The sequence below is a fragment of the Oncorhynchus nerka genome, linkage group LG6 (assembly GCF_034236695.1).
Source record: "Oncorhynchus nerka isolate Pitt River linkage group LG6, Oner_Uvic_2.0, whole genome shotgun sequence".
NCBI lineage: Eukaryota > Metazoa > Chordata > Actinopteri > Salmoniformes > Salmonidae > Oncorhynchus > Oncorhynchus nerka.
This window is the reverse complement of record NC_088401.1, coordinates 23,599,270-23,887,627: the sequence shown is the minus strand read 5'-3', so window position 1 is coordinate 23,887,627 and position 288,358 is coordinate 23,599,270. Positions and strand designations below refer to the sequence as shown.

At 42.3% G+C, this 288,358-nt stretch overlaps 3 protein-coding genes and 1 non-coding gene across 8 annotated transcripts in view; 1 reads left to right on the top strand and 3 right to left on the bottom strand.

The window, feature by feature from the left end:
* LOC115130197 (lethal(3)malignant brain tumor-like protein 4) overlaps nucleotides 1-125,579 on the bottom strand; it is a 137,468-nt gene extending 11,889 nt beyond the window's left edge. For 2 of the 5 annotated variants that reach the window (XR_003863743.2, XM_029661078.2), the window contains exons 1-18: nucleotides 125,472-125,579; nucleotides 117,516-117,623; nucleotides 102,915-103,000; nucleotides 102,739-102,793; nucleotides 102,370-102,458; nucleotides 95,947-96,051; nucleotides 95,299-95,434; nucleotides 94,626-94,717; nucleotides 89,435-89,586; nucleotides 85,571-85,647; nucleotides 78,524-78,609; nucleotides 77,745-77,855; nucleotides 75,534-75,648; nucleotides 70,900-71,011; nucleotides 55,902-56,081; nucleotides 54,057-54,203; nucleotides 46,934-47,007; nucleotides 4,866-5,035 (exon numbers count right to left, since the gene is read on the bottom strand). Coding sequence is in view for 4 of the 5 variants with exons in the window: in XM_029661078.2 (XP_029516938.1) it covers nucleotides 4,866-5,035; nucleotides 46,934-47,007; nucleotides 54,057-54,203; nucleotides 55,902-56,081; nucleotides 70,900-71,011; nucleotides 75,534-75,648; nucleotides 77,745-77,855; nucleotides 78,524-78,609; nucleotides 85,571-85,647; nucleotides 89,435-89,586; nucleotides 94,626-94,717; nucleotides 95,299-95,434; nucleotides 95,947-96,051; nucleotides 102,370-102,458; nucleotides 102,739-102,793; nucleotides 102,915-102,983 (1,770 nt within the window). In the remaining variant the exon portion in view is untranslated. The remainder of the gene's footprint in view (nucleotides 1-4,865; nucleotides 5,036-46,933; nucleotides 47,008-54,056; nucleotides 54,204-55,901; nucleotides 56,082-70,899; nucleotides 71,012-75,533; nucleotides 75,649-77,744; nucleotides 77,856-78,523; nucleotides 78,610-85,570; nucleotides 85,648-89,434; nucleotides 89,587-94,625; nucleotides 94,718-95,298; nucleotides 95,435-95,946; nucleotides 96,052-102,369; nucleotides 102,459-102,738; nucleotides 102,794-102,914; nucleotides 103,001-117,515; nucleotides 117,624-125,471) is intronic. The other 3 variants (XM_029661079.2, XM_029661080.2, XM_029661081.2) reach the window with 3 other exon arrangements.
* Nucleotides 125,580-149,230: 23,651 nt separating this feature from the next.
* Nucleotides 149,231-201,595, top strand: LOC115130196 (rho GTPase-activating protein 28-like). The gene is given in 15 exon segments (XM_029661077.2): nucleotides 149,231-149,373; nucleotides 184,021-184,214; nucleotides 184,342-184,562; nucleotides 187,953-188,037; nucleotides 188,326-188,513; nucleotides 188,801-188,966; nucleotides 189,195-189,286; nucleotides 191,694-191,771; nucleotides 192,264-192,423; nucleotides 196,871-196,953; nucleotides 197,699-197,896; nucleotides 198,527-198,658; nucleotides 198,887-199,014; nucleotides 199,131-199,195; nucleotides 199,299-201,595. Coding segments are annotated over 15 exon segments (2,025 nt in total). The 3' UTR covers nucleotides 199,391-201,595.
* Nucleotides 201,596-201,868: 273 nt separating this feature from the next.
* Nucleotides 201,869-287,879, bottom strand: lama1 (laminin, alpha 1). The gene is made up of 57 exons (XM_029661076.2): nucleotides 287,673-287,879; nucleotides 272,797-272,967; nucleotides 272,479-272,591; nucleotides 259,154-259,396; nucleotides 258,362-258,541; nucleotides 257,975-258,064; nucleotides 256,941-257,058; nucleotides 255,298-255,476; nucleotides 253,514-253,619; nucleotides 252,934-253,091; nucleotides 252,589-252,729; nucleotides 252,191-252,355; nucleotides 249,078-249,179; nucleotides 248,507-248,833; nucleotides 247,618-247,728; nucleotides 246,031-246,158; nucleotides 244,496-244,582; nucleotides 244,021-244,232; nucleotides 242,391-242,497; nucleotides 239,134-239,314; nucleotides 238,300-238,436; nucleotides 237,899-238,132; nucleotides 237,600-237,743; nucleotides 236,135-236,314; nucleotides 235,866-236,051; nucleotides 235,568-235,695; nucleotides 235,335-235,455; nucleotides 234,957-235,213; nucleotides 234,541-234,630; nucleotides 232,212-232,405; nucleotides 229,516-229,658; nucleotides 229,160-229,370; nucleotides 228,775-228,931; nucleotides 222,015-222,225; nucleotides 221,165-221,281; nucleotides 217,118-217,281; nucleotides 216,788-216,926; nucleotides 216,428-216,530; nucleotides 216,141-216,257; nucleotides 215,784-215,966; nucleotides 215,353-215,507; nucleotides 215,092-215,235; nucleotides 214,568-214,849; nucleotides 214,115-214,387; nucleotides 213,799-213,943; nucleotides 213,469-213,610; nucleotides 213,134-213,248; nucleotides 210,737-210,904; nucleotides 210,441-210,592; nucleotides 209,872-210,051; nucleotides 209,474-209,648; nucleotides 209,232-209,338; nucleotides 206,323-206,512; nucleotides 205,535-205,687; nucleotides 203,161-203,314; nucleotides 202,522-202,872; nucleotides 201,869-202,342 (listed from the first exon to the last, which is right to left on the bottom strand). Exons 1-57 carry the CDS (start codon nucleotides 287,734-287,736, stop codon nucleotides 202,182-202,184), a joined length of 9,246 nt encoding a protein of 3,081 aa, XP_029516936.2. The 5' UTR covers nucleotides 287,737-287,879; the 3' UTR covers nucleotides 201,869-202,181.
* On the bottom strand, nucleotides 237,262-237,404 carry LOC115131221 (small nucleolar RNA SNORA29). Its single transcript, XR_003863921.1, has one exon. It is a non-coding gene; the product is annotated as a small nucleolar RNA SNORA29 (small nucleolar RNA).
* Nucleotides 287,880-288,358: the final 479 nt, after the last annotated feature.

Sequence of the window (288,358 nt, the reverse complement as noted above, 5' to 3'; positions counted from 1 at the left end):
ATTGGTCAGACAACAGAGATGATGACTTGGAATGAAATAATAACAATCAAATAAAACAAATGTTATATACACACCAAATGCATAGTGCATTTAATGTCTAAAAATATAATCGAAACCGTATTTGAAAACTGTGATTTTTTATGATCGAACCGACCTCAAAAGGCACTAATCGCTCAGCACTACTATTCAGTCTTAACTCATAACATCTTAACATTCCCCATCCCTTCTCTCGCTCTCTTTCTTTCCTTAGGGGTACCTTGTTGACCCCCCTCTTTTCTCAACACTGCCGTGGTGTTTGGAAATAACTCCAACCCGTTACAAATGGTGGGTGACCTATTTGTCGTTACCATTGGAGATTAGGATTGGGCGGTATCCCGACTTTCATATCATCATACCATCCTTCTCTCACCCTGGGATTTACGGTATTACCGGCTTAGTACACAAGGGAGCCCCAAAAACGCAAAAAAAGTCCTTTGAACCTCTATTACTAGAATGCTAACACAATTAGCACAAGTAATTGATCATTTCCATGAAGGCTGCTAGCTAAATATGCTAACAATTGCCAAGTCAGGGAATCCAGCTCCTAAAGTTATACATATATAGGTAGGAGCTACCGAATGTCATTTCTGGTGAGTTTAGACATTTCCAAGCGAATGTGAACGAGAGACATTGTACAAATGAACAAAGTTTTGACGCATGCTTGTCTGAAGGAAGAGCAGTACTGGATCTCTAACAGTATGTCTACACACCGTCTCTGTGTGGAGTCTGGAGTCGCTAGGGCAATGGGCCTGCCTGCTCTGCTCAGAGAAGATAGGGGAGGAGCAGATCGGCCGAGAACAGAGAGGAGAAAAAACGCAGGAAATCAAGATATCAGTGGCAGCTGTACAAATAACTCATCCAAAAGGGCTTTGACTTCTCAAACTTGGCAAAAAGCTAACACAATATGATGCCCCGTCACCTTATTAATTCAGCCACTTACTTAGATAGCAAGTTAAACTTAGGGGTTGTGTTAATGCAGAATTCTGCATTTTCACGCAGGAAAAAAATATAAAAACGCATAAGAAATATCTTGCTGCGTTTCGTAAACGCAGATCTAAAATGCTTCTTATTGTAATTGTTGATCTGCATCAGACTAATTTTGTGCTTCAGTTGTACTTCTAAACTCGGATAAGAATTCACAAAAGGGTATTCTATCAGCAGACAGTGCTCTGACTGATGTGTTGCTACTTTTCTCTGTACTTATCTCCTGTAGCCAGGCTATTTTCTCCGGTCAATGCAAGATAAACTTTAATATTTATATTTTACCCCATTTTTCTGCCCAATTCATGATATCCAATTGCAATTTTGTCTCATTTCTGCAACTCCCCAAAGGGCTGGGGAGATGTGAAGGTCGAGTCATGCGTTCTCTGAAACATGGATGGATTATCTTGGCAAAGGAGAAATGCTCACTAACAGTGATGTAGACACATTTTTGAGAAATACAATTTAATGCATACTGGACCTTTCTGTCAGCTTTTATTTCAGCTCAGGAAACATGGGACCAACACTTTACATGTTGGTTTATATTTTTTGTTCAGTGTTCAGTGTAGTTTCAACGGCTATTTTCAAAAGTTTCTCAATACTTTTAATATACTCTTTGTTGGCAATGACAGAGGTCAAACGTTTTCTGTAAGTCTTCACAAGGTTTTCACACACTGGTATTTTGGCCCATTCCTCCATGTAGATCTCCTCTAGAGCAGTGATGTTTTGGGGCTGTTGCTGGGCAACACGGACTTTCAACTCCCTCCAAAGATTCTCTATGGGGTTGAGATCTGGAGACTGGCTAGGCCACTCCAGGACCTTGAAATGCTTCTTACGAAGCCCCTCCTTCGTTGCCTGGGCGGTGTGTTTGGGATCATTGTCATGCTGAAAGACCCAGCCACGTTTCATCTTCAATGCCCTTGCTGATGGAAGGAGGTTTTCACTCAAAATCTCACGATACATGGCCCCATTCATTCTTTCCTTTCCACGGATCAGTCGTCCTGGTCCCTGTGCAGAAAAACAGCCCCAAAGCATGATGTTTCCACCCCCATGCTTCATAGTAGGTATGGTGTTCTTTGGATGAAACTCAGCATTCTATGTCCTCCAAACACGATGAGTTGAGTTTTTACCAAAAAGTTCTATTTTGGTTTCATCTGACCATATGACATTCTCCCAATCTTCTTCTGGATCATCCAAATGCTCTCTAGCAAACTTCAGACGGGCCTGGACATGTACTGGCTTAAGCAGGGGGACACGTCTGGCACTGCAGGATTTGAGTCCCTGGCGGCGTAGTGTGTTACTGATGGTAGGCGTTGTTACTTTGGTCCCAGCTCTCTGCAGGTCATTCACTAGGTCCCCCCGTGTGGTTCTGGGATTTTTGCTCACCGTTCTTGTGATCATTTTGACCCCACGGGGTGAGATCTTGCGTGGAGCCCCAGATCGAGGGAGATTATCAGTGGTCTTGTATGTCTTCCATTTCCTAATAATTGCTCCCACAGTTGATTTCTTCAAACCAAGCTGCTTACCTATTGCAGATTTAGTCTTCCCAGCCTGGTGCAGGTCTACAAATTTGTTTCTGGTGTCCTTTGACAGCTCTTTGGTCTTGGCCATGGTGGAGTTTGGAGTGTGACTGTTTGAGGTTGTGGACAGGTGTCTTTTGTACTGATAACAAGTTCAAACAGGTGCCATTAATACAGGTAACGAGTGGAGGACAGAGGAGCCTCTTAAAGAAGAAGGTTACAGGTCTGTGAGAGCCAGAAATCTTGCTTGTTTGTAGGTGACCAAATACTTATTTTTCACCATAATTTGCAAATAAATTCATGAAAAATCCTACAATGTGATTTTCGGGATTTTCTTCCCTCATTTTGTCTGTCATAGTTGAAGTGTACCTATGATGAAAATTACAGGCCTCTCTCATCTTTTTAAGTGGGAGAACTTGCACAATTGGTGGCTGATTAAATAATTTTTTGCCCCACTGTATACTTTATGCTGTCCAAGCCTATTGGAGATGCTCAATAGCGGCGAGGACTGGAGAAGGTGTGGTGTGTATGTAGCGAAAGTTGAAAAATCACTTTGGGTCCGGTAGCCGTCCTCGTCTCATCAATCAAAGTCACCCGTAGATGGAGAGAGTGCTTAGCAACCACAGGAGGATCATGGCATGGGGCACGGCAGACCTTGGCATTGGCTACATCGCACATGCCATTTAGACCGGGACGTTGTGCATGTAAATTCATTCTTAGAGTGGAGCGGTGCCCGCTGAGGGATCCTGACATTTAATTTGTGTCTCGTATTCTAACCAGAGAGGGAAACATCCAAGGTTGTTTTTTTTCTCTCGAGTGACAGCTGACATTTCAATTGATTTGGACTGATATCAATTTGGCTTGACAGAGGAGGTTTGAAACAATATGAGAGGACTGACAGACTATCAATGGAGTAGACATACGATAAATTATGAAGCACAATGCATTGAACCACATAAATAAAATGGTTAAAAACATTATGATTCATAGACCTACACATTAGCGTCATTGCATTACTCCTTATGTTCATAATTCATCAACTGTAAATAAACAGTTGATCATATCTGGTATGATTAGACACAGCGACCCCAAGATTGCTTATTTATTCTGTCCACACACACACACACACACACACACACACACACACACACACACACACACACACACACACACACACACACACACACAGTCTATTTACAATTAGGCTCTCTAGCTGCAAGGGTCAAAGTTTATTGTCACACCTGGTTGCTATGGTGTCAAGCTCTCTCTGGAGCGTGAAGACTGACATCAGCAGTAGAAGAGAAATGACAAAGTGGAAACAGACAGGACAGTACTGTATGTGAGGAGACTCTGGTTCACTATAAACCCAACTGACAGACGACTGGGTTAAGGTTTTCTATAAGTGAAGTCAGAGGCAATAGAATCCCAGCACATTGCAAAGCCACATGTAGAGCAATCTCAACAATACAGGGATCTATACCAGATGATGAAATAAACTAAGGTGAAACAAACAAAGGTGAGACATCCTCAAGCATATGTCAACAGGTCTGTGTGTGTGTATGTGTGTGAGTGTGTATGTGTGAACTGTATGAGTTTATACAACGGGTGGGTCTAATCCTGAATGCTGATGGGTTAAAACCGCATTCCAGCTGGTGTCTATTCCACAAGTTACCACCGGCTAAATCTATGACGTTAAAATGCCTATTTACTCTGTTCCATCTGACTGCGCAATCCACTGTCTCATCAGCCCAGCCAGTCTCATCAAGCCCAAACATGATCTCTACTATAAAAAGCATATAGACATTATCTCACGTTTCTTTGAGACTAACATTTAGTTTTCAAAAGCAGAGATTTTTATAAACCTTGCCGCCTGGCTCTCTGACATTTTCAACATTGCTTCAATATTCAAATTCGATCTCCAGCTGTCCCATTGTAATGAACATATCGGGAGTTGGGACGAGACAAATAGGCAGGCAGCGTTTCTCAGCCAGTCAAAATCATGAGTCAGCTGGCATAATTTTATGGATATATACAAAGAAATGTCAATTGAAAAAAGGTCAAATGAAACAAAGTGCAGTTAGTTTGCAGTCTTTCCAGCTTCAGTTTGAAGTGAATGTGTTAGCTAGCTCCTTTGAACAGCAGTGTACTGACAAGTGATCCCATTTTCTTTGCCAGGTGAAATTGCGCCTCATTAGCTCAAAGTTATGGATGTACCCAAATAAATGTCACTAGGAAACAGCTTCAACAAACGCAAATGCAGCTACTAACCATCAATTCACAGATCCATGTGTGTATGTACGCAAGTGGATGTTTGTGTGCTCTCACCTCCTCTGCGGTCCAATGGGCCACACGGCTGGCCTGTACTCCGGCCACTCCAGGCAGCAGCTTGCAGTGCTGCTCCCAGCATAGGGGCAGGTCCCGGCCAGGGTGGGCCGACATTGCTGACAGGAACACTGACTGGTGGAGGGCCTGCTGCAGGCTGTCCACGCTGTGCTCTGGAGGGGGAAGGGTGTACATGTCATTAGTGGGTTGCCAATGTGAATTTGTTAATGAGTGAGAAAGTGAGAGAGAAAGGGAATAAGAGGGTGGGGAAAGAAAGAGAAAGTGAGCTAGTGAGAGAGTGAGGAGAGAGTGCCTTCAGAAAGTATTCACACCCCTTGACTTTTCCCACATTTTGTTGTGTTACAGCCTGAAATTAAATGGATTAAATTGAGCTTTTGTGTCACTGGCCTACACACAATACCCCATAATGCCAGTGAAATTATGTTTTTACAAATTAATAACGTAAATCTGAAATGTCTTGAGTAAATAAGTATTCAACCCCTTTGTTATTGTCAGCCTAAATAATGTCAAGAGTAAAGATTTGCTTAACATGTCACATAATAAATTCCATGGGCAATAATAGTGTTGAACATGATTTTAGAATGACTACCTCCTCTCTGTATACCATACATACAATTATCTGTAAGGTCCCTCGTTTGAGCAGTGAATTTCAAACACAGATTCAACCACAAAGACCAGGGAGGTTTTCCAATGCCTCACAACGATGGTCGATGGGTAAAAACATTGAATATCCCTTTGAGCATGGTGAAGTTACTAATTACACTTTGGATGGTGTATCAATAAACCCAGTCACTACAAACATACAGGCGTCCTTACTAACTCAGTTACCAAAGAGGAAGAACACCACTCAGGGATTTCACTTTGAGGCCAATGGTGACTTTAAAACAGTTAAAGAGTTTAATGGCTGTGAAAGGAGAAAACTGAGGATGGATCAACAACATTGTAGTTACTCCGCAATACTAACATAAATGACAGAGTGAAAAGAAGGAAGTCTGTACAGAATACAAATATTCCAAATCATTCATCCTGTTTGCCACAAGGCACTAAAGTAATACTGCAAAAATGTAGCATAGAAATAAATGTTATGTCCTGAATACAAAGCGTTATGTTTGGAGCAAATCCAACAACACATCACTGAGTACCACTCATCATATTTTCAAGCATGGTGGTGGCTGCACCCCGTTATGGGTATGCTTGCCATCAGCAAGTATGAGGGAGTTTTTAGGAAAAAAAACGGAATAGAGCTAAGCACAGGCAAAATCCTAGAGAAAAACCTGCTTCAGTCTACTTTCCAACAGACACTGGGAGACAAATTCACCTTTCAGCAAGAAAATAACCTAAAACACAATGCCAAATATATACTGGAATTGCTTACCAAGACAATATTGAATGCTCCTGAGTGGCCTAGTTACGGTTTTGACTTGGATCAGCTTTAAAATCTTGGGTAAAACTTGAAAATGGCTGTCTAGCAATGACCAACCACCAACTTGGCAAAGCTTGAAGAATAAAAAAAAAACAATATGTCCAAATATTGTACAATCCAGGTATGCAAAGCTCTTACAGACATACCCAGAAATAAACAGTAATCACTGCTAAATGTGATTATAACATGTATTGACTAAGGGGTGTGAATACTTATGTAAATGAGATATTTCTATATTTCATTTAAAATTAGCAAAAATGTAAAAACAACATGTTTTTACATTATCATTATGGTGTTATTGTGTGTAGATGGGTGAGAAAAAACATGTATTTTTTTAAATTAAGGCTGTCAGAACAAAATGTGAAATACGTCAAGGGGTATGAATTGTTTCTGAAGGCACGGTAGAGGTAAATGTACAGTACAGCAAAGGCCTGCTGGGAAGATTAAAATAGTCTGCTAAGCAAAAGTTACAATGACCTGCATAGTAGAGTGGGATCACTGCAGGGGGTAGGGCTGCAGGGGGTAGGGCTGCAGGGGGTAGGTTGATAAGCAATGGTACAGGCTTTGTCCACAGAATTCAACAAAAAATGACAGGCGACCGACCTTGACTTTAGTTCCATTTCTTCTTCCTTTTTTAAATTTTACTGTGCATCAACAAACAAACCGTTTTGCTTTCAACTTCGCCAGGTTCCTTTCCTTTCTTTCATTATTGTCTTTCTTTTCTAATCCTTCATTTTCTAATGGAAGGATCCACTAGCTAGTCCCTCTTGACAGCAGATGCATCTCTCTCCCGTAGATAAGAAGAATCAAATGTTCCTGAGCTCTTAGTAGGCTGATGGACTAGGGGAGATACCAAATGGTTATGTAATGACTGATGCCCTACTATACCCCAGATGCACCCTCTGTCTTGGCAGGCAGCAAAGCAAGCTTTGGGGGGGTGGTGTGTGTGTGTATGTGTATGTGTGTGTGTGTGGGAGAGAGCGAGAGAGAGTGTGTGTGTGTGTGTGTGTGTGTGTGTGTGTGTGTGTGTGTGTGTGTACACAGACAGCAGGAACAGGGTCAGCTACAGGACATGTGGTTTTTCTTCCAGTTGTCTCCCAGCTATGTCTCGAAGGAGTAGAGCTGGGTTTGACATGCTTGTTAACCGTGACATTTGTCTACGTTTGCTGCTCCGATGGCCAAACATGGCTAACATCTGTAACCCAAGCAACGCTACGATGAGTCCCCAAAGGGTTTTTAGTAGTTATTAAGAGGATTATGATTAATAGGATTCAAATCAGTGTTATATTACACACAATCATACTGTATAATGCAAGTGGATTTCTGTGAGAACTTAAAACATACAGATAGACTACCCTTTCGAGTGCCTTGTTTGATATTGCCTTTCTATTGCACTTCTACTCTCACCTTTGAAGCATTGATCCTATTACATTTTGTGGTGTACTCTATTATTATTAAGAACAATCAAATAACTTGCAGAGACAGACAACTCAGTAGCTTTGAAGTGCGGCCTAATCAAGATGTTTTTTTGTTGTTTTTTTTGCTAAATAAAAGAAGCAGCATATGATGTCTGACATCTGCAATGTAGATCTTTATCTCTTTGTTGGTCCATCGTATCAGAGCATTCTTAGCAAGACGTTAAAAGGATTATGAGTACAGTGTGAGCCAAGAAAACGCCGCAAAATCGAGCAGACTCTTCTTAAGAAAGCACTTTCTTTTGGAACGCCATAATTCTTCAACATCTTTCAGGTCTCCCTCGAAAAAGAAGCAGGTAAGCGTTTTTCGTCATGTATCTTCTTCTGGAGGCAGCTCTGCAGTGTAATCACTAGCTGGCACAGCCACAAAGTCACAAAATCCTATTTTAAGCCTAATCCTAACCTTAATCCTAACCTTTGTCACATGACAAACCCTAATGCCTAACCTTAACTTTAAATTAATACCAAAAAGCAGATGCTTGTATTTATGAATTTTGACAATATAATCAATTTTGACTTTCTAAGGGGAAATCACTCAGTTCCGCCTTCAGCACAAGATTCATAACAATTAAGGTCAACCTGCGAAAAAGAACCTCAAGGGATTTGATCCTGGTTAAATAAGGGCTACATGACAGTATAATGTCACCAACATGAATGTGGATTTTGAGATGCTAAGACCTAGTACAATACAAAACATCAACAACAACAACAAAAAAAGCTAAAAAAGTATTCAACTTTAGGGCTCCCTCCATTTAGCTGACTTCCTGCTAACAGCAGCCACAGCCACAAACCCCACCACAGCCTCAATGTGACATGGGAAAACCCAGTCACCTCCTTCCTGTTTGTAGAAAAAGGGCACGACACAAAAAGCTTTAATGTCACTACACGAACACAGGCCCACTTTGATCATAAAACTTTGATGATGGGGCCGTGGCACAGCACCCCCAGAGACAGGAAGTACACAGCACAGCTCCATAATGTGAAGCGCACAATTACACCACAAAAACATAGAGGGCCAAAAAACTAGACAGGGATCACGGATTGGATCCCTGATTGGATCCCTCTAGCATTTTACCCTCCTGTTCTTGAACCAACATCCTCCTCCTGTGTTTTCTATTAATAGAATAGTCACAAGGTGTACCGTCACTTTGCTATTTGATTTGACAACAAAAGAGATTGATCAAATGGAAAAGGTATTAAGCTATGAAAAATATACTATCAATAATGGGAACATCTGGCATCTGTATATTTAGACAAACAAATTCAATTAACCTGACCTATTTTGCTCCATCAAAAAAAAAACAAGCTCGGGAGAAAAAAAGACTACGTACAATACTGTAGTTACCATGGCAATGTTTCCTTCAAAAGCAGCGACTTTGCTGTGTTGCGGATCTGTCTGCTGCGCCTCAATGACTAAAGTACACACACACACCACTCTGAATGAAACGGCGATTTCCCAGCTTGTAGGCTCTAGAGGCAGAGATAGAGAGAGCGCAAGAGAAAGAGAGAGAGGTGGAGCGACGGGGAGAGAAAAAGAGAGAGGTGGAGAGAGAGTGAGAGATTGAGAAAGAGAGAGAGAAACAGGGAGAGCTGGGGAAAACAGAAATGACCTTTCACAGTATTTGGGCATAGCCCGGGAAGCATCTTGCTAAAATGTTACTGTCGAGCAGAGCTGAAATTCAAAAGTGTGGAGAACCAAGAGACAGTGGGACTGGGGATGTGTTGGCTGCCATTTTCTGGGGCAGTATAGGAGTCAGTCAGTGAGCTGCAGGGGGGACAGAGTGGACATGGTGTGTCACACTAGAGAGACAGCCTGGCTCCAGGGAAGGCTTCTCCCTCAAGACTAAACATCTCGACTTGTGTGCGTGTGTCCGTTTGTCTGTGTGTGACTATGTAAGAAATACCAGACAGTTTTGTCAGGAGACTCAAACTCTGCTGGTGTCCCGTGCAGTATGACATAATGGTTCGACCATGAAGCCTCGTCAAACACACATTTGTCACTTCAGTGACGTCTTTAAATTGATTGAATGTTCCAGACCGATTTCCATTCACCTACAGTTGAAGTGGGAAGTTTAAATGTATTTGGCTAAGGTGTATGTAAACTCAGTTTTTCACAATTCCTGACATTTAATCCTAGAAAAAATTCCCTGTCTTAGGTCAGTTAGGATCACCACTTTATTTTCAGAATGTGAAATGTCAGAATAATAGTAGAGAGAATTATTTGTTTCAACTTTTATTTCTTTCATCACATTCCCAGTGGGTCAGAAGTTTCCATACACTCAATTAATATTTGGTAGCATTGCCTTTAAATTGTTAACCTGGGTCAAACGTTTCGGGTAGCCTTCCAAAAGCTTCCCAAAATAAATTGGGTGAATTTTTGCCCATTCCTCCTGACAGAGCTGGTGTAACTGTGTCAGGTTTGTAGGCCTCCTTGCTCGCACATGCTTTTTCAGTTCTGCCCACACATTTTCTATAGGATTGAGGTCAGGGCTTTGTGATGGCCACTCCAATACCTTGACTTTGTTGTCCTTAAGTCATTTTGCCACAACTTTGGAAGTATGCTTGGGGTCATTGTCCATTTGAAAGACATATTTGCAACCAAACTTTAAATTCCTGACTGATGTCTTGAGATGTTGCTTCAATATATCCACATAATTTCCCCTCCTCATGATGCCATCTATTTTGTGGAGTGCAGCAATCCCTCCTGCAGCACAGCACCCCCACAACATGGGTTGGGATGGTATTATTTGGCTTGCAAGCCTCCTCCTTTTTCCTCCATACAAAACAATGGTCATTTTGGCCAAATAGTTATATTTTTGTTTCATCAGACCAGATGACATTTCTCCAAAAAGTACGATTTCTGTCCCCATGTGCAGTTGAAAACCGTAGTCTGGCTTTTTATGGTGGTTTTGGAGCAGGGGCTTCTCCCTTGCTGAGCGGCCTTTCAGGTTATGTCGATATAGGACTCATCTTACTGTGGATATAGATACTTTTGTACCCGTTTCCTCCAGCATCTTCACAAGGTCCTTTGCTTTTGTTCTGGAATTGATTTGCACATTTCGCACCAAAGAACGCGTCTCCTTCCTGAGCGATATGATGGCTGCGTAGTCCCATGGTGTTTATACTTGCGTATTGTTGTTTGTATATATGAACGTGGTACCTTCAGGCATTTGGAAATTGCTCCCAAGAATGAACCAGGTCTTGGCTGATTTCTTTTGATGTCAAGCAAAAAGGCACTGAGTTTGAAGGTAGGCCTTGAAATACATCCACAGGTACACCTCCAATTGACTCAAATTATGTCAATTAGCCTATCAGAAGCTTCTAAAGTAATGACATAATTTTCTGGAATTTTCCAAGCTGTTTAAAGGCACAGTTAACTTAGTGTATGTAAACTTCTTACCCACTGGAATTGTGATACAGTGAATTATAAGTGAAATAATCTGTCTGTAAACAATTGTTGGAAAAATGACTTGTGTCATGCACAAAGTAGATGTCCTAACTGACTTGCCATAACTATAGTTTGTGAACAAGGAATGTGTGGAGTGGTTGAAAAACGAGTTGTAATGCCTCCAACCTAAGTGTATGTAAACTTCCCACTTCAACTGTAAATCCGAAAATGATGGAGTCCTGTGAAGTCAGGACAGTTTGTTTGTTTAATGCTGCGAGCCCCGCAGACTTCAAACACTTCACGAACACAAAAGAAAAGCGCTAAACATTTATTCCTGGCAAACACGTCTTCATTCAAAGAATCCCCTGTGGTGGTGAAACATGTATTTTTCATCCCCCAGTGAGCGTGAAACTTCTCTCAATCCAAAACAGACTGCTGCTACCAAAGCCTCTGCATGAGCTTTAACAGTATACTGACTACCTGTACCGCCACCGAGAAAACAATTACTTACTGCCGGGCTAGAGCTAATGAAAGCTAATCTCGTGACGCTTCGCTCACTCGTGAATGTGGAAAAATCTATAAGCCGCTGACCCCTGGTTTCAAATTGGAGCCCACAACTCAACCTACACCCATTATCATTCCCCCGGTGATGGAAGCAGTCTGTTGTCACTGGACTGATGTATTGATAGCAGCACCGCCAGGCAGAAACCAGAACAATGTGTTTCGTAGCGTTAATTACACGATAGCGCCGACCTCACGCTGCGTATTTGAGTGTAACTATTAATCGTGATCAGTGAAACAAGATATTTGTTTTAAAAATGCTTTGATGTTACTTACGCTAAATGAGATAGATGCCTATGGTTATTAGTAAGCCTAATCAATCGTGATGAAGTTAATAATAAAATGCATTAAATCATCAGACTGCTTGAGGAGAGGTTTATCTAAGTGGAGAAGCTTAAAGAGGCTTTGCATCCTCAACTAACACAGTGCAGCTCACACCGTTTCAAAATATTCACAGAGAGATGTGAACAGAGGGGTTGAAATGCGTGTGAGAGGGGGCCAGGAGAGAGTGAGAGAGGGCCAGGAGAGAGTGAGAGAGAGCCAGGAGAGAGTGAGAGAGAGCCAGGAGAGAGTGAGAGAGAGCCAGGAGAGAGTGAGAGAGAGCCAGGAGAGAGTGAGAGAGAGCCAGGAGAGAGTGAGTGAGAGCCAGGAGAGAGTGAGTGAGAGCCAGGAGAGAGTGAGTGAGAGCCAGGAGAGAGTGAGTGAGGGCCAGGAGAGAGTGAGAGAGAGCCAGGAGAGAGAGCCAAGAGAGAGCCAGGAGAGAGTGAGAGAGAGCCAGGAGAGAGTGAGAGGGGGCCAGGAGAGAGTGAGAGAGGGCCAGGAGAGAGTGAGAGAGAGTCAGGAGAGAGTGAGAGAGAGCCAGGAGAGAGTGAGAGAGAGTCAGGAGAGAGTGAGTGAGAGTCAGGAGAGAGTGAGTGAGAGTCAGGAGAGAGTGAGTGAGAGTCAGGAGAGAGTGAGTGAGAGTCAGGAGAGAGTGAGTGAGAGTCAGGAGAGAGTGAGAGAGAGCCAGGAGAGAGTGAGTGAGGGCCAGGAGAGAGTGAGAGGGGGCCAGGAGAGAGTGAGAGAGAGTCAGGAGAGAGTGAGAGGGAGTCAGGAGAGAGTGAGAGAGAGCCAGGAGAGAGTGAGAGAGAGTCAGGAGAGAGTGAGAGGGAGTCAGGAGAGAGTGAGAAAGAGCCAGGAGAGAGTGAGTGAGAGCCAGGAGAGAGTGAGAGAGAGCCAGCAGAGAGTGAGAGAGAGCCAGGAGAGAGTGAGAGGGGGCCAGGAGAGAGTGAGAGAGGGCCAGGAGAGAGTGAGAGAGTCAGGAGAGAGTGAGAGAGAGCCAGGAGAGAGTGAGAGTCAGGAGAGTGAGTGAGAGCCAGGAGAGAGTGAGAGAGAGCCAGGAGAGAGTGAGAGAGAGCCAGGAGAGAGTGAGAGAGAGCCAGGAGAGAGTGAGTGAGAGCCAGGAGAGAGTGAGAGAGAGCCAGGAGAGAGTGAGAGAGAGCCAGGAGAGAGTGAGAGAGAGCCAGGAGAGAGTGAGAGAGTCAGGAGAGAGTGAGAGAGAGCCAGGACAGCAGAAAGGCCCATCCATGGTCTCAGAGAGAAATAACCTCTAAAAGGTTCATTAACATTCAACAACTTCAAAATGACATACACTAGTTATATAAAAAGGTATGGACATACGGGTGCAATTCCACAAAAATATACAATGCCGCAATATGTTGTATGGATATCCAATTAAAGTCCTGCATGGAGGGCTGAAACATGGTTTTTGCTTCTGTCTGGTAGTTAATTGCACTCACCTGGTGTCCAAGGTCTGAATCAGTACCTGTGGCGAGAATGAAAACCAGATGTTTGGGCAAACCCGGTTACTCAACCTGGCATCTTAGAGGCTGCTGCCCTACATACATAGACATGGAATCACTGGCCACATTAATAATGGAACACTATCACTATAATAATGTTTACATACTGATTTACTCATCTCAAATGTATATACTGTATTCTATTCTATTGTATTATAGTCAATGCCACTCCAACATTGCTCGTCCTAATATTTATATACAGTACCAGTCAAAGGTTTGGACAACCTTACAGTGATTCCTCCTTTAAAAGCTGTGAGCTTACACCGCGGGACTTAGAGGTACCCAGCATCACGGCTTCATTGCTCCAGAACACCACAAGTGGGAGTTAGAGCACTCATTATGCATTTAGGTCCCAAAGTTTTTATTAGAGATTGACCAATTATGATTTTTCAATGCCGATACCGATACCGATTATTGGAGGACCAAAAAATCCGATACCGATTAATCGGACGATTTTTTAAAATTAATTTGAAATAATGACAATTACAAAAATACTGAATGAACACTTATTTTAACTTAATATAATACATCAATACAAATCTATTTAGCCTCAAATAAATAATGAAACATGTTCCATTTGGTTTAAATAATGCAAAAACAAAGTGTTGGAGAAGAAAGTAAAAATGCAATATGTGCCATTTAAAAAAGCTAATGTTTAAGTTCCTTGCTCAGAACATGAGAACATATGAAAGCTGGTGGTTCCTTTTAACATGAGACTACAATATTCCAAGGTAATGGGTTTTCGGTTGTAGTTAATATAGTATTTATAAGACTATTTCTCTCTATACCATTTGTATTTCATATACCTATACCTTCTTATAGGCACTTTAGTATTGCCAGTGTAACAGTATAGCTTCCTTCCCTCTCCTCGCCCCTACCTGGGCTCGAACCAGGAACACATCAACAACAGCCATCCTCGAAGCATCATTACCCATCGCTCCACAAAATCCGCAGCCCTTGCAGAGCAAGGGGAACAACTACTCCAAGTCTCAGAGCGAGTGATGTTTGAAATGCTATTAGCGCGCACCCCGCTAACTAGCTAGCCATTTCACATCGGTTACACCAGCCTAATTTCGGGAGTTGATAGGCTTGAAGTCACCTACAGCTCAATACTTGAAGCACAGGGAAGAGCTGCTGTCAAAAGGCACAAAAGTGCTGTTTGAATGAATGCTTACGAGCCTGCTGCTGCCTACAACCGCTCAGTCAGACTGCTCTATCAAATATCAAATCATAGACTTAATTATAACATAATAACACACAGAAATATGAGCCTTTGGTCATTAATATGGTCAAATCCGGAAACTATCATTTCAAAAACAAAACTTTTATAATTTCACTGAAATACGGAACCGTTTGGTATTTTATCTAACGGGTGGCATCCCTAAGTCTAAATATTGCTGTTACATTGTACAACCTTCAATGTTATGTCATAATTACGTAAAATTCTGGCAAATTAGTTCGTACCGAGCCAGGCGGCCCAAACTGTTGCATATACCCTGACTTTGCGTGCAATGAACGCAAGAGAATTGACACAATTTCACCTGCTTAAAATTGCATGCTAACCTGGATTTCTTTTAGCTAAATATGCAGGTTTAAAATATATACTTCTGTGTATTGATTTTAAGAAATGCATTGGTATTTATGTTTAGGCACAGTCGTGCAACGATTGTGCTTTTTTCGCAAATGCTCTTTTGTTTAATCATCCCCCTGCGTTGCATCGATTATATGCAGGACACGCTAGATAAACTAGTAATATCATCAACCATGTGTAGTTAACTAGTAATTATGATTGATTGTTTTTTTATAAGACAAGTTTAATGCTAGCTAGCAACTTAGCGTGGCTTCTTACTGCATTCGTGTAACAGGCAGACTCCTCGTGGAGTGCAATGAGAGGCAGGTGGTTAGAGCGTTGGACTAGTTAACTGTAAGGTTGCAAGATTGAATCCCGGAGCTGACCAGGTAAAAATCTGTCGTTCTGCCCTCGATCAAGGCAGTTAACCCACCGTTCCTAGGCCGTCATTGAAAATAAGAATGTGTTCTTAACTGACTTGCCTAGTTAAATAAAAGGTGTAAAAAAAATGGGCCAAATCGGTGCCCAAAAATACCGATTTCCGATTGTTATGAAAACTTGAAATTGTCCCTAATTAATTGGCCATTCCGATTAATCGGTTGACCTCTAGTTTTTATATGACCAATCATATCGAGTGGTTCCAATGACGAATTTGACGCGGGCCACCCGTCCCTGGTGACTTCAGCAAAGATGGCTGACAAAACATTACGGGGAAGCAAATGTATTTATTTATAACGTCATAATGAGTCAAGTAAAACATGTACAATTGAGAGGAATATGTTAGTTAACGTAGAGACAAACGATTGTGCATATTTTTTGTCATAAAGTTAATTTACAAAAATCGCTATTTAGCAAGTTTTTGTCAGCCATATCCAATACCAGGTGTATCAAACTCATTCATTATAGAAAGCAGGGAGCAGGTTTCGAACCCTCAACATTCTAGTCCAGCATGCTATCGACTGTGCCCAAATGTATTAATTGGGGTTGGGGCCGATTGTGGCCAAAAACACATTATTAATTGGAATCATTAACATGTGGAAAGGGGGAAAAGTATTATTAGTTTTTCACAAGCATAGCAGGATGGTCTATTAGCTGAACAATAAACTATTTAACCTTTACTAAAGAACTGTCTAATAGCCAAGCTAGTTGTGAACCCCCCCCCCCCCTACTTGCAACAAATCATTGTCAGGACTTTCTAGAGAAAGCAGCAGAGATGCGCAATAGGTTTCTAAGAAGAAGCTATTCTCCACAATGTGTGGATGAAGCTCTTAATTTGGCATTGGGAAAAACACGAGATGAACTGCTACAAAAAAAGACCCACTAAAGCTAAAGAACACTCTGTATTGTTCACAACTACATATACTTTGAACTCGCAAAAAGTGGGAGATGCAGTCAGGAAACACTGGCATATTTTATTTACGCGATAAATTGGTCTGTCAGCCACAAAAGAAAATCAGCCAGAATGTTTTGGGATTTTCACCCTCCAAACATTATTTCCTAAAAGGTCTTAATGATGAAATGCCTATGTATGTTATGTTGTAAATTTGAACAGGAATTATGCCCCTATTTCAGATTACTCGTTTTTCTTACACTGTACACAATGATTTCTGAAAATTTGCTTGGTAGGTCAATGTCCTCATTGGGGTTTTACAGACGTGTTTAATACGTTTTATGTACACACTTTATTTGAATATTTATGAAATGCATATTGTTATATTTGGTAGCACTTCTTTTTTTCCCCTTCACCTCCAACCCCTTTAGATGCGTGGAACGGGTGTGGGTGCGGCTAGGTCTACATAAGGGTGCCAATAAAAATAAAAAAAACTCAAAAGCTCTGACGAAGGTCATAAGGACGATACGTAAAGCTTATTAAAGATCAGTAATACGATCAAGAGCAGTGTGCGGGTTCCTTCTTTTTCCTCATCTTATCCGGCAGTTGCCATGCACCTTTTGGTTTTATTAATTTATTGACACCAGTGTAACTGCTAAACTGGGTTCTGATTGTACACTGTACTGCATTATTGTAGCGGGTTTACTAATGTGTTGGTTGAAGTAGTTCTAGTTGACTATGATGAGACAACAATGTACCCTGTGTGTTAGCGGTCATGATATAAAGGTTTGGCTTGGAAAGGTTTTTTCGTCTGGTCACAGACAGCTGATGTGTTGTGCACTGATGTTCAGAAGCGAAGGGAAAAGGTAAGAGGAGAGGCTGTAGATAGTAGCGAGAAGGAATTATATGTACAACCAGAAAAGTGAGCATGCTGTTTTTATGTGGCTGCTATGAAAGTGACCTGTTTGCGTGTGATCAGAGGTGTATTCATTCCGCCGATTCTGTTGGAAACGGGGATAAAGACACCTGAATTTGTCCAATAGAAACTCTCATTTGCAACTGTTGGACTAATGATTACACCCTAGATCAGCTAGATGCAGGCAAGAGTGTGCAAGGCAGTACTAAATGTGTCACTGCTTGTCACCTTGATTACTCAAAATTCTCTCAACCCATCTACCTACGTTGTAAACTTTCATTCATAGGCTAGGTTGTAGCAACCTCATGTTGGGTACAGGGAGAATGTGAGTATCATGTGGTAGCCTAAACCTATCGATGTTACATTGAGCTGGGGGAATGAAATATGAATGACAGTCATCAAACTTGCTGTAATAGAAATAAGGCCATGCTCATTAAAAAAAAGAATCATCCTCCCTCATGTTAAACGGCAGTGACTGCCACTGGTATGTACTATGTTTTATTAACCACGGCGCTGGATGCTCATTTCCTCAAACAAAAACACATACGTCTGGGGCGGATAGTGACGCCGTTTGGCCTACCGTGGTTCTCAGCTTTAAGGATCATTTTTTGATGTACAGCAGCACGTCCTGCAAAGCGAGGCACAGTAATTAAATTACACTCCCGCTGTGGAGATGGCTACCAGTCAGCTCTGTTAAATCTATCTCCGCTCCTCCTCCCTCTCGATCACAAAACAGGCCTGATCTGCTATTACAAGAGAAGAGGGAAAAGAGAGGGAAGAAGAATCCAGTGCTTCAGCCGATTTACTGCAGAGTCCGTGGCTTTAAATAGTCACTCCAAATTCAACGGAACCTCAATCCCAGTTCGGAAAGGTTGCATCACCAAAGTCAAATGTGCTGACGTAAATTAATTATGTGAAGGCAATATAACAGAATAAGGGTGAATTCAAGTTGAATTAAGGTTTGGAACAGTCTTGACATGGCACAAAGGGAAGACCTCCAAACCACAACCTTACTCGTGTTGTCTCCTTGAAATATGAATCTAATGATGCAACAATAAATAAGAAATGATGGGAGCAGCCAGAAAATCACTTTGAAGCTCAATCTCTGCTGAGGCATGATACGCCTTTCGCGTAGAGGAGGCAATTTAAAGTTATACTTGTCAATGCCTTTTCTGGAGGATAGGTATTATTTTTTCTCATATATAGAGAGACAATGCACATGATTTAAAGCACAATGAATACTTTATCATTATGTTGGAACCAAAAATGACATATTTTCACATATCATGGCCATCTTTTTTGTTTTACAAAAGATAACCTGTTCTTGTTTTTTTTCCACAGTATGTATGCTCCAAGGGATCTGCATCAACTGTTTAGCACCGATCTTTATTATTGTCTACAAAGAAACAACAAAGACAGTACAGTATAAAGATAGAACCAGCTTCTCCAATAGAAATCCCCAATCACACTCGTAGGCGATGTCATAGCATCGCTGGCTAGCTACGCTCATGTGCAGAAACACGTGATCGGGTCTAACGGTCGTCTCGCGCATGTGCAAGCCGTCAAATCAAAGGCACTCCTTCGATTTATGTTTTTGACGAAAATGAAAACGTGTCAGTTTGTTACTTTCACGAGGTTGGAGTAATAACATGTTTGACTACTTAAGGCATTGGCTCGAATGTAGGCTGTGTTTTTAGATATCAAGAAAATTAACAACTAAGGAATCATCATGGGAATTCAGATATGCATCTGTTGGTCACAGACACCCTCCCCAAAAATAAGGGGAGTGGATCAGAAAAACAGCCACTATCTGGTGTGCCCACCATTTTCCTCATTGCTGCACGACACATCTTCACAGACTTCATCAGGCTGTTGATTGTGGCTATTATCATGCTGAAACATGAGGTGATGGCGGCTGATGAATGGCATGAAAATGGTCCTCAGGACCTCGTCACGTTATCTATATGCATTAAAATTACCATCAATAAAATGCAATTGTGTTCGTTGTCTGTAGTTTATACCTGCACATACCATAACCCCACCGCCACCATGGGGCACTCTGTTCACAACATTGACATCAGCAAACCATTCACCCACACAAAGCCATACACACTGTCTGCCATCTGCCCGGTACGGTTGAAAGCAGGATTCACCCAAAAAGAGCACACTTCTCCAGCCATCGAAGGTGAGTATTTGCCCACTGAAGTCAATTACAATGCCGAACTGCAGTCAACTCAAGACCCTGGTGAGGACAATGTGCACTCAGATGAGCTTCCCTGAGATGGTTTCTGACCGTTGGTGCAGAAATTCTTTGGTTGTGAAAACCTACAGTTTCATCAGCTGTCCGGGTGGCTGGTCTCAGACGATCCTGCAGGTGAAGAAGCCGGATGTGGAGGTCCTGGGCTGGCGTGGCTACACATGGTCTGCGGTTGTGAGGCCGGTTGGACGTACTGCCAAATTCTCTTAAACGACATTGGAGGCGGCTTATTCTAGAGAAATCAACATACAATTATTTGGCAACAGCTCTGGTGGACATTTCTGCAGTCAGCAGCCTCAATACTTGAGACATCTGCGGTATTGTGTTGTGTGACAAAACTACACATTTTAGAGTGGCCTTTTACTGTCCCTAGCACAAGGTGCACCTGTGTAATGATCATGCTGTTTAATCATCTTCATGATATGCCACACCTGTCAGGTGGATGTATTATCTTGGGAAAGTAGAAATGCTCACTAACATGGATGTAAACAAATGTGTGCACAACATTTGAGCTAAATAAGCTTTTTGTGCATATAGAACATTTCTGTGATCTTTTATTTCAGCTCATGAAACATGGAACCAACACTTTACATTTTGCATTTATATTTTTGTTCAGAATTGCTTGTCTGATAAGCTTGCATCACTGGGCAGCTCATGGCTAGATTTCCCTTTGTAATCATTGATAGCTTGCAAGTCCTGCCACATCTGACAAGCGTCAGAGCTGGCGTAATAGGTTATATTAAAAAAAATTATTACGATCTTGCTGCAACTCCCCAACGGGCTCGGGAGAGGCAAAGGTCGAGTCATGCGCCCTCTGAAACATGACCCACCAAACCGCAATCCTTAACACCCGCCGGCTTAACCCGGAAGCCAGCTGCACCAATGTGTCGAGGGAAACACCTTTCAACTGATGACCGGTCAGCCTGCAAGCGCCCAGCCTGCCACAAGGAGTCGCTAGAGTGCGACGAGCCACACTCCTTGCCCGGACGGCACTGGGCGAATTGTGCGTTGCCTTATGGGACTCCCGATCATGGCCAGTTGTGATACAGCCTGGGATCAAACCGTAGCGGGATAGCCCCGAAACGGGATTTCTTATAAACATCTGGATTAGTGTTCTGCTCTTTGAAAGTGTCAGCTCTAACCTTTAGCTCAGTGCGGATGTTTCCTGTAATCCATGGCTTCTGGTTGGGATACAGTATGTACGTACGGACATCGTCGATGCGCATCCCAGAATATCTTCTTGTCTGTGCTAGCGAAACAGTTATTGACTGTTACAGGAGATTAATCATTGGTAGTTCGCAATGCTTTTCTTAGAAAATATTATAGAAGACAACAAAGTGGACTGTACTGTGAATCTTAAGGAGCTATTCTACATCTAGATAAGTTACTTCTCTTCACCTGAACACAAGCACACTACAAACAAACAAAAAACATATTTCAATCGTCGTCCAGAATATTCACAGGGCAATGAGATAATAGCCACATCTGAAAATAAAAGATCTGCTCATCGCGCTGAGCCAGTCTGTATGTGCGTGTGTGTTCACTGTGGCGCCAGCTGGGATTGTGTGACCCCAGCATACTCATCTGTGGTAGCAGCACAGACGTGTATGTTACATGAAGACGCCCTGGGTCCTCTCAGCTGAGCACTGGGGTACCTTGGGACGAACATGTCACATATTACACACTCTACACACTCTCTGGCACTGGCTGAGGCCTTCCGCCTCCAGCTAAACTCTAGCTGCTTGTGCCTGGGCGGAGAGAGAGTAGACACGAGAAGAGAGTCGTACATGTCAGCCTGCCAGACAGTGCCAGTGACAGTGGTATCCCAGGTAAGCTACCACTGCACTGCTAGCAGGCACACACAGAAAGGCCCTGGATATGATTGCCATGGCAACGGTCACAATGTATTACCTGGGCGACTACAGGAGGCTGGCGGCTTGTCATGGCTGTTTTTTTGGTGCATAGATCTGTACCTCCCCAGGTAATGGGAATGCATCACGCTGTTGCCTGAGTGGCTATAACAAAGATGAATGGGTATGTATTATCATGGTAAATCACACACAAACAGATGACATTGATCATAGCACATCAATAATCATCATTCTGATTGTACACACAAAGAAGCACTTTAAAACCAATGTAATGATGACTGAAGAACTGTGTGACTGACAAACTATTTTTCTTGAGCTTCTCTTCAAGAATAAAAGCATCAATGGACCCCTCTGCTACAGCATCAATAATGTATAATGAAAAAGAAGAAACACCCCAGCTTTCCAACCAACTGCTGCGTAACCTCAAAACGCTGTCCTCAAGGATGGGGGACTTTTAACGCAATCAGCCAAGTGCCATCTTTAGAAGTGGCCTCTGCTTAAAAGGGGGAATGACTTGATGAATTGGACCCAGGGCCTCTGTCCAGGTCTGAATACATTTAAGGTAGGGAAAATGAAGGTTGAATCTCTCCCCCAGAGGAGACTGGCGAGAGTCCTGCAGATCTGCCCCTTTGGGTGGAAGACTAATAAAAGGAGCACACCCCTGCGAAAAACCTCAATTCAGTTTTCCCAGAGAGAACCTAGTTCATCATTAGAATTACTCCCAAATACATGATTGCCAAAGTTGGATGTGTAGCATATTCAAAACTTCATAGTCTATCGTTGTATTGGTTTTTACTTCCTAAAACAATAATTGTCTAACTCACGGTTCAGCCGTCAGAGATTTGAGAGCTAAATGTATCAGGGCATTGCATGCATATAGACCTACAGGCCTAGGCATCCACTACATGATATTCATATTTTTTAAATAAAATATTAAGGGAGACAAGCTTAGGCCAAGCCCTAGAGAGACAGAGACAAAGATGGAGATAGGCCGGCACCATGATCCCGATATCAACATGGATTTCTTCATAGTTGTCAGATAGCAGCTACTACTGCTATACAGATATAGGTCCACTCATTCAGACTGGTCTTACTCCCTCATTTTTCAGAATACAAGCCTGAAACAATTTCTAAAGACAGTTGACATCTAGTGGAAGGCAAAGGAACTGCAATTTGAGTCCTAATTCAATGGATACTATAATGGCATTGAACAGAAAAGTACAAAACCAAAAAAAATCCTACTTCCTAGATGGATGTTTCTCAGGTTTTCGCCTGCCAAATCAGTTCTGTTATACTCACAGACACTATTTTAACAGTTTTGGTAACTTTAGAGTGTTTTCCATCCAAATCTACCAATGATATGCATATAATATCTTCTGGGCCTGAGTAGCAGGCGGTTTAATTTGGGCACGCTTTTAATCCAAAATTCCGAATGCTGCCCCCTACCCTAGAGAAGTTAAAGGCAATGCCACCAAATACTAATTGAGTGTATGTAAACTTCTGACCCACTGGGAATGTGATGAAAGAAATAAAAAGTTGAAATAAATAATTCTCTCTACTATTATTCTGACATTTCACATTCTTAAAATAAAATGGTGATCCTAACTGACCTAAGACAGGGAATTCTTACTAGGATTAAATGTCAGGAATAGTGAAAAACTGAGTATAAATGTATTTGGCTAAGGTGTATGTCAACTTCCGACTTCAACTGTACCTGCTGGAGCGCGTGCCATGGGTGGGTGTTGTTATGGGGACCAGTGAGCTGAGATAAGGTGGAGCTTTACCTAGCAAAGACTTATAGATGACCTGGAGTCAGTGGGCATACAGGTTGCAGTGGTGGGTGGTATATGGGGCTTTGGTGACAAAATGGATGGCACTGTGATAGACTGCATCCAGTTTGCTGAGTAGAGTGTTGGAGGCTATTTTGTAAATGTCATCGCCGAAGTAGAGGATCGGTAGGATAGTCAGTTTTACGAGGGTATGTTTGGTAGTGTGAGTGAAGGAGGCTTTGTTGCGAAATTGGAAGCCGATTCTAGATTTTATTTTGAATGGGAGATGCTTAATATGAGTCTGGAAGGAGAGCCCACAGTCTAGCCAGAAACCTAGGTATTTGTAGTTGTCCACATATTCTAAGTCAGAACCGTCCAGAGTAGTGATGCTAGTCGGGTGGGCGGGTGCGGGCAGCGATCGGCATTTAGTTTTACTCGCATTTAAGAGCAGTTGGAGGCCACGGAGGCGAGTTGGATGGCAATGAAGCTCGTTTGGAGGTTTGTTAACACAGTGTCCAAAGAAGGGCCAGATGTATAAAGAATGGTGTCGTCTGCGTGGAGGTGAATCAAGGAATCACTCGCAGCAAGAGCGACATCATTGATATATACAGAGAAAAGAGTTGGCCCGAGAATTGAAGCCTGTGGTACGGTACCCCCATGACGGCCTACCACGGCCAAACCCGGATGACGCTGGGTCAATTACAGTGGGGAGAACAAGTATTTGATACACTGCCGATTTTGCAGGTTTTCCTACTTACAAAGCATGTAGAGGTCTGTAATTTTTATCATAGGTAGTACACTTCAACTGTGCGAGACGGAATCAAAAATCCATAAAAATCACATTGTATGATTTTAAGTAATTAATTTGCATTTTATTGCATGACATAAGTATTTGATCACCTACCATCCAGTAAGAATTCCGGCTCTCACAGACCTGTTAGTTTTTCTTTAAGAAGCCCTCCTGTTCTCCACTCATTACCTGTATTAACTGCACCTGTTTGAACTCGTTACCTGTATAAAAGACAACTGTCCACACACTCAATCAATCAAACAGACTCCAACCTCTGCACAATGGCCAAGACTAGAGAGCTGTGTAAGGACATAAGGAATAAAATTGTAGACCTGCAAAAAGCTGGGATGGGCTACAGGACAATAGGCAAGCAGCTTGGTGAGAAGGCAACAACTGTTGGCGCAATTATTAGAAAATGGAAGAAGTTCAATCACTCTCGGTCTGGGGCTCCATGCAAGATCTCACCTCGTGGGGCAGCAATGATCAAGAGGAAGGTGAGGGATCAGCCCAGAACTACACGGCAGGACCTGGGCTATGACCTGAAGAGACCTGGGACCACAGTCTCAAAGAAAACCATTAGTAACACACTCCGCCGTCATGGATTAAAATCCTGCAGCGCATGCAAGGTCCTCCTGCTCAAGCCAGCGCATGTCCAGGCCCGTCTGAAGTTTGCCAATGACCATCTGGATGATCCAGAGGAGGAATGGGAGAAGGTCATGTGGTCTGATGAGACAAAAATATAGGTTTTTGGTCTAAACTCCACTCGCCGTGTTTGGAGGAAGAAGAATGAGTACAACCCCAAGAACACCATCCCAACCGTGAAGCATGGAGGTGGAAACATCATTCTTTGGGGATGCTTTTCTGCAAAGGGAAGAGGACGACTGCACCGTATTGAGGGGAGGATGGATGGGGCCATGTATCGCGAGATCTTGGCCAACAACCTCTTTCCCTCAGTAAGAGCATTGAAGATGGGTCTTCCAGCATGACAACGACCCAAAACACACAGCCAGGGCAACTAAGGAGTGGCTCCGTAAGAAGCATCTCAAGGTCCTGGAGTGGCCTAGCCAGTCTCCAGACCTGAACCCAATAGAAAATCTTTGGAGGGAGCTGAAAGTCCGTATTGCCCAGCGACAGCCCCGAAACCTGAAGGATCTGGAGAAGGTCTGTATGGATGAGTGGGCCAAAATCCCTGCTGCAGTGTGTGCAAACCTGGTCAAGAACTACAGGAAACCTATGATCTCTGTAATTGCAAACAAAGGTTTCTGTACCAAATATTGGCTTCTGCTTTTCTGATGTATCAAATACTTATGTCATGCAATAAGATGCAAATTAATTACTTAAAAATCATACAATGTGATTTTCTGGATTTTTGTTTTAGATTCCGTCTCTCACAGTTGAAGTGTACCTATGATAAAAATTACAGACCTCTACATGCTTTGTAAGTAGAAAAACCTGAAAAATCGGCAGTGTATCAAATACTTGTTCTCCCCACTGTATGTGCCGCCCTATGGGACGCCCAATCACGGCTGGGTGTTATACAGCCTGGAATCGAACCAGGGACTATAGTGACGCCTCTTGCACTGAAATGCAGTGGCTTAGACCGCTGCGCCACTTGGGAGCATATAAACCCCCATGCTGGTGAATACAATGCAGGCTGTGGGTTTGAAAAGCCAACTTATCTTGTCAAACAGAGATATTTATCTTCTGCCTGCCGACAGTCTCTCTGTTTGTTGAGCCGAATGATTAATAGTCTTTTCTCAGAACTGCTCATGCATTTTGGAAGCCTTCAGGCCCTCAGGCAAGTATTTCTATAATGATTCTCGGGACCTAGAATAACTTTTATTTCATATTTTATGTCATCCTTAGTACTTTGATTTTAAATCAAGGGTTTATTCATTTAACATCTATATGGACAGCAATGAAAAGGAATGTGGAGAAAGCCTTTAATCTCCTACTTTAGGTTTTTCATGATGAATAAGATGACAAAGACTGACAGTGACAGGTCGAAGACAGTGACAAAGAACAGACACGAAAGATCGATTGAGACAAGGGGACATGACAAAGCTTTTCAGAGAAACTCTGCTGAAAAATGTGTAGTGACGCAATCCTGAAATAATCAATGCTCCCTAGATATTTGTTGACTCCAAAGTGTGAGTGCTTTAAAGGGCATTTATGTAGCATGAGATTCCTGGGGACATGCTGTGCTAAGGGGAATGCATATGTCTCACGACTCACTAAGAGTCTCACTAACCCAACACCATGACTACAGAGAATTTCCAAAAAGCAAGTGGCTAATTGGATAAGTAACGTCAGTATGGCTGCAACTTAGACATTTTGTCTATTGTCTTTTTGTTTTATGTAGACGTCTGTTTCCCAAGCTGATCTAAGTTATTTTTGTAGGCTATTTAAATGGATCTGAGCCTGGTACACAAATGTCTCATTACTCCGACTCAGATACAGACTTGGTATGGCTTGTTGAGTGTACATAAACTCACTTTAGTCAGCATTGTTGTATAGTCAGTCAGCCGACAGCCTCATTCAGTCAGACTAGTGTAGCTAACTTTCTGTACAAATCGTCTCTGTAAAGCCAGATGCAACTTCAAATAGCCCAACGGTTTGAGTCAACGTATTTGCTTGGGGGGAAAAGTCAGTGCAAACGTTGACTATAAACTAGAGGTCTTAATGGGTCCAACAGACTCGAAATTCGAGATCTGACCCGGGACCCAAGGGGGTAACCAATAAGCATACTACATACTCAATTTACATCACAAATAGTGCGTTTAGTATGAGTATTCGAACACAGCTCTACATTTGCACGAGGGCCAGGTAGCCTAGGCCTACCTGTACTTCTATGCATAATCTGGTTTGAGTCCTTACTCAAGATTGACAGAAGTGCTCCAAACAAAAGTCAATGCATGAATTGACAACTCATAAATGGAATGAAATAAACCAAAGCGTTTTTCTCACAAGTGTAGCCTAGGTTGTGCGCTCCGTAAACAACATGTCTACTCCGAATATGACAACAGTAACTGCAATAATAATATATTGAGTGCATGAACAGAAATGACATAATCAACAAACATTGTTGATTAGAAATGATGGATACTGGTGTGCCATCCCCGCAGCCTCCGCAATGGATTAGTCCACTCAGACAGGCGTGAATCAGACAGGTGCCATCATTTTTTTATTTAAAAAAAATATATATTTTCCACTGATGGACTAAAATAAATCTTTGTTGACCAACAGCCCATTGACCAAACAATCCACCAGCCCTAGTGCAATGAAAATGTATTTATCGACCGGACCCGATTGGACTTGTCCTCTGTTAATTTAGTGTTTGTGGGAAGAAAACTGCACGAGCTTGTTATGTGTCAGCCAATTGCAACTGGTTGCTCACCTCACATGCATCTGCTGCTGAGGACCAGTTGCAAGTGAGTGAGTAAAAGGAGCCTTGGTCTAGGCTAGCCTACTTTTGATTGCGAAGATGGAGTTATTTTTTATTGAAGTAAAACGAAAGTTCAAGGAGAAAGAGTATGGTGAAAAGAAGCCGACAAGAGGAATGTACTCAGGGACAAGTTTAAATATTGTAGTTGACAAGATGAGAAGAACGTTGGCGCGGCCAAATGGACTGTGTGCAACTCGCTATTCAGGTTCGATGTAATTTTCGACCTTTCCCTAATTTATTTTTGTATTTATTATCAGTTGTTTAGTCGTTATTATTATTGTAAATCATGATGATTACTGTAGGCCTATTTAATAATCTAAACCAGTTCTTTAACCTGTTAGTCCTATAGAGGCAGTATTTCATTTTTGGATAAAAAGACGTGCCCGTTTTAAGCGCAATATTTTGTCACGAAAAGATGCTCGAATATGCTTGGAATTGATAGTTTTGGAAAGAAGACACTCTTACGTTTCCAGAACTGCAAAGATTTTCACTGTGAGTCCCCTAGAACAAATGCTTCGGGCAAAGCCAAGATGTTTGACCGACCAGGAAATGAACATGATTTCTGAGGCTACGTTTTCCATGATCGCCTTATATGGCTGTGAATGCGACAGGAATGAACGGACACTTTATCTTGTTTCCCCAAGGTCTCTGCAGCATTGTGACGTATTTGTAGGCATATCATTGGAAGATTGACCATAAGATTCTACATTTGCCAAGTGTCCCGCTTGGTGTCTGCGTGGCAATTGGTGCGCAAAAGTCAGGTCCCAGTATTTTTCCATTCGAATCAGAGAACAAAGCTTGCTTCAAGGACTGGGCTTTCAATGGAGAGATATATGCCAAACCACCTTCAGGATTGATTCAAACAACGTTTTCCATGTTTCAGTCGATATTATGGAGTTATTTCGGAAAAAAGTTTGACGTGTAGGTGACTGAATTTTCGGTTAGTTTCGGTAGCCAAATGCATAGTAACAAAACGGAACGATGTGTCCTACACAAGAATCTTTCAGGAAAAACTGGACATCTGCTATGTAACTGAGAGTCTCCTCATTGAAACATCTGAAGTTCTTCAAAGGTAAATTATTTTATTTGATTCCTTGGCTGGTTTTTGTGAATATGTTGCGTGCTAAATGCTAACGCTAAATGCTAAGCTAGCTATCACCACTCTTACACAAATTATTGATTTTCTCTGGTTCAAAAACATATTTTGAAAATCTGAGACGACAGGATTGTTAAGAAAAGGATAAGCTTGAGAGCAGACATATTTATTTCATTTCATTTGCGATTTTTAGAAATCGCTAACGTTGCGTTATGGTAATGAGCTTGAGGCTGTAGTAACGATACCGCATGCGGGATGGGGCGGACTATGAGGTTAAATTGTTTAACTTGGGTCTGTCATGTTCTTACCTTTATTTCCTTTGTTTTGTCTTTATTTAGTATGGTCAGGGCGTGAGTTGGGGTGGGCAGTCTATGTTTTGTGTTTCTATGTTTGGTTTCTGTTTCGGCCTAGTATGGTTCTCAATCAGAGGCAGGTGTCGTTAGTTGTCTCTGATTGAGAATCATACTTAGGTAGCCTTTTTCAGTTCTGCCCACAAATTTTCTATAGGATTGAGGTCAGGGCTTTGTGACAGCCACTCCAATACTTTGTTGTCCTTAAGCAATTTTGCGACGACTTTGGAAGTATGCTAGGGGTCATTGTCCATTTGGAAGACCCATTTGCGACCAAGCTTAAACTTCCTGATTGATGTTGCTTCAATATATCCACATAATTTCCCCTCATCATGCCATCTATTTTGTGAAGTGCACCAGTCCCTCCTGCAGCAAAGCACCCCCACAACATGATGCTGCCACCCCGGTGCTTCACGGTTGGGATGGTGTTCTTCGGCTTGCAAGCCTCCCCCTTTTTCCTCCAAAGAGGCACTGAGTTTGAAGGTAGGCCTACAATTGATGTCAATTAGCCTATCCTCCAGCATCTTCACAAGGTCCTTTGCTGTTGTTCTGGATGGATTTGCACTTTTTGCACCATAGTAGGTTCATATCTAGGAGACAGAACGCGTCTCTTTCCTGAGCGGTATGATGGCTGCGTGGTCCCATGGTGTTTATACTTGCGTACTATTGTTTGTACAGATAAACGTGGTACCTTCAGGCGTTTGGAAATTGTGGAGGTCTACTTGTGGAGGTCTACAATTTTTTTCTGAGGCCTTGGCTGATTTCTTTTGATTTTCAAATGATGTCAAGCAAAGAGGCCCTGAGTTTGAAGGTAGGCTTTGAAATACATCCACAGGTACACCTCCAATTGACTCAAATAATGTCAATTAGCCTATCAGAAGCTTCTAAAGCCATGACATTATTTTCTGGAATTTTCCAAGCTGTTTAAAGGTACAGCCAACTTCTGAGCCTCTGAAATTGTGATACAGTGAATTATAAGTGAAATAATCTGTCTGTAAACAATTGTTGGAAAAAATTACTTGTGTCATGCACAAGGTAGATGTCCAAACAGACTTGCAAAAAAAATTGTTTGTTAACAAGAAATTTGTGGAGTGGTTGAAAAACAAGTTTTAATGACTCCAACCTAAGTGTAGTAAACTTCCGACTTCAACTCTATATCTCACTGGTCATCCCCAAAGCCAACACCTCATTTGGCTGCCTTTCCTTCCAGTTCTCTGCTGCCAATGACTGAAACAAATTGTAAAAATCACTGAAGTTAGAGACTTATATCTCCCTCACTAACTTTAAGCATCAGGTATCTGACCAGCTTACCGATCGCTGCAGCTGTACATAGCCCATCTGTAAATAGCCCACCCAATTTACCTACCTCATCCCCATATGGGATTTATTTACTTTTTTTGCACACCAGTATTTCTACTTGCACATCATGATCTGCACATCTATCACTTCAGTGTTAATTTGCTAAATTGTAATTACTTTGCTACTATGGCCTATTTATTGCCTTACCTCCTTACTCCATTTACACACACTGTACATAGCTTTTTCTATTGTGTTATTGACTGTACTTTTGTTTATCCCACGTGTAACTCTGTGTTGTTTTTTGTCGCACTGCTTTGCTTTATCTTGGCCAGGTCGCAGTTGTAAATGAGAACTTGTTCTCAACTGGCCTACCTAGTTAAATAAGGTTGAAATAATGTTTTTTTTTTATAAAAAAAAAATAGGCGGACGACACTGATTAATATTGACGGACGACACACTGATTAATATTGACGGACGACACACTGATTCATATTGACGGACGACACACTGATTCATATTGACGGACGACACACTGATTAATATTGACGGAGGGCACACTGATTAATATTGACGGAGGGCACACGGATGAATATTGACGGAGGGCACACTGATTAATATTGACGGAGGGCACACTGATTAATATTGACGGAGGGCACACGGATTAATATTGACGGAGGGCACACGGATTAATATTGACGGAGGGCACACGGATTAATATTGACGGAGGGCACACGGATTAACATTGACGGAGGGCACACGGATTAATATTGACGGAGGGCACACAGATTAATATTGTCGGAGGGCACACTGATTAATATTGACGGACGGCACACTGATTAATGGAACCAGCTCATGAACTAAAACCATCTGTTGGGTGTTTTATCAAATTACATTCACTTAAGAATAACTTTTATCTTTGTCAATGACGATGCTTTTGATATTCCTTTCGATCCTAGAGTCCTAGAACAACTGATATGAGTTGTCGTGAGTGTCATCACATTCAAGTAAAATCCTTCTGTCTATCTAGATCAAAGGGCTTATAAGGCTTAATTTGGCCAAGTTTTCTCCCCCCCACAGAGCTAAACCTTGGAGAACTGTACTTTGAAGAGGGGCCAGACGCAATTCATCTTAAAGAGGTCTCATTATTATCCCATAGTGGTATCAGAATTCAAACACATTCCCCTTTCTGCTGATAGTTCCTCATCAATTAACTGGATTCAACAGTTATCATCATGCCATGTATTTTTTAAAAGGTGTTTATCATCAGGTGTTTGGTTGTTTTTGCTATCAGACTGACAGTTTCAGACTTAGGTGGAGTCAGATGAGAACAGTATGAGACACTCCGTTCCAATCTACACATTCACTCCATTTCCTGTCCCATTTCTTTCAAAAGCAACCCAGGTTCCTCCTCCCTCAGCTCAGAGCACTTCAAAAACAAGATTAAATTAAAGACAGCCTCTCGACCCATGGAGACGATGACGACAATGATGATGATGTGTTTCATAAAAACGTGCCCCCGTAGACATCAAGGTGGCTTTATTACTGAGGCAGCTCTGAGGCTCTGGTGTTGTAGATTAGCATAATGTATTCCTGTGGTTTCTACATGAGGGCTCAGCTCCGGGCTTTGATGCAGGAGATAGATAGGATCGCCGTCTCCACCTTTTATCTAGGCTAAACGCAGGCTAAACGCAGGCTAAACAGGAGAATAGAGAAGAATGGAGGATACAGCCGCTTCAAAGAGGTGAGATAAGCGAGATGTCTAGATTTATAATTACTGAGAACAACAATATTGTCACCCAAGTTAGCAAATGCAGGGTGAAAGGGTATATATAAACAATTTTTTAAACCTTTATTTAATTAGGCAAGTCAGTTAATAAAAAAATCATATTTACAATGATGGCCTAGGAACAGTAGGTTTACTGCCTTGTTCAGGGGCAGAACGACAGATTTGTACCTTGTCAGCTCAGGGATTCGATAAAGCAACCTTTTGGTTACTAACCCAATGCTCTAACCACTAGGCTACCTATCGCCCTAGGCTACAGTTCTTCATGGAAGCCTCAGTGTACAAATTAGATGTGCTGTAAATGCCAACACAGAATATGTCAGATATTTGTCTTCTCTGGGGCTGAAGAGAAAAGTATAAAACAGTACCAAAAACACAAATCAGCGTGTTACATTTGTTCAGTGACAAAGAAGACCGTACATTTCTGCTTGTGCCAACAAAATATGCCCAGTCTACTTTTTGCCACATGAAAACAAATAGCAACTTTGGAGAAGTTTGAAACATTTTCTCAGCCCATAAGACACTATCCTAATACAAACAAAGACTACATCCATTTAATAATTGTCAAATATTCTCTCCAACTGACAGCCTTTCGCACAGAGAAAACAGAGGACCAATTATGTAAAAACCAAAAAGTAGCCATTGTTACCACATAATTTCCTAGTCAATACCAGGGAAATACCAGGGGAAACAGTACTTGTAAAACTAAGTGCTACCCACAAAGTTTAACTTGAATTGTACAAAAATACAAGTGATAAAAATCATTTATCTTTCGTCTCTCTCTCCGTGTTTTCATCATTTTCAGTCAATTCGCACGGGAGAAATAATTCGAGCAAGGGAAACAGCTCTGTCTCAGTATGTGTAGCCCATGTATCTGATGCTGTCTGGACCAAATTGATGATGTAGAGGTTAACCCAGGCCCTGCAGCACCAAGCATCACTCCCATTCCCCAGGCGCTCTCATTTGTTGACTTCTGGAACCATAAAAGCATTGGTTTCATGCATGTTAACATTAGAAGCCTTCTCCCTAAGTTTGTTTAATTCACTGCTTTAGCACACTCCGTCAACCCAGATGTCGTAGCCGTGTCTGAATTCTGGCTTAGGAAGCAACCAAAACTCCTGAAATTTCCATCCCTAACTATAACATTTTCTGACAAAATAGAACTGCCAAAGGGGGGTTGTAATCTACTATAGAGATAGCCTGCAGAGTTCTGTCACACTATCCAGGTCTGTGCGAAACAATTTGAGCTTCTACTTTTAAAAATCCACCTTTCCAGAAACAAGTCTCTCACCGTTGCTGCTTGTTATAGCCCCCCGTCAGCCCCCAGCTGTGCCCTGGACACCATATGTGAATTGATCGTCCACCATCTATCTTCAGAGTTCGTACTGTTAGGTGACCTAAACTGGGACATGCTTAACACCCTGGCCATCCTACAAGCTAAGCTAGATGCCCTCAATCTCACACAAATTATCAAGGAACCTACCAGGTACAACCTTAAATCCGTAACTATGGGCACCCTCTTAGATATCATCCTGACGAACTAGCCCTCTAAATACACCTCTGCTGTCTTCAACCAGGATCTCAGCGATCATTGACTCATTGCCTGCGTGCGTAATGGGTCCGAGGTCAAACCGTCCCTCATCACTGGTCAAACTCTCCCTAAAACACTTTAGGGAGAGTTTAGAAAGGCAGCGAACAGGCCTCTCTAATCGACCTGGTCCGGGCATCCTGAAAGGATATTGACCTCATCCCGTCAGTAAAGGATGCCTGGTTGCTCTTCAAAAGTGCTTTCCTCTCCATCTTAAATAACCATGCCCCATTCAAAAAATGTAGAACTGAGAACAGATTTGACTGCCCTTGACCAGCACAAAAACATAATGTGTTCTGCATTATCATCCAATAGCCCCCACGATATGCAACTTTTCAGGGAAGACAGGAACCAATATACTCAGTCAGTTAGGAAAGCTAAGGCTAGCTTGTTCAAACAGAAATGTGCATCCTGTAGCTCTAATTCCAAAAAGTTTTGGGACACTAAAGTCCATGGAGAATAAGAGCACCTCCTCCCAGCTGCCCACTGCACTGAGGCTAGGAAACACTGTCAACACCGATAAATCTACGATAATCGATAAATTCAATAAGCATTTTTCCACGGCTGGCCATGCGTTCCACCTGGATACCCCTAACCCGGCAAACAGCTCAGCACCCCCTGCAGACACTTGCACCCCATCCCACCCATCCACTTCTCCTTCACCCAAATCAAGACAGCTGATGTCCTGAAAGAACTGCAAAATCTGGATCCCTACAAATCAGCTGGGCTAGACAATCTGGACCCTCCCTTTCTAAAATTATCCGCAGAAATTGTTGCAACCCCTATTACTAGCCTATTCGACCTCTCTTTCATACCGTCTGAGATGCCCAAAGATTGGAAAGCTGCCACGGTCACCCCCCTCTTCAAAGGAGGAGACACTCTAGACACAAACTGTTACAGACCTACATCATTCCTGTCCTGCCTTCCTAAAATCTTTGAAAGCCAAGTGAACCAACAGATCACCGACCATTTCGATTCCCACGGTACTTCTCCACTATGCAATCAGGTTTCCGAGCTGGTCATGGGTGCACCTCAGTCACACTCAAGGTCCTAAACAATATTGTAACCATCATCGACCTGGCCAAGGCTTTCGACTGTCAATCACTGCATTCTTATCGGCAGACTCAACAGCCTTTGCTTCTCAAATGACTGCCTCGCATGGTTCACCAACTAATTCTCAGATAGAGTTCAGTGTGTCAAATCGGAGGGCCTGTTGTCCGGACCTCTGGCAGTCTCTATGGGGGTACCACAGGGTTAAATTCTCGGGCCGACTCTTTTCTCTGTGTATATCAATGATGTCGCTCTTGCTGCTGGTGATTCTCTGATCGACCTCTACGCAGACAACACCATTCTGTATACATCCGGCACTTCTTTGGACACTGTGCTAACAAACCATCCAAATGAGCTTCACTTGGCCTCCAACTGCTTTTAAATGCTAGTAAAACTAAGTGCATGATCTTCAACCAATTGCTGCCTGCACCCTCACGCCCGACTAGCATCACTACCCTGGACAGTTCCGACTTAGAATATGTGGACAACTACAAATACCTAGGTGTCTGGTTAGACTGTAAACTCTCCTTCCAGACTCACATTAAGCATCTCCAATCCAAAAGTAAATCTAGAATTGGCATCCTATTTCGGAACAAAGCCTCCTTCACTCATGACGCCAAACATACCCTCGTAAAACTGACTATCCTACCGATCCTTGACTTCGGCGATGTAATTTACAAAATAGCCCCCAACAATCTACTCAGCAAATTGGATGTAGTCTATCACAGTGCCATCCGTTTTATCACCAAAGCCCCATATACTACCTACCACTGCGACCTGCGCTTCATATTTGTCACCAAACCCACAAGGCTCCAGGTCATCTATAAGTCTTTGCTAGGTAAAGCTCCGCCTTATCTCAGCTAACTGGTCACCATAGCAACACCCACCCGTAGCACGCGCTCCAGCAGGTATATTGCACTGGTCATCCCAAAAGCCAACTCTTCCTTTGGCCGCCTTACCTTCCAGTTCTCTGCTGCCAATGACTGGAATGAATTGCAAAAATCTCTGAAGCTTGAGTCTTATATCTCCCTTTCTAACTTTAAGCATCAGCTGTCAGAGCAGCTTACCGATCACTGTACCTGTACACAGCCAATCTGTAATTAGCACACCAGACTACCTCATCCCCATATTATTACTTACCCTCTTGCTCTTTTGCACCCCAGTATCTCTACTTGCACATAATCTTCTACACATGTGTCACTCCAGTGTTAATGCTAAATTGTAATTATTTTTGCCCCTAGGGCCTATTTATTGCCTACCTCCCTACTCTCCTACATTTGCAAACACTGTACATACATTTTTCTCTTTTTCTTTTCTTTTGTGTTATTGACTGTACGTCTATGTGTAACTCTGTTGTTTGTGTTGCACTGCTTTGCTTTATCTTGGCCAGGTCACAGTTGTAAATGAGAAATTGTTCTCAACTGGCCTACCTGGTTAAATAAAGGTGAAAAAAATAAAAAATAACTTTGTTATATGCCATATTTGCTTTGTGGACTTCACTGAACAGATTTTACTCTTCGGTTTTGTAATGAAACAAACGTACGTGTAGTTGAATTTATTCCACCACTGTGTGATTGTTGTCTTTTTGTTGTCACTGCCTTATTGTATTTCATGGTGGCGTATGAACTAATGGGTTATAGAGCAAACAACACCATCATCACAACAGGTTGTAATATGTCTGTTTTACTGGCTTGGCTTCCTCAATGATTTTACCCACACACCACTACTGGTTGTTAATCAAGTGAAACCTCCCCTCAGACACTCTTTATAAGAGCCATCAGTCATGTCAGACAGAAGTCAGATAGTGGACCCCTGATAGGGGCCCTCTGCTCCACCAGAGGCCCATGGACAATCATCCAATCACCTCTAGTGCGCCACTACAAACAAGAGGGGAGCTAATCTGATTGGTTTACACAACAGCCCTCTCACCCTCTGCAGTGTGAGAAAGAGGGGGTAGGGGGGAGATAAAATCGAAGAAAATAAATGATGAACATGTTCCTTCAGAGATGGCACTGGGCGAGATGGTGAGATAGGGAATGGGAAAAGGGGATACCTAGTCAGTTGTACAACTTCCGCATTTAACCCAACCTAACCTCTGAATCAAAGAGGTGTGGGGGGGCTGCCTTAATACACATCCACGTCATCAGCACCCGGGTTAACTGTCTTTCAGGGGCAGAACGACAGATTTTTTACCTTGTCAGCTCGGGGATTTGATCCTGCTACCTTTCGGTTATTGGCCCGCCAGGGTAGGTGCGTCTCAATGAGGTTAAGGAGTTTTTGAATTTGGTTTAGCATAAAAAATGATGTCAAGAATTACCATATGTGTACCATAACAACAACCACAGTATACCCTCTACCAGACTCAAGATAATATGACAAAGGCTACTGGGTACATAAGACTAGCTACACACATATAAAGCACTCAAATCAAGTCGGCAGTGTCACGTTGTATAAATGATTGAAGACAGGTGCAGGAATACGTAATGGGGAGTTTTAATACTCAACCCCAAAATACAACCAGCCATGAAAAGGCACGGGGACGAAGCCCAAAACAAACACGTATAGAAAAACACAGGAATGTAACCCAAACAAAAGAGCGAGGTTAAACCCCTAACAAATACACGGGACGAGACCCGTAATAACAAGTACACAACAATACACGAGACACATTATAACGAGAACGCAATACAGGCAGAACGAAAGCTGAAACAACAAAGCACAGGTACTCACAAGACCAACAGACATGGGAACAATAACCGACAAGACAATGGGGAACAGAGGGCACATATATACAATTACTAATCAGGGGATATGGGAACCATCAAGTGCGTAATTAGAAACTTCAGTGAAGCCTAGAGGCCGGTGATGTAGACCTCTGGAACTGGTGCACGGAAAGAGCAGCAGTACCAGGGGAATCCGTGACAGGCAGAGTCTACAAACTGCATTGCAATTACAGTTTTTTTAATTCACTAAGTCAAAATAAACAACTGTTCTGAACCCTGCTCATGCACACTAACTCCCCACGCAAACACAAAGTGCTTGAGCAATCATTAATGCATGGCACGCAGGCACACACCCGCAGCACTACTGCATTGACACAGACAGCTCAGCAAAGAGACTAGTCATTACTAAGCATAACCAGTTCATGACCGCCTCCCTCCTTCTCCCCTCCTCAACCCGAAAGTAGCAGCTGGTAAGACATGCAGACCCTGTTTACCAGACCCTGTTTAGGTGGTGACTGGGTGGCGGTGGTCTCGCCCTAGTTATTGTTCGAGTTGGCCATACAATTCCCCCTCTGCTGCTATGGTAACAGACAGATTACACGCCGCTAGGGCTGCCTACTGCCACCTAAAGCCAAAATAATGGTAATTAAAAATGGCATTGCTTATCCCCCTGTCCTCACAACAGTGACTGGCAATGCTGTCTATACCAACTTGGTATCAAAACTAGGATTTTCGTAGATGGCATTGCACTAGGGCTGACCCCATTTAGCCGACTGGTCGATTGTTTGGTCGATAGGCTGTTGGTTGACCAAGATTTATTTAGTCGAGCAGTCAAATATACATTTTTTTCTTCATGGTGTACAAGACACCTGTCTGATTTGCGTCTGTCTCTGTGGACTAATCCATTGCGGAGGCCACGGGAATGGCACAGTCCATCACTGTAAGACATGTGATACTGACATTGTATATGGTTATATTATGTAAAAATAATACATCTAATATTCTAACCAATGCACTTCTTCCCGCATTGGATACAGTCGCTGTCTGCGGTTCTGAAACAATCTTCAGTGCGCCATAGAATTGCCACATTTCCCTATGTTGATGTGTGCTTAATAGCAAAGTTAACCAACATATTGGGAATGAGACCAATCCGGCGGAGGCAGCAGCAGCAGACGAGGAAACAGTCCTTGCCTTACATGCTGACCACACCACTCGCATCACGTGCGATGCAAAATTAATGTACACATACATGTTATTTGTTATTCAATCATTGCGCGCGCCAACAAGCGTCTACGTAGCCAGGTTCTATTTGTGACCCATGACACGCTGCAAGTCCTGCCTCTCCAATCTCCTCATTGGTTTTTAGGAGCACATACCCATGTGGGTGATTGAAAGATTAACTCCATACCAGTTGGTATTGGTAATGCACCTTAAAGTTGGTTCCCAACCGCTATATAAAATCTAAAGAAGAAGCCTGAAGGAGGAGAGATTACTAGAAACAAACTCGATTTACCCATTTATCTGTGGATTCATTGTCAGAGTAGATGACCTCGTGCATTTCAGGTAAAATAACAACCCGATGTTTATATCACAGGACAAATTAGCTAGCAACAGCAAGCCAGCTGGATAAATTGCCATAATTCTTTATGCTTTTCGACCTGTCCCCAAATTAATAGTTTGTTTTGATATTTCAACCTGCATGTCCTGATCACGTCTGGTGTGGGTGGACAAAATCAACACGTGCGCAATGGCGGACCCACGCGCGCGACCAGTGTGGTCAGCATGTTAGCCTTATTGTCTAAGAATATTGAGGAGAGAGGAAACCCCCGACTTAATTAGGTCTATAATCAATAGCCTAACTGTTAAGATGTGCCTGGCTTTATAAATCATCCATATATATATATATCAACAAAAATAAGACAGATCTTGCTTCTGTTGCCTGTTTGACTGTTTAGTCTACTGATTCCATGAGTACCAAGCATTTAAGCCTCATGCAACAGCAAAATGTTGGATAAAGCAATTTCACAGATTTGTCTGTTTTTAATCTTTGCTATGCTGTAATAAAGGCTTTACAATGTTTTGGGTTAGAACAGACTGGTATTACGTATAATTGATTTAGTGTTGTTTACACTGTTCCAAACAGACAGAAAAATAATACTGTAATCTAACAGCACCTCTTTGTCACACATAATATGTACACAGCTCTCGCTCCTATACCCTACTTTTTCTTTATCTTCTTATAGTTATTATTACAATTATTATTATGATCATCATTAAAATAATAAGTAATGTATTTGTCATTAGTAGACTTTGTATAATAGTCTTGTATAACCACCATCGAGCTATAGGCCTAAGAGCACATCCTGTTTAGTCTTAATACCGTAACTTACTTAGGCCTATATTTCAATATATAGGCTACTGTATCAATCAATCATTCACTCATGCCATGAGCTTTTATGTGATTATGATAGGCTGTAGGTCAGGCCATATTGGTCACATGCATGAGATGTTTCACGTAAAGAGAAGAAGGATGAAAGGAATAGGGAATGTTTTTCCGATACAAATTATGGATTTCGGTAACAGAACTTTTCAGACAGCAACAAGTAAGAAACCAAATGGCTGAAATGATTTTGCAGCTTCAGCACGGACAGCACAATAAACACTTGCTGTGCTGTGGTGCATTTTCGCTGCAGTAGGGAGGACAGCAAGACAACGTGCGCCAGTTACACAGGTACTCACTGTCATTTTTTTCAACACAGTGTGACCATCGGGCTCGAGTTATTTGTGTGTCTTAATTATTTAATCAAACAGTGTGCTTAAAGCATCAGACAAGCTCAGTGCATATGTAGTTTATTTTATTCAAACAGTGTGTCTGTCTATATATGGAAAAATAAGTTTAAACATTTCGACCAATCGATTGAACAGGACAAATCTTGGTCGACCACCATTTTCTTTTTTTAGTCGGGGACAGTCCTAACTAGCACTATGCCAACCAAAACATCCCTTCAGACATGGATTTCACCTCAACCCTGAAATTCCAACTCCCTCAGAAGCTCAACAATCGCAAAGGCCTCCACTGTTCCAAATCAGCTTGGTATGTAAACAAAGAGTCCCAGATACTTTTCATGTGAGACTAGACATTGAGGATCCCAGCAGCATTAGCCCATATTGAACAGCAGCAGGGAAATGTGAGCAGGCCACAGTAGGTGGGGGCCACTGGCGCGCTAGAAAATGATTGTGTATGGGGTGGCTCTCTCCCCAGCAAGTGTCAGATAGGGACCATCTGTTTCCCTGCACAGTTATGAGACTGCGAGACCACTTGCTCTTCACGATTGGGTGGAGAAAGAGAAAGAGAGCGAGGGAAAGAGAAAGAGAGAGAAAGAAGAGAGCAGCACATCACTTGGTGAATCTTCAAAATGGTGTAGAGTAGTGAGCATGATAGAGTGCAGTGTCATTCTGCATGCGTGGAAGGCCCAATCAGACACATTATTTTTTAATATGTTCTGAACTTTTGTGAAACAGCACTGTTAAAAATATATGGCAAATAGAAATCAAACTGGATGGTCTTCAGAAATAGATGGGAGGAGTTGAGGGTAAAGGAAGGATAGAACTAAAAACTAAAAAGTTAACCAATGTAAAATAGATTGCGTCTGTAAAATTGATATAGTATGTTTGAGCTGTAAGTAGAAGCGTTTTTGTTCATTAGTTTACTCCAATTAGGGGAGGGTTAGTGAAAAATAATAAAGGAATAAATATTTTTAAAAGATGTGTATATACAGTGCATTCAGAAAGTATTCAGACCCCTTGACTTTTTCCACATTTTGTTACGTTACAGCCTTATTCTGAAATGGATTAAAACCTTTTTTCTTCTTCTCATCAATCTATACATAATACCGCAAAATGACAAAGCAAAACCTGGATTTTAAAAATGTTTGCAAATGTATACAAAATAAAAAACTGAAATATATCATTTACATAAGTATTCAGACCCTTTACTCAGCACATTGTTGAAGCACCTTTGGCAGTGATTACAGCCTCAGGGCGGCAGGTAGCCTAGTGGTTAGAGAGTTTGTTGCTAGACCGAATCCCTGAGGTAAAAATCTGTCGTTCTGCCCCTTAACAAGGCAGTTAAATCAATGTAAATAAGAATTTGTTCTAAACTGACTTGTCTAGTTAAATAAAGGTTATATAAAAAATATATATAAATAAGGACTCTTCTTGGGTATGACGCTACAAGCTTGGCACACTTGTATTTGGAGAGTTTCTCCCATTCTTCTCTGCAGATCCTCTCAAGCTCTGTCAGGTTGGATGGGGAGCATTGCTGCACAGCTATTTTCAGGTCTCTCCAGAGATGTTCGATCGATCGGGTTCAAGTATGGGCTCTGGCTGGGCCACTCAAGGACATTCAGAGACTTGTCCTGAAGCCACTCCTGCATTGTCTTGGCTGTGTGCTTAGGGTTGTTGTCCTGTTGGAAGGTGAACCTTCACCCTAGTCTGAGGTTCTGGAGCAGGCTTTCATCAAGGATGTCTCTGTACTTCGCTCTGTTCATCTTTCCCTTGATCCAGACTAAGAGTTCAATCTTGGTTTCATCAGGCCAGATAATCTTGTTTCTCATGGTCTGAGAGTCTTTAGGCAAACTCCAAGCGGGCTATCATGTGCCTTTTCCTGAGGAGTGGCTTCCGGTTGGCCACTCTACCATAAAGGCAGATTGGTGGAGTACTGCCGAGATGGTTGTCCTTCTGGAAGGTTATCCCATCTCCACAGAGGAGCTCTAGAATGCTGTCAGAGTGACCATCGGGTTCCCTTCCTTGCTGAGCAGCCTTTCAGGTTATGTCGATATAGGACTCGTTTTACTGTGGATATTGATACTTTTGTACCTGTTTCCTCCAGCATCTTCACAAGGTCCTTTGCTGTTGTTCTGGGAATGATTTGCACTTTTCACACCAAAGTACGTTCATCTCTAAGAGACACAACGCATCTCCTTCCTGAGCGGTATGACAGCTGCATGGTCCCATGGTGTTTATACTTGTGTACTATTGTTTGTACAGATGAACGTGGTACCTTTTTTGTTCTTTTGGAAATTGCTCCCAAGGATGAACCAGACTTTTTTTTCCTGATGTATTGGCTGTTTTCTTTGAATTTTCCCATGATGTCAAGAGAAGAGGCACTGAGTTTGAAGGTAGGCCTTGAAATACATTCACAGGTACACCTCCAATTGACTGAAATGATTTCAATCTGTCACGCCCTGGTCTAAGTATTTTGTGTTTTTCTTCATGTATTGGGTCAGGCCAGGGTGTGGCATGGAGTTTTTGTATTGTGGTGTGTTTTGTCTTGGGGTTTTGGTGTGTATGTATTTGGGATTGTAGCTAGTGGGGTTATCTAGCAAAGTCTATGGCTGTCTGGAGTGGTTCTCAATCAGAGGCAGGTGCTTATCGTTGTCTCTGATTGGGAACCATATTTAGGCAGCCATATTCTTTGAGTTTGTCGTGGGTGATTGTCCTTAGTGTCTTTGTTCCTGTCTCTGTGTTTGCACCAGATAGGACTGTTTAGGTTTTCACTTTTCTTGTTTTGTATAGTCTGTTCATGTATAGTCGTCTTTATTAAAAACATGAATAACCACCACGCTGCATTTTGGTCCGCCTCTCTTTCACCAGAAGAAAACCCTTACACAATCAGCCTTCTATCAGAAGCTTCTAAAGCCATGACATCATGTTCTGAAATTTTCCAAGCTGTTTAACGGCACAGTCAACTTAGAGTATCTAAACTTCTGACCCACTGGAATTGTGATACAGTGAATTATAAGTGAAATAATCTGTCTGTAAACAATTGTTGGAAAAACGACTTATGTCATGCGCAAAGTAGATGTCCTAACCGACTTGCCAAAACTATACTTTGTTAAACAAGAAATTTGTGGATATATACAGTGGGGCAAAAAAATATTTAGTCAGCCACCAATTGTGCAAGTTATCCCACTTAAAAAGATGAGAGCCCTGTAATTTTCATCATAGGTACACTTCAACTGTGACAGATAAAATGAGAAAAAAAATCTAGAAAATCACATTGTAGGATTTTTAATGAATTTATTTGCAAATTATGGTGGAAAATAAGTATTTGGTCAATAACAAAAGTTTATCTCAATACTTTTAATATACCCTTTGTTGGCAATGACAGAGGTCAAACGTTTTCTGTAAGTCTTCACAAGGTTTTCACACACTGTTGCTGGTATTTTGGCCCATTCCTCCATGCAGATCTCCTCTAGAGCAGTGATGTTCTGGGGCTGTTGCTGGGCAACACGGACTTTCAACTCCCTCCAAAGATTCTCTATGGGGTTGAGATCTGGAGACTGGCTAGGCCACTCCAGGACCTTGAAATGCTTCTTACGAAGCCCCTCCTTCGTTGCCCGGGCGGTGTGTTTGGGATCATTGTCATGCTGAAAGACCCAGCCACATTTCATCTTCAATGCCCTTGCTGATGGAAGGAGGTTTTCACTCAAAATCTCACGATACATGGCCCCATTCATTCTTTCCTTTACACGGATCAGTCGTCCTGGTCCCTGTGCAGAAAAACAGCCCCAAAGCATGATGTTTCCACCCCCATGCTTCACAGTAGGTATGGTGTTCTTTGGATGAAACTCAGCATTCTTTGTCCTCCAAACACGACGAGTTGAGTTTTTACCAAAAAGTAATATTTTGGTTTCATCTGACCATATGACATTCTCCCAATCTTCTTCTGGATCATCCAAATGCTCTCTAGCAAACTTCAGACGGGCCTGGACATGTACTGGCATAAGCAGGGGGACACGTCTGGCACTGCAGGATTTGAGTCCCTGGCTGCGTAGTGTGTTACTGATGGTAGGCTTTGTTACTTTGGTCCCGGCTCTCTGCAGGTCATTCACTAGGTCCCCCCCGTGTGGTTCTGGGATTTTTGCTCACCGTTCTTGTAATAATTTTGACCCCATGGGGTGAGATCTTGCGTGGAGCCCCAGATCGAGGGAGATTATCAGTGGTCTTGTATGTCTTCCATTTCCTAATAATTGCTCCCACAGTTGATTTCTTCAAACCAAGCTGCTTACCTATTGCAGATTCAGTCTTCCCAGCCTGGTGCAGGTCTACAACTTTGTTTCTGGTGTCCTTTGACAGCTCTTTGGTCTTGGCCATAGTGGAGTTTGGAGTGTGACTGTTTGAGGTTGTGGACAGGTGTCTTTTGTACTGATAACAAGTTCAAACAGGTGCCATTAAACAGGTAACGAGTGGAGTTCAGAGCAGCCTCTTAAAGAAGAAGTTACAGGTCTGTGAGAGCCAGAAATCTTGCTTCTTTGTAGGTGACCAAATACTTATTTTTCACCATAATTTGCAAATAAATTCATGAAAAATCCTACAATGTGATTTTCTGGATTTTTTTCTTCTCATTTTGTCTGTCATAGTTGAAGTGTACCTATGATGACAATTACAGGCCTCATCTTTTTAAGTGGGAGAACTTGCACAATTGGTGGCTGACTGAATACTTTTTTGCCCCACTGTATATATGAACGCAAGTCATGAGTCAAGATCTTCAATGGATATTATTGCAATCATATCACTCACTAACACAATCATTCAGTATATTAACATAGTTCATAGAGATGGATTGTCATGACACTCAGAAGCGTATTCAACTCTACGACAGTTATGAATGAATCAAGACCAGAATATGATTATCTGCTAGTGTGGGACAAGAAATGTAAACTACAGCTCAGTAATGAACATTGCAGTACCACTTACACAAATGCTTTAACTATAGTATAACTACCATATAAACTCATAGTGAGTAATAACTATATGCTATAGCAACAATATTTGTTATAACTACAAAAAAAGTCCAGTTTGAAAAGTATGCTGTAGCCAAGGCCATGGGTGGACTGTCTCTTCCTGTACCAGGAAGATAGAGGAGGGGATGGAGGAGAGGAAAGAAGAAGAGAGAGGTAAGGAGAGAGAAGACAAGGGATAGAAAAGAGGTGAATCTCTCTCTCTCTCTCTCATCTGTCCCTTTCAGAAGGGATTTCAGCTGTAAAGGAGTCCAAGGGTGGGGTGACCTGACAAGTCTCTTCTGATCACTTGCCATCCCACAGTTACCGAAAAAGTCCCACAAAACAAAGGAGGAAAGAATGACAAGAATGGACATTCCTGCATGGAGTGAGAAGAAAAAGATTCTTGAGTGTTCAGTTTAATTTCTCATTGTGTGGTGTTCTCTAACTATCTTATCACATTGCCGGGATAGAATGTACTGAATGAAATCCAGGTCCCAGAATCATCCTTCACAGTAGAGTACGGATCAGTTTGGTTAGTTCGTTGAGGCAGCAAAGAACAAACTCATGGCAGAAGCAATTGGGTCCTTGTGGCCTGGAGGTAAGGCGAGTGTGGTTGGTTTGTGTGCACAAGTATGTGTTTGGGTATGTGTGTGTGGTGTGTGTGTGTGGCCTGCCTGACTGGCTACTCCGGCTGTAGCAGTAATGCATTCTGTCGTCACAACTAGAGCTCTTTCACCTCCTCTTATCATCCTCACGGAGTTGGAAGAGCTGTCGTCGAGGGTAGTGGAGCTCAAATTTGTTATTTCACTCCGATACACAGCCGGTGAAATGCACTCGGCCTGAAAGGATACGAAACAGGGCTCCTTCGACTACGTTGTCTCTTTTTCCTTGGGAAAAACTGACAGCTTAACGGAAAAAATACACGCACGCGCACACACACTCCCTGTGCCCCCCCCACCTCTCGCCTGCTGACTGGGCCAGGTTGCCATGGAAACCACCCACCAAATCATAGCAATCAATGCAGCTATCCGAATAGATAGAGGAATCTAGATGTTATTGGGCCTCGCCAATGTAGTAAAAAGAAAAACTAAACTAAAAGATCTGTGTTTTTCCCCTCTAGGTTTTGAACCAGTCTCAAAACTCCATTACACCTGTGCTCACTGAAATCAAAATGAGTGACTGCGAGGCCAGGTGATCCAGTCACTTAGGACTAATACTTCCTTGCTACTTGAAAATGCCCAATCACCCCAGTAGCAACTGTGATTGACATCAATTACCTCAGGTGAAAATTGGGTATCCAACTCTCCAGTGATTGCTCGCTCACACAACCAGCCATCTTTGTGGAGAGTAACTACCTGTCAGATGCTAAGCAGCCGGCAAGCCACTTACACAATTTAAAAATAAAAACCTGTCACTAGCTGAATAGCTTTGGGTGAAGAGACTCGACTATAAAAGGGCATTACAGTGTCATCATTTGTGAGTCTCTCTCTCTCTCTCTCTCTCTCAAAAACAACTAAAAAGGTGCCACAGGAACATAGATAGGTCTATGCTCTCGTTGCCTTGAGTCACTTGGGGTGCCGGCTGCCAGAAGGTACGGGGGGAAATGACTGGAGGTAATGTAGTATCTCCAGCCCATACGACACTCCAAAGAGCAAGCAGAGCGAGGGAAAGCATCCAGGATGTCAATAATACCATTAACGACAACCTTTGAACCATCTACCCCAGCTGTTTCCATTACCTGTGATCATGCTATTCAAGTCAATCTCTTCCTCCTCCTCTTTGACTCGCAGATATTTTGTTGACTGGGAGAGCCTGAGGAGATAAAGAAAGAGAGAGAGAAAGATGATCTTACAGCGAGAAAGCGATTCACTATTGGGGCTAGAAGATTACCAAGCAAACAAGCCTTGAGGTGGAACTGCTTTTAAGTCCTAACAACAGAGCGAATATAAACCTGAGATGGCATACATAAAATCTATATATCGTCATGGTATAAAAATATATCCTATTATAAAGCAACTTATAAAGGCTTCATAAAGCATACATAAAACACTTCATAAGCACTACAAAGGCTTGATAAATCATCTATAAGTGTATCCAATACTTTATAAATGGTGTATAAAGGATGACATCCATTACCACTGTAGGGTGATTTGCCAAACGTGACATAAAATACTATGTATTCTTGTACACCATTTATAGAGTATGACATACGATTATAGATGATTTGTGAAGCATTTATGTAGGGCTTATGAAGCCTTTATAAGTTGCACCTCATTTAAAGTGGGACTGTGTTCTCTATGAGAAATCAATCAATCAAACATTATTTGTAGAGTAACATCTCTTACAGGGGATGCATTTTAAAATGCTTAACAAATCAAATAATAAAAAGGTGAGAAATATAAAACCCCAAAACATATTCTAAATGACCTGGACCAGGTGTCTATGGGGACAAACTACAGCAGTGCACAATACTTTGGCAATGCAGATTTTAAAAAGGTATGGCTATGGTAATATGGATGGCTACAGAATTCTTCTTGTAATAACTGCGAGACATCTTCTAGTACGTGCTTAGAGGCAATGAAATGAATGCATGTCCCGAATATGCCTTGGGGAACAATTGAGCTCAGGGGGGGCGCATTAGAGTAGCATAACTGGAAAGGACATGGCTATATACATAAATTAAATTTACTTAAATGGGAATGTATGTTCAACAGAAGTAATTCTACGGCACCACAACTTTTAATGCGTCTCCTCCAAAGGCATAAGACCTGTCTGCTCCATTTGGGAGAAGTAATCTCATTGTTATGTTCTATCAGACAGGGATTTAAAGGAGACTACAGTGAGCCTCTGCCCTTCCCCCTGGATGATGCTACCTCTACAGGAAGATATTGACAGAAGTCTAAGCAGTCAGAGACCATACCCGAATCGCCAATCAAATCTACTGCACAATGCAAATCCCATCCACAGATACGGAAATGCTAGGCCCTACCGTTAAAGAGAATATAGTGACTGATGAGAGGAACAAGAACAGTTAGAATTCTATCTACTATGTAAACATGTGGCGAGATGCTATCTGTCATGATTATTGTATGTACAGTTGAAGTCGGAAGTTTACATACACCTTAGCCAAATATATTTAAACTCAATTTTTCATAATTCCTGACATTTAATCCTAGTAAAAATTCCCTGTCTTAGGTCAGTTAGGATCACCACTTTATTTTAAGAATGTGAAATATCAGAATAATAGTAGAGAGAATTATTTATTTAAACTTTTATTTCTTTCATCACAGTCCCAGTGGGTCAGAAGCTTACATACATTACATTACTGTTTGGTAGCATTGCCTTTAAATTGTTTAACTTGGGTCAAACATTTTGGGTAGCCTTCCACAAGCTTCCTACGATAAATTGGGTGAATTTTTGCCCATTCCTCCTGACAGAGCTGGTGTAACTGAGTCAGGTTTGTAGGCCTCCTTGCTCGCACACGCATTTTCAGTTCTGCCCACAAATTCTCTATAGGATTGAGGTCAGGGCTTTGTGATGGCCACTCCAATACCTCGACTCTGTTGTCCTTACGCCATTTTGCCACAACTTTGGAAGTATGCTTGGGGTCATTGTCCATTTGGAAGACCCATTTGTGACCATGTTTTAACTTCCTGACTGATGTCTTGAGATGTTGCTTCAATATATCCACATAATGTTCCTGTCTCATGATGCCATCTATTTTGTGAAGTGCACCAGTCCCCCCTGCAGCAAAGTACCCCAACAACATGATGCTGCCAGCCCCCGTGCTTCACGGTTAGGATGGTGTTCTTCAGCTTGCAAGCCTCCCCCTTTTTCCTCCAAACATAACGATGGTCATTTTGGCCAAACAGTTCTATTTTTGTTTCATCAGACGAGAGGACATTTCTCCAAAAAGCACAATCTTTGTCCCCATTTACAGTTCCAAACCGTAGTCTGGCTTTTTTATGGCAGGTTTGGAGCAGTGGCTTCTTTCTTGCTGAGCGGCCTTTCAGGTTATGTCGATATAGGACTCGTTTTACTGTGGATATAGATTTTATTTAACCAGGTAGGCTAGTTGAGAAGAAGTTCTCATTTACAACTGCGACCTGGCCAAGATAAAGCAAAGCAGTGCAACACGGAGTTACACATGGTATAAACAAACATACAGTCAATAATACAATAGAAAAAGTCTATATACAGTGTGTGCAAATGAGGTAGGATAAGGGAGGTAAGGCAATAAATAGGCCATAGTGATGAAATAATTACAATATAGCAATTAAACACTGGAGTGATAGATGTGCAGAAGATGAATGTGCAAGTAGAGATACTGGGGTGCAAAGGAGCAAAATAAATAACAGTATGGGGATGATGTAGTTGGATGGGCTATTTACAGATGGACTATGTACAGGTGCAATGATCTGTGAGCTGGTCTGACAGCTGGTGATTAAAGTTAGTGAGGGAGATATGAGTCTCCAGCTTCAGAGATTTTTGGAGTTCGTTCCAGTCATTGGCAGCAGAGATCTGGAAGGAAAGGCGGCCAAAGCAGGAATTGGCTTTGGAGGTGAACAGTGAAATATACCTGTTAGAGTGTGTGCTACGTGTGGTGCTGCTATGGTGACCAGTGCTATACTTTTGTACCCGTTTCCTCCAGCATCTTCACAAGGTTCTTTGCTGTTGTTCTAGGATTGATTTGCACTTTTCACACCAAAGTACATTCATCTCTAGGAGACAGAACGCGTCTCCTTCCTGAGAGGTATGACGGCTACATGGTTCCATGGTGTTTATACTTGTGTACTATTGTTTGTACAGATGAACGTGGTACCTTCAGACGTTTGGAAATTGCTCCCAAGGATGAACCAGACTTGTGGAGGTCTACAATTTTTCTGATTTCTTTTGATTTTCCCATGATGTCAAGTAAAGAGGCCCTGAGTTTGAAGGCAGGCCATGAAATGCATCCACAGGTACACCTCCAATTGACTCAAATGATATCAATTAGCCTATCAGCCTATCTAAAGCCATGACATCATGTTCTGGAATTTTCCAAGATGTTTAAAGGCACAGTCAACTTAGTGCATGTAAACTTCTGACCCACTGGAATTGTGATACAGTGAATTATAAGTGAAAAAGTCTTGTCTGTAAACAATTGTTGGAAAAATGACTTGTGTCATGTACAAAGTAGATGTCCTATCCGACTTGCCAAAACTATAGTTTGTTTAGAAGACATTTGTGGAGTGGTTGAAAAACAAGTTATTGACTCCAACCTAAGTGTATGTAAACTTCCAACTTTAACTGGATATCATTTGTTAAATGTTATTTTGTTGAGTACAAGGAAAATGGAACTGTGTTTACTAGTGTCTTGTAAGACCACTTACTTCAGACCATGACACTACATACATTGTGTAAAGTGAAAGCCATGCTTTTGAATTGATTGTGACAGTGAATAGGAGATAAATAAATTGAGGCACTAAAGGAAGTTCCCATGGAAAAGTCCTGACAGTATTTCCAAGACTGGCCACAGACAGAAATAACCTTGAGGATCAGCCAAGTTGAAGCCAAAGCTATCTCAGAGGACTACGTTGTTGATGTTTCATAATACACAAACCAGCTCAAAGAGTATCAAGTTCATTATTTCAAAACTCTCAAGGGGTCTTGTCTCCCCGGTTGAAAGTCGAGCCGACAAACATTGAATGATTAATGAGTCTCAACTTCTCAACGTCAACAGTGAAGAGGCGACTCCGGGATGCTGGCCTTCTAGGCAGAGTTGCAAAGAAAAAGCCATATCTTAGACTGGTCAATAAAAAGAAAAGATTAAGATGGACAAAAGAACACAGACACTGGACAGATGAACTCTGCCTAGAAGGCCAGCATCTCGGAGTCGCCTCTTCACTGTTGACGTTGAGACTGGTGTTTTGCAGGTATATTTAATGAAGCTGCCAGTTGAGGACTTGTGAGGCGTCTGTTTCTCAAACTAGACACTAATGTACTTGTCCTCTTGCTCAGTTGTGCACCGAGGTCTCCCACTCATTCTATTCTGGTTAGAGCCAGTTTGCGCTGTTCTGTTCAATTTCTCACATGGAATAGCCTTCATTTCGCAGAACAAGAGTAGATTGACGAGTCTCAGAAGAAAGTGCTTTGTTTCTGGACATTTTGAGCCTGAACCCTCAAATGCTGATGCTCCAGATACTCAACTAGTCTAAAGAAGGCCAGTTTTATTGCTTCTTTAAATCAGCACAACAGTTTTCAGCTGTGCTAACATAATTGCAAAAGGGTTTTCTAATGATCAATTAGCCTTTTAAAATTATACACTTGGATTAGCTAACACTGGAACACAGGAGTGATGGTTGCTGATAATGGGCCTCTGTACGCTTATGTAGATATTCCATTAAAAAATAATTTCCAGCAACAATAGTCATTTACAACGATAACAATGTCCACACTATTTCTGATCAATTTGATGTTATTTTAATGGACTTTTTTTGTTGCTTTTCTTTCAAAAACAAGGACATTTTTAAGTGACCCCAAACTTTTGAATGGTAGTGTACATCTCTGCTGCATTGCTGCACTCAAACAATGGACTAGAGCATAACGCAATACTGGGTTTTATTTTCACTGCATCAAGGAGGCATGCCAGATCAGGAAATATTGATACAAATATCTTATATAACAAGCTCCAATGTATTTTGGTAAAATATAGCCGGATCAACCACGATGGTTATGTCAGGTAACTGTTCCTAATTTTAGGCTTGTGACACTTTTTATTTTCATTTTTTATATAACAGCAGCCTTACATAATGTTCAAGGCATGCGGTAAATGTTTCACAGGGTTTAATAATCAGCTCCTCGTCGTAAACGTACACACAGGAGAACCTGGCTAGAGCGGGCCGTATGAGGGAAAACAAATTCAATCACACTGGGATGTAGGGTTTTCTAATCTGCTCGTTCTATACGGCATTACTGTACACACACACACACTCTGTCTCTCTCTCCTTCTCTCTCTCTCCGTCTCTCCTTCTCTCTCTGCCCCCGTCTCTCCTTCTCTCCCGTCTCTCTCAACCGTCTGTCAACCATCTCTTCCCCTCTCAACCATCTCTTCCCCTCTCAACCATCTCTTCCCCTCTCAACCATCTCTTCCTCTCCCTCTCTTTCTCAGGAGCCATCTGCGACAGTATGGCTCTTTAATGACAGAGCATTTGTATTTCCATGAGCTTTGGACGGTGTGGGTGTGTGGGTCGTTGACATCAGTATGGTGACAGTATGGTGACAGGGAAGTGAAATCACAGTGGCTGAGTTATGCTAGGGGTTAAAACACAATTTGAAGGGATCTGTAGCCATTTTATGGCTGAATTAGTGATAAATCAGACTGTGGCTATAAATATTTTGTGGCAGTATTTGTTTTGACTTGAATCGATACAGTAGAGATCTGTTCTTTTTAAATAGCTTTTGTGGGCTTATGGAGATTGGGGGTTCAATTGAAACAATCCAGCGTTATGGGTGAGTGTAAACTCCTGCCTCGTGTCTCTGTGATCTGCACTGCATCTGAGTGCTCTAAACACAGTAACCACAGAGACAGACAGAGCGAGCGTGGCCCATGGACGGTTCTGGATCAGTGCCCTTGCATTAACACCATGTCAACCCGACCGAGAGGAACCCCAGGGGGGCCTCGCTAAGAGCCGGGTGGCAGAGCAAGCGCCTGTCTCAAAACGCCCTGTTAGAGAGTACAGAGAGTTGTGACGATGACACAGAGCTCTGAGACGCTGAGAGAGGAAATGCAGGTGGTGCTATATGAAGAGATGACTAACACTTTTATAAATTATTGACAGAACAGGAAATTGGATTTGGAGGTGAAACCAATTCACAAAAAGTAAGATTCGGAAATCTCTATCTCAGAAATTTCTATGACAAGATGGCTGCCGTTTGGAAGATGTACAGTACAAATGACCAGGACCTGGTTTCCCAAAAACATCTAAAGGTTAAAGTTTATTTTTAAAACCATTGAGCCTTAAGATGCTTAAGATGCAGGCCCTGACCTTCTGAACTACTGCTAACTATTTTAAAACAAAAAGAAAGCATGCTGATTTCATTTAAAGAAATTGAGATCAGCAATGAGCTTCTCTCACTCAAAAACACATCACCTGCCACACGTATCCTAACAGCATGGTCAACAAATGCTATTGTATGGTTAACCAGAGAAACCGGTTTAATCTGAAGATGCAGAGTGGTGAAACACTAGCCAAAGATTTGCGTTACCCACATCCACACAATTACAGGTCATATTATGGAAGCAGGTAGCCTAGTACTTAGAGTGTTCGGCCAGTAACTGAAAGGTCGCTGGTTCGAATGCACAAGCCGACAAGGTGAAAAATGTGTCGATGTGCCTTTGAGCAAGGTATTTAACCCTAATTTGCTCCAGGGGCACTGTACTACTATGGCTGACCCTGTAAAACAACACTTTTCACTGCACCTATCCGGTGTAAGGGACAATAAAACATATTTTTTCTATTCTCCCAGCATGGTGGTGATAGTAAGTAGGGAGATAGGAAGGCCAAGAGTGCGCAAAAGCTGTCATCAAGGCAAAGGCTGGTTACTTTGAAAAATCTCAAATCTCAAATATATTTTGATTTGTTTAACACTTTTTTGGTTACTACATGATTCCATATGTGTTATTTCATAGTTTATGGCTTCACTATTATTCTACAATGTTGAAAATAGTCAAAGTAAAGAAAAACTCTTGAATGAGTAGGTGTTCTAAAACTTTGGACCGGTAGTGTGTGTCTGTCTTTCAGAGGGGTTGGGTTAAAAGCGGAAGTCACATTTCGGTTGGACCTTGTGTACAATTTACAAATAAAGTCATCTTATCTTACCTGCTGGGTAGGCCTCTCTTCCCCAGAGAGAGGAGCTTCTGTCCCTGAGCTGTGGCTGGTTCCTCCCTTGGCTCTCTCTTCACCAGGGGGTTGGCTGGGGGTCGTCCTCTCAGACGACCAGCCTCCTCATACCCTGACAACATAGCCCTGAGAGCGACGGGGAGAGAGAGAGGGAGGGAGAGAAAGAGAGGGAGCGAGGGAGGGAGTGCGAGAGAGAGGGGAAGGAGAGATTGAGTAAAGGGAGAGAGTGAGTGAGGGAGGATAAAAATGAGAGAGAAAGAAAGAGAGCAAAAGGTAGAAACAGATAGAAAGATAGGGTGAGGGGCAGGGAGGAGAGAGGATAAAAGGGAGAGGTTAAGAGTGAGAGAGAAAAGGCATTGAACAGAGATGGTCACCACAGAGAATCAGGACACACATTTAATATCCCATCCGAAAGAGGGTATCCTACACAGGGCAAAGTCCCCAATCACTGCCCTGGGAAATTGAGATGTTTTTCTTTATCAGGGGAAAGAGTGCCTCCTACTGGCCCTCCAACATCAATTCCAGCAACATATGGTCACCCATCCAGGGACCGACCAGGACCGACACTGCTTAGCTTCAATGGCAAGCCAGTAGTGGGATGTACGGTGGTAAACATACTTTATCAGCAGTACAGTCCAATAAAATACTGTTTTAGATGCTGTAAGAAAACTATCTAGACACCCCTGACAGGTAGAAGGTATTTTTTTAAATTTTATTTAACCTTTATTTAACTAGGCAAGTCAGTTAAGAACAAATCATTATTTACAATGACGGCCATAGTCCATAGTTCATTGTAATACATGCATTTGCGTGTGCTTTGTTACTACCTGCCCAGACCAAAGATATATCTTGAAAGAAACATTTTCATGTACTGTAAGTGATCAATAGTCCCTTACACAAATGCTGACCTCGAACAAAACCTTTTCAGTATTTATTTATGAGTAGAGTACGGCCTACTCTAGCAGACTTCTTGGCAGGCTTCTGAAATCAACCTTCGGCAATGGCACGGCAAAGATTTATTAATAGAACAACGTACGATTACATCCGACACATTAAAGACTCCTCTGGCGGGAATTTAAAAAGTTGATAATCAAGTTAGTTTTATATTAAAACCGTTCATCACAGCTCGGCTCCCGCTCCGCTATTACACTTGACAAGCTTCCGACTGTAAACTCTGGCAGCCAGCCATCCACAGCCCAGCCAGGCCTAGACAAATAGAGCAAGCCCACTGCAATAGTAGAAAATCCTTCTGAGCAGTGCGTAAGTTAAGCCGATCGGCAGTGCTGAGTCGGCGTTTAACCCAACGCTTCTGATTCGAAACGCTTCTGATTCTGCTGTGGACATTGTGAAAAAATACAATTCGCCACCCTTAAACTTTCCTGCCGAGGAGCCAACGGCACGTCATCCGGCTCGTCTCAGACTCCAACACTGTAACCTTGGAAAAATTGAAATTTGCAGAGAGTAGTGTGCAGTCCTGTTATGACAGCTGTAATTGTTCTAGTTTGGAACAGTGTCAGGGCCTCTCAGCTGAAAGTGAAACAGAGGTTCAATGACATTGGGATTGCATTTAGCCAAGCCTCCTCTCCATCCAAGGCTGCAGGTCCAATTCGAAATATCTGTTGGGTGGCGACACTGACAATGTTTAAATAATTGGAAATTGCATTATTCCTTTCTTCACTCCCTGATCTGACATGTCTGGATGGGTAAAATCTATGAAGTTGAACCTTTGCTCTTACCTATCCAATCATTTTAGATCAGTGAGGATGGAAACAGAGCCAGCTGGCCATCTTGACACATCATCACAATGACATCACTTCCCCCCACCTGGTTTCCATGGGAGTGTCCTGGGGCGTGGCTTCCTCCTGTTCGTCGGCAGTGCACAGCCTCTTGGTCTTCTGGACAAAGTGCACAGGGACAAAGGTGATCTGCTTTTCGCCGCCCAGACGGTCAGGCAGCACGGCCTCCTTCTTCATGTTGATGTCGGAGTAGGGACAGCCGAAGGCACTGTGGAGAAATTAAATAAAATGAGGGGGAGGGGAGAGAGAGAGAGAGAGAGAGAAAGAGAAAGAAAGAGAGACCAAAGAAAGAAGTAGACAGATTGAAAGATTGAGCCAGTAAGAGAATAAAAAGCATGATTGAGAAAGAAAGAGAGAAAATAAATGGTGCTAGACCTGGCTGTTAAAACATGCACTTCTCATCCGGCCAGTCCATGCAGCAGCAGCAGGACATGTTTGTGTGTGAGAGTTCATTTGGCCCAGCATGTCACAGCGCATCAGTCAAACCATCCCTTCAAAATTACCATGTGGAGAAAGTCACAGTGTGAATCTGGCCACAATGTGTTGCTGAGGTCCGGTCAACCAGAAACAGTAAAGAGTAGAGACACATTGCTATTGTGCTCAAAGCAATTAATTATATACATCTCTAGGCTTTGCTGAGCCAGAGCACTTTTCCTGCAGCAAACCACTGTTTTAGAAATTCTCTCTCTCTCTCTCTCTCTATGCTTTTTTTGGTTCAGTTCAGCGAATTCTACTTTGGATCATGACTCACACGGAAGAGACGACAACAATATTCCACAAAACAACGTGACAAACCTTGAAATAAACAAGAAATATTCATTACAAACTTCAATGAAGAGGCCCAAAAAAAACATGATGAAGGAATGAGAAGATTAGGCAAATGAAGTGTGAAATGGAGTGAAAGAGAAAAAGAGAGAGCAAGAGAGAAATGCTTGGTGGTGCTTTTCTTGTCTCATACACAAAACACACAGATGATAGATTGCATGAGTAATACCTCAAAAATACTGCCCTTATAAACACAGAGGCATGCAGGACACTGTTACCTATCCACACAGGCCTGAGGGGACACGCACCCCCATCCGCAGAGTGTTTTTTTTTTTTTTAAATGTAGGGGTTGGATCAGCTTTAATATTGTGGATTGATTGTTGCTTCCATCAACGTAATTATCTGCATAATTTCCAATCCCCCATATATTTTTGGGGTATATATCTACACACACATACAAACCCACATAAACAGAAATACATAAATACATAAAAATACATTTGAAGTCAGAAGTTTACATACACCTTAGCCAAATACATTTAAACTCTGTTTTTCACAATTCCTGACATTTAATCCTAGTAAAAATTCCCTGTTGCAAGTCAGTTAGGATCACCACTTTATTTTCAGAATGTGAAATGTCAGAATAATAGCAGAGAGAATGATATATTTCAGCTTTTATTTCTTTCATCACATTCCCAGTGTGTCAGAAGTTCACATACACTCAATTAGTATTTGGTAGTATTGCAATTAAATTGTTTCTTGGGTCAAACGTTTTGAGTAGCCTTCCACAAGCTTCCCACAATAAGTTGCGTGAAATTTGGCCCATTCCTCCTGACAGATCTGGTGTATCTGAGTCAGGTTTGTAGGCTTCCTTGCTCGCACACGCATTTTCAGTTCTGCCCATACATTTTCTATAGGATTGAGGTCAGGGCTTTGTGACGGCCACTCCAATACCTTGACTTTGTCCTTAAGCCATTTTGCCACAACTTTGGAAGTATGCTTGGGGTCATTGTCCATTTGGAAGACCCATTTGTGACCAAGCTTTAACTTCCTGACTGATGCCTTGAGATGTTACTTCAATATATCCACATAATGGTTCCTGCCACCCATGATGCTGCCACCCCCGTGCTTCACGGTTAGGATGGTGTTCTTCGGCTTGCAAGCCTCCCCCTTTTTCCTCCAAACATAACAATGGTCATTTTGGCCAAACAGTTCTATTTTTGTTTCATCAGACGAGAGGACATTTCTCCAAAAGGTACGATCTTTGTCCCCATGAGCAGTTGCAAACCATAGTCAAGCTTTTTTATGGCGGTTTTGGAGCAGTGGCTTCTTCCTTGCTGAGCAGCCTTTCAGGTTATGTCGATATAGGACTCGTTTTAATGTGGATATTGATACTTTTGTACCGGTTTCCTCCTGCACCTTCACAAGGTCCTTTGCTGTTGTTCTGGGATTGATTTGCACCTTTCGCACCCAAAATACATTCATCTCTTGGAGACAGAACGCGTCTCCTTCCTGAGCTTCAGTCTTGACTGATTTATTTTGATTTTCTCATGATGTCAAGCAAAGAGGCACTGAGTTTTAAGGTAGGCCTTGAAATACATCCACAGGAACACCTCCAATTGACTCAAATGATGTCAATTAGCCTATCAGAAGCTTCTAAAGCCATGACATCATTTTCTGGAATTTTCCAAGCTGTTTAAAGGCACAGTCAACTTAGTATATGTAAACTTCTGACCCACTGGAATTGTGATACAGTCTGAATTGTGATACAGTCTGAAATAATCTGTCTGCAAACAATTGTTGGTAAAATTACTTGTCATGCACAAAGTAGATGTCCTAACAGACTTGCCAAAACTATAGTTTGTTAACAAGACATTTGTGAAGTGGATAAAAAATTAGTTAATGACACAATTAGGTTGGAATGTAAACTTCCAACTTCAACTGTACACACAAATTTGTATTTAATTTTTTAAATATACCTTTATTATTCTCTGTAAACCCTACCCCCCCTCCCCCAATTGGAGTAAACTAATAAACAATAACACTTAGGCTTCTACCTTCAGTTTATACAAACTATACACATTTTACAGACAATCTATTTTACAATAGTTATATTTTGTTTATTTTTAGTCCTGTCCTTCCTCTATTTCTGATGTCCATCTGATTTCTATTTGTAACTGTGCTATTTCACAAAAGTTCTGAACCTATATACATTTCACAGACCTCGTATGTTTTACATTTGTTACCTTGTTGTTATTAGTCCCACCTTTCAGCTCCATTAAACCCCTCCCATCTATCTCTTAACCTCTTGAACCTATGGGGGCGCTGTGTCATTATTGGATAAAAAGACGTGCCCGTTTTAAGCGCAATATTTTGTCACGAAAAGATGCTCGACTATGCATGGAATTGACAGCCTTGGAAAGACACAACTCTGACGTCTCCAAAACTGCAAAGATATTATCTGTGAGTGCCCCAGAACTAATGCAACAGGCGAAACCAAGATGAAGTTTCATACAGGAAATGCCCCAGATTCTTAAGGCGCTGTGTTCCAATGTCTCCTTATATGGCTGTGAATGCGCCAGGAATGAGCCCGCGCTTTCTGTCTATTCCCCGAGGTGTCTGCAGCATTGTGACGTGTTTGTAGGCATATCATTGGAAGATTGACCATAAGAGACTACATTTACCTGGTGTCCCGCCCGGTGTCCTGTGTGCGTAATCTGTAGGTCCATGCGCGTTCCATTTCTTCAGAACAGAAAGTAAAATGCCACGATGGATTTTATCGTCGATAGATATATTTTGTTTATTTATGACAAACACCTTGAGGATTGATTCTAAACATCGGTTTGCTATGTTTCTGTCGATATTATGGAGTTAATTTGGAAAAAGGTTCGCGTTTTAATGACTTATTTTCATTTATTTTTTCCTTACCCAAACGCGATGAACAAAATGGAGCGATTAGTCGACACAAATAATATTTTTTGTAAAAACGGAACATTTTCTATCTAACAGAGTCTCCTCACTGAAAACATCTGAAGTTCTTCAAAGGTAAATTATTTTATTTGAATGCTTTTATGGTTTTTGTGGAAAATGTTGCATGCTGAATGCTAACGCTAAATGGTACGTTAGCCATCAATACTGTTACACAAATGCTTGTTTTGCAATGGTTGAGAAGCATATTTTGAAAATCTGAGATGACAGTGTTGTTAACAAAAGGCTAAGCTTGAGAGCAAATAGATTAATTTCATTTCATTTGCGATTTTCATGAATAGTTAACGTTGTGTTATGCTAATGAGCTTGCGGATAGATTTACACAATCCTGGATACAGGTTTTTTTTCGTAGCTAAACGTGACGCAGAAAACGGAGCAATTTGTCCTAAACAAATAATCTTTCAGGAAAAATTGAACATTTGCTATCTGAGAGTATCCTCATTGAAAACATCTGAAGTTCTTCAAAGGTAAATGATTTTATTTGAATGCTTTTCAGTTTTTTTGTGTAAATGTTGCCTGCTGAATGCTAACGCTAAATGCTACGTTAGCCATCAATACTGTTACACAAATGCTTGTTTTGCAATGGTTGAGAAGCATATTTTGAAAATCTGAGATGACAGTGTTGTTAACAAAAGGCTAAGCTTGAGAGCAAATAGATTAATTTCATTTCATTTGCGATTTTCATGAATAGTTAACGTTGCGTTATGGTAATGAGCTTGAGGCTGTAGTCACGATACCGGATCCGGGATGGCTCGACGCAAGAAGTTAACACCATCCATTTTGGATTTCTATTTGCCATATATTTTTCAACTGTGCTGTGATGCTTCACAAAAGTACTGAATCTATCTATTCTCATAGTTTCTAAAGATTGTACATTAAAGATAAACATGTTTGCTAAAATAATTATTATATTATTGATCGATTGACTATGACTTTTCAAATCACTCAGTAGTGCTATCTGCAGCGTTAGTTCTAGGTAACTGTTGCAATTCTTCAGCCATTCCTGAACCTCTAACCAAAAACAAGCTACATATGGACAGTACCAAAATAAATGATCTATTGACTCTGCCTCCTCGCAGCAAAATCTGCAGAGCTGGGAAGATTGTATCCCCACATATAACATTCTATTGGTAGAAAGAATTTTGTATAATAATTCAAATTTCTTTAAAAGAAAACATGAAACATCAGCGTACAATGACACCTTAGTTTTTAATCCATGGACTTTTAATATTATTTTTGGATCTAATTTTAACAGCTAACATTCCGATGGCAATAATAAATAGAAACGTTGTTGACAGTTTAAAACTTTCTGAGATGTAGCCATTATTTAATATTTTACACCTAGGGTTACTATACATAACTTTAACCCATTTTATAAGAGATTCTCCAAAATTGAAATATTCCAGGCATAAACTCCAGTCGTACTTTATCAAAAGTATTTTCAAAGTCAGCTACGAAAACCAGGCCTGGTTTCCCCGATATTTCATAGTATTCTATTTCCAGTACTTGTCTTATATTATCTCCAATGTATCGTCCATGTAAAAAAAACAGTCTGATTAGAATGAATAATAACATTTTAATTCTATGCACCAAGCATTTAGCTAGAATTTTTGTGTGTAAGAGGCCTCAATTTATTCAATGGACTGGATCTTTATATATACACCACTTGGATCTTGTTTCAGTAATAATGAAATCAGACCTTGTTGTGTGTCCGATAATCTAGCGTTTATATAAGAGTGGCTAAAACATGCTTATAATGGTCCTCTGGTATACTTCCACTGGTATGCCATCCAGCCCTGGAGTTTTCCCAGACTTAAAGGCTTTAATTCCATCAAGAAGTTCCTCCTCTGTAATTTGGCTTTCATATGAGTCTTTCTGTACAGATGTTAATTTTACATTATTAATAGGGTAAAAGTCCATACAATTAGCTGAGGTTAGTGGAGATGGAGGAGACTGAAATGAAAACATATTCTTAAAGTACTTTACCTCTTCTTTCAAAATATCGTTCAGTGAATCATGAGTGACTCCATCATTTGTAACAAGTTTCAGTAAAATAAATAAATAATTGGTAGCATTTCTATGTTGAAAATTAAAAAAGAATTTGGTGCATTTTCCTCCATTTCGTTTTGTTTTTGCTCCAACTTACTCTGAGTCTTTATGGTACAGTTTTTATTGCCATCTGTCTGTTCTGTTAGTCCTTCAATTTCCTTTGATAATATGGACTCTAATCTGCAGAATTAGATGGCTCTATTTCTTTAAACTTGAGTCTATAGTTATCTCTTAAGGCCTTGGCTAACAGAGTGAGTGTATATATTTACAGATACAGTTTTGTATTTGCATTTATTAAGGATCCCCATTAGCTGCTTCCAAGGCAGGAGCTACTCTTCCTGGTGTCCAGCAACATTAAGTTAGTTATATACAATTTAAAATAATAAATGTCATAACATTTTTCACAAAACATTAAGTGTGTTCGCTTAGGCCATCACTCTACTACCACCACTTATCTACAATACAAAATCCATGTGTATGTGTGTAGAGTGTGTGTCTTATCATGTGTATGTGTGTCTGTGCCTATGTGTGTGTGTCTCTCTTCACAGTCCCTGCTGTTCCAAAAGGTGTATCTTTATCTGTTTTTTAAATCTGATTCTACTGCTTGCATCAGTTACCTGATGTGGAAGAAAGTTCCATGTAGCCATGGCTCTATGTAGTACTGTGCGCCTCCCATTGTCTGTTCTTGACTTGGGGATTGTGAAGAGACCTTTGGTGGCATGTATTGTGGGGTATGCATGTGTGTCCGAGCTGTGTGCTAGTAATTTAAAAACAGACACCTGGGTGCAGTCAGCATTTCAAAACTTCTTACAGAAACAAGTAGTGATGAAGTCAGTCACTCCTTCACTTTGAGCCATGAGAAATATGCATGCATATTAGCTCTCTGTGTCCATTTGAAAATTACAGGGCTGCACCGCTGGCCCTTAGAGGTACCTCTTTGTGGCACCTGACCACACGACTGAACAGTAGTCCAGGTGCAACAAAACTAGAGCCTGTAGGACCTGTCTTGTTAAAACCTCTCTCTACGTGGGATGGTAGCGTCCCACCTGACCAACATCCAGTGACATTGCAGAGCGCCAAATTCAAAAACAGAAATACTGATTATAAAAATTCAGAAAACATTACCCCCTTTTTTCTCCCCAATTTCGTGGTATCCAATTGTTAGTAGCTACTATCTTGTCTCATCGCTACAACTCCCGTACAGGCTCGGGAGAGACGAAGGTTGAAAGTCATGCGTCCTCCGATACACAACCCAACCAAGCCGCACGGCTTCTTAACACAGCGCGCATCCAACCCGGAAGCCAGCTGCACAAATGTGTCGGAGGAAACACCGTGCACATGGCAACCTTGGTTAGCGTGCACTGCGCCCGGCCCGCCACGGGAGTTGCTGGTGCGTGATGAGACAAGGATATTCCTACCGGCCAATCCCTCCCTAACCCGGACGACGCTATGCCAATTGTGCATCGCTCCACGGACCTCCCGGTCGCGGCCGGTTACGACAGAGCCTGGGCGCAAACCCAGAGTCTCTGGTGGCACAGACCTTAACCACTGCACCACCCGGGAGGCCCTTCAAGTAAGTGTTACACATAGGTTTAAAGTTTAACTTCTTGTGAATCCAAAACGGTGTCAGATTTCAAAAAGGCTTTACGGCAAAAGCATATCATGTGATTATTTGAGAACATCGCCCCGCAGACAAATCATTACAAACAGTAACCAGCCAAGTAGAAGAGTTACACAAGTCAGAAATAGAAATAAAATTAATCACTTACCTTTGATGATCTTCATATGGTTGCACTCAGAAGACATTCATTTACTCAATAAATGTTTGTTTTTTTCAATAAAGTCTCTTTATATCCAAAAAACCCTGTTTTGTTTGTGTGTTTTCCTCAGTAATCGACAAGCTCAAATGCAGTCACAACAGGCAGACAAAAGAAAATCTAATTGTATCCGTAAAGTTCAAAGAAACATGTCAAACGATGTTTATATCCAATCCTCAGGTTGTTTTTAGCCTAAATAATCAATAATGTTTCAACCGGACAATAACGTTGTCAATATAAAAGGTAAACAAGAAAGGCGCGCTCTCGGGATTGCGCATGAAAAAGCTCTGTGACACTTTAGGATCCAGTCATTCAGACTGGTCTTACTCCCTCATTTTTCAGAATACAAGCCTGAAACAATTTCTAAAGACTGTTGACATCTAGTGGAATGCATAGGAACTGCAATTTGAGTCCTAATTCAATGGATACTCTAATGGCATTGAATAGAAAACTACAAAAATAAAAAAATCCTACTTCCTGGATGGATTTTTCTCAGGTTTTCGCCTGCCAAATCAGTTCTGTTATACTCTGACATTATTTGAACAGTTTTGTAAACTTTAGAGTGTTTTCTATCCAAATCTACCAATTATATGCATATCCTAGCTTCTGGGCCTGAGTAGCAGGCAGTTTACTTTGGGCACGCCTTTCATCCGGAGGTGAAAATAGTGCACCCTACCCTAGAGAAGTTAAGGAGCCAGAGTAGCGCTTTATTATGGACAGACTTCTCCCCATCTTAGCTACTGTTGTATCAACATGTTTTGACCATGACAGTTTATAATCCAGGGTTACTTCAAGCAGTTTAGTCACCACAACTTGCTCAATTTCCACATTATGTATTAAGTTTTAGTTGAGGTTTAGGGTTTAGTGAATGATTTCTCCCAAATACAATGCTTTTCGTTTTTGAAATATTTAGAACTAACTTATTCATTGCCACCAAATCTGAAACTAACTGCAGCTCTTTGTTAAGTGCTGCAGTGATTTCACTCCCTGGTGTAGCTGACATGTATAGTGTTGAGTCATCCGCATACATACATAGACAAACTGGCTTTACTCAAGACCAGTGTCATGTCATTAGTAAAGATTGGAAATTAAGGGTCCTAGACAGCTGCCCTGGGGAATTCCTGATTCTACCTGGAGAGCACAGACTTTCTAGTAGGCTTAGATTGAAGATATGGCAAATATGGGTGGCAATATCTTCAGTAATTTTCCATCCAAGTTGTCAGAACCTGGTGGCTTGTCATTGTTGATAGGCAACAATAGTTGACAACTCTTACATTATTTTGGCTGCAAAGAAATATACAGCAACGAGTAAATGAGAGGTCACTATAAGTGTAACAGCAAGCAAGTCACTGGGGTGGTGAGGGCCAAGTGCTCTCATTTGTTGTACATGTTTCCCCCACCAAGATTACTTTCAAGGCTGGGCACCTCTTAAGTCCCCCAAAGAAACATCCAGGCCTGCTCTGACACGACAACTGTCAACCAATAGAGGCCAAACTCTCTTAGCTGGGGGCCAACGGAGCTAAATGGGGGGCCACATCCGCCTATACAATGCTAAAGGAAACCTTGGAACTTACAGCTGGTTTGGAGTGGGAGATCAGAGAACAAGAAAAGGTTCCTCTGACACATCACAAAAGCCTACTTCTTCACGCTCCATTACAGTCCATAAGCCCAGCTCCCTCGATGCATCTCAAGTCCGGCCATGAATTTTACTAAGAAAAAATGTCCACTGGAAACAGTGTTAACAGGCATAGATAAGGAGACAATTGATTGGACATGATTTGGAAAGGCACACACCTACAGTGGGGCAAAAAAGTATTTAGTCAGCCACCAATTGTGCAAGTTCTCCCACTTAAAAAGATGAGAGAGGCCTGTAATTTTCATCATAGGTACACTACAACTATGACAGACAAAATGAGACAAACGTCGAGAATTACAACCATATCTGCAGAACTCCACCAATAAGGCCTTTATGGTAGATTGGCCAGGCAGAAGCTACTCTTCAGTAAAAGGCACATGACAGGGCACTTGGAGTTTGCCAAAAGGCACTTGACCTCTCTGGGATCGTTCGGGACGCTAGCGTCCCACCTCGCCAACAGCCAGTGAAATTGCAGGGCGCCAAATTCAAAACAACGGAAATCTCATAATTAAAATTCCTCAACCATACAAGTATTTTACATCCTTTTAAAGATACACTTCTCTTTAATCTAACCACAGTGTCCGATTTCAAACCACAGTGTCCGATATCATTATGTTAGGTCAGCAACTAGTCACAGAAAGCATTCAGCCATTTTCTAACCAAAGAGAGGTGTCACAAAAAGCAGAAATATAGATGAAATTAATCACTAACCTTTGACCATCTTCATCAGATGACACTCCCAGGACTCAACGTTACACAATACATGTATGTTTTGTTCGATCATATTTATATCCAAAAACCTCAGTTTACATTGGCGCTATGTTCAGAAATGCCTCAAACATCCGGAGAAATTGCAGAGAGCCACATCAAATAACAGAAATACTCATCATAAACTTTGATGAAAGATACATGTTTTACATGGAGTTAAAGATAAACTTGTTCTTAATGCAACCGCTGTGTCAGATTTCAAAAAAGCTTTACGGCAAAAGCACAATATTCAATAATCAGAGAAAAGTGTTCAGCCACAAAAGCAAGTAATACAGTTACCAGCCAAGTTGTAGAGTCAACAAAAGTCATAAATAGCATTATAAATCTTCATCGGAATGCACTCCCAGGACTCCCACAAGAAATGTTTGTTTTGTTCGATTACGTCCATATTTATGTCCAAATACCTCCATTTGTTCGCGCGTTTAGTTCACTCTTCCAAAGGCACAATGCGCGAGGGCAAAATCCAGACGAAAAGTCAAAAGAGTTCCATTACAGTTTGTAGAAACATGTCAAACGATGTTTACAATCAATCATTAGGGTCTTTTTTATAATAAATCTTCAATAATATTCCAACCGGACAATAGCATATTCATTACAGAGAAAAAAGAAGGAATGGCATGCCCGTGTCGCTGCGCAGTAAACAACTGATTAGCCTCAGCCTAGTCCACTTGATGAAACAGCTCTTATTCGACACCCTTCCACAATAGAAGCTTCAAACAACTTTCTAAAGACTGTTGACATCTACTGGAAGCCTTGGGAAGTGCAATCTGGCAACATAGACACAGCATATTGGATAGGCAATCACTTAAATGAAACTACAAACCTCAGATTTCCCACTTCCTGGTTGGATTTGGTTTTTGCCTGCCATATGAGTACTTTTATACTCACAGACATCATTCAAACAGTTTTGGAAACTTCAGAGTGTTTTCTATCCAATAGTACTAATAATATGCATATATTAGCATCTGCGACAGAGTAGCAGGCAGTTTACTCTGGGCACCTTATTCATCCAAGCTACTCAATACTGCCTCCCTGTCACCAAGAAGTTAAACGTCTCTCAGATCATGAGAAACAAGATTCGCTGGTCTGATGAAATCTCGATTGAACTCTCTGGCCTGAATGTCAAGCGTCACGTCTGGAGGAAACCTGGTACCATCCCTACAGTGAAGTATGGTGGTGGCAGCATCATGCTGTGGGGATGTTTTTCAGCAGCAGGGGTTGGGAGATTAGCCAGCATCATATCCAAGAAGACTTGAGGCTGTATTCACTGCCAAAGGTGCTTCAACAAAGTACTGAGTAAAGGGTCTGAATACTTTCTTTATAAAATTGCAAACATGTCTAAAAACCTGTTTTTGCTTTGTCATTATGGGGTTTTGTGTGTAAATTGATGAGAAAAAATGTAATACATTTTAGAATAAGGCTGTAGCGTAACAAAATGTGTAAAATGTCAAGGGGTCTGAATACTTTCCGAATGCACTGTAGGCCTGCATCTGTTGCCATAAATTGAGCCGACACACATACAGACAGACACAGACACACTTCTACCTTGGAACCAACTAAACCGTAGCACAGGCCAAGGAAAAACACATACATCTGTGCATTTTGATAAGGGGATGAAACTGCGCTCTCAGCAGACCGGAGACTTTAAGTCTGGATGAGACTATTTATGTTGACGCCAGCTGTGGAAATCGACCATGCTTGCGTTCATTAAAACAAAATGCTGCATGATGGAACTACAGGCGACTGAAGCGGGAGGGTTGTAGTAGCTCAAAAATACATTGCAGCAGTAGTCCGAGTGTTGAGAAGCTAAAATTACGCTGTTCAGAGAGGGGTTGGTCGCCTCACTCTGTGCCCTTTCCTCCACTGCAGATGGTTTAGAGAGATAAGATCAATTTGTACTGCAGGAAAGAGCCGTGCTGGGCTCTTCTAACGCCCAGGCAGGGCGCTAAAGTGGGCACTTTCCATTCAAATGTTATCTCAATGGAAATGAACATGCCCTGTCTTTGTGCGGCGTCGTATTCTGTAAATGAGTTGACCCTTTGAGGTCAAAAGTTAAACCCATAATCATTGAAAGGTGAATTGTATAACACCCTGAAGGTCCCTCAACACATACAAATGTACATTTATTTTTCTTCAAAGTAAAGTAAGTCACCGTTTTATAAATATTCATGAGATTATTATAATGAGATTGCATAACGCTCGACTCGAGCAATAGATGAGCTCCCACACTCCCAAACCTTCAGGCTAATGCCAAAATTCAAACTTGGATAATATTACCTCTTCACCAATAACGCCTCTGGAATTAAAAATAATACATTCATCAAAATCATTGAGGGTGCCGGAGCATAATGTCGTGTGGGGGTATGAAATAGCTCTCAGCTTCCTGATTAGTTATTTTAATATGGATGTCGAATGATGTTTTTATTACCGTGCACTGCACAGATGACTGAATACAGCTGTGTGTGTTTGTGTTCCTGTGTGTTTGCGTGTGTGTTTTTGTGTGAGTCGTAATAATGTGAGCCTCAGTGTCTCTGCTCCCAACAGCCTCTGAGCAGTCACAACCGTTTACTCAGATGACGGGGACCATTAAAGAATGAAAACATGCCACAATAACATAAAAGAAGTGATGATATGTGACTCGTTTCAGGAAACTATGCGTATGTCGCGCATCACTACTTCATAGAAGAGCCATTTGAACTTTTTTTTAATAAAATATTTTTTTGGGGGGGGCAGAAATGCCTTCTGGAACATGTAAACTTTCATGTGCCTTAATAGCTCACTCTGAGCACACTCTGGCACTTCAGATTGAATTTACGAACACACCCGTAGTATAAACCAGCCTTTAGTCTTGAAATCTTTGGTTGTTTTGTACATGGCCTCACTTGTGAATCCTTGAAGAGATGGGTGGGGCTAAGGCTTAAGAGGGTGTGAATTATGCTGGATGGGTGTAGACAAAGAAGAGCTCTCCAGTAGGTGTACCAAAACATTCAAGGTCCATTTTCTAAAAAAGTGACGTTACAAGTTTATCAACATTTTCTAGCTCGGAGTCTCTACTTTTATCCAATGTAAAATACACAATTTGAAATTTTGCTACATAAGACCGAATCGAGCTAGTCGGTCACATATTCCTACCCACATGTTATTCTCCACATACAACTGAAGTTCTGAGTTTATGATAATTGATGCAGATGAAATTCAAATTAGTTGCTAATGAAGTTTGGTTAGAGCCACGTTTCTAGAGAGTTTTTATTTTGCTGCAGTAACAGGGCTTAAAGCATGGTACTGTGGTTGTGGAGGACTCCTGTGGTAGTGTCACTGAATGTCTTTCTGTTTCTTGATCAGAAGGATCCACCAGTGGGCTGTGGATAGGGGTGTGCTGGGGGGGGGGGGGATATGCACACGCCACCCTCATTCCATTCAGAGTTGATTATATCAAGGCACAAAAATAGCAGAGGGCGAGTTGAATCCTCAGACAGACACTCAGGGAGACGGAGAGAGGGAGAGAGGGAGGAGCAGAGGGGTGAATGTAAGGACTACTATTATCATTGTCATATAGTATTGATAACTACATTAAAAACAGAGAGAGATCTACAGTTTGTTTGTTGAAAAAGTCAACTTTGACACCTGGCATTGTCAAAATATACCGCGACTAAAATTAATATTAGTCGGCAAGATACCTAATTTTCTCACCTAAAGTGCCATATATTCAAAGACACATCCTCTTCCATAATCAAAAACTAAGAATTTCCACCAAGCACTCTGCAAAGCGGTGTGTTTTGTAAAACAAATGGGTTAGAGAGGGCCATAACCTCAGTGGTATGACAGCCGGTGATAGACTGTGCGCTGCTGCTCTGGCAGTTAGTCAGGCAGAGTCTTGGCAGGGAGAAGAGCATGGAGCAGGCCTGCAAGCTGCAGGGTTAACTTCTCTAGGCTACTCGTATGTGATCTCCGTGAGTGAACATGGTCCAGGAGTGCCTCTCCTCCATCATCCCTTTTTCTCCTCTCCTTTGTGGAGGCACCTCTGGCTCCCCTAGGAAAAACCTTAGAACCCGGCTGGCTGCAGCCCTATCTCCCCCACAGAGAAGCCCAGGTCAGCTAGATGCTAATGCTAGCAAGGATTCGTGCTCCAACGAGTTATGGATGGATGTTAATGCTAGCAACATACTCTCACTATTGTTGCATGGAGCCAACCAACAGGCCATGCAATGCTGCAGTTACAGCAGCATATATATTACCCACAGACAATGGCATCCACATCTCACCTTGCCAAAGCCAGCTGTTGGTGGATAATACCTTAATTTGTGTTATTAGTCCTTGTCACGCCCTGACTATAGAGAGCCCTTGGTTCTCTATGGTGTAGTAGGTCAGGGCGTGACTAGGGGGTGTTCTAGCTCAATATTTCTATGTTGGTGTTTTGTATGGTTCCCAATTAGAGGAAGCTGGTATTCGTTGCCTCTAATTGGAGATCATATTTAGGTAGCCATTTTTCCCACCTGTGTTTGTGGGATATTGTTTTGTGTTTGTGCACCACTACTTTCACGTTTCGTTGTTGGTTTATTGTTTTTGTTTAAAGTTTCAGCGTAATAAAGATGTGGAACTTCAATCATGCTGAGCCTTGGTCCGCTCATTACGACGATCGTGACAGTCCTTCCTGATCTGGGTGTCAATGGGCACACAAGAAGCAAATTGAGCAAATAAAATATGCCTCTAAACAATGGTGACATGCTATCAGAAAAAGCCAAGCTGGGGATAGGTCTGGCCCAGAAACAATTCTTAGCCGCTACCCTCTAAGCACTTGTAGGGATTGGAAAGGATGTGTTTGATTTGATGGGTATAAGCAACAAGGTGAACATGCTACCAAGCCTATCAGAGAGCAAGGTGGAACTACTATCATATTGCTGATACCTTTCTAATCCCTTCAGATCTACAGGGTTTAGGGGCTTGGCAATTTTTCTGGACCGGCAGATATTGTCAGACAATGTAGTCATCAACAGGTGTCTTACCTGTGGTGTCCTGTGTATTTGGCTCCTTTGATGTGGCCCACACCCCTGCAGCCCGGAGTGGGGCACACTCCCTGGGTCACGGAGCTCTTAAGGTCAGAAGGTCCTGCGTGTGCTGGATGGGGATGACAACCAACACACCAATCACAAGGCTTGCTTGAGGCTGGCAAAGAGTTTGAAGATAACTGTTGCTATTCATTGATTGATTTAGTCAACAGGCAAAGTAGGTAAAATTGGGTCAGCATATGTATTCAGTGGTATATTAACTACATTCAGTGCCTTTGGAAAGTATTCAGACCACTTAACTTTTTCAAAATTCTGTTACGTTACAACCTTATTCTAAAATGAATCAAATAGTATTTTTTCTCCTCATCAATCTACACACAATACCCCATACTGACAAAGCAAAAACAAGTTCTTAGAAGTGCAAATTAATATATTTTTGTTGTTGTTGATATATCACGTTTACACAAGTATCCACGCCTTTTACTAAGTACTTTGTTGTAGCATCTTTGTCAGCGATTACAGTATTGAGTCTTATTGGGTATGATGCTACAAGCTTGGCACACCTGTATTTAGGGAGTTTCTCCCATTCTTCTCTGCAGATCCTCTCAAGCTCTGTCAGGTTGGATGGGGAGTCAAATCAAATCAAATCAAATGTATTTGTCACATACACATGGTTAGCAGATGTTAATGCGAGTGTAGCGAAATGATTGTGCTTCTAGTTCCGACAATGCAGTAATATCCAACGAGTAATCTAACCTAGAGGGGGTGTTGCTGCACAGCTATTTTCAGGTCTAGGTCTCTCCAGAGATGTTCGATCGGGTTCAAGTCCGGGCTCTTGCTGAGCCACTCAAGGACATTCAGAGACCTGTCCCGAAGCCACTCCTGCATTGTCTTGGCTGTGTGCTTCGGGTCATTGTCCTGTTGGAAGGTGAACCTTCGCCCCAGTCTGAGGTCCTGAGCAGTCTGGAACAGGTTTTCATCAGGGATCTCACTGTACTTTGCTCCGTTCATCTTTGCCTCGATCCTGGCTAATCTCCCAGCCCCTGCTGCTGAAAAACATCCCCACAGCATGATGCTGCCACCACCATACTTCACCGTAGGGATGGTACCAGGTTTCCTCCAGATGTGACACTTGGCATTCAGGCCAAAGAGTTATTGGTTTCATCAGACCAGAGAATCTTGTTTCTCATGGTCTGACAGTCTTAAGTAGCCTTTTGGCAAACTCCAAGCTGGCCGTCATGTGCCTTTTACTGAAGAGTGGCTTCCGTCTGGCCAATCTACCATAAAGGCCAGCGTGCTGCAGAGATGGTTGTCCTTCTGGAAGTTTGACCAAGAACCAAGGCCCTTTTCCTCCGAGTGCTCAGTTTCGCTGGGCGGCCAGCTCTTGGAAGAGTCTTGGTGGTTCCAAACTTCTTCCATTTAAGAATGATGAAGGCCAATGTGTTCTTGGGGACCTTTAATGCTGCAGAAATGTTTTGTTACTCGTCCCCAGTTCTGTGCCTCGAAACAATTCTGTCTCTGAGCTTTACGGACAATTCCTTTGACCTCATGGCTTGGTTTTTGCTCTGACATGTACTGTCAACTGTGGGACCTTATATAGACAGGTGTGTGCCTTTTCAAATCATGTCCAATCAATTGAATTTACCACAGGTGGATTCCAATCAAGTTGTAGAAACATTTAAAGGATGATCAATGGAAACAGGATGCACCTGTTTTCGCTTTGTCATTATGGGTTAGTGTGTGTAGATTGCTAATTATTTAATCTATTTTAGAATAAGGTTGTAATGTTACAAAATGTGGAACAAGTCAAAGGGTCTGAATACTTTCCGAAGGCACTGTGCAGGCCATAAACCTAACTTGAATTCCCTAAATTGTCATTCATTGTAACTTAATTTCAGATGGATACTCATCATGCAAGGGTTTTCACTGTTGGATAACTTAAACCCATGTTTTAGCCTATATAGCATCATCGCCTATAACATGGGTTTTAGTTATCCAACTGTGCAAACCCTTGCATGAGGAGTATCCATCTGAAATTAAGTTACAATGAATGAGACCTTACAGAGGATTAGCTGGGGTAGACCAATAAGTATTTTGAGTGTCAGGGTAGACGAATAGCCCTTATGGTTCTGCTTATGTGTTAGATTAAGACATCTATAGCAACATCAAACATTTCTCTTGCCATAATATATCAAGCACCAAACTTCTGAACCAAATAAGACATAGAAGTCAAGTCAGGTTTATGGCCTGTGTTGCCGGTGCCAAGACAAAAAACTCTCACACACACACACACACACACACACACACACATACACACACACAGTCCCAAATGTGTTTACCAAAAGGGGAAATTGAAAAGATTTATTCCACTAGTCTCTGAAGGAGACAAGTCCTCCACTTGGAATAAGATTAGAGTTGTGTTTTTTATTTCTAATATGATTTCTGTTGCAGACATTTATATTGTATCCCTAAATCACTATGGAACTGTCAATGGTAATACATCAAGAAAAACAATCACAGCCATCATCGAAAATGAAGAAAAATTAAAGGCATTCTTCAAAGGTCAAGTGAATAGTCTGTGCAGACAAAAATACTTTTGTCGATTTCTCGCACTGTGCAAACTTGTCAATCACAATGACTACTTTGCTATAAATGTAAGTATCTGTCCAGTGTTCCAGATTTGAAAATGAAATACAATATGAATTAAATAGATTATCATTATTATCAAAAAATTATCATTTCGGATGTTATAAAAAGTATATTTCCCTGTGCCCTGAGTGGTTTGGGTGTATACTGGTACATTTATTTTTTTACTGATTTGACTGCTCAGCCAATGAGACATGTATACACTTGGATATTCACATCAGCTCCCACATGGGGGCACTGGGGCAGACTGCCCGAGCCTGTCTGCACCAAGTCAAATAGTATGGATGGATTCAGAATATGGAAATGCACAATGGAACTACTAGGGCACGTCACTATAACAGCAATAAATGCAGGCTGATTATTTCACAAGTGTGAGTCATTTCTGTTCTTTACTTCACTGTCACTATATTGCTGATATTTTTGTTGTTAGCTACGTAACTAGCTAACGTAAACTCACCCCAACCGCAACATTCAAACGAGGCTACAAAGAAAACTAATGGGACTGTAGCGACTGTGTTGACTTCAAAATCGGGGGTGTGAACTAGGTTTCTATTCAAGCGTTGATCGACATGGTAATGGCTCTATAGTATTGGAGAAAAGTTGAAAAAACGGACCCTCCATTACATCTAGACGTGTCATGTCGTAAAGTACAGCACGCATATAAAGCAACTATTTCTGTCTTACTATCTCTCTCCACCAGGTGTAGCACTTCTCTCATCCTTTAAAAACAAGAAACGGACAGTGATGGGGGTAAGGGGGGGAAACCTAGTCATTTTTTGCGTCATCATTGCATGCGATCATCATTCTCAAAGCCGCTGTTTACTTCTTAGATCACTTTAGCACCGCCCTAAAAACCCGATTCAAATTCGACACAAACCTTCAAATAGGTATCTAATGACACATTATATAAACTATTTATAGTGTTTTATTTACATTTTAGAGGCGATAGGGTGATAAGTTGGACAAATTGAGTGAAAAAAAAGCAATTTTCCCAAACACTCCTCTCACTATCACACATTAGTTTTGCTTCCCCATGTTAGTCATGAAGCTAGCTAGCTACTACTGCTATCTATATCAGTCAACAACAGCTAACACAACAGCGAAGTTCTCTTGACAATAACACTTTTAGCTACAAACCACAGGATTTAAAATAAAATGGAATGGCAAGATGGTTGTTGTGTGAAAGATCTGCTTTGACTTGCTTTCTTAGCTAATTATTGCTACCATTAGCATGCTAACCTTAGATAACTGCCAGCAGGCCAACTTTTACAAACCACATAACTTGAAATAAAAGTGACTGGCGAGATAGGCTTTGTCCTTTTTGCCAAGACCAGCTGTGGATTTCTTGGCTTGCTTGCTAGCTAACTACCTTGCCTGTGTGCAGTGAGCACGTTTTACCTAGTCTCGAGAAAGATCCTTCTCCCCACCGGAGAATTTGAAAAAAATGAAAAAGTTATTGGATTAGTGACACACGGGCCTGTCTCCGCCAAAGATAATGGTGTCATTATCCAAGCAAATTTCAAGTGTTTTTCTTTTTAATGTTTTGAGATAAACGTTTGAGGTGTGTTTTTATCTCCAATTTATGCTTTGGCCAGAAATATGATTATAAGACGAGTCAACTACATTATTTGGATAAGTAATAACAGAATATGAACATTTAAAAGTGAGATTTTCACTGGACAGTTACTTTAAAGTTGTTTTTAGGGCAGGGATACTGTGCTATTGGCTGTGGAGTTGTGGTTAGGATTTAGAGCGCAGTACAAAGCCTTGTGCCATAGAAAAGACTTTGCACCCATACATCACATAGCTGTGCTCTAATGTCAGTGAGATTCACCTCTGAAAGGGACAAAATCAATAGTGGGGATTTAATGGATGGAGAGGTCCTTGAGAAGCATGGACGAGTGCATTGATTTGTGTGTACATGTGAGCATTGAGTTGGAATGGTTAGTGAAGAGCACACACACACACAGGGGTGGTGAACTCACAGAGGGGGGGTTCCAGGGGATGACCTGTCCGGGCACACCAGCCCACAGGGTGAAGGTCCGGCAGGTCAGAGTCCACCCAGAAGTCAAACTTCTCATGCCAGCCGTCAAAATGGATCTGAGTAATACAGAGAGAGCGAGAGAGAGCAAAAGGGATAGACAGCAACATTAGTACTAAAAATAATATCTGACATTCATAAAGGGCTTTTCACTATACATAATAATCTCAAAGTACTGTACAGAAAATAAAAAATTTAAACCAAATAGAAAAACATGTATTATAATGGACAATTAAACAGGCCAACATACACAAAGAACACAGCTGACGCTACCGGAGACAAGGACACCAAAGAGCTCAGCTATCAACAGAAAGCCTTCCTAAAGACAGAGCGCTGAAATCATGTTTAAAATGCTCTTTCAATCGTATAAAGAGACAGTAACAAAAAATAATGTTTTGAGACACCAGGATTAACGATAATAGACTTAGTTCTAAATCCACAGTTGTTTCTGCTCCTAGTTGAGCACTGTTTGAAACTTTATTATTTTTTATTTATTTCACCTTTATTTAACCAGGAAGGTCAGTTGAGAACAAGTTCTCATTTACAACTGCGACCTGGTCAAGATAAAGCAAAGCAGTGTGACAAAAACAACAACACAGAGTTACACATGGGATAAACAAACATACAGTCAATAACACAACAGAAAAATCTGTATACAGTGTGTGCAAATAAAGTAAGGATGTAAGGCAATAATAGGCCAATAGTGGCCTATTAGCAATGGAGTGATAGATGTGCAGATGAGGATGTGCAAGTAGAAATACTGGTGTGCAAAAGAGCAGAAAAACAAAAACAAATATGGGGATGAGGTAAGTAGTTGGTTGGATGGGCTATTTACAGATGGGCTGTGTACAGCTGCAGTGATCGGTAAGCTGCTCTGACAGCTGACGCTAAAAGTTAGAGGGGGAGATATGGGTCTCCAGCTTCAGTTGCAGGAGAGGAAGGAAACCGCTCATGGATTTCATAATGAGGCCAATGATGACTTTAAAACATTTACAGAGTTAAATGGCTGTGGTATGAGAAAATCTGAGGGTGGACCAACAACATTATAGTTACTCCACAATATTAACAGAGTGAAAAGAAGGAAGCCTGTTCAGAATAAAAATATTCCAAAAACATGCATCCTGTCTGCAACAAGGCACTAAAGTAATACTGCAAAAAATGTGGCAAAGCAATTCACTTTTTGTCCTGAATAGAAAAAGTTATGTTTGGGGCAAATCCAATACAACACATTGCTGAGTATGCAGAGTGTGACAAAAATAACAATTAAATACATTTGAATCCCAGTTTGTAACACAACAAAATGTGGAAAAAGTCAAGGGGTGTGAATACTTTCTGAAGGCACTGTATAACCTGCTTTGACCCATGCTAAAGCCATGGTTGGTTAATGGCGCCTGTCTGATCACGTAATCATGAATTAATCAGTGGATTCCTCCTCTACTGATTGAGCAGTGTGATGTCATAGGACAAAAATGGTGAGATACAAGGCACTCTGCTCTGTCAATTATGACCTGCATGCACACATGCATATACACATCATGCATGCGCAAACATATAGGCATGCAGTACACACACACACTACAACCTATCAAGTCTCAGTACAAGGCTTGTTAAGCTTGTTAGTGGTTTAACAAGAGCAGCACCACCAAGTGGTTTCTGCAGACTGCCAGCCTGCTCATTTCACAGTACCAAACCCCAAAACCTCCATCTGCCATCTGCCAGGCCTCCTCACCCTGATTACCACCCCCCTCACTTCTTCCCACATGCACAACCTCCTCGCATCCCCTGCCTCACTCTTTCCTTTTTTCACTCTAAAAAGCTCTTCCTCTCATTTAATCTATTACTCATTTCCTCACTTCTCTCGCTCTCTCACTCCATTGTTCTCTCTCTAATCCCAACCCTTCACCGGCTTGGAGCGTTGGGTCAGTCACCGAAAGGTTGCTGGATCGAATCCCGTGCTGACAAGGTAAAAATCTGTCATGCTGCACCTGAGCAAGGCAGTTAACCCACTGTTCCCCGGGCGCCGATGACGTGGAAGTCAATTAAGGCAGCCCCCCACACTTCTCTGATTCGGTTGGGTTAAATGCGGAAGACACATTTCAATAGAATGCATTCAGTTGTACAACTGACTAGGTATCTCCCTTTCCTTTCCACTCACCTTGACCCTGTAGTCCTCAGTGTCTGAGACGGTGGCCACGCGGACCAGCATGGGGTTCCTCCTGTCCACCGCCTCCAGCTTCATGTTCACCTGGAAACTGTGAGACGCTCTCTGTGACGAGAGAGAGGAGGAAGAGAGGGGGCGGAGAGAAAGGGCGTTAGAGATGGCAGTCAAGCCTGTCGAGACTCCCAAAAAGGCCCATGCACTTCCCAGCCAAAAGAGAGGGAGAGAGAAAGAAGACAGGAGAGGACATGTGAAAGAGAGAGAGAGAGAAAGAGGAAGGGAGGAGGCAGAAGACAGGACACTGTACACATCTCAGAGAGAAGAGCAGAACATGCAGAGTGGAGGAGAGCAGAGGAGAGGACAGGCCCTGTCAGCCAGAAACTCAGCCAGAGGTGAGGATTTGAGGGTGTGAAATTGTGCTGTGCAGATGTCACAGGGGGAGAGGAGGCTGACGGTGGAGTTCTTTATGAGAAAGAACAATTTTGAAACAGAAGTTTCTGAATGAGAAAGACAGGTCCGGGAAAGAGACAAACTAATGTCAAACTGAGAAAAACATGACTTGTGTCATTATTGTGAAAAGGAACTGAACCACAACAGTTATTAAACTGCCTTCAATTACAATTGTTCGTAGTTATTTTTAGACAATAACAGGAATCATTATGAAACTAAATCAGCCGTTAGATTGCAGCAGAGGCTGGGAATAACAATGGTGCTGTGCAACACACACACAGTTGGCTGATACAAGGCTAGCCTGCTGTTCCATGCCTATTGCTTACCATACAGAAAGCCTGGCTTGGAATCGCCGTGGAACCGTTGTCTTGCAAGTACTCCTCCCACAGGAAATGTTCTGGATTGGGGTGTCCTTGAACACAATCCAAAACACAAATCGAATTAAATCACACACTTGCAAGCTTGCGCACGCACATGCACACACAAACACATGCAACAACTTCTGTGACTGTTAACGGCTGTGACAATTTCACCAAAATAAAAATGTGCTTGAAAACTTGAATGCGACACACACACAGATGGGTGCAACATATGCAGGGGAACCAAATGTACACATATCGCCTGGTTGCGGAGATAATTATGGTTAGCTATTGGAGATTGAGTTGTGGAGGCTCCAATTAGTAAGTGATTGGCTCTACAGGACACTGCCTCAGTAGTTTTTGTTGAACTAATATAGAAGAGAGGATAATGACTGTACAGAAATAACGCACTCCAGTCCCAAACCATAGAGGAGTAAGAGGAAGTTAGAGGCCTTGGGCATTTGAGCCAATTGCAAATGGTTCAATAATAAACTTGAATGGCTACTTGGGAACTGTTCATATATTGTGTCTTTTTGATGAAACTCAACTTTGAAACTTGATTTCATTCCAGTAAAACATCCAAGAGAAAACGCATTTGTGCATCTCAATAGGCTAAAGTGGCTCCTTCTCACAATTTGGCAGATGCTTCAGCCACAAGAAATGTATAAAACATTAAATGCATGTTAGACAAAATATGTTCTGTGCATAGAGGCAGCTGGAAGTAGTGGTAGTACATATGTTGGTAAAGTGCCTATAGATGCATATATTTCAAAGTAATGAGAACTTTCACCTTCCCAGATTCTCAGGGAAACAAAGCTAGGTGAAAGCTATGATCCCTTATTGTTAAAACCACTTCAAATCAGTGTAGATGAAGGGGAGGAGACAGGTTAAAGAAGGATTTTTAAGCCTCGAGACGATTGAGACATGGATTGTGTATGTGTGCCATTGTCGGTGAATGGGCAAGACAAAAGATGAAAATGCCTTTGAAAGGGCCATGGTAGTAGGTGTCAAGCGCATCGGTCTGTGTCAAGAATGCAATGCTGCTGGGTTTTTCACACTCAACAGTTTCCTGTGTGTATCAAGAATGGTCCACCACCCAAAGGACATCCAGCCATCTTGACACAACTGTGGGAGTCAACATGGGTCAGCATCCCTGTGGAACGCTTTCGACACCTTGTAGAGTCCATGCCTCGACGAATTGCGTCTGTTCTGAGGGCAAAAGGGCGTACAACTCAATATTTGGAAGGTGTTCTTAATGTTTGGTATACTCAGTGTATAACATAATATAAGTACACCAGAGCGGCAGTTGTTCACTTGATCTCAAATTACTTGAGGAAAAGGATATGACATCATACTGCACATGGCAGAAATGATGAGTCCATATTAAGTTAAAGCAAGGGATGTGGTTTCAACACATTCACTTCATATTGATGTTTGATGCAATCAGTTTATGTACAACATATATTTTACAAGAAAAAAAACATTTGGTCCAAACAGACAGATACCATCATGTTGGTGTTCACTAAAGCCAGCACCACTGTAACGGCTTTAGCTGAGCTAAGGTCTATCTGGTCTGATAGGAGTCTGGCGAGAGAGAGACAGCGAGAGTGTAAACCTATTCCAAATGGTCAATTAAATAAAATTTTCTCTCTCTCTCTCCTTTTTCTGTGGCTTCCCTAATGTGTCAACAGTCTTTAGACATAGTTTCAGGCTTTTATTTTGAAAAATGAGCGCAAAGGATCACATTGCGTAAGTGGAGAGGTGGGGGCTACACACTCGGTTGATACATTATCGAATATATATTTTAAAAACTACCGGAGGAATGTGGACATTATGAAGACTATTTGGAATTTCCGTTTGCGTTGTCGTGACCGCTCTTTCCTGTGGATTTCTGAACATAAGGCGACAAACAAATGTCGGTATTTTGGGGGGTAAAAATAATCTTTATGGAACAAACGGAACATTTGCTGTCTAACTGGGAGTCTCGTGAGTGAAAACATCCGAAGATCATCAAAGGTAAACGGTTAATTTGATTGCTTTTCTGATTTTCGTGACCAAGCTTCCTGATGCTAAGTGTACATAATGCTATGTTAGGCTATCGATATACTTACACAAATGCTTGGATTGCGTTCGCTGTAAAGCATAATTTCAAAATCTGAGACGACAGGGTGATTAACAAAATGCTAAGCTGTGTTTCAAAATATTGCACTTGTGATTTCATGAATATTTTCTAGTAATATTATTTGACTGTTGCGCTATGCTATTCAGCGGTTGCAGACTAAAATGATCCCGCTACAGGGATTGGTAGCGTCAAGAAGTTAACAGCTCCGCGTCACACTCGCTTTAAAGCACAAAAATGATGAACATTTCAGTTTTATGACATACAGTTCACGGCGAGAACGTTAGCCAAATGGCACAACTGAGCACCTTTGCATATTTTATTTATTTATTTAACCTTTATTTAACCAGGAAGGACTCATTGAGATTAAAATCTCATTTTCAAGAGCACCCTGGCCAAGATAGGCAGCACCAAATCATTACAAAAAAATTACAGACGGACAACATGAAAAACTACAAGTAATCTAGTAAAAACCATTGAATTAAAAAGAGTATAAAACAGCTAATTAAAAACATTGACAGAATCAGCCTCAAAATCCTTCATCAGTGATTTAAAAACACCAATCGGGACAAGTTCTTCCAGTTTAAAATGTATTTTTTAAGGTGTTCCAAGACGATGGCGCAGAGTACATAAAAGCCCTTTTACCAATTTCAATTCGGACATTTGGAACAGTTAGCAGGATAAAGTCCAGCGAACGAAGAGAGTACCGAACACATTTCTGAACAATAAAAATACACAAATTAAAAGGTAGTAAACCCAAAATGGCTTTGTAAATAAAAGTATACCAGTGACTGAGCCTACGAGTGACTAGAGAAGATCAGCCAACTCTGGTATACAAAGTGCAGTGGTGCGTAAGGGTTTTGCAGTTTAAAATGTTTTAAAAGTCTCTGATTGGAGAACAGGAGAACGAGCGAGGGAACGGGAGAGAGAGGGTTTCGAAATTCTCAAAAGCTTCTGAGCTGGATTCCTCACCATTGGGCGAGTTTCACTTCACAGCTCCCTGTATGTAATTCCTACCCCATTACCATGACCTGAGCCGTACTTAATGTTGAGTCAGACAACACAATTACGACTGGGTGGAGGGGCTCAGGAGTGGCCCACTACGGCAATAATATATACAGTGGGGCAAAAAACTATTTAGTCAGCCACCGATTGTGCAAGTTCTCCCACTTAAAAAGATGAGAGGGTGGGTACACTTCAACTATGACAGACAAAATGAGAAGGAAAAAAACCAGAAAATCACATTGTAAGATTTTTAATGAATTTATTTGCAAATTATGGTGGAAAATAAGTATTTGGTCACCTACAAACAAGCAAGATTTATGGCTCTCACAGACCTGTAACTTCTTCTTTAAGAGGCTTCTCTGTCCTCCACTCGTTACCTGTATTAATGGCACCTGTTTGAACTTGTATAAAAGACACCTGTCCACAACCTCAAACAGTCACACTCCAAACTCCAATATGGCCAAGACCAAAGAGCTGTCAAAGGACACCAGAAACAAAATTGTAGACCTGCACCAGGCTGGGAAGACTGAATCTGCAATAGGTAAGCAGCTTGGTTTGAAGAAATCAACTGTGGGAGCAATTATTAGGAAATGGAAGACATACAAGACCACTGATAATCTCCCTCAATCTGGGGCTCCACGCAAGATCTCACCCCGTGGGGTCAAAATGATCACAAGAACGGTGAGCAAAAATTCCAGAACCACACGGGGGGACCTAGTGAATGAACTGCAGAGAGCTGGGACCATAGTAACAAAGCCTACAATCAGTAACACACTACGCCGCCAGGGACTCAAATCCTGCAGTGCCAGACGTGTCCCCCTGCTTAAGCCAGTACATGTCCAGGCCCGTCTGAAGTTTGCTAGAGAGCATTTGGATGATCCAGAAGAAGATTGGGAGAATGTCATATGATGAAACCAAAATATAACTTTTTGGTAAAAACTCAACTCGTCGTTTTTGGAGGACAAAGAATGCTGAGTTGCATCCAAAGAACACCATACCTACTGTGAAGCATGGGGTGGAAACATCATGCTTTGGGGCTGTTTTTCTGCAAAGGGACCAGGACGACTGATCCGTGTAAAGGAAAGAATGAATGGGGCCATGTATCGTGAGATTTTGAGTGAAAACCTCCTTCCATCAGCAAGGGCATTGAAGATGAAACGTGGCTGGGTCTTTCAGCATGACAATGATCCAAAACACACCACCCGGGCAACGAAGGAGTGGATTCGTAAGAAGCATTTCAAGGTCCTGGAGTGGCCTAGCCAGTCTCCAGATCTCAACCCCATAGAAAATCTGTGGAGGGAGTTGAAAGTCCGTGTTGCCCAGCAACAGCCCCAAAACATCATTGCTCTAGAGGAGATTTGCATGGAGGAATGGGCCAAAATACCAGCAACAGTGTGTGAAAACCTTACAGAAAAGACTTACAGAAAACGTTTGACCTCTGTCATTGCCAACAAAGGGTATATAACAAAGTATTGAGATAAACTTTTGTTATTGACCAAATACTTTTTTTTTCTCTCATTTTGTCTGTCATAGTTGAAGTGTACCTATAATGAAAATTACAGGCCTCTCTCATCTTTTTAAGTGGGAGAACTTGCACAATTGGTGGCTGACTAAATACTTTTTTGCCCCACTGTATGTAACGTTTATGTCGGAAACACAAGGTGAAATTCTAGACACCTCCTGTTGCCTAGTCCCATTGAACGTTACACTGACAAACCCACCAACTTTACTTTATCATCGTAGCTACTGACTGCAGATCAGAAACTTTTAAATTATTGACAGAATCAGGACTGATGGGGTGCTGATATGAGATCCTTGGTTTTATGTAAGTGAAGAGAGAAATCTTAGAGCTGGGCTGTCAAAGGATCAACCGTTCCATATGATGAGATTAAAGCAGAGCTATGGGGCATGATGTAGCCTACAGTAACATCTACTGCGGAGGAGGAGGTGGAGGTGAATGCTGACAAGTGTGGTAAACATTACATTTGCTGATGTCTGGATTAAAACACAAGCTACACTTTGAATGGAAATGCTATTGACAACTAAGTCATTGTGATAACATTTTACATGATCTGATGTGTACCATCTTATTACCACTTTCTTCTGCGATGTCATGGTACAGTTGAAGTCGGAAGTTTACATACACTTAGGTTGGAGTCATTAAAACTTGTTTTTCAACCACTCCACAAATTTCTTGTTAACAAACTATAGTTTTGGCAAGTCGGTTAGGACATCTACTTTGTGCATGACACAAGTAAGTTTTCCAACAATTGTTTACAGACAGATTATTTCACTTAATCACAATTCCAGTGAGTCAGACGTTTACATACACTAAGTTGACTGTGCCTTTAAACAGCTTGGAAAATTCCAGAAAATTATGTCATGGCTTTAGAAGATTCTGTTAGGCTGATTGACATCATTTGAGTCAATTGGAGGTGTACCTGTGGATGTATTTCAAGGCCTACCTTCTCTTTGCTTGACATCATAGGAAAATCAAAAGAAATCAGCTAAGACCTCAGAAAAAAAATTGTGGACCTTCACAAGTCTGGTTCATCCTTGGGAGCAATTTCCAAATATATGCAAGTATAAACACCATGGGACCATGCAGCCGTCATACTGCTCATGAAGGAGAAGCATTCTGTCTCCTAGAGATGAAAGTACTTTGGTGCAAAAAGTGCAAATCAATCCCAGAACAACAGCAAAGGACCTTGTGAAGATGCTGGAGGAAACGGGTACAAAAGTATCTATAAAGGGAAATGATGTGGCTATATTGAAGCAACATCTCAAGACATCCGTCAGGAAGTTAAAGCTTAGTCGCAAATGGGTCTTCCAAATGGACAATGACCCCAAGCATACTTCCAAAGTTGTGGCTAAAGGACAACAAAGTCAAGATATTGGAGTGGCCATCACAACGCCCTGACCTCAATCCTATAGAAGATGTGTGGGCAGACCTGAAAAAGCGTGTGCGAGCAAGGACGCCTACAAACCTGACTCAGTTACACCAGCTCTGTCAGGAGGAATGGGCCAAATTCAACCAACTTATTATGGGAAGCTTGCGGAAAGCTACCCGAAATGATTAACCCAAGTTAAACAATTTAAAAGCAATGCTACCAAATACTAATCGAGAGTATGTAAACTTCTGACCCACTGGGAATGTGATGAAATAAATAAAAGCTGAAATAAATCATTCTCTCTTCTATTATTCTGACATTTCACATTCTTAAAATAAAGTGGTGATCCTAACTGACCCAAGACAGGGGATTTTTACGAGGATGAAATGTCAGGAATGGTGAAAAACTGAGTTAAAATGTATTTGACCAAGGTGTATGTAAACTTCCAACTTCAAATGTATATAAACAAAAACAATTGTCAAGTAAATAGTTAATGTTTAGATTTTTGTTATGCATTGAAGGGCATGCATTACTAAAGAACAGCTGTGATGAAGTCTCATTCAGGATGATCCACGTGTCATATTGTACATAGAAATGAATGTCCTACTGATGTCCTATCTCCATACAATATGAGTTATGATTCTTTCAAGGTTTTTTTATGTCCTATCTCCATACAATATGAGTTATGATTCTTTCAAGGTTTTTGATGTCCTATCTCCATACAATAGGAGTTCTTTCAAGGTCTTTAAAAAGTGTGTGGTGGAAGGGGGCAATTTACCAGCAAATTAGAGGGGAAATGAAATTAATAACTCATGATTTTACATGGAAGTTGAAGGGGGATTTAAGATAAAGGTTCATATCTTTGTACGAATATGGGGACTAAAGTGAGGAATAGCAAAACATGGCTGAAATGGGGAGGAGCCAAGGGAACTTTAGCAGACACTATTCAAACAGCTTCCTCAATGACAGTATACTGTGTGTGCTGGACTAGCTACCCACCCTGAGGTGCAGTGAGAGGTCTTCCGTGGTCCTGGCACCAGCCCACTGGGTGGATGTGAGGGCTGCTGGCGTCACACCTAAAACATACAGACACACACTACACTTTACCATAGCATACTTTACATTATCTTCCTACACACATACACTTCCTCATCTACACACCCACTTCTTCATCTACACACACACGTACAATTTGATTTCAATCGTCCTGAGGTAAGATATTACAACAACCTCTAAATGCAATTTACATGTACAATACCCGGTTTGTGACCGGGAGAATATTGCAATTTCACTTATTGTACAGGCCGGCTAGATTAACATGTACCTACAAACACAATCAATCAGACAATACAATAGGAATTCCATTCATCTTCTGTGTGCTTTGAAATGACACAGCAGCTGTATAATTTTGCAGAATAGCCAATCATGGGGCTTGCCATGTCCCGACAGCCATGGTATTTGACCAACAATTCCACACATGCTCCCTGGTGAGCCAGTGGAGTGTCTGAGAGAATGCAATTGTGTGCAAGATGTGCGCGAGTTTGTGAATGTGTGAGCATGCAAGTGTGTTTGAGCCTGTGTGTAAGATACACTGTGAGTGTGGGTGTACATGTTGAGTGTGTGCATGTGTGTGTGAATGTAATGAGCTGTGGGGAACCATGATTTCTGCATGTCTTTGTAGGCAGTTAGGAGGCTAGGAAGCTAGGAGCTTCTCCTACTGGAATGTCTCGGTATGACACAGGGAAAGAGGAAAAATACAGGAAAAAATGAAAAATAAAATACCCTGAAAATATCTCAGCCAGGCAACTCTTGAGAACAAACGTTTGTCTTTTCCCAGAGACAACTGTCAGTTCTCCTCTTCAACCATTACATTATATCTAATTACACAGCTTCTATTTTTCTCCCACATCAGATGAATTGGGCCATGTCACATGCTATGTAATCAATCAAACTCCTCTTAGCAATTAGCTGGTAAACTGTCACTGATTCACTGACGACAGAACTTCAGAGAGATCTTACATTGAAGATGATACATGTACACACACAAAGATTCTGTACACACAGGTACACATACGTGCGCACCCAGCCACACACACACACACACACACAATAAGGTAACAAAGCTAATTATACACAATGTAATATAAAGTTGAATGACACATGCACTACAGCTACAAAACAACATTAAAGTGTAACCTATCAGTTACTGGCAGCAAACATCAGTAAACAAATGTTGATCACATCTCCTCTGGCTCGAACACCTTAACTTCTTCGAGATTAGGGGGCGCTCTTTTAATTTTTGGATAAAAAACGTTCCCGTTTTTAACAAGATATTTTGTCACGAAAAGATGCTCGACTATGCATGTAATTGACAGCTTTGGAATGAAAAAACTCTGACGTTTCCAAAACTGCAAAGATATTATCTGTGTGTGCCCCAGAACTAATGCTACAGGCGAAACCAAGATGAAATTTCATACAGGAAATGGTCCAGATTTTGAATGCGCTGTGTTCCAATGTCTCCTTATATGGCTGTGAATGCGCCAGGAATGAGCCTGCACTTTCTGTCGTTTCCCCAAGGTGTCTGCAGCATTGTGACGTATTTGTAGGCATATCATTGGAAGATTGACCATAAGAGACTACATTTACCAGGTGTCCGCCCGGTGTCCTCCGTCGAAATTATTGCGTAATCTCCAGCTCCAAGCGCGTTCCATTTTCTTCAGAGGAGAAAGTCAACTGCCATGAATGATTTATCATCGATAGATATGTGAAAAACACCTTGAGGATTGATTCTAAACAACGTTTGTCATTTTTCTGTCGATATTATGGAGTTAATTTGGAAAAAAGTTTGCGTTGTAATGACTTAATTTTCATTTTTTTTCTTACCCAAACGTGATGAACAAAACGGAGCGATTTGTCCTACACAAATAATCTTTTTGGAAAAACTGAACATTTGCTATCTAACTGAGAGTCTCCTCATTGAAAACATCTGAAGTTCTTCAAAGGTAAATGATTTTATTTGAATGCTTTTCTTGTTTTTGTGAAAATGTTGCATGCTGAATGCTAGGCTTAATGCTATGCTAGCTATCAATATTCTTACACAAATGCTTGTTTAGCTATGGTTCAAAAGCATATTTTGAACATCTGAGATGACAGTGTTAACAAAAGGCTAAGATTGAGAGCTAATATATTTATTTCATTTGCGATTTTCATGAATAGTTAACGTTGCGTTATGCTAATTGAGCTTGCGGCTATAATTACACTCCTGGATACAGGTTTTTTTCGTAGCCAAACGTGATGAACAAAACGGAGCGATTTCTCCTACACAAATAATCTTTTTGGAAAAACGGAACATTTACTATCTAACTGAGAGTCTCCTCATTGAAAACATCTGAAGTTCTTCAAAGTTAAATTATTTTATTTGAATGCTTTTCTTGTTTTTGTGAAAATGTTGCATGCTGAATGCTAGGCTTAATGCTATGCTAGCTATCAATACTCTTACACAAATGCTTGTTTAGCTATGGTTCAAAAGCATATTTTGAAAATTTGAGATGACAGTGTTGTTAACCTCTGGTCTGATTTTGACAAATTCCTTCATTTAACATTCAAAGTAGCAACAAGATACCCAAAATGTAATGCTAGACAGAAACTTTTAAACTTTGAGAAGACAGAACCAGTTCCGCTGAAGTTTACTTCAGTTATATCAAAAATAGTGTATCATAACGTAGTCTGAGAAGTTAAACTGAAATGATGACCAATTTCACACACACACTTTTCCATATTCTCATCAACTTCTAACTCACAAAAAGCTGAATAAAAACTGTTTTAACCCTTTACACTCGTGCACGTGTTGAAAATGGCAGATTTGGGCATTAATAAGCGCCTAAATTGGAACACAGTGACTGAACAGTAACATGCTACAAATGACGTCAAAGCTCTGGGAAATGCTATAAACTAAGAGGACTCGATTAATTATGAAAGCTGAGACGTGGAGGATTTTAGTAAATGCTGCTTTGATGTCATACAAGCAAGCCAAATGTGCCCTTCACATTTCCATATCATAAAACTCACGTCATATACAGCGGCAAAGTTTATGATGGCCACATACCCTGGGTTGTTCTGAACAGAATGAGCCTGTTTGTCTATTGTGAAGAAGATTTACTGCGGAAAATGCACCCATGACACCTTTCTATGCGCACCAAAATTACGATCCATTTCTCTGAATTGCCTTGTGAAAGCCTGGCACTGTAAGATCCTATTTTATAATTTCGTTAGTGATGTAGGTAACAGAACAAGCTTTTAAAATGGGCAGTTTTTGGATTGCGTGATGGCAGGGACGGAGGGTTGTGTTCAACTCTAGTACTTCTACTGTAGTAGAGGTTATAAACATTTTTAGGTCCTTATAGTTTAATGCTTTTTTTGAGTCATAAGAAATTCCTTGAAATAACTTAGGAACTGCTAACACTTTGGAGAGGTGTGTGGCCACTTGAAGATACCAATTAGTCTTCTCACTCAAACCTTTGTCATTTTTATGTCTTATGTTGCACCTACCCCAACATTTTCCAGGAATGTTCTTATGTTACTGGATGTATCCAGAGTATTTTCAGATTTCGTTATCAACAAATGCGGCAAATTGTACAGAAAATGTCAAATGCACATAAAATCAACAGTGTCATGTTTGGATTCAGTCTTGTGTCAGGAGAACTGTTGTGTCCCCCTAATCTCCAAACTGTTCCCTTTTAAATGCTACCATATTTATGCATATGCATTTATTATTTCTTCTGTAAGAAACATTTAAATGTAGCCCTATCCTTATAGGCCAATTCCCACAAGTGTAAAGGGTTAACTAAATTGTAGGTGTCTCACCAGTAGTCGTAGGTGTCGTCCCAGTTGTCAAAGTGAACCAGGAAGTGATTGTCCACGATGTCGGCCACCGAGGCCACACACACCAGGCATGGATTCTTTCTGTCCACTGCCTCCAGTTTCATGCCCACCTGAAACTTAGAGGTGCTCGTAGTCTGTTGACACAGAGAGACAAATCACAAAAGGGCTTCATACTTTCTGACTTTAAACTTAAAAGAAGAAATCATGCATTCATGTCAATGGAGGATTTAAGTAAATATTGACATACCATACACAGATACTACCCTTAACCCTTAAGAAAAAACACATGAATTTCACACGTGATAACATGGTTTAATTTAAGGCAACATTTGATAACTCGAAACTACACGTGACAATATTTGAGCACTTATCATGAAAAAAATGTAAGCACGTGAAAACCCAGGTGTCAAATGTAATTGAGAATATTTCACTTTAACTGCAGGTTTTGTCTAGTTCCCGGTTTTTACAGAAACATTCTTAGAACGCTGTGTCATGCTCCCCTGTAGGTTTTTGTGTAGTTACAGTGAAAATACAGCAAATCTACAATAAGTTACTGTATTTGTACAGCTAAATTAAGGTGTTAATGTTAAAAGGACAGTAAGAGAGTAAAACCTCACTTGGGATTTGAACTCACAACTTCTTGGTTGCTACTGTAGCTTCCTCAAGTTCCTGATGTGCCACCACGTCTATGGGTATAATGGATTGTCTATACAATTCCCTCAGAAATAATTCACACCCCTTTCATTTTTCCACAATTTGTTGTGTTACAGCTTGAATTGAATATTTATACAATTTAGATTTTCTGTACAGTTGAAGTCAGAAGTTTACATACACCTTAGCCAAATACATTTAAACTCAGTTTTTCACAATTCCTGACATTTAATCCAAGTAAAAATTCCCTGTCTTAGGTCAGTTAGGATCACCGCTTTATTTTAAGAATGTGAAATGTCAAAATAATAGTAGAGAGAATTATTTATTTCAGCTCATTTCTTTCATCACATTCCCAGTGGGTCAGAGGTTAACATACACTCAATTAGTATTTGGTAGCATTGCCTTTAAATTGTTTAACTTGGGTCGAACGTTTTGGATAGCCTTCCACAAGCTCCCCACATTAAGTTGGGTGAATTTTGGCCCATTCCTCCAGACAGAGCTGGTGTAACTGAGTCAGGTTTGAAGGCCTCCTTGCTCGCACACGCTTTTTCAGTTTTGCCCGCACATTTTCTATAGGATTGAGGTTGGGGCATTGTGATGGCCACTCCAATACCTTGACTTTGTTGTACTTAAGCCATTTTGCCACAACTTTGGAAGTATGCTTGGGGTCATTGTCCATTTGGAAGACATATTTGCGACCAAGCTTTAACTTCCTGACTGATGTCTTGAGATGTTGCTTGAATAGATCTACAATTTTTCACCTCTTGTTTGTTTCACCTCTTGTTTGAGTGCATCAATGTTTCTGCAGTGCCACCATGTTCATAGTTATTGCTTGGAACATGTATTAACACACTAAGGTTATGATTGGGTTACAGTGTTGTTCTCTGGGGTACAAAAACGTCTAAGGTACACTTCACAGGCACACATATGAACTCAATTGATATAGTTCGGTACCTTGTAGGTATAATGTGACATTTTTCTACCCAATATTTCTAATATAAAAGGTACGATCATCACTGCGCTTTGATAAGTGAGGGCAATGTACTGGTGGGGCTCATTAGCATATTTTGTGGCATGGTCAAATACATACCAATACCAGTCAAAAGTTTGGACACACCTACTCATTCAAGGGTTTTTCTTTATTTTAACTATTTTCTACATTGTAGAATAATAGTGAAGACATCAACACTGTGAAATAACACATATGGAATCATGTAGTAACCAAAAAAGTGTTTATAGTAGCCAGCCTTTGCCTTGATGACAGCTTTGCACATTCTCTCAACCAGCTTCAAGAGGAATGCTTTTCCAACAGTCTTGAAGGAGTTCCCACATTAGCTAAGCACTTGTTGGCTGCTTCTCCTTCACTCTGCAGTTCAAATCATCCCAAACCATTTCAATTGGGTTGAGGTCGGATGATTGTGGAGGCCAGGTCATCTGATGCAGCACTCCATCACTCTCCATCTTGATCAAATAGCCCTTACACAACCTGGAGGTGTGTTGGGTCATTGTCCTGTTGAAAAACAAATGATAGTCCCACTAAGCCCAAACCAGATGGGATTGTGTATCGCTGCAGAATGATGTGGTAGCAATGCTGGTTAACTGTGCCTTGAATTCTAAATAAATCACCAACAGTGTCACCAGCAAAGTACCCCCACATCATCACACCTCCTTCTCCATGCTTCACGGTGTGAACCACACATGCGGAGATCATCCGTTCACCTACTCTGCGTCTCAAAGACGTGGTGGTTGGAACCAAAGATCTCAAATTTGGACTCAGACCAAAGGACATATTTTCACCGGTCTAATGTCCATTGCTCGTGTTTCTTGGCCAAAGTAAGTCTCTTCTTCTTTTGTGTCCTTTAGTAGTGGTTTCTTTGGAGCAATTCGACCATGAAGGCCTGACACACGCAGTCTCCTCTGAATAGTTGATGTTGAGATTTGTCTGTTACGTGACCGCTGTGAAGCATTTATTTGGGCTGCATTTTCTGAGGCTGGTAACTCTAATGAACTTATCCTCTGCAGCGAGGTAACCCTGGGTATTCCTTTCCTGTGAAGGTCCTCATGAGAGACAGTTTGTGCGACTGCACTTGAAGAAACTTTCAAAGTTTTTGAACTTTTCCGAATTGACTGTCCTTTTTGTCTTTAATTTACAATACCCTATCGTTTCTCTTTGAGCTGTTCTTGCCATAATATGGACCTGGTCTTTTACCAAATAGGGCTATCTTCAGTATACCACCCCTACCTTGTTCCAACGCATTAAGAAGGAAAGAAATTCCACAAATTAACAAGGCACCCCTGTTCATTGAAATGCATTCCAGCTGACTACCTCATGAAACTGGTTGAGAGAATGCCAAGAGTGTGCAAAGCTGTCATCAAGGCAAAGGCTGGCTACTTCAAAAAATCTCAAATATAAAATATATTTTGATTTGTTTAACACTTTTTTGGTTACTACATGATTCCATATGTGTTATTTCATAGTTTTGATGTCTTCACTATTATTCTACACTATTATGTAGAAAATAGTAAAGATAAAGAAAAACCCTTGATTGAGTAGGTGTTGTGACAGGCAGGCACTGTATGTATGTGTGTCAACCGGCAGTGTAAGTGTTTGATGGTTATACCGATGCAAATTGAGCACCTTCTTTGACATTGTCTGTTCTGCAACCTTTGTAAGAGCAGTTGTCTCTTATGAACAGCACTGTAAATAGGTTATTGTGCATTTTCCAGCAATGGAAACTAGTTGAACTGGAAACCATTTGTCAGTAAGTTGATGTAAAATTCACAATAACTTACTTGCAAAATTCACTGACTTATCTGTTGACAACATGCAACATTAATTGCTGATTGGCAGCATGGTGTCGCAGTGGCAGCCTATCAGAATATTGCAGGCGTGGTTTATTGGAGGTGTGTCTTTCCGCTAGTACTTTCTGGTCTCCCATGAGAGGGAATGTCATCCCAGTTAATGTGTTCTGTTGTATTCTGTTCATAAACACTAAGCTTGTACATTGTCAGTTCTCTAGGCTATGCAAATAACACAAAAGAGCCATACAATGTTCTGGTGACATAGCAAAAAATTCAGGTTGCTGGCATCCCCTTATGCGAAAAATGATTCACATGTGGAATTGTGTTTCTGGAACAATTCACGTGAAATTTCACATGTGAAATCATGTGCTTTTTGGAACACTTCACATGAGAATATGTTTTTACATGTTGTCACGTGTAATTTCATTTTATCACGTGTATACCCATGTCACATTTATTTTAACATGTGCTCACGTTGTCACGTTTCATTTCATCAAATTGTCAAGTTTCATTTAATCTTATCACGTTGCTTTACATAAGATCACATCATCACATGAAATTCATGTGTTTTTTCCTTAAGGGTGAGGATGTTCTCAAAACATTTATTTTACCAGTCGTCAGAATGTCACGCGATGGTCCCAGATGTCCCAAACAATCATAAGTAAAGTAATGGTATAGGGGTTTTGAAGTAAGTGGTATGCTGTTCAGATAAAATATGACCCCACCTGGGACTTGAACTCAGAATCTATGGATTTGAGGTGCACTGATCTTTCTGCTGCACCACAGTGTCTAACATACCCTACACATTCATTAACTATTATACATCTCTGCACTTAGTGCCAGTTAATCTCACTATTGTCTCTCTCATCATCGATGTACTTATTTCAGCAATATGAGGGTTTTCTGTATAGTTGTCTAATGTTGGTGGGGCATAGTATTCTGTTTCAATGTTACTTCTGAATCCTTATGATATATATAACAGGTTTTCTTGAGTGTATTTTTAAGGAAGCTGAGATTTACTTTGAAATCTAAAGTGTCGGGAATACAGGTGAAATCAGTCTTCTGTGTTTAAATCCCACTTTGAATAATAATTACTGTATCAATAAAACATACACAATGTAGTCATGTATGTCAAATATGTCATTTGAAAACACTGTTAAAAGTAATGTGTGTATCATAATGACACATTTTTCCAAAAACACATTTTCACATGTGAAGTGAAATGTGAAATGTTACATGTAAAGTGTTCCAAAAACACATTTTCACATGATTCCAGATGTGTGATTTCATTTCCATAAGGGAAAGGCTTGAGTGCACAAACGTTGAGTTTTAACACGAGATATGACCATATAATTTATAATTTCCCTTCATCAATTTCCTTTCATTAAAATGAAGCAGTATCTCACATGTCTTCAACCCTCAGGGTAATACTACTTTGTACATACGTATATATGACAATATAGTGGAAATATTGTGGCATGATTTGAAAATCATCTACTACTATGACAAGTCAATATAAATTTCAGCTTTTGTAACAAAAACTACAGGAAGTAAAGTGGTGCATCTCTGCCGCAGTGTGGAGGGAGCTTTACAACAGCCACTGGGACATATTGTTCTGTTCTGCTGTGTGAATGAATGTCAGCATTTGGCCCCAGCTGTCTTTACAGGTGAAAGTAGAACTAAGCCTCCATTGACTCCCGCACCCCAACCAAGCACTTACACCATTTTGGGATTTAAACAGATTCTTTGGTGCAGCTTCAGCATTGCAAGCCTCTTGGTATTTCTCCCAGTTAAACTCGCTTTCATTGTAGCCTGAAAATAAATGGTGCAGAGAGAGAGGGTGAGAGAAAGAAGGGGAGAAAAAAAATGGAGAGAGAGAGAAGGGTGGAGGAAGAGAACAAAAAAAATTAATGGGGATTAGGGTGGTGACAAATATTGTTGTGTCAGGCGCCCCGCCGCTGGTAAATCACCACTCCAGGAAATATCATTATTTATTTGTATTTATTGTATATTCATTTTTAGATATTTTTTAAAATACTGATTTCTAATATTTTACTGAGTTTCAGTTCATATAAGGAAATCAGAAAATTTAAATAAATGAATGAATTAGGCCCTAATCTATGGATTTCACATTACTGGGCAGGGCCACAACCATGATCCACTGGGGAACCAGGCCCAGCCAATCAGAATGAGTTTTTCCCCACAAAGGACAAATATAAATATTCCTCAGTTTTATCAGCTGTCCCGGTGGCTGGTCTCAGACGACAAGGACCATGTGAAAATAATATATCAGAGCCAGCATAGTTTGGTTTGGGTCAGCACGATAGTCACGAGTCACAGTGAAATGGGTAAAGACAAAAAGGGTAACAGTGTGCTGATCTGCTGTAGCTCACCTTTTGGTGGGTGGAGCTGGTGTCCTGTTGACTCGCACCATCCGGCTGGCCTGATATCCGGAGAGTCTGCGTTTACCCAGAAGTCATAGCATTCTGAGTAGCTGTCGATGTGGAGACGTAATCGGTAACCAATCACCTTTGAAAAACAAAACACAGTATTATGTATGGATGGACATGCAGTCACTATCCCAAACATCAATCCATGGCATGATGTAATTCTGCTTTGTATTCCCATGACCAATAGCGCAGGCTACTTGAAGGGCCTTGCCCTTAACAGCAATCATTTTCCCACTGCAAATTTTATGAGACTATGACGCAAAATAGTGTCTGCTAATGGAAATACAACAACAAACAGCTAATGTCAATCTTGTACATTTGTAAAGTGGTCAATGTCATACGTGCATGCCAGGTACTAACGTCTTGTACATTTAAACACAAAAGGGATGACATCAAAAACAGATCGACAACACAAAACTACCAAGGGCTTTGTTAGTGACAGTTAAGGGCGATCATTTCCTCCACCCAATACAGTGGCGCCTGGACTGCAATCACAGATCCAATTACAGTGTGACCTGCCCAGTGTGCTGGGAGAGCCCTTGGTTGAGGCTGGTCTGGAGCTGGGCCAGCTCGCTGACGGCTGCAGCTCACCTCTGCCACGGACAGGATGCAGAACATAGAGGGGTGCAGAGGGTCGATCCCCTCCAGCCTCATCCCCGCCTTGAAACCATTTCTGCTAAGGGGGAACGACTGGGCCTGGGATGGAGGGAGGGAGAAAGGGATGAAGACAAAGTGAGAGAGTGTGGGGAGGAGAAAAGAGAGCAAATGTGATGGAGACAACAAAGGACAGAGAGGGAAGGAAAGAGCAGAGAAAGCAAAAAAGGAGACCACAAAAATAAATTACAGGAAAGCAGGAGAATAAACCAAATATTGATGAATAAAATATCCTCTCCAGAAAAGCCATACATATAAGTCATGGCGGTTGGACCGCCACACTCAAGTGTCTCAACAGCACGGTTGCCATAGAAATGAGTGTTTGTGCCTCCGACGGAACAGATGTCCCGTCAAATCCCTTCATAGAAAATGTCTTCCACCACACCGCGCGTTTGTAGCGGAGGAATTAGTTCAGCATGATTCATTGTCAGGGAGAGAGGGGGGGGGGGGCTGATAAACAGTGGAGCATTGCACCAGGCAGCAACTCTCCTGTAAGGAACACACAACAAACGCAGTGCTGGTCCAAAGGCTGGATAAGTCCTACAATGGCATAGGAAAAACTGCCCTACAAGTCTTGCATAGCCAGATCACATATCCTTGCATTCCCTCTGTATCCTTGTTCTCTAGGAGAAGCTTGAAGCCTGGCAGGTGAAGCTACTCCCCTTTAGACTATACAGGCTCTGGGGCAGTGGCACACCTTGATACTTTAACTATTTTAGTGCCAATTGTCAAATCCTTGCTTAATCTTCCCTGCGGTCTAATAGGTGTGCTGCTACAGAGAAGTCCGACTGTCCTCAAAGGCAGTTATTAGAAACAATAGACACCCTGGTATCCACACACACACACACACACACACGCACTGGGATTTTCTTCTATTTGACAGGCCCCCGTCAGCCCATTAGAAATAAATGCTGTAGAAAAGCAGCAGGAAAGGCGAGGCTGGGTGTGGGATTTTTCTGCAGTTTTAGCACATTCTCCTCCCTCTCTCATCTGAAATCTGCCTGCGTGGCCTACAACTCCAGCTACTGAGATAGGGAAAGCCTTTAATAAAGGACAACGGCTTGCAATTCGATTTGTTTTGCTCAAAACAAAACAGATACATTGACATTAATCACGTGGAGAAGATTGCATTGCAGTTTAAAGTAAACCATGTACTGTCCTGCAGTTTAAGGTCCCCAACATCCTTCTTTTTAAATCAACAGACTATGTTTTTAACATCATGCAGCTGGCTTATGGCCTTAAAATGCAAATCATAACTTTATTGCCTGTATAGTTCAGTAAATGACATCTCGGACTGAAAACAGAGGGACTACTTGAACTTGCTACGATGGCTATAGTAGTAGATACAGTGCATTCGGAAAGTATTCAGACCCCTTCCCTTTTTCCACATTTTGTTATGTTACAACCTTATTGTAAAATGGATTAAATAACATTACAAATCTTCATCAATCTACACACAATGTCACGTAATGACAACGCAAAAACAGGTTTTTAGAAATGTTTGCACATTTATTACAAAAAAAAACAGAAATACCTTATTTAAATAAGTATTCAGACCCTTTGCTATGAGACTTGAAATTGAGCTCAGGTGCATTCTGTTTCCATTGATCATCCTTGACTTGATCACCCACCATACCCCTGTCTGCACATTACGCCCTGAATAAATTCTACCACGCCCAGAAATCTGCTCCTTTTATTCTTTGTCTCCAACGCTCTAGGCGACCAGTTTTGATAGCCTTTAGTCGCACCCTCATCCTACTCCTCCTCTGTTCCTCGGGTGATGTGGAGGTAAACCCAGGCCTTGCATGTCCCCAGACACCCTCATTTGTTGACTTCTGTGATCGAAAAAGCCTTGGTTTCATGCATGTCAACATCAGAAGCCTCCTCCCTAAGTTTGTTTTACTCACTGCTTTAGCACACCCTGATGTCCTTGCCGTGTCTGAATCCTGGCTTAGGAAGGCCACCAAAAATTTGGAGATTTCCATACCCAACTATAACATTTTCCGTCAAGATAGAACTGCCAAAGGGGGAGGAGATGCATTCTACTGCAGAGATAGCCTGCAAAGTAATGTCATACTTTCCAGGTCCATACCCAAACATTTCGAACTTCTAATTTTAAAAATGTATCTCTCCAGAAATAAGTCTCTCACGGTTGCCGCCTGCTACCGACCCCCCTCAGCTCCCAGCTGTGCCCTGGACACCATTTGTGAATTGATCGCCCCCCATCTAGCTTCAGAGTTTGTTCTGTTAGGTGACCTAAACTGGGATATGCTTAACACCCCGGCAGTCCTACAATCTAAGCTAGATGCCCTCAATCTCACACAAATCATCAAGGAACCCACCAGGTACAACCCTAAATCCGTAAACATGGGCACCCTCATAGACATTATCCTGACCATCTTGCCCTCCAAATACACCTCTGCTGTCTTCAATCAGGATCTCAGCGATCACTGACAAATTGCCTGTATCTGCTACGGGTCCGTGGTCAAACGACCATCACTGTCAAACACTCCCTAAAACATTTCTGCGAGCAGGCCTTTCTTTTTGTATTTTTTTTTATTTTACCCCCTTTTTCTCCCCAATTTCGTGGTATCCAATTGTTAGTAGCTACTATCTTGTCTCATCGCTACAACTCCCGTACGGGCTCGGGAGAGACGAAGGTTGAAAGTCATGCATCCTCCGATACACAACCCAACCAAGCCGCACTGCTTCTTAACACAGCGCGCATCCAACCCGGAAGCCAGCCACACCAATGTGTCGGAGGAAACACTGTGCACCTGGCAACCTTGGATAGCGTGCACAGCACCCGGCCCGCCACAGGAGTCTCTGGTGCGCGATGAGACAAGGATATCCCTACATGCCCAACCCTTCCTAACCCGGACGACGCTATGCCAATTGTGCGTCGCCCCACGGACCTCCCGGTCGCAGCCGGGTATGACAGAGCCTGGGCGCGAACCCAGAGTCTCTGGTGTCACAACTGGCGCTGCAGTAAAGCGCCCTTAACCACTGAGCCACCCGGGAGTCCTGAGCAGGCCTTTCTAATCGACCTGGCACGGGTATCCTGGAAGGATATTGACCTCATCCCGTCAGTTGAGGATGCCCGGTCATTCTTTAAAAGTAACTTCCTCACCATCTTAGATAAGCATGCTCCGTTCAAAAAAATGCAGAACTAAGAACAGATATAGCCCTTGGTTCACTCCAGACCAGACTGCCCTCGACCAGCACAAAAACATCCTGTGGCGGACTGCAATAGCATCGAATAGTCCCCGCGATATGCAACTGTTCAGGGAAGTCATGAATCAATACACGCAGTCAGTCAGGAAAGCAAAGGCCAGCTTTTTCAAGCAGAATTTCAAACTCTAAAAAGTTCTGGGACACTGTAAAGTCCATGGAGAACAAGAGCACCTCCTCCCAGCTGCCCACTGCACTGAGGCTACCGATAAATCCACCGATAAATCCATGATAATCGAAAACTTCAACAAGCATTTCTCAACGGCTGGCCATGCCTTCCTCCTGGCTACCCCAACCTCGGCCAACAGCTGCCCCCCCCGCAGCTACTCGCCCAGGCCTCCCCAGCTTCTCCTTTACCCAAATCCAGATAGCAGATGTTCTGAAAGAGCTGCAAAACCTGGACCCATACAAATCAGCTGGGCTTGACAATCTGGAACCTCTATTTCTGAAACTATCCGCCGCCATTGTCGCAACCCCTATTACCAGCCTGTTCAACCTCTCTTTCGTATCGTCTGAGATCCCCAAGGATTGGAAAGCTGCCGCGGTCATCCCCCTCTTCAAAGGGGGAGACACCCTAGACCCAAACTGTTACAGACCTATATCCATCCTGCCCTGCCTATCTAAGGTCTTCGAAAGCCAAGTTAACAAACAGATCACTGACTATCTCGAATCCCACAGTACCTTCTCCGCTGTGCAATCCGGTTTCCAAGGCGGTCACGGGTGCACCTCAGCCACACTCAAGGTACTAAACGATATCATAACCACCATCGATAAAAGACAGTACTGTGCAGCCGTCTTCGTCGACCTGGCCAAGGCTTTCGACTCTGTCAATCACCATATTCTTATCGGCAGACTCAGTAGCCTCTGTTTTTCTAATAACTGCCTTGCCTGGTTCACCAACTACTTTGTAGACAGAGTTCAGTGTGTCAAATCGGAGGGCATGTTGTCCGGTCCTCTGGCAGTCTTCTATGGGGGTACCACAGGGTTCAATTCTCGGGCCGACTCTTTTCTCTGTATATATCAATGATGTTGCTCTTGCTGCGGCCAATTCCCTGATCCACCTCTACGCAGACGACACCATTCTGTATACTTCTGTCCCTTCCTTGGACACTGTGCCATCTAACCTCAAAACAAGCTTCATTGCCATACAACACTCCTTCCGTGGCCTCCAACTGCTCTTAAATGCTAGTAATACCAAATGCATGCTTTTCAACCGTTCGCTGCCTGCACCCGCATGCCCGACTAGCATCACCACCCTGGATGGTTCCGACCTAGATATATGTGGACATCTATAAGTACCTAGGTGTCTGGCTAGACTGTAAACTCTCCTTCCAGACTCATATCAAACATCTCCAATCCAAAATCAAATCTAGAGTTGGCTTTCTATTTCGCAACAAAGCCTCCTTCACTCACGCTGCCAAACTTACCCTAGTAAAACTGACTATCCTACCGATCTTCGACTTTGGCGATGTCATCTACAAAATAGCTTCCAATACTCTACTCAGCAAACTAGATGCAGTTTATCACAGTGCCATCCGTTTTGTTACTAAAGCACCTTATACCACCCACCACTACGACCTGTATGCTCTAGTCGGCTGGCCCTCGCTACATATTCGTTGCCAGACCCACAGGCTCCAGGTCATCTACAAGTCCATGCTAGGTAAAGCTCCGCCTTATCTCAGTTCACTGGTCACGATGGCAACACCCACCCGTAGCACGCGCTCCAGCAGGTGTATCTCACTGATCATCCCTAAAGCCAACACCTCTTTTGGCCGCCTTTCCTTCCAGTTCTCTGCTGCCTGTGACTGGAACGAATTGCAAAAATTGCTGAAGTTGGAGACTTATTTCCCTCACCAACTTTAAACATCTGCTATCTGAGCAGCTAACCGATCGCTGCAGCTGTACATAGTCCATCTGTAAATATCCCACTCAATTTACCTACCTCATCCCCATACTGTTTTCATTTATTTACTTTCTGCTCTTTTGCACACCAGTATCTCTACTTGCACATGACCATCTGATCATTTATCACTCCAGTGTTAATCTGCTAAATTCTAATTATTCGCTCCTATGGCCTATTTATTGCCTACCTCCTCATGCCTTTTGCACACAATGTATATAGACTCTTTTTTTCCTACTCTGTTATTGACTTGTTTATTGTTTACTCCATGTGTAACTCTGTGTTGTTGTTTGTTCACACTGCTATGCTTTATCTTGGCCAGGTCGCAGTTGTAAATGAGAACCTGTTCTCAACTAGCCTACCTGGTTAAATAAATAAAATAAAAAATAAATAAACTCCTCAGTAAAAGGCACATGACAGCCCGCTTGGGGTTTGCCAAAAGGCACTTAAACGTCTCTCGGATCATGAGAAACAAGATTCTCTGGTCTGATGAAACCAAGATTGAACTCTTTAGCCTGAATGCCAAGTGTCACCTCTGGAGGAAACCTGACACCATCCCTACGGTGAGGCATGGTGGTGGCAGCATCATGCTGTGGGGATGTTTTTCAGCGGCAGGGACTGGGAGACTAGTCAGGATCGAGGGAAAGATGAACAGAGGAGAGTACAGAGAGATTATTGATGAAAACCTGCTTCAGAGCGCTCCGGACCTTCCAACAGGACAACGACCTGAAGCACACAGCCAAGACAATGCGGGAGTGGCTTCGGGGCAAGTCTCTGAATGTCTTTGAGTGACCAAGCCAGAGCCCGGACCCCGATCAAACATATCTGGAAAGACCTGAAAATAGCAGTGCAGCGACACTCCCCATCCAACCTGACAGAGCTTGAGAGGATCTGCAGAGAAGAATGGGAGAAACTCCCCAAATACAAGTGTGCCAAGCTTATAGCTTGATACCCAAGAAAATGATAACAGCCTCAAGTTGCCAAAGGTGCTTCAACAAAGTTCTGAGCAAAGGATCTAAATTCTTATGTAAAATGTGATATTTATTTATTTTTACTAGATTTTTGCTTTGTCATTATGAGGTATTGTGTGTAGATTGATGGGGGGAAAAAATCAATTGAATCAATTTTAGAATAAAGCTGTAACATAACAAAATGTGGAAAAAGTCAAGGGGTCTGAATACTTTCCGAATGCACTATATACCTACTGGTTGATGAAGGTTATTGCTTACCTCAGTGAAGAGTCTTAGGGGAGCTGCTATGACCTTCTTCTCTCCCAGGTATTGATCCCACGACCATGCCTTCTTCTTACCCCTCACTGCTGCACACCACATTGATCTGAATTAAACCTTTCCTTATAACACCATGGTTCAGATTCCCGGACCCAGATTAAGTCTAGTCCTAGTCTAAAAAGCATTCTCAATGGAGAATTCCTGTGTGTAAATTCATGTATGCATTCTAAATAGCATTTGACAGCGATAAATAATTTGATATGAATTTGACAAAATGGTCTGTGCATTCATATCAATAAGCACTAATACTGTAGCATTAAGTAATGCTCTAATTGTTTTGTTAGTAGTGTTCACATTTCAAGAGTTTACCTTGTGTGCTTGTCACTTTGTTCTTCATTTTTACGGTGTCGTCGTTTGGTCGCTCCTGAAATGACACAGTTGTTAGTTTGCTGACAGAAACTTGGGCAACACTTAACTTTTCAGCCAACAGGTATAATGTTGTCATGATAATGAGCTCAGGTGCGGTCAGGTCCAGGCCTACTCACTCTTAGACAATATTCCTCCGCCACGCCCTTGCTGAAACTCCTTTTCTTCCTATCCTCTGCCTGCATCATTTGAGACAGGATCGATTCTACAACATGATATACAAACGCAGGCCATTTGAATGCAAAAACAAATCAATTACTATTTAAGTTCCACGGTGTGAGTCCCTTTAAGTTGAGACATCGCAATTTACTCCTATTTGTAAGAACATCTCTTGCATTCTATTTTCACTCTGAACAGACTCAATGAAAGCCACCACCATTCCTTTTATAAAAACATAAAAGTCCTCTGAAGTTTACCCATATATTGCAAAGCAAATTATATTTTACTTGAATTGTTCACTGGGCGCATACGCAGCTTGGCTGTCTTATTGCCTGTTGTAAGAGACAAAGTGAAATGTTTTTTCTCAAGTCCTAGTACAGTAACAACCCCATTACTGTATAAAGAGGAAATTAATGCATCTCTCATATCTTTCTGCAGTATATGATATAAATTGGATTGAGTTCCTGGTAAGAGATAAGGACTGCTTCCCATGAAAGTCAAATTAAGTAAGAGTTGGGTCTGTGGCGGAGGGGGCGGCCGCAGCTGGGGGGGCCCGGATTTCCCAGAAGGCAGTGGGAAGCAGCAACTGTTTGCCTTCCAATGCAGATTAATCGATTGTACTGTAGCTGGCCGGAAACAAAATGGATTCACTGCACTCCGACTCCTGTATATTAATTAAGTATACAATAGTACACTCTCAAATAGGGTTTTGAATGGATTTACAGTGAGTGTAGAAACATTAAGGACACCTGCTCTTTCCATGACAGACTGACCAGTTAACTCCAGGTGAAAGCTATGATCCCTTATTGATATCACTTGTTAAATCAACTTCAAATCAGTGTAGATGAAGGGGAGGAGACAGGTAAAAGAAGGATTTTTTTTAGTCTTGAGACACTTGAGACATGGTTTGTATATGTGTGCCATTCAGAGGGGGAATGGGCAAGACACAAGATTTAAGTGCCTTTGAACGCGGTATGGTATTAGCTACCAGGCGCACCAGTTTAACTGTGTCAAGAACTGCAACGCTGCTGGGGTTTTCATGCTCAACAGTTTCCCATGTGTATCAAGAATGGTCCACCACCTAAAGGACATCCAGCCAACTTGACACAACTGTGGGAAGCATTGGAGTCAACATGGGTCAGCATCCCTGTGAAACGCTTTCGACACCTTGTAGAGTCCATGTCCCGACGAATTGAGGCTGTTCTGAGAGCAAAAGGGGGTCAACTCAATATTAGGAAAGTGCTGTTAATGTTTTGTGCACTCAGTGTATATGGTTTGCAGTTGCTCTGACAAAATAATTGTTGCTTTCTGGCCTTTTTGCAATGCGTCATGGGTGTCCATTTTCGTCTGGCGCTAAGGAGGCGCAAACGCCAGACACATGTTAGTTTTCAATTTCGTTAAAATTGTTAGGGCATTTTCCAGCCCTAACACCAGGTTCTGCAATTTACCTGTCTAACATTAGAGTGCATGAGACAGTTTAAGACCAACAAAAAGCAGGTCTTAAAAGGTAACGCAGTTTATAATCGAATGAATTTTGAGAGCGGAAGCACAGCCTATTCAGCCATGACAGACAGTGACCATGGGGAGAGAAATACATTTTCTGCTGGTAAATCTCATATTTAGAAACATCATTTTTTGGGGGTGGGGGGGGGGGCATCCCCCCCATTTAATTGAATTAATAATCAAGCATAACTTAACCACACATTAATCAAGGCTGGTTTAGCAACATCACGTGTCTTTTTTTCCTGGCCATTAGCCAAAAGAAGCCTTAAATAAAGGGGTTTTAAATTATCTATGGCGAGTGCTTTGTAATATTTTAGGTTTTGCCCTCACACTTTTTCACTATTCACATACCTGCATTTTGCTTGTGCAAGTAGGCTATGCATACCCATTTTCAAGGAGCACCCCTCGTCCGATTACCAAAAACACACTCCACCAAACTACGCAGTTCTTATATAATGCTATATTAACCGCAATTGTTTTTATGAATCTGCTTCGCACAGGCAACGATACAATTGACAAGAGCCTAGTATTTTGTATAGACGTGTGAATGTTATGCGTAAAGGCATTTTAGGCCTGTGCACACAGTGCCATGTAGTTAGAGAAGAGATGTATGATAACATGCTTCTGATCCAATCCTATTTAGAAATATATATATATATATATTTTTAAATAAAATAATAATTTGATTAAAAACCAAACTTATTAGAAAGATTCACCATCCATTGGTTTATGCTGAGAAAGTGCATGGCTGAATGTAATGGAATTTCGTCTGTTGTTTCTGGAGAAGTGCCAGTATGATCTTATAAGATGGTTCCATGATGTTTATAGAGCATTACATTTCCGAGCAGTATAAGGGTATAACCATCCATAGACTAAGTTACCTTTTCTGTATTATACGCCCATGGGAAGCAATTATGGTGCCTGTAACTGTAGACAGCATATTTAAAAACAAGTCATTGTTTCATTTTTGATTAGAATTTGATTAGAACCGCAGCTTTTACCCCCAAGCCACAAGACTGCTAAATAGCTAATCAAGTGGCTACCCGGACTACCCACATAGACTCTTTGTTTCACTAACTCTCTTGCACGGACAATGCGCACGGACTATGCACACACACTGGACTGTACCCACACACTTATGTAACAGGTGTAAAATATACTATGTATTTCACCGATAATCCCTCATATTTATTTTTAATTTATTTTGAGATGGATTACACAACTTTCAAGAGTGAATTATTTGATTGTATTTATTCTAAATTGTGTTAATGCTGTGATGTCATCAACAGGAGCCATGCTTTTTCTCCTCAGTTTGCTCAGAGCGTGAACAGGAGAGGTATGTACATGTTCGCAAATGCACAAGAAATGACAAGCAAAAGTTATATTGTCACTGATTTAGTGTTTGCATTACTGTTTATAGGAAAATATATTAAAGGTGAATGGGAATAATGTTGGAGTGCAACTTTACAAGGCTAGCCCAGCTACTGTTAGCTTTGTTGTGGGGGAGGCTCTCTTTCAGGTGCAGACAGCATGAGTTATCTGATGATTTTCTAACGGGTATTCTGCACTATCTTTTGTCTTTTTGACTCCAAGATGGCGTAGCAGTCAGACGTCTTTGTCCTGTCGTGTCCCTTGTATAGATCTTTTTTACATATTTTTCTTTGCATATCTTTTAAAATATTTTGCTAAACCTCAATATCTAAATACTCTCCTGCAACCTGCCTCACTCAATGTAGCGTGAATCTGCTTTTTTTCTTTCTTCTAAAGTATCTATATTTACTTCGGATCTGGAATCCCTCAACTGAAGCTAGCCAGCTAACTACCAGTTATCAGTCAGCAAACCATTGCCAGCGGTCATCAGCTAACCTTCAGCTCGAATAGCTCTCACCAGTTCGAACAACGTGACTCTAACCAGAGCATAACGGACCTATTATTTTTATCCCCGGATTCCCACCGCAAACTGAACATTTTCATCTGGATCTTCACAACTAGCTAACCGCAACCCCGGATGACTACTCCTGGCTAGCGTTTCCATCCACTTAGCTTGAAGCTAGCGTGGACAGAGCTCCTGTACTACCACCGAAGCATATTCCTGGGCTACAATATCCGGACCCCTTCTACAGCCGGTATGGGGCATGGAACCCCGCAGATCCCCTACGACTGGAATACCGACATAATCTGCCCGAAGACTCCAACAGGCCCCTCAGGCGCGACGCCCGCTGAAGGCCTATTATGCTAACCAGCTAGGCCTGCTAGCTCCCTAGAGCTACTTGGAACCCTACTAATTCCACGACCGGTCTATCGACGTCACCGCATGAAGAGCCAAAAACAGACTTAACCCAATCGCGACGTCCCCCAAAGGCAAAATTTCTAGCCCCTGCTATCGGCTTGCTTGCTAACCTGGCCTGCTAACTGCTAGCCTGCCCCGGTCTACTAACTGCTAGCTTGTTTAGCCCCGGCCTACTAACTGTTAGCTTGTTAGCACAGGCCTGCTAACTGTCTGAATCGCCGTGTCCCCAGCCAGCCCAACCACTCACTGGACCCATATTTATTTTCAATCAATTTTAGATTTTTAATTCGATTATACCTTCCGGTAACCTGCCTCCCCCAATGTGATACGGAATTGCTATTATTTTTAATTTTAGAATACATTCAAGAACCTCCAGAAGCTAACCAGCTAATTAGCTACAAGCTGTTTAGTCATTGTTAGCCACTGCTAGCGGCTTTTATCTTCTGCACAGCCAGCCCTCTTTTTAGCCTGGATAATACTCTCCAGTCTACCAGTATCGAACTGTCTCTCCACAACAACGCCGGATTCCTACCGTAATCCCTGGACCACTACTTCTGATCTTCACAGCTAGCTTGCACCCAGTACCGAAGCTATCCCTGAGGCCCACGTCCCGGCCTACTCAGCTGTTCACCCGAACCCCACTCATACACGGCTAGAGCCCAATACTTCACCGGATCCTTGCTGTAAACTCTGGACCTTGGCACCGGATCACCGCTGCTACCGATTGGATATATTGGCTAACGTCACTGCCACGAAGCTAGCACCAGTCATCCGTGAGCCAGGCAAATCTCCCTGCTAGCAAACTAAAATATACAACACCTCTTTCGCCATCTGGCTTGGATTCTCTGTCGACACGGCCCCCCCGCCGCACCACCACGACTGGTCTGCCGAAGAATACTCCATCCGCTGTGCCTTCAACCGGCCTCCGTCTGAGCAGACCTCCCCCCCCTACCAACCCCCGGGCTACAAATTTTAAACGCTGTGTCGTAAGGCGTGCTAGCGTAGTGGCAGCTTCCCTGTTCCATCTACTGCTGCCCACTGGACACTATGATCATTTGGCTACATAGCTGATGCCTGCTGGACAGTCCATTAATCACGATACTCCATTATGTTTATTTATGTTTTATCTGTCAGCCCCAACCGCGAACTTAGGCTCTGTGTGTAGTTAATCGGACCCTCTCTGCCTAGTCATCACCATTTTACCTGCTGTTGTTCTGTTAGCTGACAAGCTGTTGTTGTCTCACCTGTTGTTATAGCAAGCTCTCCCAATCAAGACCTGCGATTACTTTATGCCTTGCTGTATGTCTCTCTCAAATACCAATATGCCTTGAATACTGTTGTTCAGGTTAGTTATTGTTGTTTTAGTTTACAATAGAGCTAGTTCCACTCCTCACACCTCTGATACCTCCTTTGTCCCACCTCCCACACATGCGGTGACCTCACCCATTATAACCAGCATGTCCAGAGATACAACCTCTCTTATCATCACCCAGTGCCTGGGCTTACCTCCACCACACCCCACCATACCCGTCTGCACATTAGGCCCTGAATATATTCTACCACACTCATAAATCTGCTCCTTTTATTCCTTGTCCCCAACGCTCTAGGCGACCAGTTTTGATAGCCTTTAGCCGCACCCTCATCCTACTCCTCCTCTGTTTCTCGGGTGATGTGGAGGTAAACCAAGGCCCTGCATGTCCCCAGGCTCCCTCATTTGTTGACTTCTGTGATCGAAAAAGCCTTGGTTTCATGCATGTCAACATCATAAGCCTCCTCCCTAAGTTTGTTTTACTCGCTGCTTTAGCACACTCTGCCAACCCTGATGTCTTTGCCGTGTCTGAATCCTGGCTTAGGAAGGCCACAAAAAATTCTGAGATTTCCATACCCAACAATAACACTTTCCATCAAGATAGAACTGCCAAAGGGGGAGGAGTTGCAATCTACTGCAGAGATAGCTGGCAAAGTTCTGTCATACTTTCCAGGTCTATGCCCAAACATTTCGAACTTCTCCTAATTTTAAAAATGAATCTCTCCAGAAATAAGTCTCTCACGGTTGCCGCCTGCTACCGACCCCCCTCAGCTCCCAGCTGTGCCCTGGACACCATCTGTGAATTGATCGCCCCCATCTAGCTTCAGAGTTTGTTCTGTTAGGTGACCTAAACTAGGATATGCTTAACACCCCGGCAGTCCTACAATCTAAGCTAGATGCCCTCAATCTCACACAAATCATCAAGGAACCCACCAGGTACAACCCTAAATCCATAAACATGGGCACCCTAATTGACATTATCCTGACCAACTTGCCCTCCAAATACACCTCTGCTGTCTTCAATCAGGATCTCAGCGATCACTGCCTCATTGTCTGTATCCGCTACGGGTCCGCGGTCAAACAACCACCCCTCATCACTGTCAAACGCTCCCTAAAACACTTCTGCGAGCAGGCCTTTCTAATCGACCTGGCCCGGGTATCCTGGAAGGATATTGACCTCATCCCGTCAGTTGAGGATGCCCGGTCATTCTTTAAAAGTAACTTCCTCACCATCTTAGACAAGCATGCTCCGTTAAAAAAAATGCAGAACTAAGAACAGATTGGTTCACTCCAGACCAGACTGCCCTCGACCAGCACAAAAATATCCTGTGGCGGACTGCAATAGAATCAAATTGTCCCCGCGATATGCAACTGTTCAGGGAAGTCAGGAACCAATACACGCAGTCAGTCAGGAAAGAAAAGGCCAGCTTTTTCAAGCAGAAATTTGCATCCAAACTCCAAAAAGTTCTGGGACACTGTAAAGTCCATGGAGAACAAGAGCACCTCCTCCCAGCTGCCCACTGCACTGAGGCTAGGTAACATGGTCACCACCGATAAATCCATGATAATCGAAAACTTCAACAAGCATTTCTCAATGGCTGGCCATGCCTTCCTCCTGGCTACCCCAACCTCGGCCAACAGCTCCACCCCCCCGCAGCTACTCGCCCACTCCTCCCCAGCTTCTCCTTTACCCAAAACCAGATAGCAGATGTTCTGAAAGAGCTGCAAAACCTGGACCCATACAAATCAGCTGGGCTTGACAATCTGGACCCTCTATTTCTGAAACTGTCTTCCGCCATTGTCACAACCCCTCTGAGATCCCAAAGGATTGGAAAGCTGCCGCGGTCATCCCCCTCTTCAAAAGGGGGAGACACCCTAGACCCAAACTGTTACAGACCTATATCCATCCTGCCCTGCCTATCTAAGGTCTTCGAAAGCCAAGTCAACAAACAGATCACTGACAATCTCGAATCCCACCGTACATTCTCCGCTGTGCAATCCGGTATCCGAGCCGGTCACGGGTGCACCTCAGCCACGCTCAAAGTACTAAACGATATCATAACCACCATCGATAAAAGACAGTACTGTGCAGCCGTCTTCGTTGACCTGGCCAAGGCTTTCGACTCTGTCAATCACCATATTCTTATCGGCAGACTCAGTAGCCTCGGTTTTTCTAATGACTGCCTTGCCTGGTTCACCAACTACTTTCCAGACAGAGTTTAGTGTCAAATCGGAGGGCATGTTGTCCAGTCCTCTGGCAGTCTCTATGGGGGTACCACAGGGTTCAATTCTCGGGCCGACTCTTTTCTCTGTATATATCAATGATGTTGCTCTTGCTGCGGGCGATTCCCTGATCCACCTCTACGCAGACGACACCATTCTGTATACTTCTGGCCCTTCCTTGGACACTGTGCTATCTAACCTCCAAACGAGCTTCAATGCCATACAACACTCCTTCCGTGGCCTCCAACTGCTCTTAAACGCTAGTAAAACCAAATGCATGCTTTTCAACCGTTCGCTGCCTGAACCCGCACGCCGACTAGCATCACCACCCTGGATGGTTCCGACCTAGAATATGTGGACATCTATAAGTACCTAGGTGTCTGGCTAGACTGCAAACTCTCCTTCCAGATATCAAACATCTCCAATCCAAAATCAAATCTAGAGTCGGCTTTCTATTTCGCAACAAAGCCTCCTTCACTCACGCCGCAAAACTTACCCTAGTAAAACTGACTATCCTACCGATCCTCGACTTCGGCGATGTCATCTACAAAATAGCTTCCAATACTCTACTCAGCAAACTGGATGCAGTTTATCACAGTGCCATCTGTTTTGTTACTAAAGCACCTTATACCACCCACCACTGCGACATGTATGCTCTAGTCGGCTGGCCCTCGCTACATGTTCTATGCCAGACCCACTGGCTCCAGGTCATCTACAAGTCTATGCTAGGTAAAGCTCCGCCTTAGTTCACTGGTCACAATGGCAACACCCACCCGTAGCACGCGCTTCAGCAGGTGTATCTCACTGATCATCCCAAAGGCCAAAACCTCATTTGGCCGCCTCTCCTTCCAGTTCTCTGCTGCCTGCGACTGGAACGAATTGCAAAAATTGCTGAAATTGGAGACTTATTTCCCTCACCAACTTTAAACATCTGCTATCTGAGCAGCTAACAGATCGCTGCAGCTGTACATATTCCATCGGTATATAGCCCACCCAATTCACCTACCTCATCCCCATACTGTTTTTATTTATTTACTTTTCTGATCTTTTGCACACCAGTATCTCTACCTGCACATGACCATCTGATCATTTATCACTCCAGTGTTAATCTGCTAAATTGTAATTATTCACTCCTATGGCCTATTTATTGCCTACCTCCTCATACCTTTTGCACAAAATGTATATAGCTAATTTTTTTCTATGTTATTGACTTGTTTTTTTATTTATTTATTGTTTTGTTTATTGTTTATTCCCTGTAAACTCTGTGTTGTTGTCTGTTCACACTGCTATGCTTTATCTTGGCCAGGTCGCAGTTGCAAATGAGAACTTGTTCTCAACTAGCCTACCTGGTTAAATAAAGGTGAAATAAATAAATAAATAAAATATACTTGTATGGGAGTCCAGACGGCAGCATTAACTTTTGCCTTGTATTTGTACCCATTCCATGCAGGTATGTTGTGAAATGTGACGATTTTGTATTTCATGTTTAATGTGCCTAGTTACCTTTCGTTCATTTTGTTACCTGTCCGGTCATTTCAAAAATGGCATGTTGGGCGAGTTTAAACCAGTGTATATCTGAATCAAACGCACCAAATAAATTGACATTTTTGGGACATAAAGGACATTATCGAACAAAAGGACCATTTGTGATGTTTCTGGGACATTTTGGAGTGCCAACAGAAGAAGATCTTCAAAAGGTAAGGCATTAATTATATCACTATTTCTGACTTTTGTGGCGCACCTGCCTGGTTGAAATATGATTTTCATGTGTTTGTATGCAGGGCGCTGTCCTCAGATAATCACATGGTTTGCTTTCGCCGTAAAACCTTTTTGAAATCTGACACAGCGGCTGGATTAACAAGAAGTTAAGCTTTATTTTGATGCATAACACATATATTTTCAAGAATGTTTAATATTTGAATTTGGTATTTTTGAATTTCGCGGTCTGCAATTTCACCGGATGTTGGCCAGGTGGGACGGTAGCCTCCCACCAGCAACATAAGAAGTTAATAAATTAATGATCAAAATACTCTTTCAAAATGCCCATGTTTATTTAGGTATGGATCCATAACAAATTACTATGGGAATAAATATCACTGAATTACATATATATCCTCCAATCCTGTATATGCAATTATTGGCGGAGAGTCACGTCATATTTTCCAATATACTGTAGGCTTACCGTAGGCGACCTGAGTCTGACTAGTTTTGAGTAATGTACTGTTAAAAGTGGTGTAGGTCTTACTTAAAGATCATATTGAAGTTAGTGTAACCTTTATTTAACTAGGCAAGTCAAGTAAGAACAAATGCTTATTTACAAGGACAGCCTATTCCTTCCTCCATGTCGGGGAATTTAACCCCAGTCTCCTCCGGCCGGCACGAAACAGGGATTCATTAGCTAAATAGTCCAGTACTGTACTCCCGACTGTCACGTTGTACAGCACCATATTTTCCATTCCATCCTTACGGAAACCCAGAGGGTTTTTAATTTTTCTTAGAATAGAAACACCATAATATTCATGAAATTAATCCCAAACTCTAAAAGTAATTGGAAAGGTAGATACAAATTATTTGTGACATTGTGGTTACAATAAAGAATGTAAACAAGATGTAAACAAGATGCTGTGTTTTTATTTACAGTAGTGATGGACAGCTGGTGGAATTTTGAAAGCAGGTTTTCAAACACTTGTCGCCCGATTAGCAGGACAAACGACTCTTTATAGCCCAGCTACTGTAGGTGTGAACATCCCCCTACCTGCAATGTATTCGATGCTTAAGTACTCTGAAGTTTTACATTTCTAACTAAAAACAGCAGTACAGTATTTCTTCCTCAACATATTTATGCTTCGTTAATAAAATAACTAGAAACAAACAGCTTTCTAGGCAAACAGGCAGAGACACGGGCGACAGCTGATGCATTGGTCCAGAGCCAGGCGGCATTGGTGGAGAGTCAGGCGGAGAATGACGCGTTGAAGAGGGCGAGGAATGAGATGGAGTCACAATCCATACCAGGCACACCTATGAGCTCTGGAACTCCACCTCCGACAGGCAGAGTCAACATACCTGCCGGGTTCGTCAGGTTGTCAGTTCACCCTGATATTTCAATTCCTCCCTCTTCTGACAAAAATAACTTGACCAACTGCTCACCAGGCACAGCAAAGGCCGTCCAGACAGTTATGCTGCTCCGTTATTCCAAGGATGTGTAACCGAAGAGAAATACCACAAGTGGGCACAGAATACCAACTGGGATAGATCCCGAGGCAAATGTGGCTTACCAGTGAACCTCCGGGTGTTCATCATTAACACTGTGTCTCAGAAGTTTCTGTCCATGACTGATGCAACCCGAAAAAGAGTTAATGAGTACTTGATGTCACGAGAAAGTCTGGACATGGCCTGCTCTCCCTTATGTAAGGAATTTGGCACTTTCCCATGTTTACTACAGTATGTACTGTAGGCTATGTTTACTTGTCAGACTGCACAGTAGCCTAATAAACAAATGCAGGTGGCTTATATCTTCAAAACATATGCCAGTCCACGTGATCAAAGCAATCTTGAAGAGTGGAATCCGATTGGTCAGACCAGCATTGGGTAGACCTAAGCATGGGTGCTTCCTGTTTTAGTTTCTGCCTATAGGAGGGGAGCAACAAGATGGAGTCATGGTCAGATTTGCCAAAAGGAGGGTGGGGGAGGGCCTTGTATGCATCGCGGAAGTTAGAGTAGTCGAGTGTGCTAATCGCTCATGTACTGCAATCGATATGCTGACAGAATTTAGGTAGCCTTGTTCTCAGATTAGCATTGTTAAAATTACCAGCTACAATAAATGCAGCCTCGGGATATATGGTTCCCAGTTTGCATAAAGTCCAATGAAGTTCCATGATGGCATCTTGCGGGGGGACTATACACGGCTGTGACGATAACCGAGGCGGGATATAATACGGTCGGCATTTGATTGTGAGAAATTCAACGTCAGGTGAACAAAAGGACTTGAGTTCATGCATGTTGTTACAATTACACCATGAGTTGTTAATCATGAAACATACACTCCCGCCCTTCTTCTTACCAGAGAGATGTTTGTTCCTGTCGGCGCGATGGACTGAAAATCCTGTTGGCTGTACAGACTCCAACAGCATGTCCCCAGCTAGCCATGTCTCCGTGAAACAGAGTATGTTACAATCCCGGATATCTCTTTGTAAAGAAAGCAACTCTTTCCCTAATTTCGTCAACTTTGTTAACTTCTTTGGGATAGGGGGCAGCATTTTCACTTTTAAATGAATAGCGTGCCCAGAGTAAACTGCCTCCTACTCAGTACCAGATGCTAATATATGCATATTATTATTAGTATTGGATAGAAAACACTGAAGCTTCTAAAACTGTTTGAATGATGTCTGTGAGTATAACAGAACTCATATGGCAGGCAAAAACCTGAGAAAAAATCCAAACAGGAAGTGGGAAATCTGAGGTTTGTAGTTTCTGAACTCAGCCCCTATCGAATACACAGTGGGATATGGGTAATTTTGCACTTCCTACGGCTTCCACTAGATGTCAACAGTCTTTAGAACGTGGTTTCAGGCTTCTACTGTGAAGGGGGGCCGGATGAGAGCTGTTTGACTAAGGGGTCTGGCAGCAGCCTCATTCTCAGTCAAGCGCATTTCACATGAGAGGTAGCTTTCGTTACATTGCTTTTCTACAGACAATGGAATTCTCCGGCTGGAACATTATAGAACATTTATGATAAAAACATCCTAAAGATTGATTCTATACTCAGTTTGACAAGTTTCTACAACCTGTAATATAACTTTTTGAACTTTTCGTCCGACGTTCGGTTGGACCTGAACGCGTGTTTCGATTGGTTTACCAAACGCCCAAACAAAAGAAGCTATTTGGACATAATTGATGGACTTTATGGAACAAATCAAACATTTATTGTCGAACTGGGATTCCTGGTAGTGCATTCTGATGAAGATCATCAAAGGTAAGTGAATATTTATAATGCTCTTTCTGACCAATGTTGACTGCCCAACATGGCGGATACTTCTTTTGGCTGTTTTGGGCTCTGAGCGCCATACTCAGATTATGCTTTTTCCGTTAAATTTTTTTTAAATCTGACACAGCGGTTGCATTAAGGAGAAATGTATCTATATTTCCATGTATAACAAATGTATTTTCATCAACATTTATAATGAGTATATCTGTAAATTCCTGTGGCTCTCTGAAAAATCACTGCATGTTTTGGAACTACTAAACATAACACGCCAATGTAAAATGAGATTTTTGGATATAAATATGCACTTTATCGAACAAAACATACATGTATTGTGTAACATGTAGTCCTATGAGTGTCATCAGATGTAGATCATCAAAGCTTAGTGATTCATTTTATCTCTTTGTGCTTTTTGTGACTCCTATCTTTGGCTGGAAAATAGGCTGGGTTTTTCTGTGACTTGGTGGTGACCTAACAATCGTTTGTGGAGCTTTCGCTGTAAAGCATTTTTGAAATCAGACACTGTTGCTGGATTAACGAGAATGTTATCTTTAAAATGGTGCCTAATACTTGTATGTTTGAGAAATTTGATTTATGAGATTTTCCTTGATTTGTATTTGGCGCCCTGCAATTTCATTGGCTGTTGGCTAGCGGAACCCCGTTCCCAGACAGGTTAACTAGGGATTGAACATTAGCGTGTAAAATACTCGGAAGTGTGGTGTGCATGCATCCGAAGCCGCACTAGAAGACCGCGCCAGCACCCTCTCCTCCGACGGCATTGTTTTGTGGTCAGCCTCTGGAATCAGTTCAAATGCCCTGGGAGTTGCAGGCAAAGGGTTCGCTTTGGGACAGTCGTATTCCTGGTCGTAGTGCTGGTTGTGCTGGTAAGTTGATATCTCTCTGATATCCAACAGTTCTTCCCGGCTGTATGCAATAACACTTAAGGTTTTCTGGGCTAACAATTTAATAAATAATACATAAAAAATATAAAAAACTGCACAGTTTCCTAAGGACTTGAAGTGAAGCTGCCATCTTTATCAGCGCCATCTTGAATCTAAGGGCTAGGGAGTAGTTTAGGATAAAAAATAAAATGGAATAGACCTAAACACAGGCAAAATCCTAGAGGAAAACGTTGTTCAGTCTTCTTTCCCAAAGACACTGGGAGATAAATTCACCTTTGAGCAGAATAATAACATAAAACACAAGGCCAAATCTACACTGGAGTTGCTTACCAAGATGACATTTAATGGTCCAGAGTGGCATAATTACAGTTTTGACTTAAATCGTCTTGAAAATATAAGGGAAACATTTAAAATGGCTTTCTACCAATGATCAACAACCAACTTGACCTTCCTTGAATATTTTTTTAAGAATAAATGTGCACATATTGTACAATCCAAGTGTGCAAAGCTCTTAGAGACTAAAAGCCCATTTATGCTCGAGACGAAAATGTGGTCATTGCGCCGTATGACGCAATTGCGGAGCCTCCATCGGCATACAGAAGGACAAATTGAGCTCATTACCGCATCGCCGTGTCCTGCCCAAATTTTATAACAATGCGGGGAGCGTCGTATAGCACTGCATTGACATAATTGGTTGACGGTAGGGCCAGTATAAACACAACCTCACTTCCTTGACAACTTCCTTCATAACAGCTCTGCTCAGCGAAGCGCAGTAAGTATTAATGCCCTGATTTCTGCATTGGAACGACCATGCAGAGCCTTTCACCAAGAAAGGCTCACAAATATCAAATTTACATAAGTATTCACACCCTTGAGTCAATACTCAAGAATGTGAATACTTACGTAAATTTGTTATTTCTGCATTTCATTTTCAATAAATGTTTTAATATTTTAAAAAAAATACATGTTTTCACTTTGTCATTATGGGGTATTGTGTGTAGTTTGATGAGGAAAAAAACAACTTAATCTATTTTAGAATAAGGCTGTAAGGTAACAAAATGTGGAAAAAGTCAATGGGTCTGAATACTTTCCGAAAGCACTGTATATCTGGGACTGAATGTAAGGTAAGTGGGTGAGATTTTTTTTAAATATTTCATCAATTTTGAATTCAGGCTGTAACACAACATGTGGAATAAGTCAAGGGGTATGAATACTTTCTGAAGGCACTGTAACCACAAGATAATCGTGTATGACCCTGAAAGGGACTCAAATCATCATTCTGACCATTGACCACTGGTACCCTCATGTTAAGTGAACTCTCTAGCGGTTCTGTGAACCTCCAAAGTGACTCACCGTTTGGTATGTGCACCCGCCCAGTCTTTCGGCCAATCAGGGACTCCTTCTCCGAGCTTCCATTCCAATCACATTCTATGTCTTCACAGATCTATTAGAAGCTAGAGACTGAAAACAACAAAAACACATTGGTTCAGAATGATAGGCAAACATGCAATAGTCAATTAATGCAATGCATTTTACTTTGTTTACACTCCAATTCATGTAAACGTACCATATTCTAAAAAGTAGAAACAACTACTTGTGAGGCAAAGTCCTCTGCTATCTAGCGTTAAGTGTCCCCAAAACGACCTAGAGAATTCTTTTTTTTTTGTTATCAATAAGGTTTGTTTATAAACTACAGCTTAAATAATACTGCAATGAGGATTTGATTGAATGGCTCCCATATTCTCCCTCTAAATGCCACTGCATTCCCAGGCAGTCAATAGAACCTTCCATATTAGATAGGGAGGGCCTATTATTAATTGGTGGAGTGATGGGAAGGTCTCCAGGAGGTGTGACAGAGAGAGGGGGAAGGGAGCTAGTGCTTGAGGAGGCCTGAAGGTGAGTGTGGATGATCTGACTACAGCCTCTCTGATTAACTGGGAGAGGGTGGCTGCCAAGGCTCTGGGCATGGGGTGCCGCTGCGTGGCGTAACCCTCCCTTGCGGGACTACGTTGATCTAATTGTTTCAGTTGACAGTGAAAAAGACACCAGGAGGTGTATGATGTGTGTGTGCTGTACAGAAGAGAGCGGAGAAGACCAGGTTTGTGGGAGTAGAGAACTGAATCCTAAACTGCATGTGTGCATGTTAAGTACAGTAGGGCTAGCTCTTCATGTAAATATTGCATCGCACATCAAGTTTACATTTGAGTCATTTAGCAGAGGTTTCAGCCCACAGCATGTCCTTTGACCTTCAGTAAAGTGGTTGGCGACGGACCAACCGTTGTTAACAACATAGCCTTATTAAGCCCACCACAACACTAAAAGCTAAGCACAATTTATATTTTCCAGCCAACTCCACTGCTGTTATCCAAAGAGACAATTACACCCCAGCCCCAGGAGACCATCTACAGCAACAGGCCTTTGTAATGCAGCATGAACTGTGTACCTGACAGGAATTAATAAAGTTATCAACAGGCTCCAATTCCATAGAGATAATAGGATGGATGTTGCCACCTTGACCTGATGCTAGGGGGGGGGGGGGGGGGTTATTAATGCCCGCTACCTAAAATAGATTCCATTTACCTTGATGGTGTGATGCACTACTCCTGGGTATTGTTCATTGGTCACAAATTAGCTCTGTTACACAAACATGCATAAGTCAAATAAAGATAATGGCAGCCCAGCGGCCATTACAAGCATACATCATTCTCCAGACAGAAAGAGAGGTGTGAGAGAAAAATAGAGAGATCTAGATAGAGCGAAAAAAGATAAAGAAAAAAAAGAGGGAGTAGGATTTTTTTTAAAGAGTGAGGAAAAAAGAGAGAGAAACCTCAGCAGGATATGTATAGGTGTATTTTTTGCCCACTACATGCATTTACAGTAAAGGGACCCATTACGTGTTACATTGACAAATCTAACTGAAAGTGGTGGCCATTTTCATGCCTCCACAATGAATCAGTCCAAGACAGATCCATCATAAACACGGCTCCTTTATGTCACTTCTGCATAACAAGAAAACGAAATATCTGACACACAGAGGCTGGTCTATTTTTGTTCACAATAACAGAGCTCGCTAAGAGCATCCAATAAACACTGCACGAAAACAGCATTCACATTATAATGGAGACTCGACAAAAGTGTTCAATGGATGGAAAAGGGAAAAGAGAAAGATACCAGCAGGGACATTGAGGAAAATATGTTAATGGTTATCTGATGTTTTCAGTGCATTCATGGCAAAAGGAGGGAAGTGAATCGGTCCTTTCTCAAAGTTTTAAGGCTTGGTGTTTGTAGTCAGTACAATCCTTTCAACCTACAGTTAAACTCTCCCTTTGTCTGTTGAGCAGCTTAGCTCAGTCTCTCTCTATGTGCGCTGACAATGAGGAGCAAAACAAATCACTATTCAACCGCCCGTGGGACAAAAGAAAGACAAATTGTAATCTGTCCTAATCTGATTGATGGCAGAGGCCCTGCCGTAGGCTGCCATACAGATGAAATATCTCTGAGACATCTATAATTGGTCTCCCTAAATTATTTGGGTTGCGACTCCTGCTGGAAGTGGATCCCCAATTATCTCCTGTGTCATCTGAGAATACACCCTGCGTCCGATAGTTGGGGATTCACAGAACGCTTATAGAACACTTATGGAATGCTTATTCTCGGTTCACTGGCACATTTGAATGCAGGCTGAATTAAATGTACAGGTATTATTAAGCAATGCTGTTAAGTGTCAAATATAGCCTGGTAAATGCATACTTTCTGGAAAATAGAAAAGAAAAAGGGGAATTCATATCATCCTACTAGACACAATGAATGTGGTGGCGTCAAACCCTTTTTCATACATTTACTGCTGGGACATCATCTATTCCCTTTCGAAAATGTAATTACTACACAACAAATTTGAGATCAGAATTTTAGCACACAGTGTTAAATGTAGCACTTTCTTAGAAATGATATGTCACCCACCGAAACAGATTTAAACTAACACGTTTCAAAGTGTTCACAAACTAACACCCTTAGAGTGTTGGGCCTTAACACCATGGGTGTGGCAAATTCGGACTTAAATTAGGATTGTATTGAACAGGCAAAACATAAAATGTGTAGTGACCAATAAACTTAGATTTTATTTTATTTAGTGTTACAGTATTTTGGGGGGGTATTGTAACATCACAGGTTGTAAAGCCTTATTTGAATATTGCCCAGCATGCCATTCAAGTCCATTTGAGTGACAGATACATGCCTGTTGCATTCAATAACTCTTCATCCTGAAGCTGTCCAAATGACTGCCAAAGTGAATATGTTTCAATTTAAAGTGAACCTTGTAAGCCCATATATTGCAAATTTGGTAAGGTCTTTAATTGTGGTCTGAAAATCCTGGCTCATGGGCCACATCAGACCTGCAAATCACAATAAACTGGTTTGTGAAGTGATTAGTAATTCCTATCAGAAGCCAGCAAATAATTGGAATATTATATCACCCACAACCTGTATTCAGAATGACTGCTAAGGTGAAGGACTTGACAAACAAGACTACCTAAACCATATAAACTGGAACCACCATCTCAGTAACGGGTGCAATAGGTCCAACCCGTTACAGGTTGGATTAGTTTAGAAATGGTATAAAATCAATTAATCAAACATGCATGCAGAAACATAGATATAAAAACAAACTATTCTAACAATCTACCTGCAACAAAGCATTCTGGGAAAAAGGATAGAGGCCCCTCCTAGGACTTTTTCACTCAGAGAATTAAAGAAAATGAACTAAACACAGTGGAGTAACAACACCACGCAGTGTTTATTCCACTGTGATTCAAATAACACTTCATTTATTCACCAGAAGTGGGGTCAATTTCAATCCCACTAGAATCAACACTCAGATATAACACTCACAGCACTTTTAACCTTAACCCTGAGATTTTAACACTTGCAAAGTCTGATTTATCCTATGCAAGGAGAAAATGTCTAAAGCTGTGGAAGAAGGCCAAAAGATACATTTAAAGACTAGCTTTATAGGCTTAAAACACATTTCTCCTATGGCTCCAATCACTTCATCCTTAGTTTCTATTTGAGGATTATCAGTGAACACAGTTGTTTTTGTCAACAACAGTGTACAAACACTGTAATGCATGAGGGCACTTTGGCTAAGGGTTTTTGGAGCTTTAGTATGCGGTATGCTCAGGGAATAGGGACCACCCACTCCCCCCTGAGTCTACACAGCATGAGGCTACACAAATTCGCACATTTTCCTGGACTTAGCAGATACCCGCGTCTCATTTGCTTCAACACAACAAAAGGAGAGAGCCTGGAGGCCATAGACAAACCGGGTCAACGGAGTGTTATTGTGCCCTGGGTTTTCATTTTTCATAGAAACTGGCTCAAAGAAACCAAGCAAGCTGGGATCAAATTTGTTTTGATTTGATTGGGAACTGCCTATGGAAATTGCCTGGCGAGTGATGAATAGCACACCGACACGTTGTGACAAAACGTACCAAACACAATGATTGGATTTCCAACACAAATGACTACAGGGTACGTCCTGTTTTATTCTGTTGCAAAGGGAAAAAATGGATTTGTTCTTAATCTAAACAATGCCTCCAGACTGCATGCTGGTGGCACTCTCAATATACTCCTCAAGTGTAGTAAAATGGCTCCTGATTCAAAGTCAACGTAGGCTTGATCAATAGTCGGTCTCTGAGGCTGGTGAGAAAAATGTAACTTGCACACATTTACATTCTATTGAAACGGGAAACCTGCTGTTTCAAGACAACCTGCTTTGTCAATGCCATGAAGATATAAGCTTATAGCACACTAAGCACCGTATGAAATTGAGCAGTTAGGCTTAAATGTCCTTGGCATACAATGGCAACAAATGTCACCATGTTATCATTTAGACTACATCAGAGTGCATATATGAGGAGAATAAATATTATAGATGCAGAACGACACTCAAGACACACATTTGTCTCTCTCAGTGACATATACATAAGTATGTTCAAAATAATTATGCTGACACCCTTTTGTTCTGTACATGAAGGCCACATAATTGAACTTAGTTGAATGTCAGACCAGCCTTGGCACTGACTAAGCTACTCAATTCAATCTCAAATCAAAATGAATAGGTCCAGTATCTGATACACATAGTATCCATGAATGAAGAATCCGTTAAATGGCTATGCATCATATAATTTTATCACCAGATTTCAATGACAATTCCGATCATCAAGATTTCATGACCTGAGGCAAGAGATGAATGGGATGGCAAAGTAGAAACTTCATGTCTACAGCATGTCTGTTGCCAGATTAAGTTGAAAAACTGATCTTGATCAATTGAAATTACTTAACAACATCTATTATTGTTTTGTATAGTGGTAGATAACCAGAAAGCCCATTTACAACTGCTTTGGAAAGTCAGTGCATTCTCTTTCAGTAATCATGTCAAAGAAAGATAAGACAGTGTAATCCAAAACTAGAGAGACCTTTTCTATTTTAGGGCAATGCCTTCTCTATTTCAGTTGTGAATAACATTTCCAGATACATACAGCATATATTGCTCAACCTGTTGCATTAGATTAAATAATCACATATTTAATGCAGGGATTTGACTGAAATTATACACTTCAGTCACATTACTAGTAATGACTGGGTTCTATAATTGAGGCTAAACGCACAATTGAAATCAACAGTGTTTTCCCCTATTGAGGTTGCCAGCATGTTGCTCAAAAATGGCTATGTGCCCCAGATCTGTGATTGGCTTTCCTCCTATTGAAATCTAAAACAATGGCCAACTAGTGCCATGTCCCAAAAAATGGACATACACAAAGAATTACATCCATTCAACATCGTTTTTAACAAACACAATAAAACTACAACTAATAAACCTAAACAGAGGCGGTCACTGACACGTTCTGTGAAGGGAGAGAGCCAAGCCAATACTGCAATACTGAAGTATTTAAGTTAACAGGATAGTCTACGTGACAGAAACCTCTGTAATACTTAACTGTGTGTACTGTACAGTGCCATGAGAGCAAATAATGCAGGAAAACATGGCTGAATGCTCCTTAACAGATTATTCAAGATGAAACATTAGATGACTAAAAAACCCTAGGCTTGCATTACAAGTCTTACAATGAAGTGTTATAGCATTGTTTTATATGCTTTACAGTCAGTATGAAATGTCTCTTAACCAGGCAGTAGGCTACACAACCTGCAAGACGACTTTAAAGAGGAAAATACTTAATTTATGATATAAAGTGTCCATGTAAGTAAATAGAATGTACTCTCAGCCTCCAAAAAAGAACTTGATCCATCAGCAAGAAGCATGTCCATCAGAAAGGAGAAAGGTTCCCTTCACTCAAATCACATGAAGTGCACATGAAAGTTCAAGTTCAATACCATTTCAACAGATTAGAAAAATATCATTTTTCAGTTCATTTTTCAGTTCTACAACATAAATATAATCATAAATGTAATATGACATACCATCTTAGCTTGACAGCAGAAGAAAAATGCAAAAACTAAGGGATGACTTCACAAAGCCTGTGCAACATTCTCTAGAGATCTTGAAGTCACAACGTAAGTTAGGATACGGTTCCACACATTGTCAGATAAGATTTACAATTACTAACAAAACCAGAGACAAAAATCACAGTTTATGTGATTTGTTATTGTTGAATAGTTCTTCCATGGATACACATAAACTGAATCGTGGATTCTCAAGCCAAAACGATTTATTCATGTTTAATCTGTGTGTGCTATAACAGGAAGTGTTGTGTGGCAGCAATAGAGCAGTGTGGAAAGCAGGAAGCTTATGAACAACTTCCCGACACTGACATCGAAATAAACACCACAACGATCTATCCTTTGATGTGTCTTTCTGACAATCACTCAGCAAGACACAAAATCACTCTCCTTCAAAGTGAATGTAAATGATGAAATATTGAATGGGAATGACGTTGTGATGCTATAGTATAAACTTGACATAACCCACTGGGCACACACTGGTTGAATTAAAGTTGTTTCTACGTCATTTCATTGAAATGAAGTTGACTTCTGTTCCCAGTGGGATGGGTTTATTCTCTCAGAAATGACAGCAAACAGAGGTTATTCCTTAAAACACTAATGAGTAGTGTTTTAGTGAGTAATAATAATTGAATGACTAGAGAGCTAAGTTAAAACAATATTTGAAAAAGCAAGAAAACATAAATTGGGGTGTCTACTGCTATGTTTTAAGCCTATCTATTCTCATTTTGATACTTTAGTGACTGTTTGTTTGCCTGTGGTAACATTTTTATGCATAACATTTTTTTTTTTTAAATAAGCGCTTACATCATTCTTAACTCAACCGGTGTATATCATTCCCAATGTACCTATTTTTTCATCAGTTTTCTTCAGGTAAAATTATAAGAGTGCATCAAAACATTTCATTTGAATAGGATAAGGGGTTGACAATTATTAGTTGGGTTGATTGAAAATCATTATTGTTAGAATAAGGAAACTAACCCTAATCTCGGGAATGAGCTATTATTTTATATGCACTTTCTGGATAAATTGCAGGAATTAAACAAACAATGGGTTGATGTTACAGTGTAATTGAAAAAAACACTTGACAAGTTGACATTTAGGCCCAAGGTTTTACAAACAAAACATGACAAACCTTAAACCTGGTTGGTTCAAATAAGCAGAAAATGTAGATGTTGTTCAACAAAATGTAGAGGTCATTTAAATATCAGGGCCAAACAACTATATAAAACTGACACTCCACCCAACTAGAAAACAAGCTGGATGAGAAGATAGCCCTAAAGTCAAGGAAATAAAAACAACGTAGCAAAGCTTCATTAATAACTTGTTACAATTGTAACTAGTCTCCTCGCACACAGACAGTTGTAACTCATCACGATGACACATTGTTACCTACCAAAAATCCTAACGTGCAAGGTTAAGACGAAACATTTCCGAGAAAAAATATAGTTTCACTTAGCTTGACTGCCTTGCTGCGCATTGTTTAGCCTACACTATCGTGTCACATGTTTGGAAAACGTTACAGCAACAAATTGACGAATATATAGACAGTTATTTTACTTCATTTAGTGGGTCAGTAGTTGAGGGAAGGGGCATTTTATATGTTCGCTAGTTTAACAGGAGAAAACATGAGAGATTAGAGCGAGGATTGTCATCAACGCATCTGAACACGATGGCAAAACCCGACACGCCATTCGAATTGTTTTCGTCCCACATATTGGAGCACCCCTATAGTGTGTGCTTGATCATCTTTTAAAAACAAAGTGCAGTTGTATGAAATGTTGAAGTCCTTACCCACACTGCTGTCGTTTTGCCCCTCAATGTTGTGACAGGCACTGGTGACAGGAGGAATAATGTTCTCTTGCTGCGGTTGTGCGCATGCTCTCGAACAGCCCTCTACTGGAAGAGTCAAACGAAATATTAGATTGTGATCGAACAGGTGTGAAATATCGTGGCAGGGAACACGATATATGGATATATTTTTAAAAGGTACAAGACAATAAAAAGAGTAAAGGGGATTGTATAAAATGTACATACTTTCTTACTGTAAATATAATTATCCAAGAAAATATTAAAAGACTAAGCAGTTGACCTTTCCTTATCAAGTCACCTTCATCAAATGACCTATTTTCAAGTTTGTGTAGGCTACTTACTGTGCTGTTATTAAAATAATCTAATGCAGCTGTGTTTGATTTTATAACAGTTTTATTGATAGAAAGTTAAATGAAATGTAGCCTATGTCATATAATATGATTGTATAGCCAATATGATGCATACTGTATGTGCTAATCTATAAAAACGGTGTTATGGGGTCAATTCAATTGACAATGTAATGTAATTGAATTACATGCAATCAGGAAATTTAACACATTTTGGCACACATCTCTATAACTAGAGTGGCCTATATCCCACGTTACACCAGAGTTACAATAGAATAGACACCAGGGTTCAAATAGAATAGACACCAGAGTTAGAATAGAATAGACACCAGAGTTAGAATAGAATAAACAGCAGAGTTAGAATAGAATAGACACCAGAGTTAGAATAGACACCAGTGTTAGAATATAATAGACACCAGAGTTAGAATAGAATAAACAGCAGAGTTAGAATAGAATAGACCCCAGAGTTAGAATAGACACCAGAGTTAGAATAGACTAGACACCAGAGTTAGAATAGACACCAGAGTTAGAATAGACCCCAGAGTTAGAATAGACTAGACACCAGAGTTAGAATATATGACTCAAATCGGTTTTATCTAGCAACATTTTTAATTGTTTTTTTTACATTGGATAAAAGTAGAGACTCATAGCTACAAAATGGTATATCATACACTGCATTTTCGAGGAACAATGGAAAATAATTGTGCTTTGAAAGTTGAAAAACTTGTAAACTCACTTTTGAGAAAAGGGCCTTTGAATGTTTGGGTACCTACTGGAGAGCTCTCCTTTGTCTACACCCACTCAGCATTGTTCACACCCTCTTCAGACAGCCCCATTCCATCTTCCAAATTAGAATTGGAAAAAAAGAGGAAGCTAAAGAGGAAGCTGGATTTAAATTTGAGTCATAGAAATTCCTCACAATTTTACTGGAAACATAGGGGAATTAAGTTAATTCTAATGAACTCAATTCCCCTATGTTTCCAGTAAAATGGTGAGGAATTCCTATGACTCAAATTTAAATCCAGATTTCTCTTTAGCTTCCTCTTTTTTCCCAATTCAAATTTGGAAGATGGAATCTATTCCTGGAAACAAAGATAGAAGGAGACAGGAAGAAAGGTAGAAAGAATGAGCTCATACCCAGAAACATTTTAGTTGTTGTTGTTTCCAGGTAAAACATTTTGGATTGTTGCACTTTTTCATCAAATGAAAAACCCTCAAAGAACCTAAGGGACAGCCGAAGAACTAGGTAGCCCCCCCTTTTTTCTAAGTGAAGGAATGACTTGAATCAACCTTATTTCCATGTTAAAACAACACATTTCCACATGATGACCTGTGCGTAGACAGATCCCTGTTACAGTATGTAACATAATGTCAACTAAATATATTATAAGATCATTCACCTGCATACTAAGACTAATGCAGTTAGTATGAATCATATTTGTGTGCTTTTTCTAACCATTTACAAATACCCAAACAACCTCCCTGATGTATTTCTGCCAGGTAGTATAAGAAATTAATATCGGTCTCATTGTTGTTCTGTTCCTAAAGGAAGTGTTGCCCTGATGATATTGGCTGCAGCAATGTAGAAGCCTGAATAAAATATCAGATTAAAGTAAATCAGATAAATAATGAAATTGGACATGTGTCTTATGTAATTCTCTATCGCAGCTTCTGGTTCTGCATCGTCACTGCCAATCTGAACAACACACACATCATCATTATCTATCAAATGATTGACTGTTCCAATTAAGTCCAATCTTAGGCCACTGGAGCTATTATGTGAGGCCTTTTCCTTTCCTACCAGTGGGGTTGATATAACCATACAAATATTATTACTAGAAGAGACCCACAGGATACAGCAATGTCCATTCTAGTAGGCTCATTATATGTTTTATGTTGTCAACTCTTTCATACCCCCCTGCTGATCACATCGTTGCTTCATCTTCAACCAGAGTTCCAGGAATATTTCAAATGAGAGAAATCCAGATCATATATAGGAGTTCCCTAGTCAACACCGTTGGATAGATTTAAGGCAGTTTGTCCTCTCTTGAGCTCACTTGAGGGATGAGTACAAAGCCCAGTGAAATCCACTAAACATACATTTTGCACCATACTCATCGCAAATCGTCTCCAATGTCAGGGGTGAGTAAGGCCATGCTCCCTCTGGGGTTTATGGAGAAAAGCAGCCCACTCAGCCCACTTGGCCTTGCTTATCATTGAACAGACACATAGTGGTGTTCAACCCTAGACCAAACAACTACTGCCAAGCAACATTAGGCTTGGAGATCAACAAGTCTTCTTATCTTGTACAGGTCAGAATATTGGACGACTGACCTAAACGATACACATCGATTGCAGTATCTACATACAACAAACGTTCGATCCACTCCTCTCAAAGAACCAAGCATTCCATAAGGATGTTGTTTTCCCAAGGGTTTTGACACATCCCAACTCAGTGCAGTTCACACTAGTAATGGATAAAAGTAATAGATACATGTCGAGGATTCCCCCCAGACAGGCTGCAACAAAATGGAATCTTAAAAGATGTTCAGGGAGGCTTGAAGGAGACAGATGGCAGTTAGAGGAAGTGTCCAGTCCGTAGGGAGAGACTGGCTCGGCTATGGCAGCCTTAGGCCTAGCTTATTTGAGGAAGGGTTTTGTGTTTGGTGCAGTTACATTTACTTGGAACTCTAGGTCTGAGCCCTAGGCCTGTATCCACAAAGCATCTAAGAGTAGGACTGCTGATCTAGGATCTGTCCATACAGCCTTATTCATTATGATCTAAAAGGAAAAAGTGATGCTAGATCAGCGATCCTCTGAGACGCTTTGTGGATCCAGGACCTGCACTTTCCTGTGCTGGCAAACATCCCAATCTCATAGACAGGTGGCATAGAGCGTGTACACAATATCCCTTATGAAGGGCTTAAGTTGTCACCAGGCTCTTCTACCTCCAACCTCTCAGGGGAAAGACTGTTGGATGCTTGGCTACAGCGATGTCTACCTGTTTCCATAACCTCATAGACACTGCACGGAGACTAAGGATGGAATTCATTAGTACCTGCAATAGCAATGGTTGTGCATTATGTTTATGTTTACAAATTGGAAACAGGGAAGCAATCTGTGAAGAGAGTAAACAGAAAAACGTTTTCATGTACTGCAATGATGAACTGATTGAATTGAGCCTTCAGATTCTCTTTCGGTCGATGGACTGTGGACTGTGATGTACTTCACATGAAACATTCTCAAATGTTTTAGAAAAATTCGATTGGATGCTCTCTGGCTCCGCACCAGGCTTTTAGATCTAAATGAGCAACAAGGGATATCGGTTACATAACATTATGATGCTCCGGCCTCATCCATCACAATCAATGACGGGCTATGACATATCCCGCGCCTGCTTAGAATCGGTGCCGTCTGTTCCTCAAGTCCTTTTGATGGTTCATCAGCCGCCTGTAATAGAGCAATGAAGACGTGTCATTGGGGAGAGTTGAGCGACAACATCTGCCCTTGTGCCAATGCCCACTCAAATTTGAACCATTTACATAAATTAATTATTGAATATGCATCTGTAGGCCTATGCTACTAGAGGCAATGTGAATATGAATGTTCCTGAAATTATTCTTTATAAACAAATAATGACTAGTTACGGAAGCTATTGGGACGTTCTACATTGTAAGTTAAATGTGACGAGTATGTTTTTTTAATGTTATGATAAGGTACTGAAAATGCCACCACTGATTGATTTAGTTTGAAATAAACAGCATTGATTTCATCATGCTTCTGATATTGCTTTTGACTGGGGAGAGTTGTGGAACATCACGCTGGACATTCCACCATTGCTATACCCTCATTTGGCGCCAAACACAGAACATGTAGGCCTACTGAAGTTTTCAGATGTTTTTTTTACCTGTTCAGATGTCTCATTTTCAGGCGAACTGCCTGGAGTAACATGTCATAGGGCTCTGTATGTTATTGTATTGTATAGTATTGTATTGCATAGTAACAACAGCACTTTCATCCCCTGCTGTGGATCCTTACCAGTCAAATAGGAGTGTATTTTCATCACCTGTCATGTCTCTAATTTCTTTTTGGTCATTGAATTTAATTACCTCAAGCCTCCACAAACTATACACCTGGGTCCCTTTGTTAAAGTGTCAATGCAATGAAGGTAGAGTGTTGGGTTCTCTGTCACTGTCTGTCAGCTCAAAACACACACTGTTTGTTCTCAAAACACACTCTGTTTGTTCTCAAAACACACTCTGTTTGTTCTCAAAACACACACGGTTTGTTCTCAAAACACACTCTGTTTGTTCTCAAAACACACACTGTTTGTTCTCAAAACACACTCTGTTTGTTCTCAAAACACACACTGTTTGTTCTCAAAACACACTCTGTTTGTTCTCAAAACACACTCTGTTTGTTCTCAAAACACATTTACATTTAGATGCGAGCTTCAACTGGAAGCCAGTGGAGAGAGCGGAGAAGCGGGGTGACGTGAGAGAACTTGGGAAGGTTGAACACCAGATGGGCTGCGGCGTTCTGGATGAGTTGTAGGGGTTTAATGGCACAGGCAGGGAGCCCAGCCAACAGCGAGTTGCAGTAATCCAGACGGGAGATGACAAGTGCCTGGATTAGGACCTGCGCCGCTTCCTGTGTGAGGCAGGGTCGTACTCTGCGGATGTTGTAGAGCATGAACCTACAGGAACGGGCCACCGCCTTGATGTTATTTGAGAACGACAGGGTGTTGTCCAGGATCACGCCAAGGTTCTTAGCGCTCTGGGACGAGGACACAATGGAGTTGTCAACCGTGATGGCGAGATCATGGAACGGGCAGTCCTTCCCGGGAGGAAGAGCAGCTCCATCTTGCCGAGGTTCAGCTTGAGGTGATGATCCGTCATCCACACTGATATGTCTGCCAGACATGCAGAGATGCGATTCGCCACCTGGTCGTCAGAAGGGGGAAAGGAGAAGATTAATTGTGTGTCGTCTGCATAGCAATGATAGGAGAGACCATGTGAGGTTATGACAGAGCCAAGTGACTTGGTGTATAGCGAGAATAGGAGAGGGCCTAGAACAGAGCCTGGGGGACACCAGTGGTGAGAGCACGTGGTGAGGAGACGGATTCTCGCCACGCCACCTGGTAGGAGCGACCTGTCAGGTAGGACGCAATCCAAGCGTGGGCCGCGCCGGAGATGCCCAACTCGGAGAGGGTGGAGAGGAGGATCTGATGGTTCACAGTATCGAAGGCAGCCGATAGGTCTAGAAGGATGAGAGCAGAGGAGAGAGAGTTAGCTTTAGCAGTGCGGAGCGCCTCCGTGATACAGAGAAGAGCAGTCTCAGTTGAATGACTAGTCTTGAAACCTGACACTCTGTTTGTTCTCAAAACACACACTGTTTGTTCTCCGCCAAGAGATTGCAGATTGACGCCCTTTGGTCTGTCAAACGTGATTTTGCCTTCTCTGTACTAGGTGACAATATACAATAGATGGAGTGTGTGTTTATTGCGCGCGTGTGTGTGTGTGTGTGTGTGTGTGTGTGTGTGTGTGTGTGTGTGTGTGTGTGTGTGTGTGTGTGTGTGTGTGTGTGTGTAAGAGAGAGAAAGAGAAAGAGAGAGAAAGAGCGCGAGAAAAAGAGAGAGAGAGAGAGAGAGAAAGATAGAGATGTGACAATAAACCTACTTGTTTTTTCTTCACTCATCTGTCAGGCTAATTCTGTTACATTCACTACTGTGCTCCATGTAGGCTACAGACATATAAACACCAACCAGAACAACTGTGATAGTGACAGGGACACATTGTACTAAATAGTGAAGCCACTTCAGCAATACACAGCAGTTAGCAATCAAATCAAATTTATTTATATAGCCCTTTGTACATCAGCTGATATCTCAAAGTGCTGTACAGAAACCCAGCCTGAAACCCCAAACAGCAAACAATGCAGGTGTAAAAGCACGGTGGCTAGGAAAAACTCCCTAGAAAGGCCAAAACCTAGGAAGAAACCTAGAGAGGAACCAGGCTATGTGGGGTGGCCAGTCCTCTTCTGGCTGTGCCGGGTGGAGATTATAACAGAACGTGGCCAAGATGTTCAAATGTTCATAAATGACCAGCATGGTTGAATAATAGTAAGGCAGAACAGTTGAAACTGGAGCAGCAGCATGGCCAGGTGGACTGGGGACAGCAAGGAGTCATCATGTCAGGTAGTCCTGGGACATGGTCCTAGGGCCCAGGCCAGTTGAAACTGGAGCAGCAGCATGGCCAGGTGGACTGGGGACAGCAAGGAGTCATCATGTCAGGTAGTCCTGGGGCATGGTCCTAGGGCTCAGGTCCTCCGAGAGAGAGAAAGAAAGAGAGAAGGAGAGAATTAGAGAACGCACACTTAGATTCACACAGGACACCGAATAGGACAGGAGAAGTACTCCAGATATAACAAACTGACCCTAGCCCCCCGACACATAAACTACTGAAGCATAAATACTGGAGGCTGAGACAGGAGGGGTCAGGAGACACTGTGGCCCCATCCAAGGACACCCCCGGACAGGGCCAAACAAGAAGGATATAACCCCACCCACTTTGCCAAAGCACAGCCCCCACACCACTAGAGGAATATCTTCAACCACCAACTTACCATCCTGAGACAAGGCCGAGTATAGCCCACAAAGATCTCCGCCACGGCACAACCCAAGGGGGGCGCCAACCCAGACAGGCTGACCACAACAGTGAATCAACCCACCCAGGTGACGCACCCCCCAGGGACGGCATGAGAGAGCCCCAGTAAGCCAGTGACTCAGCCCCCGTAACAGGGTTAGAGGCAGAGAATCCCAGTGGAAAGAGGGCAACCGGCCAGGCAGAGACAGCAAGGGCGGTTCGTTGCTCCAGAGCCTTTCCGTTCACCTTCCCACTCCTGGGCCAGACTACACTCAATCATATGACCCACTGAAGAGATGAGTCTTCAGTAAAGACTTAAAGGTTGAGACCGAGTTTGCGTCTCTGACATGGGTAGGCAGACCGTTCCATAAAAATGGAGCTCTATAGGAGAAAGCCCTGCCTCCAGCTGTTTGCTTAGAAATTCTAGGGACAATTAGGAGGCCTGCGTCTTGTGACCGTAGCGTACGTGTAGGTATGTACGGCAGGACCAAATCAGAGAGATAGGTAGGAGCAAGCCCATGTAATGCTTTGTAGGTTAGCAGTAAAACCTTGAAATCAGCCCTTGATTTGACAGGAAGCCAGTGTAGAGAGGCTAGCACTGGAGTAATATGATCAAATTTTTTGGTTCTAGTCAGGATTCTAGCAGCCGTATTTAGCACTAACTGAAGTTTATTTAGTGCTTTATCCGGGTAGCCGGAAAATAGAGCATTGCAGTAGTCTAATAATGATCCTTGGTTTAAATATAAGTATGTGATCATGGCAGATAGGAAAACACGTGAAAATAATGTATGTGTATATGGGGTAAACATTTATTAATGTTATTGTAAAAAATAGTTTTGTAATATACAGCACCAGTCAAAAGTTTGGATACACCTACTCATTCAAGAGTGTGCAAAGCTGTCATTAAGGCAAAGGGTGGCTACTTTGAAGAAATGGTTTAACACGTTTTTGGATGTGTTTTTGGACTACATGATTCCATATGTGTTATTTCATAGTTTTGATGTCTTCACTATTATTCTACAATGCAGAAATAGTCAAATACCCAAAAAATGTGAATGAGTGGTTGTGTCCAAACTGTTGACTGGGACTGTACCTCGACAAATATGTTTTCCTTGACCTTGAGTAAAAGGCCAGGCATGTCGCGAACAGCATGATTACCCCCTATGAAATGTATGTCTGGCATCCTTAATACTCACAATACATACTTCCTGGTCTTATGCTACAGAGATCACCTTCCCTGTCTTTCGAAGCACGATGACTTCAACTCTTTTCAAACAGAAAAGCCAACAATGGACTACTAAAGCAACGGTGACAAAATGCATTTGACCCTCTGCACATGTCTCGAGCCTACCTGTGTCTGGGGACTATAAAAAAATCAAGTGAAATATGTCCTCTGGGAATCTTGTAAAATTACATACAGGAGGGCCTAGAGGCCTGGCGAGTGACTAGCACTGCTGGAACCCCTTTTGACCACTGGTTGGTGCGTCAATAACGCTCTTAGCAGAATAATTATGCTGTATGAGATGCATGTCTCTGCTCTGGTTGATAGCTTGCTCAGACAGGAGAAAGATCATGTGCTTACAGTATGTATTTATTTAACCTTTATTTAACTCAGCAAGTCATTTAAGAACAAATTCTTATTTACAATGACGGCCTACCCCGGCTGAACCCTAACCCGACGCTGGGCCAATTGTGCGCCGCCCTATGGGACTTCCAATCACGGCTGGTTGTGATACAGCCTGGAATCGAATGAGGGTCTGTAGTGACGCCTCTAGCACTGAGATGCAGTGCCTTAGACCGCTGTGCCACTCGACAACAAAAGGTTGATGAATGCAAGCAAATAACAACACAGGAAGTATCATTCGTTTTAATAATTCATTTCAATGGAATCTTGGGATTTAAACAAATAATTTTGCATCAGATGATGCATAATTAGAGGATCTGATCATGACAACAAGCTTACTTCATATACAATCTGAAAAATAATGTGTCAAATAATGAATACTGTATATAATAAACAAAAACAAAACCTTTATTTCACAAAACCTGTAACACCTATTTCACTATGACAAGATCATGGATAACCAATGATGGACAACCCAGTGTTAGAAAGCCTACTAAGGATGACTGATCACCAGCAGATGGCACTTGGTACACTGGTAATATTCACCATGATACTCGTCTGAAGGTGGTTTGCGTCAATTCAAATACAGGCCCTTATTGTTACAGGCAGCACAACGATAATTTATTAACTTTTATTTGCATGTGTTTGATTAATTCCATTTTATTCCAATCGATCCATTAAAATGATCCCGTCCTCCTAATTTCCCCTCTACCAGCCTCCACTGGTGTGGCTGTCCAATCAGAGATGAAGGGTCTTTGGTGATCAACCAAGCAAGCACCAAACGTGAAGACACGAGACAAACACAAAACAATAAAAAATAAACACTGAACAATGACATTTTACACCATATATTGAGTAATTGACTCAATTTGAAATGGCATTTCAATAAAAAGGGAATGGTTTTCCTTTGTATGTGCTTGTTAAAATGACTTTTAAATGCGTTAACAAATTAATTCTTCAGATTGTACAGTATATGTGGAGAATGAAGTCAGTGCCCTTTTCCTTGAAAAACATGGGTTTAAAAACATCTATCCATCAAATCATGAGCTAAACTATAAATGATTTCTTTGAGTATTGATAGAAAATACAACACAGAAAACAATGCATTGTTTGCTGTTCATATGATTGTCAGGAATTCTTTCCTCAAAAACTATTGTTCCTCAAACATTCAAAACAAGTGCCCCAGAAACATATTCATTCAACCTGAAACATTAGACTGACAGCCAAATATTACCTTGCCGCTAAGATTTAGTGGGCCAGCAAAAACAGCCTAGCCTGTGAGGAGGTTAAATGGTCCATGAGTGTTTCTGGTGCCTTTATGACCGTGCTATTGCTTTGGGACAACAATTGCCTTACATTTTCTAGGTGACAAAAGTAGGTCAGACTAGTTATGCTGTTGGGCATCTGCCAATGCTGCCATAGCTTTAATAGCCTCTGACTGACACAATCCATTTCTGGCGGGTAAGAGCGTTGGGCCAGTAACTGAAAGGTTGCTGTATCGAATCCCAGATCTGACAAGGTAAAAATCTATCGTTCTGCCCCTGAGCAAGCCAGTTAACCAACTGATCCCTGGGCGCCGATGACGTGGAAGTCGATTTAAGGCAGACCCCCGCACCTCTCTGATTCAGAGGTGTTGGGTTAAATGTGGAAGACACATTTCAGTTGAATCCATTCAGTTGTACAACTGACTAGGTATCAGTTTGAGAGCTTGGGACTTGTCACACTCTGACCTTTATTTGCGTTGTTTGTTTCTATGTTTTGTTTGGTCAGGGTGTGATATCAGTGGGCATTCTATGTTGCATGTCTAGTTAGTCTGTTTCTATGTGTTTTGGCCTGATATGGTTCTCAATCAGTGGCAGGTGTTTGTCGTTGTCTCTGATTGTGAACCATATTTAGGTAGCCTGTTTTGTACTGTGATTGGTGGGTTATTGTCTATGTGATGTTGCATGTTTGCACCCTAGTGTTGATAGCGGTCACGTTAGTTTTGCTTGTTTAGTGTACTTCGTGGTTTTTCGTCATTCATTAAAAGTATGTATTCACACCATGCTGCGCTTTGGTCTCCTCACTACGACGATCGTGACAGAACTTTATAGTCCTATCTGCAAAAAGATGATTGTGAGATATTAAGCTTTAAATTTCCGAACCTTCATTGGTTTGAATGGTGACATCAATTTTAATCTTGTATTCTTTTAAACTTAACAACATGAATTGGGGTATTTAGAGTACCATATAGGTAGAGAACATTGAACAGAACAAGGCTATGTCAACTACATTTTGACAAAAAATAACCTAGTCCCAAACTCTCGAATTTTCACTTCCGCTTTTAAAACTGGTTTCAATTGTAAAACAAAATGTAAAAGTTTTAAACTTAATTTCCTGTAATTCTACACATTTTGCCATTACTTATGCCATGTTAATATGATATCTGAGTGAGACTAACAAAACCAATGGGGGCCTTTCTCTGTAGTTTTACAGGACAAAAACATTGTGAATCTCATTTTAGTGTCAGTGCTCCTTTCAAACCTGTTCCAGTGATCTCCGTCTATCCAATTAAAAGCTTGATCAGATATCTGCCCATGTTAAATTACTAATGTATTCTACAGAGGTGTACTGGGGGATAGATGTGATAATAGCACTCAACTAACTTATTGAACAAGCCTATAAATTTACATTAAAATAAACTTTGACTATCATGATCATAACTACACTATATTTTCACAATGCTGTTTTCAAATTAAACAAAATACCCTGCGCTTGTTTAACTTTTAGACTTCATTTGTTTTGTCTAGTCTTCAAATCGTTCAAAGAGCAAGCAAACCAGTGGAAAATAAATGTTTCTGTGCTGGTTGGACTGTGGAGAGTATCCTTGTCTCTCCACAGAGGATGTTGCTCCTCACTTTCCATGCCAAAAGCAACTCTGCATACCAAACAATCCTCTCCAGGAGGCTTTGCCAATTGTAAGACCACTGCACTGTAGACAAGTGAAATCTTCTGCTTCTTCAATCTTAATCTAACCATCTTGGAATGTAAAATAATGGTCTTTCAGCACAATGTACAACATTTAACAGACTATGCCACACGATAAGGAGCTGCTCCTTTCCTAACATGTTGTGAGAACACTGCCCTATCTCTTGATACCACAGCATGAGTCATGGTAGAAAAGGTGGAAATGACCCCCCCCACCCCCTAATCTACACCCCCACATGTGTTCAGTAAGTCACGCCGTGGCAAAAGATGTTACGGTGTTGTTATTGGTCAGGTTCAGGTAGTGTCTTAACCTTTCAAACCGTTTTCTCCCTAATTGAACAGGACCCTGATTCAGCCCACACACAATAACAGGGGTGTCATGTAAAAAAACTCAAGGGTTTCGCTCATACACCACCTTGTAGACTGTGGCACAGTACCACTTCTTCCCTAGTATTACCTAGCGTATAGCCGTAATCGTAGCTGTAAGGATAATGTGTCGGGTGGATTGACAGTAATGTTACAGGAGATCTGGTTGCCGTCAGAAACCCTCCAGAAGTCAAGTGACTTTTTTCACTGTAAATCATTTTCACTCATCTGAGAGAAAGAATTGAAAAAAAAACTATTTTGTAACACTTTACTCAAATCTGTCCAGATATGATGTATTATGATGTGCTTATAATACATTATACTGCCATAATGCCATGCCATAAGCATTTATGATCCCCTTATCATCTCATAATGACCAGCCATTTTGAATTATTTGAAATGTGCTATATATAGAGATACCTAACAATATTTGAGGCCTTATCATAACATGTTATATAGGCTCATACAAGCGTTGTACTTTCTGGCTAGTGAAGTGTTACCAAGAGAGGGAGCGCCATCATATATTGGTCATCAGACAGATCACAGGATGTGTGTCAACACTGAGCCAACTGAGCGAACACATTTTATTTGTTCTTGTAGTCAGTTCTTGAAATAAAATATCCTGTTTTTATTATCTTAGATAATCCATGCAATGAGTGTCTCTGGTCATGATAGGTTAAATTATTGGGATGCTCAGACAAGACAGTGTTTGCTAGACAAGAAACAGAAACATAAGCCTGTTTGACAGACACATCCAATTTAGGATGTACTTGACAATGTGGCTCATAATCACTTCTACTCTGAGAAACTGAGAAAAGAGTTGGATGGGGATGAAACTATTACAGAATGGCAGATGAATAAGAATAATATCCAAACACAAACCCGGATGACGCAACTGTGACCACAGCACAGACATGGAAAATCCCTCTCCCATCAAAGTAAACACTCAGCATTCGCATTAGAGGAGTTTTCTTTCATAACAAGGAGAACCATGCCTGAAGTGATAGAGGTAGACAGTGATAAATAGAGCTGCCATCGTCTCTGAAAATAGTAGGTTGTTGAGACATGAGCTGAGCTGCCACTGCTCAGGTTAGGGAAAGCAAATCACTCTGCAATGTGGACATATTTCTGTCAGTGAAAAAACATAGCATTTTCCGATACTGATTATCTGAAAGACACGGCCAGCATTGGCCACCATATAAGAGTATTGGAAGAAATTGTACATGTGTCACATTGTTGTTGAGTACTTAAGTATAGCTGTAAGCAGAAATATTCCATTGACCTTCTGGCTATTGATTTCGTGTGTGGAAGATTTCTGATAAATGCATGACCTGTTTACCGAAACAGTGAATAATTCCACTTTAGACACACAGACAGATCGTAAGCAAATATGATACTGAGCGCGCTCAAACAAACTGTTCCGTTAATCAAACAGGAAATTAAACATGGTAGAATGCATTTTAAAAAATACACCATGCTTATTATAAGAAATTCCAAGTACAGGTTTTGTGGTCCTGAATCCTGACATATTTTCTTTCATTGAACCTCATGTTGGTCAATCATTGGATGACAGAATGAACTTTGACAGGAAAATGTAGGCTACAAATGTGTGAGGTAAAACCTGATTCTGCTTGCAGTGTTTGTTTTTACCATGTAGAGCATTGTATAGCTAGAAAAGCATGAAATAGCCCTGAAATCTAGACTCTTTTAAAGCACTGTGCAATCAGAGATGTCATCCCATGACAATGGAAATCCTGCTTGGCTTGTTTACATTGGTCTGTTAGAAACTGGAACTCTGCGTTTGGTGGGTGGCAAGTACATTAAAGTCATAAGGACTAAGGAGTAACTTTCCTGTCCCTGAGCTTGGAGGTTAAATTCTGGGGATTTGTAAGGACAGGTGAAACTTTGAACTCACTAGGACCCTAACAAATCACAAGATAGGGTCCCTCCAACAAGAGATCAATCAGTTAGAATAACAGTAGAATGCAGAGGCTTGACAGGGAGCTGGTGAAAGTCCAAGCAAACAGCCCTGAGATATGGCTCCAATTTCAGATAAAAACAATGTGAAGGTGAGAGAAGAGTAACGGCTACTTTGCAATTTACGTATTTTTTTGCTTTTAAATAAACATTGTACTGTAATTGCTAATTGTTTTGTCAGCATACAAGTAGGCTTCTTCTGTATAGTGTTGAAAAGTCTTCAAACCCTGTGTCACGCCTTGGTCATTATATTTTGTGTTTTTGGTATAGTTTGGGTAGGCCAGGGTGTGACATGGGTATATATGTTGTGTTTCGTATTGGGGTTTGTATTATTTGGGATTGCGGCTGATTAGGGGTGTGGTATAGGTTTGGCTGCCTGAGGCGGTTCTCAATGAGAGTCAGGTGCTTCTCTTTGTCTCTGATTGGGAACCGTATTTAGGTAGCTTGAGTTCGCGTTGTATTTCGTGGGTGATTGTCCTGTCTCTGTGTTATAGTCACCAGATAGGCTGTATTAGTTTCACGTTCCGTTTGTTGTTTTGCTTAGTATGTTATTGACTTATTTCATGTACGCATTTTTTCATTAAAGTCATGAGTAACCTACACGCTGCATTTCGGTCCGACTCTCTTTCTACAAACGAAGAACGCCCTTACACCCTGTTACCATTTTCAATGAATTCACTTTTTTTGCATATAGTTCAGAAATGTTATCAAACATACCCACTCGACACAGACGTCATTGCAACGTCTAGTTTTGATTTTCATTTGATTGAGTTGATGTTATTGGATTTAGGTGATTTTTTTTTGTTTACATTCCTTTACATTGATGACTTCAATCCAATCCGTTTCCATGTTGATTCAACGTCATCATATTGAATTGATTGAATTTGTCTGAACAGAGTCCAGAGCTATACGTCAGTGGTTCTTATTATACCTCATTGGTTCTTATTATACCTCACTGGTTCTTATTATACCTCATTGGTTCTTATTATACCTCACTGGTTCTTATTATACCTCATTGGTTCTTATTATACCTCACTGGTTCTTATTATACCTCACTGGTTCTTATTATACCTCACTGGTTCTTATTATACCTCATTGGTTCTTATTATACCTCACTGGTTCTTATTATACCTCACTGGTTCTTATTATACCTCACTGGTTCTTATTATACCTCATTGGTTCTTATTATACCTCACTGGTTCTTATTATACCTCATTGGTTCTTATTATACCTCACTGGTTCTTATTATACCTCACTGGTTCTTATTACACTTCATTGGTTCTTATTTTACCTCATTGGTTCTTATTTTCTGAACATTCAAGTGGAAAAAAGGGAGTCTCACATCAAGGAGTCTCCACATCCTGCCGACCCTCTGACACCCCTCCCCTCTCTCATCACCCCCCCCGTCAACAAACCCCTCCCCCATCCCACTGTGCCACCAGCTGCTGTCCCCTCTTCAACAACTGCCACTGTGTGTCACTAGGGACAAGAGACAGCACAGCCAGCACAGCCACACATTAATTCACATCTATACTGCATACTGTATGTGGCCATCAAATTCACTGCATCTTTGTAAAATTATTTTGTTTTCATAGATACCGTACGCAAGACATACTCTAAGTATTTAGAAAAGGATAACATCTGAACTGCCTTTTATGTACACAAAGTATTGCCTTGAAGTTTTTCTTGTCTCGACATTTGACTGTTTTCCCACTTAAAAATCAAGAATCAAGAAACAGCATATCAGTTCATTATAATAATCATCTCTGGGCAAGAATATGTTAGCTAACCCATTATTTTCATGCACTGTTTAGGGCCAATGAACCTCAAACTTTCCATCGAAACAAGCTTTCAACTCTGAGTTGTTCCGTGTTTATGTGGTCTAGCTATGCCACTACTGTGTTTTCTGAGTGGAAGGATTGTCAGAAAGGAAAGTAAAGGTCTGGTTCCCTCGACCTATAAAGGAAGCAGGCATAGCGATCCTGCCATGGTCGACCGTGGATACACTGGATTGAGTGCCTCAGTGCCTGTAAGGTTGCCCTGCTAAGCAAAAAACCTTCTGGGTCGGCCCGGTTTGCACGGTCAGCTCGAGTTTCCAGCTCCTTTCATTCGCCTATTTTCCAGCGACGAGTTACAAGGTATGCGGTGCTATCTCATGGCTGTGTCATCATGCCACTGCACCCACTGATAGTGGATTGTCCCAAACCAACTGATGAGCCAGCGTAACCATTTTTCACTTTTAATATGCATGGAAGGGGATGTCTGCTTAGATGTGGCTGCTGCAGATGGCTACATGCTTCACCCATGGCTCCTTCTAATAGAATGTATTAGATACTGGTGTTGTGTGATACAGATATATACACCACACTGGTGTTGTGTGATACAGATATATACACACCACACTGGTGTTGTGTGATACAGATATATACACACCACACTGGTGTTGTGTGATACACACCACACTGGTGTTGTGTGATACAGATATATACACACCACACTGGTGTTGTGTGATACAGATATATACACACCACACTGGTGTTGTGTGATACAGATATATACACACCACACTGGTGTTGTGTGATACAGATATATACACACCACACTGGTGTTGTGTGATACAGATATATACACACCACACTGGTGTTGTGTGATACAGATATATAAAACACACTGGTGTTGTGTGATACAGATACAGTATATACAACACACCAGTGCTGTGTGAGGGGATGTCTATGGAATGATAACACCGGGAATCTTTTTCTATTTTTGAGTTAGCAAGGGGCAAGGTTGGACATGAAAGATGGATCGGGGTGGGGCTGACAAGATGGCAAGTGTGTGTGTGTGTCTGTTGTGTGTGTGTGTGTGCACACGCGTGCATGTATGTAATTTGCAGACAGATGCTACTTAGAACAGGATACCCCCTCAGCTTTGGGACACTAAATATATTGACAAACTGTATTTCCCATTACATTCATCACACATATACATTTTCGTGAAGAAAAAAAACAGAGTTCTCTCTGGACCCTATTGACAAGGACAAATTTAGATGACTCACCGCCGGAGTATGTCAGATGGGCTGGGGATTCATTGCAATCAAAACCATTCATCTGAATAATTTATTTGCCGGCTTTACCTGTCAACAAAGACATTAATATTCTCTCCACTCTAAACATTTCACATTTTAAGTTGCCTGATTGAATAAATCTCAAGAACTAAGAAATGAACGTAGCTGGCTTAAAAACATAACTTGGGTTGTACATTTCCTCATGTGTCGTAAAGTAACGTTTTCCCCCACTTTATTAAAAGTCACTTGTTGGTACTTTACCCTGGGGTCCTATTTGTCTATGATGGAAGACAGTAGTCTGACCAAGGACTACTGTTCTCAATGATTTATCATGTCTGGGGCTTATGTTAGCTTCTCTATACTCCTGGTTCTCTCAACACCCTTCCATACACACACCCTTCCACACATACACACATCTACGCACACACACGTTGGACATTTCAGCACACTGAAGAGGCTAATTGTTAAGGACAGACAAAGGTCTGCTGTGAAAAGATGACCCCCTTCTCTGTGGTACTGTTTTCAGAAGCCCCTCCCCCCCCCCCCCCCCCACACACACACACACAAGTACCTCTCACACAGTTAGCAGATTGTTGGTCTCCAGCTGTCCTCGACTTGCGCCACCCTATCATTACCCACAAACCACTGCCTCGTACAGGGCAGGGCGACGGACGGGTCGCACATCAATGGAGATGTTTTTAGTGAGGCGTTTCTTAGCACCGAAAGGAAATGTTTTGATTTAATGAAGGGGAGATCAGTGAGGCTCCTCTTCACCTGCTGGGATAAAAAGGTGGAGGATTTGAGGTAAACAAAATGGTCTGGAAGCTAAGGTTACACCTTGAGACTAGAACCGGTTACTTACCACAAAACGCCAGATAGCATCTTTACTCTGCAGAAAATGTATTTTCTGACTGTTCCTCATCGTCGTATGGTTTTCAGTGCCTTCAAATGTTGTCCTATCCTGTTACCCGTGGGATAGCAGTGAGTAAATACCCGGGATATAAAGGACTCTCTCCCTGCCATACATACACTGAGAAACATTGAAATTATATTACACTTGATCTTCTCACTATCCCCAATAAGTCAACAAGATAGACAGCAGTGTTTAATGCCCACAACCTTTGACTTCAACAGGAAGACGAGAACAATGTCTTAGGAAATATGATGGGAGCTGGGAAACAAACACCAAGGCTATTTATTTTCCAGTTTCATCAACTGGGAGTCCTGCCAAGTGCTCGGATAGAAGGACTATCTTTCCACCTAAATGGGTTCACATTAAGATTTCAACAGAGATTCCAAGAGTTTGTTGTGGAGGTCAGTGTGGCTGACAGTAACAACGCATCTCAATCGACAGTGTCGGAGAAAACATTATTGATCCATTTAAGGTATTGCCGTTTGTAGCAGCATTCCTTTGTACATTATGGACCCTCGAGACACTATAACTTCCATTTGTTATTGGCATGCAGTCCAATGACTGAAAAACAATATCCAGTTGCGTAGGCCTGCAAATAGCACATTCATTCATAGACTACAGTGAATGTCTTCCTCACAAAGAGAAGCAACGATGAGGGCATTTAGGTGAATAAATAACTGTACCTACGAGCTGGGCCTCGTGGGACATTCCTCCCAGTTCCAAGAATTCCTCTGAGTGTAGTGAGCCTTAGTTATGTAGGTCACCGGGCTACAGGGTTTGTGTTTGTTAGTCAAACCCCTGGCTGTACTGCTTGTTAGGTGATGAAGAAGATCTGGCCTAATTGGGAGTTGAATGTACTGTAGTGAACGTGGAGTATTTAAAACATGGCAAAGCTCCAGCATTACTCAGTTGGGATGAACATACAGTACAAGTCAAACGTTTGGACACACCTACTCATTCCAGGGTTTTCATTTATTTTTTACTACTTTCTACACTGTAGAATAATAGTGAAGTCATCAACACTATGAAATAACACATATGGAATCATGTAGTAACCCAAAAAGTGTTAAACAAATCAAAATATATTTTAGATTTCAGACTCTTCAAAGTAGCCACTCTTTGCCTTGATGACAGCTTTGCACACTCTTGGCATTCTCTCAACCAGTTTCATGAGGAAGTCACCTGGAATGCATTTAAATTAGCAGGTGTGACTTGTTAAAAGTTAATTTGTGGAATCTCTTTCCTTCTTAATGCTTTTGAGTTGTGTTATGACAAGGTTGGGGTGGTATACAGAAGATAGCCCTATTTGGTAAAAGACCAAGTCCAAATTATGGCAAGAACAGCTCAAATAAGCAAAGAGAAATGACAGTCCATCATTACTTTAAGACATGAAGGTCAGTCAATGCGGAACATTTCAAGAACCTTGAAAGTTTCTTCAAGTGCAGTCGCAAAAACCATCAACTGCTATGATGAAACTGGCTCTCATAAGGACCACCACAGGAATGGAATACCCAGAGTTACCTCTGATGCAGAGGATAAGTTCATTAGAGTTACCAGCCTCAGAAATTGCAGCCCAAATGCTTCAGAGTTCAAGTAACAGACACATCTCAACTTCAACTTCAGAGGAGACTGCGTGAATCAGGCTTTCATGGTCGAATTGCTGCAACAACAAAAAACACTACTAAAGGACACCAATAAGAAGAAGAGACTTGCTTAGGCCAAGAAACAGAAGCAATTGAAATTAGACCGGTGGAAATCTGTCCTTTGGTCTGATGAGTCCAAATTTGAGGAAAAGCAGCCAACCAGTGCTCAGCATATGTGGGAACTCTTTCAAGGCTGTTGGAAAAGCATTCCTCATAAAGCTTATTGAGAGAATGCAAAGAGTGTGCAAAGCTGTCAAGGTCAAAGGGTGGCTACTTTTAAGAATCTAAAATATATTTTGATTAACACTTTTTTGGGTTACTACATGATTCCGTATGAGTTATTTCATACTGTTGATGTCTTTACAATTATTCTACAATGTTGAAAAAAGTCAAAAATAAAGAAAAGTGGGACTATAACCCGGAAGCTTACAAGAAATCCTGCTATGCCCTGCGACGAACCATCAAACAGGCAAAGCGTCAATACAGGGCTAAGATTGAATCATGCTACACCAGCTCCGATGCTCGTCGGATGTGGCAGTGCTTGCAAACTATTACAGACTACAAAGGGAAGCACAGCCGCGAGCTGCCCAGTGGCACGAGCCTACCAGATGAGCTAAATCACTTCTATGCTCGCTTCGAGGAGAGCAACACTGAGGCATGCATGAGAGCATCAGCTGTTCCGGAGGACTGTGATCACGCTCTCCGTAGCCGACGTGAGTAAGACGCTTAAACAGGTCAACATACACAAGGCTGCGAGGCCAGACGGATTGTCAGGACGTGTGCTCCGGGCATGTGCTGACCAACTGGCAGGTGTCTTCACTGACATTTTCAACATGTCCCTGATTGAGTCTGTAATACCAACATGTTTCAAGCAGACCACCATAGCCCCTGTGCCCAAGAACACAAAGGCAACCTGTATAAAATGTATCACTCCACTTTAAACAATGCCATTTAATATAATGTTTACATACCCCACATTCCTCATCTCATATGTATATACTGTACTCTATACCATCTACTGCATCTTGCCATCTTTATGTAATACATGTATCACTAGCCACATTAAACAATGCCACTTTTATATGTTTACATACCCTACATTACTCATCTTATATGTATATACTGTACTCATGTATATACCATCTACTGCATCTTGCCTATGCCGTTCTGTACCATCACTCATTCATATATCTTTATGTACATATTCTTCATCCCTTTACACTTGTGTGTATAAGGTAGTTGTTGTGAAATTGTTAGGTTAGATTACTCGTTGGTTATTACTGCATTGTCAGAACTAAAATTTTATTTTATTTTAAATGACTACAGACCCGTAGCAAGAGAGCATAGTTTGAAGAGAGCATAGCTGGAGAGACTTGCACTTGCTCTTGAGCTATTTTTATAGACTACCTTTTAGGAGTGGGAAGATTTTCAGACGGAGAAATAAGGGTGATCAATATTTAGGCTATGTAGTAAACTATAGCCTTATCAAAGGCTTATTTAGGAAGTATATTCCCTGGGAAAGATAACTGCCCTATGCCTCTCCACCCATGCATAGGCTATTAGCCTACTCTATTTAATGGAGACCACAATCACACCTGATCTCGCAGGTAAGGATACTGAACTGGAAGCAGAAAGAATGATGACAGAGACACTTGCTACATTTTGCATAGGCCTATAGGTTATAGCCTACTTTTAAGGAGGAGTATTTGTAGGCAGAGACAAATAAATGGGTATTCAAAACTCATTGAAAATGAAAAGACGTTGTGCCTTTTCCTTTTCAATTAGCATTGATTACCCTTTTTTTTGCACTTCGACTCACGTTGGTTGAGCGCCCTCCACTTCTTTCCATTATCAATATTTATTTACAGACACTGTAGTAAACTACGGTCTAATCATGCTTAAGTTAACTTCATACTCAAGTTAACTGCCACGTGATTCTCCACCCATGTAGGCAGCCTACTCTATTTCAATGAGACTGCACATACTAGGCGCACATGAACTCTCACGCCTAACTAGCAGTGAATTCTGAGTGTGTGAATAATGTGAAAAACATGTGATTTTAATATAATAGGTAGGCTAACGCATACAAAGCAGGAAGAGGAATGTTTCCAAATAATCTGTGGAACAAAAAAAATGTTTCATCCCAAAGTCGTCTGTCTGACCGGCAACTCCCTCAAACCACACTGATCTCCTTAGGCATCCTGCAGGAATGCAGCCCTCTAGTGTAGTCAGTACACAACACTATGCTCATCAGATCATCAGGATCTTAGCAGGATCTTATGCTCATCAGGTCTTAGCAGGATCAGAAGGTGACAGGGGTCCCAGCATGGGTCAGACAGCCAGGGATAACCAGTCTATGAAGCTCAGGTGAATTCTGCCGTATATTAACAATATCAGTGAATTATACAAAATGTTCCATCTTGAATTGATGGCTAGACCTACAGTAGCTACAGGACAGCAGTTTAATCTTAAAGCTACAATCTGGGTTCATGGACGAACGGTAATTACACTTATTGAACCAATGATTCTATTATTGGATAATATAATGTACACCAAGGTAATTATGCCTCATTTTAGGAGGATTAGATGGTGACAGGGGTCTCAGCAGGGTCAGGCAGCCAGGGAAGACCAGTCTTTGAGGAGGTGATGTGAATTTTTGCAGATACAACACTTTATCCTCTCTGTCTAGCAAACACTGGACAAGCCAGATGCTATTTTACGGCAGTCTGTCAAACCTCCAAACTTGACTTCCAAACTGCATCAAGGGTTGATAGAGGCTTTTCCTGATGACACAAAACATGTAAAACAAAAATGTGAGGAAGACCTGGTGAAGCTATTGATGATAATGAATGGATACAGATGTGTTTGAATGCCCAGTCATGTTCGTATCATCTCAGACATAAATTACTGCAGTTTAAGACCATCCATAAAACTTACTATATGCCAGTGAAACTGAATTACATGCACTCAGAAATGTCCTTCCTCTGCTGGTGTAACAGTATAGCTTCCGTCCCTCCCCTCGCCCCTACCTGGGCTTGAACCAGGGACCCTGTGGGTTGTCTCACTCGCCTTGACCTAACACACCCGACACCAATAAGATTCTAAAGCTGAGTGGGGTGTGTTGGTTTGGGGCGCTGCAGTGTGGTGGACCCATAGGGACAGGATGGGGCGGCCCAGCTCTTTTGTGTGCAAGTAAAAAAGAGCTCTAAAGTACTATTAGTCCTATGAGATTAATTATATGGAGGATTTGCTGTTTCTGTGTGTAAATGTATATTTAAGATATATGTGGTTATTTTTTGTATTTTGTATTTTGTATTTTTTTTCAAAATCAAAGGTGTGAACTGCGAAGGAAATTGTGTTGGGAGAGAGTTGAGTTATTGACTAGTCTGGTGGGGGTCTAGAGTGCAGGCGGCTTGGGCAGGCTGGTCGATCTGGCTGAAATTTGATATAGAGGATGTCTTAATGAAGCCAATCAAAACTCTTTGTATTTTTTTTCTTCAAGAGTTGTTCATTTGTTAGGCTATTGGTTCAATACCATTGGCATAAGGAGAGTCACTACCTATCAGGTAACTTGTGTGAGAGCTTGCTGAATAAGGGGGAAACACCCCACGTGGACCTCTCTTCTGTCATCACACCATTTATTAAATGTGTATGGGATGGTACATACCTTTCCCACTATGTGAACCAGGGGAGACCATAGCAGCACAATGACAGATGAGGTGGTGGTTCTATAATCTCTCAACTGACTGAATGTCAACAAAGCAACTGCACATGTAAAACATTTATGAAAAGGGGTCAGAAAGATACCCGGGGGCATACAAAATCTCCACTGACCTTTCAAATCCTGTCACTTAATGAATTATATATTTATTCAGCTATATGGAAAGTAACTAGAACAATACACAAGAAGTTGAAGCACGAGCTAAAATAAACACGTGTACTAATGTTGACATTTGCCCATAGGCTTATCTCATTTACATATGGAAGCGAAACGTTTTATGCAAATAAGCTGATTGGACGTGCGGCATGATAGCGCCATACGCTCGACCCAGTGGTGTCGGATTTCACCGTGAGCAGGCGAGAGAGTGGCAGCGGTGGATCGCTTTATTTATTTTCTGTAAAGAGTAGCGTAGCGAGTGCCCAATGCGAAGTACACTAAATCCCGCCGGTTACAATAGCCAGGCGCCTACTTTGGTATGATACTTTGACAGTCAGCGATGGAAATCATAGACACGGGCAGTGTGATTTTAACAGCTTACCATTCATACGCACCGTCCAGGATACATTTGGTGGATGAGGGCTGTGCGACTCCGCTGTCTCCAAGACACTCTCCTTGCAGGTAACTGGCACGCCACCTAATCTTTGTTGTTGAAAAAAAAAAACTACAGGAGAAATTAACAAGATGTATATGAACTGTTTAACAACTACCATGGTGTTAGTATCCATATTCTTTGATGTAGCTTTTAAACAAATAGGACTGGGTAAGGTGCTCTGAGCGTGGGAAAAAAATTGGGTCTCTGCAGTCAGTTTACTGCCTCTCTACTTGCAGTGATGATGAGTAGCCTAGCCTAGATCTATCCAAAAAGCTTTAAAGATGTTAATGCATTTATGGAATTGTTGCATTGGTTTCTACTGAAATGTCTTGTTTCTGTACACAACCACCATATATATGGGATTGTAACATCTCGGGCATAGTTCTGACACCCTCAGGACCTGAAGTGCTTTTCAAGGGTATCAAACAAACATGTGCTAATAAGAAGACACTCTATTTGATGCAATAAGAAGACACTCTATTGGATGCAATAAGAAGACACTCTATTGGATGCAATAAGAAGACACTATTGGATGCAATAAGAAGACACTCTATTGGATGCAATAAGAATACACTCTATTGGATGCAATAAGAAGACTCTATTGGATGCAATAAGACGACTCTATTTGATGCAATAAGACGACTCTATTGGATGCAATAAGAAGACACTATTGGATGCAATAAGAATACTCTATTGGATGCAATAAGAAGACACTATTGGATGCAATAAGAAGACACTATTGGATGCAATAAGAAGACACTATTGGATGCAATAAGAAGACACTCTATTGGATGCAATAAGAAGACACTCTATTGGATGCAATAAGAAGACACTCTATTGGATGCAATAAGAAGACACTATTAGATGCAATAAGAAGACTCTATTGGATGCAATAAGAAGACTCTATTGGATGCAATAAGAAGACACTATTGGATGCAATAAGAAGACACTATTGGATGCAATAAGAAGACACTATTGGATGCAATAAGAAGACTCTATTGGATGCAATAAGAAGACACTCTATTGGATGCAATAAGAAGACACTCTATTGGATGCAATAAGAAGACACATGCAGAATGATGTTACTTGCTGGCACTGATTTTTGAAGTCAGTTTTACATTGTAGGTTCTGATGGGTATAGGCCAGGATTTGGGTATGGTTACCTGATCTCAAATCAACTATTAGAACAGCAGGATATCTCAAACTGTTCCGTCCTTCCCTTGATTTGGTGCCTCGGGGGTATTTAGAGACTTGACTAATTGTTGAAACTTCCATCTACATAGTCTGCAATTCAATAACTTTACAAAAAAGGAAGGCTGTACAACATACCATTAAAAACCCTGTATAATTATGTATCCTGAATATTTAATCAAAGGAGACTGACAACATTGTTTAGATGGAAGGGGGGGAAGTATACCTCACTTTCAGGTCAGTCCAACAAGACACTCACTTTGCAGACAGTCACTTGGCAGCCGCCCCACAGAGCACAAGGTGGCATTTAAAAACGCTTATGTCTGAGTACGACCATTGAACATAACAACCGTAATTATGTGTATTAAATCATTACAACTAGCCATTTTCATAGACACACATAAATAAAAGGAATAGCAAATTGTTCAGATTTCAGTGGTGGATTTAACACGCCAATAGTTTATGATTGCTTATTAATTAGGGCACAAAAAATCAGCGTTTCTTATGAACGAGTTCAGGAGTCCCTCCCTGTTTCAATCCATTTTCTTCTGTTTGTTGCCTAATGAATACGACCGTGGATTGTTTGGACTGCAAACTGACTTAACCTAGCTGTGTGTATGTTAAAGTTGGCTGTATTTTACGTCATTGGCAGAGCTACATTCATTTGGCATTGAACTGGAATATTTATTGATGGACTGCTCTGTGTCTGTTATGGTGTTTGGAGTTGGAAAGTAACCACTGTACTGTAAATGTAGTCTTCAGACGACTTTCATGGTCTCTCTGGCTCTTTCCCCATTCTAACTATGAATTAATTACATTGTGTGTGTGTGTGTGTGTGTGTGTGTGTGTGTGTGTGTGTGTGTGTGTGTGTGTGTGTGTGTGTAAATATTAGACCGGAAGATTAAATATTACTTGTACTTATATGCATTTTATTGAACCTAAATCAGACCATGAGCCAGGAAAATGAACTCGCGCACATCATTGACTAGATGTTCTGTTATTTAAACACTTTCTTTAGAATTCACTCTATTTCCAAGGATCTGTGTGAGAGCTGTTGACTTGTACGGTGGTGGGTACAATACATGATGTCTGTGCTGACAGTATGTTCCATTTGCTGCCCCACCTGAACAACTCAAGAACATCTAATCTCCCAGCATGGCCAGTTTGCCCAGATGCTTGCTTTGTTTTGCCACTTGTCCCCAGTGTGCGTGCGCATGTGTGCCTGTGTGTCATCGGGGGGTGATGATAGTGATGTCAGCCCCGAGCTACCCAGGGTCAGGCACCGATAAAGGAGCCAGCCTCGTCTTGTGTGGCATGCCAAAAAGTTGGCGCACCCACATCCATTAGGTCTGAAAATATTTACATTATCCGAGACACATTTGGTGTTTACCCTTAGATATTTTGAGGTCCTTAGATATGTCAAATCGGTCTTGCTTTTTTGGTGTGAAAGATTATCTGTTTTTCTGTGGGTATTATGGCGGAAATTGTCAAAATATTTTGGGGTGATCATATCTGATGGCGGTTGTGTGTTGATAAGACAAAAACTGCTACCTGTTTTCACATGGAACTATGCTTTGGCTACCAGTACAAGGTTAGATACATATTAAGGGCATGGTGGTTCTCTGTCTCTGCTGTTTATACAACTGTATCAGAACAGACAGTAGGCAATCTCTTATGTTCATTTTGTATGTATCTACTGTGTGTACTGAAGCAACTATCAGAGGAATAATTTTTTACGACAACCATTAGTCATTATCAAATCAAATCAAATCACATTTTATTTGTCACATACACATGGTTAGCAGATGTTAATGCGAGTGTAGCGAAATTCTTGTGCTTCTAGTTCCGACAATGCAGTAATAACCAATGAGTAATCTAGCTAACAATTCCAAAACTACTACCTTATACACATAAGTGTAAAGGGATAAAGAATATGTACATAAAGATATATGAATGAGTGATGGTACAGAGCTGCATAGGCAAGATGCAGTAGATGGTATCAAGTACAGTATATACATATGAGATGAGTATGTAAACAAAGTGGCATAGTTTAAAGTGGCTAGTGATGCATGTATTACATAAAGATGCAGTTTATGATATAGAGTACAGTATATACGTATACATATGAGATAAATAATGTAGGGTATGTAAACATTATATTAAGTAGCATTGTTTAAAGTGGCTAGTGATACATTTTACATCAATTCCCATTATTAAAGTGGCTGGAGTTGAGTCAGTGTGTTGGCCGCAGCCACTCAATGTTAGTGGTGGCTGTTTAACAGTCTGATGGCCTTGAGATAGAAGCTGTTTTTCAGTCTCTCTGTCCCAGCTTTGATGCACCTGTACTGACCTCTCCTTCTGGACGATAGCGGGGTGAACAGGCAGTGGCTCGGGTGGTTTTTGTCCTTGATGATCTTAATGGCCTTCCTGTGACATCGGGTGGTGTAGGTGTCCTGGAGGGCAGGTAGTTTGCCCCCGGTGATGCGTTGTGCAGACCTCACTACCCTCTGGAGAGCCTTACGGTTGTGGGCGGAGCAGTTGCTGTACCAGGCGGTGATACAGCCCGACAGGATGCTCTCGATTGTGCATCTGTAGAAGTTTGTGAGTGCTCTTGGTGACAAGCCAAATTTCTTCAGCCTACTGAGGTTGAAGAGGCGCTGCTGCGCCTTCTTCACGATGCTGTCTGTGTGGGTGGACCAATTCAGTTTGTCTGTGATGTGTATGCCGAGGAACTTAAAACTTACTACCCTCTCCACTACTGTTCCATCGATGTGGATAGGGGGGTGTTCCCTCTGCTGTTTCCTGAAGTCCACAATCATCTTCTTAGTTTTGTTGACGTTGAGTGTGAGGTTATTTTCCTGACACCACACTCCGAGGGTCCTCACCTCCTCCCTGTAGGCCGTCTCGTCATTGTTGGTAATCAAGCCTACCACTGTTGTGTTGTCCGCAAACGTATGAGTGATTCCGTATGAAACCAGGACAAAAAAAACAAGTATCCCTGCTACTTTTTAAAGTTTTGATCCAATTTGTACACATTACCAACAGAGTGAATGGGAAAATAGATTCAAAATGTTCGCCCTCTGTTGGTGATTTGCTAAATGTGGCATGATACAAGTAAAAAGTGGGCTGTGATGGGTTACATAGCCTATTGTGCCAATTTCTCTGTATAAAATGGGTCATCATTTTAAAACTAGCAAATATCCCACTCTGGAACTTTTACATGGCTGTAGAGTATATTATGTTATGTATATTATGTTCTCTATATATATATATATTTTTTTAAGAATGAATGAAAAATATTTTATTTTAAAATTGTATATATATATATATATGAAATTGTGTCCACATACTTGTGTATATGTATATATATATATATATATATATATATATACATATATATACACACACACACAAGTATGTGGACACAATTTCAAATGAATGGATTTGGCTATTTCTATGGCTTTCCATGGCCGAGCAGCCGCACACAAGGCTAAGATCACCATGCGCAATGCCAAGCGTCGGCTGGAATGGTGTAAAGCTCCCTGACATAGAACTCTGGAGCAGTGGAGATGTGTTCTCTGGAGTGATGAATCACACTTCACCAACTGGCAGTCCGACTAACGAATCTGGGTCTGGAGGATGCCAGGAGAATGCTACCTGACCCAATGCAAAGTGTCAAATGTAATGTTTGGTGGAGGAGGAATAATGGTGTGTGGCTGTTTTTCATGGTTCGGGCTCGGCCCCTTAGTTCCAGCATACAATCACATTCTAGAGACGATTCTGTGCTTCCAACTTTGTGGCAACAGTTTAGGGAAGGCCCATTCCTGTTACAGCATGAGAATGCCCCTGTGCACAAAGCGAGGTCCATACAGAAATGGTTTGTCGAGATTGGTGTGGAAGAACTTGACTGGTCTGCACAGAGCCCTGACCTCAACCCCATCGAACACCTTTGGGATTAATTGGAACGCTGACTGCGAGCCAGTCCAAATCAGTAAATACCAGTAAATATCTTGTGGCTGATTGGAAGCAAGTCCCCGCAGCAATGTTCCAACATCTAGTGGAAAGCCTTCGCAGAAGAGGGGAGGCTGTTATAGCAGCAAAGTAGGGACCAACTCCATATTAATGATCTTGGTATGAGATTTTCGACCTGCAGGTGTCCACATACTTTTGAGAGAGCGAGAGATGTAGCACCTACAAATGAAACATTATGGAGTCTTAAAAAGGCCTGGGAAAGGCCAACATGTCATAAATATGCCAACTTTGATTCAGTATTTCTCAATTAGGCTTTTAGATGCAAATGTCAATAAACCTTCAAAGGACCATTATATGGATAAAATGTAGTGAATAATAAAAAATAATTGTCCTGGTTTTGTATACAACCACTCCTATGCCATTATCATCATGCCATTATAGTCATGCCATTAAAATTGGATTACTATTCATCTCAAGATTTGAGAAATAACTTTTAAGCAAGGAGAGTCTGTCTAAGAACAGAAGTCTGTCTGGAATCAAGTTTGCCATATTACACCAGGACAATTCATCAAAACATCATTGACACTCACTGCTTTAGCTGTTATAGTTGTATTTCATCCAGGCCACTGAAGCCAGTGCTTTTGGGTGGGGGTTCGTCTATTTTTAGGAGAGCTCAGCTTTCACTCTTGACTGCTTTATTAGCCCACTTCATGAACCATTTGATTTATAGTCTCAAATTAATCTCCCTATCTAACACTGTCTGAAGTGGCACAGAAGGTAACGAATGTTGGCCACGTAAATCAAGGGCTATTTATTGTAAAGGACACAGCTGGTCATACCACCACGACTGATGATGTGATAAAATAGAAAAGTGGCACAAAATCATTTTACTCATTGGATCAGATAAAACAGAGGAGTGTGCTGCTATACACTGAGATTGTGTGTGTCTCACTTCCAGGTAACATAATTCCCACATGCTAAAGGCTGGAGATGTTTGTGTGTGTAGGTCTGTGTACCTTTTTGATGTGTGTGCTGACGTTCGTTTCAGCACCGGCACGTGGGTAGGGGCATTTGGGTCACCGGCAGGATTACTTTCAAAGCTTATTCCCATAGAGTTGTGTGTGACACACAATGGTAACCTCTGGTGTCTCCCTATGAATGTGCCTATTGTAGCCGATGAAAGACAAGCTCTCCGCTCTCAACCGCCTTTGTGATAATTAGTGGTATTGATGGCTGCAGGGTGTGCTATTGGGACTTCAGAGCTGTTTTCTCTCACACACACATACACACACACACACACACTACTGACATCTGTGGACATCCATATTGGGTGGCTATTTTTGGTGTTTTGATGACTTTTTTTGGGGGTGACTGTTTTGGCCTTTTGAACGACTGTGTTCTGGTTTTGGATGACTGTATTTGGATGACTATTTTAGGTTTGGATAACGTTTCAATGACTGTATTTAGCTTTTTGGATGACTTTCCTATTTTTGGGTTCTGCACATTCAATGACTGACTTTGTCAATAAACTCTTTAATCAAAAAGCCATCCTGGCGCCAATCTATTTACAGTTGAAGTCGGAAGTTTACATACACTTAGGTTGGACTCATTAAAACTTGTTTTTCAACCACTCCACACATTTCTTGTTAACCAACTATAGTTTTGGCAAGTCAGTTAGGACATCTGATTTGCAAGACACAAGTAATTTTTCCAACAATTTGTTTACAGACAGATTATTTCATTTAATTCACTGTATCAAAATTCCAGTGGGTCAGAAGTTTGCATACACTAAGTTGACTGTGCCTTTAAACAGCGTGGAAAATTTCAGAACATGGTGTCATGGTTTTAGAAGCTTCTGATAGGCTAATTGACATCATTTGAGTCAATTGGAGGTGTGGATGTATTTCAAGGCCTACCTTCAAACTCAGTGCCTCTTTGCTTGACAAAATGGGAAAATCAAAAGAAATCAGCCAAGACCTCCGAAAACAGTTGTAGACCCCCATGGGAGCAATTTCCAAACGCCTGAAGGTACCACGTTCATCTGTACAAACAACAATACAGAAGTATAAACACCATGGGATCACGCAGCCGTCATACCGCTCAGGAAGGAGATGCGTTCTGTCTCTTAGAGATGAACGTACATTGGTGCGAAAAGTGCAAATCAATCCCAGAACAACAGCAAAGGACCTTGTGAAGATGCTAGAGGAAACAGGTACAAAAGTATCTATATCCAGCTCAGCAAAGAAGAAGCACCTGCTCCAAAACCGCCATAAAATAGCCAGACTACGATTTGCAACTGCACATGGGGACAAAGATCGTACTTTTTGGAGAAATGTCCTCTGGTCTGATGAAACAAAAATAGAACTGTTTGGCCATAATGACCATCGTTATGTTTGGAGGAAAAAAGGGGAAGCTTGCAAGCCGAAGAACACCATCCCAACCGTGAAGCACGGGGGTGGCAGCATCATGTTGTGGGTGTGCTTTGCTGCAGGCTGGACTGGTGCACTTCACAAAATAGATGTTATCATGAGGATAGAAAATTATGTGGATATATTAAAGCAACATCTCAAGACATCAGTCAGGAAGTTAATGCTTAGTCGCAAATGGGTCTTCCAAATGGATAATGACCCCAAGCATACTTCCAAAGTTGTGGCAAAATGGCTTAAGTACAACAAAGTCAAGGTATTGGAGTGGCCATCACAACGCCTTGACCTCAATCCTATTGAACATTTGTGGGCAGAACTGAAAAAGCATGTGCGAGCAAGGAGGCCTACAAACCTGCCTCAGTTACACCAGCTCTGTCAGGAGGAATGGGCCAAAATTCACCCAACCTATTGTGGGAAGCTTGTGGAAGGCTACCCAAAACGTTTGACCCAAGTTAAACAATTTAAAGGCAATGCTACCAAATACTAATTGAGTATATGTAAACTTCTGAAAGAAATAAAAGCTGAAATAAATCATTCTCTCTCCTATTATTCTGACATTTCACATTCTTAAAATAAAGTGGTGATCCTAACTGACCTAAGACAGGGAATTTTAACTAGGATTAAATTGTGTCAGGAATTGTGAAACACCTTAGCCAAATACATTTAAACTCAGTTTATGTAAACTTCCAACTTCAACTGTATGTCCTATACTTCAACAAACGTGTCAGTTGTCGATGGTAGCTTTTCTGTAATCACTTCCCATTTCAACGTAGGGAAATTCCACGGTGACAGAGTGATGTTGAGATGAACTTGTTTCACTTTAAAATGTATGCCAAACAAAATCTTTGATTGCTAAGTTTAACAAACCATACACCCATATGCAGAAGTCTACTTTTAACAATTGCCACATAATTGGACTAAAACACACTTGAGGAACAGTGCAGATGCTAAGTTTAGTAACAGAATGACAGTCAAATCTCCCTTAGTTTGTGACCATGTTTTCAAAAATAATGTTAAATATGTATTCTGAATTAAGATTCGAAGAAAGATTGTGGTGTCAGCTATGATATGAAAAATATCTTTCTGTTATGTTTCTGTTACTACAGTAAGTGAAGTATGTTTTGTCCATATAAATTACATCAAATTGATCAGAAATACAGTGTAGACAAAGTCATTTACAACATGAACAATTGTAGCTGGAAACGGCAGATTTTTTCATGGAATATCTACAAGGCGTACAAAGGACCATTTTATCAGCAACCATCACTCCTGTGTTCCAATGGCACATTGTGTTAGCTAATCCAGTTTAACATTTTAAAAAGGTTAATTGATCATGAGAAAATCCTTTTGCAATTATGTTAGCACAGCTGAAAACTGTTGTGCTGATTTAAAGAAGCAATAAAACTGGCCTTCTTTAGACTAGTTGAGTATCTGGAGCATCAGCATTTGTGGGTTCAGGCTCAAAATGTCCAGAAACAAAGCACTTTCTTCTGAGACTCGTCAATCTACTCTTGTTCTGCGAAATGAAGGCTATTCCATGTGAGAAATTGCCAAGAAACTGAAGATCTCGTACAACGCTGTGTACTACTCCCTTCACAGAACAGCGCAAACTGTTCTCCACCTCGGACAAGCAGAGTTAACATATAGTATGTGGTGCGTTCATCAGGTTTTTGGTTCACCCTGACATTTCCATTCCTCTTCTGACAACAGAATTCGACCAACTGCTCATAGGGCACAGCAAGGGCCGCCCAGACCGTTATGCTGTTTTGCTATTCCAAGGATGTATAACCGAAGAGAGATACCACGAGTGGGCACAGAATACATAGCCTTCCCGCTGTGGACGTCTATTTCAGCACCGTTTTCGCTCTGCTCTGAGACAAGCATGGAGAAACTAAACTGTTCAAATATTCCATGATATTCTTAAGATATGTGTTGACTGAATATAAGCAAGTGATGTCTGCTAAATAATCAAGTTAGATTTCTCCAGAAATAAATTATTCTAATAACTGGCTTTATTTACATATTAGTGAGAATATCTCACCCCATGTTCAAAAATTGCCTTTTTGTCGCTCACTCTAGGTTAAATGAAAACTAAATCTCCAAAATGTCCTTACTTTTTAAACAAAGCGATTATTATAATTATATATAATTATATATATTATAATTATATTATTATTAATTATATAAAAGCCCCTTAGATATTTTCGCAGATCCTAACGGAAAATGCCCCTTAGATATTAATATAGAGTCATCCAATCCTCTAAATGTAATTATTGGCGGAGAGTCACATCATTTAAAAATAAATTTTTTAGATATACTGTTAAAAATGGTGTAGGTCTTATTTATTTAAAGAGCATATTGAAGTTAAAAGCAAAAGCCTACAACTATTTTAGCACTGTTTCATGCTGCTCTGAGACAAGTACGAAACAGGGATTCTTTAGCTAATTAGCCCAGTACTGTACTGCCGGATATCACGTTGTACAGCGCCATATTTTCCGTTCCATCCTAACAGACACCCAGAGTGTTTTTCGTTTTTCATGGAATAGGTACACCATAATATTAATCTAATTAATTAACTCCTTCGAGATAGGGGGCGCTCTTTTAATTTTTGGATAAAAAACATTCCTGTTTTTAAACAAGATATTTTGTCACGAAAAGATGCTCGACTATGCATGTAATTGACAGCTTTGGAAAGAAAAAACTCTGATGTTTCCAAAACTGCAAAGATATTATCTGTGAGTGCCCCAGAACTAATGCTACAGGCGAAACCAAGATGAAATGTCATACAGGAAATGGTCCAGATTTTGAATGCCCTGTGTTCCAATGTCTCCTTATATGGCTGTGAATGCGCCAGGAATGAGCCTGCACTTTCTGTCGTTTCCCCAAGGTGTCTGCAGCATTGTGACGTATTTGTAGGCATATCATTGGAAGATTGACCATAAGAGACTACATTTACCAGGTGTCCGCCCGGTGTCCTCCGTCGAAATTATTGCGTAATCTCCAGGTCCATGCGCGTTCCATTTTCTTCAGAGGAGAAACCAAACTGCCACGAATGATTTATCATCGATAGATATGTGAAAAACACCTTGAGGATTGATTCTAAACAACGTTTGCCATGTTTTTCTGTCGATATTATGGAGTTAATTTGGAAAAAAGTTCACGTTGTAATGACTTAATTTTCGGGTTTTTTCTTACCCAAACGTGATGAACAAAGCGATTTGTCCTACACAAATAATCTTTTGGGAAAAACTGAACATTTGCTATCTAACTGAGTCTCCTCATTGAAAATATCTGAAGTTCTTCAAAGGTAAATGATTTTATTTGAATGCTTTTCTTGTTTTTGTGAAAATGTTGCATGCTGAATGCTATGCTAGCTATCAATACTCTTACACAAATGCTTGTTTAGCTATGGTTCAAAAGCATATTTTGAAAATCTGAGATGACAGTGTTGTTAACAAAAGGCTAAGCTTGAGAGCAAATATATTTATTTCATTTCATTTGCGATTTTCATGAATAGTTAACGTTGCGTTATGGTAATGAGCTTGAGGCTATAAATAGGATCCCGGATACGGGATTGCTCGTCGCAACAGGTTAAGCAAGTACCAGTCAAAAGTTTGTACATACCTGTCATTCAAGTATATTTCTATATTTTTACTCTTTTCTACATTGTTGAATAATAGTGAGACATTACAACTGTAGCAGGTGTAGCCCATCATGCAAATGTTTCCTATTAGCAGGACAATAGACTTTTTATAACCAGGCTACTGTTGTGAAAATCCCTCAACTTGCGATGTATTCAATGCTAAAGTACTCTAGTGTTACATTTCTAACTCAAAGCAGCAGTACAGTAATTATTCATCAATATCTTTATGCTTTCGTTAATAAAATAACAAGAAAAAGGACATTCAAATGTGGATGTTTATATTTCACTTGGTAAGACAAGAATAAGAAAATTAGGGTGCAGAAATGTATGCTCTTAGTTGAACCTTTATTTAACTAGGCAAGTCAGTTATGAACAAATTCTTATTTACAAGGACAGCCTACTCCTTCCTCGTAAATAGCCCAGTACTGTACTGCCGACTGACATTTTCTGTTCCAGCAAGTACCAGTCAAAAGTTTGGACACACCTACTCATTCCAGGATTGTTATTTTTTTTATTACTATTTTCTAATAGTGAAGACATCGCCTCTATGAAATAACACATATGGAATCAGTTAAACAAATTCCTATTTACAGCCTATTCCTTCCTCCCCAACGGGGATTTGAACCCCGGTCTCCCTTGTGCCCCGCATTCTGTAGTACAGACATGGCCTGCTCTCCCTTATGTAAGGAATTAGGCACGAAATTGGGGAGAAAAAGGGGTAAAAATTCAACAACAAAAAAAGAGTTAAATGAATGCTGTGGCAGCACTTAAGGTGTGCTGCAGAATGACGCAACGTTTAAAGGAGGAACCACTGTAAGACATGACTCTCCTGTAGAATTTGTGAATTTTTTTCTCTTGTAGAATACATTCTATACATTATACTGGATTAAGCGTACATTTTTGTTAACTGTAATTTTGTTTGGTCAGTCCAAAATTGCTTTTTAATTCTTTCATGGGAATAATTGGTGAATTCTGAAAAGCTATCCAAGGATTGATCCATAGTGGTGTGTTTTTAGGGAGGGATATTTGTTCTTATAGAATCTGTTTGATTTTCTTCCATGTTATAGTGTCTTAACTATGAGATATTAATGTTCTTAGCGCCATCCTTTTGAAATCAAATACGTTAAGATTCTGGGGATGAGCATGCGCATCTTCAATATGTACCCATTGTTCCTCTTTAGTGCGTTTAACAATATGTCGCAAGTAAAATCCTTGTGTGGCAAGTTGACACAATTCCAAATCTGGAAGGTTAAAACCCCCTCATTTTGGGACACACATTTTATGAGTTTATTTGCTCAGATGAAGTCTGTTATGGCCGAGTATACTTTTTCTAAGGAATTTCTTCGGTGGGGTAATTTGTATTACCGAAATGAAATATAAAACTTTGGGAGCCAAGCATTCTATAGAAGTTTATTCTACCTGTAAGATGTATGGGAAGATTATTCCATTTAATTAGAAATGCTTTCATGTTGACTAATGGGATAAAGTTATCTTTATATCACAGGAGGTTGGTGGCACCTTAATTGGGGATGACAGGCTTGTGGTAATGGCTGGAGCGGAATTAGTGGAATGGATGGTTTCTATGTGTTTAATGCTTTTCCATTTGCGCTGTTCAAGCCATTATTGTGAGCTGTCCTCCCTTCAGCAGCCTCCACTGCTTTATGTTTTTGTTGTTTGTTGTCACTTTTATAGAATGCAGCTTTGTAGTAATATAAAAAACTAGTCTCAACAGCAGTGATTGCTGTAGATCATTAATTATTCTTTTTTGTTTTCCTATTGCCATTATTTCTGTTTTTTCAATGTAACTTTATATCCTGAGATTTTTGAATATTCTGAAAATATTTTTGGTAAAGGGGACATTGAGTTTTCAATATTGGTCAGGTATATCAGGAGATCGTCTGCAAATAAGTTTAGTTTATATTCGTCTTTACTGATGCATGTTACGTTTGGGTCCAGTCTAATTGTTTCTGCAAGCTGTTCAATTGCCAGTGCTAACAGGAGGTGGGGAGAGAGGACATCCCTGTCTCGTGTCCTTTTCTAAAGAAAATTAATCAGATAATATATTATTTGTGTATATTTTTGCTTTAGGATATTTTAAATAATATTTTTATGACATTTTTATTATTTAAGCTGTAAAGTTGAATGCTTCCAAAGTTTTGAATAGAAAAGGCCTTTTTGGCATCAACAGCCATTCTTGATTAATCAACATAGTTTTTTAGCATGTTATATTATACCAAAACCTGTTATTGTATTTGTTTGTAAGTGCCTATTTTTAATAAACCTTGTGATTAATATGTATCAAGTACTTTTGCCATTCTGTTGCTTATGAGTTTTGTTATTATTTTATTGTCACAATTTATTACATTTATGGGTCTGTAATCCTCAACGGAATTTTTCCCTGATTTTAATATAACTGAAATAACTGTTTGATACATGGAACTCTGAAGCACTGAATTGAGTGATGTCATTTGAGTAAATAGGGGTGCTACTTTGTCCCAGAATATGAAATCAAATTCTATGGGAAAGCTGTCCATCCCTGGTGCTTTTCTCCATGTGGATGTTTTAACAGTGTCTATTCTTTTTTGGGTGATTTTCCATTTTTCGTGATTTATTTTTAATCTGCTGAAAATTTGTTTCAGTGTTATTGAGTCTAAGAAGGCTGCTGGACCAGTCCAACTGTTGTTTAATTGTGATTTATATAGATTTCCGTAGAAGCTTTGAAATGTGTTGTTTCTAGTTAAAGCATTTGTATCCCTATCTTTTTAAAATTATAACTGGTTTGGCATGTATTCGTTTTCTGAGGGCTGTGAGGTGTTTACCAGGTTTATTTGCCATTAATTAGTATGCTTTATTTGAGTTTTACCTGTAATAATAATAATAATAATAATAATAATAATCATTCCTGTCTGGGTTTGATCGAATATAGCTAGAATTCAATTTAAAACACCAAATCAATGTGTAAGGTACAATTCAAAATGAGAAAACATCCTCCTTGGTCCATATGCTGGGAATAAGTGAAAAGGGTGTATTCTTATTTATCAGGATGCTTACACATCTGTTGTTACTACAGCAAGTTGCAGCTTAGGCCTTCCAACCTAGCTCCTCTTTAAATATTTCTAATTGTTTTAAATGTAGCTCTTGCAGAAAAAAAACGTCTGCTGACAATATCTTTAAATGTTCAAGAACCTTATGCTTATTTTTTCCATCATGAAGCCCGTGCACATTCCATATAATAAGTTACATTTTGTTGGCCTTCAATTCTATACAGTTAAAATTAACCTTGTCTGTTCAGTCTGTCATTTATTTATTTTTTAGCAGACATACCATATGAGGGCGGCGGACACCCCATGCATATGGAAGATAAATAGTATAAATACTTAGTTGTTGTATACATTACGTATTTAAAATGTGTGAACATGTAGCCTGAGCAAACGTTTAACAGAAAACACACAAATAACATAAAACAAGTACTTCTTTGTACTTTGAGGCATTATGCCTTTTTAGGGCTTTTAACCTCCTGTACCAAGAATCTGTGGATTATGTCATTGTAAATACATTTGAGGAAGACTGCCACTTAAATACTTGTGTACAGCTCAGTGTTCAACACCATAGTGCCCTCAAAGCTCATCAATAAGCTAAGGACCCTGGGACTAAACGCCTCCCTCTCCAACTGGATCCTGGACTTCCTGATGGGCCACCTCCAGGTGGTAAGGGTAGGTGACACCTAGATGATTTTTCAACACCAATCCTGATTATTGGAGGACCAAAAAAAGCCGATTAATCTGCCAAGTTCTTTTTTTAGATATATTTGTAATGATGACAATTACAATAATAATGAATGAACAATGAACCCTTTTATTTTAACTTAATATAATACATAAATAACATCTATTTAGTCTGAAATAAATAATGAAACATGCTCAATTTGGTTTAAATAATGCAGAAACATAGTGTTGGAGAAGAAAGTAAGAAAGTAAGAAAGAAAGTATGTGAATATGTGCCATGTAAAAAAGTTAACGTTTAAGTTCCTTGCTCAGAACAAGAGAACATATGAAAGCTGGTTGTTCAATATTCCCAGGTAAGAAGTTTTAGGTTGTAGTTATTATAGGAATTATGACGCTTCGACTAGGCACTATAGTATTGCCAGCCTAATCTCAGGAGTTGATAGGCTTAAAGTCATAAATAGCGCTGTGAAGCAAGCATTGCTAAGATCTGTTGGCAAATGCAGTAAAGTTTGAATGAATGCTTACGAGCCTGCTGCCACCTACCACCGCTCAGTCACACTGCTCTGTCAAATCATAGACTGAATTATAATATAATAAACACAAATACGAGCCATTGGTCATTAATATGACTCACCAAGATGGTGTAGCAGTGCAGACGTTGTTGGTCGTTCTCCTGTGTACATTTTGTATTTTTTTTGTATTTTTTGTATACATTTCAATATATTTTCAAGCTCTTTTCAATTTTTACAATACATCTACCGGCAACCCGCCTCACTCAATGTGATACGGATCTGCTATTTGTAGACCTTATAGCCAGAACCTCCATCAGAAGCTAGCCATCAGAAGCTAACCAGTTAATTAGCTACTAACTATTTAGTCATTGTTAGCCACCGCTAGCGGCCCAGCCCTGAAGCTAGCCGTTAGCCAGGCCCATCTCCTGGCCTGTTCAGTGGACCCTATGATCACTCGGCTATACAGCTCATGCCTCCCGGACTCTTCACTAACATGACCAGAATCCACTACACCACCGGATTCTTGCCGTAAGCTCTGGACCTTTGCATCGGATCATTGCTGCTACTGAGTGGCTATAGTGGCTACCCCAACCCCTGTTTTTTTTTATTTACCAAACGCCCTAACAAAAGGAGCTATTTGGACATAAATGATGAACTTTATCGAACAAATCAAACATTTATTGTCGAACTGGGATTCCTATGAGTGCATTCTGATGAAGATCATCAAAGGTAAGTTAATATTTCTAATGTTATTTCTGACTTTCTTGAAAGTCTTTCTAACTATTTCTGACAATATGGCGGATATCTTTTTGTCTTGTTTGGTCTCTGAGCGCCGTACTCAGATTATTGCATGGTATGCTTTTTCCGTAAAGTTTTTTTGAAATCTTACACAGCGGTTGCATTAAATAGATGTTTATCGAAAGTTCCATGTATAATAGTTGTATCTTTTATCAATGTTTATTATGAGTATTTCTATAAATTGATGTGGCTCTTCAAAATCACCGCATGTTTTGGAACTACTGAACATAACACGCCAATGTACAATGAGATTTTGGGATATAAATATGCACTTTATCGAACATACATGTATTATGTAACATGAAGTCCTATGAGTGTCATCTGATGAAGATCATCAAAGGTTAGTGATTCATTTTATCTATATTTCTGCTTTTTGTGACTCCTCTCTTTGGCTGGAAAAATGGCTGGGTTTTTCTGTGACTTGGTGGTGACATAACATAATCGTTTGTGGTGCTTTTGCTGTAAAGCCTTTTTGAAATCCGACACTGTTGCTGGATTAATGAGAATTGTATCTTTAAAATGGTGTAAAATAATTGTATGCTTGAGGAATTTTAATTATAAGAAAAAAAAATGTTTTAAAATGTATTTGTCGCCCTACACTTTCACTGGCTGTTGCCGGGGTGGGACGCTACCATCCCGAATATTCCAGAGAGGTTAACCTCATAGTCCGACCAAACCCGTATGCGGTAGCGTAACTACAGCCTCAAGCTCATTAGCATAACGCAACGTTAGCGATTTCTAAAAATCGCAAATGAAATGAAATAAATATGCCTGTTCTCAAGCTTATCCTTTTCTTAACAATCCTGTCGTCTCAGATTTTCAAAATATGCTTTAGAACCAGAGAAAATCACTAATTTGTGTAAGAGTGGTGATAGCTAGCTTAGCATTAGCGTTAGCATTTAGCACGCAACATATTCACAAAAACCAGCCAAGGAATCAAATAAAATAATTTACCTTTGAAGAACTTCAGATGTTTCAATGAGGAGACTCTCAGTTACATAGCAGATGTCCAGTTTTTCCTGAAAGATTCTTGTGTAGGACACATTGTTCCGTTTTGTTACTATGCATTTGGCTACAAAAACTAACCGAAAATTCAGTCACCTACATGTCGAACTTTTTCCGAATTAACTCCATAATATCGACTGAAACATGGAAAACGTTGTTTGAATCAATCCTGAAGGTGGTTTGTCATATTTCTCTCCATTGAAAGCACCGTCCTTGTAGCCTGGTTTGTTCTGAGATTTGAATGGAAAAATACCGGGACCTGACTTTTGCGCACCGATTGCCACGCAGACACCAAGCGGGACACCTGGTAAATGTAGTCCCTTATGGTCAATCTTCCAATGATATCCCTACAAATACGTCACAATGCTGCAAAGACCTTGGGGAAACAAGAGAAAGAGTCCGTTCATTCCTGTCGCATTCACAGCCATATAAGGCGATCATGGAAAACGTAGCCTCAGAAATCCTGTGCATTTCCTGGTCGGTCATACATCTTGGTTTTGCCCGAAGCATTTGTTCTAAGGGACTCACAGTGAAAATCTTTGCATTTCTGGAAACGTAAGACTGTCTTCTTTCCAAAACTATCAATTCCAAGCATATTCGAGCATCTTTTCGTGACAAAATATTGCGCTTAAAACGGGCACGTCTTTTTATCCAAAAATGAAATACTGCCCCTAGAGTCTTAACAGGTTAAATAAGCATGAGCTATTCAAAAAACGTAGAACTAAGAAGTGTCCAGACCACTCCAGACCTGACTGCCCTCGACCAGCACAAAAACATCCTGTGGTGGACTGCACTAGCATCGAATTGTCCCTCCAATATGCAACTTTTCAGGGAAGATAGGAACAGAAATACACAGGCAGTTAGGAAAGCAAAGGCTAGCTTTTTCAAACAGAAATTTGCATCCTGTAGCACTAATTCCAAAAGATTTGGGACACTAAAGTCCACGGAGAACAAGAGCACCTCCTTCCAGCTGCCCACTGCATTGAGGCGAGGAAACACTGTCACCACCAATAAATCCACGATAATCGGGAATTTCAAAAAGTATTTCTCTACTGCTGGCCATGCTTTCCTCCTGGCTACCCCAACCCCGACCAACCGCTCTGCACCCCCCGCAGCTACTTGCCCAAGCCTCCCCAGCTTCTCTTTCACCCAGATCCACATAGCAGATGTTCTGAATGAGCTGCAAAACCTGGACCCATACAAATCAGCTGGGCTAGACAATCTGGAGCCTCTCTTTCTAAAATTATCCGCCGAAATTGTTGCAACCCCTATTACCAGTCTGTTCAACCTCTCTTGCGTATCGTCCGAGATCCCTAAAGATTGGAAAGCTGCCACGGTCATCCCCCGCTTCAAAGGGGGTGACACTCTAGACCCAAACTGTTACAGACCTATATCCATCCTGCCCTGCCTTTCTAAAGGTCTTTGAAAGCCAAGTTAACAAACAGATCACTGACCATTTAGAATCTCCCCGTACCTTCTCCGCTGTGCAATCCGGTTTCCGAGCCAGTCACGGGTGCAGATCAGCCACGCTCAAGTTACTAAACAATATCATAACTGCCATCGATAAAAAGATGGCAGCCAAGGATTTCGACACCGTCAATCACCGTATGCAGACTCAACAGCCTTGGTTTCTCGGGTGACTGCCACGCCTGGTTCACCAACTACTTCTCAGACAGAGTTCAGTGTGTCAAATCGCAGGGCCTGTTGTCCGGAGCTCTGGCAGTCTCTATGGGGGTGCCACAGGGTTCAATTCTCGGGCCGACTCTTTTCTCTGTATATATCAACGAAGTCACTCTTGCTGCGGGTGATTCCCTGATCCACCTCTACGCAGACAACACCATTCTGTATGCATCTGGCCCTTCTTTGGACACTGTGTTAACCAACCTCTAAACGAGATTCAATGCCATACAACACTCCTTCCGTGGCCTCCAACTGCTCTTAAACACTAGTAAAACTTAATGCATGCTTTTCAACCGATCGCTGCCCCCCCTCGGCTAGCATCACTGCTCTGGACGATTCTGACTTAGAATGTGTGGACAACTAAAAATACCTAGGTGTCTGGCTAGACTGTGAGCTCTCCTACCAGACTCATATTGAACATCTTCAATCCAAAATTAAATCTGGAATAAGCTTCCTTTTTCGCAACTAAGCCTCCTGCACTCACACTGCCAAACATACTCTCGTACAACTGACTTCCTACCGATCCTCAACTTCGGCAATGTCATTTAAAAAATTACCTCCAACACTCTACTCAGAAAATTGGATGCATTCTATCACAGTGTCATCCATTTTGTCACCAAAGCCCCATATACCACCCACCACAGCGACGTGTATGCTGTCGTTGAACAGGCTAGTAATTGGGGTTACAACAATTTCGGCTGATAATTTTAGAAAGCGAGGGTCCAGAATGTCTAGCCCAGATTGTCTTGCATGACAATGCCCTGTGCACAAAGCAAGGTTCATACAGAAATGGTTTGTCGAGGTCGGTGCGGAAGAACTTGACTGGCCTGCACATAGCCCTGGCCTCAACCCGTTTCACCTTTAGGATGAATTGAAACGCTGACCGCAAGCCAGGCCAAATCGCCCAACATCAGCGTCCAGACCTCACCAATGCTCTTGTGGCTGAATGGAAGCAAGTACCCGCATCAATGTTCTAAAATCTAGTGGAAAGCCTTCCCAGAAGAGTGGAGGCTGTTATAGCAGCAAAGGGGGGACCAACTGCATAATAATGCCCATGATTTTGGAATGAGGTGTTCGACGAGCAGGTGTGCGACTCTGTATTTTTTTAGCTTACAGTTTATTCACTGTTAGTCAGAAACTCTACACTAAATAATTTTCTCTGGGTGTTCGCCAGCTCATGCTTTGTTTGACAAGCAGTCATGTAGTGTACTTCAGGGAATTGTCTGATGCCCTCCCAGCTCCCCTGTCCCAATCCCTCAGAGTCCATCTCTAATAACCACCATTAGATCTTAAAGGAAAACTCCTCCCAAAATTATATTTTTGTATTTATTTCATTAGTCCATTGTTGACATGGTCCGAAAATGTTTTGCTTGTCAACAATCCAAGTTTTTAAGATATGTAACTTTCAAAGTACAGAAATCATCCCCATATATACTGGCAAACAATAAATAATTATGACCTCCTCCTCTCCTAATTTGGCCAGAACTCTTATTCATTTTACAGCAGGTTTGCAAGTCCTAAAAATGTATAGAACTACATAGTATATAAATTCTTACTTCCCTCTTTCCCAAGCCAACATAAACAAAATTGTTATCAGTAACTAGTAACTAATTGGTAGGTTTACACTTACTTGTTAATTACGTGAACTTTCATAATCTGACCCTCATTAGGGAGAGAAATAAAACATATATTTAAAAAAATGTGTGTTTTTGGTAGTAGAATAACAAGACGAGACTTCTTACCGAAGGCAAATCATTTCTGCAAAACTAAATATACATGTTGATATTATTTGTCAAGGGCCTTCAACATAATTGTCTTCAGATATTTTTAAAACCATAAGACTTTTTCTAGTAGATGTTTAAGCCCCATTTTCCATGTATGTGACCAGAAATCTAAGCCTTTGCTTAGCCCCACTTTAGGATGGTTGAGTTCCTTCATTTCTAGAAAAGTTTGCTCATACGCCCATCCTTAAAAACATAGGCGCTGGACTAATAAAGAACACTAGTATAGAACATGAAGGCTTGCACACTGTTAAAGCTCCCAATTCCCCGCAGTATGTGGGCCTTCTTGTTCTATACGGAGTTTCTTCATTTCCCAAAAATATAGACTCTTAGTTTTCATTTGACATTCGATATGCTCCTATAAACTTCATGTTGGTGCTCATAGATCATTTAACATGGAAATGACCTGTTGTGTTTTACGGCGTGTTTTTAATTCAGGCAACGTGACGTGGAACTACAGTGATAAGCCTGAGGAAGTTGTTCTTCTGCCTGACTAAATGGATCAGCAAAACCCAATGAGAGTTTCTATCAATTGCTATTACTATCTGCACATTTCATAATTTCTCACATTCCCCCGTGATTGAAATGAATTAGAAGTGCATGCTTTGTAGAAATGAAAAAAGTACATGGTAAAGGGACATTGATTGACTGGTTAAATTCTGTGAATAGCAAAGTCAAGTGTGGCGCATTGTTTCTGACATCATTCCGCTCAGTGCTTTATTACCTAGTGAGTGAACACATCCCCTCAAGGCACTCATAACTTGCAGGATGTAGCCTTCAATGACGGGTTTCAAGAAAACAATCATGGAAAAAAGGGTCTATAGTTCAACATGTACACAAAGGGATTATCGGAAACAAGAATGTGGGTACGCGTGAATGAACTGAATTGTGTGTGGACACTGAACCTGGCGTATCTGAACTATACCCCTTATGATGACCGAAACAAAGTACACCATTCAAGTACTTCTCAAACTGACTCACTCAGTGTTGACATAGTGGAATTGAAACTACCTACCTACGGTGAAGACGTCGGACAGAAATAGCAGCCTTAATACACATGAAATAGGACAACGATTACCTCACCAAAATGAAATGACTTCCTCTGTTGCAATTTTGCCAATGTTGCCTGTCCACATTCCACTACTCTATTCTCAGGTAGGACTGAGCGATATACAGAGTATACCTGTGCGTTCTGGCCGAGTTTCAGGCAGTCATCAGCTTCCGGAGCTAGTGGACTGAGCTATCCAGATCGTAACAACTGACTTTAGACTATTTCTGTACCTGAGCAGTCTTAGACTGGACTGTAGAAAGATTCTGATCCTCTCTACACCAGAGGGACTTTGAACATGTAAACACACACTCATGTTCCCCTGTAACGTACACGGCTACTGTATGATATCAACAGTGTCTATGATAAGGGGAAGAAGTTGGACACTTAACAGCGACTCTGGTGTAAACAGTTGAGGGTGAGTGGTTGATTTATCTGGTGGAGAATTGTTTATTTGCTAAGGTGGATTTATTGTTTAACAATTTATATGCAGCACGTAAATGACAGACTACGCAATCCTTCCTCCCATGTCTGTATTCAGAAACGTGTTGTTTTTAAAAGGATGAGTTAAAAGACTTATGTTACAGTATGACAGGAATGTCTGTTATACATGTTAAAAAAGGAGAATAAGTCAACTGTGATTTTGTGAGATTAAAGGATACTTTGTACCTAGACTCATTTCTAAATGGAGAGTTGTGTTTTTACTGTAGCTCTGACCTGTTTGGCTGTAACAGTCTCAATGTGGAGACGATCTTTCAATCACAAGAGTACTTTGGATCATATCGCTTGATTTGATTATTTCTCTAAAGTAGGAAAGGATACTGCTGGTGTGTGTGTGTGTGTGTGACAGTTTCGCCCTTGTTGCACTGCCTCTTCCCACAAGAACTGCTTTGCATTATACGGCAGGAGGTGTGAATTTGGAAGGGAAATAATCACTATGCAGTTGATGATAGCAGACTCTCACGCACACACACACACACACACTGTAATCTGTTACTGCATGTTGCCTAGATTTAGTCAGCATTATGTTGTGCAGTGCACTCTGTAAGAGATCGGAATGGACATGCAAGGCTGACCAAAACAGCAGGCAGCTCTCATGGTGAAAGTGTATTTATGTTAAAGATACTACAAAAGTGCCTCTCAAGCCTAATTTGATGTTCTGAATCTGTTTTGGGTTACAGATTGTCACCTGTGCCCCCCAGCAAACAGCTGAATCTTCTTAAAACTAGGAATGTTGTAACAATGGAGAAGCATCACCATAAAATACTCCAAAACCTGGAGTGCAATGTCATTCCAGGTTTTATTTAACCCCTTACAGTGCCTTCAGAAAGTATTCACACCCCTTGACTTTTTCCACATTTTTTGTGTTCGAGCTTGAATTTGAAATGGTTTATTTGAGATTTTTTGTCATTGTCCTGCACACACATTATGGGGTAATGTTTTAACTTTCTATTTTTTTTATTAATTAGAAATTAAAAGCTTAAATGTCTTGAGTCAATAACTATTCAACACCTTTTTGGGGGAAACCTTAAATACGTTCAGGAGTAAAACATGTGCTTAATAAGTTGCATGGACTCACTCTGTGTGCAATAGAAGTGTTTAAAAACATTTTTTATGACTAACTCCTCTCTGTACCCCACAAATGTATTTATTTAACCTTTTATTAACTTGGAAATTCAGATAAGAACAAATTCTTATTTACAATGACGTCCTACCAAAAGGTCTCCTGCGGGGACAGGAGGCCTTTTGTGACAAAACACACATCATGACAAGAGAGACAACGCAACACTACATAAAGAGAGACCTAAGACAACAACATAGCATGGCAGCAACACATAACAACACAGCATGGACGCAACACAACATGTTAGCAGCACAAAACACGGTACAAACATTATTAGGCACAGACAACAGCACAAAGGGCAAGAAAGTAGAGACAACAATACATCACACAAAGCAGCCACAGCTGTTAGTAAGTGTCCATGGCTGAGTCTTTGAATGAAGAGATTGAGATAAAACTGTCCAGTTTGAGTGTTTGTTGCAGCTAATTCCAGCGAACTGAAAAGAGGAGTGACCCAGGGAGGTGTGTGCTTTCGGGACCTTTAACAGAATGTGACTGGCAGAACGGGTGTTTAATATGGAGGATGTGGGCTGCAGTAGATATCTTAGATAGGGGGGTCTGAGGCCTAAGAGAGTTTTATAAATAAGCATCAACCAGTGGGTCTTGCGACGGGTATACAGAGATGACCAGTTTACAGAGGAGTATAGAGTGCAGTGATGTGTCCTATAAGGAGCATTGGTGGCAAATCTGATGACCGAATGGCAAAGAACATCTAGCCGCTCGAGAGCACCCTTACCTGCCGATCTATAAATTATATCTCCGTAATCTAGCATGGATAGGATGGTCATCTGAATCAGGGTTAGTTTGGCAGCTGGGGTGAAAGAGGAGCGATTACGATAGAAGTCTAGATTTAACTTTAGCCTGCAGCTTTTATAAGCGCCGAGAGGAGGACAGTGGGCCATCTAGCCATACTCCCAAATACTTGTATGAGGTGACTACCTCAAGCTCTAAACCCTCAGAGGTAGTAATCACACCTGTGGGGAGAGGGGCATTATTCTTACCAAACCACATAACCTTTGTTTTGGAGGTGTTCAGAACAAGGTTAAGGGTAGAGAGCTTGTTGGACACTAAGAATGCTTTGTTGTAGAGCATTTAACACAAAATCCGTGGAGGGGCCAGCTGAGTATAAGACTGTATCATCTACATATACAGTACATGGATGAGAGAGCTTCCTACTGCCTGAGCTATGTTGTTGATGTAAATTGAGAAGAGCGCGGGTCCTAGGGTTGAGCCTTGGGGTACTCCCTTGGTTACTGGCAGTGGCTGAGACAGCAGATTTTCTGACTTTATACACTGCACTATTTGAGGTAGTTAGCAAACCAGGCCAAAGACCCCTCAAAGACACCAATACTCCTTTGCTGGCCCACAAGAATGGAATGGTATACCGTGTTAGATTTTCAAGACGATTTTAAATAATAAAACTAATGCAAGACTTAATAATGGCTGTCTAGCAGTGATCAACAACCAACGGTGTATGGTACGTAGATGGGTGAGGGGCAAAAAATTATATTTGATACATTTTGAATTCAGGCTGTAACACAACAAAATATGATAAGGCATGGGTATAAATACTTTCTGAAGGCACTGTACATTTAACCTGTTGGCTTGATTATGTAAATTGTGTTAGATTCAAATGTTATCACAATGTCTAAACTCTCTAAAGTCTGTTTTGTTCTACTGAATGCACTTGGTTAGGTTAAAATAGCTCCTGTAGCCTAACTTGATAGAAACAAATGTACTCTGTGGTCCACAGCCACTCCTGGCTTGAAACTGGGAAGTGAATTTTTACTTCTCAACCCATTAACAATGTCACATTTTAATTAGGGAAATGTTCTCTTAAGGTTGTTTTTTACTTAGTTTTTTAGTCTATGGTTCATTGTATTATGGGCACATTTCAGTGGTTTCTCAAAGACTTCCCTTTTTATTTTCATTCACCATTTTTGTTTTGTTTTGTCAACAGGGCAGGAGTTTACAGTCCAATACCACTAAATCTCTAGTCTAGATAGATATGTTTTCTACAAGCGGTATTAGGTAACCCTTAGACCATTTGGTAATGATTACACATACCATACTACGGCTATCTTTACAGGCCAAACAGGATGTATCTGCTGCTGCAGTCATGTTCCCCCTGAAACATTATCAAGAGTAGCCTGTTTCTCACAACGGACCTCAATTCCATGAATAATAACACACACAAAATGTGCTGCTTTTCCTTACAATTAATTTAATTCATCTTGAGATGTTACAGGCTGTGTTTGTAATGTAACTAGCGGCTTTGACAATCGAGGAAAAGGTCATTTGATTAGCAACGCACATTCCCCACATACCTGAGGATCTCTCCTTTTCAGCCATCTATTTCCTGTTTTGACCGGAGCAAAATCCACTTGTGACTTAAATTTTGCATTTTGCTCTTTCCCATTCTTGTTTGTGCCAGTCGTTTTTTTCCCGTTAATGTAACGATCGCGGAACCTGTCAATCGCACTCTGGTAATGGCTGAAATGGACTCAATTGAATACATTGGCTTTCCGTTGCATCTATAATAACCCTAAAGCTTCGTCTGGGATTTAACACACCATCTCGACAGTTACATCACAAAAAAGAGAAGAAAGATCCAGTAACTTTATTTTTAAGGGTGTTAATATTTGTGCAATTTTGATTTAATACATTTAAAATGTTTACAAATTATATGTGCTGTAATGAAGGCAACTACCGAAAATGAACACTCGGATTATAGTGATATTATGTCTGATCTCACAAACAGTATAAAGTCTGTATGTTAAGGTTTAATTTAGAGCCAAGCGTTTTGATGTTTTAGTCGGATGGTTGTCCTTCTCTTGACACACTTGTTGAATTATTCAAGAGAACGTGACAGCGTTGGTAGGCCTAGAGACAGAGCAAGTTTTTGGTGGTTGAAGCCCTTTTTTAAATCAAATCAAATTGTATTTGTCACATGCAGCAGGTGTAGACCTGACAGTGAAATGCTTACTTACAAGCCCATAACCAACAATGCATTTCAAGTATTAGAGTTAAGAAAAACATTTGACTTAATAAACTAAAGTAAAAAATAAAATGAAAAGTAACACAATTAAATGACGAGGCTATATACAGGGTGTACTGGTATCAAGTCAATGAGTGGGGGTACAGGTTAGTCGAGGTCATTTGTGTGTGTTTTTTAAAATATTATATTATTTTTTTTAAATGGACAATGTTAAATTATCAGTGTAATTACACACATTGATGTCAGACATGGAGACCCACCCAATACTCTGTTGCTGATAAATGCAGGAGCAGATTTCAGGAGCAGGACAAGACACCCTCTTTGTGACTGATGACTGACATAAGGGCATGTATGTGACAGGCCTAAGTGGCTTATATGATTATGATGGTCATAATACTTCTTGACAGTGTCATAAAGTGTATTTTTCTTAGTCCAAGTAAAGTGACACAGGATTGTAATAATGTTTCAGGAGTGTCATAAAGTGTATTTTATACAATTGATTTGAAATATATGATGAAAAAAATGATTGTAAAGAATTCATAACATCAACAATTTCAGAAACAAACCTTCAAACGAAGGGAAACTTCATTTGAATAAATGTGTAGGTGTCATAACCAGACGTAAAATAACGCAATATAATGTCACAACAGGTGGAAATATATGGTTTATAACCACAGGTTGTCAGCTGTTATGACACTAGGTGTCAAGTAAAGTATTAAAGAATAGTAAAGTATTACCAATTTTTTTTTAAGCCTTTTAAATTTTTTTACTAATTTTTCTCCCCAAATTTGTGGTATCCAATTGTTTTTTAGTAGCTACTCCCGTACGGGCTCTGGAGAGACGAAGGTTGAAAGTCATGCATCCTCCGATACAGGCCAATTGTGCGTCGCCCCACGGACCTCCCGGTCACAGCTGGTTACGACAGAGCCTGGGCGCGAACCCAGAGTCTCTGGTACAGCTGCAGTACAGCGCCCTTAACCACTGCGCCACCCGGGAGGCCCTTGTTTTTTAAACCTTTTAACAATTTCAGTTGACCGCTGCTACTATGATGAAGAAGGATGAGCGTCCATTTTACAATATTATTAACGACCATTTTCAATTTAAACAAACTTGACAGTGACGTAGCGCTATGCTTATCAACAATAGAGATTGTGTTGGGGGAGGAGGACGTGAATTCATCCCGCAATACATGAGTATATTTGGCTGTGCGTGTCCCAACACGATTTGAACAAAAGTGGACACAACACAAGATGATGAATTACCATTAAGAAGAGCCATAGAGTAGACATTAGTCATGGGCAGCCACTGTTAATCAGCCTGACTTATGATGACGATCGCTTATGTCATGACCAGCATTTGAGCACTGACCAGGTCCTGAGTTCAGATCCATTATCTAACTAATGACCCTTAGAGACCCAAAACATTCCCCTATAACTTCTAAAACATTACTGATCTTCCGCTCCTCACTCACACATACAAACTCCCACCCGCCCACACACACCACTCAAGGAACCTATACATTCCCAATCAAGTGTATTAATCAGTGAGAGGCAGCCATTACAGCCTTGTTCCTATTGATCTGTTGTTTGAGGATGTAGCATGCTGTTAATGCCCCTGCTTTTAAACCAGCCCTTTACTGAAGAGGAGCGCTCTATGTGCTGACACAGCCCATCTTGTGTGGGTGTGTGTGTGTGTGTGTGTGTGTGTGTGTGTGTGTGTGTGTGTGTGTGCGTGCATCTTGTTTATTTTAAGGCCATAATAACCATAATGTCCACAGGCAGATCTGTGGGGTCTGAGAGAGGTTCGAGAGGGTCTGCAGACTAAATAGAGTGGCTCCTGGCCTGCGGCGCTAGACTAGACTTGCTGTGTGTCCGGCAGTAGAAGAATTGGCCCTAAGGCTCTTGCTCTTCACTAGCCAGTAACAAGGGCCTCTTGTGTGCATCTGCTGCTGAGGTGGGGGCGCCCCACTCTGACCAGGTGTGTTGGAAATGGACAGTCCCTGTGTCTTTACGTCACCAAAGGGACTGTTGAAGAAATAGACAGAGAAGGCCTATAGCTGGTTGAGTAAATTATTGATAGCAGTTGTTGTTGGTTGGGTTTAAGCGTTATCCTACAAAACTGGTAGATGTAGGATAAGCTGAGTTGGACCATATGTACCAGACCTCTGAGTGTATTTCTGGAAAGCCAGATGTTTTAGCCCCTAGCAGCCAGAGGACTAATTAAGGAAAAGTAAGCTTTTAGTTTCAACCTCTAAACTGATTTAAGACCAACACGTGTTGATGTTATTTGCACAGCTTTAAAGTTAAGAGGAAATAAACAATCAGTCTACATTTTAGACACATGTCCTAATGTCAGCAATTTGGCACGCACGTGCTTTTGATTTCATCTATCCTAAAAGTGTATGGACAATTTAATCAATAAGAGAGATGGAAAAAGGTTTTAGCTGATTATCAACTTAGGAAGAAGAGAGAGGGAGACTCCAAAGTACCTCTGGCAGATTTTGATGGCACACTTCCAATACTTCACCTTTCAGCAGTGGGACAAGGACATTGGCTAGACAGGAGAGCAGTGTTGTTGGTCTGACATGTTTAAATCTGCAGTGAGTGAGGCCAAACACATGTAAATGGTTTTGCTTTTTGGGGGTATTGTTGTTGGATTGCAGACTTGGCTCTTTGGCCCTGGTGTTAACATTCTTTGAGGAATTAGGTGATGATTGGAGGGTCCCTGAGCTTTCTACTCCGATTACAGACCTTCGTGCCCTCTCTCTCTCTCTTTCTGTCTGCTCTCTACTCTCTGCTTTCTCTCCGTCAAGCCCAGACCAGCTCCACATGTTTCCAGTTTAGTCTTTTCGTCACCGTTGACCTACATATAATGTTGGGGGGCATGTGCTCCAATTTGATTTCCTGGAGCTGAAATTTCCGCTTTGGTCGTTAAAGAAATATGACATTTTCTCTCTGATTTGAATGACTTTGTAGCGTCAGTATTTCTGAACCACATTTCTCTACAGAAACTCATCCCAAAGGGATGTTTTTCAAAACATTTTGAAAATATTTAAATGAAATTATTGTTTAGAGCAGAGCTTTTTGCAAGTTATTTACTTATGAAAAGACATCTGAGTGTAACAATGTTAATGTAATTGAAGTTTTTGGTATTCCCTGATTTTTCTCATTTAATTGTGCTCTGCATTTGTAGTATGAGTAGTCAAACTGTACAAACTAATTAGTGTATTTACAGGGATCTTAGAAATAAATGACAGTTGTATTGTGAGTGCTATTCCTAATTAGACTCATTTTGGGTTAGGTTTTCTTAAATGTAGCACAACTGCCATTTTCTCTCGTTCTCTCTCTCTCATCAAAAAGAGAGGGAGAGGTGTTAACACGGTGGACGTGTAATGACCTATAAAGATGAAAGCAGAGAAGAGAAATGGTAACCAGTCAATGTGTCGAGAGGGAGCAGTACAGGGGGAAGGGAGAAGGGAAAGGGTGAAAAAGAGGAGGAGGATTAGAAAGAGACTGGAGGAGGAGGGGAGAAAGCTGGACACTGAAAACTTGTGCCTCCCGCAGAGGGGGAGTGTGACGGCTGGAGGGAGAAAAAGAGAGAGGGGGGTGAGAGAGATGAGCTTGTGTTCCACAAAGACTCTCAGTCCATTGGAGGATATTCTGAGATTGAGTTGTGTGTCTCTCTCTCTCTGACTGGCTTCAAACAGCTTTGTTTATATACAAGATGCAGGCACCTCTCTCTCACATCTCTAGAGTTCACTCGCTCTTCTCTTCAGCTGGATGAAGAACTGAAAGGTAATCTGCCCTTTCCTCCTCTGAAATACACTCGTTGTGTGTGTGTGTTCTATTAATTGTCGTGAAGTGGAACATTAACATGGACTGTGTGAGGTGTTAATGGTTACTTATTGTATTCACTAAGGTATTTCCATTGAACATTCGTTACTTTGGTTTATAACCAGTGGTCTTAGATTACGGCTTCTTATCTTGCGTTTTGGTATTTGTATGAATGTTTGATTTCTATCAGGGGCAGAGATATTTCAGAGCCATTTTTATTTATTTATTATATCTTTTCCACCTGAAGGGGTTGTACTAAATTCAATGTCTCTGAATTGACAGTAGTGGAACTGTAGCCACATTGTTCAGTCATTTTAGCAAATGCTCTTATCCAGAGCAATTAGAGTTAAGTGCCTTGCTCAAGGGCACATGGACATTTTTCACTTAGTCAGCGCAGGGATTCGAACCAGCAACCTTTAGGTTACTGGCCCAATCTCTTAACTACTAGGCTACCACCCAGTCATCCTCTCCCTACAGTACATTACTTGCACCTTAGTTAGGAATATCTCTGTCCAAAACTCTTACTCATGAACTTGAATTTCTTTACAAAACCTCCTTCACATGACCTAAAGGGAAATGGCTGCCAAGAACTGTGTGTCTCTGTCATACATACCTTTACTGATCTCACACTTCTCTATTTGTGCATTATAAGGATTCTTTAATTATGGGCTTTAACCAGATGTGTTTATTGATGTTTTGAAGACTGGAGATGAACCACTCTGTGGATCAACCAATGTGACTTTGTAGTGTGTCTACTATTGACTTTAGATTTTCCCCCTCAAGGCATAAGTGTTGAAAATTGAGTACTCAAATAATCATTCTGTTCTAGAAAAATAACATGGCTCTATATTCACAAAGTGTCTCAGAGTATGAGTGCTGATCTAGAATCAGGTTGTTGTTTTTTATTTTTTATCTTTAAGCTCATAAGATTAATGGACAGAGAGGAGTCAGAGGCCCTTATCCTAGATCAGCACGGCTACTCTGAGACACAGTGTAAATACAGGTCTTGACCTTTTTTATATTACCTTACTTGCCAGCATCATAGCAGGTGATCTAGCTAGATAAAATACCCTGTTGTTCACAGGCCGTGTAGGGTGAAGATTTGTTGTGGTGCCGTCCACTGATGGGTGTAAATGGCTCGCCATCAGAAGGCATTGGAGGGTGAACAGAGGCCTTGTGTTGATGCCAATCACAGATCTGAATCCTTCCTTCAGCCTGTATAGCTGTGCCTCATAACGTCAGATGCTTATCAAGAATAGATCTTGTTTTGAAATGAGGAATGAACAAGGAACACTCAGTCACACATATATATATATATACACACACACAGACACACACGTCCCATTGATTGGGGTGAAAGTGTGCAGATGAGGTATAGCATCTGAACCTGCTCTTCAACAAGTACAGCATATTTCTACATATTTCTACAGCATATTTCTACATGTCAATAGACCAGCCCTACACCTGACACTCCCAATGCATTTTTATTTCATTCTGCTCACATGGAATCCTAGCAAAATGGTTTGTGTGTGTGTTCATTAAAATGTGTATGATATCTGCGTGAGGACACCTCTGTCATTAGGCCTACAATATATCAGTAGTGATAATTAGAGGCTCAGTGTTCTAGCTGCTTAGCTAATACTTTGCCTTGGTGTGCTCTACAACCATCATACTAAGTACACTTCCTGTAATGGAGAGCATAGTCCTATACTTTTGGCCATGCAGTGTATGTGGACACCCCTTCAAATTAGTGGATTCGGCTATTTCAGCCGTATAAAATCGTGCACACAGCCATGCAATCTCCATAGACAAACATTGCCAGTAGAATGGCCCACTGAAGAGTTCAGTGACTTTCAATGTGGCAACGTCATAGGATGCCACCTTTCCATCAAGTCAGTCCGTCAAATTTCTGCCCTGCTTGTACAGCTACGAAGTTGTAGGACACACAAGCTCACAGAACGGGACCGCCGAGTGCTTTCCTTGGTTGAAACACTCACTGCCTCTTGACGCAACGTCAGCACAAGAATTGTTCGTCGGGAGCTTCATGAAATGGGTTTCCATGGCTGAGCAGCCGCACACAAGCCTAAGTTCACCATGCACAAAGTCAAGCGTCAGCTGAAGTGGTGTAAAGCTCGCCGCAATTGGACTCTGGAGCAGAAGAGTGGAGGCTGTTATAACAGCAAAGGGGGGACCAACTCCATATTAATGGCCATGATTTTAGTATGAGATGTTCAACGAGCAGTGTTTGCTATTCCTTGAAATCTCATGTGATAACATCATGAGTGTGAGGTAAAGGGGCACCCAGGGGAACAAAAGCCCATTAAAACAAAGTTCCTCTCTGAAAGCTCCATCCGGACCCCCAGCATGCACCACTCTAATCAATAATATCTTCTTAAGTGAGGCCAGGGCCAGCTTTCTGGCGCACGCAAACACACGCACACGCACAATATTTGAGTACAAAACAAGCATGGGTAGTTTTCCTGAACACTGATGTATTTGTGGCCCCTTGTGTTCATGCAAACAACTTTGTCCATTGTGCTGCAAAGTAACAAATACAATTGACATATTTGAATGAAATTGGGAAGGTTTTCCATGCTGACTAGGTAGTAGGAAACAACTGAGAGCCCTGGGGAAGACCCCTTGAACCTCCTCCTCGCCTCCTATTCGTGTCCCTCCTCCAGTTGTGGAGGTGGAGATAAGGGTGTGTGCGTGTGTGTTTGACTGGCTGTCTGTGTGACACTGCCCTCAGTTCAGTACTCTTCTACAGTCGTTTCCCATCCTATTATTCTTTGGACCAGGAACCCCCTATCCCAGCATTGTCCTGGCCCATCAGATCAGACCCCACCAGACAGAGGGCCAGCTATTCCGGGTAACAGGGCCGACAGGCCACATCAAGGTGCTGCTCTCCTGACCACTCATAACTCTGCCTCTGAAATGAAAGGGTCTGTGATGTGACCATGCCCCTCTATAATTAGGGGGTTGTAATAAGAACCAGACTGTGACTAGAAGCAGACAGACCTGTGAATGGATTCCATATGATGTTTATGTCAAGGAGTGATGACACGTGTGCACAGCCTGCATGCTCCTACATGCTGGCACCCTCTTTTGTGTTCATACACAGGCTATAGGAACGCCATCCGCAACTTCCATTTCTCCTTTTGATTTTGATATTCATTATAGTGACTTGTACGGCAGGTAGCCTCGTGGTTAGAGCATTGGGACAGTAACTGAAAGGTTGGTGGATCGAATCCCCGAGCTGACAAGGTAAAAAATCTGTCATTCTGCCCCTGAATAAGGCAGTTAACCAACTGTTCCTCGGCCGTCATTGTAAATAAGAATTTGTTCTTAACTGACTTGCCTAGTTAAATAAAGGTTCAATTAAAAACATATATAATAATTGATCATTGTGACAAGTGTGCTTGTTAGATGGAGTAGGTAGCGCTTTGTTTGAAGTGCATCTTAGGAAGGCTTCATAAAGCATTCATACATGTCATAACTGTGTGACATAATCATACATTTATTTGTTCATATTCATATTCATCTTTTATTTAGAGTTGGCTTAACTGTGAAAAACCGCTGGATAAAAAAAAAATTATTCACAATTTAATGTTGTGCACTAATTTGTTTACATTCGTTCTAGTGAGCATTTCTCCTTTGCCAAGATAATCCATCCACCTGGCAGGTGTGGTATATCAAGAAGCTGATTTAAACACCATGATCATTACACAGGTGCACCTTGTGTTTGTATTTGTATTTATTATGGATCCCCATTAGCCAAGGCAGCAGCTGTACAAGGCAAGGATGGGGGCAATAAAAGGCAACTATAAAATGTGCAGTTTTGTCACATAATGCCACAGATGTCTCAAGTTTTGAGGGAGCGTCCAATTGGCATGCTGACTGCAGGAATGTCCACCAGAGCTGTTGCCAGGGTATTGAAGGTTAATTTATCAACCATAAGCCATCATTTCAGAAAATTTGGCAGTACGTCCAACCGGCCTCACATCCGCAGACCACGTGTAACCACGCTAGCCCAGAACCTCCACATCCGGCTTCTTCACCTGCGGTATAATCTGAGACCAGCCACCCGGACAGCTGATGAAACTGAGGAGTATTTCTGTCTGTAATAAAGCCCTTTTGTGGGGAAAAACTCATTCTGATTGGCGGGCCAGGTCCCGAGTGGGTGTGCCTGGCTCCTAAGTGGGTGGGCCTATGCCCTCCCAGGCCCACCCATGGCTGCGCCCCTGCCCAGTCATGTGAAATCCATAGATAAGGGCCTAATGAATTTATTTTAATTGACTGATTTCCTTATATGAACTATAACTGAGTAAAATCGTTGAAATTGTTGTATGTTGCATTTGATATCTTTGTTCCGTATAAATGGGTCACCAATACCAGCCTATTGACTAACTGACCTCCCCCTCATCTCCCTCCCCACCCCAGAAAGGTGCAGTACCAGGAGATAGGCCTACTGGGCAGGATGAGTTCCAGGGGTGCCAGGCCCTCTCCTCCCCCCAGCTCGCTGGAGCGCCCGGCATCACAGGACTCCATGGAGGACTACTGGAGCGAGGTCAAGAACATCGAGGAGGATGGCGAGCAGGGCCACGAGGACCTGCTGGAGAGGGGCAGCATGGATGGTCTGTACCAACCAGGGTTGTATTCATTCAGGCATGCAACAGAAAAACCATAGAGGTGGTTACAAATGTAGATTTTGATCGATACTATATACTGATTTGTCTAAATTATTCTTCCTCCACATTCCAGAGGCTGAGCTTGAGGAGGCGTGGCTGCAGGAGGCGGGTCTGTCCACATTGGTGTCGGGGGAGTTGGGGGAGGGGCCTGCAGAGGCGCTGCTCTCCACGCTGACGCGCTCGCAGGCCGCCATGGTGAAGAAGCGTGTGGACAACTACACTCTGACCATGAGGAAGAGGAACAAGCAACCGGCCAGACACGTCCAAGACATCTTCTCCACACCAGATACATTGGTGGGTGCTTTGGGTTACGGCAAGGGTGCTTTGAGTTAAGCACTCAGTAGTTATGTTTATGGAGTTGGTCTCTATATTTCCGATTTGAAATCCTTACAGGAAACATGTTGACATGAAGTCTGTCTTATGTCTGGCCCTTGATAGGCTATGACTGGTGCTTCTGCCCCTTGGTGCCCCTATGGCCTAAATTCAACTAGATATAGAAACTTTGGTAATCTCACTTGTGCTACTGATCCTCTGGCAGAGCCAGACAAGCCTCTGTAACCTCAGTACGTATCCAAATCATGTGTGTCAGGGATGGGGGTCGGGTCACAAAAAAATCTGATCTCATCATGAGGGGCCGCAGTTAATTGCGGGTCAGCGTACCCACATAATTTTAAAAATTTGACTTGGTTAATTGATTTGCGACAGATTTTCATGTGAAAATTCAAGAATCTGCGTAAAACAATATGCACATTTTCCAACAGAGTGTTTCCATCAAACTGACTTTTTGTGGACAAAAGGCTTTACGTGATGACGTAGTACACAGAGAACTAACTGAGGCCTAATGCAAGTTAAATGGGTTTCCATTGCATTTTCAACTCAACTGATGGTTTTGTCACAAAAACTGTTGCGTTATACTGTAAAGCAAATGTGCCCACTTGAGCACACAGCCATGCAATGTCCATATACATATCAGTGACTTTCAACGTGACACCGTCATAGGATACCGCCTTTCCAACAAGTCAGTTTGTCAAATTTCTGCCCAGCTAGAGCTGACCCGGTCAACTGTAAGTGCTGTTATTGTGAAGTGGAAACTAAGAGAAACATCAGCTCAGCCGTGAAGTGGTAGGCCACACAAGCTCACAGAACGGGACCGCCAAGTGCTGAAGCGCGTAGCGTGTAAAAAAACGCCTGTCCTCGGTTGCAACAATCACTACCGAGTTCCAAACGGTCTCTGGAAGCAACGTCAGCACAACAACTGTTCGTCGGGAGCTTCATGAATTACGCTTCACCATCTGGCAGTCCGACGGACAAATCTGCGTTTGGCGGATGCCAGGAGAACGCTACCTGCCCGAATGCATAGTGCCAACTTTAAAGTTTACTGGAGGAGGAATAATGGTCTGGGGCGGTTCTTCGTGGTTTGGGCTAGGCCGCTCAGTTCCAGTGAAGGGAAATCTTAATGCTACAGCATAAAATGAAATGGTTTGTCGAGGTCATTGTGGAAGAACTTGACTGGCCTCCACATTCACCCAACCTCAACCCAAGGTTGGGTTGAGATGGTTTGGGATGATTTGGACTGCAGAGTGAAGGAAAAGCAGCCAACAAGTGCTCAGCATATGTGGGAACTCCTTCAAGACTATTGGAAAAGCATTCCAGGTTGAGCTGGTTGAGAGAATACCAAGATTGTGCAAAGCTGTCAAGGCAAAGGCTGGCTACTGTAAACACTTTTTTGGTTACTACATGATTCCATGTGTTTTTTCATAGTTTTGACGTCTTCACTATTATTCTACAATGTAGAAAATAGTAAAAATAAAGAAAAAACCCTGAATGAGTAGGTGTGTCCAAACTTTTGACTGGTACTGTATATCATTTTATTTGGGGGGGATGGATCCAAGGCCCTTCAAAAGGGGCCACCAGTTGCCCAGTTGGCTAGAGTAAGGAGACGTGCTTCAGTAGACGTGCTTCAGACACTCAGGTGTGTTACCAACCAGTATTTAAACACCAGTCCAGTTGGTATGGGCCAGAACCATTATCAGATGAGAGGGGGTGGTCAATGGAAACACAATGTTCTCATGCTTGCCCAACCCTATAAAGCAGCTCTCGGCAGATAGCTGCCTCTTTCTCGGAAATAGAACTGGACCCCTGACTGACTGTTAGCTGCAATCTGGATGAGCAACAGGCAAGAGAAGAGTGACGGGGAAGTCCGATACTGTTTTCAGATAGCAGCGTACCGCACATACTGCTTTAGATCCAAGGACAGCATAGCATAGCAGCGTACCGCACACACTGCTTTAGATCCAAGGACAGCATAGCATAGCAGCGTACCGCACACACTGCTTTAGATCCAAGGACAGCATAGCATAGCAGCGTACCGCACACACTGCTTTAGATCCAAGGACAGCATAGCATAGCAGCGTACCGCACACACTGCTTTAGATCCAAGGACAGCATAGCATAGCAGCATTGTCATATGTTCTGTAGAAGGGTTGGTGGTATACCAGGTAGCAAGCCCACAGAGTTGTCATGGGAATTTGGAACAAATATCCAGACTCCACCCTGAGTAGCTAGCTAGCTGCTATGGCTATTAAAGGCTGTTGTGTGGCTATGAAGTCTTGATCGAGATTAAGATATTTACAGCATGAATGAATGGGGAGGGGTGTAACTAATAAAGCGCCCACACCGAAGAGTGCCACAAGTGCCCCTGTCAGCACTGCTGTGTGGCGGTGGCAGTAGTCTCAAGGATGAGTCACAGATCTGGCAGGGGGCACAGGATTCTGAGTCATACGCACCCCTCAGTTCCAGTGACAGCTGATTCCAGGGCACAGAGAAAGCCTTCACCCTACTCCAACTAGAATACTGTCTTACCGGCAGGCTTCACAGACCACAGTTGATCTTTTTTTTTGTATGATTAAGGAAATGGATTTAGGCCCCAAGGACATGGAGTCTGGATCCATTAACAGGCCATTCAGTCTAAATGAGAATGGATTAAAGACCATGGCCAGTTTTGTCGAAATCTGATAGTGGAAGATGGTGGCGTCTCTTTTTGTGTTTGGTTGGTGGAGTGTAATATTACAGCTAATGTAGTTATTTTAATTGCTTACCATTTGAATTCATACGTAATGTATTTAGGCAAATGTTAGTATTTTGGTGACTTTGAACTCAAGCTCTTTCTCAGACCTGTGAAATGCAATTTTATGTACATGGAACAGTATAAAGGCAACATTTCTATATCCTAGTGCTGTTGACTGGGGTTTGGTCCATGCTCTTTTCGCTGACTAGGAGGTGTACAATAAAACAAAACAGCTGTCTCTGTTGAGCGTTCCATTGATACCCACTCTCCTCTCTCCCCATGTCAGCAAATGTACTGCAGAGCCATATGGTAGTAAGTGCATTGGAACGAAACAGCCATATCCCTCATTGCTGTTCACACATCTGATACTGTGACTGATGAGATGGTCAGCTGAACACAATGATGGTGTTAATTCAGTTCACTGTAACGCCTGGTATCGTTTAGAAGAAAATGTACTCATTTCACCATAGTCAAATGCTGAAGCAGGATTCATATTTTCATGCGTCCCACTTCAAAAGCTAATGTTTAGTTGTTGATAATATTTACCTTGTGAAACAAACTCCACACACACAGAAATGAGCATAAATGATGATCGTGTATGTCCCCTATCCTTTTAGTTGGTTGATCCCATACCGTCTGTGTCCCCCAAGTCACCCAATGGACACATGGCTTCCAGATGCATCCATCGGACGTCTTCAAGAGGTGAGTCTATAGTCTCTCAATATGTTACCACCATTTAATGTCCCCTATTAGTTTGGTTAGATTTGGTCGGCTGACACAACCGACTGTGAGGCTACCACTCCAGTGGGTTGAATCAATGTTGTTTCCATGCTATTTCAACCTAATTCTGTCAACGTGATTGGAAAACACATTGGACTGTGACCAAGTTGTCAACATAGATAATTTCCATCTGGTTGGTTGGACTGATGTCTTTGCATAGGGGAATATACTGGTGATGTGCCCATCATTCTGACTGTGTGTATGTTCCAGTGCGGCCTGCTTTTCCCAGCTTCTCCCCGGTGGAGAGACGTGTTTCAGAGTGCCCTCCCTCTCAGGATACCTCTGACACCCTGTCTTTCGAAGTGCCTTACTCCGAGGGTGTCACTGCCCACCGCAGGGGCCGCCAGGGGGACTGCCAGGACTGCCAACGCATCCGCAGAGATGACCCCGACCTGCCAGTGAGTCTCACCTCTGACCTTTTGGAACTCCAAAAGGCGTTTAAAAACAAATGAATGCAGTAGAAAATGAGAGAGCGACAGACATGTGGAAGGGATTGTACAGGACAAAAAGTGGCAGAGCGGGGATTTGAACCCCAGAACCCCAGGTGGCTGTGTGTGGTCTGGTCTGGAGGCATCCATGTTAACCAATGGCCGACCTCTGGCAACCTGTTTGAATATATCAAATGTGTTGATGATCGAGACTGTTTCTTATGAATGACCATGGTCTTGTCTTCTGTCTTGTATAGACATTTCAGCTGCCTAGGCCTAAACTAGGCCTCACCCACATCCAAGATCTGTCTTGTGCGGACATGAAGAAGATCGGCTACATCTCTCTGATTGAACTGACCACGTTCTACGACTGCCTGGGCATTGAGCTCAAACGCAACCGAGCAGCACGCAGCAAGGCCCGAGGTGGGTGTTTAACTGGGTCATGTTCATGAGACAACAAACAAAAGAAACCCCACATAAACAGGACGGGACTACCTGGAAAATAAAACATTTTGTTTTATGTTGCAAGATGTTTTAAGACATTTTCAGTTGCGTGCCCTAATGAACACAACCTTGGTGTTTCACATCCTATTTTTACATAGACACGTCATTGGGGTTTTGAACTCTCTCTTTTTTCCCTCCCCTCCACAGAAAGTGGTATATTTGGAGTTCCCCTGACCACTCTACTGGAGAACGACCAGAAGAAATTCCCCGGGTCCAAGGTTCCTCTCGTCTTCAGAAAGGTACTGTACCTGATTGGTTCTATTTGTATTGGTAAAGCCCCCCTTACTTCTACTTTGAAACCACAAGTGTTTCTCCCCTCTGGTTATAGGAATATAGTTATAGAAATTATACTGGGGGGAAATCCCTGCTTATTCCCCAATGGAAAATTATATGGGGTTATTGTGCGTTGCCAGTTCTCCTATACTTCTATGGGTCAGTTAAACTCTCCCTAAATCTCTCTCTCCCTCATTTCCTTTCTCTCTTTTTCTCTCCCCCCACCCCTGTCTCTCTCCTCCCCAACTCCTTCTCTCAGTGCTACTCACACCTTGAGCTGGGCAATATTTACAAAAATTGATATCGCTATAAATTGACTGAATTATTACAATAATAATACATTGAACAATACATTTATAACATCCATGTGCACTGTTGTTTTTTAAATATTACCTTTAAAACTTCTACTAATACTTTGAATGTTGTACCTATCAATTTTACTATTAACAATCACCCATATTACAAACTTATTTAATTTAAAACTTCACATTTCTCTAGTAGGGCCCAATAGGTTATTTATCGTAATGAACAATATCAGAAAACGTCCAGAATAAGTGGTCGATATTGTCGTATCGATATACATTTTTGGTTTATCGTCCCAGCACTACTCTCCCCCTCTAACCCGTAGTATCCTGACCCTCATCCCTTCCATCATGCTTTTCCTACTGAAGCAACCCTTTCCCAGGACCCATCACTCCCTGACTCCTCCTCCTCAGCTGGCCATCACTGCTTTGTGTTAACGTAATATGTGTCAGGGGATGCCCACACACGGAATGCTCCCTCCAAGAGCCTCTCCTGTTTCACTATCAGTACTAGAGTCAGCCTTGTTAAGTGTTGCTTTCACACGTCATCACAAAGACATTCCGGAGAGACTAAATGTCAGAAGTCCACCATATACTCCTTTTAAACCTACTGAGTAGGAGAGGGGAGGGAGGAGAGTCAAGTGATGAACTATAAGCTATATATACTGTTATTTTCATTTGTGTTGTCTTGTCAGCTAGGGATGGATGTTAGTTATTGTCCATTTCTATCATAGAATATGTTATCTCTGATATTTTAGAAATATGTCTGGGATGGTATATGCAGTGCCTTCAGAAAGTATTCACACCCCTTGACTTTTTCCATATTTTGTTGTGTTACAGCCTGAATTTACAATTGATTAAGTTGAGATTGTCACTGGCCTACACACAATGCCCCATAATGTCAAATTGGAATGATGTTTTTAGAAATGTTTACAAATGAATAAGAAATGATAAGCTGAAATGTCTTAGATGTAATAGAATATGCTATTATAGCTCATATATGTTAGAAATATATCTGTGACTGTATATAAGGAGCTGTACTGAAAATAACATCTGACTGTTTAGAGTCCCAGCAGCTGCCAGTCAGTCAGCCAGTGGCACGGACCTAACCTTGGCATAGCTGAGGATTAAGGCACAAATAACCCTGTTACCAGCAGTCAATTTCCAGTCTATGCAGAATTTGCCTAAAATAAGTCACATTGACTGTCTAGACTGACTACAATTACAGGCCACGTATAGTAAATGACTAGAGTATTGGGTATCAAGGTGATATTTTATGGATTTGGTAGATAAGTGGCTTCTGAACGGGAATTATAGGACTTTTCTTTGAAGCAATTGTTCACTGCTATATCAGTGTTGGTTTATCTTTTGCAGACCTGGAAAGTGGTTTCTAGAGGAGGACTTGATGAACAAGGTCAAACCATTGCTTCAGAATGCAGATTTTGTGTGGTCTAGTAAACAGATAGTTAGCCTTTGGGATCCAAAGCTTGTCATAAAATACAATTGTTGGGTTGCCTTACTCTCTCATATCTGTCATATTGCACTTGCAAAGATCCCAAAAATGATCAAGTGTTAATACCTTTCAAGGGAAATATTTTATCAGTCGTCACGAAGAGGCAGGAAACAGGAGGGATGTGTCTTTCTTTTGGAGTGGACCAGGTGTGTGTGAGATGGCGGGTCTGATAGCGTTAACCTCAGGTTGCTGACATCTTTCTGTAGAGATGAGATGACTGAAGTCTCCAGTCCAGGTGTGAGTCATGTTCAATAGAGGAAAACAAGTTTGGCGGTGGAGAACAAACATCAAGGCCCAGCAACCGAATCTGTGGGCGCTTTTATCTCCAGTTGTAAATATGAATTGAATGCTGTTTTGTTAGTGGTTTGAAGACCTCCCTGTAAAAAAAAAAAAGTTTGCACAAAAAGGACTTCCCTGTCTGTGGAAACCAGGAAGAGGAAACTAATGCAGTCAGATTTGGTTGATTTTGTTTTCAGGTGAGAGACGAGTTCACATAGAAATGTCCCTCTTGGTTTGTTAAACTTGTGGTTTATAAAATGTGTATGCTTGTGTTTGCAGCTCTTGTCCAAGCTGGAGCAGACAGGACTACAGACTGAGGGGATTCTCAGAGTACCAGGGTCTGCATCCAGAGTAAAGGTAAGCCCCTCTCCCCTTTCCACTAATACAACTGGAGCTTTTCATACTTTAGCTGTCTATCACCAATCATAGCGCTATCTTGTTCTGTGTAACTCTAGCCCATGTCTACCACTGTATAAACATTTCACTGAAGGGAAAGATATGTTTGTTCTTTGATTTATTGCTGTACTTGATCCCATCTTATATTATCCTACTGGGTACCCTCCTTTTCATCATTAGAACAAGCAGACTGAAGAGGGGATGTACCCCCCCCCCACTCCCCTCCATTTTGATTTGTTAGGTACCATGGCAGGTCACCCCTCTACACACACTTGACATCTCAACTAGAGGAAGCATGTGGGTATTAGGTTCCCCAAACACACATGGTGATGGTTAGGGATGTGATTTGTTTTTATGGAGGGGTCAAAGGTGACCGTGGAGTTGAGATTAACCACAGGAGGAACCATTGTGGAGATGATGTGTATATTTTTGTTTTGGTGTTGGTATTTGCAGCATCTGCGCCAGGAGCTGGAGCAGAAGTTCTATGAGGAGCGGTTTGACTGGGAGCAGGTGAGGCACAATGACGCAGCGGGTCTGCTGAAGATGTTCATCAGAGAGCTGCCTTATCCTCTGCTCACGCTCCAGCACTTACCAGCCTTCGCCGCTGCACAGAGTGAGTGCACACAAATGCAGGCCTGTACGCTTACCGTTAAGTGGATACATAATACAGTGCATTTGGAAAGTATTCAGACCCCTTGACTTTTTCCACATTTTGTTACATTACAGCTTTATTCTAAAATTGATTAAATAGTTTTTTTTGTCCTCTTCGATCTACACACAATACCCCGTAATGACAAAGCAAAAACAGGTTTTTGAAGTGTTAGCAAATGAATATACGTTTTTGGTTGATATTTCACATTTACATAAGTATTCAGACCCTTTACTCAGTGCTTTGTTGAAGCACCTTTGGCAGCGATTACAGCCTCAAGTCTTCTTGGGTATGATGCTACCATCTTGGCACACCTGTATTTGGGGAGTTGCTCCCATTCTTCTCTGCAGATCCTCTTAAGCTCTGCCAGGTTGGATGGGGAGTGTCGCTGCACAGCAATTTTCAGATCTCTCCAGAGATGTTTGAACGGGTTCAAGTCCGGGCTCTGGCTGGCCCACTCAAGAACATTCAGAGACTTGTCCCGAAGCCACTCCTGCGTTGTCTTGGCTGTGTGCTTAGGGTCGTTGTCCTGTTGGAAGGGGAACCTTCACCCCAGTCTGAGGTCCTGAGTGCTCTAGAGCAGGTTTTCATCAAGGATCTCTCTGTACTTTGCTCCGTTCATCTTTCCCTCGATCCTGACTAGTCTCCCAGTCCCTGCTGCTGAAAAACATCCCCACAGCATGATGCTGCTTCACTGTAGGGATGTTGCCAGGTTTCCTCCAGATGTGACGTTGGCATTCAGGCCAAAGAGTTCAATCTTGGTTTCATCAGACAAGATAATCTTGTTTCTCATGGTCAGACTTTCTAGGTGCCTTTTGGCAAACTCTAACCGGGCTGTCATTTGCCTTTTACTGAGGAGTGGCTTCCATCTGGCCAATCTACCATAAAGGCCTGATTGGTAGCGTGCTGCAGAGAAGGTAGGACTTCTGGAAGGTTCTCCCATCTCCACAGAGGAACTCTGGAGCTCTGTCAAAGTGACCATCAGGTTCTTGGTCACCTCCCTGACCAAGGCCCTTCTCCCCCGATTGCTCAGTTTGGCCAGGCAGCCAGCTCTAGGAAGAGTCTTGGTGGTTCCAAACTTCTTCCATCTAAGAAGTATGGAGGCCACTGTGTTCTTTGGGACCTTCAATGCTGCAGAAATGTTTTGGTACCCTTCCCCAGATCTGGGACTTGACACAATCCTGTCTCGGACCTCTACAGACAAATCCTTTGACCTAATGGCTTGGTTTTTGTGGGACCTTATATAGACAGGTGTGTGCCTTTCCAAATCATGTCCAATCAATTGAATTTACCACAGGTGGACTCCAATAAAGTTGTAGAAACATCTCAAAGATGATGAATGGAAACAGGATGCACCTGAGCTCAATTTTGAGTCTCATAGTAAAGGGTCTTTATACTTATGGAAATAAGGTATTTATGTTTTTGATTTTAATACATTAGCAAACATTTCTAAAAACCTGTTTTTGCTTTGAAATTATGAGGTATTGTGTGTAGATTGATTTGTATTGATTTATTTTATTTCACCTTTATTTAACCAGGTAGACAAGTTGAGAACAAGTTCTCATTTACAATTGCGACCTGGCTTAGATAAAGCAAAGCAGTTCGACACATACAACGACACAGAGTTACACATGGAGTAAAACAAACATACAGTCAATAATACAGTATAAACAAGTCTATATACGATGTGAGCAAATGAGCTGAGATAAGGGAGGTAAAGGCAAAAAAAGGCCATGGTGGCAAAGTAAATACAATATAGCAAGTAAAACACTGGAATGGTAGATTTGCAGTGGAAGAATGTGCAAAGTAGAAATAATGGGGTGTAAAGGAGCAAAATAAATTAATAAATTAAATACAGTAGGGAAAGAGGTAGTTGTTTGGGCAAAATTATAGGTGGGCTATGTACAGGTGCAGTAATCTGTGAGCTGCTCTGACAGTTGGTGCTTAAAGCTAGTGAGGGAGATAAGTGTTTCCAGTTTCAGAGATTTTTGTAGTTCGTTCCAGTCATTGGCAGCAGAGAACTGGAAGGAGAGGCGGCCAAAGAAAGAATTGGTTTTGGGGGTGACTAGAGAGATATACCTGCTGGAGCGTGTGCTACAGTTGGGAGATGCTATGGTGACCAGCGAGCTGAGATAAGGGGGGACTTTACCTAGCAGGGTCTTGTAGATGACATGGAGCCAGTGGGTTTGGCGACGAGTATGAAGCGAGGGCCAGCCAACGAGAGCGTACAGGTCGCAATGGTGGGTAGTATATGGGGCTTTGGTGACAAAACGGATTGCACTGTGATAGACTGCATCCAATTTGTTGAGTAGGGTATTGGAGACTATTTTGTAAATGACATCGCCAAAGTCGAGGATTGGTAGGATAGTCAGTTTTACAAGGGTATATTTGGCAGCATGAGTGAAGAATGCTTTGTTGCGAAATAGGAAGCCAATTCTAGATTTAACTTTGGATTGTAGATGTTTGATATGGGTCTGGAAGGAGAGTTTACAGTCTAACCAGACACCTAAGTATTTGTAGTTGTCCACGTATTCTAAGTCAGAGCCGTCCAGAGTAGTGATGTTGGACAGGCGGGTAGGTGCAGGTAGCGATCGGTTGAATAGCATGCATTTAGTTTTACTTATATTTAAGAGCAATTGGAGGCCACGGAAGGAGAGTTGTATGGCATTGAAGCTTGCCTGGAGGGTTGTTAACACAGTGTCCAAAGAAGGGCCAGAAGTATACAGTATGGTGTCGTCTGTGTAGAGGTGGATCAGAGACTCACCGGCAGCAAGAGCGACCTCATTGATGTATACAGAGAAGAGAGTCGGTCCAGGAATTGAACCCTGTGGCACCCCCATAGAGACTGCCAGAGGTCCGGACAGCAGACCCTCCGATTTGATGAGGAACATGTTTTATTTAATCCATTTTAGAATAAGGCTGTAACGTAACAAAATGTGGAAAATGCGAAGGGGTCTGAATACTTTCTGAATGCACTGTACATATACTAAAATAGCTCTCTGACACCCTTATCTCTACTGACCTGTAAGCAGAGACTAATTATTCAGTCTATTCATACTATATATCACCATGGTGAGCATTGTTTACAGCACATGTAAAATGCACTACATGACCAAAAATATGTGGACACTTACTCGTCGAACATTCCAAAATCATGGGCATTAATATGAATTTGGTCCCGCCTTTGCTGCTATAACAGCAGGAAGTCTTTTCACTAGATGTTGGAACATTGCTGCGGGCACTTGCTTCCATTCAGCTACAAGAGTATTAGTGAGGTCAGGCAGTGATGTTGGGCGATTAGGCCTGGCTCGCAGTCGGCATTCCAATTCATCCCAAAGGTGTCCGATGGGGTTGAGATCAGGGCTCTGTGCAGGCCAGTCAAGTTCTTCCACACTCATCTCGACAAACCATTTCTGTATGGACCTCGCTTTGGAACCAAGGGGCATTGTCATGCTGAAACAGGAAAGGGCCTTCCCCAAACTGTTGCCATAAAGTTGAAATTACAGAATTGTCTAGAATGTTATTGTATGCTATAGCGTTAAGATTTCACTTCATTGGAACTAAGGGACCAAGCCCAAACAGCCCTAGACCATTATTCCTCCTCCACCAAACCTTTGAGTTGGCACTATGCATTCAGACAGGTAGCGTTCTACTGGCATCCGCCAAACCCATATTAGTCTGCCGGACTGTCAGATGGTGAAGCGTGATTTATCACTCCAGAGAACTGGTTTCCACTGCTCCAGAGTCCAATGGCTGCGAGCTTTACACCACTCCAGCTGATGCTTGGCATTGCGCATGGTGATCTTAGGCTTGTGTGTGGCTGCTCGACCATGGAAACCTATTTCATGAAGCTCCCGACGAATAATGATTGTGCTGACGTTGCTTCCAGAGGCAGATTGGAACTCGGTAGTGAGTGTTGCAAGCGAGGACAGACAATTTTTACGCTCTTCAGCACTTGCCAGTCCCATTCTGTGAGCTTGTGTGGCTTACCACTTTGCAGATGAGCCATTGTTGCTCCTAGACATTTCCACTACACAATAACAGCACTTACATTTGACAGGGGCAGCTCTAGCAGGGCAGAAATTTGACAAACTGACTTGTAAAGGTGGCATCCTATGATGCTGCCACGTTGAAAGGCCGTTCTACTGCCAGTGAGTCTCTATAGAGATTGCATGGCGGTGTGCTTGATTTTATACACCTGTCGCTCGTGGCTGAAATAGCTAAATCCACTCATTTGAAGGGGTGTCCATATACTTTTGTATATGTTGCTTGTAATTTATGATTAATATCCAATTTTTCTCTTAAATGTATTCTTAACGATGTCAATAACAGTCAACAACACTTCCACCAGTTGGTAAAGTGAGTGTGTTTGCGAAGATATCAGTGTATTTTTCCCTCTGTCCCTCCTCAGGTGTCTCCTCTCCCAGACACCAGATCCAGGCCCTGCACCTCCTCATCATGCTGCTCCCTGAGCCCAATAGAGACACACTCAAGGTGAGCATGATCTTTGACTAATGCCCCTAAAGATCAGGGTTCACATCCTTTGTAGCTAATCCCGAGACTCATGATGATGGACTGAGAGACTACACTTTCAACTGTGACCACACACAAACACACACCTATCCCACATATCCAGTCCTAAAATAGCTCAAATAAGTGCAGAGGCTAAGAATTTTTTTCAATTGGGCAACTGTGTCCAACTATGCATTCCTACGACTCATAAGCCAATAGTCACAACCATGAGTGACTAACATTCCATTCTAAGGGGCGGTTGCCTTCGTAACATGTAAACAACCATGAAGTGTTGCTCAAGCCTCAGTCAAGGCATAATATGATGACTTAACTTGGCACACTTGAAGTGAACTTGAAGAGTAACAACTATGTTTAAGTATCGTCCCATGAATGGCTTATTGTATGAAGTTTAGATAAGAGGTTTTTGAAGGTGTGAAGGGAAAACGGTGATAACCCTCTGACGTCCTCTCTTCCTGAGTGGACAGTATATAAAATGACGTGTGTAGGATAAGATATGAGAACGTGTTTCAGTATGGGCACATTTTGGATCAGTAGGCCAGAGTTACCCAGTGATTGTGCCAGTGCAAAGGTTGAACCTGTTTTCTTGAAGGAATAAATCCGAGGAGCACACACACACACACACACACACACACACACACACACACACACACACACACACACACACACACACACACAGACCCAGTCTAACCCCTCTGTGCCCCTCTAGGCCCTGTTGGAGTTCCTAAGGAAGGTGGTAGCCTATGAAGAGAAGAACAGGATGAGTCTGTGGAACGTGTCCATGATCGTGGCTCCCAACCTCTTCACCTACCGGGGCAAGAACGCCAAGCAGGAGGAGATGCAGGCGGCAGCCGGGGCGGCCCACCTCGTACGGCTACTCATCACATACCAAGAACTGCTCTGGACCGTGAGTTTGCAACACACACGTACACACGTTTCTTGAACACATAGAGATGGGATACGGTCACACACGACACATTCACTACCCCCAAACATATCTCATCAACAGTCATCTGGCCTCATCAGGACAGACCAGGGTGCTATTCAATTACAGTAGGACTGCAATTTCCCAAATTGGTGGTTGAAAGATTACGTCTATACTCTATACTCTATACTATATCCTGATCCAGCAAAGCATCTGCAATTTTACGACTTCCAATACAACTTCTGTAATTTTGCTTAACAAAAACCTCACGTTCAGTAATTCAAGACAAGTCATTTTTTATGTAGACCTTGAGCCTGGTTAAACAAGACTGAAAGCTGAGCTCACCATTGTTTTACTGGGGGGAAAAGTGTTTATGACGAAAACCCATGAGGGAAGTGATCCAGGCACGTTGTATGAAACGCAAAGAGACAAAGAGCAGCTTGACCCACATCTGGGGACTGCTGCCTGACCTATTAGAATACAATGCATAGGACAATGCATAGAATGTAATGCCACTACAGCCCAAATCACCAAGCCCCCGGGCAGACGGGGAGAAAGTGAAGAGAGAGAGGGAGGATAGAGAGATTAATAGGTGTATTGTTCTCTCCTCAGGTGCCCTGCTTTCTCATCTCCCACGTGAGGAAGTTGAATGAGGCTAGCAAGAAGCCGCCCAGCTCAGAGAAGACCAAAAGGAAGCTGCTACTGATGAGGAAGTGGAACGCTGAGAAGACTGAGAGGAGCGAGGTAATGATTACTGACTTTATGGACTCTAAACTACTTTAACCCCAACTTGAAATGGTCAATTAGATTTATTCTCAATGTTAGTTTGACTTGACAACAATATCATAGGCTATTGGGTGTATGCTTGCTCCTGACAGTACCTAATTGGATGTGGTCGCCAGTACCTTTCAGCATGAGGTTTACTCATGTAATGGGACTTGAATTGAAGTTGGGTCTTTTCTTTGTCCACAGTTGACTGACCTCCGAGAAGGGGTCATCAGGGTTCACGCCCCACTACAAGCTAAGATCTCCATGGCGATCCAGTTGGACAACGAGACCAAGGCCAAAGATGTGATGGCGCGCTTCGATTATGAGAACGGGTCAGTGGAGGAAAAGTGATGATTACTTATTTCTTCAATGCCTCTGTTGATGTTGCTAATGTATACTATAGGGATGTCTGGGTTTATTAAAATCATTATCTTTTTTTATCTCGCAGTTGTGGCACCAGAAGCACTAGCCAGAGGCCAGTACAGTATTTGTTTGAGGTCGGAGGAAACATAGGTATGTATGATTACACCCGTTTGACTCAAATTATTTTCAATCAAAGGATTATTGTAATTTCTGTCTTCTTTAATGAAACTAAAACAATAAGTTTTCTCTCTAGGCGAGCGCTGCTTGGACCCTGAGACTCACCTACTAGACGTGTACCATGTGAATCCGCACTGTGAGTGGCTTTTAAAACCCACGACCACATGAGAACTGAGGACTCACTCACTCAACACAGTCAGCAAACTGAACCACTGCCCTCTTGTGGCCGTCTTGGTGAACTGAGCATGCACGGAGACCTTGTTGACTGTAGGTTCAGTTAAGGTTTTATCCCAAACTATGGACCACTAAAAAGAGCGAGAGCTGGAAGATGAACTATGGAGAGAGACATTCTCCTCCTGAAGGAAGGACTCAACATAGGCCATGTTTGTGGGATTGAACCTTATAACAAACTACTAAATAGGACAGAAGCACTATACTCTGACTAGCTGGGTTCTGGATGGAAGTATTTGGAGGTGGGACAGCTTTGTAAAGACATGCCCCACATACGTGACTGACGACATCCCATTGCTTGCCATTTGAATTTTTTTGTGCCAGATATTCACCTCCTGGGTCGTTCCACCAATTCAGTGCCTTTTGAGGACAGTAACCTATTTTACACTACCATTTCACTATTAGATGTTCAATGTTTCTTCAGTTTACGTAACAGGATTGACCTTAAAATGAGGGACAGACTAATCACATGAAATAATAATAATCTTCAGAAATGACTTTGTCAAAGCAACAAAATAGCACGGTTTTACAAGGATGGTGAAATGTTGGGGTTAAGTTGCTTAAAATCTCTGAAAATCAGAGGGTGCAAGGAGGGACACTAGCAAGTCTTTATTTATATGAACAATCTGATTTATTGAATTTTCCATGTGGTCTATATCAAAGGGCACTTCATTTAATAAAACAGGGTTTTCAAATTCAATATTGTTGCACAATTTCTACATAAAATATGAAAAGGATGCAAAAGGAACTCTTCGTGGAACGACCCTGCTACAGAGGCCATGGACACAATAACAGACCATGTGTACCACTTCATGCAAGACCCAGTTAACATTTACTTGCTATATTTATACCACACATGTATCCTGATAATTGTATTATTACACATACTCCATATAACTTTTTGATCATTTATAAGAGCATAATGTTGATTGCAAAAATATTGTGAGGAGATTCAGAAGACTAGCAGTTTGGGTTGTTGAGTTCATGATGGTGAGGGACAAGTGGAGATGGGAGAGACCTGATACTGAATACAGACATTGGCTCTGTCTGAAACTTTGTTTCATGGTCTCCTGTCCTGCTGACCGCTGATCGGTGTCTAGAACTGATCAGGACAAGGCAGGTGAAAACAACGTAGTGGAAACCTATCCAGTCCTTTCACCTGCTAGTGGTCATCAAGGACATGAGATAAGGAGAGGAAGCGGTTTCAGAGTACTGAGACGCAGGCCCACATCGGAACTGTGACCAACGATTCAGGCCATTGTTCAGCCCACCTTCTTTGCTTTTTGGATTTGCATGTTGAGCACTAATATAAACATATCTCCCTCCTGACACATCTCCCCACCCCAATGGACTGTGAATGTTGTACATGTGACTTGTAGAAAACAATGTACACACTACACTATGACTTAACAACCCTTTCAACCCTACCTGTAGGCCCAGTCTACATCAGAGACATGCATTACTAATGAACTAAACTGACTTTGCATGCCTGGAGAGTGCTTACAATACTTTAATGAAGGAAAGGAGAAAAGGCATAGAGTGGCCATAAAAAAGGCCCTTCATAACAGTGTTAGCCTGGCTTCCAAACTGATTTCATTACATTTCACCATCGTTTCTTTCCAAACGATGGTAAGAGGAGTGTTCAGTCTGGTTTCACCAGGCTAGCAATCGCTTGCTTATGAACTTGTGAATAATGTTTACTTGCAGGGCGTGTATGTTTTAGCCCAATCAACCTCTCTCCACTTTATTTTACTCTGTGGTCTTAGTAGTTCAATGTTTGCCTGTGCCTTGGTTGTCAGCCTGTGGTTTTTGTTGTTTAAGTATTATGTGCTTCCAAATGAACCTGTAGCAATTGTGTCAACAAGACAAAGGTCGTAATGTTGATTTCACTTTGCGCAGGACTTTTAAAAATTATTTATCCTTCCAAAGCCAGTGTGTAAACATTTTTTGTAAATGATTGTGCACCATAGACTCTTACTATGTGTGTATTTTCTGTATATAGAATACTGATTTAGCATTTTTTTAATTTTTTATTTGCATTTATTTTATGAATATTATTTGACCACTGTTGACAGTTTTGGCCAAGTGACACAATGTATCTGACACCGTAACAACTGAATATAACATCAAGTTAAAAATGGACTTGTCTTTCTCTCTTGTCAGAACTGTGTTGTGAAATATGTTAGGAAAAAAATCTGCTCAGTTTCTCCCCCAAAATAGCATGAACACTAAATTCAGAACATTATTCTGCAGGTACTCCTGGGAAACTATGCAGAAAGACAAACAGACATGGTATAGAACGGAAAACATCAGAAGCAGCTTTGACAAGCGTGTTATGCACTGCATAATATGTGGGCAGGCTTATAGTAATAGAGCCTGCAGATCAACTATGACTTTGATATACTATGATATTGATATGTTTTAAAGTATTTTATTAGCAAATATAAATTTTCTAGAACATCGCATATAAAAACTAAGACATTCTATTGTCCAATTAATTTGGGGGAGTCAAAATGCACAAAGGAACATGAACACCAACACAGAAAATGGGTTGATAAAAAAAAACACTTTCACATTGAGCAAACATTACTTCAATCTTTCTTTACAAAACATTACAAATGGAAGTCATTTCATAGGTCAAATTTCAATGGTCAAATCACATGGTCATAGCGTTAGATATGGAATGGTTTGGTATGGCTGGTAAAGTTCTGGTATGGTTGTGGCAAGGTTATGTGGCGGTGCTAGGGCAGGAGTGGGGTGACACTCCTTGGAGGGTGAAGGCAGTACTGATGTCCAGGATGTTGGTCATGTGACCCTTGATCAAGCGGATGTTACGCATACATCCACGGAACGGCATTCTGGATGTCAGGCAGTTCTGTTTCACACCGACTGTAAACAAAGAGCGAGGTCAATACATGGGTGCTAACAAATTAATTTACTTGACACTGGAATTGATCAACATCAAAGCAAAGGGGTGACAAAGGCCCAGTCCAGTGAAGTGTCTTGCATTTAGGGTATAGGGGCTGTTTGTGGAAAGAGACTGAAGGTTTTATAGAGGGGGAACGTACCAGGGAAGCCTCCCACGTAGACCGGGTCCTTGGTCTCAGCCGAGGTGGACTGGGGGTGGGGGTTGTCGGTGAGCACCGTGACTCCGTCCACGGTCAGACTCAGAGCGTTCTTGGTCTTCTTTGCCAGCAGGGTGTGCCAGAGACCGTCACACAGCCACCAGCCCAGCCGCGAAGTGGCCGACACCCGCCCGGCACCGTTGTTCACGTGGAACACCGCCTGTCCGTTGGCTAGCTCCAGCCCGATGGCGTCCACCTTGGCACTGCTGACCCCAAGGAGGACTCCATCTGACACTGTGCTGCGGAACTCCAGAGACACCTCCATATCTGAGCCCACTTTGTAACCATTCTTTACTGCAGGGGACAAACCATAACGAACCAGTTTACATCACTATGTCATACAGTCAAGGAGGACACATTAAGGCACTCCTATTCATGTTTTTAAACAGTTACATGTAGCTATGCATTGAGCTTGTTAAAATGATCTCATCCTAAGCATTATTCCGGTTGAAAATCTATCAGAAAGGATGTGGAAATGTTGACTTTTTAAATATAGTTGGCAGAAAAATGTAAAATGGCTTTTTTTTTCGCTTCACAAAGACTTTGGCTTGAAGTACGGCGTTTATGGGCGTTAGTACTCACTCAGAGCAGCGTATCCGCTCCCATTGAAGAAGGTCCCGTCCTGGGCTGCGGTGAAGCAGTGTGCAGTGGATTGTTCAGACACTGGACTCTGGGTGTTCAACTTAACACTGTTCAGCAACACCTTCTGGATGCAGCCTGCCAAACTATGGGTCACCTGCATGAGGGAATATAAATATTAACATTTGGGGTTGTGGATAAACATTTACTCAGCAGAAAATGTACCACCTGCTTTCAACACAAACAATTACATAAAAACTATATTTCAGCATGAATAGCAAGTACACTGACTATACCAAACATTAAGAATACCTTGCTAATATTGAGTTGCACCCCCTTAGCCCTCAGAACAGCCTCAATTTGTTGGGGCATGGACTATACAGTCGTGGCCAAAAGTTTTGAGAATGACACAAATATTCATTTTCATAAAGTCTGCTGCCTCAATTTGTATGATGGCAATTTGCATATACTCCAGAATGTTATGAAGAGTGATCAGAGTGATCAGATGAATTGCAATTAATTGCAATGTCCCTCTTTGCCATGCAAATGAACTGAATCCCCCCCAAAACATTTCCACTGCATTTAAACCCTGCCACAAAAGGACCAGCTGACATCATGTTAGTGATTCTCTCGTTAACACAGGTGTGAGCGTTGACGAGGACAAGGCTGGAGATCACTCTTGTCATGCTAATTGAGTTGAAAGCTTCAAAAGGAGGGTGGTGGTTGGAATCATTTTTCTTCTTCTGTCAATCATGGTTACCTGCAAGGAAACACGTCCCGTCATCATTGCTTTGCACAAAAAGGGCTTCACAGGCAAGGATATTGCTGCCAGTAAGATTGCACCTAAATCAACCATTTATCGGATCATCAAGAACTTAAAGGAGAGTGGTTCAATTGTTGTGAAGAAGGCTTCAGGGCGTCCAAGAAAGTCGAGCAAGCGCCAGGACCGTCTCCTAAAGTTGATTCAGCTGTGGGATGGGGGCACCACCAGTACAGAGCTTGCTCAGGAAGGTGTGAGTGCATCTACACGCACAGTGAGGCGAAGACTTTTGGAGGATGGCCTGGTGTCAAGAAGGGCAGAAAAGAAGCCACTTCTCTCCAGGAAAAACATCAGGGACAGACTGATATTCTGCAAAAGGTACAGGGATTGGACTGCTGAGGACTGGGGTAAAGTCATTTTCTCAGATGAATCCCCTTTCTGATTGTTTGGGGCATCTGGAAAAAAGCTTGTCCGGAGAAGACAAGGTGAGCACTACCATCAGTCCTGTGTCATGCCAACAGTAAAGCATCCTGAGACCATTCATGTGTGGGGTTGCTTCTCAGCCAAGGGAGTGGGCTCACTCACAATATTGCCTAAGAACTCAGCCATGAATAAAGAATGGTACCAACACATCCTCCAAGAGCAACTTCTCCCAACCATCTAGGAACAGTTTGGTGACGATCAATGCCTTTTCCAGCATGATGGAGCACCTTGCCATAAGACAAAAGTGATAACTAAGTGGCTCGGGAACAAAACATCAATATTTTGGGTCCATGGAAAGGAAACTCCCCAGACCTTAATCCCATTGACAACTTGTGGTCAATCCTCAAGAGGTGGGTGGACAAACAAAACCCCACAAATTCTGACAAACTCCAAGCATTGATTCTACAAGAATGGGCTGCCATCAGTCAGGATGTGGCCCAGAAGTTAATTGACAGCATGCCAGGGCGGATTGCAGAGGTCTTGAAAAAGAAGGGTCAATACTGCAAATATTGACTCTGCATCAGCTTCATGTAATTGTCGACAAAAAGCCTTTGACACTTATGAGATGCTTGTAATTATACTTCAGTATTCCATAGTAACATCTGACAAAAATATCTAAAGACACTGAAGCAGCAGACTTTGTGAAAATGTATATTTGTGTCAAAACTTTTGGCCACGACTGTACAAGGTGTCGAAAGCTTGCCACAGGGTTGCTGGCCCATGTTGGCTCCAATGCTTCCCACAGTTGTGTAAAGTTGGCTAGATGTCCATTGGGTGCTGGACCATTCTTAATACACATGAGAAACTGTTGAGCGTGAAAAAGTCAGCAGCGTTGCAGTTCTTGACACAAACCGGTGAGCCTGGCACCTACTACCATACCCCGTTCAAAGGCAATTCAATATTGTGTCTTGCCCATTCACCCTCTGAATGGCACACATATACAATCAATGTCTCAATGTTTATAAAATCCTTTAACCTGTCTCTTCCCCTTCATCTACACTGATTTGAAGTTGATTTAACAAGTGACATCAATAAGGGATCATAGCTTTCATCTGGTCAGTCTGTCATGGAAAGAGCATGTGTTCTTAATGTTTTGTACAATCAGTGCATGTTGTGTGTTGTAGTTGAACTTACATTGCCTATCTTCTTGGCGGTGTAGGTCTGGGGAAGTCCTCCCAGATACAGCTTGTTCTCCACATCCAGAGTGTTTCCTTTAGCCGGCACTGGAGTTGATGGCTGGCCGTCGACACTGATAACCACACTCTTCTTATTGAAGTCCGTCTTCACCTGGACACCCACAGATACACGACAGGGTTGGGGAGAGTCATGACAACCTGCATGGTAATATCACTGCTTTCAGTTATGATCCGAAACGAACTTGAATTGTGACATACTTGGGCTTTTTGTATTCATTAATGATATTGTTATGCGTCCCCTGAATCGACAACAATCACTGCAATCTACTATCGCTCTTGGCCCAGAAGGGCCTAGTCACTAACTGTGTGCCACTGGCCGTCGTTGAATCGACAACAATCACTGCAATCTACTATCGCTCTTGGCCCAGAAGGGCATATAGTCACTAACTGTGTGCCACTGGCCGTCGTTGAATCGACAACAATCACTGCAATCTACTATCGCTCTTGGCCCAGAAGGGCATATAGTCACTAACTGTGTGCCACTGGCCGTCGTTGAATCGACAACAATCACTGCAATCTACTATCGCTCTTGGCCCAGAAGGGCATATAGTCACTAACTGTGTGCCACTGGCCGTCGTTGAATCGACAACAATCACTGCAATCTACTATCGCTCTTGGCCCAGAAGGGCATATAGTCACTAACTGTGTGCCACTGGCCGTCGTTGAATCGACAACAATCACTGCAATCTACTATCGCTCTTGGCCCAGAAGGACCTAGTCACTAACTGTGTGCCACTGGCCGTCGTTGACGGACACAGGGAAGGTGGCGGTGGCGGGGCCGCTGCCCTTGTCACAGGTGAAGAACAGATGTCCTCCCAGCAGCTGCAGAGTGGCGTAGTCCATCTGGTTGGCGTGGGCCATGTAGTAGATCAAACCACTCTGGGTATAGGTACGCACCGACAGCTCCAGAGAGAAACTGTCAGGAAGAGAAGCGAGAAGAGACATGAAGTATTTAAGCTACTGACAAAGCTATATTTTGAGTTAGCTATGATTTACTGTAAGATAAAGACTTTTGTTAATGGTTTGGTAGACCTATAAATAGGCAATGAATGGATATGACAATTTGTGGATAATTGTCAATAATACACAATTGAAGTGGACATTTGTTTAGGAGTACCAACCAATCTCATAATAATCATATATTGATGAATGCATCCACCAACCAAAAACATGTCTCACAACATCTTTGGAATGACAATAGGAGTTGGCAAGAGCATAAGCAGATCTGGGATCAGGCTAATTGAACTGTGCCTTCCTCTCAATCACAAACAATGTAGGCTACAGTGAAACACTTGAGAAGAGTTCTAGCTAAATCAATGGGAATGTGTAACATTAGCCCTGCTCGTTTCCAAGCAGTGCCGGAGTGCCTGGTGAATAATACATATTTAAACAAAGAGAATGGGCCACAGCCGAGACAGGAAATTAGGTAGACCTTGGGGAGGCTATTATAATTCTTCTCTTTAATGAAGAGATATGCACTCATGCTCAGAGAAAAGCAATCAACGATGATGGCCTTGAGGTTTTTTTGCAATTCACTATCCTGTATTACATTTACATTTAAGTCATTTAGCAGACGCTCTTATCCAGAGCGACTTACTGTATGTTACACGACATGGCCAAAAGTATGTGGACACTTGCTCATCGAACATCTCATTCCTAAATCATGGGCATTAATATGGAGTCGGTCCCCCCTTTGCTGCTATAACAGCCTCCACTCTTCTGGGATGGTTTTCCACTAGATGTTGGAACATTGCTGCAGAGACTTGCTTCCATTCAGCTACAAGAGCATTAGTGAGGTAGGGCACTGATGTTGGGCGATTAGGCCGGCTCGCAGTCGGCATTCCAATTCATCCCAAAGGTGTTCGATGGGGTTGAGGTCAGGGTTTTGTGCATGCCACTCAAGTTCTTCCACACCAATCTTGACAAAGCATTTCTGTATGGACCTCGTGTCATGTATTGTCATATTATGTCTTGTTCCTGTTCTTTCTCTTCACTCCGTCTCCCTCTGCTGGTCGTATTAGGTTACCTTCTCTTCCTCTCCTTCCCCCAGCTGTTCCTCATCTTCTCTAACTACCTCGTTCACCCTTTTCCCACCTGTTCACTTTTTCCCTCTGATTAGGTCTCTATTTCTCTCTATGTTCCTGCTTCTGTCTTTGTCAGATTCTCGTTTGAGTTTCTCATGCCAGAACCAAACTATCGTCTCGTTTGCTTCACCCTTGTCCCGTCCTGTCGGAATCTGCCTGTTTATCTGATGCTACGTGTGATCAGGTACCTCTGTCCTCTACAACCCGCGCCTACCCAGAGAGACCAGCAGTCTGTCGCCGCTAACCCTGCTATTCTCCTCTGCTGCTAAGAAGGGGACTCTTCTGTAAATATCAGAAGGACTTTATGATTCATTTGTCGCCCTCTCTGCGGGTTGTCTATTTTGCCATTCTATACATCTGAAGAGGATCTATGTCTTCCCTGTGTTTTGACATTAAAGGACTCTGTTTTTGTTAAACCGCTTTTGGGTCCTCACTCACCTGCATAACACCTCGCTTTGGAACTAAGGGACCTAGCCGAACCAAGAAAAACAGCCCCAGAGAATTATTCCTCCTCCACCAAACTGTACAGTTGGCACTATGCATTGGTAGTGTTCTCCTGGCATCCGCCAAACCCAGATTTGTCCGTCGAACGCGTTTCCACTCCTCCAGAGTCCAATGGTGGCAAGCTTGACACCACTCCAGCCGACGCTTGGCATTGCGCATGGTGATCTTAGGTTTGTGTGCGGCTGCTCGGCCATCAAAACCCATTTCAAAAGCTCCCGACTCCACTTTGTCCATGAGAGCCAACAGAGGCTCATCATAAGACATCCCTTCTTACATGTGTCTCTTAGGGTCAATCTTCAATGAGTTTAAGTTTTATTTTTGTAATAAAACGTTGCTTCCAGAGCCCGTTTGGAACTCGGTAGAGAACAGATGATTTTTACACGCTACAAACTTCAGCACGCGGCGGTCCTGTTCTGTGAGCTTGTATGGCCTACCACCTTGTGGCTGAGCTGTTGTTGCTCCTTCACAATAACAGCACTTACAGTTGACCGGGGCAGCTCTAGGGCGGAAATTTGACAAACTGACTTGGCATCCTATGACGGTGCCATGTTGAAAGTCACTGAGCTATTCAGTACGGGCCATTCTCCTGGCAATGTTTGTCTATGGTTATTGCATGGCTGTGTGCTCAATTTTATACGGCTGAAATAGCCGAATCCACTAATTTGAAGGGGTGTCCACATACACTGCATGGCCAAAAGTATAGGCGTATGCTCTCCATTACAGGAAGAGTACTTAGTATGATGGTTGTAGAGCACACCAAGGCAAAGTATTAGCTAAGCAGCTAGAACACCTTCCTACGCCATTTCAATGTACTGGAATGCTGGCTTGAACCGGTTTTACACAACTAGCTATGGGCCAACTGATATCAAGGCTAACATGACTCAAATTAGATACAACACTATGAAGTGAGAATCCCTAAAGAAATGAATATAGAATTCTGACAATCATAGAAATGACATAGAATATAATCTCTATGATAAAAACCATGCTGTGCCATATGACATGTTTTGGAGAGGGTAGTTCAACGAGCCAGCTGTCAGTACTGACCTCCTCCTCACTGTGTTGGGGTTGATGCTGAGGACCATGTGACTGTGTCTGGAGATGCCAAACTGCTGGGCTTCTGGGATGGATGAGGTGTTGTCCATCGATGCACACTGGAGACAAACAGAGGGAACACAGAACGATGACAGACAACACGAGGAGCTATCTGTGACAACATGGTGAACTGTTTGAAGAGCTGCAGCACAGTAAATCCCAACAGATAAGAGGTGTGTGTGTGTCTGCTGTACCGTGAGCGCGCTGAGCTGGCCGGGGGCTGGTGAAGGGGTTCTGGCAGGGTCCGGAGTGGGCTCGGCATCTAGGTCAGTGTCATCAGGTAGGAGGACCCTTTTAGGCCTCTCCTCCAATAGACAGCTGTCCATGTCCACGTTGTGGTACCTCACAGCAGCTGACAGGTCCAACAACCTATAGGGACACAGCACAACATGGGTCAGACCAAAGAGTAACCATCAAGGCCCCAATTGAGGAAGGATGCCATACTCCTTGTTTACCAGCGACCCCAAAAAATATTCCTCGAGATAATGCTTAGTCTTGCAAACGTACTTATGGCATCCTCGATTAAAAACATCAATTACTCCAGCACAGTGTGACAAATGAAGTATCGTTGTGTATTGGGTGTGTAACTCACTTGGAGTCCAGGGCCATGTTCCTGATGCAGCCGTAGAAGGAGGAGGTGGTTCGGAGCAGCCCGGCGCCCTCTGCTGGTGGGACTCCGCCCATGTACAGAGAGGTGAGGGTCAGAGAGGCCTTCTCCGAGGACAGACGTACCATCTCCTGGTGGTCCTCATCCACTAGTACAACCAGCATCCTGGATGGATGACACACACAGTGGTAAGTTACTACGTGTCAATAATAACAACGCAGTGCTATTCATCTTAGAATAGACTTCTTGTATATTATTCCATACTGGACAACATGATTATTAAAATATACAATCTGCAATATTTACTGCTGTTCAACGGCCATTTCAAAGTTGATTTAATCCCATGGCAGTTGTTATATATATCCATCCTATGTATAACATCAGCATAGAAAGTTCTTGAATAAGGTCACAGACAACACGACAAAGGCAGAGATCATTTTGTGTGCGGAAGTATAATTTCAAATGACATCATTTATAATGACTGAGCCATCCATCAGCATGAAATCATGACAGATGTTACAGGTTAATCAGTCCCTCTTCCTGGTGCCACTCACTTCCTGTTCCTCTGCAAGATGACCGAGTGCTCCTGTCCGTCACTGAAACTCCCAGAGCGTGATTTGACCACAACCTTGTGGACGCTCCCGCCCTCTGCCATGTTGACATGAACCTCCAAGCGCCCCGAAATCAGCATGACTGCCAGGAAGGGCTGGACACAAACACACAGAAAACATGGTCAATATGCGGTTGAACCATAAGTGATTTTGGCAACATTATAAAGATGTATTACGAATGAACATGTATGAGCTCTTATAATGTCTAATTGTTTATCACAGTATATCTGTGGCCTTACCTGGCGAGCCTGTCTGCTTTTGCGGGTGCCTGCCTTGCTGAAGCCTGCCAGGATTATGCCAGTGTCATTGCGGGTAGAGAAGGAGGCCAACAGCTCCCCTTGGGGGTCGAGAGACACAGACGGCAACTCCACATAGCCCTCTCTCAGTACAGACACACTGCGGATGGGCTGGAACACACACACACACACACACACACACACACACACACACACACACACACACACACACACACACACACACACACACACACACACACACAAGTTACTCATAGGGAATATGGAAAGTCTTTTTACATTCAGTGTAAGATGACTCAACAATATGCCATTATCATGTACTGCTGGGCATCTTCCTCTTTACAGAAATCGACAACAGCAAAATTAAAATGCCAAGACTGTCACTGTCACTATTCACTCTTCCCAATATTGCTGAGTCTACCTTTAATTTGTCTAGAGAGGAAGAAGGCCCCTGAAGAAAGGTTCTTTACTTTCAGCCTTTCTTACCACTAACACACAGCCTTTCTTACCACTAACACACAGCCTTTCTTACCACTAACACACGGCCTTTCTTACCACTAACACACAGCCTTTCTTACCACTAACACACGGCCTTTCTTACCACTAACACACGGCCTTTCTTACCACCAACACACAGCCTTTCTTACCACTAACACACAGCCTTTCTTACCACTAACACACGGCCTTTCTTACCACTAACACACGGACTTTCTTACCACTAACACACAGCCTTTCTTACCACTAACACAGCCTTTCTTACCACTAACACACAGCCTTTCTTACCACCAACACACAGCCTTTCTTACCACTAACACACGGCCTTTCTTACCACTAACACACGGCCTTTCTTACCACTAACACACGGCCTTTCTTACCACTAACACACGGCCTTTCTTACCACTAACACACAGCCTTTCTTACCACTAACACACAGCCTTTCTTACCTCTAACACACAGCCTTTCTTACCACTAACACACAGCCTTTCTTACCACTAACACACAGCTTTTCTTACCACTAACACACAGCCTTTCTTACCACTAACACACAGCCTTTCTTACCACTAACACACGGCCTTTCTTACCACTAACACACAGCCTTTCTTACCACTAACACAGCCTTTCTTACCACTAACACAGCCTTTCTTACCACTAACACAGCCTTTCTTACCACTAACACACGGCCTTTCTTACCACTAACACACAGCCTTTCTTACCACTAACACACGGCCTTTCTTACCACTAACACACAGCCTTTCTTACCACTAACACAGCCTTTCTTACCACTAACACAGCCTTTTTTTCCACTAACACACGGCCTTTCTTACCACTAACACACGGCCTTTCTTACCACTAACACACGGCCTTTCTTACCACTAACACACAGCCTTTCTTACCACTAACACACAGCCTTTCTTACCACTAACACACAGCCTTTCTTACCTCTAACACACAGCCTTTCTTACCACTAACACAGCCTTTCTTACCACTAACACAGCCTTTTTTTCCACTAACACACGGCCTTTCTTACCTCTAACACAGCCTTTCTTACCACTAACACAGCCTTTCTTACCACTAACACACGGCCTTTCTTACCACTAACACACGGCCTTTCTTACCACTAACACACAGCCTTTCTTACCACTAACACACGGCCTTTCTTACCACTAACACACAGCCTTTCTTACCACTAACACAGCCTTTCTTACCACTAACACAGCCTTTTTTTCCACTAACACACGGCCTTTCTTACCACTAACACACGGCCTTTCTTACCACTAACACACGGCCTTTCTTACCACTAACACACGGCCTTTCTTACCACTAACACACGGCCTTTCTTACCACTAACACACAGCCTTTCTTACCACTAACACACAGCCTTTCTTACCACTAACACACAGCCTTTCTTACCACTAACACAGCCTTTCTTACCACTAACACAGCCTTTCTTTCCACTAACACACGGCCTTTCTTACCTCTAACACAGCCTTTCTTACCACTAACACAGCCTTTCTTACCACTAACACACGGCCTTTCTTACCACTAACACACGGCCTTTCTTACCACTAACACACAGCCTTTCTTACCACTAACACACGGCCTTTCTTACCACTAACACACAGCCTTTCTTACCACTAACACAGCCTTTCTTACCACTAACACAGCCTTTTTTTCCACTAACACACGGCCTTTCTTACCACTAACACACGGCCTTTCTTACCACTAACACACGGCCTTTCTTACCACTAACACACGGCCTTTCTTACCACTAACACACAGCCTTTCTTACCACTAACACACAGCCTTTCTTACCTCTAACACACAGCCTTTCTTACCACTAACACACAGCCTTTCTTACCACTAACACACAGCCTTTCTTACCTCTAACACACAGCCTTTCTTGACACCATAGGAGTCTCGGAGCAGGTCAAAGTTGGAGCGGGCAATCTCCATGTTTTTTATGCAGCCCACATAGGACCGTGCTACTACTTGTCTCCTGCAAAAATAATTAAATTCACAATTTACCTCGTTTATTTTACTTCATGTAGAAAAAAACTTAAAAAATACAAAAATACACCAATTCACACACTAAGCTCAATATTTACATAATGCAGTAGGAGCTCCACCAAAAATATATTAATGAGTGCAATACAAATGCATATCAACTAGGAATATCTTGCAGGTAGGTGAAGTATGCGCCAAAGTAGTTCCAGTACCTGATAGGGCGAGACATGGGCAGTCCCCCGATGTAGATTGGGTCCAGGTCGGAGCGGTTGAGGTCGGAGGCGGTCCCAGGAGACTCCGCCTCCATGATCTCTTTCTCTGATGAGTTGTCTGCCGCCATCACCGCCATATAAACTAGGAGGGGAGAGATACAATACTTTACATGACATAGACATTATACCAGGTTAACTACAACACAAATAGGGGTATGAATAGTGTGTCCATAAAGTGCAAGGGAGAAATGAGAAGAAGAATATGTGACCCCAACATTGTTTAGTTGTCAACTCTACCCTATAAATATGAGCCTATGACCTTTGACCCACCTTTGCGTTTGTTCCTCTGCAGGGTGATCTTGTACCAGCTGCCGGTGTTGTAGGCTTTGTTGGAGGTGAGGGTCAGAGGGCCAGAGCCCAGTTCAAAGGTCAGACGCACTTGGCCCTCCACAAGCTCAATGGACAGGAAGTCCCTCTGGAATGACAAATATACACATCAATCTATCAATCAATCTTTATTGTCCCCATAGGGGAATTTAGATACATCAGATGATAATAGCTGACCACTATATGCTAACTAGGCTATAAATACAGACTGTTCAGTGTGGTTGTAGTGTGTGTGTGTGTGGGCCAGCAGGGAGCGTACCGTGCCGTTGGAGGCCAGGTAGAGCAGCAGGCCGTTGGGGGAGAGGGTCTTGAACAGCATGACGATGGAGGTGGAGGTGGAGCGGAGGGGTTTCTCTACCACTGAGTAACCACTGCCATCAAAGTGGAAGGACGTCTCCTCTGTCTGCGGACTCATGAAGCAGCCGCGACACTGGCCCTCCCTCTCAGCGTAGTTCCACAGCCCGATGTTCTTCTCGTTGAGCGACGCCTCCCCCATACAGCCCTTAAACTGGGTCATTTTCACCACAGAGGACTGTAGACACAAAATAGATTGAATCAGTTGTGTTAGATTACACTGTTTTATTAGTGGAGGAAACATCATGAAAGATGTTGACTCAACTTGAATTGAATGAGTTCAAGTTCTCAAGGACCCAAGGTGCTGGCTAGAACCATGGCTGAGTGAAAAACCCCAAGACAGATCTTAATACCGTACCTTGATCTGGCCTCCCAGGCCACCAACAAATATCAGGGTGGACTTGTTGACTTCCAGGATCGTAGCGGAGCCTGGTGAGGTGGTCTTGACCGCGGGCAGGGGTTCTGACTCCAGCTGGTGGACTGACAGTGTGCCGTGCCTCCCAAAGCGCGTGGCGTTGATGTGGTGCCACTTGTTGTTGTTGATCTGGACGTCGGGGTACTCCAGCTTGGCGTGGCCTGAACCCGCGTCCCACAGATACGCCACCTTGCCGTGCTGCATCTCCACCGCCATGAAGTCCACCTGATATTCAGCGTAAAATTATACATTTACTTTACACATGTCAGAGAGCCATATGGTTATAGTGGTTACACCTTACATTGACATGATAAAGTGTTTGTGAAGGGGAGTTTATAGATAGTTATAAATCAACCATCTGGTTGGAGGTAGGTTATATACAGTAGACTTAAGTTTAAAACTGACTTATGGGTAATCATGATTAGGTACGTCATGGGATATTCAGCACGTGTCAGTGTGTGACTTACGCTGGAGCTGCTGCCCATGTAGAAGAGCAGGTTGTCAGGCTCACTGGTCTTGACGGTCATGGTAAGAGTGTTGAAGTTACTGGAGGATACCTCAGGTGTGTAGGCCCTCACACAGTTTTTGTCTGCCAGCACTGCCACCTTGATCTATACAGGAGAGAGCAGGACATAAACAGTATTACAATTGAAAGCAGTGTGTGTGTGTGTGTGTGTGTGTGTGTGTGTGTGTGTGTGTGTGTGTGTGTGTCTGTAGAAGTGACTAACAGAGGCAGCCTGTTTGCGGGCCTGGTTGATCATCTCTCTGATCTCAGACAGGTTTCTGCTCAGGTTCTCCCCCAGGGTCTTGAGGGGTTTGAGACGGTCATACAGTCTCTCTGTACGACTCTCTGCCTCCTTCAGCTTAGACTCCGCTGTACTGGCTGAGAGGGACAACAGACAGGACAGGTTCATGATACTTACGTCATCTTACTCATTCCTGTTAGTCACATAATATTTCTATAAATGTGCCTCTAAAGTGATATGACAAGATAACATGATAACATGACAGGTATTTGGGGCACTACTTGGCTTTAAATGTGGTGTCGTTTAATGTGGAAAAGATGGAAGCAAAGATGAAAACCACTTCCATTACAAAGTTGCTGGCTATAATCTAGCTAGGACCATAGTTGGATGTCTGAATGATGTGTTAGTCTCACCAGTGGATTGTGAGTCGGAGAACAGCTGGTTGGTGTTGGAGATGCTGGTTCTGGCCTGGGCCACAGCCGTGCTGGACTTCTCCAGTCTGACCCGAAGCTCCTCCAGGCGCTCCAGCGCCCTCTGTAGGGAAGTGTTGGCCAAGGCAACCTGCTCCTTGGCGTCCAGCACCTGCTCACTGGTGCCTACAGGGGGCAGCAGAGGCAACGTCACACAAACTGTTTCCCCACTGTCTAGCGTGCCTCTAAGTTTGTGATAAAGTGTTAAATATATGACATATGTCTACAGTATGGTAAAGCAGAAAGGATATATAAAAGGAGAGTTGAGTTGACAGGGCAGCAGATGGCAGTGCCACTCACCGTTGGGCAGGCTGTGGAGCAGGGCGCCTTGCTCTGGGATGAGACGGCTGGTGTTACAGAGTTTCTCTTTCAGCAAGGCCATTCTATCTGTCACATCACTGATGTTAGCCAGGAGACCTAGGGAGGACACACACATATATAATTTACTACCATAAGGCACCGTGTGGGTGTGTGTGTGTGTGTGTGTGTGTGTGTGTGTGTGTGTGTGTGTGTGTGTGTGTGTGTGTGTGTGTGTGTGTGTGTGCGTGTGTGTGTGTGTGTGTGTGTGTGTGCATACTCCAACTCACCCTCAGTGCTGTTTCTCAGGGTTAGACTCTCGGCCAGAATCTTCTCACTACGCTGCACAGCCTCAGATCCCAGATCAGTGAAAGACTCCTCTGGCTGGACAATCTACAGTCAACACACACAGTTATTTACGATACTCCTATAGCTAGCAGGTTTCTGACCCACAACACACTTCATATCCAACATATCCAACATATCCAGTGGTTATTCTATAGCCTGGTCCCAGATCTGTTTTGGGCTGTCTTGCAAAATCCTATGGTGTTTGGCATGACGATGACCATAGACAGCACAAACAGATTTGGGACCAGTTATTCTATTATTTGATGTTGATACTGATGTCCACTAAATGAGTGTTGACTCACCATATTGAGGGCCATAGTAGCGGTCAGGTTGGCTAGGTTAGCCATCTCCTCTGCAGGCTGGACGTTAGCTCTGATGTTAGAGTCGCCATGCTCTGCGCTGGTGGCGTTCAGAGTGGTATTCATCACCTCCATTAGAGAGCTACATACAGGAAGAGGAAGTTAGGCTGATGTACTGTACATGTATGGACGACATGGCTATTATATCTATTTAGTATTTTTTCTATGGCCTAATGTTTGTGATGATGAGGCATTTTGAAATGCATAGACAAAAGATACATATGTTGAAGTTCACGCACACACACTCGCCTGACCGCCGGCACACACACATACCTCTGCAGACCCTGGGCCTTCTTGCTGAGTTCCCGGGCGTGGTCCTCAGCCTTGTAGACCAGCTCCAGAGCATCTTTCTTCCTCAGCTCCATCACCAGAGTGTCCACATGCTTCCTCAACATGGGGTTCCACTGCTCCAGCTGGTCCTTGGCCCCCTCCAGCTGCTGTACAGGTCACACACACACACACACACACACACACACACACACACACACACACACACACACACACACACAGAAACCAGTTCAAACACACTCTACTAGCAATACAGTCTTTTTAAAACACAGACTCTACTAGCAATACAGTCTTTTTAAAACACAGACTCTACTAGCAATACAGCCTTTTTAAAACACAGACTCTACTAGCAATACAGTCTTTTTAAAACACAGACTCTACTAGCAATACAGCCTTTTTAAAACACAGACTCTACTAGCAATACAGTCTTTTTAAAACACAGACTCTACTAGTAATACAGTCTTTTTTTAAACACAGACTCTACTAGCAATACAGTCTTTTTAAAACACAGACTCTACTAGCAATACAGCCTTTTTAAAACACAGACTCTACTAGCAATACAGTCTTTTTAAAACACAGACTCTACTAGCAATACAGCCTTTTTAAAACACAGACTCTACTAGCAATACAGTCTTTTTAAAACACAGACTCTACTACTTTTAAAACACAGACTCTACTAGCAATACAGCCTTTTTAAAACACAGACTCTACTAGCAATACAGTCTTTTTAAAACACAGACTCTACTAGCAATACAGTCTTTTTAAAACACAGACTCTACTAGCAATACAGTCTTTTTAAAACACAGACTCTACTAGCAATACAGCCTAGCAATACAGTTTTTAAAACACAGACTCTACTAGCAATACAGTCTTTTTAAAACACAGACTCTACTAGCAATACAGTCTTTTTAAAACACAGACTCTACTAGCAATACAGTCTTTTTAAAACACAGACTCTACTAGTAATACAGTCTTTTTTTAAACACAGACTCTACTAGCAATACAGTCTTTTTAAAACACAGACTCTACTAGCAATACAGCCTTTTTAAAACACAGACTCTACTAGCAATACAGTCTTTTAAAACACAGACTCTACTAGCAATACAGCCTTTTTAAAACACAGACTCTACTAGCAATACAGCCTTTTTAAAACACAGACTCTACTAGCAATACAGCCTTTTTAAAACACAGACTCTACTAGCAATACAGTCTTTTTAAAACACAGACTCTACTAGCAATACAGTCTTTAAAAAAACAGACTCTACTAGCAATACAGCCTTTTTAAAACACAGACTCTACTAGCAATACAGCCTTTTTAAAACACAGACTCTACTACAGCTTTAAAAATACAGACTCTTTTTAGCCTTTTTAAAACACAGACTCTACTAGCAATACAGTCTTTAAGCTTTTTTTTAAAACACAGACTCTACTAGCAATACAGCCTTTTAAAACACAGACTCTACTAGCAATACAGCCTAGCAATTTTTAAAACACAGACTCTACTAGCAATACAGTATTTTTAAAACACAGACTCTACTAGCAATACAGCCTTTTTAAAACACAGACTCTACTAGCAATACAGTCTTTTTAAAACACAGACTCTACTAGCAAGTCTTTTAAAACAGCCTTTTTAAAACACAGACTCTACTAGCAATACAGTCTTTTTAAAACACAGACTCTACTAGTAATACAGTCTTTTTAAAACACAGACTCTACTAGCAATACAGTCTTTTTAAAACACAGACTCTACTAGCAATACAGCCTTTTTAAAACACAGACTACTAGCAATACACTTTTAAAACACAGACTCTACTAGCAATACAGTCTTTTAAAACACAGACTCTACTAGCAATACAGCCTTTTTAAAACACAGACTCTACTAGCAATACAGTCTTTTTAAAACACAGACTCTACTAGTAATACAGTCTTTTTTTAAACACAGACTCTACTAGCAATACAGTCTTTTTAAAACACAGACTCTACTAGCAATACAGTCTTTTTAAAACACAGACTCTACTAGCTTTTTAAAACACAGACTCTACTAGCAATACAGTCTTTTAAAACACAGACTCTACTAGCAATACAGCCTTTTTAAAACACAGACTCTACTAGCAATACAGCCTTTTACAGTCTACTAGCAATTTTTTTAAAACACAGACTCTACTGGCAATACAGTATTTTTAAAACACAGACTCTACTAGCAATACAGCCTTTAAAAAAACAGACTCTACTAGCAATACAGCCTTTTTAAAACACAGACTCTACTAGCAATACAGCCTTTTAAAACACAGACTCTACTAGCAATACAGCCTTTTAAAACACAGACTCTACTAGCAATACAGCCTTTTTAAAACACAGACTCTACTAGCAATACAGCCTTTTTAAAACACAGACTCTACTAGCAATACAGCCTTTTAAAACACAGACTCTACTAGCAATACAGCCTTTTTAAAACACAGACTCTACTAGCAATACAGTCTTTTTAAAACACAGACTCTACTAGCAATACAGTCTTTTTAAAACACAGACTCTACTAGCAATACAGTCTTTTTAAAACACAGACTCTACTAGCAATACAGTCTTTTTAAAACACAGACTCTACTAGCAATACAGCCTTTTTAAAACACAGACTCTACTAGCAATACAGTCTTTTTAAAACACAGACTCTACTAGCAATACAGTCTTTTTAAAAAAACACAGACTCTACTACAATAGCAGACTCTACTACAGCCTTTTTAAAACACAGACTCTACTAGCAATACAGTCTTTTTAAAACACAGACTCTACTAGCAATACAGTCTTTTTAAAACACAGACTCTACTAGCAATACAGCCTTTTTAAAACACAGACTCTACTAGCAATACAGTCTTTTTAAAACACAGACTCTACTAGCAATACAGCTTTTTAAAACACAGACTCTACTAGCTTTTAAAACACAGACTCTACTAGCCTTTTTAAAACACAGACTCTACTAGCAATACAGCCTTTTTAAAACACAGACTCTACTAGCAATACAGCCTTTTTAAAACACAGACTCTACTAGCAATACAGCCTTTTTAAAACACAGACTCTACTAGCAATACAGCCTTTTTAAAACACAGACTCTACTAGCAATACAGTCTTTTAAAACACAGACTCTACTTTTTAAAACACAGACTCTACTAGTAATACAGTCTTTTTAAAACACAGACTCTACTAGCAATACAGTCTTTTTAAAACACAGACTCTACTAGCAATACAGTCTTTTTAAAACACAGACTCTACTAGCAATACAGTCTTTTTAAAACACAGACTCTACTAGCAATACAGCCTTTTTAAAACACAGACTCTACTAGCAATACAGTATTTTTAAAACACAGACTCTACTAGCAATACAGTCTTTTAAAACACAGACTCTACTAGCAATACAGCCACACAGACTCCAATACAGTATTTTTAAAACACAGACTCTACTAGCAATACAGCCTTTTTAAAACACAGACTCTACTAGCAATACAGCCTTTTTAAAACACAATACAGCCTTTTTAAAACACAGACTCTACTAGCAATACAGCCTTTTTAAAACACAGACTCTACTAGTAATACAGTCTTTTTTTAAACACAGACTCTACTAGCAATACAGTCTTTTTAAAACACAGACTCTACTAGCAATACAGTCTTTTTAAAACACAGACTCTACTAGCAATACAGTCTTTTTAAAACACAGACTCTACTAGCAATACAGCCTTTTTAAAACACAGACTCTACTAGCAATACAGTATTTTTAAAACACAGACTCTACTAGCAATACAGTCTTTTTAAAACACAGACTCTACTAGCAATACAGCCTTTTTAAAACACAGACTCTACTAGCAATACAGCCTTTTTAAAACATAGAACAACATTTTTTTATGTAAAGTGACCTCCTGCTTAAATAAAGTTTAAATCAACACATTCACACAATAGGGGGATGCTACTTTATTGCAGTTATACAGTATATCCCCTGTATTTGATATGGATATGGTGGTACTGTGGTGTTATGGTGTGACTTACAGAGGTGCCGTTGCTCATGTCCTCTGCTAGATTGACAGCATCAGCCAGGATGTCCTGAGTCTCCTCTAGTTGGGTTTCTGCTGTCTGGTTCAGCCGGCTCACATTCTGCTTCAGACCCTACGCACACAGAGACAACACAGTCTAAATACAACTACAGGAGAAATGTATAGACCTTCTACAGTTACGATGTTTGAAGATGACCAAAAGTCCAAATCAAATCACTTCGCAAAGTACATTTGACTACATTGTACGTGTATATTCCCTACATTTGAATAAAAGTGACCTGATATGATTTGGCACAGATCAACAATATTGTCAAACTCGACTACATGTTATTTATGTTACGTTAAAATACTTGAGTATAGTGAGTATATAGTAAGTGTGAATACTGAGTACAGATCATAGACGAATATAATAGAATACATGTAATAGAATAAAACATTGTCCATCCAGGATACACATATACACACATTCTCATATCAGGCACATTTAAACCAGTCAGTCCATCATGCTGCATTCACTAACAACATAGAGGATATTAATACATTCACTCACAAACGACCACTGTCCCAACTGCACTAGATAGATAAGTACATATACTGATACAATTTACTTTGCATTTAGTAGTCCAACAGCACAAGGAACAAATTAATATTTGAGTACTGAATACAGTGATTATAGTAAGTTTGGTAGAGTGATTATAGTGAGTGTGAGTACTCAGTACAGTGATTATAGTAAGTGTGAGTACAGTGATTATAGTAAGTTTGGGAAAGTAATTATAGTGAGTGTGAGTACTCAGTACAGTGATTATAGTAAGTGTGAGTACAGTGATTATAGTAAGTGTACTCACCTGGTACTCTGGCAGGTTGATGTAGATGCTCCCCAGCAGGGTGTGTGTGTGGTTGTTGTTCTCCCTGGCAGTCATCAGTAGGGCATGGGCATCCTCTAGCTGTTGGTGGTGTTCAGTCAGGGTGTTAGAGATGTTGAGGATCTGGGACTCTATCGCCCCCTGGGGCTCCAGAAGGTCCTCCAGCACCCTCTGGAGGAGAGCCTCGGTAGCACTGTGGTACAGGTGGATTAGTCACTTCAAAATGAATTAATCAAATCAAAATCAAATCAAATTTTATTTGTCACATGCGCTGAATACAACAATTGTAGACCTTACCGTGAAATGCTTACTTACAAGCCCTTAACCAACGGTGCAGTTCAAGAAGAGTTAAGAAAGTATTTACCAAATAGACTAAAGTAAAAAATAATCATAAAAAGCAACACAATAACAATAACGAGGCTATATACAGGGGGTACCGGTACCGAGTCAGTGTGCGAGAGTACAGGTTAGTTGAGGTAATTTGTACAAGTACTGTCAGTAGGGGTGAAGTGACTATGCATAGATAAGAAACATCGAGTAGCAGCAGTGTACAAAAGGGAGGGGGGCATGCAGTGTATGTTGACACCTCTTCAAATGAGTGGATTCGGCTATTTCAGCCACACCTGTTGTTGACAGGTGTATAAAATTGAGCACACAGCCATGCAATCACCATAGACAAACATTGCCAGGAGATTGGCCCGTACTGAATAGCTCAGTGACTTTCAACATGGCACCGTCATAGGATGCTAACTTTCCAACAAGTCAGTTTGTCAAACTTCTGCCCTGCTAGAGCTTCCCCGGTCAACTGTAAGTGCTGTTATTGTGAAGGAGCAACAACAGCTCAGCCGCAAAGTGGTAGGCCATACAAGCTCACAGAACAGGACCCCCGAGTGCTGAAGTTTGTAGCGCGTAAAAATCATCTGTTTTCTACCGAGTTCCAAACTGGCTCTGGAAGCAACGTTTTATTACAAAAATAAAACTTAAACTCATTGAAGATTGACCCTAAGAGACACATGGAAGAAGGGATGTCTTATGATGAGCCTCTGTTGGCTGTCATGGACAAAGTGGAGTCGGGAGCTTTTGAAATGGGTTTTGATGGCCGAGCAGCCGCACACAAACCTAAGATCACCATGCGCAATGCCAAGCGTCGGCTGGAGTGGTGTCAAGCTTGCCGCCATTGGACTCTGGAGCAGTGGAAACGCGTTCTCTGGAGTGATGAATCACGCTTCACCAAATCAAATAAAAAAATCGAATCCAACTTTATTTGCCACATGTGCCGAATACAAGAAGTGTATTCGTGAAATGTTTACTTACAAGCCCTTCACCAAGAGCGCAGTTCAAGAAGAAGAAAATATTTACCAAGTAGACTAAAATAAAAAGTAATAATGAAAAGTAACACAATAAGAATAACAATAACGAGGCTAAATACAGGGGGCACCGGTACTGAGTCAGTGTGCAGGGATACAGGATAGTTGAGGTAATCTGTACATGTAGGTGGGGGAGAAGTGACTATGCAGAGGTAACAAACAAATAGCTAGTAGCAGCTGTGTTCAAGAGGTCAATGTAAATAGTCCGGTGGCGATTGTATTAACTGTTCAGCAGTCTTATGGCTTGGGGGTAGAAGCTGTTGAGGAGCCTTTTGGTCCTAGACTTGGTGCTCCGGTACCACTTGCCATGCGGTAGCAGAGTACACTTTCCTCTGACACTGCCTATTATATAGGTCCTGGATGGCAGGAAGCTTGGCACCGGTGATGTACTGGGCTGTACACATTATCCTCTGTAGTGCCTTATGGTCAGATGCCGAGTAGTTGCCATACCAGGCGGTGATGCAACCGGTCAGGATGCTCTCGATGGTGCAGCTGTAGAACCTTTTGAGGATCTGGGGGACCTATCTTTTCAGTCTCCTAAGGGGAAAAGGTTTTGTCGTGCCCTCTTCACGACTGTCATGGTATGTTTGGACCATGATAGTTCGTTGGTGATATAGACACCAAGGAACTTGAAACTCTCGACCCGCTTCACTACAGCCCTGTCGATGTAGATGGGGGCCTGTTCAGCCCGCCTTTTCCTGTAGTCCACGTTCAGCTCCTTAGTCTTGCTCACATTGAGGGAGAGGTTGTTGTCCTGGCACCACACTGACAGTTCTCTGACCTCCTCCCTATAGAATGTCTCATCGTTGTTGGTGATCAGGCCTACCACTGTTGTGTCGTCAGCAAACTTAATGATGGTGTTGGAGTCGTGTTTGGCCATGCAGTCGTGGGCGAACAGGGAGTATAGGAGGGGACTAAGTATACACCCCTGACGGGCCCCAGTGTTAAGGATCAGCGTGGCAGACGTCTTGTTGCCTACTCTTACCACCTGGGGGCGGCCCGTCAGGAAGTCTAGGATCCAGGTGTTTAGTCCCAGAGTCCTGAGCTTAGTGGTGAGCTTCGTGGGCTCTATGGTGTTGAACGCTGAGCTGTAGTCAATGAATAGCATTCTCACATAGGTGTTCCTTTTGTCCAGGTGGGAAAGGAAAGTGTGGAGTGTGATTGAGATTGCGACATCTGTGGATTTGTTGGGGCGGTATGCAAATTGGAGTGGGTCTAGTGTGTCTGGGAGGATGCTGTTGATGTGAGCCATGACCAGCCTTTCAAAGCACTTCATGGATACTGACGTGAGTGCTACAGGGCGGTAATCATTTAGGCAGATTATCTTCGCTTCCTTGGGCACAGGGATAACAGACTCGATCAGGGAGAAGTTGAAAATGTCAGTGAAGACAATTGACAGTTGGTCAGCGCATGCTTTGAGTACACGTCCTGGTAATCCGTCTGGCCCACCGGCATTGTGAATGTTGACCTGTTTAAAGGTTTTGTTCACATCGGCGATGGAGAACATTAACACACAGTCATCCGGAACAGCTGGTGCTCTTGTGCATGCTTCAGTGTTGCTTGCCTCGAAGCGAGCAAAAAAAGCATTTCGCTCGTCTGGTAGGCTCGCGTCACTGGGCATCTCGAGTCTGGGTTTCCCTTTGTAGTCTGTAATAGTTTTCAAGCCCTGCCACATCCAACGAGCATCAGAGCCGGTGTAGTAGGATTCAATCTTAATCCTGTATTGACGCTTTGCTTGTTTGATGGTTCGTCTGATGGCATAGCGGGATTTCTTATAAGCGTCCAGATTAGTCTCCCGCTCCTTGAAAGTGGCAGCTCTAGCCTTTTGCTCGATGCGGATGTTGCCTGTAATCCATGGCTTCTGGTTGGGATATGTACGTACAGTCACTGTGGGGATGATGTCGTCTATGCACTTATTGATAAAGCCGATGACTGAGGTGGTATACTCCTCAATGCCATTGCATGAATCCCGGAACATATTCCAGTCTGTGCTAGCAAAAAAAGTCCTGTAGTGTATAATCTGCATCTGCTGCTGGAAGTGGTGTTGGAGGGCCAGTAGGAGGCACTCTTTCCTCTGGTCTAAAAAAAATATCCCAAATGCCCCAGGGCAGTGATTGGTGTAGGGTGCCTGTGTAGGGTGCCGTCTTTCGGATGGGATGTTAAACGGGTGTCCTGACTCTCTGAGGTCATTAAAGATCCCATGGCTCTTGGGACTTCGTAAGAGTAGGGGTGTTAACCCCAGTGTCCTGGCTAAATTCCCAATCGAGCCCTCAAACCATCACGGTCACCTAATAATCCCAGTTTACAATTGGCTCATTCATCCCCCTCCTCTCCCCTGTAACTATTCCCCAGGTTGTTGCTGTAAATGAGAATGTGTTCTCAGTCAACTTACCTGGTAAAATAATGGATAAATTAAAAAGGAGGATAGAATTATGGTCAGATTTGCCAAACGGAGGGTGGGGTAGAGCTTGGTATGCATCTCTGTGTGTGGAGTAAAGGTGGTCTAAGATTTTTTTTCCCTCTGGTTGCACATGTGACATGCTGGTAAAAATGTGATAAAACTGATTTAAGTTTGCCTGCATTAAAGTCCCCGGCCACTAGGAGCGCCGCTTCTGGGTGAGCATTTTCTTCTTTGATTATGGCCGTATAGAGTTGGTTGAGAGCGGTCTTAGTACCAGCTTCGTGCTGTGGTGGTAAATAGACGGCTACGAATAATATAGATGAGAACTCTATTGGTAGATAGTGTGGTCTACAGCTTAACATAAGGTACTCTACCTCCGGCGAGCAATACCTCGAGACTTCTTTAATAGAGAAGAGAGATAGAGATCGCGCCCCAGCTCTTATTCACCACAAGACACACACCTCCACCCCTCGTCTTACCAGAGGTAGCTTCTCTGTTCTGCCGGTGCATGGAAAATCCCGCCAGCTCAATATTATCCGTTTCTTCGTTCAGCCACGTCTCGGTGAAACATAAGATATTACAGTTTTTAATGTCCTGTTGGTAGGATAATCTTAATCGTAGGTCATCAATTTTATTTTCCATTGATTGCATGTTAGCAAGAAGAACGGATGGCAGTGGGAGTACTCACTCGCCTACGTATTCTCAGAAGGCAACCCGATCTGCGGCCCCTTTTCCTGAGTCTTTTCTTCAAGCAAATTATCTGAGCCTGTTCCAGTGAAAGCAGTATATACTTCTCATCGGACTTCTTCGAGATAGGGCGCTCTTTTAATTTTTGGATAAAAAACGTTCCCGTTTTAAACAAGATATTTTGTCACGAAAAGATGCTCGACTATGCATGTAATTGACAGCTTTGGAAAGAAAAAACTCTGACGTTTCCAAAACTGCAAATATATTATCTGTGAGTGCCCCAGAACTAATGCTACAGGCGAAACCAAGATGAAATTTCATACAGGAAATGCCGCAGATTCTGAAGGCGCTGTGTTCCAATGTCTCCTTATATGGCTGTGAATGCGCCAGGAATGAGCCTGCACTTTCTGTCGTTTCCCCAAGGTGTCTGCAGCATTGTGACGTATTTGTAGGCATATCATTGGAAGATTGACCATAAGAGACTACATTTACCAGGTGTCCGCCCGGTGTCCTGCGTCAAAATTATTGCGTAATCTCCAGGTCCTTGCGCGTTCCATTTCTTCAGAGGAGAAACCAAACTGCCACAAATTATTTATCATCGATAGATATGTGAAAAACACCTTGAGGATTGATTCTAAACAACGTTTGCCATGTTTCTGTCGATATTATGGAGTTAATTTGGAAAAAAGTTTGCGTTGTAAAGACTTAATTTTCTGTTTTTTTCTTACCCAAACGTGATGAACAAAACGGAGCGATTTGTCTACACAAATAATATTTTTGGAAAAACTGAACATTTGCTGAATGCTAGGCTTAATGCTATGCTAGGCTATCAATACTCTTACACAAATGCTTGTTTAGCTATGGTTCAAAAGCATATTTTGAAAATCTGAGATGACAGTGTTGTTAACCTCTTACCTCTACCTGGGACGCTTGCGTCCCAACTAGAGCTCTGGAAATGCAAATGTGCTACGCTAAATGCTAATAGTATTAGTTAAAACTCAAAAGTTCATTAAAATACACATGCAGGGTATCAAATTAAAGCTACACTCGTTGTGAATCCAGGCAACAAGTCAGATTTTTAAAATGCTTTTCGGCGACAGCATGAGAAGCTATTATCTGATAGCATGCACCAATACACTACAACAGAAAAGCACAGCAGGGGACGTAAACAAAATAATTAGCATTTCGGCGTTACACAAACCGCACAATAAAATAGAAAACAGTCATTACCTTTCACCATCTTCTTTGTTGGCACTCCTAGATGTCCCATAAACACTATTGGGTCTTTATTTCGATTAAATCGGGCCATATAAAGCCAAGATATCGTTATATGTAGACTGTGTGATAAACGAAAAAAACAGCGATTTCACAACGTAACGTCATTTTTTAAAATTCAAAAAGTAGACGATAAACTTTCACAAAACACTTGAGAAATACGTTTGTAATGCTACTTTAGGTATTAGTAAACGTTAATAAGCGATAAAAATCAACCGTAGGCGATGTACATATCAATAGCTGTCGTCTTGGAAAAAATTTCAGGAGAGAGCTCTTCCGGAATGATCTGGGCGGAGACCGGAGGTACGTCGTGCCCCTCTTTCGGTTCAACCAAGAATCAAAGAGGATTAAATTCACAAGATACTCGACTGCATGGGGATGCTGTGGGAGTTGAATGCTCGGTCTTATCTAATTCGGCTCACTGTTAACAATTGCTGGAAGTGGCGCAAGGATATTTATTTCCATTTTCTGTGATCAGGTTTTCCTGCGCTTTCCGATGTAACGCACGTTATGTAATAGCCACAGTCGTGACTTAACCAGTTTTAAAAACGTCCGAGGGTTTCCTATACACACATTCTAACCATATGAACGTACTATATTCCTGGCATGAGTAGCAGGGCGCTGAAATGTTGCGCGATTTTTAACAAAATGTTCAAAAAAGTAGAGGGTAGGAGCAAGAAGTTAACAAAAGGCTAAGCTTGAGAGCAAATATATTTATTTCATTTCATTTGCGATTTTCATGAATAGTTAACGTTGCGTTATGGTAATGAGCTTGAGGCTATAAATAGGATCCCGGATACGGGATTGCTCGTCGCAACAGGTTAAAGGAAAAGGTTTCTTCCAGTCCACGTGAGTACATTAATACGCCATAGTATTAATGTACTATAGTGTAGTAACTAAACTTTAATACGGCTTTACTAAACACCATTACAGCTCATAACAGTGTTACACAGTAGGCCTATAGTCAATCACCCCAGTATGACTAGAAACAGTATTACTAACATTAACTGACCTGAGTTCTGTAGAGACGCTGGCGTTGGCCTGGGATAGGTTGACTAATTTGATGGTTTCCAACATGGCCGCCACCTGCTCCCATAGACGTGTGCTGTTAGCCTCGTCCTTCTCCAAGTTCTCTGTCCTGTTCAGACCGGCAGCTTCCTCCGCCAGGACTGAGTCAATCACAGAGAGGGGGGGGCTTTGATGTTAACCATTTGTCTTATGAACAAAAATATTGAACTTTTACTCAACCAGGAGATATCACAAATATTGTTCAATATCACAAAACATTACATTGTTCACTAAATGGGCATACTTTGAAGTTACACATTTCCTATGGAAACCTAAGATGGAATATAAAAACATAGCAATGCATGTTGTGCGGTTGCTATTTGCTGTACCTTGTATGGCAGTGTGAATGGTGGTGATGTACTCCAGAAACTTGGCCCCCTGGGTAACGCTGTTCTCTGTGGACTGAGCCACTTCCTCTCCATCAGCAGACAGCCCTGTAGCCTGCCGTAGCAGTCCGTCTATGTCCTGGGTGAGATTTGTCAAGTGTTCCTCCACCCTGTTCAGGTGATATGCTGGGCTACTTTCCCAAGACATCAGATTCTAGGAGAGAAATGAGGTCAAGTGTGTTACAACAGTCTTTCCCTCATTGAATGTGTACTGAGTACTTCTGAACTTAAGACTGGGGGTTCAAAAGGTGACTTCCTGACCTCCTAGACAGAGAGGTATAACATGAGCCCTCTTTTACCTTGACCTCTCGTGTGTCGTTCTCCAGGCTGACCAGTGTGCTGTAGGGGGACAGGATGACCCCGGTCAGGTTGACAGACAGGAAGGAGCTCTCTAATGCATCCAGGTCATCCAGGAGGACCCCCGTACACTCATCATCACACGCTGAGGGGAGAGGGAGGGAGGGAGAGGAAGGAGTTCAGGATATCAGATTTCAATTAGGACATTACCGCAGTTGTGTCTGTGTCTGTGTCTGTGTGTGTGTGTGTGTGTGTGTGTGTGTGTGTGTGTGTGTGTGTGTGTGTGTGTGTGTGTGTGTGTGTGTGTATGAAAGATGCAGCAGAGGTAACCGCTGGTACAAGTCTAGAACTGATATGCCCCCAACATTTACACTAATGAATACACCAACAAAGTCTACTCTCGTCACGAAACATATACAGTTGAAGTGGGAAGTTTGCATACACTTAGGTTGGAGTCATTAAAACTCGTTTTTCAACCACTCCACAAATTTCTTGTTAACAAACTATAGTTTTGGTAAATTGGTTAGGACATCTACTTTGTGCATGACACAAGTAATTCTTCCAACAATTGTTTACAGACAGATTATTTCACTTATAATTCACTGTATCACAATTCCAGTGGGTCAGAAGTTTACAAACACTAAGTTGACTGTGCCTTTAAACAGCTTGGAAAATTCCAGAAAATTATGTCATGGCTTTAGAAGCTTCTGATAGAGACACTGGCGTTGGTCTGGGATATAAACACCATGGACCACGCAGCCGTCTTACCGCTCAGGAAGGAGACGTGTTCTGTCTCCTAGAGATGAACAAACTTTGGTGCGAAAAGTGCAAATCAATTCCAGAACAACAGCAAAGGACCTTGTGAAGATGCTGGAGGAAACGGGTACAAAAGTATCTATATCCACAGTAAAATGAGTTCTATATCGACATAAGCTGAAAGGCCGCTCAGCAAGGAAGAAGCCACTTCTCCAAAACCACCATTAAAAACTGCACATGGAGACAAAGATCGTACTTTTTGGAAAAATATCCCCTGGTCTGATGAAACATAAATAGAACTGTTTGGCCATAATGACCATTGTTATGTTTGGAGGAAACGGGAGGCTTGCAAGCCGAAGAACACCATCCCAACCGTGAAGCACGGGGGTGGCAGCATCATGTTGTGGGGGTGCTTTGCTGCAGGAGGGACTGGTGCACTTCACAAAATAGATGGCATCACGAGGAAAGAAAATTGTGGATATATTGAAGCAACATCTCAAGACATCAGTCAGGAGGTTAAAGCTTGGTCGCAAATGGGTCTTCCAAATGGACAATGACCCCAAGCGTACTTCCAAAATTGTGGCAAAATGGTTAAGAAAAAAAAGTCAAGGTATTGGAGTGGCCATCACAAAGCCCTGACCGCAATCCTATAGACAATTTGTGGGCAGAACTGAAAAAGCATGTGCGAGCAAGGAGGCCTACACAAACCCGACTCAGTTACACCAGCTCTGTGTGAAGCTTGTGGAAGGCTACCCAAAACATTTGACCCAAGTTAAACAGTTTAAAGGCAATGCTACCAAATACTAATTGAGTGTATGTAAACTTCTGACCCACTGGGAATGTGATGAAAGAAATAAAAGCTGAAATAAATCATTATCTCTACTATTATTCTGACATTTCACATTCTTAAAATAAACTGGTGATCTTAACTGACCTAAGACAGGGAATTTTTACTAGGATTAAATGTCAGGAATTGTGAAAAACTGAGTTTAAATGTATTTGGCTAAGGTGTATGTAAACTTCCGACTTCAACTGTAGTTATTTTGGACATGAGTTTAATGTTGCTGGCGAGTGGGGGGAACAAGTGGAGGAGCTCGTCCGCGTGGATTCAACCAGTCTTGATATGATTGACATTTCCCCCTCTGCCCGTGGTCATGAATCTAGAAGCTGTGAGACAGGTGGCCCTGGTAAAGATTTGCTTGCGAAAGTGCCTCTTCCACAGAAGGTTCTGAGGAAAATGAATAACAGAACTGTTCAAGTGATGACAAAGTGGCTATGCTTCAACACACACGCCACATGTGACGTTGTCTTCCTGAGTCAAAGAGAGGAGGGTTTAGGTGTCCTGAATATTGAGTGGATTTACACTGCTACCAAACTGACTCACCTGTTGAACATGCTCAACTGTGACGATGTGACAGTTAAGGAGTTAGCCAGAGCTTCCCTCCTTCGGGACCTAAAGAGGCAGAAGGTTCCACATACCAGGGACACTGAGGACAACTTCCTGGGCTTCAGTAGGAAGGCCAGTGGAAAACTGGACACTCGGGCTGCGTTGGTGTCTGGTCAGCCTGGCCGGACCTCAATGACCTGTGCAACCCGACTGGAGTGGAGCTCAGGTGGACATGGACTGATATGGAAACTGAGCCAGTGACGGCCTCTGATACAGTTGTGGCATTGCGGGCCTGATAAAAACTAGGGCAAAGCAATTGGCTAAGCTCTGCTCTGTTTCAGCTGTCATGGGCCACCTAGCTGTTTGGAGAAGGAGGTGCTTTATGTACCCTTGAGTACCGTGCATACAGGCATCCTTTTTTTGTACATTTGATTAGTGGATTCAAATAAAGTATTTAACGTGTGTGTGTGTGTGTGTGTGTGTGTGTGTGTGTGTGTGTGTGTGTGTGTGTGTGTGTGTGTGTGTGTGTGTGTGTGTGGGTGGGTTGGTACTCACAGACACACTGGTCCTCGTCCAGGACGTGTCTCGCCTCGCACTGGTCACACAAATGTCCCCTGACACCGGCCTTACATTCACACTGGCCCTTCAGAGAGTCACACACCAGATGGAGAGAACCTGCAGTACTACACTGACACGCCTCACACTTCCCTCCTGGACCAGACGGGTTCCCATAGTAACCCACTGAACACCTGAGAAAGGGAGGGGGGAGAGAGATGCGGGGGGATGGCAAAGAAACAGTGAGACGGAGAAATAATGTAATAGAAAATGAAAATATAACGTTTGTCTCAGTCTGAGGTGTAGTGATGGCTTCTAGTGACAGAGACACTGACTTTGATCCAACAAGTCACACAGTAGCTGTGTAGTACTCTCTCTTACCTCCACAGTAGCTGTGTAGTACTCTCTCTTACCTCCACAGTAGCTGTGTAGTAATCTCTCTTACCTCCACAGTAGCTGTGTAGTACTCTCTCTTACCTCCACAGTAGCTGTGTAGTACTCTCTCTTACCTCCACAGTAGCTGTGTAGTACTCTCTCTTACCTCCAAAGTAGCTGTGTAGTACTCTCTCTTACTTCCACAGTAGCTGTGTAGTACTCTCTCTTACCTCCAAAGTAGCTGTGTAGTACTCTCTCTTACCTCCACAGTAGCTGTGTAGTACTCTCTCTTACCTCCACAGTAGCTGTGTAGTACTCTCTCTTACCTCCACAGTAGCTGTGTAGTAATCTCTCTTACCTCCACAGTAGCTGTGTAGTACTCTCTCTTACCTCCACAGTAGCTGTGTAGTACTCTCTCTTACCTCCACAGTAGCTGTGTAGTACTCTCTCTTACCTCCAAAGTAGCTGTGTAGTACTCCTTCCACAGTAGCTGTGTAGTACTCTCTCTTACCTCCAAAGTAGCTGTGTAGTACTCTCTCTTACCTCCACAGTAGCTGTGTAGTACTCTCTCTTACCTCCACAGTAGCTGTGTAGTACTCTCTCTTACCTCCAAAGTAGCTGTGTAGTACTCTCTCTTACCTCCACAGTAGCTGTGTAGTACTCTCTCTTACCTCCGGCAGTAGCTGAATAGTACTCTCTCTTACCTCCACAGTAGCTGTGTAGTACTCTCTCTTACCTCCGCAGTAGCTGAATAGTACTCTCTCTTACCTCCGCAGTAGCTGAATAGTACTCTCTCTTACCTCCACAGTAGCTGTGTAGTACTCTCTCTTACCTCCGCAGTAGCTGAATAGTACTCTCTCTTACCTCCACAGTAGCTGTGTAGTACTCTCTCTTACCTCCACAGTAGCTGAATAGTACTCTCTCTTACCTCCGCAGTAGCTGAATAGTACTCTCTCTTACCTCCGCAGTAGCTGAATAGTACTCTCTCTTACCTCCACAGTAGCTGTGTAGTACTCTCTCTTACCTCCACAGTAGCTGTGTAGTACTCTCTCTTACCTCCACAGTAGCTGTGTAGTACTCTCTCTTACCTCCAAAGTAGCTGTGTAGTACTCTCTCTTACCTCCACAGTAGCTGTGTAGTACTCTCTCTTACCGCCACAGTAGCTGTGCAGTACTCTCTCAGTAGCTGTGTAGTACTCTCTCTTACCTCCAAAGTAGCTGTGTAGTACTCTCTCTTACCTCCACAGTAGCTGAGTAGTACTCTCTCTTACCTCCACAGTAGCTGTGTAGTACTCTCTCTTACCTCCTCAGTAGCTGTGTAGTACTCTCTCTTACCTCCAAAGTAGCTGTGTAGTACTCTCTCTTACCTCCACAGTAGCTGAGTAGTACTCTCTCTTACCTCCACAGTAGCTGTGTAGTACTCTCTCTTACCTCCACAGTAGCTGTGTAGTACTCTCTCTTACCGCCACAGTAGCTGTGCAGTACTCTCTCAGTAGCTGTGTAGTACTCTATCTTACCTCCTCAGTAGCTGTGTAGTACTCTCTCTTACCTCCACAGTAGCTGTGTAGTACTCTCTCAGTAGCTGTGTAGTACTCTCTCTTACCTCCTCAGTAGCTGTGTAGTACTCTCTCTTACCTCCACAGTAGCTGTGTAGTACTCTCTCTTACCTCCGCAGTAGCTGTGTAGTACTCTCTCTTACCTCCACAGTAGCTGTGTAGTACTCTCTCTTACCTCCGCAGTAGCTGAGTAGTACTCTCTCTTACCTCCACAGTAGCTGTGTAGTACTCTCTCTTACCTCCACAGTAGCTGTGTAGTACTCTCTCTTACCTCCACAGTAGCTGTGTAGTACTCTCTCTTACCTCCACAGTAGCTGTGTAGTACTCTCTCTTACCTCCACAGTAGCTGTGTAGTACTCTCTCTTACCTCCACAGTAGCTGTGTAGTACTCTCTCTTACCTCTCACAGTAGCGTCCCTCATAACCAGGCTTGCAGGCGTTACAGCGGAAGTCTCCCATCACTCCCTCCATTGCACAGGTAGGACTGAAGCTAAACCACAACACACACAAACTGTCAAACAGTGCTATACACACAACTATATCTCCTCACTGCCCCCTGCTGGGAAAAGGTCTGTATTACCAGAGGATACCCATTCACTAAATCCCCCTTGAACTAGAATATTGCCAAGCAGCTTCAGCATTCTAAGACAAAATACGTCTTATGAGATTGAATATGTGCTAGTGTGAAATCAGTAGTTGGACTATCTCTTCAAAAAAACATACTATGTGTGTAATGAGATATTATCGTTTCAACTCCAAATTCAACACGTCACTTATCAGAACATGCGACTGACAGGGGGAGAGTGAGACAGGTACCTGTTCTCTTTGAGGGGGCAGGCACACAGAGAGCAGTCACTGACGGAGCCTTTCACGTTCCCATAGTACCCAGAGCCGCACACGTTACAGTGCTCGCCTGCTGTGTTGTGCTGGCAGCCCAGACATTCTCCCGTGTCCAGGTCACAGGCCTGGCTGTGGTTGTTACACTGGCAAGGCACGCAGGGCTGGATCAGGGGTCTCTTCCCCCGCAGGTTCAGATCAGTCACTGGTTGGCGGTAGTAGCCGGGGGAACACTCCTACACACACCACAAACGCACACCGATGACTGAGACGAAGTTAAATAATAGACTCAAAACACAGTAGTAAGTAGTAGTACATAATAAATGGTGTTGTTTTTGGTGTGAAAATCTGTCTGACCTGGCAGGACAGTCCAGCGTAGCCAGCTGGACACTCGCAGGTCTCTATCAGACATGCCACCTCCAAACCCTCTGACCCCTCCTCTGCCTCTAGGGCCGTATCCATGGTGATATTGGAGATTCTAGTGAAAGACAAACACAATATTGATATCATAGTCGCTTTATAGCGTCAACACAAAAATAAGTGTGTGTGCGCATGTATGTATGTGTGCGTGTGTGTGTGTGTGTACTAACCTGCTCTGCTGCAACCCTGTACCATACGAGGCCTTGATGGTGATGTACTCGATATTGCTCAGGACCGCCAAGAAGTCGGAGTGACTCACAGCTTTCTCTGACACAGAGTTGAAATACTTCCACTTGTGCTGATCAAGAGAAATCAAAGTAGATTTAATTATATGAATTCATTAGTAGGATTTGTAGGCTTTAGCTCAGCCGGATAACACAGTCTTATAGCATGCTGGACATAATGTGTTTGAACCCATGGTAGTCCAACTAGTCCAGCTTTAGGTATTGTTTCTGGTGCCCTCCTTACCTCCGTCAGTGGGACGTCCTGATGTGTTTTGACCCTGTTGTCAGGGGCAGGCATATCGATGTAGATGACCTTCTTTCCCAGATGACCCCCCCTCATCAGGACCTGAGGCTCGTAGTTGGCCAGGCCAGCCCCGTCCAGAGCATAGAACGCCACCATGTAGGACAGCTTCCCTCCATACGACAACAACTAACCAGAGAATAAGATGTGTATGTTTATGATTCAGCATCGCTCTCTCACAGACACAAGTAACAGAGGTCTGAGATACACACCTTATTTCCCTGGTAGTGTTTGGGAAGCCTCCAGTAGTAGGGTCCAGGCAGTGTGATGTTTTCTTTCTCCCTGGTGTCCAGCAGCATTTCTGAGGCCTGGTAGTAGACCCCTTCCACACTGCCCTGGGGGTCACGCTGACTGACCACATGCAGCAGCTCTGGGTCAGACCCCAGTGTGATCTGTATGGTAAATATACACAAATGCATGAGCATGTGCATAGACATGCCCACAAACACACACACACACACAAAGATGCAGACACACATATTTGCTTCTCCTACAGTTCTTCATATGAAGAGATCTCACTATCGTGTCATTCAGTTTATTGCAAACTTTTCCCAGTCAGTGAAGAACCACTCTTTTTCCTCACACCTCCACAAGTAGGTCTACCGCCAGCTCAGCTGTGCCATCTCTTATCACTAATTAGTACCAGGAAATAAATAGACCCGGCTAGCTACATCTGGGGTCCTTTCAGATTCCTCTGCCTGGGTGGCTGGGAGGAGGGGGGGGGGGGTGCCACCTCCGTGTGCCCACGCTAAATGGTACACAGGGCACGTGCGTCCTTGAGTCGGGCACCCAGCGGGCACACCAGGCTGCGAGCAGCAGGCACCGTACGTGGCATCACTAAGCAGCCGGCCCACAACAGATGGGCATCCTGTTTAGGCATCTGTCTCGGCATTTCATTTCCTCTTCATTGTGCCCAATTAAAACGAAGCTAATTAGGAGCATTCAGTTCACTAAAGAATAATGAGGATACAGACACTTTTCTTCATCCAGACACAGATGAGAAGAGTAGAGACAGAATACAGCTGACTAGTTACTGTGAGCAGGGACCGAGACATCGCCAGGATGACCTGAACAAATAGCTTAGAACTTCCAAATAACTTGTAGATGATAACTTCCTGGTCATGACACATTATCAGGAAAAACACCAGGCTCCAAGCATGAATCTTTAGATTTGACTTATAACGTTGGTTAATTGGCTACAAGGTTGTAAACAAGCCAGAGAAGACGATTTTGAGCCAAGTTGTTATATTAATGTTTGTTATTTGAAAAATATAAGAGGATTTACCAAACAAAGGTATTACCATCCCAAATGGAGAAAAGAAAGAACAAGTATTTTGTTTGAAAAATGTGCCGTAATTTCATATAGAGGTGGAGGAGTGAAGGCTGCTCAACCCTTTCAGACAATGACGGACGGTTTCTCTATCCTGTTAGCATAGCCACCCATCTGTAGAGGAAGCAGATGGGCGGGACTAAAACAGGAATCCTGAGCTGTGTTCAGGGACCAGAAATGTTCAGGAACGTTGCATATAGAAAAATAATTAATAGAGCTGACAAGATTCACTATTCTATCCGACAGACCAGAATATCTGTTCTACATTATACATTTCTATCTAAACCTTCTATAATGTTTATCTCACTGAACAGACCCAAAGTTGAGTTTTGATAGACTTTACTCACCGGTACACGGACCATCCCACCGAGCTCCTCGCAGTCTGAGGAGACTCCGAAACAGAAACAGGGGCTGCAGCCGTCCGGGTTAGGACCGGATAGGCCGAAGGATCCCTTCTTACACTCATCACAGCCTCCTCCGCCCACATTGTCCTGGCAACCACAGAACAATTCATTAAAACAGACAACATACATTCGAAAGGACACAATGAAACAAAACACTATTGCAGACCATAACGGATAAGATATTCCCCCATGTGGGTTTACTGCTTGCTTGTAAAAACCAGTTTAACCAGAGGTTGCAGTACCTTGCACACACAGTTCCCTGGGGCCTCACAGCTGCACAGGCCCAGTTCCTTATCACAGAACTCCTCTCTGGTGCCGTTGATGTTGCAGTTGCACGCCGTGCATTCTGGGTAGCCCCTGTAGCCCATGGTGCACTGGTCACATTTCTGCCTGGCAAAATCCGGGCGGCACAGGCACTGCCCATTGGTGAGGTCACACTGGGTGGCAGAACTGCCCGCCTCACTGCAATCACATGACTAAGGGGGGCAAAGATGAGCTTTTATGAACACCTATTATGATATGAATGTGCTTATTAATCATTTATGAAGCATCTATGTCGGCCTTAAAAAAACATACATAGGCATATGTAGGCATTATAAAGGCTTATAAAGCTTATACAGTTGTGTTTATAGAGGTGTTTTACCTTACAACCTGCCACAGTGTCGTGACCCCAGTGACCTTCCTCACACAACTCACACTTCTCTCCTATGGTGTGGGGAGGGCAGATACACTTGCCTGTCGTCGCATTACAGTTTCCGTGGGTGTGGGCACACTCACACTCTGATGGAGAAGAGAGAAAAATAACAGCGAGAGAGCGAGAGAGAGAGAGAGAAATATACAGAGAGAGAGAGAGAGAGAGAGAGAGAGAGAAATATACAGAGAGAGAGAGAGAGAGAGAGAGAGAAATATACAGAGAGAGAGAGAGAGAGAGAGAAATATACAGAGAGAGAGAGAGAGAGAGAGAGAGAGAGAGAAATATACAGAGAGAGAGAGCGAGAGAGAAAAAGATACAGAGAGGGAGAGCGAGAGAGAGAAAGATACAGAGAGAGTGAGCGAGAGAGAGATACAGAGAGAGAAAGAGAGAGAGAAAGACAGAGAGAAAGATACAGAGAAAAAGAGAAAGAGAGAGAAAGAGAGAAAGATACAGAGCGAGAGAGAGAAAGATACACAGAGAGAGAAAGATACAGAGAAAGATACAGAGAGAGAAAGAGAGAGAAAGATACAGAGAAAGATACAGAGAGAGAAAGAGAGAGAAAGAGAAAGAGAAAGAAAGAGAGAGAAAGAAAGAGACAGACAGACAGACAGACAGACAGACAGACAGACAGACAGATAGATAGATAGATAGATAGATAGATAGATAGATAGATAGATAGATAGATAGATAGATAGATTTGGGGGATAGAGAGAATGAAGATCAGATCAGAGTAAAACTCAAATGAATGTTAGTTTAAAGTTTGGGTAAAGTTTGTGGCCTTACGTGTACACCCTCTGTCCTGGTAGTTGAAGTAACCATGGTAACATCGGTCACATTTGTCCCCCGCCACCCCTGGGATGCATTGGCACCGCCCCTCCTCCTCACATGCTGTGGACACAGATCCTGATTGGCTACAGTTACAGTCTCTGCACCCCTGTCCACTGAGAAGACTGTGGAAGCCCACCTGGAAAACACACAGAAGAAAATACCAATTGTTACTAACTTCCATCAGCTAACCATCTGAATCTTCTTGATTTTCCCTCAAATATATCCAGACATACAGATGTAGGATCTTCAGACTTGATTTTCCCTGAGAAAAAATGTAGCAACCCCTACAAAATGTCCATGATTTATATTCCACATAATAATTCACATTTCCTGTTGCTGCAGGATTATTTTCCTGCTGTAACAAACTGGCTCAAATTAAGATCCTACATCTGTAAAAATATGCGTATTACTCTATCTGTATCCTTGGTAGAGAGCATGTAGCAGGATGCCAAGAGACACTAGAAGTAATACTTCTCCATGTCCAATGACATCATCACTATCAGCAGAGGGTCTCACTGTCACCAATCACCTCACAGTTACCATCTAACATGAACAGGCAGGAAGTACATCCCATCTCCTCTAATATTCCTGGCGTAGGGCTTCATCTGTCTCTATCAGTCCTCTCTGCCAAAGCTGTCAACTCTCAGTCCACATTGGACCCAACGGAGAACCAGGAACCAGACAGCCAGGGCCAGGACGTGGGTCAGAATTTACACCAGCCAGAGCATCTGATTCTGGGATTAGAGAGAAGCTGCTGCCCCAACTTCCCTCCCCATCTCTCTATATCTACATCCCCAATTGGATTAAACATGAATAAAACATACTGAAAGAGAGAGAAGCACAAGACTGCTCGCTGTTCTCCCTAGATAAATATGATCTAAATTCATGAGCTTTTGAGTTTGGCTTTTTATTTGAACAGTCCTTTTGGTTCCATTTGAACAGTCCTTTTGGTTCCATTTGAACAGTCATTTTGGTTCCATTTGAACAGTCCTTTTGGTTCCATTTGAACAGTCCTTTTGGTTCCATTTGAACAGTCCTTTTGGTTCCATTAGAACAGTCATTTTGGTTCCATTAGAACAGTCCTTTTGGTTCCATTTGAACAGTCCTTTTGGTTCCATTAGAACAGTCATTTTGGTTCCATTTGAACAGTCCGTTTGGTTCCATTTGAACAGTCCTTTTGGTTCCATTTGAACAGTCCTTTTGGTTCCATTAGAACAGTCCTTTTGGTTCCATTTGAACAGTCCTTTTGGTTCCATTAGAACAGTCCTTTTGGTTCCATTTGAACAGTCCTTTTGGTTCCATTAGAACAGTCCTTTTGGTTCCATTTGAACAGTCCTTTTGATTCCACTTGAACAGTCCTTTTGGTTCCATTTGAAAAGTCATTTTGGTTCCATTAGAACAGTCCTTTTGGTTCCATTTGAACAGTCCTTTTGGTTCCATTTGAACAGTCCTTTTGGTTCCTTTAGAACAGTCCTTTTGGTTCCATTTGAACAGTTCTTTTGGTTCCATTTGAACAGTCCTTTTGGTTCCATTTGAACAGTCATTTTGGTTCCATTAGAACAGTCCTTTTGATTCCATTTGAACAGTCCTTTTGGTTCCATTTGAACAGTCCTTTTGGTTCCATTAGAACAGTCCTTTTGGTTCCATTTGAACAGTCCTTTTGGTTCCATTAGAACAGTCCTTTTGGTTCCATTTGAACAGTCCTTTTGATTCCACTTGAACAGTCCTTTTGGTTCCATTTGAAAAGTCATTTTGGTTCCATTAGAACAGTCCTTTTGGTTCCATTTGAACAGTCCTTTTGGTTCCATTTGAACAGTCCTTTTGGTTCCTTTAGAACAGTCCTTTTGGTTCCATTTGAACAGTTCTTTTGGTTCCATTTGAACAGTCCTTTTGGTTCCATTTGAACAGTCATTTTGGTTCCATTAGAACAGTCCTTTTGATTCCATTTGAACAGTCCTTTTGGTTCCATTTGAAAAGTAATTTTGGTTCCATTAGAACAGTCCTTTTGGTTCCTTTTGAACAGTCCTTTTGGTTCCATTTGAACAGTCCTTTTGGTTCCATTAGAACAGTCCTTTTGGTTCCATTAGAACAGTCCTTTTGGTTCCATTTGAACAGTCCTTTTGGTTCCATTAGAACAGTCCTTTTGGTTTCATTTGAACAGTCCTTTTGGTTCCATTTGAACAGTCCTTTTGGTTCCATTTGAACAGTCCTTTTGGTTCCATTAGAACAGTCCTTTTGCTTCCATTTGAACAGTCCTTTTGGTTCCATTAGAACAGTCCTTTTGGTTCCATTAGAACAGTCCTTTTGGTTCCATTTGAACAGTCCTTTTGGTTCCATTTGAACAGTCCTTTTGGTTCCATTTGAACAGTCCTTTTGGTTCCATTAGAACAGTCCTCTTGGTTCCATTAGAACAGTCCTTTTGGTTCCATTAGAACAGTCCTTTTGGTTCCATTTGAACAGTCCTTTTGGTTTCATTTGAACAGTCCTTTTGGTTCCATTTGAACAGTCCTTTTGGTTCCATTTGAACAGTCCTTTTGGTTCCATTAGAACAGTCCTTTTGGTTCCATTTGAACAGTCCTTTTGGTTCCATTAGAACAGTCCTTTTGGTTCCATTTGAACAGTCCTTTTGGTTCCATTAGAACAGTCCTTGCCCAGCCAAAGACCCCTCCCCAACCAAACAAACCAACTCTGCTCTAAATAAGCAACAAAATATTATCCCTCTGTCTTTCTCTCTCTCTCTCCCTCCCTCCTTCCCATATTCCCTCGCTACCTCTCTCTTCCCTATCTCTCTTTGCCAGGGTGTGAGACAGACAATCTGATCGTGCTAATGAATATATCCAAAACATTGGACTGCATTTTGACCAGCTGGTCTTTATTGGAAGGCGGGTGTGGGAAGCGGAACGCAGGGAGGAAAGAAGCAGGAGACCTTGGGCACCCTCTGAGAACTAAGCGTTCCAATGGACTGGGCTGGAAACTTAGCATGCCTTTCCAAATTCCAAATACTAATTGCAAGGAGAGGTATGGGAATAGGGTGGATTTACACAGAAAATGGAGGGTGGAAGGAAGGGCCTGGACTTTTTCTTGGTGTGACCAGAGACCATAACTAGGGACAATAGTTTTTTTTCTGGTAAGAAAAACTCTTGGCCCTATGGTATGTGAGTTTGAAGTTGTGAATATATTATGAAACAGATAAAGATATACAGTCTACATACCTGACACTGGTCACACTTCTCTCCCACTACGTTGGGTTTGCAGGTACACTGTCCAGTGAGCAGGTCACACATGGCCGAGTATGACCCATTTCCATGGCAACTGCAAGCTACACACAGGGGAGTAAAACAGTCGTTAACGTACATGTTTATAACACCAGGACACTTGCTCCAATTTAATGTTGAAAATAATATTGGTAAGTGGAGAGATATATCCTAAAATAATCAAACAATTCTCAAAGCGCCATTTCGATTATAAAATACAGGTTTTTTCATGTAGTATAGACATTACACAGACATGGAAAAGATTGTAGAAAGGTTACTGCAAGGAGGCTGACTTGCAGTATTACGATATTCCCCTAGATGTCACTCTATCCATTATAAAGAGCTCTTCTACAGTTGCCTTTCATAAGAAGGAAATACACACATTTGAAGTAAAATTGCACATCTATCACAATATATTTGACCATGTTTGATGGTGAAATGAACGCCATTCTAGGTGTTGACTGAATCCATTACCAGCATCACATATCTCACTATGAACATTACATTCCTATTCTCATAACATCTACAGATTTTCAATGTTGTGGTATGCTGACATTGTCACAAAACCAGGTCTGGGAATGATGCATAATTACCATAATTCTTATAAGACTTCATAAACTGTTCATGAGCTGCCTTGAGAGGGCAGGTCCCATACCATATCTTGACCAATTATTTATGTAAACACTAGACTGACAGGGGGCGCTGTTTAACTCTCCGTAAAAAATATTGTAAACAATATTTTGGAAGCTATAGAAATGTATTTATTGTCTACATTTGTTTTTGACACATTTATTATATTACAGACACCTTAATGCATACTTTTAAATTAGATTATGTCAACTAAACATCAACATTTTCCTAAAAGTATATTATTTGAAACTACTGTTACTGTCCCCACTACAATAAAAAATATATGCAATTTTGTCCTTTGTCCCATTTAATGTAAATGCTGTAGAATTCCATTCATTCCTATGGAGGACTACTCCTTCTGGGGAGTACCAAATACATAGCATTAGCTATCCAGGGTTTATACACATCATTGTTCGTATCCCGGCAGGGATTGAGCCTAAACTTTGGCCTCCCGGTGCCTAAGGTAACATGGCTGGTTCTGTATTCACCAAGCGTCTCAGAATAGGATTGCTGATCTAGGATCAGTTTAGCCTTTTAGATCATAATGAATGAGATTACATGGTCAGGGAGGACCCGATCCCAGATCAGCACACCTCTATTCAGAGACACTTTGTGAATACGGGCCCTGACCCATAACAGACCTTATTGTTAGGAACAGGTCAGACACGTGACGACGCAGAACTAGGTCAAAGTTGAGACTTAATCTGTGAATGGTTGGCCATGTCCTTCACTCAGCATTCCACTGACTGACTAAATGCTACTCAGAAACAAGCAAAAGTGTCTATTTCCTGTCTATTTTCACTGTGTAATCTGTGACCTGATTTGGTACATATTATAGATGTACTGCACGTCTAGGTGAAGGATGTTTCTTGTAGTAAATGTGTAACTGTGAGGGGATCTGTGGAAGAATCCTCTATAAGGACAAAAAACATCATCATCATCATCACAGCTCTCTTACCCTGGCAGTTCTTGGCAGTGATGGCGTCACCATAGTAGCCGTCCTCACACCTCTCACAGTCGTCTCCGCTGGTGTGGCTGTGACACTTCAGACACACACCGCTGCTGGTGTCACAGTGGCCCGGGTCCCAGGGGTCCACGTTTCCGTTACACTCACACAGCACACACTCCTTGCCTGCCACAGTCGGGTCGCCATGGTAACCATTAGCACACCTGGAGAAGTCAAAGTTCGAAGATTAACACCTAATATAATAAACTTAATCATACGATTCATGAAATGGTTGAGACTAGAATTGGTGTATACTGTAACTTAGTTTCACTTATAATACATATTTTTCCATGCAAACTGTTAAGTGTAATTACTAATATGTACTTAGCAACAAGTGAAACATGTCTGATTATATAGTATAGGTCTAAGAAGTGAAGACAGGGGTCAAACAGACAAGATTAGGTTTAAGAACATTTGGTCTACAGACCTCTCACACTTAGTCCCAGTGTAGCCCTGCTGGCACTGGTCACATGTCACCTGCCCAGGGCCCTCCAGGAGACAGGTGGGGCTGAAACTGAAGAAGAGACCAGCAGTGTGAATAGTCAGGAGTCTTAGGGGGAGTCTACATGACGTATCACTAAGAGCTACAGATTTTATGATGATGATTTGTGTTTCTATAGGGCTTTTCTTCAACTTGAAGCATTTCATATTGTATTGGGGCAGAACTCACCTCTTATCTCCACTACTAAAATTGTTCCACAACTACGTTTGTGCTTCGTATCTATTCACACAATAAAGTATCACGGGCAGTTGAAACATTCTGTTGTTGACATAAGAACCTAGACTGAGTGCACATAACATTAGGAACACCTGCTCTTTCCATGACATGGACTGACCAGGTGAATCCAGGTGAAAGCTTTGATCCCTTATTGATGTCACCTGTTAAATACACTTTGAGACAATTGAGACATGGACTGTGTATTTGTGCCATTTGTCAAGAACTGCAACACTTCTGGGTTTTTCATGCTCAACAGTTTGTATAAAATACTTTTAATGTCAAGGTGTGTTTAAAGGCGAAGTCAGGTGCAGGAGAGCAGAGTATGATAAATGAAGCGCACTTTATTATAGTTCCAAACAGGGAGCACAACAAAACAAACGCGCTCAAAAACACAGAACAATAATGGAAAGAGCTAAAGAACATCGCTTGACATGAAAACAATTACACACAGAACATGATGGGAAACAGAGGGTTATAAATACAAGTAGATTGATTGGGGAAATGAAAACCAGGTGTGTATGAAAACAAGACAAGACAAATGGATATATGAAAAACGGAGCGGCGATGGCTAGAAAGCCGGTGACGTCGATCGCCGCCCGAACAAGGAGAGGAGCCAACTTTGGTGGAAGTCGTGACATTTAAACTGGAAGAACTTGTCCCGATTGGTATTTTTAAATCACTGATGAATGATCTTGAGACTGATTCACTGACTTGTCAATGTTTTTAATTTGCTGTTTTTGATTTTGTTATACTCTTGTGAATTCGATGGTTTTTACTAGATTTACTTGTAGTTTTTCATGTTGTTTGTCTGTAATTTTTGTAATGACTTGGTGCTGCCTATCTTGGCCAGGACGCTCTTGAAAAATATATTTTAAATCTCAATGAGCCCTTCCTGGTTAAATAAAGGTTAAATAAAATGAAAAATAAAGAATGGTCCACCACCCAAAGGACATCCAGCCAACTTGACACAACTGTGGGAATCATTGGAGGTAACATGGGTCAGCATCCCTATGGAACGCTTTCCACACCTAGTAGAGTCTAACAAATTGAGTCTGTTCTGAGGGCAAAATGGGGTGCAACTCAATATTAGAAAGATGTTCCTAATGTTTTGTGCACTCAGTGTGTAACGGCCAAACTCTCCACCACCCAGCGCCCACGCACATGTGACCTATCTATCGCCATGGAGAGGGTTTCTAGAATCTGAATGAATGGTACATTGGCACAGAGTTGGCACAGTCACTCACTTGTTCGTCGCCACTATCAGCGGGCAGGCACATCTCTGGCAGTCCTCTGGGGTGCCCTCTGAGGCGTCGCCATAGTAACCGGGAAGGCATTGGTTACAGTGGGGCCCAGTGGTATTGTCTGTACAGTCCTGGGGAATGATTTAAGGCAACAGTGTCCCAATTAAACTTGTTCCTGCTCTGACACACATGCCCTTACACTGCCATACACTCCATAGCAACCACAATCTCTTGGGATAAAACCTCCACTGCCATGTTAAAGGGATAGTTCGCTTTTTTTTTTTTTTTTCCAACTTAAAAAAACTGTTTGGATGACCACCCTAGGTAAGTAAGATAAAACTTTGAAATGTGAACTACCCCTTTAAGTGCACCAAACTGCTAAACCTAACCGAATCAAAGTGAATCATCTTCACGTATTCAATTGAACATAGTAGCTACTGGGTTTAGCATGCCTTTTGATTTACATTGTATATTGACATAATGAATGCCTGGCAGTAGCCATTGGATAATCATTGCTTTGTCACACGCCATTTAAACACCTAACACAGCATTACTCAGGATTAACTTGTCATCCAATAGGGGGAGGAATTCATTTGAAACCCAAACCCAAATTCATTTGAGCCCAAACTGCGCACACTGTTCACTATAAAGCCGTGCACTGTATAGGGAATAGGATGGTCGGCTCTAGCCAAAAGTCGTACGCTATATAGGAAATAAGGAAGCCATTTTAGACCCAGCCAGAACAGTGACCCATTATATGGCTGTCAACAAACACAGCTCAATCCAGGAAGCTTCATACTGAGGGTTTGTTCATTGGTTTAGCCTCTAGCTGTGAAGTGAAGCTACAACTAGTTTAGAGGTTAGCTAGTGCAGATGTTAGGGTCAGATAAACGGCTGGAAGTGACCATGTCCTTATTTTACAAAGATGGTGGTAGAAGTAGATGCGATCACGCTTAGATCCCACAAACAAGCCATAGATGTATGGTATACCTATCACAGGAGGTTGGTGTTACCTTAATTGGGGAGAACGTGCTCGTCTTAATGGCTGGAGCGGACAAGGTGGAATAGTATCAAACACATCAAACACATGGTTTCCATTTGCTCCGTTCCAGCCATTATTATGAGCCGTCCTCCCCTCAGCAGCCTGCACTGATATCTATGGGTCATATTCCTACGTCTCTGGCCCCTGTCTAAACATGACGTGGGACAGAAAGGTGACTCGCCGGACAGACTTCATTGACAGATGTATGGAATACATTTATGGTATATCTATTTCTCATATGTTTACGTCTCTGGCCCCTGTCTAAACATGACGTGGGACAGAAAGGTGACTCGCCGGACAGACTTCATTGACAGATGTATGGAATACATTGATGGTATATCTATTTCTCATATGTTTACGTCTCTGGCCCCTGTCTAAACATGACGTGGGACAGAAAGGTGACATTGACAGATGTATGGAATACATTGATGGACAGACTTCATTGACAGATGTATGGAATACATTTATGGTATATCTATTTCTCATATGTCTACGTCTCTGGCCCCCTGCTGTCTAAACATGACATGGGACAGATAGGTGAGACTCACCAGACAGACTCCGTTGATGTCACATTCTGTAGCGTGGTCGTTACACTCACACTGGAGACAGTTACCTCCGAACAGGATCCCGCCAACGCGATAGAATCCAGATGAACAGAACTACAAACACAGAGAGAAACATCATCATTTTGCAGTCACTTTTACCCAAAGTCACATAAAATAAGAACGGGTATTCAGACTATGTGGCACAACTTTCGACGACATAGACTGACCAGGTGAATCCAGGTGAAAGCTATGATCCCTTATTGATGTCACTTATTAAATCCACTTCAATCAGGGGAGGAGACAGGTTAAAGAAGGATTTAAGGCCTGAGACAATTGAGACATGGTTTGGGAATGTGTGCCATTCAGAGGGTGAATGGGCAAGACAAAACTATATTTAGTGTGTCTGAAAGGGGTATGGTAATAGGTGCCAGGCACACCGATTTGTATCAAGAATGGCCCACCACCCAAAGGACATCCAGCCAATTTTACTGTGGGAAGCATTGGAGTCAACATGGGACAGCATCCCTGTGGAACACATTTGACACCTTGTAAAGTCCATGTGGCTGTTCTGAGGGCAAAATGGGGGAGTGGAACTCAATATTAGGAGGATGTTCCTAATGTTTTGTACACTCAGTGTATAACATGATTTAGAAGTTGTGTTTATCTGAAGTGATCTATAGTAAACACATGTATTGAAAATATATGGATTATCTGAGAATCGAACCCACAACACTGTTGCTCTTCTAACTCTAGCTAACTTAGCCATCTGAAATGCATAATGCGCTTTGCTTTTACAAGGGATGCTGACACAGCACAAGTCATTAACTAGACCAGACACATACAGTAGGAAACAGTATCAACCCGGACACCGTCACGTGACCTGGGTGTTTACCTCACAGGATGTGCCCAAGTAGCCCCAGGGGCACTCACACTGCTCCACGTCCCGGGCCTGGACTGGGTTAGCAGCCCTGATGTCTGCCATGTCTAGAGATACAGTGCTCAACCTGAGTGCCCCCTCTGCGCTGGCATTGAGGTGGCCTCTGATCCTCAGTCCGGCCAAGTCCGCCAATACGGTCATCAGCTCGTCCCTGTCAACCCTCTGGCCTGTGTGTAGGTCTACGAAGCCCTGCGGTAGGAGCTCCACGGAAACAAGCTGCTCCCGCAGGGGCGTCAGGAAGAGCTGCTTGGGGGGCGTCTGACGCAGGGTTCTCCCGTTCCCCTGGGGACGCATCCAGACAAGGCATTTAGCAACAAATGTTGATTCATATTAACGGGGGTTGGTATGCTCAATCCTTAGGAATGGTTCTAGATTTAGGGCTGATTCGGGTGATTCCATAATGGTAATCAAATCTATAATGGTCTAGAAGTTTATTTTACTGTAAACTAGGTTCACAATCTTGCATTCCACAGCTAATATCATAGCCAGGTGGAATACATATCCAGTTAGCACAATATTAACTTACCTCAATAATCAAATCAAACTGTGATGGCAGAGAATTGTCCACATTGTCCACAGAAACATCATAGGCCACAGTGTAGTTTAAAAGCCCTCCATATGATGTCAGCTTCACAAAGCAATGGGAAAAAAACGAAAAGGGGAAAATTGTAAAAAATAAAGTGTTAGACTCAAGAAAACATTACCTACAGCAAATATGCAATTGTCGAAATTCGTTACACTAATTATAGAAGTAAAACCAGGCCCACAGGGATAATTGCTGCCTCGATCTTTCTCTCCCTCCCTCCAGATATTAAGGCCATTCCAGAAATAATTACTAATTCTAATTAATTAATTCTAATCACTGGAGGGACTAATGGGTACAGTAGAACACACACGACAGGGTTCTAATGAATGGAACCTCATTAATTTGGCAATTAATAAAGTGCCCGGCCCTACTTGACTATAATTACAGGGCACCCTGTATTAACACACAGTGGGAGGAAAGAAGAGGGACTACAAATGACGAGTGGAAAAAGAGAGAGACAGGGGGAGTAAGAGAAGAGAGAGAGGAGAGAGAGAGGAGAGAGAGAGGAGAGAGAGGGGGAGTAAGAGAAGAGAGAGAGGAGAGAGAGAGGTAGGGGGGAGTAAGAGAAGAGAGAGAGGAGAGAGAGAGGTAGGGGGATTAAGAGAAGAGAGAGAGGAGAGTGAAAGAGAGAGGTAGGGGGAGTAAGAGAAGAGAGAGAGAGAGAGAGAGGTAGGGGGATTAAGAGAAGAGAGAGAGGAGAGAGAGAGGTAGGGGGAGTAAGAGAAGAGAGAGAGGAGAGTGAAAAAAAGAGAGTTAGGGGGAGTAAGAGAAGGGGAGAGGAGAGTGAAAGAGAGAGGTAGGGGGAGTAAGAGAAGAGAGAGAGGAGAGAGAGGTAGGGGGAGTAAGAGAATAGAGAGAGAGAGAGAGAGGTAGGGGGAGTAAGAGAAGAGAGAGGAGAGAGAGAGAGAGAGAGAGAGAGAGAGGGGGAGTAGGAAGGGGAGTAAGAGAAGAGAGAAGGAGAGAGAGGAGAGTGAGGAAAGAGAGAGTAAGAGAAGAGAGAGAGGGAGTGAAAGAGAGAGGAAGGGGAGTAAGAGAAGAGAGAGAGGAGAGAGAGAGGTAGGGGAGTAAGAGAAGAGAGAGAGGGAGAGAGAGAGGTAGGGGAGTAAGAGAAGAGAGAGAGGAGAGAGAGAGGTAGGGGGAGTAAGATAAGAGAAGAGTAGGGGGAGTAAGAGAAGAGAAAGAGGAGAGTGAGAGAGAGGTAGGGGGAGTAAGAGAAGAGAGAGAGGAGAGAGAGAGGTATGGGGATTAAGAGAAGAGAGAGGGAGAGAGAGGTAGGGGGAGTAAGAGAAGAGAGAGAGGAGAGTGAAAAGAGAGGTAGGGGGAGTAAGAGAAGGGGGAGAGGAGAGTGAAAGAGAGAGGTAGGGGGAGTAAGAGAAGAGAGAGAGGAGAGAGAGAGGTAGGGGGAGTAAGAGAATAAGAGAAGAGAGGTAGGGGGGAGTAAGAGAGAGAGAGAGGAGAGAGATAGGTAGGGGGAGTAAGAGAAGAGAGAGAGTGAAAAAGAGAGGTAGGGGGAGTAAGAGAAGGGGGAGAGGAGAGTGAAAGAAGAGAGGGGGAGTAAGAGAAGAGAGAGAGGAGAGAGAGAGGTAGGGGGAGTAAGAGAAGAGAGAGAGAGGAGAGAGAGAGGTAGGGGAGTAATAGAAGAGAGAGAGGAGAGAGACAGGTAGGGGGAGTAAGAGAATAGAGAGAGGAGAGAGAGAGGTAGGGGGAGTAAGAGAAGAGAGAGAGGAGAGTGAACGAGAGAGGTAGGGGAGTAAGAGAAGAGAGAGAGAGGTAGGGGGAGTAAGAGAATAGAGAGAGAGAGAGAGAGGTAGGGGGAGTAAGAGAATAGAGAGAGAGAGAGAGAGGTAGGGGGAGTAAGAGAAGAGAGAGAGAGAGAGAGAGGTAGGGGGAGTAAGAGAAGAGAGAGAGGAGAGAGAGAGGTAGGGGGAGTAAGAGAAGGGGGAGAGGAGAGTGAAAGAGAGAGGTAAGGGGGAGTAAGAGAAGAGAGAGAGGAGAGTGAAAGAGAGAGGTAGGGGGAATAAGAGAATAGAGAGAGGAGAGTGAAAGAGAGAGGTAGGGGGAGTAAGAGAAGAGAGAGAGAGGAGAGTGAAAGAGAGAGGTAGGGGGAGTAAGAGAAGAGAGAGAGGAGAGTGAAAAAGAGAGGTAGGGGAGTAAGAGAAGGGGGAGAGGAGAGTGAAAGAGAGAGGTAGGGGGAGTAAGAGAAGAGAGAGAGGAGAGTGAAAAGAGAGGTAGGGGAGTAAGAGAAGGGGAGAGGAGAGTGAAAGAGAGAGGTAGGGGGAGTAAGAGAAGAGAGAGAGGAGAGAGAGAGGTAGGGGGAGTAAGAGAAGAGAGAGAGGAGAGAGAGAGGTAGGGGAGTAAGAGAAGAGAGAGAGACGAGAGAGAGAGGTAGGGGAGTAAGAGAAGAGAGAGAGGAGAGAGAGAGGTAGGGGGAATAAGAGAAGAGAGAGGAGAGTGAAAAAGAGAGGTAGGGGGAGTAAGAGAAGGGGGAGAGGAGAGTGAAAGAGAGAGGTAGGGGGAGTAAGAGAAGAGAGAGTGGAGAGTGAAAAAGAGAGGTAGGGGAGTAAGAGAAGGGAGAGAGGAGAGTGAAAGAGAGAGGTAGGGGGAGTAAGAGAAGAGTGAGAGGAGAGTGAAAAAGAGAGGTAGGGGAGTAAGAGAAGAGAGAGAGGAGAGTGAAAAAGAGAGGTAGGGGGAGTAAGAGAAGGGGGAGAGGAGAGTGAAAAAGAGAGAAATACAGTAGCAAGAGAGACAGAGAGAGATAAATATATAGGGAGAGCAGAGGCCTATTTCCTCCCTCCTGTGGGGATTGTGAAATCAATTTGTCCCAAGCTAATACATGCAGGTCATTAGCTAGCTGAACATCTCATTGTGACGGACAACTTTGAGTTCAGAAGGAATACAGGAACTCCATAGGTGAGAGTTTAGCGTTGGTAGCATAGGTGCAATATACTGTATGTCAGCAAAACGCTTACCCTGTTCCCCAGGAAGCAAAACGCTTACCCTGTTCCCCAGGAAGCAAAATGCTTACCCTGTTCCCCAGGAAGCAAAACGCTTACCCTGTTCCCCAGGAAGCCCTCCGGAGCGGCCCAGGTAGACACAAAACGGTACGACTGGATCATGGTGATGCTGGGGACAATGAGGTTGTTGTCGTCATCAGTGAGGGGTGCCGTGTAGATGGAGACGCTTTGGGTAGGAAGGAGCCATCCATTGGAGTCAACAGTCTATGGGCCAGGAGGAATTTGTAATGAGAACATCACATGCTGATCCAATTTACTGGTTATGTGTTATTGAGTTCTACAGTATCAAAGAGTTTAACGGCTCCCAACAAAACCATGTGGAACCATTGGAGTTGGTTGCTGCATATTGTGGATATTCTTGTCCAAAGGAACAACTAAGTAATTAAATGGATGTGTGGATGAGAGTGTATTTGGATGTGGGAGTTGCGGTGTGTTACCTGAAACAAAGACCAGGGTGAACTCTCACACACGTCAGACACACCGAAGCAGAAACACTCTGTGCATCCCTCAGGGTTACGGTCCTCCAGGTTGTAGAAACCCTGCTTACACAGGTCACAGTTGGCCCCCATCACGTTCTCCTAAGTCACACACACACACACAGTGGAGAAGATCAGTTTAAGGGGATTAGTTTGGTAGGAACATTCAGGGACAATGAGCACAAGACTGTCTTAGCCTGTTGAGCTAAAACCTAGACATTAGCTCAGGGAGCTAACGCAAGTCTTCAGGTCTTCAGGCAAGGTTACTCATAATGCAAGTGTTACTCTATATTACCCCAGTGTTACCTTGCAGATGCACTCTGTGCAGGGGTCGATGTTGAGGCTGCCTTCCAGACTGCACTCACAGCGTGAACACAGGGGGAAGTCCCTGTAGCCAAAGGCACAGCGTTCACAGCGCTCACCCACAAAACCCTCTTTACACAGACACTGCCCTGGGTTCAGACCTGCACAGCACAGTCAATACAGCACAGTTAGCATTGACCAATTAGCACAGTCAATACGGCACAGTTAGTGTAGTCTAGTTAGCACAGTCAATACAGCACAGTTAGCATAGTCCAGTTAGCACAGTCAATACAACACAGTTAGCATAGTCCAGTTAGCACAGTCAATACAACACAGTTAGCATAGTCCAGTTAGCACAGCCAATACAACACAGTTAGCATAGTCCAGTTAGCACAGTCAATACAACACAGTTAGCATGGTCCAGTTAGCACAGTCAATACAACACAGTTAGCATAGTCCAGTTAGCACAGTCAATACAACACAGTTAGCATAGTCCAGTTAGCACAGCCAATACAACACAGTTAGCATAGTCCAGTTAGCACAGTCACAGTACAATAAAATCAGTACAGTTCCGTGTTTGTACCTTTCTCCAGCTTGGCGTGGTTGTCATCTCTGATGCAGGCAGGAGTCAAAGACCCCCTCATATCACAGCCACACTCCACACATGGGTTCTCACTGTAGGGCGACACCTACACACACAGACACACACACACACACATATATACACGCACACCCAGGAGGAAACAAATACACAATTTTATTTTTTATTTTTTATTTGACCTTTATTTAACTAGGCAAGTCAGTTAAGAACAAATTCTTATTTTCAATGACGGCCTAGGAACAGTGGGTTAACTGCCTGTTCCAATGACCATTCACATTCCACACAAGGTACACACTGAAATTAAAAGTTTAATAAATCGCCATTCATCCATCCGAGCAAGGACCATGATACCAATGTAGTTCCACTATACAGTCATTCTAGGACACAGCAACAAAAAATTCCATTATCTTTCGTTGAGCCACAGAACCAAAACTACAATGTAGAAAGAGGAGGAAGGGAAGCGCTACTAAGGTACACAAAAATACATTTTGGTAGACAGAAGGTGCTCTTTGGTAAAAGGGGTGAATTGGTCATCAAATAGAAAGGAGGACCAAGGCACTCTAATCAGGACCACACACACACAATCACACTGATTTTATTGTCCAATCACAGACAATAGGAATGTACACAACAGTGCACAGAAAGGCGCACGCCACTAGGCAGGGACACAAAGGAAGACCAGGGGGGTCCTCAGGTAACGGGGACAGTGGGACACAAAGGAAGACCAGGGGGGTCCTCAGGTAACGGGGACCATAGGGACACAAAGGAAGACCAGGGGGGTCCTCAGGTAACGGGGACCATAGGGACACAAAGGAAGACCAGGGGGGTCCTCAGGTAACGGGGACCATAGGGACACAAAGGAAGACCAGGGGGGTCCTCAGGTAACGGGGACCATAGGGACACAAAGGAAGACCAGGGGTCCTCAGGTAACGGGGACCATAGGGACACAAAGGAAAACCAGGGGGTCCTCAGGTAACGGGGACCATAGGGACACAAAGGAAGACCAGGGGGGTCCTCAGGTAACGGGGACCATAGGGACACAAAGGAAGACCAGGGGGGTCCTCAGGTAAAGGGGACCATAGGGACACAAAGGAAGACCAGGGGGGTCCTCAGGTAACGGGGACCATAGGGAAAACAAAGGAAGACCAGGGGGGTCCTCAGGTAAAGGGGACCATAGGGACACAAAGGAAGACCAGGGGGGTCCTCAGGTAAAGGGGACCATAGGGACACAAAGGAAGACCAGGGGGGTCCTCAGGTAAAGGGGACCATAGGGACACAAAGGAAGACCAGGGGGGTCCTCAGGTAACGGGGACCATAGGGACACAAAGGAAGACCAGGGGGTCCTCAGGTAAAGGGGACCATAGGGACACAAAGGAAGACCAGGGGGTCCTCAGGTAACGGGGACCATAGGGACACAAAGGAAGACCAGGGGGGTCTTCAGGAAACAGGGACCATAGGGACACAAAAGAAGACCAAGGGGGTCCTCAGGTAACGGGGACCATAGGGACACAAAGGAAGACCAGGGGGGTCCTCAGGTAAAGGGGACCATAGGGACACAAAGGAAGACCAGGGGGGTCCTCAGGTAAAGGGGACCATAGGGACACAAAGGAAGACCAGGGGGGTCCTCAGGTAACGGGGACCATAGGGACACAAAATGAAGACCAGGGGGGTCCTCAGGCAATGGGCACCATATTGATGGATTGGATTACAGGGACCATAGGGACACAAAGAGGGCTTCGGATTACGGGACAGTGAGGAGACAGTACCTCGTGGGGTCTGTAGAAGCCATCTGCGCAGGTCTCACAGTTGACACCGGCCGTGTTCTGGGTACAATCGATACACACACCCCCGCCATGGAAGTGTCCATGCGAGTTCATGCTCATCTTGTGGTCGTCCATAGTTTGGTTGTAATAGCAGTCCTCGGCCTTGTTGTGGCAGTTACATTCTAGTGGAGGAGAATATTAAATATGTCAGATAACAACTTATGTATCTTATAGGTAGACTCAGATATTGCGATGAGGGAGATGCAGACTTCGCTCTCACACCCTGTCTCTGCAGATATGCATGGGTTCGCTTCACACTGTTAGAGCCTGGTAGGTACGGGACCAAAACAGCCGACAAGTTTAGCTTCGCGCTTCACCGCTCCTCGTTGTTGCGGAAATTGACCCACTATGCTGTTTACTTTGTGCACCAATGTCATATCGCTGAGTCTACCTTTAATGTGAGAGTAGTGAAAGGTTAGTTTATATTAAGAATATACACTGAGTGTACAATACATTAGGAACACCTTCCTAATATTGAGTTGACCCCCTTTAGCCCTCAGGACAGACTCAATTTGTTGGGGCATGGACTACAAGGTGTCAAAAGCGTTCCACAGGGATGCTGGCCCATGTTGACTACAATGCGTCCCACAGTCAGCTAGATGAGGTGGCAGGTAGCCTAGTGGTTAGAGCATTGGGCTAGCAACCAAACGATTACAGGATCAAATCCCCGAGCTGAACAAGGGGCAGTCTTTGTACATAAGAATTTGTTCTTAACTGACTTGCCTAGTTAAATGTAAAAAATAAAATGTCCTTTGGGTGGTGGACCATTCTTGATACACACAGGAAACTGTTGGGTTGTGAAAAACCCAGCAGTGTTGCAGTTCTTGACACAGTCAAACCGGTGCGCCTGGCACCTACTACCACACCCCGTTGAAAGACACTTAAGTCTTTTGTCTTGCCCATTCACCCTCTGAATGCCACACATATACAATCCATGTGTCAACTGTCTCAAGGCTTAAAAATACTTATTTAACCTGTCTTCTCCCCTTCATCTACACTGATTGAAGTCGATTTAACAAGTGCCATCAATAACATTTCATAGCTTTCACCTGGATTCACATGGTCAGTCCATGGCATGGAAAGAGCAGGTGTTTCTAATGTTATGTACACTCAGTGTATGCATGTTCAAACAGGTTTTGATTTTATTCTGTACTCTGAGTAAACACAACTTATGTGCAATTTCATTAAGGTGCTGAAACAGCTCAGATATGATGACATAAAATGGGACATTAACATGAAAAGCTTGTAAAAACCCATACAGTAGCTAACTCTGCTTCACATCTATGGATATTCAAATGTTTGAATTACTTCACAAGTGTCTTATGGAATTCATCATAGGGATGGAAAACAAAAACTTCTTTCATGTGTGTCAATGAATAAGTGAGACATGCAAGTGGATTTAATTGAAAAGCGTGAAAGTGATTTTATCTGGCACACTTTAAATCAAGTCTAAATCCAGCATGTAATTCCCATGTCTTTATTTACCAAGTGACAAACCAAGGGCAACATGCACAGTATGGACTTCTACTTAAGATAAGGTTTGAACTTATTTCCCCTTAGGCCCAAAAAGACCAAGTGCAGCTTACTCTCGCATGTGTTGCCGTTGGAGAGGGTTCCCGGTTGCCACGGTTCCTGGTGGTAGCCGGGGCAACACTCATTACAGCTCTCCCCACACGTATTGTGCTCACACACACACTGCAACTTCTGAGAGGACAAAAGAGAGAGAGAGGTGAGGAGGAGCCACAGGAAGTGACCGGTTGAATGCTTATGCTCTAGTCCTATTGCCAGCTGGGAGTGGGACACACACACACACATTCTTTTCAAAATGTTCATTGTCAAACAAATAGCTGGTTCTATACAAGGTGTGAAGTGACACTTGTGTGTTGTATGGTTATCATGTCATGATGTTTGTGTGTTACAGATGTAGAATCTTAATTTGAGCCAGTTTGCCAAGGCAGGAAAATAATCCAACAGGAAATGTGAATTATTATGTGGATTATAATTCATTGACATTTTTGTAGGGGTTAATACATTTTTTTCACAAGGACAAATCAAGTCTGAAAAGTAAAAGCCTTTTAAAACTTCAAATATACTTCAAGTTTTACATTTCCTGCAGGTCAAATTAAGATCCTACATCTGTATGTTGGTGTGAAATATATGAGTGCATTTCCAAGTGGCAAGTTGAAGGGTCACAGGATTAGTGCTTGCTTTCTCATCCTCTTGTTAAGGTGACATTCCCCCTTAATGAGGAAGGCAACTGAGCAAGTGTTGGGCTGTACCATTCCTTCAGGGACTATAGGGGGAGCTGAGAATACTAAATTCACTTATAAAAACAATTTGTTTGACAAATATATTTCTCATAAAGAAGTATTACTACCATACTTTGCATCAAATTGATATAAAAGTACTCTTTAGAATAAGTGTGTACAGCAGTTACAACAAATTAGCAATGAACCAATGTTGATCCCGATAAGAGGAGCTTAATTGAGTCAAAATGTGACATGTTTAACATCTCACACAATATGTGAAAGGCAGTAAACAAGTTTTACACTAAACAAAAGCTGAATGACAGTCACCGTGTGAGTCTGAACGGGCAAAACTGAAGACGGCCTGGAGTTACCTTGGCAACGGGGTCCCAGGGGCAGCTCTGGGCGTGGCCGTAACAGATGCACATCCCGCCCACTGAGATGTCCTTGATGGAATAGTAGTACTGCAGAAGGAAACACAATGCCAATCAAGTTAGAATGACAAGACAGAAACAAAAACACTCAAATCTGCCTGGAGAGATGACAACTGATGTCTAAACTTATACTTCAGACATTCTGATGCAAATATCTCGTAATTTAATGTTTGTTAAAACCATAAAAATGCAATATACATTTTTTTAAATCATTTTTCAAAAGGTACAAACCACATATTTTGAATGAACGACCAATTTGGTTTAACATAGCATTTAAACAGAAAACAGAACAGTTAGTGAGAGCTAGTGCTAGTGCTTTAGCCATACCCGTCTGGTGACGATGGGGTCCACCTCCTTAGGGTCACGGTAGCTGAGGGTCATGAGGTCGGCGTTGAGCGTGCGGATCCTCTGCAGGCGCAGCCGGATGTAGCGGGCTGAGGTGAAGTCTAGCAGCTCTGGGGTCAGTTGGTCAGCACTGGGCCGCCCGTTGATCAAAGACGTGTGGATCTGAATAGGACAGAAAAAAATGGAAAGACTAGTGGCAAAAATGAACAACACACATACATATTGACTGAAATACATCATTACGGTCATTTTTTCTCCGATATCACTTGCCAGTCAGACCACCAGCAAATGACATAACACAGGGCTAAACAATGGAAGACACGATCAAGGATCTCACTGTGGGCTTTGGGGTGCGTCTCAATAGTCTGAAGTGGCTTCATCTCCTTGTCTCCCTAACCTTGTTAAACTACTGAGATGCACTCTCAGGAGCTGTGAGTAATCACAGAGTATCCTAACCACAGACGTTCATTACAGCTCTGCCTCGGCTAGAGTTACATTAGCCCAGCAGGCTGGTGTCTAGAACTCTGGGAAAGCAGGCTTTCATTATCGGAAGGACGGTTGAGTCATCCCACTGTCTGGACTACATGTGCTAGAGGGGGCACACAGAGCCCATTCTCATCTAATTGTCTGCCTTGAACCAGACCTAATAAAGCAGTGGTCTCAAACTCCCAGCCTGTGGGTCACCAATGTGCAGCTCATGAGCTCAATGTGATTTGCGGGCCGGGAGTTTCAGACCACTGTGGTAATGTAAAGTTGAAATAAATAGATAATTACCTCTCCGTGCTCCAGGGGTACGAGACGTGAGTAGTAGGAGGTACAGATGACCTCGTCGTCTCGTTTGTAGGTGGGGGGTCCGAAGCGGGGGGTGATGTTGTAGCGGGTCAGACATTCTGTGTCGCTGATGGCGTAGTACTGCCAGGGTGTGTACTCCACACCGTCCATTGAACGCTCCAGCACCCAGTTACCGGGACGAGGGGAGTTGGCTGCCTTGATTATGATGTAGGCCACCTGGAAAATCTGGAGACACACACAGACAGACAGATTTTAATATTTCATATTTAACAGTGAGAGTACAAAGGACACACACACACACACTTGTGCACTCATGCACACACAGACACACAGAGTTATTCTCCCACCCATAATATTTGATGTCTGGATCTCCATTTTGTTGTGCATGACTGGAAGCTCAGGCTGTGCACCTTAAATACAAGGCTTTTCATTCATAAGAGCACAAATAAGTATTTGATTGACAAGGAGCACACATGCAACAGATCTGTTTTGACATAATAACAGTGTACTGACACATTTAACCACTCAGTTACCGCAAGCTCTCTGTAACCCTCTTTCATGTGATGTTGTCACAATGTTAATTGCATGTTTGATTGAATTCCAGTCTTAGTGCATCTGGCCCTAACAGCGCACCGTATGACCCCTATGACCCCATACACAGTCATACGATAGGCTACCAAGCTAAATTGTGGGGTGGGGTTACAGCTCCCCTGAACCCCACTGTGAGACCTTGCCTCCACTCTCTCACTGTCTCCTCAACACTCCACTATGGGCCTTACACAATCACAGGGCACTACTAGACTGCCATTGCAATTCCCTCTCTTTCACCTCTCTATGACCCTCTCAGTGAGACTAATAACAGTCTAGCCTGCCTCACATAAACGCACATAGAACCTGAGCTAGCCGTTATCGGCTTCTCAAATTGGCTTGTCAATGGTGCGTTTCCCCAGGGGGGGCTGAGTGGAACCCCCCCCCCCCCCCCACCCCCTCCGTTAAATCCTCCCTAAAGCTTCCAGGCAGCGGCACGAGGCTGTAAGTCTACCTCCCGGACAGGAGGCACACCTACTGGCATGTCAATGGTGCGTTTCCCCAGGGGGGGCTGAGTGGAACCCCCCCCCCCCTCCGTTAAATCCTCCCTAAAGGTTCCAGGCAGCGGCACGAGGCTGTAAGTCTACCTCCCGGACAGGAGGCACACCTACTGGCGTGTCACAGCTGATTTACGGCTGATTCATAACTTCCTCAACGGCGAGGGAACGCGAGCGTTAGCGGGTATCGTCGCCAAGCCACACCGAGTCGTTCCAGTGCATCTAAATGTCAATCCCGCCTCAGGGCTGAGATGGATCATATGAAACAGAGAGCCAGTTGACTTCCCTCAGGTTATGTCTGAACCTTAAGTTACAGAATGGGAATCTGAAAGCTAGACAAGACATTTGGTTCAAACATCTTTGGCTAAATGCCTTAGTCTGTATAGAAACCATGGGAAATCCTCTCTACAGCCGTGAATGATTCACCTGTATGGGCCTCCAATGGCTATACAAACATCTTTAGCTAAATGCCTTAAGGCCTTCCCACACTGAACATCAGATTCAGTCTTTTACATTTATTACATGTCACATTGTGCGATGTAACTAAAATACAACTCTGGATATCAACCTGGCCAGATTGTACGATTTGCTTGTTTTGTCGTCACATTCTGCTATTGGCTTGCATGGCTACGTTAGCCGACGTAGGGTACGTCAACTGCAGAGGTGTATTTGATCTGCACATTTGCCAGCAAGCCTCCCTCTATGCTCATACGTGACTGAAGTGAGTTTGGAAAAAGTATGCATCTTAGAAATAGTCTTCATATACAAACTTGTCCCAAAAGAAGATTTTAGTTTTAATTATTTTTTTGCATTTATTAAAATCCCATCAGGAAGCCTGATTTGAGATGTGTCATGTAAACAAGATTATTAGGGAAATCGTTATTCTTGCAAAGCATGTAAACATTTAAATCAAACTACTATATTACAGTTTTTTCCAACTGCTTACACACAAAATATTTTCATGTCACACGATTTTTGAAACCTCTCACTCAAAGTGCAAAACTACACACCAAATATCCAAAACCATAAGCTATTTCTCAGTCTTTGACTCAGTTGTCAATTGTATAAAACACTTTTTTCAAAACACTACACACAATTCTCTACCTAAAACACAAAAATCTAACAGGAAGTGACTTGCTTTCCTTTTCCAAACACAACCAATCAAAATGCTACACTTATTCACCAGGTCATACACACACTCCTCACATGTGCAAACACTAATAGCTTAACTGATCACTAACCAATCACTGCTTTACTGTAGTATAGGCCTATAAATAGGTCAAAGGTCAGATTACCTGTTTTGAACAATGGATGCCAACAATGGACATAGAGCAAGAGGCATAGGAGGGAGAGGAAGAGGATGAGGGCAAAGAAGAGAAGGAAGGAGAGGCATCTCTAATGAGATTAGGGCAAAATTTGTTGATCATGTGATCAACCACGGTTTGACCATGAGAGAGGCTGGACTGAGAGTCCAGCCCAATTTGAGTCGATTTACAGTGGCGTCCATAATTCGAACCTTCAGAAATGAGAACGGGTATGCAACTATCTAATGACTATTTTAGCATTACAATAATGTACTGTAAAATACGTATGACTTCATAGTATTGCATAAACATTTGTAACTCTAAGCCATCCATTTACTGCACTGCATTGAATGAATGAGGTTGGTTATCATGCTGTACTACATTTTTTTGTACATTGTTTACAGTTCCTATGCTGAACACATACTGTGTTTGAATTCTGTACAGAGTGGAAAGGCAAAGACATCATGGAGGACGAGGACGCTTGTTTACAGATGTACAAGAGACTGCAATTATAAATATGGTCTATGTGGGGACATAGAGGTTGCCTCTGTCCAAGGTTGGATACACCATGCTAGGAGATTCTTCCCTCTGTGTTTGGCAAGAGAAAACCTATCTTGTGATGTGGACGAAGTATCGTGGCCAGACTCAGGCCGGAGAAGAGATGAAGCGTAGCTTACCACTGGTGACTGCCCCCCCCCCCCCCCCTACCAATTCCTGTACTGCCCCCTTGGGACGCCACACACACAATTGTGTTCTTTACTGTAATCTAAAGAATATACTTTTGGTTTACATATGGTAAACATTTATGGTTTTGTTGTATGCTACTGTATACAACAGTAATGTTTGGCCTAATAAATATTTTCTGTTTCTACATTGCATTGGTGTTTACAGTGTACTTGTTACCCCTCTCAGCAGATTACTTTCACTGTAGAACATTGTATTGAAATGTAGATATAAGCCTATGAAAGACCAAAGAGCTTTAGATTTAGAACAACAGTGTTTACATGGTATATCCAAAAATGTAGTATTATGAAAGCAGTGTTTGCCATTTGATGCAAATGCTTCATTCTGACATGTGTTTATGGCATTTTGAATACAGTGTTACATTTTGAAGGAGATGTGAGGCATTTTGCATTTTGTGGGTGCAGTTTTGGGAATTGTGTGTAGAGTTTTGAAAAAAAGGAGACAATTTTGAAAACTTGTAAGCAGTTGGAAAAAACTGTAATCTGACTATTCACAATAATCATATTTTTGTGTGTGCATACTCAGTGCCTATTGGTTGGTCACCGGGATCTGCTCGTAACACCAGCCAAACTACACGATCAAGGCTCTAAAGTTCAGACACAGACAGAACTCTGGTCGAAGCCTACGACCGCACTTGGTGGTACTTAATCGGCTGACCTAGAAGCTGTCACACTGATCGACAATCATTTACGACTAGACAATTTGCCCATGATGGCAAAATTGTGGCATAAGCTGGGTGAAATTGTACAGACTGTGCAGGCCTTTAGTCAATATGGGAATGTTTGGGTTGCCAGATTCTGATATCTTCCCATGTCCTTGAGATGACTAGATAGATGGGTGGATTCTGATATCTTCCCATGTCCTTGAGATGACTAGATAGATGGATGGATTCTGATATCTTCCCATGTCCTTGAGATGACTAGATAGATGGGTGGATTCTGATATCTTGAGATGACTAGATAGATGGATGGATTCTGATATCTTCCCATGTCCTTGAGATTACTAGATAGATGGGTGGATTCTGATATCTTCCCATGTCCTTGAGATGACTAGATAGATGGGTGGATTCTGATATCTTCCCATGTCCTTGAGATGACTAGATAGATGGGTGGATTCTGATATCTTCCCATGTCCTTGAGATGACTAGATAGATGGATGGATTCTGATATCTCCCCATGTCCTTGAGATGACTAGATAGATGGGTGGATTCTGATATCTTCCCATGTCCTTGAGATGACTAGGTAGATGGGTGGATTCTGATATCTTCCCATGTCCTTGAGATGACTAGATAGATGGGTGGATTCTGATATCTTCCCATGTCCTTGAGATGACTAGGTAGATGGGTGGATTCTGATATCTTCCCATGTCCTTGAGATGACTAGATAGATGGGTGGATTCTGATATCTTCCCATGTCCTTGAGATGACTAGATAGATGGGTGGATTCTGATATCTTCCCATGTCCTTGAGATGACTAGATAGATGGGTGGATTCTGATATCTTCCCATGTCCTTGAGATGACTAGATAGATGGGTGGATTCTGATATCTTCCCATGTCCTTGAGATGACTAGATAGATGGGTGGATTCTGATATCTTCCCATGTCCTTGAGATGACTAGATAGATGGGTGGATTCTGATATCTTCCCATGTCCTTGAGATGACTAGATAGATGGGGGATTCTGATATCTTCCCATGTCCTTGAGATGACTAGATAGATGGATGGATTCTGATATCTTCCCATGTCCTTGAGATGACTAGATAGATGGATGGATTCTGATATCTTCCCATGTCCTTGAGATGACTAGATAGATGGGTGGATTCTGATATCTTCCCATGTCCTTGAGATGACTAGATAGATGGGTGGATTCTGATATCTTCCCATGTCCTTGAGATGACTAGATAGATGGGTGGATTCTGATATCTTCCCATGTCCTTGAGATGACTAGATAGATGGATGGATTCTGATATCTTCCCATGTCCTTGAGATGACTAGATAGATGGGTGGATTCTGATATCTTCCCATGTCCTTGAGATGACTAGATAGATGGATGGATTCTGATATCTTCCCATGTCCTTGAGATGACTAGATAGATGGGTAGATTCTGATATCTTCCCATGTCCTTGAGATGACTAGATAGATGGGTGGATTCTGATATCTTCCCATGTCCTTGAGATGACTAGGTAGATGGGTGGATTCTGATATCTTCCCATGTCCTTGAGATGACTAGATAGATGGGTGGATTCTGATATCTTCCCATGTCCTTGAGATGACTAGATAGATGGGTGGATTCTGATATCTTCCCATGTCCTTGAGATGACTAGATAGATGGGTGGATTCTGATATCTTCCCATGTCCTTGAGATGACTAGATAGATGGGTGGATTCTGATATCTTCCCATGTCCTTGAGATGACTAGATAGATGGGTGGATTCTGATATCTTCCCATGTCCTTGAGATGACTAGATAGATGGATGGATTCTGATATCTTCCCATGTCCTTGAGATGACTAGATAGATGGGTGGATTCTGATATCTTCCCATGTCCTTGAGATGACTAGATAGATGGATGGATTCTGATATCTTCCCATGTCCCTAGATAGATGGGTGGATTCTGATGACTAGATAGATGGGTGGATTCTGATATCTTCCCATGTCCTTGAGATGACTAGGTAGATGGATGGATTCTGATATCTTCCCATGTCCTTGAGATGACTAGATAGATGGGTGGATTCTGATATCTTCCCATGTCCTTGAGATGACTAGATAGATGGGTGGATTCTAATATCTTCCCATGTCCTTGAGATGACTAGATAGATGGATGGAGTCTGATATCTTCCCATGTCCTTGAGATGACTAGATAGATGGATGGATACTGATATCTTCCCATGTCCTTGAGATGACTAGGTAGATGGGTGGATTCTGATATCTTCCCATGTCCTTGAGATGACTAGATAGATGGGTGGATTCTGATATCTTCCCATGTCCTTGAGATGACTAGATAGATGGGTGGATTCTGATATCTTCCCATGTCCTTGAGATGACTAGATAGATGGGTGGATTCTGATATCTTCCCATGTCCTTGAGATGACTAGATAGATGGGTGGATTCTGATATCTTCCCATGTCCTTGAGATGACTAGATAGATGGGTGGATTCTGATATCTTCCCATGTCCTTGAGATGACTAGATAGATGGGTGGATTCTGATATCTTCCCATGTCCTTGAGATGACTAGATAGATGGGTGGATTCTGATATCTTCCCATGTCCTTGAGATGACTAGATAGATGGGTGGATTCTGATATCTTCCCATGTCCTTGAGATGACTAGATAGATGGGTGGATTCTGATATCTTCCCATGTCCTTGAGATGACTAGATAGATGGGTGGATTCTGATATCTTCCCATGTCCTTGAGATGACTAGGTAGATGGGTGGATTCTGATATCTTCCCATGTCCTTGAGATGACTAGATAGATGGGTGGATTCTGATATCTTCCCATGTCCTTGAGATGACTAGATAGATGGGTGGATTCTAATATCTTCCCATGTCCTTGAGATGACTAGATAGATGGATGGAGTCTGATATCTTCCCATGTCCTTGAGATGACTAGATAGATGGATGGATACTGATATCTTCCCATGTCCTTGAGATGACTAGGTAGATGGGTGGATTCTGATATCTTCCCATGTCCTTGAGATGACTAGATAGATGGGTGGATTCTGATATCTTCCCATGTCCTTGAGATGACTAGATAGATGGGTGGATTCTGATATCTTCCCATGTCCTTGAGATGACTAGATAGATGGGTGGATTCTGATATCTTCCCATGTCCTTGAGATGACTAGATAGATGGGTGGATTCTGATATCTTCCCATGTCCTTGAGATGACTAGATAGATGGGTGGATTCTGATATCTTCCCATGTCCTTGAGATGACTAGATAGATGGGTGGATTCTGATATCTTCCCATGTCCTTGAGATGACTAGATAGATGGGTGGATTCTGATATCTTCCCATGTCCTTGAGATGACTAGATAGATGGGTGGATTCTGATATCTTCCCATGTCCTTGAGATGACTAGATAGATGGGTGGATTCTGATATCTTCCCATGTCCTTGAGATGACTAGATAGATGGGTGGATTCTGATATCTTCCCATGTCCTTGAGATGACTAGATAGATGGGTGGATTCTGATATCTTCCCATGTCCTTGAGATGACTAGATAGATGGATGGATTCTGATATCTTCCCATGTCCTTGAGATGACTAGATAGATGGGTGGATTCTGATATCTTCCCATGTCCTTGAGATGACTAGATAGAGATGATATCTTCCCATGTCCTTGAGAGACTAGATAGATGGGTGGATTCTGATATCTTCCCATGTCCTTGAGATGACTAGATAGATGGGTGGATTCTGATATCTTCCCATGTCCTTGAGATGACTAGATAGATGGGTGGATTCTGATATCTTCCCATGTCCTTGAGATGACTAGATAGATGGGTGGATTCTGATATCTTCCCATGTCCTTGAGATGACTAGATAGATGGGTGGATTCTGATATCTTCCCATGTCCTTGAGATGACTAGATAGATGGGTGGATTCTGATATCTTCCCATGTCCTTGAGATGACTAGATAGATGGGTGGATTCTGATATCTTCCCATGTCCTTGAGATGACTAGATAGATGGGTGGATTCTGATATCTTCCCATGTCCTTGAGATGACTAGATAGATGGGTGGATTCTGATATCTTCCCATGTCCTTGAGATGACTAGATAGATGGGTGGAACAGGAAAAAAGGTCATGTGATCAGTGAGGTTAACATTCCTGTCCCAGCAGCAGCTTTCTCTCTCTGAGACTACAATCTGTAGAATCCTTTTGACAGGAAGCATCTTTATTCTCATCAAGGAAGCTTGGTCATCAGAGCTTTCTTTGGTTCTTTGGTCACTGGCCCAGTCTAGTCCAGAGAGAGAGAGTGTGTGTGTGTGTGTGTGTGTGTGTGTGTGTGTGTGTGCGTGCGCGTGCGTGCATGCGTGCGTGCGCGCATGTGTGTGTCAGCGACCTCCCTCAAAGGAGCTTAGTGTTCTCAAGACAAACAGATGCTGTGAATGGACTGGGTTAGTTATTGAATCGTGACCTAATCCTGACCCATGTGGACTCCAATAAATGGATTCAGACCTGAACTATTGTGGACTAGCTGCCTTTGTGCCTCAACTTAACTAACAAATTACTAGAACACGTTTAGAGGATACAAGTTAGCTGACACGGTCACCAGTTGTACTTTGTTTCCTGCGAGACATTGGTGCGTCTGGCTTCCAGGTTAAGCGAGCAGAGTGTCAAGAAGCAGTGCGGCTTGGTAGGGTCGTGTTTCGGAGGACACATGGCTCTCGACCTTCGCCTCTCCCGAGTCCGTACGGGAGTTGCAGCGATGGGATAAGACTGTAACTACCAATTGGATACCACGAAATTGGGGAGAAAAGAGGGGTAAAAAATCATAATAATAACAACAAAAAAACAGATTTCAGTAAACTATCCCAATTTTGGGATAGTTTACTGAAATTGTGATCTGAGTGCCACATTTCAGCAATATGTTTTGACGTGGCTAGTTACTGTCCCTGCTAGAATACAGTGTTAGTCATTACTAGATGCTAAGCGCAAAGTTGTTCCCACTGTGTCTCTTTAGCCACCCAGTCATTACCACTAAATCCCATTCCGCCCAGTAGGACCCAAAGCCCTGTGTAATGGCGTGCCTCGGCTAATCTGCCTAGTCACTGTGACTGGCTGGCGGACTTTGATGTGAGCTAGCAAGACCTGGCTGCAAGTAGCCGCGGGAAGCAGCAGAGGATTATTTTTGTAATTAGCTGCCATTTTGGATCAGGTTGGGGGAGGGGGGTTGGCGGGGGTTGTCTCAAAGGATAAGTGAAACAGTCTGACCAGTGTGTTAGAAGAATGAATCGTGGGGTAATCAAAGGGTAAACTGTGACCTACCGAGACAAAACGAAAACACATACACTTACGTTTCCAATTGGAGAAACATTAAGTAATAGAAATGTGCTTCCCAACCGGTAGCCGGACTAGCCTCTGTGCCAGTTTGGCCGACGGGAGAGAGGATGGAAAGATCACAAGGGGGGAGAAGACAGTCATGGGGACCCAGCCAGTGGGAACGAGCAGAACCAGGCTGCAGGGGAGAGACAGGAGGATTACCCATCAGCCCCTAGGCCGTCAAAGGGGCCCAGATCACCAGTTGAGCTTCGCCCTTGGCGGGGCCGGGGCTGTGGGGCTCAGAAAGCGGAGCTAAGTCCTCTCACTGGAGGGAGAAGCCTAATTTTTTTATTTTTTTTATTTGACCTTTATTTAACCAGGCAAGTCAGTTAAGAACACATTCTTATTTTCAACGACGGCCTGGGAACAGTGGGTTAACTGCCTGTTCAGGGGCAGAATGACAGATTTGTACCTTGTCAGCTCGGGGGTTTGAACTCGCAACCTTCCGGTTACTAGTCCAACGCTCTAACCACTAGGCTACGCTGCCGCCCCCTAAACAAAAGTAAAGAAATATGGCCACCACCGACACTGAGCAGAGCTATGTCCTTCTTTCTACTAATCACCAACATGCTATAAAGACCTAATCTCTGGCTTGTTACAATACAGACCAAACTGTCTGTGTGTGACAATATGTTAGACACAAAGTTAGACAAAGTTGATTTTGAATATGTAAAATTGTCAGGTAAATTACATGAGTATTTAATAAATATTCAGACAGAAACAGGATGTCCTTTGGCTCCCCTCTTTTTTGTGTCTCTGACACTGAATAGAAACCAGCAGAATACTGAAAAGCAGTCAATTCTCAGGCCTGGTCAAGACCAACTTCCAGCAGTTTCAACATTTAAAATATGCTGTGGTGGCAGTAAAGTAGGAATCCAGACAATAGCAGTGGAAGTCATGGCTGTGGGTTCCGACCACATAAAAGAGGCTGGCGTTTGGCCACAGGCCTAGAGGGTGGAGATGAGTAAGTCTTTTGTGTTGGTGGGAGATGGGAGATGGGGGAAGGGCGATGGGGGCCGGAGAGCCCCGTACACGACAGGACATGCACTCAGAGAGGCCCAGCCACACACCGGACAGGACATCAGCCAGTATGAGCCAGTGTAGGAAACTAGCCACAGCCAAGGCTCTTTCACCAGAAACACGTATTGTAAGTATTGAATCATATCACAGAGAGGCATTCTTTTGAGGTTGGGGTTGGGGTCAATTCCATATTGGAAAATAATTGGAAATTGGCCATTGGCTTCAATGATCCCCCCCAATTCAGGATTTGTTCAATTCACATTTGAATGTGAATTTGAACTGAATTAACCTATCCCCATCAAGTGTTATGGATGGTCCCTTCTCACCAATCACAACCCATCAACATACTACCTTCCCCCATTGTTTACATGAAATGTATCTTTAACAAGTAAGTTAACATGTTGACATAGCGACGGGCCTTGCAGGTTATATTTTGTCATTACGGGGGTCATTACGATGGCTATTGTGGTGGACGGTGGGAGAGGGCATTTGCCTCTCTCTCCTGGGGGATTGTCGCCGTAAAATGACAATGTGGGCCAACACAGCTGGGCAGTGGGAACGGGGGCTGTTTGGACAGCAGCGTCTGCATTTGCCCCTCTCCCTCTCTCTCCTGGGGGGCCCACAGGATGAGAGCTCCAAATGGTTTCCCCTCTGTTTGTTTGACTGGGGCCTGTTAATTGGATAAAGAGCTTGGTTGTGTGTGTGTGTGTGTGTGTGTGTGCGTGCATGTGCTTGTATGTGATGTGCTGGAATGGCATCCACAGGCAGATTAGCCCATCTAAATCCTGACACTTTGACACTGTTTCCTGTCAGGTTTGGACTCTGTGGATACTGGTCAATACAAGTACTGTCTGCCAAGCACCACACTGAGGGTTTTTATCAAGATGGATGCCACTGTTACCGAACCAAAAACACATGTCTTCATCAAATAAGTGAAAATACAGACATTTCACTTAACATAGAACATATGTGCAACATACTATAGCTTATATAAGAATATATTTACATTGTGGCACTATAAACTTAATTTAAACCCTCTTTCGAACAGAGAATTTAATAAAGGAAGATATAGCCCAGATATAATGCTATTATTTCTTAGGGCATCAGTTATGAGAATCAGTGTTCTCCCACGTGAATACTTCGGTATTGCGATATAGCAGTTAGTTGGAGACAAAGTATCTCAGCTCCTCAGAGGAGAGGGCTAGCTAGGCTAAATCTTGAGGTTTTTAGAGATATATAATGAATCAGTCAAACAAAGCTCCCATTGATAAGCTAATATTTTCCATGTAGATGTTTATCTTTGCTCAGGTTTTGAGAAGTCTGAGTCATTTTCAGTTGGTTTACCAGTTGCTATTTACCAGTTGCAGTTGCCAGTCTGCTATTTATAATGTCGATTTATTGTCATGACACGCTTGGTTTTGCTTTTATTAACTTAATACAAATGTTTGTTTGATCTAGTGTGATAATATTCAATTATTGTTGTATGATAATGTAACATCTTGAATTATTTGGCCTATACTGTGTATTCAGCACCAGATACATTTCCATCACTCACTACTACCATATCTCAGTGTCTTGACAACTCTCTTTGGTAGCAACGATAGAACATACTGTATAATTACATTACCATATCAAAGTTATCACACGTCAGGAATCACACTGGGAATGTTAATGAAACATCGACCTGTAATCCCAACTTCTCTCAGCCTTTGATTTTCCCTGTTTCTGCATGTGTCTTCACAATTTTCCCCCGATAACTTTCGAGGGGAAGGAAATGGAATCTTCTGCGGTTGCAAATGAAATGTGGAGATAAGTGTACGTTTACTGCGGAGTTGTCCCAAACGCTCCTTTTTAATCTAACGCGCTAGATTAAAGTGACTGGCTCCGAGCTGTATTCTCATCACCACTGGCAAAAATGAAAAACAAATATTGATGGGTGGACGGGAACCTGTGTATTCCATTTTTATCTCCTCCATTGCTAAGCAGTGGATAAACATCGCATCTCAAATGTTAAGCCTGTTGAGGTAGCCTATAGTGGTGGGAGGGAAAATCGATACAGTTACATATCGGGATACTATTTTTGACGATATTTCTGTATTATTTCTTGCGCTACCCGGCTGTACCTGCACCAAAACTCCAGTCTTTTCCCTTCATATCGTGTTCTCCATCTTCTTTTTAAATAGGGAGACCATTTCAGCACTTATATTTACACCAGCACTTATATTCACATAACTGATCAAAACTCATTTCCTCATGGCTCTCTTTTGTCCCTCCGCAGGGAACATATGGTGAGCAATATGTGTTAATATTATATCGTCAGGTCCCTGGCAATTCCCAGCCCTCGTATCAAAATTGAGGCTAAATCTAGATGGAGCATGACGTGTAATCTAGGCAGACAGAGCGTTGAAAGGTCGGTGAATGGCTACACACACGCACACTTTGAAGAGTGTATTTTCACATGAAAGCAATTACTGGGATGTCTACATCCAAATTAGTTCCACATGTGCGTTCCCAAGGTCAATATACGTTGCTGGAATTCCCAAGAGGAAGTGGGGAGGGTCCACATCTTAGCATTATATAGTGTGCACCTCTGAAACAGGTTGGTTAAAAGACAGGACCATCACAGCCGACTACTATGGTGTGTGTGTGGTGGCTCGATGAAAGAGGGTCTTGTTTCGAGTGCCTGTTGAAACAGGATTTTTTAAAGTAGCTGGCTCAGCTCAGTCCTGCCCCCTTTGGGAGAGAGAAAGAGAGAGAATGTGAGAAAAAAGAGGCATAAAAAAAAGAGGCCATCCAGACATAGCCCCCTCCCCCCAACATTTGTTTATCAGCAGCACCCACGTTTTATTAGTCGTATGTATAGGATACACATGGTAAACACACCGTCAAACGACATGCTTACTTGCAGGTTCCTTCTCGACAACGCAACAACAATAAGAAATAATACAAGATAAGGATACGAACATAAAGTAAATGGCTCAGTAGAATGGAATACATACTTTAGCCTAAGTATAATACCGGAAGGCACAATTTAGAGTGTGTGCGTTCTCACCATGTAGCTAAAGAAAGAGGTGCAGTGTAAAAGCAGCAACATAGCAGTCCTCAGAATTCCTACCTGTCGTAAATCCAGAGTGATGGTCACCAAGTGGAACTGGCGGCCATTTTTTATGCTTGGGCTTTGCCACCACCCATTGGTGCCGTCAATAGCATTGGTGATTGGATGTTGCTCTGCATAATATCAAGAGAATAGCAAGAACATAAATACCACAAATCCACACCTGGAGCACTGTACTTCAGACAGATGACTCAACGACAGTGAGACTGTGGAAAGTCAAACTGTCTGGAGCACTTGCCAGCAGGCATAACAGTAAAACCCCAGACTCTCCTCCTCAGCCCTCCCCTATGCATACTTCGAGGCTCTCGACTCCCATACCTTTGGGGTTTTGACTCTGGGCGTTACAGGTCCTACACTGGGAGTTGCGGATGCGTCGTCCTGGTACGTGTTCCACCAGCTTACAGTACATCTCTGGCTCAGGCTCTCCACAGGTGGCGTTGGTGGTGATCTCTGCATTACTGGCCAGGTTGAGGATGGCAGGGAAGAGACCTGGCAGAGATAGAGATGGGGTTTCAGACCATGACATGCATCTATCTGCACACAGAGACAGGGTGTGACAGAGTACATGGTCTGTCTATTCACATAAGCATGCACACACTAGAAAACACTCCTTCATACTTACACATTATTTAATTTAATTTAGTAGAAAGTCTTATCCAGAGCCACTTAGATAAGCACACACACGCACCTTCACATTACCCCCCCCCCCCCCCCCCCCAAAAGAGGAGTTGTATCTCTCCCTTCCAACCCCTCCCTATTTCCCACCCCCAATCTACACCCATCTGCAAGGCATGTCTTTGAGGAGCACCCCCCTTCCAAACACACCCCTATCCCCCCATCCCCCCACTCTCCACCCACATGTTTACATGGACCATTGATAGGTAAAATGGTCAGGTCCAGGAAATTGACAAAGGCTGGAGTCTATTGATGGGTGGTGTGGGCAGCTGTGGGCTGCTGTTATAATTACCCCCAATGCCCTCTGGGCTTCAAGGCCTTTGTCCCAAAACATCTCTCCATCTCTGTCTCCTAACAGAGACTTCAGGAGGCTTATGCTAACAGATGAAATTCTACACGGAATAAAAATGTTTTTGACGGTGTGCTTATAAGATGCTTGTCATTTTATAATTTGTTAACCTTTGGTATAAAAATTAAAGGCCTGCTGGTCATGATTTATAAATGGTTTATACATGTGTTTACTAATGCTAATAAATATATTAACAAATGATGCTTACACTGTTTATTAATAGTTAATAAACTAGATGTTTCTGAGCAGATCCTCAAAGATGTCAAATCAAGTGTCACATCAAACAAAATTTCAACTTAGGGCCACCAATAAGATAGAGATAGCTCTGACTGCATGTGTGGTTATGGGTGTGGGTACGCAGACCCGCGAGCCACTGCAGACCCTCATGATGAGTTTAGATTTTTTTGTGGCCCCCACCCCCATCAAAGTCGCCATACCTGATCTAAAAGATATGGAAGATTCCGAGGAGAACCTTGTTAGCTTGGCCTATGACTTAATCCTATTGAATTGAATGGCCCCAAGCATTCCTGAGAATACTGACGAGAACACTGATGAGCACTTCAGAGGCTCAAGAGATAAGGAAGCTGGGGGATGAAGTCTTTAGCCTAATGACATAGCAGCAATGAGACATCTGACCAGACCAGTGGTAGCATGTCTTGGAGTCAGACCCACTTATCAGTAGTGACCATTGGGATCAATCCATTTTCAGCATATGAGCCAGTACCGTACGGTTCGGCTCTGCAAGACAGTGTGAAATCGGTATAACTGACTGACTGTCTGTTTGTCTGTTTGTCTGTCTGTTGGTCGCTCGGTGGCTGCTGATTTCTCATTGACAGAGAGGCTTGACCCCTGTGCTCTGTGGGCTGGAAAGGGGACACCCAGGGAGAACGGATTGGAAAGCAATTATCCAGTTCATGACTACTATTCATTAGGTTGTTATAATGCTTTTACCACAGCTTGCCTTAAAAAATAACTTGATTTAATCTTAGAAACTATCCTGGGATAGAAAGAAACCTCAACTATGTTCTCTGACCACCAAACTCACAATGTTTTCATAGTTTGGAAATCAATTATGTTTATTGATTTTAGTCATCCTCAAAGCCAAATCTTAAATCTCAATGTATTTGATCCTGTGAAAGTGAAACACATTATTTATTATTTTGGCTCATGGTAGACCCAATCTCAAGAGGGCTATTTAACAGTACCTAGCTTTGACATGGTCAAACCAGGGGCCGATAGCTGTGTGAAGGCAATTGACAGCCCTGGTCGGCTGAATCAACACACCACATGGGTGGTATGTTATTGACACACAGCAACTGGTTGTGGACAGGGACAGTCAGTCAGGCAGGTCCTGGCATTTCATCAATAAATCACCACCTAGTCGTGATGTAACAGCACACTGCCTGTCCCTGCTAATCAGTGCTACTAAGCTGACTGACACATAGTCAGGCAATGCTGTCACACATAGATGTGGTAATTTGTGGTAATTTCAGGATTGTTAAGTCTATTAGCTGGGGCTCCTTTGTATTGGGGATGCTTTAGTCATCTGTCTGCGTAATCTTGGCTCCATAATGAACGTTGCCATATTGTGGAAAATGAAATCAAAGCCAAGCTAGCGTCCTTGTTCTACTTGTGTTTATTTTTCTATAATTATGGGCTTTAATCCTCTTTTGAACTGTTGATCACGTACTGGGTGTCTTATTATATCCTGCCTGGTTGGCCCTGTCCGGGGGTATCGTCGGACGGGGTCACAGTGTCTTCCGTCCTCTCCTGTCTCAGCCTCCAGTATTTATGCTGCAATAGTTTATGTGTCGGGGGGTTAGGGTCAGTCTGTTATATCTGGAGTATTTCTCCTGTCTTATCTGGTGTCTAGTGGGAATTTAAGTATGCTCCCTCTAATTCTCTCTCTCTCCCTCCCCTCCCGGAGGACCTGAGCCCTGGGAATTTGCCTCAGGACTTCCTGGCTTGATGACTACTTGCTGGCCCCAGTCCACCTGGTCATGCTGCTGCTCCAGTTTCAACTGTTCTGCCTGCGGCTATGGAACCTTGACCTGTACACCGGACATGCTACCTGTCCCAGACCTTCTGTTTTCGACTCTCTCTCTCTACCGCACCTGCTGTCTCTAACTCTGAATGCTTGACTATGAAAATCTAACTGACATTTACTCCTGAGGTGCTGACATGTTGCACCCTCTACAACCACTGTGATTATTATTATTTGACCCTGCTGGTCATCTATGAAAATTTGAACATCTTGGCCATGTTCTGATATAATCTCAACCCTGTTATGCAGGTGAGTGAGGACCCAAAAGCGGTTTAACAGAAACAGAGTCCTTTAATGTCAAAACACAGGGAAGACATAGATCCTCTTCAGATGTATTGAATGGCAAAATAGACAACCCGCAGAGAGGGCGACAAATAAATCATAAAGTCCTTCTGATATTACAGAAGAGTCCCCTTCTTAGCAGCAGAGGAGAATAGCAGGGTTAGCGGCGACAGACTGCTGGTCTCTCTGGGTAGGCGCGGGTTGTAGAGGACAGAGGTACCTGATCACACGTAGCATCAGAAGAACAGGCAGATTCCGACAGGACGAGACAAGGGTGAAGCAAACGAGATGATAGTTTGGTTCTGGCATGAGAAACTCAAACGAGAATCTGACAAAGACAGAAGCAGGAACAGAGAGAGAAATAGAGAACTAATCAGAGGGAAAAAAGGGAACAGGTGGGAAAAGGGTGAACGAGGTAGTTAGCGAAGATCAGGAACAGCTGGGGGAAGGAAAGGAAGAGAAGGTAACCTAATACGACCAGCAGGGGGAAACGAAGTGAAGAGAAAGAACAGGAACAAGACATAACATGACAATACATGACAGTACCCCCCCACTCACCGAGCGCCTCCTGGCGCACTCGAGGAGGAAACCTGGCGGCAACGGAGGAAATCATCGATCAGCGAACGGTCCAGCACGTCCCGAGAGGGAACCCAACTCCTTTCCTCAGGACCGTACCCCTCCCAATCCACTAGGTACTGATGACCACGGCCCCGAGGACGCATGTCCAAAATCTTACGGACCCTGTAGATAGGTGCGCCCTCGACAAGGATGGGGGAGACGAGCGGGGGCGCGAAGAACGGGCTTAATACAGGAGACATGGAAGATCGGGTGGACGCGACGAAGATATCGCGGGAGAAGAAGTCGCACTGCGACAGGATTAATGATCTGAGAAATACGGAACGGACCAATGAACCGCGGGGTCAACTTGCGAGAAGCTGTCTTAAGGGGAAGGTTTTGGGTGGAGAGCCATACTCTCTGACCGCGACAATATCTAGGACTCTTAGTTCTACGCTTATTAGCGGCTCTCACAGTCTGCGCCCTATAACGGCAAAGTGCAGACCTGACCCTCTTCCAGGTGCGCTCACAACGTTGGACAAACGCCTGAGCGGAGGGGACGCTGGACTCGGCGAGCTGAGACGAGAACAGCGAAGGCTGGTACCCGAGGCTACTCTGAAAAGGAGATAGCCCGGTCGCAGACGAAGGAAGCGAGTTGTGGGCGTATTCTGCCCAGGGAAGCTGTTCTGACCAAGATGCAGGGTTACGAAAAGAAAGACTGCGTAAGAGGCGACCAATAGTCTGATTGGCCCGTTCTGCTTGACCGTTAGACTGGGGGTGAAAGCCGGAAGAGAGACTGATGGAAGCCCCAATCAAACGGCAAAACTCCCTCCAAAATTGAGACGTGAATTGCGGACCCCTGTCCGAAACGACGTCTGACGGAAGGCCATGAATTCTGAAAACATTCTCGATGATGATTTGTGCCGTTTCTTTAGCAGAAGGGAGCTTAGCGAGGGGAATAAAATGAGCCGCCTTAGAGAACCTATCGACAACCGTCAGAATAACAGTCTTCCCCGCTGACGAAGGCAGTCCGGTGATAAAGTCTAAGGCGATGTGAGACCACGGTCGAGAGGGAATGGGAAGCGGTCTGAGACGGCCGGCAGGAGGAGAGTTACCGGACTTAGTCTGCGCGCAGACCGAACAAGCAGCCACTTAAAGCGACGCGTGTCACGCTCCCGAGTGGGCCACCAGAAACGCTGGCGAATGGAAGCAAGCGTACCCCGAACGCCGGGGTGGCCGGCTAACTTGGCAGAGTGAGCCCAGTGAAGAACGGCCAGACGAGTAGGAACGGGAACGAAAAGAAGGTTCCTAGGACAAGCGCGCGGCGACGGAGTGTGAGTGAGAGCTTGCTTTACCTGCCTCTCAATTCCCCAGACAGTCAACCCGACAACACGCCCCTCAGGGAGAATCCCCTCGGGGTCGGTGGAGGCTACTGAAGAACTGAAGAGACGAGATAAAGCATCAGGCTTGGTGTTCTTAGAGCCCGGACGATAAGAAATTACGAACTCGAAACGAGCAAAAAACAGCGCCCAACGAGCCTGACGCGCATGAAGTCGTTTGGCAGAACGGATGTACTCAAGGTTCCTATGGTCAGTCCAAACGACAAAAGGAACGGTCGCCCCCTCCAACCACTGTCGCCATTCGCCTAGGGCTAAGCGGATGGCGAGCAGTTCGCGGTTTCCCACATCATAGTTACGTTCCGACGGCGACAGGCGATGAGAAAAATACGCGCAAGGGTGGACCTTGTCGTCAGAAAGGGAGCGCTGAGAAAGAATGGCTCCCACGCCCACCTCTGACGCGTCAACCTCGACAACGAACTGTCTAGAGACGTCAGGTGTAACAAGGATAGGTGCGGATGTAAACCGATTCTTGAGGAGATCAAAAGCTCCCTGGGCGGAAACGGACCACTTAAAGCACGTCTTGACAGAAGTAAGGGCTGTGAGAGGAGCTGCCACCTGACCGAAATTACGGATGAAACGACGATAGAAATTCGCGAAGCCGAGAAAGCGCTGCAGCTCGACGCGTGACTTAGGGGCGGGCCAATCGATGACAGCTTGGACCTTAGCGGGATCCATCTTAATGCCTTCAGCGGAAATAACAGAACCGAGAAATGTGACGGAGGAGGCATGAAAAGAGCACTTCTCAGCCTTCACATAAAGACAATTCTCTAAAAGGCGCTGGAGGACACGTCGAACGTGCTGAACATGAATCTGGAGTGACGGTGAAAAAATCAGGATATCGTCAAGGTAAACGAAAACAAAGATGTTCAGCATGTCTCTCAGGACGTCATTCACTAATGCCTGAAAGACAGCTGGAGCGTTAGCGAGGCCGAAAGGAAGAACCCGGTATTCAAAGTGCCCTAACGGAGTGTTAAACGCCGTTTTCCACTCGTCCCCCTCCCTGATGCGCACGAGATGGTAAGCGTTACGAAGGTCCAACTTAGTGAAAAACCTGGCTCCCTGCAGGATCTCGAAGGCTGAAGACATAAGAGGAAGCGGATAACGATTCTTAACTGTTATGTCATTCAGCCCTCGATAATCAACGCAGGGGCGCAGGGACCCGTCCTTCTTCTTAACAAAAAAAAACCCCGCTCCGGCGGGAGAGGAGGAGGGGACTATGGTACCAGCGTCGAGAGCTACAGACAAATAATCCTCGAGAGCCTTACGTTCGGGAGCCGACAGAGAGTATAGTCTACCCCGGGGGGGAGTGGTTCCCGGAAGGAGATCAATACTACAATCATACGACCGGTGCGGAGGAAGAGAGGTGGCCCTGGACCGACTGAACACCGTGCGCAGATCGTGATATTCCTCCGGCACCCCCGTCAAATCACCAGGCTCCTCCTGTGAAGAAGAGACAGAGGAAACAGGAGGGATAGCAGACATTAAACATTTCACATGACAAGAGACGTTCCAGGAGAGGATAGAATTACTAGACCAATTAATAGAAGGATTATGACAAACTAGCCAGGGATGGCCCAAAACAACAGGTGTAAAAGGTGAACGAAAAATTTAAAAAGAAATGGTTTCGCTATGATTACCAGAGACAGTGAGGGTTAAAGGTAGCGTTTCACGCTGAATCCTGGGGAGAGGACTACCATCCAAAGCGAACAAGGCCGTGGGCTCCCCTAACTGTCTGAGAGGAATGTCATGTTCCCGAGCCCAGGTTTCGTCCATAAAACAGCCCTCCGCCCCAGAGTCTATCAAGGCACTGCAGGAAGCTGACGAACCGGTCCAGCGTAGATGGACCGACAAGGTAGTGCAGGATCTTGAAGGAGAGACCAGAGTAGTAGCGCTCACCAGTAGCCCTCCGCTTACTGATGAGCTCTGGCTTTTACTGGACATGAAGTGACAAAATGACCAGCGGAACCGCAATAGAGACAGAGGCGGTTGGTGATTCTCCGTTCCCTCTCCTTAGTCGAGATGCGGATACCCCCCAGCTGCATAGGCTCAGCACCCGAGCCGGCGGAGGAAGATGGTAGTGATGCGGAGAGGGGGGCAACGGATAACGCGAGCTCCTTTCCACGAGCTCGGTGACGAAGATCAACCCGTCGCTCTATGCGAATAGCGAGTTCAATCAAGGAATCCACGCTGGAAGGAACCTCCTGGGAGAGAATCTCATCCTTTACCTCCGCGCGGAGACCCTCCAGAAAACGAGCGAGCAAAGCCGGCTCGTTCCAGTCACTGGAGGCAGCAAGAGTGCGAAACTCAATAGAGTAATCTGTTATGGATCGATTACCTTGACATAGGGAAGACAGGGCCCTGGAAGCTTCCTCCCCAAAAACAGAACGATCAAAAACCCGTATCATCTCCTCCTTAAAGTCCTGATACTGGTTAGTACACTCAGCCCTCGCCTCCCAGATTGCCGTGCCCCACTCACGAGCCCGTCCAGTAAGGAGAGATATGACGTAGGCGATACGAGCTGTGCTCCTGGAGTAAGTGTTGGGCTGAGAGAAAACACAATATCACACTGGGTGAGGAACGAGCGGCATTCAGTGGGCTCCCCAGAGTAACACGGCGGGTTATTGATTCTGGGCTCCGGAGATTCGGAAGCCCTGGAAGTGGCCGGTGGATCGAGGCGGAGATGGTGAATCTGTTTTGTGAGGTCGGAGACTTGGGCGGCCAGGGTCTCAACGGCATGTCGAGCAGCAGACAATTCCTGCTCGTGTCTGCCTAGCATCGCTCCCTGGATCTCGACGGCTGAGTGGAGAGGATCCGAAGTCGCTGGGTCCATTCTTGGTCAGATTCTTCTGTTATGCAGGTGAGTGAGGACCCAAAAGCGGTTTAACAGAAACAGAGTCCTTTAATGTCAAAACACAGGGAAGACATAGATCCTCTTCAGATGTATTGAATGGCAAAATAGACAACCCGCAGAGAGGGCGACAAATAAATCATAAAGTCCTTCTGATATTACAGAAGAGTCCCCTTCTTAGCAGCAGAGGAGAATAGCAGGGTTAGCGGCGACAGACTGCTGGTCTCTCTGGGTAGGCGCGGGTTGTAGAGGACAGAGGTACCTGATCACACGTAGCATCAGAAAAACAGGCAGATTCCGACAGGACGAGACAAGGATGAAGCAAACGAGACGATAGTTTGGTTCTGGCATGAGAAACTCAAACGAGAATCTGACAAAGACAGAAGCAGGAACAGAGAGAGAAATAGAGAACTAATCAGAGGGAAAAAAGGGAACAGGTGGAAAAAGGGTGAACGAGGTAGTTAGAGAAGATCAGGAACAGCTGGGGGAAGGAAAGGAAGAGAAGTTAACCTAATACGACCAGCAGGGGGAAACGAAGTGAAGAGAAAGAACAGGAACAAGACATAACATGACAATACATGACAAACCCGGCACAGCCAGAAGAGGACTGGTCACCCCTCAGAGCCTGGTTCCACTCTATTTTTCTTCCTAGGTTCCTGCCTTTCTAGGGAGTTTTTCCTAGCTACCGTGCTTGTACATCTGCATTGCTTGCTGTTTGCGGTTTTAGGCTGGGTTTCTGTATAGAACTTTGTGACATTGGCTGATGTAAAAAGGGCTTTATAAATACATTTGATTGGCTTTATAAATACATTTACAAAAAATATTAGCCTCTTAATCAGCTTATCTGACATAACATATGAGACAGCTTTGCTTGTTAAATTACAGTTTTGGATTCTGCTTGATATCATGTGATGTAAACTCAAATTGGGCATACATTGGATCTGATTGGTCTGTTGGTTTGACCAATGTGCTCTCAACATCAGAGGTGTGAGGTTTGATCCCCACATTACTGACTGTGTTGCTTTGGATAAAAGCATCAGCCAAATAACCATTCAATTTATACAGTATATACATCATACATGGTCCTTTCCAGCACCAGTTCCAGCAACTATGGTGAGTGCATAACCAGGCCAGCATGATACAGCTAGGCTCGGCTCAGTAGAGTGAAAAGGACATCAGTCAGTCAGTGAGGCCTGGCCAATGTTTGGACAACAAAGTCCTGTGATTGACTGGCCTGGACCTGGGCAGCTCCCCAAAAGTCAGAGGTCATCATATCAGCCTTACACATAGACTTTGTAACTCTCCCATTATGGCGTCAGTGAGAGCATGGGCTGTGCCATTGAGGCCATGTCCATCCTGAAGTAGTCCATTCACTACTTCTACTACTTCTATGACGGTGCACACAGCCACCTAGAGTGTGTTGTTTGATTAGTTATAAAACCAAGGTTGGCGATATTACCTGCAGTTATGGAATGTTTCCTCACTAGTATAATTCATTCACCCTCCTGGTGACCTGGATGGAATTAGGAAGTCCCACCCAGTTGACTATTTCAACATGAAAGTCCTCAATGGCGCTGCTCATGCTAAAATGGACTTTTTGGCACTAGAGTCCTCTATCTATCTCTATGGCTTTACCCAGGATTACCAGGGGGCTAAACTGCGAACATCTTTGGAATGCCACTGTCACTGAACACAACGTTTCAACAGCTCAATCACTGATAGATAGCATCTGGGTCAATAAGGTAAAAATGCTGGACATGGCTGAAGATGTTAGCCAATATACTTTGGTGGTATATTTGGAGGCTCCTGAATGGCGAAGCGGTCTAAGGCACTGCATCTCAACACTAGAGGAGTCACGACAGACACTGGTTCAATTCCAGACTGTACCACAAGCAGCCATGATTAGGAGTCCGATAGGGCGGCGCACAATTGGCCCAGCGTCGCCCGGGTTTGGCCAGAGTAGGCAGTCATTGTAAATAGAATTTGTTCTTAACTGACTTGCCTAGTTAAATAAAGGTTAAAAAAAATATACATTAAGAAATATATATACCGTATACCAAGGTTTTTGGAAAAAGACACAGGATGGTTTTTCAATACCGTCAAAACGAGTTCTTTGAAGTTTTTCAACAAATGTGAATATTTATAGCTACTTTTTAAGTTAATACCTGCTGTCAACTTGTGCAATATGTTAGAAGACAAAGCAGATTACGTTCTCCATTTCACTTGTCACATTATCTTACATTATGAAGTTTACCGTAGTTCCCCAGAACAGTTGAGCCAGTCATGCTTTTGTTTGTATATAGCACAACGGGAGAAAGAGGGAGCTGGTGAGTCCATTGATCACATGAGGTGATGAAGTTACACGTATGCAATTCATTACTAAATGTTTGCCATCAGATATCTTATAACGGCTTTCTGCTGTGTTTGAAAGTCAAAGAGCTCTGGATTAGTTTTTTCCCCCTGTCCTTCCTACAATAAATGATTTATACTCCGTTCTTCTCCCCTCTGCTCCATGTACACATGCTGCTCTTCCTTCAGAGAAGCATGCATCACAACTTTGTTCATATTATGTACAATTTCTCTCATTCACTTTCTCTTCTAAATGTCCACACTCACCAAAAATGACATTCAGGAGCTACTAGTTAGGCTTGTATAACTTAATGAGATGAATTTGCCTATCTTTACAATTAGTTTATGGTAGTTTTTGATCGTTAGCATTTAGCCAACATCATCTATGTGATTTTGCTATTAGTTTGTGCTAATTTTGTTAGCATTCTAGTAATAGAGGCAAAAATGAGATTTTCTTGTGTTTATAGCGCCCCCTTGTGTGCTATGCCAGTAATAACGTAAATCCCGGGATGATAGAAGGACAGTATGACGATATAAAAATCTGGATACAGCCCAAGCCTATTAGCCAACTACCCTTTAGCAGTTCAGGTAGCATTACTCAGCGTTTTGCGGACTCGGGTTATGCAGAGAATGTTGTGTAAATAGGATGAGAGTGATTGTGAATTGATTGAACAGTAAAAGTAGTTTAACTGATCGATGCATTCTCTGTGTGGCACATATATTAGTAAAAGTGTCTATTTGAGGGTTTTTGGTTCATCTCCAGAGAGTTTGGTTGGAATGTTCTTGTTTGTACTATTTCGAGTAACCCTCCCCCCCACAGTCAATGGGATTCAGCTTATGCTAGCCTTCAAAAGCCCTTCAAAATAGCTAATTAGAATCAATGCTCGAAAGTTTGGAGAAAAAGGTTGGAGGATGGCACACAATCATACTAAGTACTTCAATAACCATTTGAAAACACCTTACTAGCACCTTACTACATTGCCTTCCACCCCAGTCGGGTTAAAATGCTTGTCTGCATTACCAAATCTGCTTGTGACTTTGTTGAAAGTTTATAAGTCAAACTTTCCCTTTAATAATTAACCACAGGTCATGAACGTGATTCCTTTCTAGATCAGGAGAGATTGGTGATGTTGATTTCCAACCCCCCGTGGCTTTTTCCACACTAATATCTAACCTTTTTATGAGCTACGACACACACACGCACACACACACACACTCAGCTGAGGACACAATGTAAGCGTATCGTCTTATGAACCATTCTCAAGGTGTATGTACTAATGTTATAACACCCAGTACCTCTGACACTAAACCAGGAGGTAGGCAACTGAGTGGATCCAACAAGTCACTCACTCCATTCCAGCTACTCAGAGCCACTCAAAGGTGAGAAGATAATCACAAAAACTCTCTATCTTCAGCATCTCTCATTATTTGCAGTGCTTCCTCAAACCATGTTGAATCCTAATAGGCCCCTACTAAACGTAATCAGATGGGAGTGTGGACTGATAGCAACTAAAGAAGGTGACACAATCAGAACAATGGAGTTTGACCAATGCGGTTGACTGATAAGATATGCAGTCGCAGTGTGACTCAGATGACTAATCTCTGTATTGGAGAGTAGAGGTGTAATAATAAATGTAGAGATACGGAGCAGCTTTGTAATATAAGATATATAGCTGCTGGTTGTAGCTTGAATCTTATTTGTACAAAGATAGATAGCAAGTAATTGATATCAAATCAAGTGGCATTTCGGTGGTATTTCAGGAAAAAAATAACCCAAGTACTGTTACAAAATGGTATTTCAGGAAAGAAAATAACCCAAGTACTGTTACAAAATGGGAATAGAGGGGCATGAACAAACTACACGCCTGAATGTGTCCACACAAATAACATGTCTCAGAATTGAAGTCGGCATGTTCTTAAATGGGCCTAAAACAACAAAAAAACTTCAGTACGCCACTCTTGGTAACTTTTAATCGTATGCATGCTTACAGTACTAATTCCCGGGTGCACTACAAATCCTCTAGCTATCATTTTTACAACTGTCCTCCTCCAACTTCCCCCCTTCAGTGTGATGGTAGACCTATAGCCAGAGGGCATCCTAAAGAGAGAGCTCTGTCATTACTATAGTGCCAACCCATCCACCACACCCTACTGTGGTCCAGACACAGATACTATAGCTGGATCCAGACACACCTGGCTCTATATAATGATGAGTTCACTTTGGAGGTGTAAAAGTCACTGTCTTAAAATGAGGCTTTAGCTACAGTCAAAATCCCACAGTGGTGTGGTGCTATGAGTGTAAATCAATTCTTTCTCTCGGGTGCAGGGTAATAATTATGCAAAATGGACCCCCTGACACTGTTTTCTGCTACCAAAATGGTTGATCATTTCCCAGAGAGAACAGTGTTAGCACAGCTCGACTCAAGGTATCATTCATTAGATCACACTGTAGCAAAAAAAAGTGGTTTTTTATTGGACAAGTTCAGGTAGTCCATCCCTGTTTCAGTCCATTTTCTTCTATTTGGTGTATTAATGAATATGACCCATCTTGGTTCTGTTGACCTCTTCACTGGGTCTCTGTCTTTCACAGTGTCACATAAAAATCGCAGGTGAGAAATCCTATTGGTATGGTAAAGGTGGTTTGGATTCCATTTGGGAACCCTTGCATATTATTGTACCAGAGTGTTAACACCACCTAATGTTATGAGCTCTAATGAGATTTCACTCTTCATGCTGGGAGCAAATGGGATTGACACCTTTGCTTTGAATTTGTTTGACGTGTTAAATACATATAATAGATATATTTGTTGCATTTGGAGATCCCCAACATGGTAAGGCCAACAAGTAGGTACAAGCTTCTCCAATGGCTTTGGAGAAAGGAAATTCCACAGTTACTGGAATTACTCAAAGTGTTTCACTTTAAAATATAGGCCAAACAAAAACCACTGATTTCAAAGTGTAACAAACCATACAACTCTATGTCCAATTACAACATTGAACAATTTACACAGTAAATAATACAAATAAAACATTTACTGGAAAATCTGTGCAGATGCAAAGTTTGGTAACAGAATAACTAGGGCTGAGAATAGCCAAGGACCCCACGATACGATATTTTCACGATACTTAGGTGAGAATACAATATGTATTGCGATTCTCACGATTCTTATGATTCTATATGTATTGCGATTTAATGTTCCAAACATATTGCTCACCATATGTCTGCTGCAGAGGGACAAGAGAGAACCATGAGCAAAGAAGTGTTGATCAGTCATGGAAATAAAAGGGCTGAAAACAAATTGGGTCCCTATTTAAAAAGAAGATGGAGAACAAGCTATGAAGGAAAATACTGCAGTTTTGGTGCATGTACAGCAAACTAGCGTAAAAATAACATTATGATACTGTCAAAATTATACGAAACGATATATCATAAAAAATGATATCCCGATATCATTTACATTTACATTTAAGTCATTTAGCAGACGCTCTTATCCAGAGCGACTTACAAATTGGTGCTTTCACCTTATGACATCCAATATGTATACATTTTTTCCACCATCACCAAGAATAATGGTAAAACTTCTCTCAGTTTTATTCTGTTACTGAACTTTGTATCTGCACAGTTCCTCCTGTAAATAGGGTTTTGTCAAATGTTTGTGCATAGAGTTAAATGGTTTGTTAAACTTTGAAGTCAATGGTTTTAGTTTGGTATACATTTTAAATTCTTATCATAATTCCTTTTACCATGGAATTTGCCCAAGAATTGGAATTCTTCTAAAAGCAAACAATTACTCAAGTTCTCAAGTATTCATGCATATCAATTAAAAGTGTGTTTCTTGTATGTGTTTACTAGAATGGCGAAAAGTTTAACAGTGCATCAAAATCTGATTTTGATTTCAAGTAACACAAAAATATACAGACAAAAAGGACAAACCAAGAGGGCATGTAATGTCTTCTGGTCTATTTGAACCCACAAAACTGCACCTCAAACATTTTCTACTGATGACATGATTGTTATTGCAATTAGAGGCATTGAATTCGGGCTTGAGGGCGACCCGAGCATGTTGGCATGACTATGCTTTGGAGAAAGAGGCGTCAGCCATTGTCATTCATTTCAATGACAATGGCCTGGAATTTCTGTAATGTGAACCTCTTGAGCAAAGACCGTTAGGAATGAAAGGAGAGTAGGTGAGAAAACTAATAATGTTAACGGTTTAACAAAGTAACTATCACGTAGATTGGCCAGTGATAGTAGTTTACTGGTGATGCAACATGTTGTATATTAAAATGGGGAGACGACTTTCTAATTACTTAGAAAGCTCCTGTTTGTAAATTATAAACTTAATGGCTGAATTATTATGCCACAAGTGTCCAATTTCAACACCAACACCCCATGGTTAAGCCTATTACTTTTCACTCAATTTATGCAATACATATGATTTATTCTGGCAAATGTAAATAATAGTAAAATAGTCATTAGGCCTACTCCAAGTGTATTATAGCCATCAATAAAACAAAGTATAACGTTACTATTTCTAATCCTCCACTTATGCTTTGCATTAATTAAAGTGCATATTCATTACATTGCATAAATAATTACAAAATGCTTTGCCTCGGATGCACTGAGACCTCGTGCTGAATGAACATTCAGTCAAAATGCAGTCAAATGGAAAATTATTATTTCCAGCTCACCTCTTTGCTGGCAGTCCGCGGAGGATGCCCACAGCAGCACAATTGCACAGAAGAAGAGCTTCATCTTTCTCAACACATTTGGGTTGGGTTCTAATAAATATCTCCAATAATACGTTAGGAATATATTTTCTAATGTTTACAGGAAATTATAGACTAAAGTTGTTGTCTTTTTGTCTTTTTATCTCTCCTCTCATTCATTCAGCTAACTTTTGTCTCAACTTTTTCATTCTGTCCCGCTACAAAGTCGCTGGCTGGACCGCACCATTTGGTGAGGAGCAGAGGGGTGTGACCAAATTGCACAACTTTAAAAGAGTAGGCCTTTAATTCCCCTATAAAAGCCGAAGGAAACACTGGGTCAACTACATAGAAGCAGGCCTTTAGTATACAGTACCAGGTGGTAGAATTCTGCAACCATGAACTACAGCCCATGTAAATATTGAAGCATGATAATGAAACTGGAATGGAAAGCATAATTGAGTCACCATTATTTAGGGCATTCAATAACCACAATCAACTGTACAAAGTATATGTAATAAAGGCTTCTGTTTGTATCAAACATGTCTTCCAGATTAAATGCATAATGTTATCAACAAAGAGAAACAAAACTAAGCAATTTATAATTCTGGATATTAAAAACTGTTAGCGAAATGAAAGTTTGCTCCATTTAGCTACTTTACCAATTATGA

What these genes read in the sequence shown, in the direction of transcription:
- lama1 (XM_029661076.2), bottom strand. Translation starts at nt 287,736, where the DNA reads ATGAAGCTCTTCTTCTGTGCAATTGTGCTGCTGTGGGCATCCTCCGCG. An exon ending in ACAGGGTTGCAGCAGAGCAG is followed by an intron (nt 235,456 to 235,567) that starts GTTAGTACACAC and finishes GTCTTTCACTAG; the next exon opens with AATCTCCAATATCACCATGG. An exon ending in AAAGCAGACAGGCTCGCCAG is followed by an intron (nt 210,593 to 210,736) that starts GTAAGGCCACAG and finishes GTTTGTGTCCAG; the next exon opens with CCCTTCCTGGCAGTCATGCT.